Source organism: Lepisosteus oculatus, chromosome 4 (genome assembly GCF_040954835.1).
Source record: "Lepisosteus oculatus isolate fLepOcu1 chromosome 4, fLepOcu1.hap2, whole genome shotgun sequence".
Classification (NCBI taxonomy): domain Eukaryota; kingdom Metazoa; phylum Chordata; class Actinopteri; order Semionotiformes; family Lepisosteidae; genus Lepisosteus; species Lepisosteus oculatus.
Window position 1 is genome coordinate 31,252,016 of NC_090699.1, and position 243,540 is coordinate 31,495,555.

The following is a 243,540-nucleotide window of genomic DNA, read 5'->3' on the forward strand; positions in this document are numbered from 1 at the left end:
TTTTCAACAGCATCTCATAAAAGAAACCGTTGGCCGGATTCATACTTTACTTTCAGTCAGAATAAAACTGCCTTTTGATTATCAGGAAGAGGAAGGAATGATCTTTTTAATCGTCATTTCTATTTTCATTTGACAGACAGCATAATAAAGGTTACAGTCTAATATATCAAGTTTTAAAATAAGGTAGGAATGTAGGTTGCAGCATAATTTTAACACAGAAAGTAAGCAAAATACAGCAATGATAGAAAAGCAAGTGTAGCAAGAAGCATGTAGAAGAATCAAAGTGCTATTGAACTACTATTCTTTTAAAGGTTCATTCAATTTGTATGGACAGGTTTCACAATCAATCGACAATCATCATTAAAGATCAATAAAGAAATACACACTGAGACAAGACATCAGTTTGTGCGAGTTCAGAAAAATGTCAATCAAATGCCTTCTTTTTGTAACAGTTTTCAGTTGGTGCCACTGAATAAAAAAAAAAACTTAGATATGAAGTCCAGCAGGGAAGAGCTCTTGAAACAGGTACGTGTCAATGCTCAGTGGTGCTGACATCTCATTAATCAGGCTCAGGTTACAGATGCCATTCCTTTACCTCTACTTTTCATATTTCTGTCAGATAAATACATTTCTTCTAAACCAGTGTTCCTAACTCAGGTCCTGGGGGACTGTTGGATTTCATGCCAGTTGAACTAAATCTACATCACCAGTGCAAACTGAAAGCCAAATATATACTAATACAATTTATTTCATAGTTTAATTTAATTTAATTGCCTTTCTTACTGTGTGCTTAAAGATCAGGAGGCTTCTGAATTATATAGCTGATGGTGAACTTGCACAAACCATTTCATTGCATCATCTTAGCTTTCCACAGCAAAAATCCACTTTTCTAATCATGCCTATTAATGCCCCTCTTTCATTTTAGGAGCATTGCTTGGTTACATCCCATCCTGTCGTGTCTTGTGTTTGCCCACAGCAGGCAAACTAATCTGGATGATAAAAAAACAAAAATACACAACTACTGTATTGCTCCACCCGCTTCGCACTTAACTTCAACTTCAACACGCTTAAAACTGAGCAGCTAGAGGATCAGCTAGGTGTCGTTATGATGAACATATTGTATAGATTTTGTCTTGTTACTGTATCTCTGTACTGCCTTGCTGTTAATCTATGTGCAGACTTCAGAATACCCCTCTTGAGCTTCTAGCTGCAGATGTGGGTTCTCCGACTCCAGTCTCCTGCTTGTCCCCTAAACAAGACTATGGAGCGTGCGTGTTGAGATGAGATCTTCTCCAGCAGTGTACCTGAGGCACACCTTCCACTGTAAATGGGAATACTTAACGGACAGAGACAATTCAAATCTAATTTTAAAACCTGTTTATACCGCCTTCCTTTGGATTGTAGGATGCATATTGTCTTTTTTTGTCCCAGTTATTTGTAAAGTGGTTTGGGAATTGCAAGATTCTTTCAAAAAAAATTATAAAAGATTGAAACGGTGAAGGGTACTGAAGCTTTAAGAGTCAATAGACTGTAAAAAATAATGGATTTGGGAACAGAAAAGAAATGAGCCATTGTTTAAAAACTGCTAAATTAAGTTACTGAAACTACCTTATTACACAGCTAATACAGCGAATACAAATATCTAGCTCTAAACCATGATTAACCTCATTTTGTGCCAGCAGTACACAATTAATTTGCATAGAATTTGCTTTGAAGAGTAGCATATTGTCGTGCTTACAAAGAACACAGCAGATCTAGTTTCCACACTCTCCTCATTTGCCTGGATGTGGATTCAAGATGAGCCATTTTGCATGTCTTGGGGTAATTTGCAAAACTAAAAACAAGAGCTTTTGAAAAGGCTAGAGAAATTTACCGCAGTATTATTCTGGCCGTTATGAACAGTACCTCTAACTTCCTTGTTGGAGGAAAATTATAATCTCTTTGAAGACTAATGTATTCCTCTTACTTTCCTTTTCAATTCATGGCTACAATGTAAATATCTTATTTATAAGTAAAATATTAAAATTTTAACCCTTACCAAAAAGTTCAAGCAAACCTACGTTTTCCTTTACCTTTACCCAAGTTTTAATTTGTAATTTAAATTGAAAAGATAAGATTCTAGAGAACAGACAAGAATATTGGTCTTCATAATTGACCCACTACACTTCAAGAAGACACTGAGGGATATGTTTATCACAGGCATTAATCTCAAAACATCAGATGCTAACTGCCACAAGTCATGCTGTAGTGCACATACAAGCAAATCAAACTTGACACCCAAGTAAAACTGTAATGAGCATAATTAATCAGTGAATGACACAGCATTTAAAACACACAAAACATTAAATCTCAGATGTTTAGGTACCATCCTAACTGTTAAACAAGTACTGACAGTTTTGCTGCATACTAAAGAAACACGACCTTGGACAATTAAGCAACAATATAATAGTTTCAAGCCCAAATTCCAGACAAGCAAACCTGAACTTGTACACAGCGGCCAGATATCTTTGTTATATGTCATCCATACAACATCAGTGTTACATCACACGCTTTCCAATGAAAGTGTAGAGGATAAGTTGCTCTCCTTCAGACAATGAATGAAATTAACAAAACGGTAATTTGTAACAACACATGTAGCATACAGTATATTGACTTAGAGACACAGTTTCCAACCAAATGCGATGGTTTACAGCTTAAACCAGCACCATACCTTCGTATGGGGACTGGAGATTCTGATCCAGCTGAAAAAGAAATACACTGTAGATCTGCTGATGGGAATTTTATCCATTGCAGAAGATGCAGCTTACAGAGTTTCTGAAGGCAGACAGGGAACCCCAAGTAGCAATACCTGTGAGAGACAGTATATTCTAAACAATCTCAATCAATTAATCAATTTGGTTGTACAGTAATTCAGGAAAAATTGGCAAGAACTTATAGTAGATATGATAGCTGTCTGAACAGGAAGGCCACAGAGATGCTGGTCCATGTTTTGAAGTTGTCTTGATAATCGTAACTATTTGCTGGTTTGCCTAACAAAATAAAAAGGCTTCGGCTTGTTCGGAATGCCTATCTCATCACATCGCCTCTGTGCAGAGACCTTTACACTTGCCTGTGAGTTTGCCAAAATGACTTGGGTTGCTACGACGATAAATACAATAGATTCCTCAAGGGGTGAAGGCCCTCGGTCCACGCTTTGCTAAACAAATCACTTGTTATTTTCCATCTTAACACATCACTTGCCTCATTCTTGTTGCACAAACTCCAACCACTTCCCTGTAGTGTGACTGTCTCTACCATTGTCTGAAGGAGGGCAAGTTGCTGTATCACCCTGAAGGAAACATGCAGCATATTGTGGCTCATAATGCTTACCCTGCAAGCCCCGTGTAAATACCCCACAACCAGGGGTTTGGTGAAAAGCGGTATGTAGTTTTTAGATCACTCACTTGAGTGCACGAAAGTAGTGTAAATATTGCAAATGCTCGCCTCAGCAGAATATTTCTGAAACCACATGAAGCTGCAATCTATTGGTACTAAATCATGATTACACAACTTGATCTGCAATCACACCACACACAGTTTTTTCTTACAGTCTGCTCATTCGTATTTATAGCATAATAGAGATAAGAGGGCTATATTTTATTGCGTATGGAAAAGTATATGATTAAGAAATACTGAGGTATGTTTGTACTAATGTATACTGTATGAACTGTTTCTGATACAAAATCGTTTGATAATACAACCTTAAAATATTAGGTTTTGCAACAGGAACGAGCAACTCAAGGATCAGTTATGCTCAACTTTAATGAGCGTGAGTAAAAAACAATTAGAAGTGAAAGTTAAAACTCTCATGTCACCTGTCAACTCAGTTCAAAAAAGATTTTGTCAAATGGGTGTCACACACAGCTAGCTTTGACATGTAGTATTACGTTATTTTATAATCAAATGCACAGGAAACAAATCAAAAGGTTTTCAAAAAACATTGACCATATTAGCACGGATCAGGGGACACAAGTGGAAATTAGGTAGGGGTGACCTATTCTAATCCTGGATGGCCAGTGTCTCTTCTGGTTTTTATCTCAACCTAAAAAGCCCATTATTGGTTCAAGTTGTTATCAATTTAACTTCACAAAATTATAATAATAATAATAATAATAATAATAATAATAATAATAATAATAATTGCTTACACTTATATAGCGCATTTCTGGACACTCCACTCAAAGCGCTTTACAGGTAATGGGGACTCCCCTCCACCACCACCAATGTGCAGCATCCACCTGGATGATGCGACGGCAGCCATAGTGCGCCAGAACGCTCACCACACATCAGCTATTAGTGGGGAGGAGAACACAGTAATGAAGCCAATTCATAGATGGGGATTATTAGGAGGTCATGATTGGTAAGGGCCAATGGGAAATTTGACCAGGATGCCGGGGTTACACCCCTACTCTTTTCAAGAAACGCCCTGGGATTTTTAATGATCACTGAGAGTCAGGACCTTGGTTTTATGTCTCATCCAAAGGACAGTGCCTTTTTACAGTATTGTGTCCCCATCATGGGGCATTAGGACCCACATGGACCGCAGGGTGGGCGCCCCCTGCTGGCCCCACTAACACCTCTTCCAGCAGCAACCTTAGTTTTTCCCAGAAGGTCTCCCATTAAGGTACTGACCCACATGCAGGTGACTTAAAAAACCTGAAAAACAATGCAGACAAGTTGACTGTCTAGGACCAGATTTGGACACCTCTGGTTTAAGGTCAATTTAAGACAGAGGATTGTGATTAAAGGAATCAAGGGTGAAGTAAACTAAGCTCACGAGAGTGCCTTCTCTTGCAAAAACCTCTGCTTAATGGTTACTGAATTAGCCCAAAACCATTTGCAATCTGTACTGCTTAAGAGCCACATTCTGCAAAAACTAAACAATTTGGTAAATTGTTCTACAGTATATTTGTCTTCCTACAGAGCCATGAATGTATAATATCTGTCACACAAACCACTTACTTCACCTACCTTATAGCAATTTAACTGGGTTTTAGATATGATTATTAAAACATAACATTGAGAATTCCATTGCCTTTGAAATTAATTAAAATGGAAAATAAATGAGAGGCGTTCTAAATTGAACAGCTGCAGTTCTGTAAGTTTTCATATAATTGCAGTCAGCCTCCCTAGTATTGCTGTTGCAGTCCTTCACAACATAATATTCATTCCATTATGTACTGTATAGGTCAGCAAAAGTTACAATTACAAAACATATACCAATTTGCACACAAATAATAAATAAATAATGTACATCAAGTGAAAGACATGCATTGCTATTAAAATCAGACTATATTGGCTGAAAGAGGGGTGAGGAACTACAAAAGGATACGCAGAACACTATCCTGATGAATGTGGTCAAAGACTGACAGATTCCATAAACGCACACTCTAATATTAAAACATTATTAAAATGTAAAACAGCCTACCTACACTGAAAAGTAGTTCATATCAAACTCCAGCTATAACTGAAATAGGTACTTGTACAGTACTGTATATTAAATGAAGGGTACACCTCTGAAATATTTAAAAATGGGAAATTTACACAAAAATACGTCTTAACTGCAGCACTAATAATTGGTGAAATTTCTTCGGAAGAAAATTGTATTTTTGCTCAGAAAGAAGCACATGACTTAGCATGCCCATAAAAGGAGGAAATATATCACTCCTTTCACTCTTCAACACGCAGTCCAAACAAGCCTACACTTACTCATGTGCTCACAGTGGGATTACAAACATGTGGGAAAATAACACAAACAACAAGAACAAATATTATTAACTTTATACTACAGTACCAAATGCAAGCCCTCATGCGATATGGCCAATATTACAATCCAGTCACACCTGTTTATTCTGTTGACACGCGGTCCAGAGGACTCCAGGAGCACCAGGGGAATGGGTGTGTTTAATATACAGAACTGTTTTATTCAACGAGCATTTCATATACAGTGCACATACATTTGTTTACTGGTCCCCTTATTTTGGACAATTTTGTATTGTTAAGATATTGAGGAAGTCAGAAGCTACTGTACATACTGTATTTCCAGGGGATAAAGTTGCTTTTAGGATGTCTCAAAACAAATGTATTGTCCCGCCCAGTTACTGAAAGTGATCATTTTTATGCCTCTGCTTCTATCTTTAATGTAACAACGTGACGAGGGGAAAAAACATGATAGAGCTGCATCCTGGACCCATAATTACACAGAGAATAGTATTTTGTCATGGATATGTATATACCATGTATGGCAACCCTTAATTTATACCTGATAGTATTATATTTATTTTTATAAATGATTTTTTCCCAGTTTAATTTGAATCTACTGGTCAGTCAGTGTTACCTCTACTAAAAAAGGTAACATTTGCATTATCTTCGTAATATTGTCCTAATTTGCACAGCCTGCAGGTTAAGCAATCAAATGTATGTTGTTCTTTTTACACATAATCATATTAGATTGGTTACAAATTAGGGTTATACATTTCTCAAAAGTGCAGCTTATTCTTTATTGTTGGGCTATTTATTAATAAGGAACAAGAAATAGGTTTATTCCATCCTGAAAAGAGAAGAAAGAAAACACAACATTTCGGGCGTGGAGACTTCTTCAGGTGTGAGAAAGACAGGGCAGTACTGTAATAATATTAAACCCTTTGCCCAAGGAGACCATCTACAAAGTATGTAATGTTAAATCCATTTTGTTCAGCAGGCAAAATTTATCTTCACTCTGTGAGTTTTTCTCATATCATAGACCATACCACATAGAAAAGATTAAGGAAAAATGAAGAAGAAAATTGTACCAAGTTAAACTTTGCTGGTATTGCCACTGCTGAGTCTGGAACAAGTGAGGTCGAATTCTATGTTAAATATCTTTTATATAAATAAAAAAATATGCATTTGAGAAGGCTGTTCAAAAGTATTCATGGGTTTGCTTAAAGAGCAATTTTAATCTCTCACCATCTTGTTATAAAACAGAAGCTACATGACCTGATGCAGCTTCAAAATAGTCTAGCTCAGTATACAGAGCCCTGACTTGAGTTAATGAAACCTGTTTTTTGAACATAAAGAAAACTTTAGCTAGAACAGGCATTTTCATACAATAGTAATCTTTTTAGTACTATTTACTATTACATAAAATGCTGCATGCAAACTACAGTACATTAAAGTGTTATTCACTTTATCATTATAAAACACAATCTTAATAATCCTTTTTATTTAACCATTATTCTATGCACCTCTCAGAATCACTATGCCTTTAACAAAGTTAGCTGTACTGTTGGAAGAAAGGGACTTAAAAGTACAGAATAAATACAGCTGTTATCTGGATGTTAGAAAAGCAATGGTAGACTGACTGAATACCTCCTCAGTAAAGACAACACAAAGCAAAGGGAAACTTAGACAAACGGTTAACACAGTATTTACATCTCCTAGACAATGTGGGGAAACCTTTAAAAAGGCAAACACAATGTTAAACAGGTCAATTTTTAAATCAAGGAATGCTGTGTTGTCAATTTCTAAAGCTCTAGAGAGGCCTGATATAGAATCCTGGGCACGATGAACTGGAAAGGATAATGTCGCTCTGGAATCAATCCAGCGAAGAAGAACCAGAAGCACTCGGGGCCTTGAAGGAAATACATTTTGTAATCTTGAAACAGAGAAGATTACATAGGGACATGACAAATATTCAAAATCCCAAGAGGCACTGACAAGTCCGCAGAGAAGATTTCCTTACAACAAACAGTGAAACAGAAACCAGAGGGCACAAGAAGAAACTAAGTGGAAGTCTAAGAGCAGAAGGCAACAAAGGGTTGCATCCAGCCAATTCTTGAAAGAAACAGCAGCTAGGGTGAGACCCTTGGATAAATTAGCTACTACCTAATGAACTAGATGGGCTGAATGCCCTGCTCTCATTTTGCAGCCATGTTAATGGAGAATTTGCATAGGCGTGTCGGGTCCTGGCCTCCCTAGTGACTCCGCTGCAGATTTGCTAACCATCAGTTGAATAGGGCGAGATCATCTAATCAGGGATCTCATCTCTTAGCAACACAGCGACCAACGCGGCCTCCTGGGTGCCTGTGGGCCTGAGGTGCAGCCAGGGAGGGAGGTGCCTCTCCGCCGGTCGGCACTGAACCCGCAGGACTTGAAGGTGGACAGGTGGGTGGAGTCCGCACTAACTTTCCCATGCGTGCTCGGGGTTCAGGAGCCGGCACGTTGAAAACGCCCAGCTGGCCATTCCGAGCCGGGTGAGCACAAAAATAATGAGAGAGAATAATTTTTTTTCAATTAAAAAAAGTCCACCCTTGAGCCTAGATGCTCTTTATGCTTGTTTGAGATTCAATTCTCTGGCATTAAGCGAATGGAGGGTATGCAATTCCCTCCTGGAAAGGCCATTAACCATTGCAAACCAGTGCTAAGGCTTATTGGTACACACTTATACAGATGGATGGAATGGAACAACTAGTTTGAAGTTACCTTGATCAAGAATGCACCAGTTATGTTTGAAGAGGGAACTCAAACCTACAACCTTTCAGTTAAGAGCACAGCGCCCAAAGCAGAACTCTACACTGCCCCACAACGCAATACTTCACATTGTTGCGAATCCTGCACATGCAGCAAAGTCCGTTCTTGCTCACATCTGCCTGCCAGGTCACAGAATTCACTCAGCTGGTTCCTCAATGCCTCAGTGCACAGGAAGCCCTTCTGCAATCAGAAATCTGTCCTAAGAAACGAGCAGAGCACGAAGATGCCCCTCTTAGTCAAAGAGTTACCACATAGACCTGTTAGTGAAAAAAAGTTTAACATGCATTTGTCAAACGTTTTATACATTTGTTAAATTCGAATTACATATCATTGTTGCAATTGTTGCATTGTTGTTGTGCGAAAAAAAGGACAGGAGAATGAAAGAGACAAATGGTAGTGACAAATACTGTATCATTAGGCGAGTCCAAGTTTATTTTTGTACAGTATGTACTTTTGCGATATACTTGATAAAACAATAAAGCATTTGTTTTTATTAAGTTTTACCGTCATCTGCTGGCCAAACCAAAAATATTTTTAGATAGATTTGCTATTTTATAACAAGCTGAGCTGTTCTGGAGAAAGAGTCATGATAAAGTGTAGGTGAGAACCCCCAGTGATTAACTCTTAAACTTTCTGTTCTTATCATTTGAGCATCTGCCAGTTTTACTCCTTTTAGATTTCTTTTGAAAAATTCTCCCAGCATAGAGTAACTAGGAAAAAAAACTAAAGAAAAAAGATCACATACTGTATCACGGTACAGTACCTCTGTAAAACAGGGCAGCTATGAGGATTAAGGCTATTGATGAGAATGTCACTTAACTGCTGTCTAAACTGAAAGTCTTTTGGGCTAATGAACTTTTACTTACTTAATCAATTACCCTGTTCTTTAAAAAAAAATCTAGCACTATTTATGCATGTGTACAAAGTGTACAAAAAACATAATACATGCTATGGGCTTTATTTAGAAGTCTCTGGCAGTATTCTGATTAATTGTTCATGATCAAATGACTGAGGCACTCATATGACTTTGTTGCATGTGTACTAAATTGCCATATTATTAAGCAGATTGATTGGGAGAAGGCGCTGAGGTGGTTTGTCCCATTCAATGTCAAGCCAGGAGAAAACTCAAGAAAGAAAAACAGAAGAGAGCCTACATACTGTATTTTACTTTACTCATCAAGAGAACAATGCCTTCCAGACACTGGCATGCTGCTGCACCACCTCTAATGGACTTACCAGCATCGAAGCCAAGCCCTCTTTAATGATTAATTAAGGTCTTGTGTAGACCACCCCTAAAGACGTCAGTGACATGGCACAGTTAAGGAGAACATGCTTATTGTCATGTACAACAGACTAATCGATGTGAAGATCCAGGTGTGATGATCTGGCAAGGAGTGGATAGTTGGTACATACTGTAACTCCGCTAGTAGATTGATGGCCATCTGACTGAGCATTGCTACACTGATCAAGATCTGGGACCTCACCGATGCCCTTCTTGGAACCTAATCCTGATAATATCATTACAGCAGAATCCAGCACACATCCTGTTACTATTTGAGTAACAACAGTTTATGAGCAAGTGACAATTGTGCTGTTGTTGTACTACTTTCCCAACTTGACCATTGAACATCTGTGTGATGATACAGCATCTCGTGCAGCATCTAGAGACCAATGGACAGACACAAGCTTGTCCAGGCTCTGCAAGAGCACAGGAACCGAGTTTGCACAATAGAGCTTGCATTACAGGATTCTGGCTTGTCGTGCTTTCAGCGGTGACCAGACACATGCAAACTGCTCATGTGACTTACTCAGACGACATTTTGTAAAACAACTCCGTTTGTTACAAATGTTCATCAGCATCATACTTGCAGAATGTCATGCCTGGTTGATAACATATTAGTGCACCTGTTACAGAACAGATTTTGTTTCAAATCATTTTTCTCTTAACTGAATTAGTTGCAGTAATAAGGGGATATTTCTTTAGATGTTCAGTATATATTTTAATTCTCTTGCGACATGCATTCAATAGCAGGAATCCTAAACAAGAAAGCAAGAACAGAAGACCACCAAAGCATCATGGTTTCTGGGTCTAAAGATCATTTTCTTTTCTTGGACACAAGCTGAAAGCATTTGTTAGAGTCACAGGTTCAATAAAGGCTGTTTATTTCAGATGTAGTTGTTACCTACAGTACAAAAAATAATTGTGCAGGTCAGAGATCTTGAAATCCCAGTACTATTCCCCAGTCAGAGTTCAAAAAAAGAATACATAATGGTGCCTTGGAGTAAATTAGCTTCATGTTCGGAATTGTCCTAATAAAACTTCAGCCTACAGTCTTTGTTTTCAAATGGCATTTGAGATATTGAAATAGTTTAATGGTTTTCCTCAAAGAGATTTTCATTGCAGAAAGTCATGAAGTTATACTAACCACACCAAAAAAGGCACAAGATTATACCGTACTTTAATCTCTGCTTACCAAAAGTGCAGCATTTACAATGCCTTTGTATCCTGATGCGTTTTGCTCTTTCCTTCCTACAGTATATACAGTTTAAGCCTCCTGCCAATTACTGTGAATTTGGATAAATTTAGATTAGGGGAAATTTCACGTCTTTATACAGTATATATATTATCATTATTCCATGTAACAACTAACAACCAAGAGAGCTATAAAGGAAGTAACAAAGTGCAAGTTAGTCAAATGTTCTTTACGATTACAGTAATGTCTGTAGAACAATTTATGCAAACAGAAATTGATATTTGGGATAATAAAGATTCAAATGCTTTGTCTCACTATACGTAAACTAATTCAGATTTGACAAACTTCAGATTTAGCATATTTGAAGTAACCACCCACTTTTTATAACTTTTTTTTGTAGTTGGTCTTTTTACATTAAAACTGTTTTTTATTGACAGAAACATATTCTAAACTTCATGCATTCTTCTGCTGAAGCAGCAGCAGACTTAGGGCTTGTAGGTCTTGAATGTTTCCATTTGCCAAAGACATATGACTAAAGACTCAGGTGCACAGGGTCTTCTCTAATCCGCCAACAGAATCGCGTACCTACAATTACGTTAACAGCAGAAATTAAAATGTTCCTCAGAGTAGCATATATGAATATCATGGATTATTTTCTAACTTAACAGTGGTCCAAGCCCTGGAAAGACTTGAATTTCACCCTGCTGTGAAGCTATGTAAAAGTATTAGAAGGCCTTCCTATCTTGAACAGATTGCTTGTGCAATACACAGTAATCTCTCTGTGGAATGTCAATCAATCTCTGTGATTTGAACACCTGCAACACGTTCGCCAGCCACAGATAAAGGCATGAAAGGAACATGTCTGGTTATGTTTCAGAATCCTAAGAATGAAACAATTGGAAATGTCAGTTTTTATTTTTGGACAGCTGTTGTTACCACAGATACAGGTCAGCTGAAAAACGAGCAATGAATCATTCTACAAAACCTGAAAACCCGTGGCAGTACAGTACCTTCGAGATTCTGAAAACTTTTCATTTTTAAAGCAGCTCCTCAAAAACAAAGCACGAACCAGGATCAAAATAGGAAGTAATGTTTGGTCATTTTAAAAGTTTAATAATTTTGTAAGGTTTATTTTTTCCATGTACACAGCAAACAATTTTTTTTGATTGACTTTTTAATTTTTAGCCATCATAAATAAATAAAGTGTTCTTATTTCCAAATGAGAACAATCCATTTACTCCTATAAGGAAAAAAAGTCTTACAAAATAAACACAATGTGCTTTCTAGTGTTTGAAATTCTGAAATATGTCTTAGTCTAAATGTGCAAAAAACCATCAAGTCCTACTCACCCAGATTTTAGTTGTGTTTTTATACTCCTCCTTGGCATCATGTGGATTCTCCATAACTCCTGGAGGCTCTGGTTTTGCTTCTAAACACAGCCAATGAGACTTCATTTAGAAAATCTACCTTTTAAAGTAGTGACAGGAAAATAATGAAGTTTTCATAGATTAAAAATCAACTTTCCACCTTAGAGTACACCAAAAAGCTTTTTGTGTTTGGAGCATAACATTTACTCTTTCAGGTGAAAACATGCTGGTTGTACAAATGCTTCAGGGACACAAATTAAGTACCACAGGAACACTAATAAACAGGCTCAGTCTGATTTGATGCCCATTTAAAATCAAAAATGAAAAAAAAATTCTCAATGAATACAATTTTCCTTCATAAAGATTGAACATGTAAAATGATTAGGTTTCCTATTAAAGCGCACTCATGCAATAAACTTACTTCCCACTGACTTCAACATGAAGCAACTATTCCTCCCCCACTTTCAAAACCCAGATGTTTCCAATTCTCCCTGCAAATTAGCAAAGCATAAGATAATGCAGTGTTATTGGTCCTAACAGCAGATGTCAATTATTCAATTAACTAACTTACAACCTGCCGTACATCAGACTTAATAGTAAATTCTAGAATTTCATTGAATTTATGACATTGTATCCATACTTTGTTACCTCCAACTAATAAACAGAGTTGCAGGTGTACAGTATATAGTGACATATACAGTACATAATGAAAAGGGGGTCTTTTTTGTAGTCAAACTCATCAAATATTCAATTTAATTCAGAGTCCCAGAAACAGAAACAAAAAATGCTCTACACAAAAAGACTCACTTTAAATACACTTGCACTTACCTCTTTCTGTAATTGTCTTATCAGCAAACAACAAGGGAGGTGTTTTAATGAATGTGGACCTCACTGATGTGATGCTTCCTTATTTTTAGTATTTGGTTCTTCTTAAATGGAATTAGAATTTAAGTGTTTTTTTTCTCTGACATTCACCTTTCGTATTCATAATAGCAACATCAAACACTATGTTTTGTGTGGCTGAAAACTAATTTGGCAAGAATGCACTACTGTGAAAATTATTGTTTTTTTCTCCTTTATGTGGAAACAACACTGGGATGATATTCTACTGAAATTTCAGCCATTTTGTTTTAAGCTAACAGTTTGTCTTGCTAGTTCTTTATCATACACAGAGCAGCTTTATTGGTCTGCAGAGAGAATTAAGAGATGTTAATGATAACGAACACATGACTGAGTCAAATAGACTTGAATGGTAAATGTGATGGATTAGCTACTACAGCATTTCATTTGATTGCATATTTGACAGTTTACATTGCGTTTTTAAGCATTATGATTATTATGACTTACAAATTGCGAGACAGATTTCGTACTAACTGCAGAATTTACTGAATGCACTGAATTAGACAGTTTTCATTATAAGGGTGGGGTGGAAAAGTTCCATGACCATGGCTGTGCTCTGGAGCCCTCTAGTGTTGTAAGGTGCAACACCCATTCCTCTCCATTTCTTCACTCTCATAGTGGAAAAGGACAATGTGCAATTGATATACAGGTTCAGAATGGCATCCGTGGAGAACATTTAGAATGGACAATGCAAGAAAACCAGAAAAAAAATAGCAGCAGACAGCACAAGTTTACTGAACTTTAAAACTGCTACTCCTGTCTTCATAGATGTGGAGACGATAGTCATGTGCATTCACATCCTTCCCTCCCACCACAGGATGTGTCCAGGACAGGCCTGTGTTCTTCATTTACTGTGGGCAAACACATTCCTAATTCAGCCCTTGTGGTCTCACTGGGCCAGTTTGGATATAGAATATGAAGGGCTGCCACTAACATGCATGCATGATCTTATTTATTCCAGTTTTATTTTTAGTCATCCAAGATGATACAACATTTTGGCAATAGTTATCATTTAAGAAACAAATATTTATAATTTTGAGAATTCAATCCTTTAATTTTACACAATTTCAGCACATAAATGCTGTCAGCATCCTACGCAGCACCAACTACTTTCAGTATGCTGAAGTAATTTTACATTACCCAGTGATTTCCAGAAAACTGCTGAACAGATATTATCCTGGTATATAAGTGCAGGACGAAAAATTCTAATGCATTTGAAGTATTAGTCATTTATGTATAAATTCAAGTATAAGCTGTTGTTTGTAGAACAAGACTAAAATGCATTTTGAGATGTTTTTAACGTGCTATTCATTGTTTTGTTTTTAATATTGCAGATACAGTACTACTCGGTAAGGACTTCCAAAAGAATATCACATTTTTAAAATTGACAGCCATAAATTATATCATTCAAAATTGTTTTCATAAAGAAAACACTTTAAACTGAGGTTTATATGTTTGTAAATAGTGATAGTAGCTTAGGGGAACAATTTGATGCAGTCTCTTATGGTTCCAGTATGTGTTGTCATTTATCACCCCAACCTTATCTAAGTGTCTTGCAATTGTGTTAAAGTTGTAACTTGTTGAAGACCAGTCACTCCTGTCCTATATCCCACACTGTTACAGATCGATGATCTTTGTGCTGATGGATCCTGATAGATGTCAGCTATGCTTGACAGCTGTTGCACAGAAAAACAAGCTTCTCTAAGGACTTCTTAAATGTAAATGAGAAGAAATGGCAAATGTTCAAAATTCACAGGTTGAAATCACATATTTGGAAAGCACTAAGGAGACTTTCAAATTGATCTGTTCATATATCAAATCAAAATTTTAGTTTTCGCTGCAAGGTATTTTTAGACGTATTTCAATGCAGACAAAGTGGCTGTAATGGTGACTCGAAAGGTTTTTGACAAAGGTGCGAAATATTTACAGTGAGGACAATGGAAGACTGGTTATTTATTTTACTCCTGTAGCTGTTTATTATAAGCTGGATCAAATTGCTTATAATGATTGACTTCAGATGAAGTATAGGAGGACCTTAAACACAGACTGATTTTTCTTGAGGGGGCCTTTTGCTGCCTTAAGATCCTTAGTCTCGTCCAATTTCAGTGACACATTGCACAGAACCTGCACAATTGTGCACTAGAAAAACAGTGTTAGTCATTGCGGTCTTAAACCTTTTTTAAAGTTAAAATGTTTCCCTGTAGTGCGAAAAAATGACTAATTTTTAAACTGTTGCGATTGTACTCATATTTCAAACCAACATTTAGCATAATAAATTAAATGATATTCACCTCTGTATTGTTAATCCAGTTTTTAACCTCTTTGTGGTGCAGGGAGGATTTAAGTGCCTTCTTGGATTTGTTTTACCCAGATGCTACAGTTAATTACAGGTCTAAATGGTTTCATTAGTGTTAAAATGGAGAAGTGTGATATTTTTCCACGTACTGTAGGTAACAGGACTTGGGATCAAATATGTCTTTCTAATCAGGAAAACTGTAAAACACCTTAGGAACTATAAGATTGAGCAAATAATCAGGTCAATTAAGTAAATCAGATATCAAATAGAAAGAAAAACTTGAAGACATTGGTGGAAGGTGCCTAAGAGGTTGGTAATCTCCACTCATAAGTCATAAGTAAGGAAATTCCTTCCTACTGTGCTTCTAAATGTGAAATTGTGTCTTCTAAAATATACACAGTGATGCATCAAAGATTATATTTCATTCATCATCTTAAAAAGACAGCATTTTTCTTTAAAACAAAAATACTGAATGTTTATGTGGGGAAAAAACAGACCAAAAACTCTTACACCTGTTTTGCATCACATATCAGTGTCCTTCTGGCGTGGGCACCAAGCATTTATATGAAAAAAGCAGGTACATTAATACACATACTTGTGTAGGGCAATTCATCAACATCACAATAAAAACGATCTTTGTCCCTCTGGTCATCTTTCTTTCTGTTTTACAAAAGTTTATTGCTGCAATCAACAATCCCTCAAAACCACGACACAAACATAATCACATACATTTCAATAGGAAACTAAGGAGCCAACCTGCTAAAAGTGAGATAATACTGAGAAAAGTATATAAACATACCTAAAATAATACAAAACTATACACTTAAGTTACAACATTTTTTTTTGCTTACCAACAATCATATTTAGCTGCTATAAAAGCAATGAAGACTGCAAGTTTATTCTTCAATTTTCTTTGTTGGACACTCCGTTTTGTAAGAGCCTCTGAGAGCAGTGAACAATCTAAACCAAAAGGAATGCCACTGTGATGTCATCTGTTATTTGTCCATGTACTTTTCAGTTTTACCTCTGTTCAATGCTGTGAAGTGGAACCGCTGCTAAAAGGCTTAATGTAACTGAAGTTTCTGAAACCCTCCTCCTGTATCACATGAGGCCTAAAACAACAGGCAGCTCCGTTTTGTAGGACCAGCCAGAGAAATGTGACTTCAAGTGAAAGGTAGGTTGAAATAGAAAATATTTATATTACACAACCACTTTATTATTTTTTTTTGCAACATAAAGTAAGAAATGGAAATAATTAAAAAAAAACCTCCTTTTTAAAAAAAGCACAGATATCCAAATGAATACATACACATCAAACATAATTCACATTCAGTGGTTTGGAAAAGGAATACACAATAAAAAAGAACTAGAGCAGTATTTCAGTATTTCAGGATCAGTTCAATGCCTGCAAGCAGTCAGCAATTCATCTTATGCAAGTAACACCTTCTTACGAAGAAATTAAAAATGGAGGCCTGGTACTGTAGCAAATGACTGTAAACATGTTGACTCTGGGCTTCCAAGTCATTTCTTATCTCAAACTCCTCTATTAAGTTGTTTATTCCTTTGAACGCTGAGTTTATTGTGCAAAATACCCTTAATGTCCCCTTCAGATCATCAAGCTGTGTGTACATTTTAAATGATCTAATTTAAGAAAACTAAAAGCTTTAATACATAGAAAAGTTATTCTTGACTGTCTTTGGACTATACTTGGTGTTAATACAGTACATAGACAGTACAAGCTGAAACAAAACCAGCTGGTGACTGCCCTTGTATCTACTGCTCCTAACAATAACATATCAGTTTGAAATCCTAGACAGCACTTAATATAAGCCAGTCCCTCACAAACAGATGAGCAGAAAATCAATCTGGATGATATTCATATATGATATCTTCAGTATACCACCCATGGTAACATGTTAATGTTAGTCATCCTTGGAGCACGTTAAATTACATTTACCTTGGAAGATCTTACAGTTCATTAAAAAATAACTAGCATAGGATAAAAGACAGACAGAAATAATGGTTCTTACAAATAAAAAAAACAAATGAAAGACCTAACTTTGAGTTTCTTTCTTGATTATAACCAAGCCTTTATTTTCTTTCAACATTGTGTCATGTGTCATGCCTAAACAGTGCACCCTCACAAGAGAGGATTTGCTCCCTTTTTCCCATGGTTTTCCATTGTTTGGAATGTTTTCCATACATATCTAGGCTTCACCCCTCTTTTTGGATTGTACGGCACTGTGTTATACTTCACTCAGTTGTTACCTACCACGCTACACAACAATAACATTTGAAAAGGGCAATAAGGACAAAGCCCTTGTGTCTTCTCCAAGTGTCCAAGTATGCAAAGCACGTCGCGGGGATGCTGAAGAGCATGTGAATGGGTGGGAATGTACAAAAGCAACATTACATATGATACTCCTGTGATTTCAATTGCTAAGTGTTAGTTGCATAAACTTCAGGTAACTTGGACGAGTGCCGTATATACACAAAAACTGTGCGCTTTCAAAATTATTTTCTCAATAAATACAACAAAAGTTATAAAAAAAAATATGTATCCAGTCCACCTGTACACAATACACAGTGAAATACAAAACATTTAGCTATATGATCAGTTTAACAAAAGGGTAATTGCACTTTTAAGATGCATGTAGTCTAACTGCCCGAAGCATTTTTGTAGAAAACTGTTTCAGGTCTAAGGCCCGGATCACAATCATATTCCTACCTTTTCAACAAATGGGAAGATCATTACACTCTGATCTATGAAATTACAAAATACGCCTGGATCAAATGTCATGCATCTGCTATTGCATCACTGATCTCCACTTCTATCTATACAGTCTTTGTGTAAAATACCAAAAATTCAAAATGGGAATTTTGTTAGTTGTCACCATCTGGAATGTACTGTTCTTTAAAGTATGCATTATCTTGCTGGCAAAGACACCTTGAAGTTCTTATTTCTCAGTTGGGGTCGGCAAGTTCATCATACAGCTAGCTGCGATTCCTTTGCACCTATTTAGCGCTTACAATTCAGACTTAAACCCCACCACTAGTAATTAAACAATCGCACAAATGAAAAAGCAAGACAATTAATACAAGAGATGTCAATCATACAGTATAAAACGACTGATTTCATCAGCAGGTTTGCATGATACTGATGGAGAGAGTTGGAGCAGAAAAGCTTTAACTTGTTAAATCAGTAGAAAAATGAGTGTAAAAATTGTACATTCTTTCAACTTCAAAATGTTTGTTTTTTCCACTAGTTTATTTGCTTTTCGGAATACACAGACCACAACCTGCTTTTAAGGGCTAAACCTTTTTTTTTTTAAATGTGGAATGCTTATCTTAGTGTAAAATTACCTACCTGCTCCCTTTTTAAAAAAAAATTCAAGAATTCATCCAACTTCTACAATGCTGAGTTACAAAAATCATGGTATAAAAGGAGAATTTTGAAACTGAAACCTTTTCTCAAGTTTCTTTTTCCATTTTTAGAGAACACGAGTATCGCGTAGAGGAATGGCCAGAACAATGCTTGTATGCGTTGTCACAGACGTAACCAGAACTTGAGCAAGAGCATCTCAGAATTTAAAGTTCAGACAACAGCAGTTAGATGGCAGTAGTTAGATGTGTTCAAGATCTGGTGTACTGATTCACACTGATTAGCTGACGCAGATAAACAGGAACAAAAAAGAACCTGGTCAATTTTGTACAAGACTGTGAGCCACAGAATGTCCACCCAAGCATAAGGAACAGTTGTTCCATCAAGAATGAGAGGTTAGGTCACCATAACTGTTCAGACATGTAGTATTTCCACACTGTAGTCCTCTGGCTCTGTGTACTGGGAAGAGTTTGTGTCTGACAGGTGTGGAGCCAGGGCCTCTTTGTTCTCAAAGTTTGGCTCCATTAGTGCAGGCTTCTCAAAAACTATCTTTTTACAAGTCTCTGGGCGATTCTGCACATATATTACTCTATTGTATGCTTTCAGTCTTCTCCACAGTTGGACGTACACCTTGCACTGTACATACATAAACACCAGTCCTCCAGTGAAACCGATTGCTACCACCACCAACTTTGTCCAAAAGGGCCATTCCAAAATACCTGCAATAAAAGTTCAGAGGTAAAAGTTAAAAACTGGCAGCCTCTACAAACAAATAAGACTGACTTTAGCTGCAATGGATGTACTGTATGTGAGCAATGGTGACGCATGATATTTCAATCGCACCTTGTATGCACACTTGAAAATATTTTCTCAAAAGGCCTGGCTTGACAAGTGGAGGACAAACATGCCATGTAACACCCATGAAGGGCCAAATGATACAGAAACTAGATTTACTTCAAGATATTTAGATTAAAAAATCTTTCCAATGGACAAAAATGTGTGGGACCACTAGAAGAATAAGGCCCAAAACAAAACAAAAAAGTAATAATGACAAAAAAGCAGCCTTTCAACAACAAAAAGAGGTTTACTTGACTTAAAATGGCACTGTATTATTAACCATATATAACAGATGGTTAATTATGTACAAGAACAAGTAAGATGATACAAATGTTATTAGAACAACAGAAAGGAGCAGAAAAGACAGAAAAGCGCTGTTAGCTCACACTCAGGCCCTGCCCTGCTAATGAGATCACAGTGGTCTGGACATTGCCATAAGACTTCCCAGATACCTGAAGCATTAGAATATCTGAATCCCAACAGTCTGATCTGGTAAAAGCATTTTATAATCCTCACCAGGCCAAGATCTTGACCTGTCCAATGATATATACAATACCTCAACATATTGTTTTATTCAGGTAATGACAGGTTGTTTAAATAACACTGCTTTGAAGAAAGAAAAAAATCTCAGTATCAGTATTTTTTTTCAATTAGCTTTCAAAAATTTTGAAACTCCAGTGCCTAAAATTGTTTAACCAAATGACACTGATACAAGATGTCGCAAATCCAGCTTTCAAGGTTTAATGAGCCATTTCATCCATGTCTAACTGAGATATATGTCTAAGTCAGGGGACTATAACAACAGTGCATGATAACACCCAAATCTGGGTGGCTTGTTACAACTGATTTTAATATTCTAGCTACTGCAAATCAATGAAACTCTGCGAGAGCAGCACAATTGTGATATAAACAAAGCTCCCATTTCAAATAATCATGGTGGTTCATATATATTTTCTGTATACAGTATACTTAATTGGTAGATATTTTCTTTAACCCTGCCATTTCCCGTTACCACTAATATTAACATTGTCTCTAAAAAAGACAAAGAACTACATAAAGGCTCGGTTATGAAGTTTTAAAATTCTCTTTTTGTCTTTCCTGAGTGACTGCTTTTGGGATCCTCTGAGACACATGAGCAACATGCCAAAATGGTATTTATTTTTTGCATTATTTTGCAAAACACCAATATATTGATTACACTATATTCTCAGCGATGCCAATTAAATGTGCATGTGTATGAAAAAAACCTTGTATAAGCTCACCATATTTCAAACTGAAACTGTTTTTCAAGTTTTATACTCAAAGTAAAAATTTAAGTTGAAAAGAATTACCTGGGATTCTTCCGGCTGCATGGTTAAAAAAAGTTTTAGTTATAATGTATTACCAAAGAAACATTGTGACCATAAGAATACAAACCGATACATAATGTGCTTCTCTTATGATTATTGATATATGCAATGTAAACTTAACTATTTACACCTTTAGTTTGTGCTGATGAATTTCCAATATCCACAACAACCTGATTTTTCCAGTCTCTGGAAATCAAGGAAATACCTGGTAAGATCAAGGGTAAGCACCTACTCAAATGTCAGTATCAACAAATGTGTTTTACTAGAAAACACCCTTTGCAGTCAGACCCCTTCAGTCTCCGAGGCAATTTTGTGCACTGAACCTCCGGTCAGGGGCATTGTTACTCAGAGTAGCTAAAAGACAAGTGGCCTGAAATGGGTCAGTACCTGCCTATTCTTCCTCATTCTCCCGTGTGCGGTCATGGGTTTTGGAAGACATGAACAGCCAGCATTGGATATTCCAACTCAGGTGGTATTAAAAAAAATCTTTGCAGATTCAATTGTTATTCTTAAAAGATTAATATACCCAAATAAAACAATTCATCTTATGAACCTTTTAAGTTCACAGGGCCTTGTTCACAGAAGGTTAGAAGTGATAATAAGCATGTAAGTGCCACTTAATGAATAACTTTATTAACCATGCAAAGTCGTCTGTCTTACCTATGAAAGAACATCAATGTAAACTTTTACATGTTGAATATGCTAAACAGATCTAGGTTTATGTAAATATGGAAAGACAGAAGAAATGGGGAATGATAAGCACATGGTATTCACAAACATGTCCCAGCTGTGAGATCTGCCTGATTTGCACATGCACACATTTGAACTAGGGAAAGCTATAATATATAATATACAGATATAACAGGCTGAGATCATTCTTACAAAAATGTGACATGCAGAATGAATGGTTTATATGAATAGGCAAGCATTTAGGGAAGGAAAAGGCACCATTATCAAAGCAGAGATGAAGAAGATAGTTCTGGTGACAGAAGAACAGCGGCATCCAGATTACATGATGTATTATAAAATAAAAAAAATCTATTTTATATTCTCCTAAAAAGAAATCACTTCCACCTGCCCACTCTACTACACTTTCACGTGGTCTCAATTTCTGCCCAGTCCTTTATAATCAGAGGTAGATCATTATTGCACTTAAAACACTATTTACAGGTAGCCTTCTGATAAGGACCATCTTCAGATATGACCTCTGCCTAACACACAGGTGGAGCTATGCTAATTATATCAACATTTCCAATTCATGCATGAACAATAGACAGTCACCCCCATGAATACAAACTTATATAATCAGTATCTCATTAGATCAGAATCCACATGTTTTTTGTGAACATTTACAAAATCTTTGTGAATGAGGCCCTGTGTGTCTAAATCAACTTTCCCTTTACTTTAGCACATAACTCTAAGGAGTATATCTTTCTTTACCAGAAGGGTAACCAGAAGTGGTATACCATATTCAAAACCTTTTAAGGGTATTTCTAAAAAAACATTAACCAGTCTTCTTTCCCCCTTAGTCCAAAGACACAACCTCTCTCTCAGACTCTGGGATTGATTAATGTTGAAAGATGTTGACCAAAGAATCCACAATGCTGCAACTTCCAACTGGGGTGCAAATGTTTCACCCGGGAATTTGTACTGACATTGTCTAAACCAAAAAAACAGAACAGTCTAATATCATTTTTTTGTGCTGACCTTTGTTTCAATATTAAGGTCATGTGCAGCTTAAAATGGTCCATGCGGCACAGACAGAAATTAAAATGGACCTCTCAAACACTGTTTTTTTAGATGCTCATCAAACATGTGTCACTCTGGTCACTTCAACATCACAAGATAGCCTGAGCTGAAAATCACCACAATCACCCTTATTTTGACTTCAGCACTAAGGGTGGGGGGGTGGGGGGGGAGTGTTTTTTTTCTGAGGTAAGTGATTCTGTAGAGAACACCTCTATTTATCTTACTTTATAACCAAAGGAATACCTATTTTTTTAAAATAAAACCTTTCAATTTTGTCTTTACAGTAGCTACCACTGAATAAGAAACTCCACTTTAAAAACGTTTTTGGGCATTATGTAAGGAAAGGGACAGTGCGCACTGAGTAGGCAGGGTTTAGGTGCTGTGGCTTACAAAGCTCAATACAGAGGTTACAGGTTCTTCACACTCCTCACGCATGGACAGCGAGACTGGTTTGGCAAAAGGCACCAAACTGTACATACCACTGGTCTGACCTTGTTTTATTTCCTCGGCGGTGCGGTCGATGAGCACGTAGAGAGACCACACCACGCAGGTGATGGCGATGATGTGGAATGTCACAGAGCACATGATCTTCCTCCTCTCGCTGGACGTCATCTGTAGCTTCTCCCACTGTGAGGATCGGCCAGACAGCCTCGTTAACAATCCCCTTAACCAACCAACACTCTCGCGTGCACCCTCAGCAGCGACAGAAAAGCCTGTCGATGGCATTTAAACTGCAGATGCAGAGGAGACTGGACAAATGCCTCAGCTGAATCTACCAATCTGACAACACATGACCATGTGATTAAAAAAATGTGAATCAGTGCTGATGATTACCTACTGTATTTATTTTACAGTGGTAATGTATTATTCACTATACCACTTACAAGAGCATTGTTAAAAGGGTTACAATTGAAGCAAATATTCTTAGAAGGTATTTTGCAATGCTGGAATTTTTTTACTATCTGTTGAACATTTGGGAAAGCACTATATAATTAAGCAAACTTAGTACGGTAAGTCTTACGTTTCATGTACTGTATGTAAACCACAAACAGCATTCACTATATCAGCACTTACTAGGAAGTATAAACACCCGACCCACCCAGCACTAGAACATTCAAGGAAAAGGGGAAGTTTGGGTTATATACTTTATTTCAACATAAATATTCTTTTGTCAGGATCAGAGTGAAAAAGTGAAAGCAGAATAAAAAACAGAACCAGATACAGAAATCTGAAGTATTGCAATGATCAGAAAGTCATAACCTACAGCAAACTTACGAGGTTCTAAACGTTTCCTAAACCGTGATCTTATTTAAGAAAATATTAACAGCTGGATATCGCAGAGCTGTGTTGTAAATATAGTTCAACTGATTACATTCTGAAATACCCCTTTAACACAAGTGCCATGATATGCAGAGACATAAAAGTCTTCTTTTGATTCAATACATTGAAAGAGAGATAAATATGCTTGTGACAGGCAGTCAGCCTACAGTAGATAATCACCTAAGGGGAACCAGCTGCTAGTCATTAACTTCCCAGTCCCTGTCAGCTGGACTCCTAGATTTAAACAAGTACTTCTTACTCATCAGGTGTGCGAGAGAATCACAGAAAGGTTTCACCGCACGCCTGGTCTTGGAGAAAGCCACAGAACCAGGACCAAGGTTGAACCACCAAAAGACAAATTTTGAACATTTGAAACAAGAATTAAGGAGAAGAGCTGTTCAACTGCCTGACTCTGAAACAGTGGATTTTTCCACCATTTCAGAGTTGGGTTTCTCTCAATGCACTGTAATAACTGTGAAATATATATTTATACATTTCTAAAACTTTGATTCACCATGCATTTTGCATTCTTATTGTATTAGATGTAAAGAAGAGTGAAAGCTCTGGGAGGAGACTTTGACAGAGGCAAGAGAAACTGACATGACAAATGATATAAATCACACACTTAGAGGACTGGTATTGACTACACATTAATGACAAGACACAGACGGAAAAAGGATGCCGATGCTGATAATATTTTCTCTACTGAGCCTAAGATAGGAATTCATTCTAAAAATATTTAATTCATTTTGAATTTTGATTTTACACTTGGCACCTCCCTTAGCTCCTCCTATAATCGTGTCCATGGTCTGTTTTTGTGCAGTACTTATCTTTGTTCAGATGGATTCCCGTAATGCACAAAGGTAATACAGATTGATTTTAATCAAATTACTTTCATCAAAACCTTTCTTAAACTTCTGAAAGTACATTTTCTACATTAAAATAATTATGCTATCAAATGCAATTCAAACAGCACTAAAAAAAGCAGACAACCTCATTCAAGCAGATATCATATGTCAGATACAAAGGGTCTTGCAGATCCATGCACACCATACAGAAAACATCTGGTCTCATTACACAGCTGGAAAAGCCAAGGAACAGGGAAGACCTTAAGGGGCAACAGATTGGTCTGATTTTCTCCAGCAGCAGGACCCATCAGATAACCAGCAACACCATTTTGAAGTGTTGAGTCTTTAAGCGATGACTATAAAGTTGACTTCCACAGATCTGGCAGGAGGGCATGATCATTAAACGGAGCGTACTCCGCTGGGACACACAGGCTATTAAAAGGAAGCCCCTTATCAGACTTCGTTTCTTTATGTCGTTAACGAACGAAAAAAAAAATAATATGTTAAATTCTAAAATGATAAGCAAAGTGTTAGACCACAGCTCTCCTGAGAAATTTTTGGAGTTCCCCCCCCCCCCCCAGACTTTTACTTACTTTCCGTAAAGGTTTTAATTTGGTCTCCATGATGAACTCGTACTTGCAGAGCTCGCAGCAGCGCGTGTCCGAGCTCTTGATCCACTGCTGCAGGCAGGCCTGGTGTACGAAGCGCAGGCTGCCCGTGCAGTGACAGGGGGTGATCAGGGGGCTCTCGTCATCTCCTTCACAGTGACAGATCCTGGGGGAGGACAGCAGTACCAACATGTTCTCAGCAAACCAACACTGGGGACCATCAAGCGTACAGGGGTTTTGGCTCTCTCCTCCAAACGACAAAACAGAACTTGGTTTGTCTTCAGACCCTGTACTGGTTCAATTTATCACACTTTGGGACTCAGTTTACAGTATATGTAGAAATCATGTAAGCTATGAGTCAAGATGGATGTTGCAACTTTGTGAAAAACAGCAGGTATCGCCCCCCGTCCCATCATACTCAAACAGAAATTATGCCTGAAAGCTAATTTCTGTTTGAAATTCCAATGAGGTACAAGAGGTACCTGTGGACACACAATCATTTACGTATTTTTTGTGCATTTCCCCATGAAATTAAACAAAATTAAGTCCCAGAATGGAAAAGGCTGCACAGGCAATATGGGACAAACAAAAATGAAAACAAGCAAAACGCCTGATACAGAAATCAGTGTATTTGATACAGTATGTACATTTGCGGGGGAGTTTTACAGCCTTTAACTATTGCACTTACTGTATTTATAACCTGAAGCTGAATTCTGTTTCTTCAGTTCTGAATCTGTTACTTCTGTGACGCTATAGAAAAATATTCTACTTTCACTTTTGTTGTTATGTTCCATTATGTTTAAGTCTCCTTGAAAAGATCATGCTCCACATCAGCAAGGTTTCTAAAGCATAATGGAATTGAAATTAAATATGCCCCATAGCCTTATTTTTTATGCAGAATTTGGATTTCTCATTAATATAATCCAGTGTGTGGTAAAATATTTTGGAAAGAGTTGTGGCATAAAAAAATCAAGTCCTCATCGTAAATGTCAGCTGGAGATGGAATTATTGTTTCTTTTTCAACTTGACCAGATCTTAGTTTTACACCAAACTGCAGTGCATTACTTTGAGAGCAGTACATCTAATAATAACAACAATGCACATTGCTGAACAGGGTTTACTCTGAAGATGTTGCCAATGAGGGTGTAGCAGGGGAAAGGGAAATGAAGGTGGAAACAAACCTGAATCATTTCTTCAGCAACACAAAATATAAAAGTACTTGCAATAACCCTCTCATGTACACTTGAACACAACAATTCTTTGCAGGACCAGGCACTTTGCTGGAACAGATCATTGCTGCGTAGATACTGTGGGATGTCTTGTCTGCACCTTTAAATCCAAATATATTTTTGGTTTGTATAAACAGCCTCTGGCAAATCACCTGTAGGTACACAGTAAACATTTCTTGAGGAACATGTGTTCAAATACACTATCTCATCTCCAGGGAAAAGTGGAGTGCTTCCAGTGTAAGATAAGAGAGGTTTTAAGGATGAAGGGATAGACCTGCTGAAATGGGATTAGTTCTGCTGCTCAGGTGTTGTTCAAGCTGTGCTTGCACCATATGGATTAACCACAGAAGTTAAATTTCTGAATGCCTACAGGCAACTGTAAATACAATAAATGCCAAAAAACACATCAATATTGAGCATTCTATGTAGAGACAGTTGCTTTAAAATATGGCGAATTTATCTTTTTATACTGCTTTCTGAATGATGGGAATAAATGAGGTCAGAGCTTAACTTTTGCTTTAAATTAAGACTTGCAGAAAGTACATAATCTAACAGACTTTAAGCTCACTAAGTACTCCCTATAGATACCTATGTAATTCTTCATAAAAACAATCCATTCATATTTTTCCTGTTTTGTATGATTTGATGCGTACTTTAGTTGTGTTGTGAGTAAATGAAAGAATGGTACCAGTGAAAAAAATGTTAAAGAAATTTGAATGCAAGCAAAGTAATTGCATCTCCATGAAGCCTCATTTTACATTTCAGTGACGATGATTATCAAACTGGCTCAGAAAACTGAGAAACAATCAGATTTATCTGTTTTTACAGGTTTTGAAACCATCAAAAGTACCTGAATGTATTTATATCCAGTAAAATTTAAGCACAGAAGTACATATTGTAGTAAGCTAACAATGCAGTTCACCTAATATTGTTCAGCCACAATCATGGCATGGAAACCACCACCTCTTGCTGATTTTTCCTTTCTGTAGAGTTGGTACTTAAATACAAGTTTACAAGTGTGAAATAAAAGGTGTGTGCTACACAAAACTCACCTATCAAACTTTATACTTCTGTATTCAAAACTTTTAATCGATAATTAATACCTGTGTAACAGCTTGAATTGCTGGTTTCAGCCACAGCCAGATATATCTCTTGAGGTGCTAATTGCTTGTGGCCTTTAACCCTAATGAAGTGCTTCTTTCATCTAAAGATGCCTTAGGAAACTGAAGCTGGTAGCTAAAGGTTCAAGGGTATTTCATGTATTTTCTAATGATGCTAACGCACAGCAAAGCCACCATAGGGTTTCAATAAGCCACAGCTCACAACTATTGAAACCGAGGCCACATTTCAAATGTCTGAACTGACCTCCAGAGAAACATTTTTACACTGTAAGGATGTGTTTCAGGGAACTGCTGTGTATTTCACAGGAGCAAAAGGCACAGAGAATGGCACAAATTATAGAAGCCATTCTACATTTATGGCATTTCATTAAAAATAATAAATTAAGGGCTTGTGCTTAAAAGCAAACTAATTGAATTCTCTTCTCTAGTGGACAACAGGGATGGAATGTCTGCTTGTGTTGAATGCAATTAAATGTCACAGATATGATGACAACTTTAGGACTGCAAATAAGACATTTTTTACCCCCACAAAAAAAAAGGTGTTATTGCCTGGGCTTTTGTGTTAGGTCTCATACGTCTAGTTTCTAGATTGCAGAGCAAAGGATTTTTTAAACATCCATGACCTTAACAAAATAAAAATAATAACCACAGATAGTATTTGCCCCAGAATCATTACCAGATTACCAGAATCACTTGATAGATTCTCTGGTTTCTTTGCCGCGTCCAACACAATGCCAGCCTGATTTACAAGCATTCCCAAATGCACATATGAGCACAACCACAATAACAACGGAGTACGAGCTACAAACTCAGCATCACTATGCTGATGCTCAGTACATAAAATGGAAAACACTGAGCTTGATGTTGCTACTTATGAAGAAGAGTTATTTATTGATGTAGACACATCCAGACTCTTGGGAAGCTATAAAAAAAGGTAAGTAGAAGGTTGGGATGTACCACATAGTTCAAATAACTTGCTTTGATTTAAAATCTTCAATGTTAAAATTGTACAATGCACAAGTAAGATCTCATTTGGAAAACCATATTCAATGCTGGTCAATATGATACACAAAACCTATTGCTACTCTGAAATCAGTCCAGAGAAGAGTGACCGAGAAGGTACATTACTGGGCACAAATGAATATCCTAGACAAAAAGTAGGGAACAATTATAGCTTTGAACAGAAAAGACTATGAGGGCACCAAATAAACCCTGGGCCCCTGAGCAAGGCCCTTCACCTCAGCTGCTCCAGGGGATCCTGAGCTCTGACTCCAAGCTTCTCTCTCCCCGTCTGTGTGCCTGTGTGTCTCATGGAGAGCAAGCTGGGGTATACGAAAAGACAAATTCCTAATGCAAGAAATTGTATAGGGCTAATAAAGTGATCTTATCTTATACTGATCTTATCTAAACTTCATGCATTGACAAAGTTAACCTAGAGGACTTCTTCAGAATGAGCAGCGACACACGAACCAGAGGACGCAAGCGAAAACTACAGGGAAGTGTGTTTAAAACTGAGAACAGGGAAACTTCTTTATGGAAAATGTTGAGGGAGTCTGGAACAAGCTACCCAACCATGCTTTTAAATCTGATCCTCTAGCCACTGCCAATGTCTGGATGAGCTCTACTTAAAAACCAAATGAGCTCAACATGCCAAATGGCTACCTCTCGTTCATGAGTGTTCTTATGTTCTTCTGACTGTGAGTGTGTACCCTACAATGGACTGGCATCATGTACAGGGCGCAGTCCCGCCTTGTGCCCAGTGACTGCTGGCTTAAATAATGCAGGTACTGAAAATGGATGGATGCTCACAAGTGCATCTCAATGTCAATCAGAGGCTGCCGGGCAACTGAAGGATATATCATGTCCTTAGAACATACAGTAACTGACGATTGGTATATTTAAGCAGTTACTATTTTATATACAATATCTGAAAAAGTCAGGAATAAAGTCAAGCTTGCATGAAACAAATGAAAAAAAGTCCTAATTTAACTTCAAACAAAAATAAAAAAAAATCCAAGCTACTTCTTGATGTAAGCTAAACATTTGATGCTAAATAAGACCAACAAATTGAGATTACCATTTTTACATGCTTGGACACCAACTATGGCCTCCTCATATGCCTCCATCAGTCTACTGAGTTGATCTTTATCATTAATTCTCATCGCTGATACATTTCTATTAAATTTAAATCTCTAAACCTTGCCTTGTTTTATTTAAATCAGGAATGGTCCCAATAATCTTGCACTGCTGAGCCCAGTCAAGACAGAGTTCAAACTAGATATTAGCAGGGTCTGGAAAAAAAGGGCATTAGTCCGGTGTCTGGAAAAGATGGATTGCTCATGCAATCCCTAACATGATAACAACACACAATGCCTGAAGTTATTTTAAGCTGTTGCTCTTTCATCACTGATCCCCGGCACTTGAGATATTATTAATCGCAGTTCATATTGAAAGCTGTCGCTTCCCACACCATGACATTTTGTACAAACGTGTGGGATGGCTTTACGAGAGCGTGCTCATGCATACCTCCACCGAGTGGGGAACAAATGCCCCAAGATGAACCTCACACTGATAGCAGCACTAGACAGAACAAAGACATTGGGACCTTGGCTGTGAAAAAGAACTCGGTGTTCCCAGTCCAACGAGAAGCATGTTGTGACTAAAGCCAGTGCAGCTTCACTAGTACAGCGGATTGCTTATGGAAACTTTACATGAAGGAGCAGTCGTTCTTGTTCACATCAAATGATCACATCAGCGCTATTCCCTGTAAGACTTTATTTGGTGCACCTGAAATGGATGCATTTGCATGAATCAATATTTAAGTGATGTTATCGTGATTTCTGCTGCTCCGTGATTTAGGGTCTTGTATTGTTCGCTTGATTCTGCAACCAGAGTTCTTGCTCAGCAAAATCCTAGACATCTGGCAGACACCCCAAAATCAACATCAATCCAACTTACCCAATTCTCTACTCATAATACTACAGACCTTTAGCCTCTTCAGTTATGTATTTACAGGCTGTTATCTCATCGTCATTCAATTCCCCAAAACCAAGGCTGCTTCTTACGGTCTTACTGTATAAGGATTCCACGAGGCGACAAACTAGGGCACCCCTCTGGGGCAACATACTTTCCTAAGTACACATTCAATCCTAGTTCATTCTACTCACAGCATCAGACTTATGAAAGTGAGTGATGTCCTTTTTATTTTCCTAAGAGGTGGAATTTTGCACACATATCTACATCTTTAAAAAAACATTAGGCAACTGCCTGTTAATGTACAGAATTGCTGGAGATGTGTTCTCGAAGAAACTGCTGCTTAAGGGGCAAGTACAAGAAAAACATGCTCCTCAATTTACAGCAAAGTAATTCCTAATCTGTTTGTGAGGAAAGAGAAAAATGGCCAATCTTCACTTTTTGAAGATGTGATGTTAGAAAATTTAATATTTCCTTTCAGCATGTCATTTTTAGTTTGTACTGAGCTGTCAATGTTACTGTCAGTTACTCTGCATAAAGTCAGGAGCTTTTAAAAGCCTCAGTGCACAGCACATAAGTGATAGATTAGGGGAATATGCAATCCATCATGAAGCTTTTTTTACTGATGGATATACATGCAGACGACAGTAACTGCTTTCAAAACAAGCACCCAGGAAGGAAAATGGTATATTTTTTCTGATATTTTCACACACAAGAGGAAAAAAACACACAATACTTGTAATTCTGAGTATATACAGGAGACACTTAATGCACAGCCTTTGGTATTTTTAATTGTTTAGAATACATTTTCATTTGCATTGTGCTTCATATAACATGTTTATATAACATGTGTAGCTCATTCTTAAATCACTCCCTAAATCCTGGCTTGGATTTCTGTGTGAACAAATGTTCCAGTCTGTAACGGCATGATGGCCAAAAATGTATGTAAAACTGGACCCTATGCGGTAGCAGGTTAAATATCCAGCACGGGATCTGAGAGAGAGCCTGGTGTACTTAGCCAAATCGTAGAATCCAGAATCGTAGTGGTGCGAGTTACAGTACCTGTCTTTTCAAGAGTTAAAAATCGCAACCATCAAGAAATGTTGAAAAACATTATTACTTATTTCTGTATCTTAACAGCTGCCAAAAAAGACAGAACTACAATCAAGCAAGCCATGTGATAAAAATAGCTCTGCAGATCTTGCTTCACAAAAAAATTTTGAAACCTTTCACAAATTTCCAACAAAAGGACAAAACACAGAGGAAAGGAAGTCAAGGCACAGCAGGAAGGAGGGTTGATAAGGGTCTGAAGGGGTGTGACAAGGGTGGTTGGGGTTTGGCACCAACCTGCAGACGTCCCCTGACATTGAATATGGAGACTGTGGGACCATTTTCTCAGACAGGGGTGATGAGCAGAAATCCAGGTCACTGTCCTCCTCCAGCGAGCAGAGGGGGGCGCGCACATCGTCCGCTTTGCCGTGCGACCTGGCGGTACCGCCATCGTCTTCAAACACCTCGTCATCTCCGATGTCATCGGTACAATAGGACTCATTGCCTTCCATCAGTACGCTGGAGGACTTGGCCATGTGCAAGCGCGTAGCGTAACTGTCCAGCTCCGAGAGCCTGTGAAGGCTCCCGGCCGTGGAGGAACGGGAAAAAGGAAACAAGAGGCGAAGGATGTTTGTGCTCTTCTGCGCATCGTGCACCAACTTCCCTTCATGAGGCGGGATTGGAATGGCGTAGTACTCGCTTCCTGGACCGCTGATGTATTTGTAGTTGGTGGAAAAGGAGGGGACACGAGCCGAGAAAGGGAAGTTGAAATGGTGAGGTTTGCCGTTGTGCCCTTTGGCTTTGCTCATCTGAAACTGATTAATACCTGAGCCGTTCAACGGGACAGGTGCCAGCTCTCCCTCAGAGCATGTCCTATCGATGAAATTCAATCCGCTGGAAAGGTTATCCATCTTTGGGCCCACGTCGTTGAGGGATTTGGAAAATTTCAAAGAGCCACCGTCTGACTTGATGTTTACAGGAGGCTTCAGCAAATGCATCCAATCCTGCCCAAAAGGATGGCTCCTTTTGGCCTTTTGGGCAGCATCCTGGCAGACGGTTGTCACGGTGACACCCTGAGCCGTAGAATTCTTGCCGCTAGAACTCACCAGGACCACGGCTGTCTGTACAGGGCAGTGTGGGCCCTGATCCCCAACCACCACATCAGAACTGCATGCAGGGTTAAATGAATCAAGCAAAGAAAAACAAAAAAAAAGGGCAGAAAAAAGTGTAAATGAAACAAAAAGGAAAGCATGCATAAAAAATAGTGAGGATTTATAAAGCACAGCAATATTTAGAACCTAATATATCCTGAGATTGCAGCTGGTCATAAGCGAAGCCCAGAGTAAGAACCTTGTGATCTCCTGTGAACATCTCTTTACCTGCAGATATCCTGGTTGGATGGCGTGACAGATGTCCGTGAGAAGCTGCAAGGGGCATTTACGGAGGTTGGGCTTCCTGCCTAAAAGAAATAAAAATATCATTGAAAAGGGTAATAACTAAAGGTGATTTACAACATCTCTTGGGTCCTGTTTGATATTGGACTGGAGTCCTCTGGGGAGTCTCTCTGCGATAATGGGGGTATTCACAGACAAATAATTCTGCAATTTATCACAGTTACACGCAGTAGGTGAAATATCTACAAAGCCTTTTTTATCCCACAGTTAAGACTTCATTCTCAGGGATATATCTGTCACAATACAAAGTCAATTTGATCAGGGGTTGCTAACAATTCCTAGAGAGCCTAGTGTCTTTTGGTACTGACACCTGACATCTCGGTTTCATAGTTTTTTAACTGCATCTTCTGATGAGGCTCTGAAGTGGTGACTGTACCATCAGTTAAGTCAATGTTTTCAGTAACTGTAAAAGACATTAAAATGTCTTTAAAAATCATATATAACTACTAAGAAAATAACTGGGTTAATTTTTTCAATTGACTACTGAGGCTAGAACAGAAAAAAGAAAATATTAGGCCCCCTAAGAAAAAAGTTTGAGATTCCTGTCATAGATGTTCCTTCTTTCCCCGCTGTCTGAATCCTGATAAATGGCATTAATCTCCTCATTTCATTGTGCGGTTTAAAGAACTGTTCAGATGAAATACCTGGTGGAAATTCACAAAAGAACAGCACAAACAGGGACAATGTGAAGAAAAAAAAATACTTTTTTTTCAAAAAAAAGTATCTTATCCAGCTTGCTTCATATGTAGCACTGTGATCTGTACAGTCGCATCTTTATTCATCTTTTTTCTTTCAGTTATTATCTCAGTTAATTAGAAGAAAACATTGAAAACCTCCTCTTTTGTACTACGGTTTTGGTTTACATTGATTGACCTTTTTATCTTGTGTTTTCTTTAAAGACTCAAATTATTCATTGATTTAATCTACAAATAAATGAAGCCAATAGTTTGTGGCTGTAGGCTCGGCAGTAATCAATACATAATGAATGCAAGCAAGTACATAAGATGTTTGTTTTGAAAGTTGTTCTTTATAGACAGGACAGCTGATCTAAAAAACAGCTTCACAGCACTATGCTGAACAACTACAGTATGAGGCAAGGTTATTGAATATCAATAAACCAACGAGGACAGACTAGAAAACATGGAAACTAAAAGCTAGTTTTAATTTAAAATCATACATAATGGAAACAACATAAGACACTGAAAACAAAACTTAAGGAGCATGTTCTATCAAAAATATACACTTGCATATTATTTATTATTTAGTTCAAATTAAAAACAAGGAGATCATTGTATAGGAAATAGTATGAGTGTAGAATGACACAAACACATTTTTTACATCTTTAACACATTTGCACGTATCGCATGTATCTTTCGCAAAGGGGGGGTCCAATTACAATCCCGTACACAAAGAAATTTCTGAAAAGGTTTTTTTCTCAGAGGAAAACTTATTGCCAAGGTAAAAGGGTAAAACATTTTAATTTGAGAGAGTCATCTGCAGAATATTGACTCAAAATGCTAGAAACAGGAGGTGGTTCCAAAGCATGTCATGTGTCTCAAAGTGGATTTGTTGTATATTCAGTTCCATCAGGTAAAATTAGGACTCTTCAGTCTGTGTGCACTAAGAGCATTATTCACTTGCTATGTTGCAGCACTCCACCAAGGAAACAAACTGCTGTCTGAACAGCAGCTATCAACTGAAGAAAATCACAGAAATATGTACGAATGATCAGGAAATAACAGTGAAATTCATTGTGAATTCATAAGCCATTATCAAACCTCTTTTACTGGAGATGGACAAACAAATTGCATGCAGTAAATAATCTTGGATCGCAAAGATTGCACAAATAAGTGAAAAAAGGAAAGGCTTGTCACAAATATACAAATATGATACCATTTGAGACCATCTTCACTTCTATTCAAGGTTAATATACAGGTATTAAGTTGAATTTCTTCTCTAAAATGCTCTTCCAAAAACAAATTTCCGAGGTTATTGGACCAGTTTTCTCCTCTATCAGATGGTTTCTATCTTTCGAGGCACTAAACTCAAATATGGTCATGTGCTATAGATTTTCACTCAGCGATTATGAGTAATATGTTATCAGCCTCTAAACACTGAGCCAGTTTTTATTTCAGGCTGAACATTTTCCCTGCTACCTAAAATCTAAAGGAGATCTAACAAACATTCCCTATGAGTAAAGTGCTTTTTGAGCTACAGCACTGCCACACATTAGCTTCCGCTGACCTATCACTCTCAAAGCCACATACAATCATCTATTTCCCCATGTTGTGAAATGAAGGACAGTCAGTGTTATACCCACTTTATATATTGTAAAGCTATAGAGCTTCTGCAGTCAGTTCCTCATGTTCAACAAAATGTAAAACATACTCTGCTTACAAACGACAAAAAAATATCAGGGAAAAGCTCACTTAACACAAATTGTGCAATTTGGTGTCAGAATCCATTATTTCTGCAGTGAGATGCAATTGTAAGATACATTGGAAGTAATTGGAAGTATTCCACCATAGCTCTCAAGACACAGTGACTTAAGAGATATAAAAGGTAGAGCAAGGAGCTGCGTCATCATGCAAGAAGGATCCACAGGCATCAACAAGCTTTTTGGTTCCTACACAAATCTATACCTACCTTAATCTTTTCACTTATAAACTGTAAAGTGCACAATATTTAGGTCATTTAGATATTTAATTTTAATAGGTTATCTGCAAGGACCTGTTTATCTATGTTTGTAATATTGATTTTTCCAGAATGCTTTTTCAATTAGGTAATTAGGTAACTCCAGGTAGTTTAGAATCAAGCAGTTCTGTCTGGAAGTAGAATTCTATTCTTACATTTTCATATAACAAAAACCAAGTGATATTTTCAGATGGTCTCAAGTCCCCCCACCACAGTTTCACCCTTGGTTAGATGTTCATCATTCAGCACTGTAATTGTCACCATCCATTGTTTTTATTTCCAGTCAAATTTAATCGTATTAAGCTTATTCTAAGGTTTTAACCTTTAAGATCTGTGACACCTTGTGTTCCTCTAACCCTGCTGCATGAGATATGGGAGATACGGACATGGGTAGCCACCACCAGAGACACCTGCTTGCTGGGAGGGAGATATGGGTCTGTGGTCACACAGGTGGACAGGGACTTTTTCCCAGTTATCCCAGTTTCCCACTCGGAGTGTTTGCCGTGAGAAAAGCTGCACACACATTTGGCTGCAAGAAGTCACTCGCAGCCTCTACTGGAACAGCTTCATTTCCAGACTCTACTGTACAATGTTCTATGGCAACTTGGAAATGCTGGAACCATGTTGGTATAAAACAAAACTAACAATGGCAAACTGATGTACTCTCATGACTATGTTTCAGAACTGCAGTGACGTGTAGAGAATCGGCACAAATCTGTGATGAAATATCTGCATCATGTCATGCAACAGTCTTCAAAGAACACTATAGGAAAGTGAGCAATTTAAAGGAAAGCCATGTACAAACAAAGACACTGAACTACTAAATATTTAACTGGACAGGATTAACTTGCTTACAGCACTGCCATGAAAGAAAAGCCATTGTGTTTCCTTAGTTTGTGCAAAGTTCATCTGGACTGGTAAATCAAAGGGATCACCACCCAGCTTTCACTGACATGGACTTCAATCCATCATTTGTCCTGACACATACTGGACCTTTTCTCCTATGCAATATGTTTTTGATACATTGCACGTGTACACTGGAATTAATTGATTGTAGATTTTTTTCCCCAATCGATCCAAACATTTGGCCATGAATAAATGATTCACCATTTATCGATAAAGAACGGATATATATAAATAAGTCAGCAACATGGGAGACACAGACTGAGGGAAAGGCTGGACTCTCCCCCCCAGACAATCTGGGTCATGCCTCTGAGTGGCTGCATTTACACCTCAGGGTGAAAACATGTGCTTTGAAGGCCTCCTCCTTCCCTGAGGCATAGTCTGACAGCTCCTTCCATCTCGGTATCGCAGCTGCATCAGTGCTAATGTGAGAAAAGTTCTTTAATCCACTTTAAACCAAGGAAAGCAAATGACAGTCTTTCATAAGGCTCTTTATTCACTGAAGTCTACCCTTTTAGTCTAGCTATTTTAGCCCCGAGTACCTTGGTGGGGTGAAATTCACAAATCACTGAAGAAATCATGGGTGTGCTATATCGACTTACAATATATCTTTACCTTCACTGTTCAGCTTACTCTTGATGTGGCCAAAGGCTGAGTTACCATAGTATCTCTATGAACTTCCTAACATGTAGTTTGATAAATAAAACATTACATTATAGTACTTCTTGATGCTTTATTGTAGCAGAGGTTTTCATTCCTGTAGTGCTGAATGGCCTTGTAGTTCTGCCCTTCAACATCACTGTCATTCAAAGAAGCATGTTTTTGAATACATACTGTACAGTACAAACTGTAATGTCTATTACATGTCTGTAAATCTCTGTCTGTTTGGAGGCATTAAACTGTATGACTGTCTGTCAGCAATGTCTTTGCTAAACCTTGAATTGGTGAGAAAGACACATATCACTGGGACAACCTATTTCCTTTTGACATCTCTCAGATAAGCATTTCATGTTTATGCATCTGCTCCCTGAAAAGGAAAGAGAATGTTCCACAAAAGACATTTCACAAATCAGAAGCATGTAGTCATTTTTCACTCAAATTTAAATGAAAAAAAAAAACCTGTTGGAATAAAAGTCTCCAGACCTAAGTAAATAGTTCAGAGTACCTTCTTTCAGTTACGCATCTACACATACAGGACTGTAATATACCCACTCATCTGTATAAACTCACAAATGTAAAGACTGTAAAAATCAACAACAAAAGAAACCAAAGATTATGAAATGGCACGGATCTTTATTATTAAAAAAACTCCAACAGAGCACCGATAACATCACATACCCAGTCCTAAGACACTGAAAATGACTATTTCACTGCAAAAGAAATGCAGTTTCAAAATATCTGTTTTCCCAATAGAGTTTACATTTTTTATGTCACACTGAAAAGGAAAATAAGACTCATTGTTGTAACCCAATATTTCTGCAAACATTCTCAAATAGGATAATACAAAATATGTAGCAGGTTTTGTTGGCCTGTATAAAATAGCACACTGTTAGTAATGAGTGAACGGATCTCAATACTATGGAAATTGGGTACTATTTCCATGCCTGAAATGCCATTGTCAGGTGTGTCTACAATATGACTAATCAAATGTTTTTCTCTTTGGTTTCTTAATACAGTATAGCAATGTTTAAATTACTTGGCCCAACCAGCCTAGAGGTTAAATGACATCTATATAATAATAATAATAATAATAATAATAAACTTTATTTTATATAGCGCCTTTAAAGGTGGCTTCTCAAAGCGCTTTACAGGATGACAATAACAATAAATAAGAAGACTACAACAATAAATAAGAAAATTTCACAAGACAGGACACAATTATAATTACAACAATACAACAATAACAATAGAGGAGACCGTGGAAGATGGTATTAAGAAGAGCAGAGGGGTGAAGAATGGAAGCAGTTAAGTAAAGGCTTTTCTGAAAAGGAGGGTTTTGAGTCTGGATTCGAAGGAGTTTAGAGAAGGTGACTCTCTAATATCCTTGGGCAAGGAGTTCCAGAGCTTGGGGGCATAGCAGGAGAAGGCCCTGTCGCCCATACAATGTAGACGGGCTTGGGGGACAGTAAGGAGGGCAGAATTTGAAGAGCGGAGGTTGCGAGGTGGGGAGTAGGGCGATAAAAGTTCAGACAGGTATTGAGGTGCCAAGCCATGTAAAGCCTTGTAGGTGAGCATGAGGATTTTAAAGTCTACGCGGAATTTGACCGGAAGCCAGTGCAAGGACTCCAGGATAGGAGTAATGTGAACACTTGCACTAGATCTGGTCAGGATTCTGGCTGCTGAATTTTGGACATACTGCAGCTTGTTCAGAGTAGATTTATATACCCCAGGGAGCAGAGCATTGCAGTAGTCAATTCGAGAGAATACAAATATGTTGATCAGCTTTTCAGCCACAGTTAATGATAGCATAGGGCGTAGTCTTGCGATATTTCTAAGGTGAAAAAAAGATGTTTTGACAGTATGCTGTACATGTGGGTCGAATGTTAAGCCAGAATCGAATATAACCCCAAGGTTTTTCAATTTTGATTGGAGCTCAAGTACAGAGCCATCTACAGACAGGGTTACAGGACTGGCTTTACGAAGTTGATGGGGGGTACCAATAAGCATGACTTCAGTCTTGTCACAGTTAAGATGAAGGAAGTTTTGAGTCATCCAAATTTTTACGTCAGAGATGCAATTAGATAGAATAGAGACAGCCACATCAGTGTCGGGTTTGGTATGGATGTATATTAACTATGTATATACTGTTGCGGAAGATGTATATAACTTTAGAAGCATTATTAATGACATTAATGTCTCAATTTCTATGGCTACCTCCAAACCTAAAGTATGTCACTCATTCATTTTTTAATATCCTCAAGCACATTTTATTATATATTATTTGTAAATATGTCTCTACACAGGTTAACATCAGCCCCCTGACAATACATCCACATTTCCCAGAATGCATTGGAGGGCAGAAGTGACTTAAACCCTCAAATCTCTCTTTATGTGGTTTAACAAAGCAGAGAAAAATGCATTAAGTCCTTGGTACAAAATCAGAGAGAGATCTCAGCCTCTTCATATCAATGGTTTCAGTGCTGCCTGTCATTGGGAAATATTTGTTGTCAGATATCAAGATTAAAATTAGGAAGACAACTGACCTCAGAGCTTACTGCAAAAGCAAATAGTTGAAGTCAGTTCTGAGACCAACACTAAATGGATAACAACTGCAACAGCTTTATTTTGTAAACTACCCAATTTCCCACAGACAAGGTCAACAGCAGAGTATGAAGTGATGCATACATGCAGAGCAAAATCACTGTCCTGAGACCATGAAGGCCATACATAAAATTCATTTCAACTAAAAAACTTCCGCAACAATTAATTTTATAGTCCACTTTGAAAAACGAGTTTAAGGGGTCCATTTCTTTTAAAACCCATTCAGAAAAAATAAATAACTCTAAAATATGGAAGAAAAAAAAACTCCTACCCCCCCAGCAAAACTTTAATTTTTTCATCTAAATTTATACTTCCCTCTTGAGGTTTACAATGTATCAATGTTTTCTGGCAAAGACTATACAGACCTGCTGTTTATCTTTGACTGTCAGCCACAGTGATTACCAGCCATAGCCTGCCAAACTGCTCAATCCTCTGCCAAGGTCTGGATGAAATACACAGCACAACACTGTTCTAGCAGGTACTTAGTGCATAATGTCACTACACTGTACATACGCACCAGTGGAAGTGCAAGAAACTATTACTAGTGAGGGTGACTCTAACATCAAGTAAATGGTTTATCTGCTAAGAGGCTCACACATACACCGAAATGGACTTCGCTAAAGCTGCCTTAGGAGACAGATGTAGCCTTGAGGGAAAGTCGCTTCTTATCACATTTTCCTTTTTCAGCTCTTTTGATTTTTCCCAGGCTGTTGAAGGTTATTTTTTAACATGAAAGGGAGGTATTAAAAGCTGGCATTTGAGAATAAAGGAACCTCGATATGAAAAACAAAAATAAAGTAGAAGGTTAGAGGCAACTTTTCACTAGGCCTTTTAATATGCTAAAACCAAGCCACTGAAGTGTATTTTTACTGCGTCTGTCTCATGGTCCTAAGACATACTGCACATTTACTGTACTACAAAGGCACTGATATACTATGAAAACAAAGGTGTTACCTTGAGAGTGGGCTCCAGTCTTGTAGAGTAAATATAGACTTCAAAGCATTCATAACCATGAATACATTTTAAATTAAATTGTACAGCACACCACACAAACAAGGACTACAGACAACATTTACCCTCTATATTGCCAATCAAATGTATTACATTTAGTTTTTAACTGTAGAAACAGTACTTACTGCTTTGCTGCATATTCCTTTGCTTTTCCCAACTCAAATGTAAAATATGACAACATTTATTCAATGAAAGCCCAATTATCTGGGAGAGCCGATTCCTCACCCCAAAAAAATCTAGTCTTTGCAGAAGGTGTTGGGGTTTTTTCAACCACCCACCTTCTTATCCCTTAAGTCAGCGCTGGGTCGCAAAAGAGCCATAGTCTATCCCAGCAAGCAACGGGCAAATGACATACTGTAGCCTGGACAGATTTATAGCCCCATTTTAGGGCAGACACTGACAGGCACACACTCACACCACATTGCGTGGTGTTATCTGTTGTACTGAGTTGTCTGCTGTACTGTGCATGTCCTGAGAGAACAGCCTTTAGTAAGAATCCCATTGTATATGTACATATGGCAAACAAACTCCCTTATCTCACATCATGGCCAATTTTCCCAGAAGCCAAAAAGCCTACCAGCATGCTTTTGGACTATGGGTGAAAACTGGAGCAGCCTGTAATAACTCTCAGGATTTTCCCTTCAGCTTAATTGTCAAGTAATAACTGACCACTTATTTGATGAATGAGACCAATATAGCACTTTTCCGAGGTTTTATTCTTTGATCACTTTAAGAGGCCTACACAGTAATTGGATTACAGTTCTTACAGACTTAAACATTACATGTACTGTTTTTGAGTTGTGACTACTTAAAGGTTACATACCTTTGAAATATTACTTGACCGGCTTGCAGAGTGTCCCAGCTGCTTCTCATTCTGTAAGAGAAAGAGGTAAGATGAGGAACTGTTTTCTTCCCACTGAAATATTGCTGTTAGGACAATGTGAATGCATAGAAAAAGTTAAAAGACACAAGTCTAGGAAGCCTAAAATTTTACTATATATATATTATTGATTTTACTTTTTAATAGCAAATATTCTAAATGTATAAAAGTAAGAAGTTAAATGAAAATGTTTATATCCAATCAGGCAGTTTTATATTTTATTTAACTAATTTTGCCCAATCTCTTCCCTTTATGAAGACAAACCTATGGTCCTAAATGCCTGAAACACAAAACAAGAATTGATCAAGAAATTAAAAGGATGGTCTGTCCAAATGCAAAGTATTTAGTGCTTACATAATAACAGGTCTTTATTCTACATCTACAGGCTGTGCTCAGTAGTCTTTCTGCTTTCACATGAAACTAACTTGGTTCATTCTTCAATTTAAAGCCCTCTATTCCTCTGCTAACCCTCATTTCAGGTTGGTTTCATACAAACTAGGTTTTTTTCTTAGTTTACAATCTATACATTTACTTTCACTTTGTTTTCCCCGGACAAACACTGCTTCCTGCTGTCCACTGCAGATTTCTCTGGAGAAGGATTTTAAATACCTATTTTCAAAGCATTCCATGTAATGGTTTTGGTCTTTCAATCTTTTCAGAGCAGTCATGACTATAAATCTCTAGAACAATTTTGTAAATTAACCTGAATGCTTTCATTAGTTTGCATATTTTTGCCATTTACTTCAAAGCTCTGCAATATCTGAGAATATTATCTGAAAAACTAGAACACATCCTCATTTAGCCCTGCAAATAAAAGGCCTAAAATACAGCTATTCCAACCATAGCTCAAGGGCCTTTTCTCTAAAAGAAAAAGCAGCAATTGAATAATGTGCAAGCTTTCAGAACCTTTAACCTTGTTTTTTGTTCTCAATTTAAAGATGCCACCATTTTTTCAGCATTTCTATCCATATTATGGTCATAAATCAGAGGACACCTGATGTATGCAGTTTTACCTAATAGATGTGAGTTTTCCTTGATACTTGTGAGTGGGCTTCTCTCACACTTAAACTATATCTGCTTTGCATTTTGATGATTCTGTATTTGAATGGCTAAGGGGTTAGACAGAGGAAAAACATCCCAGACTTTCAAATTCAAGGACTAACACGAAGTAAATGCAAGGCTAAATTCTGTGGCTTTATAGCAACTAAACTTAGTCAGTTTAAACTGCTGGTGAACCCAAGCTTTGACACAAAGATTGTCATCTAAAGTGATATCTAGTGCCAGAAACCAAAATGAAGCACAAAGCCATATGGTTTATCTTATCCTTTAATCAGCATCTGTTCTTTCTTTTTCAAAAATACATTTCTGTTTAAAAGTATTAATAAATAAATTATTGCATATGTCTCCCTATAGTTATAAATATTGTATGGTGTTTAATCAAGGAAATGGAATTTAGATTTTTTTAACCGATAATGAATTGTAATTAGCATAAAACAACCAAGGTTCACATCTACAACAACATTTAATAAAGCAATTTCAATGAACGGCAGTGTCTGAGAGGCAACAGCTCATCTGATACAATAAACACTTAATTTGTTTTTATTATAAAATAAACAAGGTATTTAAGCAACACGCACATCACAAGCCAAGGAGTTATGGAAAACAAACAGCAGATGGTAGGAACATAAGAAGGTCAGCCAGTAATCATGGTGGATGGAACACCAACGGCCAAGATGATAAAAAACAGGCTTTCCTTTCAATTAGGACACCATTACCAACAACCAATTAAACCCTGTGCAGCTGAAAGATAAAACACAATTAGTAGACAAAAACAGGGACCCCAGTGTTGCAAGTACTTGTGTCCACTTGGGTCTTTCAGCATGTGAAATGTATTATGTTATTGGGAATGCACTGGAACTGATGGGAGTTGACGACTCTAATCCATTCATTGACATTAGGGCTATTTAGAGTATTAAAAACATGACTTTCTGAACAGGATAAGTAGAAATCAGCCCCCAGATATTCATTTAAGATTTTAGTTATTAGAAAATTGACAATTAATGGTGTAAATAAACCAGATTTATGCAAGTTACAACTCTTTGCGACTGCTTAACATTATTCCTTGAGAGATTCAGTGATTTTCTTTTATTAAATACCTCATTTACTTACTGCAAATATGTAAAAAAATATTTATAATCCTTTAGATTTTCTTACAGCCTCAAACTAAATTAATCTTTCAAGCACAGTAAAACACAAGACTTTGAAAAATGGTTCATTGCTTTATGTGCCATTAAATAAATAATTAGGTCTATTGATTGATTTCAGGACAGGAGGCTGAATGGAAACACCATACGTCAAGACTTTTCCATTTCCAATTTTGGGGATACTACATTAACACTAGTAAAATAAACTCTTTTCATGTTAAACATGGAGAAATCCATTTCCAAAGCGCTAAAGCAACACCTCTATCATGATGTTTCTTTCAGAAAATATAATGTAAGCCTTGATTTTGAGAACAAACCTGAACTGTCTGACAAGTTTAGAGAAGGTATGAACCCAGGTTTTAAGAGTCAGTTCTAAAATGGGAACATAAAGGCAGAGGAACCTGTATTCATGCTGACAACAGCTGTCTTTTAAATGTTTACCATTTGTCAATGCTATTTGGCCCCGATCATGCAGAACTTTTTTTGGCAACTTTCAGAGGACAGTGGTATAAAAATCCTCCCAGCAATATTTGACAAAGAGCCTGTTGCACACATGTAGGAATCTGTACAATGTCAAATAACCACACTAATTCAATAAATTGGCAAGAAAATAATATGTGAAAGATTCTTGTGAGTATCCTGAAGTTTCAACAGCTCTTTCTGAAAACTTAAAACTGTTGTAAGTTAACTTAAAACTAACTTCTAAAAGTGTAATGCTTCAAAACACTGAATATCGGGATTAAAAAAAAACATTTCATCACCATCAATTCAAGAAATATGCATTAAATAAAGCAATAAAGTATTATAAGCCAGCATGGAAACAACAGCGATGTTTAATATAAACCATTATTCTTTACTTTATGGAAGACTTCAGGTTGTCCTTAAAGATATTTATAAACTTACCTGCTCCTCTATCAGGATACCTGACAGATACATCTGATTCTCTAATAAGTACCACACATTCAGACATTAAGCTCTTTGAATTAAAAGTGAAAATTTCAGCCTACATCACGTTAGTCAGTACTTTCCAAACAATTAAACTAGATGCACTGTTCTCCAACTCTGTAGTGAAACACTAATGGTTAGGAGAAACAAAGGCAGGGGTGCTCTCTGTCTCCAAAACTACAGTATGTACACCATCCAGGGCTTACACTTACACATTTTACACAGATCTTTATAATCAAGAGTGGTACTTTCACCCAAGGTCCATGCTTCCTATTTATATCTATTAATTTCCTATAAGGCTACATGTCTTTAGAGTAGCCAACTATACAGGAGCTAAGCAATGTTTTGTCTCCCTGTGTGAGAATGAACTCTGATGGGATTTAAATAGTCCAGGATTAGTAACAAGTATAAGACGTGATCAAAATATCTAGGTCAGCATCACTGGTGTCACACACAGCATAAGACAGTTGTGAAAAGCAGTTATATCAATGTTCAGTAACAAGACTGTAAGCTATATTCTGCTTCGTCCCAAAAGCTCAACAGCGTTGTTTGAAAAAGAAACAAAACCATTTGCTGAACAACTATGAAATACTACTATGAAATAAATAAGTCATCTATAATACAACCACTAAGAGCAAGCAAAATTGGTTAGTCAAGATCTACCCTTTCTTCTGAGCCTTTTAGTTAGGCTGTTTTCTGAGAAGCCAATCACATAAGAACAGATCCACAGATACACATGACTGCTTATATTGACTGCCATTAGGGATGTGCTCTAACTGAGCACTCAGACCTGTTGATGTTTGATGTCAAAATGCAAAACAAAATCAATGGATGATACATTTGTGACCGTTGTCCATTAGGAAATGACCCTCTCCCATTTTAAAATTACACACATAAAGGATAATTAAATAAGTAATAAGTGAATTAACTACAGTATATTGTTTAATAATATGATTGGCATAACATAAATACAAATAATTTTGACCCTAGGAAATCATTCATTGCTTATAAACAACAATATTATGACACTCAAAGTGTGTTGGATTTAATTCAGAAAGCAAAACTATGTTCAAGTCTCATGGAGTAAAAGAATTATAACTAATATTTTTAGATTCAGGTTATGACAACATGCTGGTATATTGTTTTACTCCACCTACAGTTAAGGCCTCTTAGGTCATGTAGTCAAAACATGCTGAAAAGGGTCAGTCTCGGCAACTTCGCTGTCAGCGTACAAAGTGCCAGCTATTAATCACATTATAATCTGTCACTGATGCCAGAAGGCCGGTAGTTTTGATAGATCTGCAAAATGCACAGTGGCATCACAATCCTCAGTAAGCCATCAGAAGAGCCAGGCTTGTGTGTGCCAAAGTCAACAACTACAGCATGCCCAAAGAGCTGGTTTTACCTTTAATGGCTGCACATAAATTCTTCAAGTGGCTGTGTACAGGGAAAACGCATTCAGTTTTAATGTTCTTTCAGAAACTCTTTTGTAGAGGGGAAACAACAATAAAAAAGCAACTGCAAACACCAGACACTTTCTACAGCAAAATGAAATATTTGAAAGACACAAACTATACAAATATACTTCTTCAATTACAGAGCTCTGTTGACAAATATTGCAATTGCAAAATAAATACCAATCAAAAAACAATTTGCACGGAGACGAGCATAAACTTTAAGACAAAGGAGAAAAAGCTTCTTGTTTTAAAAAGGACTCGGGGGAATGCACTTAATAAGAGTCCTTAGGGAGGAGGTCCCCAAAGACAAACAGCTCTGCTATCAGCTCTGATAACTTATTACAAACACTAATAAAACTATGCACTCCAATTTAAAGCACTTTCAGTTAAGACCATGCTCAGAGTAAAGTGCCAAACACTTGCATAAAACAAGTTCTATGGCACATATAAAATCTGCCAAATGACATTGCACACAGGAGCTAAGGACAATGTTTAGGCTGATGGATTATATACATGCATACTTTACACTGAGTTCATAGAACAAATTCATACAGTAAATAGAGATCCCTTGTTTCAGAAATGTGTAAATGAAGAACTCCATGTCATTCCTGGTGTACTATTTCTGTAAACAGATGGCTTATCCATGTACTACTACAGAGCGTGGTCAAAGATCCACCATGACTCTAATAATATTTACTTCCAGTGACTGTCCACATACTGTAGACTATGGAGGAGCCACACCTGCTGCAGGGTACAAAGACGGTAAATCTCCTTGATGGATCTTCTTCTTGAGGATGACCTTCTGCCTGTACACAAAAGCAATCCAAGTTAAAAACAGCACACCATTTTCCTGGAAGAAGAGTCCTTTCGTTGAGGCTGCCTGGCACATTACAAAGTTGGAAGAAAACTCGAAAAGCTTTACATCTGTCTGAAGGTCTTGCTTTTTACCTTGCTAACCATATGTAGTCCTTCATGTCATCTTATTGCAAAACACAATGAAAGCCCCCTTCTGGGAGTCTCTGGTCCAGGTTTAGGGCCATCCATAAATCCTGTCTCCGATACAACGTGTATCTTCTCATCCCCCTTGTCGCTTTCTGATGCTCTAAGAATCCACCCACTCCCCTTCTTAAAATAAAACCACATTTAGCTTCTATCATTCATCTTTTTTATGGATTGTGTGACTCAATATATAAATGTGCTTTCTGTAGCAGGACTGATTTAGGACAAAAACCATCTCTAAAATTTAAAATGAGATAAAGACAAAATGATGTATTAAATGAATGTTAAGTTTTCGGATGTATGTACACCTGCCACAAATAATTATGAAAGTTCTATCAGAACGTACACCCCAAATGTAGGTCTGCACATACTGTACACTAAGCTGCACCACATCAAACTAAATTATCTTCACTGGGTCCAAAAAACACCAGCATTACAAAGAATTTGAAATATTGTGTTCTGGAATCACAAAGAAGTTTAAGCTTACAAAACAGTATTTTTTACGGTTGACTTCTTTTAGTCAACCCTTCCTGATAATTCCTCACAAAACAACTAAAATACACATTTTAGCCCCATATCTTCAAATCTTCACTGGTTACATTCATGCTTCTCTTTTTGTAACTGCCAACATTGCCTACTTATCGTCTCACAATTTAAACAGCGATTATAGATCACTAGCACTCTCACTATCCTGGTAGAAACAAAGGTACCATGCCATAAGAATCTCTTTGCATCATCAACTTCCACTGTAACAAAATACACACAAATCAAGTGTAGGCTTTTAGATTTTGCATTTATTAAAAAAGAAAAATGCTACAATTAAAAATGCTGCATAAAATATTTAAAATAAAATGTTAAATAATGCCTTAGACTATGGACTATAGACTATCTATCATAAGACCTAAAGCTGCTCCCATTTTTTCTGCACTAGAAGTTTAAAGACTCTTGAGATTATAGTTATCGTCTTCCACTTAGTTTGGGCTCCATTTACACACTGTTATCCAGCCTCTTTATGGTGTTATTAAAAATATGAAAATGCAATCTTTCGATGAAATAAACTTTTGATTAAATGTCTCCTGATGAACTTGCAGTTGTAGGAGTGTACATTTGATGTTTTTTGACAGACATGAGCAATTGATTAAAATTAAATTCAGTTACAGATAAAAGTGTACACACCTACACTGCACTTTCCACTTGTAGTGGAATCATTTTCTGGGGGAATTTCATTATCCTGCTACCATTAGTGGAACTGAAAATCTTGATTTAGCATGCTGGAATAATTTATCACCTATGGACAAGTCACACCACAGTCGGGAACAAGGCCACTACATTATTTTGCTTTGCAGCTGTGGTTCACATTTAGCTTATTTTCATGCATTCTACCACTGTACTATTTCATTTTAGTGAAAGATGTGTATTTCACCTTGATTTGCCACTAACTTGTTTTTGTTATTGCTCGCATTTGCTCTATAATTTCACATTTTAAGCAGACATATGTTTAGACTTCAGAGTATCAATATGTGCCTATTTCTTTCCAATTTTCCTTCAATGTTTTTCTACTCTAGAATATTATATAGACATCATGTGTAATTCCTTTCTTACCTCTCAAGTTATTTTGGTAGATACTTTTTTATAGTTATAGGTAGCATTCCATACAAAGAAACTCTAGCCTACATACAAATAAGTTTACTTTAAGCACAGCACATCAAGTTGTATAAACGTCATTACAGGCATTAAACAGTCATTTCCAAGTTATTTTTTGTAACACAATTTGATTTATTGGTAAAACATATCCTGAAAGTAAATCCCTGACATCTGTGAGGGGTTCTATGAATTGGCCAACCCAGAATCCAAACCAAAATGCTTCCTTTTCTAACCAATTCTCCTGTGAGAAACGTAAACAATGCTTTGCTGCCTTGGGGAGGGCAGACACCGCTACATTAAGGGTCCCCCAGCCATATCTACAGTATCCAAACCAATCCCATAAGCTTATTAAAATTGCAATTTGGCTATCAGAATGTCAATCCTTATTCCCATGGGGTTGTGGGGATATGGAATAAGCTATCCAGTCATGTTAACTCAATAAACAGAATGGCCTCCTCTCCTTTGTAGCAGTTCTTATGTCACCAGGATAAAGCAGGAAATAGATGGTCAATGCTCTCTAAACTTCCCAGTAAACAGTGACTCCAGTAACTTGCTAGGCACCTGCAGGCTGGCAGTGATGTCAATGAGAAATACGCTGTCCCTCCAATCTTTAAATCGCCGGTCACACACTACGGAGTTTGCAACAAGTCTGAATAAACTCCATGTTTGGCATATACAGTATATGTAATAATGAGATATTGCTGAGCTTTACACCAAAATGGTTCTGAGCTAAATCAAATACAATTTGTGGCAAGAGATAATTGTGTTTGAATGTGGTCTTACTTTTCATTTAATAACATTTCCCTTCATGGCAGCACAATCATTTTGTTGTTGCTGTTGGATTGTCTTTTGAAACAGAATTGATAGTGATAAAACTGCAGAGTACCACAGAGTATGCAAATTGGGATTATATTATTTAGATTCATATTATTTTTAAAAAATATTCAATATAAAGTAACAAGCTTTGTTTTTAAGCTGTTCATCAGAACTTCATTAGGTCTGGCATGGTGTTTAAGTTAATTACTGAAATTTAAATGATTATAAAAGCAATGGAGATTAGAAAACTGATTCTAGAAACTGTTTTCTTATGGGTAATGGTCTTCTTTAAAATAATCTTTGTTGTTTATTGGAATGCCCTCCTTTTTGAGAGAAGGGGTTCTGCGTGGTTCACATAGCAAAAGGCTAGAGCCTAATGTGCAGGAATTGTGATACTTATTGTCTACAGCAAACAGTCTTGAGACAATAACACTACAAAGGCTACTCACAGGCTCCCAAGTGGTTTGACTAGAAAAGGAAAGCATGTAGAGTCCTACAGTCTAGACATCATTGGAGCATGGATGTCATTAGCTTCCAGGGATTTTGTCTTCTACTGATAGCGTACAGATGTGTCTGAACTCTAATCCAGTACTTCACGTTGGGGAGTAAAAGGAGGGAAAGTCACTAAAAGGGAGTTCTAACTACTTTAAGTTATTCTAATTATATAATTAAATAGGATAATAAAGCTGCAAAGACTTTTTCTAACAACACCTATCTGGGTCCCATAACCTCATTAAAGCCAACGGACACAGTATGCAGTTGTTTTAGCAGAATGTTTAAATCGTACAACAGCCATTAACTCGGCAAACCACACATCCACCAAATCATACCATAAATACCCTTCCTTCAGCACACTGCAGGAAATCCTTCTCTTTTCATCAGCAGGAACACCACACATGGGTTTCAGCTATCCGAAAAATCCGTGGTCAACTACCACAACAGATTGCATCCACATGTTGCACAGGAAACTGCCACAATGCAGTACCTACTGTACAATTAAGGCTAGAACTGCACCTGCAATCTTCAAGAAATGGAAGTCAGGTTATGGGTTTTTTTTTAAACATGGGTGGATCTCTACTCATTGTAGGAGAGAAAGTGTACAGATAATAAGAGACACTATTTCAAACGTTAAAAGATTCATTTGCAGAGAAGTATTTTAAAACAGAAAAAAGAATGAATCCTGCTGTGAAGGACGCAGGGCTCCGAGGAACTGTGCTATTAGCATGTTGCAATCCATTACATTAAGTTTTAGTAATGTTCTCGTGGTCCAGAAAAGAGGCATCTTCTGACATTTTACAGACTGCTGTACTTACCACAGAAGTAGACAAAAATGCAGAAGTAGCAACAGTAAGCACATACAATATTTTTTACTACGCTTTCTGGTTTTACATCAGAATTCAAAGTTCAGCAAAAACTAATCTCAAAACATGTTTTTTATATTCCTTGCCTCAAAATGAACTGTACAATATTATCATATCTTTTTTCTCTTCAAGAATCACAGAAAGCGAAGTTTGTAATGATTTTGAAATTGTCTAGAATAACAGGAGTGTAGTAATATACAAAGAGCTGACAGGTGGCTTCTAAAGCATTTTCTTTGGCTGTTAATGTGAATCCAAAAAGAGAATAATATTAAAAGGGTTAAATACAAAGGCTTGTGTGTATGGACGTTGTGATTGAAAACATTAGCAATAAACAGATGCAAAATCAAACACTTATTGAGACGTTCTAATACAGAAGCTGCAAGGTCTGTTGATGTTTCTAACCTAAACAGTATATTGCTGACCTATAAATCAGGAAGGCTGGGTTGAAGGAGGCCCAATAAGTTAAGGTTGTGCGTTATCTGGCCTCTCAAGAACGCCTCACTCATTTACTACTGAAAAGTACTGTGAAAAAGACAATCCTAAATAAAGAGCACACATTTTCACTTATGAGTGTTAAGCTATTTCAATATAAACACAGAAGATCCTGGAGCCTAAATGTTTCATTGAACTGAATGAAGATCACAAGGTTCAATTACTTGACTAGTGTGGCTGATATTTATACCATGTGTAGATGTACTATTAATGAAAATGGACAACTCCATCATTTGCAGATAATCATAAAAATGCAGATCTTCAATGTAGTAGTAGTAATATACAATGTATATTCAGGTGGGTAGCTGCATCAGCATGCATAGGCTGCAAAGGAACAAGTAATACCGGCCGAACCGTTGTGTTCTCTTTCTTCTTCTTTTTCAGCATGGAATAAACCTTTTACTTGTTACAATGTATATTGACACACAAACACACTACAGTATATTAACTAAATCTAATACATTCTTAAATTTTGAGTTGGATGTTAATTTTTAATCAAAAAGGTCTTTACCGACATTTTGTACTGTTTTAGAGTACAGGTGTTCTCTTTTGCATTATAACAATTGTCAGGTCACGTATGTCACTTTAAAACTGCTTTAGAAACTCTGTGTTAGGTGTTTTTAATAAGTCTAAAGCCTTGGTTTAAATATGTATAATAGTTAGTTATTTTTAAAGTAATATAAGTTGAAGAAAGATGAAGAATTTTAAACAAACATTACTTTAAAAAAATAAAACTTCTAAGAGCAAATTTCAAACGATGTGAACTAGTTTATCCCTTTAAAAAAAGGTATCAAGTTTGAACTAACACAAGTAAATATTCTTGAGAGTATTGTTTGTTTCAGTCAAAAAACATTCAACACTGGCATTGAAACTTGGGAAATGAGTTGTGTTCAGCCTATTGTATTTGTTGTATTTGTGTTTGTTGTATTTGTTGTAAATATTTCAATACCACATGGTGGCAGGCAGGAGTTTGCCCTTACTATAGGTAGCGACTTGTTTAAAAGTGCTGTAAATGGAGTGTATTCAGAATCTATTTACTAGGTGCTAGTAATCACAATAATGCTAGGAAGAAAATTGGCAAACAAATTCCTATGAAGCTCCATCTGAGTATGCTAATTTGTGTAAGTTTACAATGCGAAGTTAATAAATACAGATAAACCTAGGATACTGGAGATTCCATCTGGAGTACCGTCCCCTATTGCCACCATTCTGGCAGATTTTACATTTAAATCCCAGTCTTGCACGTGACCATTAATCTTATGCCAAGGGATTTCACACAAAGCCACCGATTTTGAGCAGTGATGTGATTTGCTAAAACTTGGATTGAAATTACAAATCAATCTCTAAGCTCAGCTACCTACTTTCTTCTTGAAAAAAAAAAACAAGAGCAGAGGCAAAGGCATAAGTTGTGCCCTTTGTGATGTATTCTACTCCTTCGGCTCTCCTCTAGTTCGGATGTTTCTTTCTCAGACAGCTCAGTAGCGTTTCAGGCTAAAAGCTGATTATCTGTCACCGAAAGCTCAGAATAACATTCGCGCTTAAGAAGATTCGAGGAGCCCCAGTGACAGACCTTGAAGCAATATTCGAATCTTAGGAAGACAACAGAATAAAGTGAGTGTAATGCAGATATCATTAATGTCAGTTCACGTCAGAAAACCACAGACAATTCAAACTTCATTTTTAAACAGGATTGGAATAAACAATACTGGACACATTACTTTAAAAAAAATCAGACAGCACCCACGTTTTTATGCTTCTGAATGAAAACAATATTTGTTTTCAGATCACAAGAGTAGTAAAAAGTATAATCAGTCCCTCTCTATGACCGCTCATGATAGTCTGCCACACAAAAGCTCCTCTTTTATATCAGCACATCTCGTTTCAAAGGTTTCATGCACCATTTCACCAGGTCCGGGGTTTTAAGTCTAAAAAAAAAAACAACCATAGAAAGGGGAGGGAAAAAAAAAGAAGTGGGTCAATGTTTTGCATGTCTCTGTTAACAGATGTCGTGCTAATCTGGACCCACAAACAAAACAGCCAGTCACAGAGCAAACGCAAAACATTTATGGGACCGTACGTCAGAATGGACCAAACCTTTTAGTTTGACCTCACAGATGACTAGCATTCTCACTTGATTAATCATTTTGAACAACTGACTTTGGCAAAAGAAGCAGTGACCAAGCCGAGAACGGCGAGCTGTGCTCGTCGGTACTGTAAGAGACAGATGGAACAGGCAGGCCCTTGCACAGCATCCATGGTTACAGTACATTCATATTCCACGGCACCTGAGGATGCAAGTCTTGGTTCTGTAGGGACACAGCTCAATTCCCTGCTGTCAATAACACTGGTGAGCACTCTTACCTGAAGCTTCATTTTCCAACAGGAATGCATTTGTATATCCTTAAATGTGGAAGTCCCCTCCACACACACTCACAGAGATTCCCCCAAAGGTTACATGTCTCCTGTTTTCCCTGCAGGACCGGTTGGCAGATATGGAAGCGTTGCTGTAGCAGCGGTGGTGGCGGCGGCGGCAGCCGCAGCCTGCCCTACATTTGCCTGAGCTTGCAGAGCGGAGTTGCGACTTGTCTGGGCTTGCTCACAGCTCCAGAGCACCACACCAGTCTGTGATTACATTGGACAAGCTGCTTCCTCCAGCTGATTCCAATCAAAGCGGCATCTGCTGAATAATTCATGAGGCCTGGGTGAATCCACTCTGTCCCCACCCCTTCTCTTTGTCCCAGAGGGAATCAGCTATCCTGTACCGAAAGGACAGCCAGCCATTTGTTGCTATGAACAGGCACTTGAAGAATGAAGAAGGGCCACATGGCATTTTTCTCTAGGTCGTCTATCTTCCACCCCCAACACCCTCCTCTCTCCTGCAGGCAGTTCCTGATTGTTGGATCTGCTGTTTAAAAAATAAACATGGTATGCCACTTGTCCCACGGTGCTCAAATAAATTAGCAGCTTTTCCCATAAAACTGCCAGAGAACACCAAGTGGAGAAGGAGCTGAGGCAAAATCAAATAAAAACCTAAAAAAGATGGGGTGTTTCTAGGACCTTTAAGTACACAAAGTGAATCAATGGAATTACAGATATGAGTGCTAATGCCTTTTATCTGACATGAGGTTATTCACTAATTAAGAACATTAAAGATTTTATTAAAATATTTTTTAAACTCTCTTGTAAGTTTACCGCACATTTTCATCCTAGCATGTTGTGACCATATTGTTCTAGTGAATAAAATGATAATAATTATAATAATTGCTTACACTTCTATAGCACTTTTCTGGACACTCCACTCAAAGCACTTTACAGGTAATGGGGACTCCTCTCCACCACCATGATTGGTAAGGGCCAATGGGAAATTTGGCCAGGACGCCGGGGTTATACTCCTACTCTTTTCGAGAAACGCCCTGGGATTTTTAATGACCACAGAGTCAGGGCCTCGGTTTTACGTCTCATCCGAAGGACGGCGCCTGTTTACAGTGTAGTGTCCCCGTCACTATACTGGGGCATTAGGACCCACACAGACTGCAGGGTAAGCGCCCCCTACTGGCCCCACTAACACCTCTTCCAGCAGCAACCTTAACATAAATAATTGAAGCTTTCCAGTACATGTATAATAAAATTGTTTTGTCAAATGTACATGTACAGTATCAACTTCACAGCTGGGGTAACCCTATATATATGAAAACAGGGTTCCTGCATAAACCAAAATAGATGCCTGACTAATATTCCTTCACAACAGTTGCATAAACTGTAACTAAGTCCAGATGTTTTAAAAAAAAAAACAGTATGTCCAATTAACTCCTAACATGGTATCATTCTAGTGAGGATTTTATTCTCACTACTCAAGCTGCTTCTGTCTTGGGAACTATGATAGCAATTGAATTGAGAGTCAACAGAAAGTCAGTAGGCTGTTGTACTGTCATTCATTTCTTGTTTCTACACATGCTGTAAAGCAAGCTGTTCTTGAGCAAATACTTGATCTGTATCATTCTGGTGACAGTATAGTTAACATGTGGCTAAATGGAGGTCCTGCACAAAGCCCAATGTCTGCCTGACTACCATTGTGTTCACAAAAGTCAAAACATCATGGTGATAAAAACTGCTGTTTGATTTAACTGGACACTTTCATCACAGCCAGACCTGCATCAGGACAGCACTTCACATGCACCGGTAAATGCTCCCGGTAATGCTGTCTACATCTCCTCAAAACTTCCAACTCCAAGCTTGACAGACATCACTGTGGTGCTGATATGAATAATGCTGAAAAGGAGCTTCTGCTTAAACCAATATGGCTGTAAGACCACCAACATGTTTACCCAACTGCTGCCTGGTACTGTAGATACTGCTATACTGATTGACTTGAAACTGGTCTGGTTTTACCACACTAAAATCCCATTTACACCTCACATTTGCAGTGAGCATGAATCATCACCTGCTTGACAAAACCTTTATCCTATAACACTAAAATTTTATAGGATATATGAACTCAAAAACCTGTTTGCAGTTATCTAGCTAATATTATAAAGCTAAAGCAAGGAGCAGTAGCTTGCAGTTCTAAAGATTCCCATACTGAATGTTATCGAAGGAACATGAATGATACAACAACCAAAAAAGCAAGGCCACTATGTGATCTAGCTTTGATTAAAATGTAGAAATCATGGTTTCTAACCATGCCCATTTTGGGAAGGTCTGTCAGCATGGTGGTAGTTTCAGAGCAAATGCCAGGAATAATTTTCATCACAAACACAAATATCACTTGTGACAATTCAAGGTTTGCTACTGGCTACAGTAAACCGGAACAACCCTTGTCTTACGGATATAGAAGCATAATCCAATTCAAAGCAACACTGGCTGGAGACCAATATAAAAGAATTGAAACTCTAGTAATGCAGCAAGGGAAAATTATAGATAGTATATGTCTTTTCACTACTCGATCAAAGGATTTCATAGGCTCTAGAGATGTTAAACATTGAATCAAAAAGAGAAATTTCTTAGCAATGTTTAACAAAATACGTAAATACATTTTTACTTAAAACGTGTCCACCACCAAGTGAAGCTATGAATGAGGCTTTGCATACCTTTAACAAAATACGATGTTTGGGAATGTCTAATTTATTTAAACTGTACATGAACCTCGACTTAGATATGAGAAATGAGAACCGTGTCTGTCCTGCCTAAAAGGAACAAATGTTTGCATTTCTGTCCTGCAGCATCAACAGAAAAGATACCCTGGCAATTCAAACATCACAGGCTGAGGGTATGTTCATGTCAGCACTCCTAAGCCCACTGTTGACGAGCATAGAGTAACCGGTTGCTCAATATGGGGAAAATAGATCTTTCAGTTCTAGAGGGATGCACAAAATGATGGACAAGAGTTAACACTTAAAACCCCTTCTGTAGGAAAATAGCTCCAAATTCAGTTCTCTAGAAAACATTTGCTTCTGCCAATCAGTGCAATTCCCTCCAAAGAGCAAAGATGCATTCTCTCAGTCTCAACAGATGTCTGCTTCTCAGACAAGCTTGGAAAAAGTGCAGATTGGACTGAGGTCACACATGCCCTGGAAGTCCATAGGCTTCCATCTGCTTGACGATTTACATTTTTGGCATAGCTTTCTATTTACTGCTGGTTAGAGGATCCCCAGTAGACGAACTAGAAGATTGTTTAATACCGACAGCATTTATTAGAAAAGGAAGTTTTCAAGGAATTTATTACATCCTGTTCACATGACATAAAGAAAACAGCTAGATCAATGAGATTTTCCCCCACTTTATTTTCTATGATCCCTGTATGCAACTAGTACTTCAGTTTTACCTGTAATGTACTGTAGTGAAATGACTAGATTTCCTCCAAAACAAAGATGGTTCTCTAAGCATCAGAGTAAAGAAAGTAAAGAGAGTAATACAGTTCATTAGCTAGAATAGGATTTTGCCTGTTTGGCCAAGAAGGGAACAAATGATGTCTGCTAACTAAACATGAAAAACTTACATGTTTGCATGTAGCTGTACAAGACCTGAAAGGTCTTTCATACTGTCCACTATGGTTTGGTATGTGCTGCACGTCATCAAATACATTTTGCAGTACAATGTTAACTTACTGAAGAATGCAGTTGTTATAAGCTGAGAGTCCACAGGTATACAATATATTGAAAACATCAACAAATTACACTGCAGGATATAGTGCACAGCTTTAAAGGCAAGCTTCCTTGCATGCACACTACCCACCTTATGTTCTTGATAAATGATAACAGCTTGTCATACAGTGCCACACATAACTGACCCATCTAACTTTCTCTGAATAAATCTTTGACAACATTGAGAGTTATTCAAGGTTATTGTCACGACATTTATAATGGAGGATGGCAAAATTCAAAAGTGTTTTTTTTATAGGTCGCTGCTTGCACAGTCACGGTACAGCAGCTTCTTCAGACAGCCTCATTACTAGATACTGTACGCACAGGTGCAGTGACCATGCTGGATAAACATTCAGAAAGTCCCCTACTGATCACTCATGCTGCGAAAGCATTGGTTTTCTAAATCGAGCCTACATTTGTAACATGATGGTCCTGAAAAGTGCATGGTCTCCAGTGTGCCGAAGAACGAGAAGCGATTGTGTTTACAAGGTGATGATTAGAAGCTTCTGTAGCTGCTTCCCAGCATTGAACATTCTATTAAACAGTTCTGTTAGTTAAAACAAGCTCACATTTCACACTGAAATCCTACTGTAGCTCGAAAAGTGAAGTCAAATACCCCTTATCGTTGTCTATTGTTTCAGTTCAAAATAAATTATTTCTTGCAGCATCGGTGCCAGTGATTTAAAAAATCACTTGGTGTGTCACAAAAAGTTTGGACCAGACTTTTTGCAACACAATTTTAAAGCACCATGTTAACAGGATGAAGAACTGGTGGGTGAAAGAAAGGTGAAACGTAACTAGCAGTACACCATTAAAGAAAAGGCACTGAAAAATAATGACAGACCTTTAGCGCAAACCTTGACCTAACGGCAGAAAACACAGCCTGCTTACAGATAAAGAGACATAATGGCGTCATCAGTAATCGGATGTGTATTTTTGTAGTTGAACAGGTAAGCTGATTCAATGGCAATTAAATATGTTCTGAATACCTCCAAGTGTGCAATATCAGGATGAGGGCTTCAAGTCTTAATTAAATTCAGTCCTTAAAGAACCACCTGCTGTTTGAGACAGTGCTTTTAGTCATATTGGAAATTTCTCAGTTCCCTCAAGGCTTAAATGTAAAATAACCTTTTATCTTCTCTCTCTCTCTATATATATATAACAAAATCTAAAGAGTAGATTTATTTTTATTTCATCTACAATCTTAGTGATGTTAGAGCATATTTTAACTGAGGACTGAAAAATACATTATAGAATACATGAATGAGTCATAGGAGTGCTTTACAAGCAGCTGAACAGAGAAGAGCTTGCAAAAAAGGCGTAGATAAATAACTAAAAGGAATGTATGGTAGTCTTTAAAACCTCTTTATACACATGCATTTGTAGAATAATAAAAAAGTTACTTCAATCACACATTGTACTCTGACAAGAAAACACACCAATTCTGATTCTTGTGCCACCAGATGAGATCTGTTACATAGAATTAACTTTACACATTTTTTACTGCTTATGCGTTAAAGAAAGTTGGGTTCTCAGGTATGCGACAATGTGAAGGGAAGATGGGCTTTTTATAATCTTTATATATATGATCTTATTCAACATTTTCATCTACAGAATCTTGGTCACGATGTAAAATGAAGCAAAGAAATTGGGTTAAGCATGAAAAGATATGGGAGAGATTGAAATGACCCAAATTGCAACTTTCAATAGCTCTCATGGTTTACCGAGAAGGACATACTACAACAGAAACATTAACAGTACTTTGCTTTATAATCTCACTGGTCAGAGGACAGGAAACAGATGTCTGCTCCTAATATGCCTGTGATGAAGGGAGACACCAGACTTACGGGCAAGCCTAGGACTTGGACTTTCTGCCTTACCAAACCTAACATACTGTATGTATGCTTTCGGAAAACTGACACAGACCTTGTTACATAAAATGCTGTCTGAACTAACAAATTCTTCCTTTGTGATTCTAGTATAAGGAAGGACAGAAGACCTTCTCGACACATTGGAAAAGAAGAAAACAAAGAATTATTTGGATTACACCTCAGAGTGAGACTACAGTAAGTGCCTGCATCGAAGACATCCTATTTTTGTAGCGAAAATAAAGTGTCTAACAGAAATTTTCTGTGGCATTGGTTACATAACAGTCGGCCTAACATTCCACAATTCCTGTGTATGAAGTTTTGTTCCTTCCTTTTTGGAAATGTATTCATCTAAATACTGTCAGCTGCCTTCACTGTGCGAGGCTACCAGGATAAAGCTGATGTGGTACTGCAGGCTCTCCTGTAGCACTAGTTCTCAAGCCTTTATATTAGACATGAACCATTTTTACACAATTATCCCAGACACACAATACATACTGCACTTTACATCCCCCAGGGAGGACCATTTGTCTGTAATAAATTAAGCAATGGTGAGGAGTGAATAAACACTTCTGTTTTATTTGTAGGTCTGCTGATAGTCTCAGGATATTGTACTCAACTGGAAAAGCAAGGGAGGATTCTGAATGAAAGTTTTTTTAGCCGTGACTCTGATCATTTCAACGGCTTGGACTTTTTCATATTTAAACCGGATTCTGCTTTTCAATCATGGTAACCAGCAATCACTCCATACCAAGGCACCCTGTGTGATAAAATTATATTTCCCTAGTATAATCAAAAGGAGTCCTCAGTAAGAGGTACTGAAATCACTCCTAAAATAGCTTTGTTCACATGTGAAAGATCAATACAAGAGACGCCACAAATAGCTTCATACTGTACTAAGTTCATACCTGCTGCTTTTTTAGGGGATGTGCTGAAAACATCTTTGCAGCTATGCAGAGAAAACATTTATACTGTTAATATAAAATGAGTCCATATTCAATTTAACTTAAACCTCTGTAAAATATATTTTGCATTGTAACCAACTAAAACTAGGATTTCATATTGTCATGTTATGGGACTACCTCTCTTGTGTAATGCTATTGGACAATGCAATATTCTAAGAAACAAATTAAGAAAATTACAATTTCCAAAATGTATTTAAGGTCATTAGGGGTTTAAAAAGAGAAGACATTATGAAAATACTATAAGTGTATAATGTATGACTGCTCCTTTGTCCATTACAATTACTCTTATCTAGTTTCAGCACCTTTTTTGTCATTTTTGTTCACAATCAATAAGACTAATGACTTATTGGTTAATTTAACTTCCCAAATTACTCTTGAATCATAGCTTTGCTATTTAAGAGTATTTACGTTCTGTGACCTATTGTAGCCTTTTGTTTGTACGGCATTTTGACAGAACAATTAGCAGGAAAAAGTTACAAAATGTAAAAAGTGAAAACAATGGCAAAGAGCCTCGGTGTAGTTTTTCTAATGATCCCTTTTAGCATGTGAAAAAGCAGAGCATTAAAATAATAAAACCTCCATATTACACTGCTAATTGGGATGCTACAACTTCAATATCCCACTTTTATATGATGACGCTGGTCTTGTGCCTTTGAAAATCAGCCAACAGCCCTCTCTGGCTGAGTCTGGCTGTGATGATAGATTTCATATGTGCGTTTCAGAAGTTAAAGATCACATGCAGATGCAGAACTGCTCCGATCCATTCCGGTCCTGTTGCAAATTAATCTGTGACAGCTCTTTCTAATGAGGACACGGAATCTAATCCACGTTGCCCTTTTCATGGAAAAAAAAGACATCTGCACAGAGAGCAAACAATAACTTTCATGAGGGTTTCTATGGCAATGTATCTTTCAATTAACACACCTGTGGTTGGCCTAGTTCAGCATTCCTGGAATCAAAGCTTCATGCATCTTAAATTCTATTCATGCATTAAATTTCCACATTTTGTGCTTTCCCTACTCAAGTCCATTAGAAGAACCAGAATAGCCATTTTAGGTATAATCTCCTTATAAACCTTGTTCTAATATTGTTCCCATTAAGGAAAATGGTCAAACCGAGTCAGGGATCCAGTTTATCATGTTGATAAACTAGTTCTTTAAATTATCAAAGAAAGATATAAGATAAGAAATGCATAGAATAAAAGAATAAACACCTGAATCAATAATGTACATAAAAAAAAATTAAGCCATTTAAAAAAGATTTTAAGTAATTTGATCAGTTCAAGGACCAGTCACTAATTCTCTATTTTCAGTCCATAAAAGAATTAAGTCTCATAAAGCTCCACTAATATTGTTTTTGTGGGTTTATTTCAGCATCATAGATTCCGCGTAAAAATATTTTGAACGGTGAAAAAAATTTCAGCTTGTGATAAAATTATGCAAAATGTACATGAAATGTAAAGGTAGTGGTAAAATGGTCATGCCAACATATGGTGTTGAGCCACTGTTATGTCCTCATGTGTGTGTCTGTATGTTTTTTTTTTCCCCCCACTTCCTGTATTCAGCTACCATCACATTGGTCCATCACTACACCATCTTTGCCGTGGTGACATCATCGTCGATCAACTCTCGACCAATCAGAACTCAGGAATGGGCAGGAGAACCAAAACTTTGTCACCAGATTGATATGAACGGAAAACAGCTTTCTTATCATGGCTAAATTCCATGCCTTTCTGTACAACTCCTAGTGATTTCTTTGCCAGAGCGTAAGGGTTATGTAGGTGCTCTCGGAATTGACTAACATAAGTTAGCACATTTGTCTTGGGACTTGATTCAATGTTTAAAATGTTCTCCTTTAAAACCTTTAATGGACCTCGAACGGTATGCCCGAATACAAGCTCTGCGGGACTAAAACTAAGAGATTCCTGTATAGACTCTCAAAAAGCAAATAAAACCAATGGAACACCTTTTTATTTGCTGTTCGAGAGTCTATACAGGAATCTCTGAGTTTTAGTGCCGCAGAGCAAAGAGACAAAGTTTTGGGTCTCCTGCCCATTCCTGAGTTATGATTGGTCGAGAGTTGATTGACAATGATGTCACCACGGCAAAGATGGTGTAGTGACGGACCAATGGGGGAATGGGGGGGGTAGCTGAATACAGGATGTTACGTCTGAGTGTGTGGTCCATGTGTGTTTAAGCTAGGGTGTTTGAAGAGTGTTTCGGGTTTTGTATTGTAGTTAGGTTAGCTTTCCCTCACTTTCTTAGCCAGCTCCATCTTGTTTGTTGTTTTATTTTCTTTGGCACCGCTCTAGCTCCCTTTCCCTGAGTGTTATTGTGTCCTATTACATATCAGTCACTTAGTCCCTCACCAGGAACCCACCTGGATCCAAAAACTATCCGAAATGTTACACCCCTTTAGCCCTAGACACTTCGGGACTTAACACAGGAAGTGGAAAAAATATATACGCACACTCACATGGGGATGTAATAGCCACCATGTATGACCAGTACAACCTGTTTGTGCCCTATTATCATTTATCCTGGAATTCTGCAGGAGATGGAAATTGTTCTGTTAGGTGTTGTTCCTAAATACCTCATAAATCCTGGACTGGGTTCAGAACTGGCGACTGAGAAGGCCATGACGTCTGGAAAACATCAGGGTCATATTACCTAAACTACTGGGCAACCACACGTGCTCTGTGGCTGGGGGCTTTGTTATCCTGGAAGAAACCCCTTGCTGCAGAAAGGAAATGCTGCAACACGAGGTGAAAACGATCACTCGGTACACAGCAATTAGCATTGACCTGGCTTTTTAAGGGAATAAGTGCACCCAAACGACACCAGCAAAATGTGCCCAAAAACATTATGGAGCTACCAGAACCTTTCACTGTTGGAACCAAGAACTCAGGGTAATGGAGTTCTTTAGGTTGACACCATGTGCGCGCTCATGCGCTTGTGGAGAACGTGGAGAGGAACGATTATGGAACACGAGCAAGCGATACGAATGATTCATCTGACCATATCACATTCTTTCACTGATTGGTAGTACATTGCCTGTGCTCTGTAGACCAGTAGACTCATGCATTGCCAGGAGTGAAGTACAAGTTGCGCAGTGCACCTCAACTACAGCATCCCGCTCTGTGAAGCTTGCGGCGGACCGTTTTCGAAGCAGCTGGCTGATCCTGCTCCAGATTGAAATCTGGAGACAAAGTGGCAGATGCTCCCTGTGCTTGCCTTACATTTATTATTGCACAGATATCTCGGAGTGTGTACTTCTTCACCCCCTTGGCCTTTTCTGCTGATGGCTTTACCTCAGAGTGTTGCGAGAACAAGATCAGCAAGTTTAGCTGTCTTGGCCACTGAAGCTCCTGCCAAACACACAACAACCCTCTTTCAAGGTCAATGAGGCATGCAGGCATGCTAGCCTTGATTATAGTCACCCAGGCCTGTTCAGCACTTTTATACATGACTTTGAACTTTCCAGGATGTTTTTTGTTTACTTAACACACAAGCTGACTGGTGTAGAAGCATATTTGATGACCCTCATTTACGAAGGTGTTTCCATTTTTGGGTTCATTATCTGTATATGCTAGTATAATTCCAAAACAGATCAGATAGAGATGTCTTCCTTTCTTGGATGGAATATTTTAATAACTGAATTTAAAAGAAGCAGTATGTTTTCCTGTTTTAATACCTTGGTTTTCTTAAGTCCCTTTTGTCCCCAGATTCCCATGATTAGGGGAAACCATTTTTTTTTTCTTACAGTGAATGCATATAAAGAAGCTTTAGCTTCAACTAGATGATGTAGCCAATTTTCATTAGTATTATTTTGGGTATTGAGTAATGTGCTACAGTATCTAGAACACAATGTTTCTTTGTCTCCATGTATAACTTCAGTGTCCATTAGACCATTTGGCTTGCTGATAAAAGAGGTGGACTCATTCAAGACTCATACGGACCTTATTTCATAGCTGTGCATCTCTGGATAAGAAACACCACTTGCTGAAGCACAGCCAGGACGTGCTGTGCACTGCAGCACAGGGAGTTGCCAGTCTTGCTTACACTATTAATCTCTGGCACAGTTTCCTGGGTAACCAGCAATGCCTTTCACCTCACTCAGCTTTCAGAAAAAGCGTACACAATTCACTGGCCTTTTCTGTAGTCTAATGGCTGATCCCGGATGAGCTCACCTCTCTGTATGTGGCTAGGCTGAAATAACTCTGAAAAACATGGATTTTTTCAAGCAACTATTTAAGAGCAGAATACACATCAATGAGACCTCCCTTGTAAAGTGCATGATGCAGTACGGACCACAGAGGAAGAGGTTTTGTCTGTTGCTTAATTGTGACAGCAACACAATTGGGAACAGAGATATGGAAAGTCTTAAAAAAGGCAACAAAACATTTGGTACAAAAGTTCCAAAATCCCTCTTAAAGTCACAATTAGCAACTGTCAAGCAACCTCTCCCAAAACTATTAGCATGCTTGTAGATCTTCAGGCCAACAGAGTTTAGCATTAGCGATTGAAAACATGCTTTTTTTAGTTCTATCATAAAATCCAACAGTCACCAACACATTTCTTAAAAATGCTTTCAGATCTCAGAGTTTTTGCTTTTTTCTTTCTCAGCATTTTGTGGAGGATTAGAATTTTTTTTCTCCAAGATGCAGTATGCAGTATTTGCAGAACTGCATTTTAAGAAGTGAAGGGAAGAACTACTGCTTACATGGCATTAGGCCACAAGACATGTTTGGTTCCATTTTTATTATACCAGCAGGGCTCTGCACAGACAAAGAGACAACAGGAAGTCTTGCTGCCCTTATCAAGCTTCACCCACGTTATTCACATCACATTATCACTAAAGCTGACAGGATTAGCATTAATATCTGTATTATTACAGCACTGGCTGTGACATACTGTTGTATTAAATGACAGTAATATATATTAGAACTGACAACAATACTGTACAGTTTGCATTGCACTTGTTGTTTCCTCAAGTGGTATAAGTCCTGTCCATTTTACACTGCTTTTCACACTTACTTCATTACTGCCTTCACGAAAAATACATTGAATTCATATCTTCACTTTAACTGAGCGATCTTGTGATACCTTTCATTATGGATGGTGAATCATTGAGGATTGGAAGGACTATCTGATACTGTTTATATTAAAGGAAAGGAAATACATTTTCTGTCAAGTAAACCTATAAGAACACATACTGTAGCTCTAGCATTGAGATCAGTGGCAGTATATTTCTTCTCCAGCTAATATTTCTCTTATTTAAAATCAAATCTTGAAGCAAATTAAAATGTTGATAAGTAATAAACAGTAGGGAAACATACTGCATACCGTATGGTAAGATTCTAATGAAAGGCACAAATAATAACAAATTGTTTCTTATACCGCGGTGTCTGAGCAGAAGAGTTTCTTTCTCGCCTGCACCTGCAGTTGGATGATGACCCCAGCTTCACAATGGATATTTATTTCTGCATGACACATCTTATTAAAAATTAAATCAAAAGTCACTTCATTGTTTTGGAGAGAAAGCCTGCAATACTCTGCCTTCTTCCTTTTAAAATATGAAAAGAGAAAACCTTCATCTCTACCGCAGACCACTTGATCATTTCCCTTTGTATATTTCCAAAAGAGAAACACAGGCCTAGAAATCATTGTAAGATCAGGCTAGAGTGTTTTCTGAGGCAGAGAATGGCATTAATATCTCTATTAATGTAGAGAAAAGGGCATGTTGCAACAGAATACAATACAGTACGAATTAAGGAATTTCTAAAAGTGAGTGACAAATTATCCCCATTTTCAAGGAATAGCTACAATACAGCTTAAACTACTCTGCCTTTTTACTTCAATGGAAACAATACAGATTCTCAGAACTTTTAAGTACCAGGACGACGTTTGATGGGTTGGGATTTGAGTTCCTCCAAACTGAACAGGACTGTAATCATCCTTTTCTTCTTAATTCTTAAACACACAGGCATGGACTTTTGCTGTAATTACTGCAGACACCTTTTCAAAAGTTTTTTTTTAAAAGATGAAATCTTAACAATCATGATACGATTTTGCACTTACTGTTGGAACAACGGTTAATACAGATGTTATATTTATGAGGACATCTTTTGTTTCAGAAATGGCCTTGTCCATTATTAGTGATCTCATCTTTCCAATAAAACTTACCCAACTTAGTTTTTACCTTATCATTAAAAAACTCATAAAAAAAGCTCTTTGCAAAACAAAAAGAGCAGTGAGGAAAGCCTCATTTAAATTAAATGAAGCTACAGCACTATCAAACATCTGCATGGAGAGCCAATGTTATACAGTGCAGAAACGAAAGGAATCACAAATTTACCATCAACTAATTAACATTTTGACATTTTATCACCTGCTGGATATACTCTGATTGAATTAGCTGTTATTAATAACATTCACAAAGAATGGAAGGAATATGCAGTATCACGAACAACAAATCCAGACTAAATTAAGTTAAAGTCAAATGATTAAGGCCCTATAGTGCTTAATGTAACAGAATATCTTTGATGCTATCGGCAAGCGACCGGTATGAACACAAGTATGCTCCCAGCTGTTACAGCAAACATGAGAAGGACTACAGTACGTTACCATTGGGTCTCAGTTTGAAACCTAGCAGAACTGACAGGTTACCCGCGATGTGTAGACTGGTGTTAGAATTGCACAGATTAGGAGCCATAACAAACAATTTAAGATACTGTATTTGCCTGGATTTGTACCAAATAATAAAACATACTGGCAGTAACAGAACCAGAGGTGGAGGGTGGAGGTGTTTCCCAAATATTAAAGTTAATAATAATAATAATAATAATAATAATAATAATAATAATAATATTAAAGGTTTACTAAACAAAATACTAAATAATCATAAAGGTTTTGTATTGACCCCAATCAGAAGAATATTACCATTTAAAGAATGTGATCTAGATTATATTATTGTAATAATCCCTGTGGACATATTTAATTCAACGCTGCTTTCATTTGTGGAAAACGAATCGCTTACAGGAGTACTGGAAGCTTCAACTCTGGACAATTAGTACAAATCGAACCATTTACTGTAATCTATAATTACAAGTGTGAAAGTGTCCTCAATAAACCTCAGTTAATCCCTTCCACAATGCTACTGTAAATCCCAACGATCAGAAGATCAGCTACTCCAACTCTAATCAGGGATCTAGCAGTCTTGTAAAAGCAGGCTGTAGAGGAAACATACTGTAGAGCTGATTTTGATCCTGTAATGAAGGACCCTGGTAGTGTTGCCTGGTGCCACCTGTGAATTGAAAAGTTAAACGTGGTAGTAAAACAATTTCGGCAAGAATGCAGATTCCCGAAAATTTCCCCGAGCCTTTCCCATTATTTACAAAATCTACACGTAATGGCAATGTCGCACCTATGAAAATCTTTTTAAGTATCAATATATCCAAACTCTTCAGAAGGCTCCAATATTGAGAGAATGCAGGTCATACTTCGTTTCATAAAGACAGTTTAATGACTTAATGACGACAACTTCACTTTCACTTAAGGTGTACATTGAATAGTGCAATTCAGTTAATGAAATAATGTCTCAGGATTGAATAGGTCTTTGAAATAGTATATTTCAGACTATTATATCTGTCCTTTTAGTTGCAGACTAGGGATAACATTTCTCACCATCAGTAACAATGATTAAAAAAATAACCCTAAAATGTCCACGATTCTTTTTGCAGTACTGTACCAGCAAGACCAATAAAATTGAATATCCTATACATTAACATTTTATCTTTTAATAAGAAATTGAAATTGTTGCTTCTACTTTGCTAGAGGGGGAATACAATGTCTTCTTTGAAGAAATTGCTTGAATGGTCTCCTCTCATGTGTAAACTTACATCTTTATTTGTGTTACCAATTAGAAAGGAGAGCAATACGTTTAAGAAAATATTGCACCAATTACATCTGATTGTACTGGTGCATAACAATGGAACTGTTGTTTACACTCTATAATTAAATTGTTAGAATATCTTTGTGGTTAAACTGGCTAATTTTATACAATGTTCATTTGACTAAGAAGGCATAGATTTACAAATCTAATTTAGATAATCATGTTTAACAGCTTTGGTTAAACTAAAATATTGTTTTAGTACAGTATATTGGTGATCTCACCAAGGATAAGACCTCGGGGCCTGATGTGATCAATCACAAGCATTCACAAATACAAGTCACAAAGACTGCTTAAAGCCAGAAGAACACAATAACAGCAGACCTCTTTAGCAACCAAGAATAAGCTACCAGGCCAGACAGCAACCCCTGCAATTTTTCATACACCCTTCATTTCAAAACAGACAGGCACATTTCATAAAAACATCTCACATAAAGAAAATAAAAGTATACTGTCCAGTCCAAGGGTCTTCCCTTAAAACCCCCAAAGAAATACTGTTCAATCTCAGATGACCCACTGAAGATTCAATTAAGTGCATGAAAACCAACCCAGCGAGGGGATTGCTACCAACAGTTTATATTCATGATAAAGTACTTTATTAAGAGCACAGTAAGTTGTTATTTGTGACTGTTTTAACCACACCTGAAATGCACGTAATCATGCTGAGGCTTTGTCGTGAGCAGACGGCTACTGCAGCCTTCAGAGAAGAAATCATCTCGACTGTGGGAGCATGGAATTACAGTAAATATGTCACTAATAATTACTCTGGCTCCAAAGGTATCTGTAAGAACACTATTAACTTGCTCTACTTTACACATACAAAGTGGTATCTATGAACCTTGTTTTCACAGTTGTAAGGTTTCCAAAGATCCATTCATCTCCCAGACATAGTGGGCTCTCCTTTCTTGCTTTACTCCAAAAACCATTTGAACACGCATAAGTCGGTATTTCCTTAGTCTAGCCCTGTCGTAGAAGATGCTGCCAAAAAAACTGAATCTTGGGGTTAATTAGAAGAGATTATCTGCAGTTGCTTTTCTTCATCAAGTGTTTGCTGCCAAAACTCAGAGAACACCCCCATACCACACAGGAACACAATTTCTTTGGTTCAACTGACAGTTCCTCTATAGTTCAGCATCTCCTAGCAGTTAACAATAGCTCCAGCGGTATTTTTACTACCCCCAGCTGTTTGAGAGAAAACGACACTTTCTCCAGTGTTTAACTTTTCTGTTGGAAAGCCTTCAGCAACCCCACACCTAGGTTTCCATGTGCTTTGTCTCTTTTGTTTCTTTCCTTCCCAGTTGGAAAAGAAAGGCCCCTCGTGTCTTGAAGGCACGTGTGCTGTCCTGACGCAGGTAATCCACATTTGTTCCCCGTGTGTGATCTTTCAAGTCAGCATTAAACCTGCTTCTAAAAATGCTCAACCCTTTTATAGGTGAAACGCAACTGCTCCAATCGCAGTCTAGCTTATCCCTCTGGAAGCAACTGTTTCATAAAGTTGATTATTCTTCTCTTTCCATTATATAACTTCTCAGTTTTAATGTAATGGAAGTATGTTTTACTCTACAGTCTTATAAAGAATAGCCTTACACTGACTCCCAATCATAACATACATCAGCAACCGTATACATGGTAATCTGAAGAGACAGACAGATCTAGCTCATTTACCTTCTCATCTAATTTTTGGCATTTAGGCAAAACTATTATACCACTTCTTTACCGTTGTACACATAAAAACATATTTACTGTATCATTTTTAAAACCGTAAAATATAGAAATCTTTCTTCATTAAAAGGTATAGATGCATTCAGTTATAGCAGGAAAACAGAAGTGCTACATTATCTACATGGTGCTGCTGAGCTAATTTAGTAATTTAGTAACACTGTTTCCTCAACTGTAAACATACCTGGAATTATGTCGACTGAACCTAAAATCCATCGGAGCCCAGCCATCAACATTGTAATAGCTGCCAACAACATTGAGAATGGATAAGACATAATTTAAAAAGAATAAAGTTTTTGGCCCTACATTATTTTTTCCAAGCCTGCTATGGAGAGAAATTAGGTCAGAAGTGCTGACTTCCACAAGAGCTGCAGCTTTGATGAGTTGTTACTGAAGGTTAAGTACACAGGCTACAGAGACAAAGAACAGGCCTCCACCAAAGATGCATTTTTAGCCCACTGATTTCTAACAAGTATGGAGGTCAAGATGTACTCTGGTGTACCCTCCCTCTGTAGTGTACTCTGCAGCTGAAAAGGATCCAGTTCAAGTTCAATCCCATAGGTGGCAGCACTTCAGTGTACAGTATGATCTTTTATTTTACTGCTGTTTCTCATCTTTATCCTATCTTTTATCCCTGACTATATGGGGTTTTTGTCTGTATGTAGTTAGACATATTAAACTTAATTGTAGTGGTATTTCATTCATTGAACATACATAAAAATTGCCTTTTGTTCTGACTGTCACTCAAGGCCTGTATATTGTTACATAATTTGGACACAGGGACTCGAGAACACTCCATGTTCGTGTTTCATAAATTGTGCTTCAACTGTTTTCTTTCAAACTGTTCTTCAACTGTATCCTTTCAATCAATCTATACATACTGAATTAAGGACAATCTGTTGTATTTTGTCCTAGCTTGTAAAGTATGCAGCAAACAAACACAAAAAATAAAAAAACACGTGGTTTGCTTCTTGTTTTTATAATTTTAATATTTTGGGAGTTCAGTTCCCTCAGCTTCTTGCTGGGGAAAATTCCTTTAAGCAATATATTGTTCTTCTCTGGAATGAATCAAGAGCAGCAAACATATCTTTTCAAAGATTGATTTTCTCATTTTGTCTCGCAATGTCTTACAATTTATTACTATATCATCAAATTTCACAAATGATATATGCCAATTATTTCAGTACAATCTTTTTACTGACTCATACTGAGAATCTGAACTTTTTTCATTCTGAGCTATACAATATCATTACTGTAAATGTGTTTGGGGAAGCTGGAAAGACTTGTTTTATAATTAAGTACATTTTCAAAATAGCTTCAGATACAAAATGTCATGAATAGAATATTTTTCAATGTACTAGTTAAAGATTCAGATTCATTGAATCGGCATGGAGTATTAAAAATCAGTTTTTGAAAAAGACTATACAGCCACTGATACTAATATTATAACTTAAGAAAGTGAACTTAGACTTAGAGTTATATTTGTAACAGCCTGCAGGCTTGACAGACAGATTGGTAAACACCTTACTGTCTGAAACTAGTTTTAAACACATTAAGAACATATTGCAAAAAGTAATCTGTGGAGGTTTTCGTATACGGATAGGGAACGCCCTGGAGACCTGCTATGATTTTTTATACTCGGCAAATGCACTTGAAATGCAACTGTGAAATGAGTCGGAAATCAAAATCATTGTTTTTTTTAAAGTAAGGCAATTACAAGTTCAGCCTACTATTAACAAGCATGATATTAATTTTTTAGGACTGAGGTGTTTCTTTTAAATAGAACATACAAAATGTTGTAATGCTCATTTAATTCTTAGGCACTTCAGGCAGATGTCACAGGGACATTAATTTTAACTGCAACAACAGATCACCACAGTTGTTTCCAGCAAGGTAAAGTTAATGTGGGGCAGCTGTGTCTAATAAGAGAAACAATGTTTGGTGACTCTCCCACCACTGTCAGATTACAAATACAAGGCTTAAGTTTTTATTCTTTAACTGGTTGTTGAACTGAGCGTTCAGAATCATATTTTGTCAAAAAGTACTGTAGATGTGATTAACACTTACAAAGGCCATCAGAAAGACTACATTTTCTTAAACCTCCTCCTCCTTAACCAGGCTTTTCTGTATGATTGTTTCAAGCATTTGTCTTAAATAGTATCAAGAGCTTTAGCCAGCTCATGCATACAGCATTTCTATGTGTGAGAGCTAAAGAACTAATTTAAATATTTTGGAAGTCACATGCTCCTGTTTAACAGCTGTTTCCTGTTTATCTCACATTTGTCATTGAGACACGAACCCTGGCAAAGCCAAGATCCAAGATTAGAAAAAAAGCAGAGTGTTTCTTAAGCATTTTTTAAGTTGTGATTTCTTGCATATCTGTATGATTTGAGTCTTCTATTGAAGGCATTACATGGCTGTAAAGTATCATGTGTTTAGTGACTAGTAGTGAAAACTCATGTAGTGAAAACTATAAGAAAACAGTAAACTAAAAAATACAACTTTTACCCTCTTCAATTCATCATTAAAACAGTAGTGTAGTATAAAAAAATATTTGTGCACACATTGCTTGTGCTCGCAGTTTCTCATACAGATCACTGAAAAATCTTTGCTTGGCCACATGCATCAACTGAGAAAATGTTGACAGGTTTACGCAGGTGAGTTGGAATGCATCACTGAAATAAAGAAAAGCTCACAGTCAATAAAGCAAAACAAAGCTGTTATAAAAATTGTTGACCTACTCCTGTTTTTGCTAAATCCACAGCACATAATCATGCAACTTTACGTTCTGCCAGTGGACATTCTGAAAAAGATTTAAGCCACAACTTGGTTTACAAACATTCGGCACACACTGTAACTTAATGTTCTGGTCAGAACATGTGGTTTTATGATGGTGGCTTAGTGTGTGACTTCCAAGACCAGACTGCACAGAATGAGAGCCAGAGATTTTTTTTTGGCCTTTGCTTTTTATCAAGAATTAATACCATTTGATTAAACAAGTTATTTTTGCTTTCTCTTGTTGGGCAGAGTTTCAGGTGCTTCTCATAGAAGGTACGTCATAAGTTAAAGAGATATTGGGAGGATTCTCAATGTCAAAACTACTCCCATCAAAAGTGACAAGGCTCGACCTGGCTAGTATTGTCTTCGGAGTTCAGAAATTAATCACTAATATTATTAATTGTAAAAGTTTTCTCTAGTATTACATTTCTACTCAACGGCAGCTACAAACCCAAACAATTCCCCAAAACTGTTGGCACTCTGGGTAAAACCAGACTAACACAAGTAATAAGATCTATGTGGTAAAATGCAGAAAAAAAGCTGACAAAAATAATAAGAACTGCTTGGGTGCATTTTTTGTTCTGAAAAGCATCAGTGTGCATGTTCTTTCTTTTGTCAGATTGTCAGTTTACAACCCCCCACATAAAAGGGCAAATTAACACTACTCTTTTCAGCACTTAATATTTCTTAAAACAAAGGAAACCTATGGTTAAACCCTAACCCTAACCCTATCCAAAACTGACGCAGTAACACCTGGCCAGATCAGCTCCCCAACAGTAGACGGCATTTAGAGGATGGAGGCATCAGAGCCCACCTACATGCTGGCGTGGTCCTGAATAACCAGCATAAGGCAATATCTTATCCAGGGCACATCGGCATTCCTACAGAAACTGACCACATGGAAACTGGCGCAGGAGTGTTCAGCAGGAGTCACAGACCCATCTGGCACGATGGTGTGCAGAGACACGGCGAGAGGTAGTATCCATGTTGCACTGCACAAGTGCCCCAATTCAAAGGTGGAGGTATGATGGTATGGATTGTAATAGAGTATGAAATATCATGCATAGGGTTTATTGATAGTTAATACGCAAAGTTATACCTCACACATTGCACCTTAGTTTGTTCAAAGATATGCCCTTGCCTTTATGCATCGACGGTCCATGGCCCCATCAATGTAGCTGCATCTTTCAGACTTCCCAGGCACAGCACAAAATGCACTGGGATGAACCCAGTAGTGCATCTCTGGGATGCACTGGTCCTATGCATCATCCAGAGCCTAAACCACATACTGTACGTTGGCTTGAGCTATGAGGAACACTACTCAGAGAGAAAGAAGTGTTCTTGTAGCGTCTAAGTCACAACAGGCAGGAGCTCTGCTAGGAGCAAATGGAACAAAGACTAAATACTGAATCTATTCAAGGAAAAATGGACTCCCATGGTATCCTCTCAACCTTCTTTGATCTCAAAGGTTTTGAACATAAATGTGCCCTGTGAGACATAAATCAGTTGGGGTTTTTTTATTTAGTAAGCTTGATGCTAAACTGATGCTGTCGGGACATACACAGTCTTCCTGATATGTTTATTCACCAATGGAGACTGGTGTTTCACAGTTCAAAGAGTGTGCGCCTTACCAGTGGGAAATAACGCCAAGATTCTGTGTTTCAAAGCAGCAGGTACCTCTGTTAAATGTAGAGGTCATTCTGACATCGAGATATCACAAAGAACCAAACCATTATATAGCCCCATGACATTATCAAAGAGGAAAAAAAATATATGATCCTGTAGGTTCTATTTTTGCAGAATTAATCCTTCATGTGAAATGAAATTTAAAATGTACAGTGGATATAAAAAGTCTACACCCCTTATTGAAATTGCAGGTTTTTGTGATGTAAAGCCAGAAATCAAGATAAACCATGTCAGACATTTTTCCACCTTTAATGTGACCTTGCAACCAATAAAATTCAGGAGAAAAACAAACAGATAATTTTGGGGGAAAATAATTAAAACCCTAAAAAACCTACAAAACCCTGGCTCCATAAGTCTGCACACCCTTTTATAATGGGGGCTGTAGTTGTGCTCAGAGTTAACTAATCACATTCAAAATCATGTCTAAAGTTAAGCAGCATACACCTGCCATCAATGAAAGTGATTCTGATTAACCCCCAATAAAAATCAGCTGTTCCTGTAGGATTTCCTTGAAACGTTTGTGGTTGCATCCTACTAGGATAGCCATGGTCCACAAGAGGCTGACAAGACATCTATAGGATCTTATTGTTGAAAGGTACCCATCAGGAGAGGGGTATAAAAGAATATCAAAGGGATTGAATGTACGATGATGCACTGTGAAGACTATCATCAATAAGTGGAGAAATTGTGGCACCACAGGGATTTTTCAGGGTGGCTACCAAGAGGCCTACAGCAACATTTAAGGAGCTGCATGAATTTCTAGCAGGTATTGGTCACTCCTTGCATGTGACAACAATCTCCCGTATTCTGCACGTCTGGGCTATGGGGTAGGGTGGCAAGACGGAAGCCATTTCTCACAAAAAAAAGAACATCCAAACCCATCTAAATTTTGCACACAAAAAAAAATACAATGACCCTAAACCATGTGGGAAAATTATTTATGGTCTGATGAGACAAAGGCTGAATTTTTTGGCCTTAATTCTAAAAGAGATGTTTGGTGCAAAGACAACACAGCTCATCATCCAATATTGGATAGATACTATATATATATCCATACTGAGGGGTAAATTATTCATATTGTTGTTTTGCTGTACTCTGCATGTTCAGTTGATCTTTATTTTCCTTTGGTTAATAACACACCCTTGAAAGCAAGGTCACAGGGCCTCGCAGTGGTCTTCTAGATTAAATCCTCTTATTTACTGGTTCAATGTGAAAATAAAGTCCTACATGTGGAAGTGTCATGTGACTGTTTCAGGTCACAATGTCAAAACGATTTGCACAGAAAATGAGAACATCTAATTAACCTTCCTCCACTTGTGGAAAAATAATACTGTGTATCATATTAGCAAAACAAGACAGCCTCATAACCTTTAATCATAAGTTATCTTTTAAAGTTATAAAGATACTGTGCCTTGAGACATCAATTACAGTAGAGTGCTTTTGATGTATCTTCAACTATACAGCCCTGGATCTCACTCTCATAGTAAAAAGGAGCTGGGTCTGAGCTTCACTGGGTCCAATACTCCATCCTGTTCAGTACAGACTAAGTAAACCATTTATATCTTAGAGATTTACACTCCCATTTAGAATTTAAATATTTTATTCTGTTCATCCACTTGTATCACTGCTTTCTGACCAAGGGTTATTTTTTTAAATGGTTGCCTTTATAAGTGAATAAGTGAAAACTGCAGTACCTTTTGGAAAATGTAGACTCTGTGAAACTGTTCTGCAGATTTCTGTTACAGAATCCTGCTGTTCTATTATAGTAATATACTATATTATAGTATATACTTATTTAATTTTTACCAGTGCTTTTTGTTGAAGAAGCAGTATTTTGTATACTTCTCACAATAGAACATCAATGAACTTATACTCTTGAAATCAAGATCAAAGAAACATTAAAAAATAAATTAATCTTACTAAATATCACTTGTTTCATTTGTAACAAGGTGAATTGACAAGAAGGTTTTTAGACATGTACACTTTAGATTGTAGACTACAAACCTACATCCGTTTATTTTACGGCTTCCTAATGTAACAGGAATTTTCTACAGTACTGTTACTACAGCCCCTTATTTTCACAGAGGTAAAACCACATAATCAATTTTACTTACTGTACTCTTCATTGCAGGCTAGAATAAAAAAAAACATTTTGAATGGTTAACACATCAAAAAGCATTTGATTAAAAAAAATAAAATAAAATTCACACAGGGAGATTGCCCTTTACTTTTTTTTTCAAATTGTATTAATGTTTCTCCTGAAAGTGAATAGCCGAACCGCAAGGTAAATGGTTTAACCATTTTTTTCATTTTACATAACCCTAAACAAGAGAAGAGTGAGTCAACAACCAGCTGAGTCATGCCAAGACTGTTTTGGAATTACTGCATTTAGTCTCTTTTGCTTGTAAAAATAAATTCCTCTATCACAGTGTATTTTATTTGTCCGTTAAGCTTCCATCAGACAAACCTAAACGGAAAACCCTAACCTAGTATATTCAAAGGAATATTTTCCTCATGAAAATAGTTGAAGGAATGCTAAATGCTGCAGATGTGATGGGAAAATTCAGAAAAGGCATTACTTCATCATTCTTGCATCTGGGTATTTTATAAATCCAGCATATCAGTTTAGAATAGAAAAAAAAATCATTAATATCTTATGGTTATATAGGAATATATCTGACAAAGTTATTGAGGTGTTGAAAGGTTTTTGCTCTTGATCACAAGCTGATCAGATCTTTCCTGAGAAGAGGAATAACATAAAATGAGACTGAACATAGTCCATGCATACAGGAATTTTTCTTTTCCTCTAGTGACATTTTAGGCACTCATTCTTCAAAGTCTAGGAAGGCTTAAAATTTAAAGTATGTTAAAACTGTATAAAAGTGTCTGCACTACCCTGTGAAGTCTTTATTAAAACTTAATATCTAATTTGTTCTATACAATCTGAAGTCGCCAGGTGCTCAGCCACGACTCTGGCTGAAAGTACTGAACAGAAGTGGATTCAAATTATTTCTCTTTAAAAACTGTGATTCTAGGAGGGGAACTGCAGACTAAGATTCAACTGCGGATACCTGTATGACTTACTTCCCCACTGATATTATGCCATTCAATAGATAGGCTTGAACAGCCAAAGTCCTCCCCCAAACATTAATTAGATCTGTATTCTCTACACTAAATGAAGCTCCAAACATTCTGGAGACTTCTCTACAGGAATAGGAGGTTATACCTATGATATAAGGGTCTTAAAAATGTTTGTACTTTAAGGGTCAACCAATTGTGTGTTGGTGACCCTGCACGCATATATCAATCTTTCCTCCGTTTTCCTAAATTTCCTCTCAAGACCCACAGTGCAGTACCATTTATGGAAATATGCTAGGTTACAATAAAATACTGCCTCAAAACAAAATGAAGTCAGTGACTTAAAACATACCATTTGCCATATGCAACAAGACCTCTTTAAAACAGCTGGGATTATCTACTTGAGCGCTTTGAGCACAAAGGGTATTGTCATTCAATGAAAAGCAAGGACTTGACCACAGATTGCCTTAGCACATCTTTTGTTTTTGTCATTTGGTTATATAAGAATCACTCAGAAGTATGTGCACAAAAACATAGTCGCTGTGACATACTTACTCCAAAATACTGACAAATCAAAACAATTCAATATGCTTGTTGCACAACAAAGTTGTAATTGGGAAAACCACTTTGAAATTAATGGGAAATAGAAAAATTTAAAAATATGAGGAAACATCAAGTAAACTGAGTGCATAGAACTAGACCACTGCTTTTTATTGCTAAAATAGATTTAGAGAAATTATTCTCTACTTACTGAAGCAGTGCAGTATATTTATTGTAATTTGTGCTTTAAGAGGGAGCAGTACAGTAACTCCCAGAGATTGTTCCAGTACTTTTGAATTTCCTACTAATTTTTACACAATACTATTTAAATTGTAATAAACAATTTTGTTTACAGCTCTTCCAGTGTGGAAAGTGAAATAGTTTTGTACAGAAGGGAAACATGAAAAAATACAGTAGCGCCAGAGTTATAAAACAAAAAGACTGAATCTTTCAAAACCAGGAAAAAATTGTTTGTAGTAGAAGTCCTACATCCAGACTACACTGCTGTTGTTGCTCAAGACATTAGGTGAAAAACCATTCATCTCTGACCAAAACCTTAATTATGTAATATTGTCTGATATTGGTTCTTCTCTGTGTTTCAATTGTTCATCTGCCTAAATCCTGATGTTTCTGTACCTCAGTTTCCACTGAAATAGTCAGTTCTTTACATGCAGCCTGAAGATTTCATTTATGCTTGTGTTTCCCTCAGACACTGTAGACTGCAACTTTGCTCTATAATTATAATTTGGGGTCTATCAGAAGACCCAGAAAACGTGGTATTTTTCTGTAATCCCAGACTCCTTACAGACAATTATCATTTCCCCCCTTCACTTCAGAGTGATACAAGGATCCCTGTTCTGACTATTTTTTAAATAATATTTCTAACAGATATTTTTATTTGCACGGTTCAGGACTAATAATCTCAGTACAAGTAACCAGGGTCTTCTTTCTCTTTTTTACTTGCACCTTCATTCTGCAGAATGTGCCAAAAGTGTACCTGCTGGGCCAGAACTCCTTTGATGTTTTTCTACTGGATGCTTCAATCTTAAACTGCAGAGATTTGCAGAGGAAGAAATCTGATGTGATAATATAAATGCCATTTCAAAATATCCTAATGTACGAATGCTTCATTTAAAACTTTGTACATAAAAGGCGTGCATCATCCCTCTTAGACAGACTGGGCTCGCTGGTGTGTTGGGAGCTTGTGCGTCACTGGATCTGGGGTTTTCACGGCTATCAATTAGAAAGCATTCTCTACTGCTTTGGCCCTTGGATCCGGACTTCAAGGTGAAGGAGGCTTCAGAGGAGAATTTTCCGACCTTATATCTTCATATGTAAAACCAGAACTTCCAAAGATTCCTTACTGCTTAAGTGCATCTATAATATTACATTTCTCAAGCTGCACAATAATACACAGTTCCAATGACTAGACAACCATTTTTTCTTTTGATGTTTGTTTACTTTATACATCTTGCCTCAACATGTTTTTTGAACCTACACGAAATATGCTACACAAGATTAACTAAACTGACAAGTTAGGTTTCCTTACCATTTCTTCCTATTTTTTCAGTTTTTAAATTTCACATTTTATTTTATGGCTCACTTTTCTCTCTTATTAAAAAATATCTACAGTACTGGAGTTAAACATATTAACTGCACATACTGTATGTAGGAAGATGACTGAATGAAACTACTTCATTCCCAACACGTGTGGTCTGCTAGCACTTACTTCATTTGTGGAGAGAGGCAGCACTAGCACTAATTTATAGCTTAACTCTGAACGCGAGATTAGTTGTCCCACAATGTGTTATAATAACCTCAGCCTTGACTCTAAAATACATTTTCATAAACTGTTTCACCAACAACTGTCAGGTACACAGATAAGCCTGCCAGGTTAAATCCCTCATCATACTCTCCCAAGCTGTGGAAATTTGGTCATTTTCAGTATCTTTTAATACTTTTATACATCTAATGTTATAAATCCAACAGAGATATTACAATAACTATTTGTTTCCATTTAACTTGATGGCTAGAGCAATAATAACTTATGGAACAGGCTCAACTGAGAAGAGTTTGAACTATAGAGCAACACTGAGAACACACATCTTTTTTTATCTTTCAGGAAGACTAGAAATATTGCAAGATTTTAAAAATTTAAAGTGTTTGTAAGGACAGTTATGAGAGAAGAGTGTCACACACACAGACCATTAGAAATATGTAAGGCTTACGCTTTCAGCTGTTGAGCCACAAGAAAAAAACTAAGGAAATTAAGTTTTTGATTCTCATAATTACAACATACTTCAAAAAGGTCTTTGTTTATTGTCTGCATTTTCAAAGAGTTTTGTCCTGTATTATGACAATAAACAATGTCTCTTTAAGAAACCAACAAGTAAAAATAACACCGTCCTCGCAGCCTTTCCCACAGAACCTCAAGTGTAAAGCCCCTTGCTTTAACATATTGACTTCTTCCTGCCTGCTACCCTTCAAAAATAAATTCTTCTATAGAGGCAGAGCATCAAATTGAAATCTGCTCTCAAGCACAACAGATATGCACTCAGAATGCATAAGTTAGTGGTGGGCAACCTAAAACCATATGTGTGTCTCACGGGACACAGTGTGCCCACAGCCACACAATGCATAAGAAACTGCAAAACCATGAGCGTTATTAATTTAAGTGTTTCTTGTGGTAAAACCAATTTTAAAAAAATCTAGTACTAGTAAATGGATAGCTTCGTTTGTTTAGAATTGATCCCCCTGCAGGCCATTTATAATCTCCAGGGACTGCAGGGAAAAAACACGTGTCATACAAAATCTGCCATTTTCAGCCAACAGGTCAAAGAGCATGGAACTGCTATTTGCCGTCGATGGAATTTACCCAAGCAGAGCTCTGAGTCCTACCTGTTTTTCCCGGTCCTTCTCCTTTGATTTCCCACTTGAGCCTCTTGATGAATTCACATCCCGTGGAATGACAGAGATTTGATGCAGTGGCATGTTCATCACAGCCGACTGGAGGTTCTTAAACAAACAGAGCCTTTTTCAGAAACACCGTCATGTTGGGTCCTATTGTAATCCCCGCACAGTCTGAAAAGAACGCACAAAGAGAAACATTTAGGGTTTTTTTCGTCAACACACTAGTATCAGAGAATTATCAAAAGGGAAGTTGTTTCTCAGACACCCATGCTGGTAAATTGCAATAGGCAGTTTAAAAATAGAAAACCCATTTTTTCCCCAATTGTCATAAGCAGCTCATAGAAATAGCCTGGAAGACACAAAACATAGCCATAGCACAATTTGTTTGTTAAAAGATAAACTGACATCTGTCTTTCCTCAGGTGTCCATTGAGTTACCGCTGAAAATCAAAGCTTATAGTTTTGTCAGTATGAATCATCATCATTTACAGTGTACATTTTTAAAAATCACTATACTTTTTCAGATTTAACACTGAGAATGTTTTAACTGCAGTCCATGTCTGTATTTTCTTCTGTTTTGAAAGCACAATGTAGTGAATAACTGCCTAACTGGTCATGATGTATAAAGGAGAGATCTCCTCTGAAGAAAAAAATAAATATGAAAAAAAATATTTTTTAATTCTGTCCCTGTAGTCTTTTTCTATTTCATTTTGGACTTCCTGGGTATTTATTTGTTCATTCCCTTTGACAGCGCCATCACTGCTGAGGGTTTGTACAGAGTTACGGATGCTACTGTACGCTCTCCACAATGCACACTGCCCAGCTCCACCATCTCCCAGCGCATGTCTGCTGGGGTGCACATCTGGGGCACAAACAGAATGGAGAAATGCAAAACACAAATGCAGCCTGGCGAAAGAGGGAGAGTATTGTATAAATACAAACATTCCTCAAAGCTACCTTTGAAACCTTTCTGTGAGAATCAGGACCACAGAGCAAAACAAAAAAGGTCACTCCACACTGCAATTTGTGAAACCCTTTTTGTTAACTCCCACACCAAAGAAAAGACCAGAACCAAACCGTGAAAACAGGAACCACCTTAAACTAAGTGACTCTTAAATGTTCCTTCCCGTTAGAACAAAGCATCTAGATGACGATGTTTTTGCAAATAGGTGACTCGGCTATTACACAGCACAATGAGCTTATTGTGAAGGTGGTAGGAGTAAAGAAACTATGGCCAAAGTGAAGTTGTACAAAAGAAGTCTGTTGAATCCCACTTAAGCATTATAGCAGAGAGGATACATTTCAAACGCTGGCCGATTCATATATTCACATTTTACTGTACAGTATATAGCTCTACATCCTAAAGGCTGGTTTTATGGTTGACAAAAGCCATTACCATATGGCAAACACCCTGCAAAAGTTATTCCCACAAGATAATCAACTGAATTTTTAAAAGAAATATTTTACATGGGGAAACGGTTTAAAAACTAATATTTTGGCCACCTCTTTCGTGATGCAGGGCTTACTCCAACAGTTTTCTTGTAGTATTTCTCATGCAGAATATTTTTTTTAAAAAGCAAACTTGTGTGAATATTGGATTTCAATGTAGTTCATAGTTCATCTAAAATTAACGGCTGTTGTAATAGCCATTCTTTTGTACATGGGTAGACAACATAACCCATGCATTTGGTGTAAGAGGTTTTTAAAACAAATATTCCAAAATAAAATGCATGAGTATACATAACCAGACGTTTTTCAGGCACATTCCTTTAAGGAACTGATCTAGAATTTAAGTGATCATTGCAAGTGTATTAGCCCCGACATATTGCCACCATTACATTATCAGTCTCATGAACAACAGTACACGTTCAAGCTGTGGCACTAAGTAGCAGAAGGTAGACAACACGCAGAAGCTAAATGCAGAAAAGGCATAGATGTAGTTCAAATCAAGAAACAATTTTGCAAAACGGAATAATTTAAACGGAATGTTGGAAACGCAAAACACTGTAAAAAAAAAGCGCACTCCAGAAGGTATCAGATCCAGAAGGAGCTGGCACATGTTGCACCATGTTCTGACAATGTGTGCTCAGCAGCCTGCCAAAGTGTCTGCTTCTCGCATGCATTCTGTTTCTCCAGAAAAAAAGCTCCTCCATTCTGCTGGACCATTCCCAACAGCAGAGGAGGATTTCACACTTCAGACCCAGCTATGGAATGAGGCAGTCTACAAAGGTTATGAAAAGACTGCCTTGTGAATTCGACAGTCTCTCAAATTACATCCCTCTGTTATATCTCTTCACACTTAGGGCTTTAACAGGCACAGCCTAGAGCATGCAATGTAAGAATCGAAAACCCCACAAGGCTTTAAATCCAAATCAAGACTGAGAACACAGCAGTAAATCTCAGAAAGGACAACTGGAAAGAAGACATAATTCAGGATATCACAAAAAGTGAAACTTGTAAAAAGAACCAATGTACTAACATTTTAAGATGCAGAGTGCAAAGACAGATTATTAATAAAAATCAAAGACAGATTTCAGCCAGACTGCAGAATCCCAACTGAAAGCTTTCTACACAGAACACAATTTAAAAAATACCAAATCAGAAAATAAATAATAAAAGAAGGAACTCTCCTAAGAATTTTCCTAAAAAAGGCTTTACTTCTGCTTGCACAATAGATTGTTTTGTTACTGTACAACATAACTCACTGCCCTTTTGCACCCTTAATCCTTGGAACTATAAATCTACACCACAGCTGAGTCAACTTCTCCTTATCACTGTGAAGCACAATGTGAGAAAGAGTGAACCCTGCTAACCAGGTTTTCTGTAAATCCTGATCTTTACCCCTTCAATCACCGAAAGACTTTGTAGTAGTAATTCATGTTTCCCCACTTCCCTATTCTGCTAAGTGGCTCAGCTCTGCAGACTCATTTCCTTTGGTGTGCCTGACTGTCACCCGATTTTGTGAACTAATGACATCTGAAAAACTTTTTTTTTAACATGAAGCCTATGAAAAATGAAACGCAAGGACCACTCTGTTTGCAGACATCACATCATTTTCAATCCCTACTTTTCCAATTCAGGGGCACATCCTGGATGGGACCCCAGGCACACACTCACGCCAGGGATTCGGAATGTGGGAGGAAGCCCATGTGAACACAGGGAGAGCACCCGAGGAACTGACCCAGGGCCCCACACTAACCGTTGGGCCTCCATACCAACCCTATTTGCAGACGTATTCAAGATTAAACATTGCATCAGTTTTGGACATTTTAAAAGATGCATTAGAAAAATGCAAATTAATGTTAAAAAAAAAAGAAAGATCGAAGCTCGCTGCAGTGTGTATGTATCATATTGACCACACAGGAACACAAGCTGTGCATGATCATTGATAACAAAATATTGGTTGTTACTCCTGTTTTTCTCGCAATCAAAACTTAGGTCTCATGTTTGAAAACACATTGTTTGAGCATTTTCACAGTTTAATATAGACATAGCATGTCAATCGATGTATTGTATGGTCTGAAAAAGTATTAATGGTCATATCAACACCCATTTTTCAGTCAGGATTTAAGGCAGGAGAATTTGGTCTAAGCAAAGACATTTCCTGCTTCCTTCTAGGCTGACTTAATCCGATTCAGAAAATTAGAGATGAGTTGCTGTCTGCAGAATCTGGTGTGATTGAAGCATGGTAAGCATAGATTTTAAATCCTGTAATCCACAACTATAACTGTGTTGTACAGCAAAGTGATACTTACTACACATTCTTACAGTTTTCCGGGGATGAGCAAAAGCAAATTCAAGGACCAATAGCAATAATTGCAGCAGTTATTTTGACAACATGTTCTAAATGTTCATAAATAGCTGGAATGAGTGCTACATGATATTACAACCCCAATAAGATTAATTATTTTGAAGCACAGATTTAATAGAAATATATTAACCAAAATCAAAACATAATCAAAAGATTCTACACACTTTTATATATATATAAAAAACACATGCAGTGCATTTCACTGGCTATTCCGTTGTGTTTATTTCAATCTAGACTAGAAAATGAACTAGAAAAAAAAACAAGCCACACCTGCATATAATAATACTTAAGTATATTAAAAAAATGTTTTCGTTAAAGAATAGTCTTTATGTTCTTCAGTATTAATACAGAACAGTCATGCTACTTTGATACACTCACAGAATGGCACAGAAGGGTCTTGTCCCCAGAATCCCAGACCATGTTAATCAGAGCTCTGCATCACGGTTGTCATGAGTTGCCCAGTGAAGGACTGATGAGCAATCCAAGCTTCACCATCTCACTGGGAGAGATGGCCTCTCAACAGGTATGAGGTGCTTTAGCAAAGTGTAGGGGATTCATTATGTACATGAAAATGTTCTCTATGTTCTGTGGTGGCCCAGTGATGGATATCTGTTTCAGTCACAACTACAGTGCCATAAGCAACAACAAGAAGCATTTTTCATAGAAGGCAAAGTGTTCGGAAAATACACTATTAAATAACTACTGAACATCACTCATGGGGTTCCCATTTAGGACGAGTACCTTGAAAGCAGAAATGCATCCCTTCATATTTCTTTGAAAACTGCACATCACAGAGTAGCTTCAGTATGCAAGACTGAATACAATAAACAGGAACTACGAAACTAAGTCACAGTCGAATGCTTTTCTGACATACTGTGATACAATTCCTGACAATCCCAAGTTATTTTTGCAACCAATGTCTATTGTAAATCAGTTACATTACTCATTGACCCTACTAAAGCCTCTCTCTTTTCCTATTCATTTCTAAGGAACTGTTGACAATTTGATACAATTACAGACTGTCAGAAGCATGCTGGTCATACCACCTGAACACTCTAGAAACTTAAAAGGCTCGGTGATAATATGTAAAGCTTCAAGGTATGGCTTCACCTACTCCATTTCCAAAATGTCCTAAATCCACAGTACCTACAGTATCTAGAAATACATTGTGTAAGAATCAAAAAGCTGAAAGATGTTGTTCCATTTTCTGCCAAAAGGAAAGTCCCTTGTTTTACAAAACACATCAAGCATATTAAATATCTAGGTTCACACATCCTTGATGGCTTGGTTAAACATTTATAATAGTATACAGATTAGTAACAGATTTTATCTTGCTTTAAATTCATATACCACAACACTAAATTCATCTTGAAAAGACAACAAGTTAGGACCACTATCTTTGAAAGCTTAATTAATTAAGGAGCTAAAATGTTGATAGATTTAAGGCTGAATCAACATTAAGTACTCTGCAGTTAACATTCATTGCCGTTTAGACTTTATTTTCTTACATACATTTTGGGTTTTTTTTCTTAGTGATTTCAAATTTTTTAAACATTTGCTTCTTAATGTTGTAAGCAGCCTATCCAATATCCAAGGTCTTATTTTATGAGCAGACTTTTTAAAGATGTTTCAGTTACCTAGCAACAGTGTGCTTGGTTTAAGGTCAGACAGTGGTGTTCTTTTCTCCATGCTTTTTGAAATTTAAGATCTACTGGCATACAACAGTGCTTTCTGTTTTTGGGTGAAACTGGACTACAGATTTCTTCCATCACTATTGTAGCTTGTCTGTTTTAATCTTCCAAACAGAAACAAAAGGGAATCAAAATGGCTGTCTTCACCTCAGTGCAAAGTGAGGTTGTATTTGTTACTCAGAGGAACCCAAGATCTGCACTAGGTCAGAACACAGGTGAGACAGGAAGCAGGAGCTGTTGTAATGACTGTTTGCACACAGCTTTAAAAAAAAAATCAATTCCTCAAAGGATGCAAGACAAAAAACAATTCTTCCCTTTTTATTCCAGGTATGTATTCTTAGTGTTTATCCATTTTTGTAAACATTTTGTCAAAATGAAAAAAGAAAAAGAAGATGCAAATTGGAGACCAGAGATGTTCTACAGATTTATTTGCTTTCTTATCCTTCTAAGATTAAGAGAGGCCACTGTGGACTCATTACAGAATCATGGTTTGGTTACAGTATCTCCTTGGAGACAGACGGATTGTCTTCTTTCACTTTAGTGCTTTCAGACCTCACTTCCACAACCCTGACAGCAAGATCAACAAAACCAAGCAGAATCTGATTTTGTGACAAGTAAGGAGATGATATAAACTCATTTGTGACTGTATACAAGCTATACTCAATCTAGGAATTAGAAATCAAGAAGAGAGAACCTAAATTAGAAATTAGATATTAGAAAGCGATAATGGAAAACAGATTTTTATCTTCTAAATCAGGGATTCCCAGCTGGGGTACATTTCAAACAGTTGCTTTTAACAGTAATACTTCTGGGCTAAAATTAAATACAAATGTATAATATTGGTGTTTAGATTAAGTATTAATGATCACACTGTAATGTACAGAATTGTGATAATGCTGTGTATTTTATTATCCTGTAGTTAACAGAGATACACATTAATAAAAAGACTTCACAAGGCCTTTGAGGAACCCTCATTGAAACAGGGGTGACCTTCAACAGGGAACAGGCCACTTTACACTGACAATAAAAATCAAAAATATCAAAATCATTACTCTACACCCCCCCCCCCCCCTCCCAGAGGTTTATTTGTTCCCACTGGGAGTTCTTGTTTTCCTCTCCTCCAATCTCAGGTGGTCAGCTGTTGCTATATGAACCGCAATAGAAATCTGTTCTCTGCTCCGTGCCAAAATGTCTCGAAGAATGTTCTAGTAACTGAAAGGGGATTGCAATACATTGTATTGTACATGACGGCAATAAAATAACAAGCTGTTAGCTTGACGCACGTGCTGCACAAAACAAAATGGTAAGAACTAAACCAAATGTGGACATTAGACAATTAGTGTCAGAGTGTTAATCATTATGCAAACAACATCCAAATTCACCGTCATGAGTTTGACAACAATATAAAATGCAATGTAAGGCACATACTGCAGTTTTGCACTCCCTCTTGATATTAGGCAATACCAGCGTCTCCTAATATTCTGTACTGGACTGAAGAGGAGAATTGAGAGAATCTAAGTCTTGAATATGTTATTACACGTTATGGTGATATAGGATATCTTCACTGATAAACTGTAATGAGGCTCCTGAATCTCAGCGTTTTTTTTACTTTATGAAGTGGTCCTGGTACTGTGTTTATTGATTGCTGTTGCTCTTTAGATGCACCACTGCATTGTGGTCAACAGGTATCGTCACTTTCTCAGATTGGTTGACTAAATGTAGGTGTACAGCAACTCCCTCATTGTACAGATTTCATTCCAAAATATCCACTCCATTAAATATTTTTTTGGTCAGCACAATCTTTAAGTGCTTGATCATGTTAATGTGAATGTTCCAGGTCTTCACAAAAGTAGAGTGAAAAAGCAGTGGACTGCCAAGGCGAAAAGTTAAGTTTCTAATTTCTAAACTTAATTTTGCAGAATGTCAAAACATCTAGCTTTCTTACAACCTAAAATGCCATAATTACATCAATTTCAACTTTCTAAGCAAGGTTATAGCTGAAAAAAGCTCAAAGTACAAGCAGAAAAAAAACTTTCTGGCAGTGTGCTTGAAAGTGCACAAAAGTGTATTTCATTTGTTCTCAAATCACAATTGAGAAGTAAATCCCAGGTATGCATTACATACTATTACTAGAGAAATCGGATTGCACACAATTACCTGTTCTTTTAAACTGTTCAATTATAATCCCTAAGAATAACCTCCAGCTGTTACCATTTGTAAAAACAGTGCTGAAATGTGATTCACAGATTTATGGTATTAATTCAGAGGTGATAATTACTTCTGTATAACTCTAAAAATAAACTGGTAGGACATACATAAATATGCAAAAAGGCAGGCTTTCACTTCTTTCCAGTTCTGAGTTCATAAAAGAAACAAGGCTTTTTTATTCAAACCTAAAGAGGATATTCGTGTACTTCAGTACCTGTACAGAGAGTGATACCTGTAAAATTTGTTTTACTGCATTGTGCAAGCCTTTCTATAAAACTAATAGATTCTGTGTAAACTCCCAGGGATAGCAAAGGTACTTCTACAGTATAACATTATCCAAAGGTGGAGTCCTGTGACTTAAAATATGCAGGGTAAGCTAGAGAACAGAAAAAAGGTTATAGATCAGAAAGCACCATTCATCCAGTCCAGCCCAGTACATTATCTGACAAAGTCTTGCAAAGAGACTTACCATGTGCATAGTATGACAGTCAAATTCTCCTGTATTTCTTCTAGGCATTTTTGAAATAATACTTTTTAGCCAGCAGTCATATCACCCTGCAACCCACTGCAGCAGGTGTGAGCTTGATCAGTACCTGGTTGACCTCCTGGGAAAAACTAAGGTTGCTGCTGGAAGAGTTGTTAGTGGGGCCAGCAGGGGGCGCTCACCCTGCAGTCTGTGTGGGTCCTAATGCCCCAGTATAGTGAGGGGGACACTATACTGTAAAAAGGCGCCGTCCTGCTGATGAGATGTAAAACCGAGGCCCTGACTCTGTGTTTTTGGGATCTTCTCTTTTTTTTTGTAGTTTCTTACAGAAATTGTGGTAGAGATCCTACTAATTCAGCTCTGGCATTGGTCCAGACTGAGCAGGGTTTTGTGAGAACCACTGAGACTGCCAGATAATTAACAGTTTTTAACTAAAAGGATGATGAAAGAAATCAGGTGGCACAGAAGATGTGTCGTCCTCATTTTAACTCCAGTGAAAGTTTTATATACATTCCTGAAGAACTCACAAATGGAAACTCCCAGTGGCTCATCAAGAAAAAAAACATCATTTTGGAGTGTAGAAAAAGTTCTGTTGACCGAAACTAATCTTAAGCCCCAGAAAGACAGAGTACCTTTGGATGTAAATGAATTTAACTCAAGGAAGTCAACTCAATAAAGAATGTAAGTGTTAAAGCTGTGCCAGTGCTCTGTACCAGAACACAAATAAAAATACAGCTGGGTGGGGCTGGGGTGACTCCACTCCTCTTTACTGATCCTGAATTGGCAAAGCAGGGAATTGGGTCCGATCGGATATTAGAAATCCGAAGGAAAGTGGCTTCTGAAAAGCACACGCACACAAAAAGTCTTGCCAAAGGTCCTCAGGGTAACGTAAGGAGGGCTATTCCATCCTACAGGAAAAAGACGTTTTAAAAGTTTGATAGTAAACCATACGATAGCCATGAGGGTGAGAGGTCAAACTCATGGACAGAGGGCAGGTGGACATCCCTGCCTGTCGTTCAAAATGACACAATCTGTATTCTGAGAGAAAACTGATAGTCAGGAGTTGCCTGTTAAATTGTTAAATCTCTGCATGAAGGATTACTTTTCTTTTGATTTATTGTGACAGTGGTGAGAGCAGTACTCTCATGGAAACAAAAACGCGATTTAACTGTACAGGCTTGATTTAAACAAGCTACAGGACCACCGACATAGGGGATGACAGAGATAGTTACTGGTTCTAATCAAGGGATTCAGCGTTTCATCCTAACTGTGGAGCTAAAAAAGAAAGAGAAAGTATTAGAGCTACATGAAGAAAAAGTTCACCTAGTGTTATTTAGATGACGCATATCTATTCTCAAGGAGGAGCATCAGTCCACTGAATAATCTGTAACACATTATCAGTCCCAGCACCTTACTGTGCTACTGCCAAATATGATGCCAGCATTTCTTCCATTTGGTACTTTCCAAAACATAACTCAGTCAACTGATTGTAATTAGAGTTTCTGTTTTATAAGTAAATGTAGCTGTTGATGCCAGAGGTGTATTAGGGATTACAGAGGGGATTTCAGCTAGTCAAGGGTGCGGCATTACTTGTTGTGCCATTGTTTTACTTACACAAGGAATAGGTGACTGATCACTGGGGCCAAATCAATGCATGGAAAAAGGCCATTCCAAAGGGGGAAATCATGCTGTGTGATAACGGCAGGATACACAAATCCAGCGGATCACAAAAGACATTCCGTACTATAGACGTCACAAATTGAAAAGGGAGATCTTCATAAGGAACGCCTTTGGATAGCTATGGAAAAGGATTTTGCCCAATTCCAACTAATAGAAAACTACTGTACAAGTATTAGTCTTTAGTAATTACCGTACCATTACGTACTGTATGCTCTCAATGCCTCACCAGACTGTTGAATTATCTCTGTTCACATTCTCATTACAACAATCTGGAGACACAAAACTAAGATGGACAGCATGGTCTTTGGTCTGTAGGAGAACAGCGGAGCAGCCGGAGCAAACCCACACAGACATGTGGAGGACAGGCTAGAGCCACGGGAACAGCTCTGCCACCGGGCCACCCGTCCCCAGAGCAGCGAGATGGGAACGCTCTTCCACAACTCCTCGTCAGAAAGGCCACCAGGGAGAGGACACACTCACACGAACTGTGCTCATTTGGTTCCGTTTCACAACAGTACTGTAACTAGTAGTACTGGTTCAACTGAAAGCAACCCCCAGGAAAGAGAAACGACTTTGGAGAACCTTTTCTTGTTAGTCAAGACACACAGGTCTCCTACCGCATTCTGTTTTGTTGACTGTAATTACATTTCCTGAAGCAAGGTAAGGAGCTGTTGCACATAATGGAAAATGCAATAGCAATAAATTGTACTGATTAAATATTTTGGTGACCCACTTTTATGATGTTTTATAAACTGTTCATTCCCTGCTTTAGCACTCTGCAGATTACAATGCTTTAGTTCCTGTACAGCCAACCTTAACCCCCCCTAAATCAGGGATTCATCTTAATCCAATCAGTTTCAAGAACTCCTCACTAACCCTCCTTTCACCAGTTGGGATCTTTCCTGTGATACTGAATAAAAGAAGAATTCTAAATTGGCACACAAAGGTATTTTTTCTCTGATTTTTCTTCTCGCTATGCACATCATGCGGAGACTGTGTATGATCTAAGTCAAGGCAGTTCAATCCTGTTCCTGGAGGGTATGTCGATCTGTAGGTTTTCCATGTCTCTTTAAAGCACCAGCAGCTGAGAGAAGCTGTTAAACCGGTTTCATTAAGTCAGCGATTGTCAGATTTAGATGAAGGATAATGTAAATTAATCAGTTGTGTCCAAACAAATTGCTGCTAAAACCAACACTTGGTACATTCGTTTTTTTAAATTCTGACATTTTTCAATTTCTTTGAAATGTAACAAATTAAAGATGTGTAATCTGCAATCAAATTATTAGTACCACTTGCTAATTGCTAAGGCTGCAAACTGGTATTTTGTCAGGGAATTTTACATATTGAAAGTCAACACTTCTGAAAGTTAATCATCAAACTTTTTTTTTTTTTAAAGGAGAATTAATAAACCCAAGATTATCATTTGGATAAATCCTAGGATTTCAAGGCACCATTTTGACTAATCTCTAGCAATGACTTTGTTGTTTGCGTTAATGTCAAACCAACCAGCACTCCAAGTACTGTACTTGAGAAAAGTAAAACAAAATCTCCCAGGGATACGGTAAACAACTAAGAAAGGACAAACAATAGATTTCTCTCCTTATTTTGGAGGAAGGCTAATGTTCTGTATTCGTAGTTCTTCATATGTGCAGGACCGTAAAAAAGGTACAATAATAAAAAATGTAAAAATCAAAAGCAGCAATCAGTATAACATTTACTTGTCTCATGCCTTTATCCAAAGTGACTTACAGAGTTGTTGTTTTTTACATACAGATTTTGGTACACATTTACACAGCTAGGATTATCGGAGCTCTCTAGATAAACTACTCTTCTCCAGGGAACAACAGCTATTCTCCATGTGGTATTTTAATCCACAACCCTCTGATTAAGTCCACAGCCCTAACCACTACTCCACATTGCTACCTGGTTATGAAATGGGTAAGAGAAACTAAAGAATTGTTACACACAGTACAGGAAGACAGGTTTCAGTGGCTGGGATCCTCACCAGTTACGTTTCAGAATGACATACTACCACTGATATTGTGTGCAGAAAACTACTTTACAGGAAATTTTAGTTCCACCCAAAAACATGTGATCGGCCAGTAAAATTAGCTGGTTGAATGGAAATATGAAAGCAGGCCATATTATTTTTACTGAATCACCATGTAACCAGCAAAGAAAGAAAGAAGTGTCAGGAATGAAAAGGATGTACAGGATCCAGAGCTGGCAGCATTAATTGACTTAATTTTCCTTTTCCCTAAGGATTTGCGCAACTCCAAATTACTGCTCATTAAGGTTTCATAAACACTGGCTTATATTTTCACAGTGCCATTCTCCAAAAACAACCTAAGGTGTAATGTGCACAAATCCATTTATCTCTCAACACTAGTAATTATGTTCCATTAGAAATCAGACCCATGAAAGTTAATTCAGGAACTTCAAATTTAACAGAACAAATTCCATAAAATGTGTTATTGGTAGTTTCAATACTGACCCTTAAAGGGGGACTTTTGAAAGAAAAAAAAATCTAATAATGCTTTGCTAACTGGCTGTTATGATGTGGTAAACACCTTGCCAACAGGCTGATGAATCTAGTAGCTGAGCCCTATGAAGGCTTGAAGACTGATGAGGACTGATGGACATTGCCAAGGTAGGACGGAGAGTGATTGTGGACCGGTCTGATCTGTGGAAGAAGGTGAACACGCCTTCAATCCTGATCCAGGAAGGCCGCTTGAGCCGGTTTGCGGGATTACAGGCTGGAAGTTCGGGAATGTGCCAGTGGTCCGCTACTCGGAAAAAGCAACAGGGAGCAGACAGGCACAGCAGGGTCGGGACAGAAGGGGACTCTTTCAGGTAGAACTCAGGCAGAGTGTCCTTCTGAGACACAGGTTAGTCATGTTTAGAGCACTTCCTGATATGGAAGTTACCTAAATGACAGAGCACCGGATCTGTGGCAGATTAGGGTCTACATACAGTGCCTTGCGAAAGTATTCGGCCCCCTTGAACTTTTCAACCTTTTGCCACATTTCAGGCTTCAAACATAAAGATATAATTTTTTTATTTTATGTGAAGAATCACCAACAAGTGGGACACAATTGTGAAGTCGCTTGGGGTATGTCTCTATCAGTTTTGCACATCGAGAGACTGAAATTCTTGCCCATTCTTCCTTGCAAAACAGCTCGAGCTCAGTGAGGTTGGATGGAGAGCGTTTGTGAACAGCAGTTTTCAGCTCTTTCCACAGATTTTCGATTGGATTCAGGTCTGGACTTTGACTTGGCCATTCAAACACCTGGATACGTTTATTTGTGAACCATTCCTTTGTAGATTTTGCTGTATGTTTGGGATCATTGTCTTGTTGGAAGATAAATCTCCGTCCCAGTTTCAGGTCTTTTGCAGACTCCAACAGGTTTTCATCCAGAATGGTCCTGTATTTGGCTGCATCCATCTTCCCCTCAATTTTAACCATCTTCCCTGTCCCTGCTGAAGAAAAGCAGGCCCAAACCATGATGCTGCCACCACCATGTTTGACAGTGGGGATGGTGTGTTGAGGGTGATGAGCTGTGTTGCTTTTACGCCAAACATATCATTTTGCATTGTGGCCAAAAAGTTCGATTTTGGTTTCATCTGACCAGAGCACCTTCTTCCACATGTTTGGGGTGTCTCCCAGGTGGCTTGTGGCAAACTTTAGACGAGACTTTTTATGGATATCTTTGAGAAATGGCTTTCTTCTTGCCACTCTTCCATAAAGGCCAGATTTGTGCAGTGTAAGACTGATTGTTGTCCTATGGACAGACTCTCCCACCTCAGCTGTAGTTCTCTGCAGTTCATCCAGAGTGATCATGGGCCTCTTGGCTGCATCTCTGATCAGTCTTCTCCTTGTCTGAGCTGAAAGTTTAGAGGGACGGCCAGGTCTTGGTAGATTTGCAGTGGTCTGATACTCCTTCCATTTCAAGATGATCGCTTGCACAGTGCTCCTTGGGATGTTTGAAGCTTGGGAAATCTTTTTGTATCCAAATCCAGCTTTAAACTTCTCCACAACAGTATTACGGACCTGCCTGGTGTGTTCCTTGGTCTTCATGATGCTCTCTGCGCTTTCAACAGAACCTTGAGACTATCACAGAGCAGGTGCATTTATACAGAGACTTGATTACACACAGGTGGATTCTATTTATCACCATCAGTCATTTAGGACAACATTGGATCATTCAGAGATCCTCGCTGAACTTCTGGAGTGAGTTTGCTGCACTGAAAGTAAAGGGGCCGAATAATTTTGCACGCCCCACTTTTCATTTTTTTATTAGTTAAAAAAGTTTCAAAAATCCAATAGATTTCGTTCCACTTCACAATTGTGTCCCACTTGTTGGTGATTCTTCACATAAAATAAAAAATTTATATCTTTATGTTTGAAGCCTGAAATGTGGCAAAAGGTTGAAAAGTTCAAGGGGGCCGAATACTTTCGCAAGGCACTGTATACTTGATGGAATTAGCACCCGTTGGTTGGAGGCAGGTAGTTGGAGCAATCTGCCCGAGTGTGTCTGAACAATCCTGGAAGGTGTTCGACCCTTTGTGCAGATGTGCCTGGTTTCCAAGGAGATAAGAGGGCAGTGAGCTCTAGTTCACCTTGGCACCACACAAGCAGGTCTAGTGTAGTGATAAGACTGACTATGTACAGTAATTACCATATAGCATTTTCCAATAGAGAAGAAAAAGTCAGCACAGCTGACAAAGAGAAAAACAGTAACAGACTTAGTGTCTGCTTGAATATTCATTAAACATTATGACTCAAGTATTCACCCCTTAAATCCTTCATGTGAAGAAGTAACCTGTCACCTAACAATTTCAGTCCTGAATATGTTTGCAGTTATTTTCCACATGTATTCTCAAGATTATTTAAAAAAAAGTATAGCGCACAAAGGAGTTGTGGCCGGTTCCAATAAAGGAGTTATTCACATTATGGAAGCTGACTCACTAGGACTTAAGAAAAATGTGAATCTTTGAGCTCCATAGGAGCCAAACAAGCTATATGGCCTCTCCGAAGTGTAATCATTTCAATGGTCCTATAGTACATTGTTCTACCACTAATTAAATAACTATTAACGTGAAAAACACAACACAGCTATGTGCCCATATTGTTTAATGAGATCTACTAATTGCTTATTTGTTTAACTATTAAAATTAACTGTAAAGCTGAACCCTGTGGCAATTTAAATACATAATAACCACAGTATAACAAGAGCATAAAACCTGTTTTGTTTTTTCTTTAAAAAAAATGTTGTGGTAAAAAACATAAGCCTTAGCTCTCACACTCCAGTTAAATGGAAAAAATAAAACCCTTTAAACAAAAATCTGAATTTATGTACTTCATAAATAAGATTCACAGTTTGAGCTTAATTTCATCTTAATTTTCAGCTCAAGGACTGCCAGAAATGTATATTTGAGTAACCAATGACAATTGTTCTCTTAGAACATACAGTGTTACGGCAGACTGCAAGAATCCTTAAAGGGGAGCTGCCCAAAATATAAATATAACGGCATATATTAAGGGTTAGAAAGAGTCGGCTTTGATGAGTGCATTTCAAACCACAATGAAAGTAAAATATACACAGTAATGTGTAAAACCACCAACATACATCACAAAATGGACTAAATTTCCAGTTATGCACCGCATCATATTGCCATCATTGTCTACAATTCAGAATGAGGCAACAACACTTCCAGTGATGTGATGCAGCCCTATTACATTGTAAACAATCAGGCTTGTGAATACATCTCTTTTATACAAATACTGATCTAAACTTCGAGAGGTTTACAGATAAATACTACTTTATTGTTAACTCTGCATTTAGATTACACTGGAACATTTCTGTGGTGAAATGTACAAGCAAAGTGCAGGTTGTGCAGCAGACATCACATTTCAGTGACTAGTGAACAGAAAGGGCCGCCTCACATCACGATTTTCACTAACTCTTTCTCTTGCCTGTGCCGAGAGCAGCGGTTTACAACAACACAGCAACCATACTGTACTTCATGTACTTAAAAAAATCATGATTTTGTACTTAATTCAGAATTTGTAAAATTTTGCAATACCGGCAAGTAATTGGTGAATCAAGATTTAATAACTGGTCTGAAACACTGGGACAGAAGTAAGATTTCTTACAGAAGTCAATGTGAAAGCACATACTATATATGCCATACAAAACAAAAAATGCTCCAGTCAGAAACACACCTTCAAAGAAAAAAAATTCCACCAGATTTGGAAAGACTGAGAAACTATTCAAGACCATGCTGTGGAGCCTGACTTACTAGCAAGCTTCAGGAATGCCTGAAACTGATAATCAGCTCAACACAAACATGAGAAAGATAGCACAAAGGGCATCTATTGTTTTGTTTCCCTGTGTCTCCCATGTCTATAGGCTTTGTTGTCATAACACAATAAATTATGATTTAAGGCTGGAGTAGGTCTATTATCCACTAGCCTCATTGGGCATCCTAATGTGGCTAACTGCATTTTCAATTTGTAAGTAGAAAAGTTGTTGTTCACCAGGTCAGTCTCTCTGCTTGTACTCTCCAAATACAGAAAAATGGATTTGCCTTTTTTACACTATATAAAAAATACACAACTCTGAAAAGCATCTTTTTCCCTTAAAATCAGTGCAGGTGGGTAAAATGGTGTTAAGACAAGACAAAGGTAGCCCAACAGGGCTATGCAACACTCATTTGTTTTTCCTCTGCAAACCCTGGTAATCTGCTTTGAGAAGTCAATTCATTAACCACTCTAGCTGATATAAACAAGACGGCGCAAACAGCAACTGTGAATGATCAAGAGGAAAAAACAATCAGAGGCTTTTACGTAAGAAACCCATCCGTACAAAACATTTTACTTAGGAACCTGAAAAGTGCAGACGTTTTTCATGAATTGGACTGGTTTTAATTCCTCTGCTGCAGTATGACATCCCTACATTTCAGAAACAGCACAGGCTTTTCTGTCTTCCGCTACTGATGTTATAATCCATAGAAACCAAAAAGACAAGTACAAGAGGGGATAATTCAATCCACCCATTTCCAACGTCTTCAAGATCGCAAGACTATAAACTACAAACGTGGAGCAATTTATTCACTTGATCTGCTGTGTAGTGAGGCTTCTGGTGCAGAGTGGTTTCTGTGCTTCACTGTGGTGGGCTGACTCCCATATGTAAGTGCTTTGTGATCCTTAGGGATAAAAGCATTACTTATCCCAAAGATTATTAGAAACAAGAGGTGGCCATTCTTCCCAATTTAATTGTTGTGTTAACGATAACAGTTACAGTACATTGCTAGTAGGTAATTGAGGAGGATTGCATACAACCTTTCCTGAAAGATCAGGTTCCACAAACCTGCTGTGCAAAAAAGTGATACCTGTTGTTAATTTTAAAAGCCCATTCCTTTTGCTTCCAAGTGGGTCCTGGGATCTGCGTTACCTCATTGATCTGGAATGAATCATCTGGATCCACACTTAAAACCTTTCAGGATATTTAATACATTTAAATAATGTCCTCTTGACTGGTGAATTTCTGTCTACTGTTCTCAGTTCAATTCCTGCATAGAGAAAAAATGGCATTCGAATCAGGACTTAAACTGACTGAAGTTGATAGCAAAAACTTGATTTTTTAACTAACATATCTTGTTAAAAAGTAAAATAAGATGTACATGTAGAAAATTAAAAACATTCATATTTAAAGTAATGTACATGCAGAATGAACAATAAAACAACCGACAGACCTAACCCTACACTTGCATTAAAGGTCCATTGATTAATTACAGCAAAAATGCCCTTGTTGGAAAAATAAACTGGTCACAGGTGTTCATTAATTGGAAAAATAAGCTACTGCATTTTATATTTTTATAAATAGTTGCTCCATATGTTTGTGGTGATCATAGATGATTGATCTTACTCACAATATTCAAGATATTAGACTCATTCACTTATTGCTGCTTATTTCTAACAGATTCAATAGAAACTTCCCACACCAGTTCTGTTTCGGTCTGTACTTGGCTGAATAAAATCTGCAGAATTCCAGCAGGAGTATAAAGCCCTTGTAGTCTTCTCTGTTCCTAAATAAAGAGTTTCAGGCTGATTGACAACATTTCTTTGAGCATGAGAATTAACCTAGTCATTCTTCTATGAGCAGATTTACAAAAACATAAGATTTTCTAGATGAGCGGATGGCATATGATAGTAGCTAACAAATTCAAAGATCTTGTTAAGAATTTTTAAAATGCCGGTTGTCAAAGGCCTTTGAAGAGTTTGAATACTTGAACATAGAAGACTGAGGGAACCTGACACTCCTTGAAGAAAGATGGTTACTCTTCTTTGACAGATTCTAGAATAGCCATACCTTACTAATACCGTTTTGACCAAAAAAGTACACAGTAGTCTAAATGAAGTCTTACTACTACATTGTACAAGTTTGACACAACATCCCTTGATTTAAATTCTGTGCTTTAAACTGTATAGTCTAATATTTTGTTTGCTTTTTTTAGAGCTTCTCCGCATTGTCTGGAAGATATAGTGTCAATATCAACACGCAAGGCTTTCTTATAAGGCAGCTGAATTTATCAAGGCATTTCCAATTTTTATCCGTAGTTTGTTTTTGCTACCTGGACACAATATTCTGCGCCCACCTACATCAAACATCATCTACCATATTTTTACCCAATCTTGAATTTTACCTGAAATGTTCAGAATTTCATGTGCTTCTTCTAATTCAACTGTAAATCTTCCTATTGTGGTATCATCTGCAAACTAGATGAGCTTACCAACTGTACTAAATCTAGGTCATTGATATAAATTAGGAAGAACTGTGTCTCTTATACAGATACCTGTGGTACCCCACTAATTAAATCAACACACTTTTAGCATTCACTCTTTATCTGTATTCTTATCCATTTACCAGTTCAATTCAAAATTGTGTATTTCCCCAAATTCCTACTGCATGTAATATGAGAGTTAATCTTTTATAGGGTGCTTTTTCAAAAGCCTTGTAAATACACTATATTGTATGCACCATGCCCCCCTTACAATTGCAGAGTTTATCTTTTGTAAGGTCACAACTAAAAAAGTGCACATTGCTTTACATGAGGTCTTACCCATCTGTTTTACAAACCAGACCCAGCTTTCCTAAGTTCTATGCTTTTAACAATAATGATTACATTGATTTTGCTTCCCCACATTTTCTACAGAAGCGTGGCACTGGGTCTGTAAAAAGCTACCCATAGGTAGCTTCTTCAATCTATGCGTGCCCATCTCTTCTTTTTAGTGTAGATTTTTACTTGAATGTTGTTGGCCCAGTCTTGAATTTTGTATAAACATCTATTAATTTCATTGCTGCTTCCAAGGAGTTTGCAACCTCTTCTATTTTGGGATTGGCTGCTAATCTAACAACCAAGGTCAGCCTATGGAATAGAACTGCAATATCAAATGACTTTGTCAACTTTCAGAAAATAATGGAAAAAGATTCAGCATTGCATAAGGGGCAGTGTTGTAAGAACGTTCTGCTACAACATTGATCACATTGACACTGTTTTAGCTGATCAGAGGCCAGATCAGACACAGAAGGGAAGACCTTTCATTGAAGGGCAACAGAGCACATTCAATCAAAATCACATTTTGAAAGAAATGAAAAGAATGAAATTCTTCAGCTAAGATCCAAACCATTCTAATCAATGTTCTTGGCTTACCTCCACAGATTACTCACTCTGGCTCTCACGGACATGACGCAGAGTTAACCATGTCCTCGTTTAGCATTTGCTCCATGACAACCAATGCGACATTGTACCTTTCATCATACAGGTTACAGAGCCAATAAATAAAAAATCTATGATCACTAAATAGTTTTAAAGGGTGCAGGACTAAAGCATTGATTGGAATGCTACATAGGTTTACGTAAGAATACTCCTGCACATATTCCTACCAGTAAATCATATGGATGTTTATTGACAATTTCATAATGCTGATAATGTATAAAGTATTAAAATCTTTTACTTCCTGAAGTCAGTAATCAAGACTTGGTATCCCAGACATATTCTTGGATAAAGAGTACTTACAAAGCTAAGAGAAGGCATTTAGATAGCTTTTGTTTTGTATTGCACCTTTGGATAGCTTCAGGGTGGATTATACGCTAACACTTTTAGAGACTTTTAAACTTACTGTGCTCCCTAACCCGTTCAGCACACAGGTACCAGTTCACCTCAGAGGTACTTTGACATTTAATTAAATTTCATCTAGGAGACATCAGCCCAGTGGACTCATTTTTACCATGTTTTGAACAATCAAATATCCACAGTTATTTTGTAGGAAAAAAAATGTCATTGATAATAAACACGTATCATAAAATAAACATCTATGTGAGCAACGTTAATAGATTAGTTTATTTTGTTTTTTCTAGAGGGCTTAAAGTGGGACCTCAAAGTAGCCTCACGGGCCACAGCACATCCTCAACACCGGTGTTCAGGGAGACTGTTCACATCCCAAACAGCAGGGTTCAGAGAAACTGCTCTGAACACAGCTCTGGCATCAGGCAGTGTATCAGACTCATAACAGGAAGACAGTGAGCTCTAATCCCAGGTGGGGTTAAAGATGGCATACCCTGGAGAAAGGTGCTCCACAATACACAGGTGTATTAAAGGGAACAAATACAAATAGAAGTCAGCTCCATACATACTATATCTAATAGCACAACATGCGGTTGGCTGTGTAATAGGAATCCCCTGGAGGCCACTAGCTCAGTCCCCAGTTGCCTATAGATCCACAAGCTGCCTCCCTTTTCAATTGCTGCTTAATTCAATACAGCAGATTACATGAAATGAAGAATAATCTAACAATGGGCCTGCACACCCTTGGGACAATGCAGGGACGCCAATTAACCTAGACAGCACATCTTTGGCCTATAGGAGGAAGCGGGAGCATCCAACAAGCATGCTAAAGCAAGAAGTCTTGGCTTAAATGATAAGCAAAAGAATCCTTTGTGATCTTTTCTTGTATAATGCTGAACATGGTAGAAGTAAAGTCACAAAGAAAACATGCCAGGCCACAGTTTTGTAAATCATGGACAGATTCATTTGATTTTTTGATTGAACCATAAAAACTTTTTACTTGACCTCTTCAGAACTGTTGGGCCTAGGTACTACTGTGATAAGATGCCTCTATGTAAAAACCAGGCTGCTGCTGGTAGGAAAGTAGGTGGAACCCTTACCTCTGAACAAGCAATTCTTAAAATCCAATGTCCCAGCATGGCAACCAGAGACACACTGTCCACTGACTGTGTTGATGTCCTGACTACTTGGTTAACCCATGGACCTGCTCATTAGAGTAGGGGTGTTACTGTAAGCTCCTGGTTCAACTCCAGGACCTTACAGAATGGCAGCGTGTAAATGATACAGTTCACGGGTGGATGAAGTGGATCCCTCACATACTTCTGAAACAATAGGACAGTTTTGAGTATGCTAATCTTGGTCACAGAACAAAACCTGAACCTGATTTCTAGGCATTATGGGTCTACAGTACAATCTAAAACCCTAGGCACCTTCGGTAAATCTTTAAATTCAAAATGGGCTTTTCGTATGAAAGGTTTTCCAAAAGCTTTTCCATTTTGTTTCACAGTAACTCACTTTTACAACTTCAGATGCAATTCTTAGTTTAATACTTCTGGTTGCATTACTGTTTCTAAAAAGCATAAAGTGTGTTCAACTGTATACAAATAATCGACAAGGTTTGTACTATGTTGAAAATACCTGAAAGGTTGGCTTAATGCAACAAACTGCAGAAGTGCGTACCTAACTGGATCTGTTCGTCATCAATTGTTTAACAAATAAGAGCCATTTAGGCATAAATGAAAAACAGCAGACACAGGATCACGCAGGACCAAGATTGTGCAACCCTGTCCTTCAATATGCCAACTCATTATGCCAAAAGATGATGAATAGATACGTATCAGATACTCCCACATTAAGCGATTTTTCCTTCTGCGGACGTCCAGCTGCTTACATTTCAAACAGCACATCTGAATGAGGGCAGATATGGAACTCAGAAAATTGGTACAGGGTTGATACCTATTACAAATCCCACTCAACCTTTTTAAGAGCTGAACACAAATTTTAATACATGCCAAGGATAGAAAATTGCAATCAATTAGCCTCTGGTGGTTAAGAATCAGATAGATCAAAAACAAGTCACAGTGGTCCCCCAGACCGATGCCTGATGTAGAGTATTAAACTATATGAAATCGCTAGTATAATTTCTGACCTAATCACTGATTGTGAAGGGTAAAATGTTAATAATAAATGTGCACAAACTACCATAATCAGGACTGTCACACAGAGAATTTTCCCAATATGGGCCAGTTACGTTTCATCTATGTTGTAGAACACTGTACCTAATTTATTACCTGTAATTTATTTCACAGATATTACAAATTACAGCGACAGAAACTACAGTTTAATATCTGGTATACAAAGAAAGAAATGCTTTACTTACATTTAAATACATACTTCTATTGAACACATTGTATACTTTCCCATGAAGAGGTTCATGTTCAAAGACGATTGCCTATTTCTATTTGCATAACCTGAATCCGGTTCCTTCCTTTCCTCTGCTGGTAACATCCTCAATTAGACCCGTCTTGGAAATGTATGGATTGTTAGAAAGTAAGAAAATGCATTCTGCTCCCTGGGGCCATAGCCCTGGAACTAAAAAAAACAAATCTATAAAAATCTTTAGGCTAATTACTTACTTTTGAAGTTGTGTTTGCAGTACATCTTTCCTCCTGAGTGACATCTTAAAGTGCAGGTTGAGCACTGTGGGCCAGGCACCTTGAGTCTGAGCCTGGGCTGTGCTCCAGCTGACTGTGACTGCGATTCCCCCAGTCCCAAGCCTCACAAGTGCCAGAATACCACCAGGATATGGTGGGGCGTTCATTTGCCAAGCCGGGGTCCTTCTGACCTTTGGCAACAGAGGGATTTCTACAGCTTACTGTGCATGGGGCAGCTTATAACAGCAACACTCGTGAGCCGCTTGTCCATCTGGTACTACCCCTCCCGTAAGGCATGGTGGAACTGACAGACTGACAGGGTGTCAACCGATGAAAGGGGTCTGGCAGGTGACCCCCTACTGGTCCTGTTCCTCCCCCTGTGCAGAAGCCGCTGTAGAAAAGCTTTCTACAGCTGTTGGTTTCAAACTGAGGGATCATCGAGTCATAATTACTTAATTCAAGAAATACACATCCCTGTAAACCCTAGAACCTCATAGAGGCACTGCTGTGCTGTAATTCAGGTAATTCAGTGCTAGCAGCCAAGCCAATACTGTTAGCATTTTAGCTTAGACCTACCTGAACTGAAAGACAAAAAGGAAAGCAAAATATAAATGATAACTGCCATTACTCCCCCCCATCTGTTAATTCTTATGATTCACTCTACTGTACATACCTTCAGAAATGTCCGATACACTAGCAATACTGTCCAGCCCCTGATACAGAGGATAGCAGGGCAGTTTTTCTCTGTTTTTACATAGCTTTTGCTTGACAAACCAATACTTTTATAGTGTGCAATCTTGCTTAATTTAATTTGTTTTCACTGCAAATGCAAGCCTATTTTAATTTTCAAAAGAAACATTTATAAAGTATACAATATACAGCATTAAAGTAAACTATGTTTCAAAGTGCTGCATGATTGGATCAATGGGTTCCCATGTCAATTACCTGATTTAAAATGCATCTCTGATGAAAGATTAAAAGTCAATTTGCCACAGTTCAGAAACGCATTCCTTCAAATTCTGAAGTGCCTGAAAAGCAATTTTTGTCAATTAGCGTGCTAAACTGAATTGACTTTGCACTTGGCTAATTTGGATTTTAATCAGAGGTTTAAGCTAAAAATCAGTTTTAAACAAACAACTTAACTAAAGCCTGTTTATGAAGGGACTCCAAAAAAACTGTATTAACACAAAACATACTGCAATTCAATATTACTCTATATCTGGAAGGTGAATAATGCAGCAGAATACAATTATTCGAAGGAAGTAGTTGTTCATCTTCAGTATATGAAAGTATTAAGGCACAAAACAAGCCTCTTGAATTTATCAGATTCAGATATCAGATTTATCAGAAATCTAAGGAAATTGTAAAACTCAGAAGTGACAATTTGTTACACTAATGCTGATATATTTCTGCTATTACACATTATAGTTAGACAGTAATTTACTTAAAGCACCAAAAATGGAAAGGAAAAAAAACAGTAATTTATTGTTACATTTTTGTTGGTTTGGATATCAGGAGTTTTAGTATACAGAGTAATCTTCTTGGGCTCTAACTGTGCTATTTTTAGTTACCACACTGGGCTGAACACACATAAGGCTCTTCCCATCACCACCACACACACAAAAAAAAGATTTGTGCACACATTTCAACATCCATTTCTTAGGAGATACAGAGACATATGGAAGCTGCTAGCTAGAGAACACTACCTGTGACACAATCAAAATGAGATGTGTTGCCACCCCTGCCATCTTAGCTTGCATTTTTCACTTTGATGTTTAAGAGTTTTCCGGCTTCTCTGCTGATTTTACAAAGAACTCTCACAGTCACTGACAAGCTTGCACTGAACAGCACAAAGCAGAAAGTAAGGCTGATTCGCTCCCTAACTGTGCTCTTCAATTCACTTTCACACCTCACCTTTGCAAATATCTTGTGAGTTCAGGAGAAAGCCTGCTGTCCTCAAATAACTGCTAAAACAGATCCGCCCTAATCTCTGGAGGCTTTCAGGTTATTAAGCTTTGAAAGACTTCTGTCGAGGCATCCCCTACTCATCTTCTTTAGCAGCCAGGTTAAACAGTTGTTTTCCCTTCACCCATACATTCAAGATACTGGACAGTAAGTCAGAGTGCTGTTTTAATAAAACATTACCGAGCTAAATCACCAATGCTAGTGTAAAGGTTCCAGCAATCCAAATCCTCTGGAGATTGTATAACCTAAGAATGTGCTCCCAGGAGGGGATTCTCTAAAAAAATTCTCTTAAAAAAAAAAATCCATCCTCAATATATTGAGATACACAATAACTGAAACTAGAATACATTTCCAAACTGTACCTTTCTCCCTCTCCCTAATCATGAAAACATACCCATCTTTTCTCTATTTTGAATATAGTCTGGTTAGAAGTGAGTAAAATAATGATGAAATACTATGGAAACTGATAAGAATAGACTAAATTCTCCCGTTTGATGTATATTTGCAAATTTGTATTGTAAAAGAATGGTTGTGTAATGTCATTTGTACTAAAAAAAACACAAAAGAAAGCAGCTTTCCTACTACAGTCAATGAGCGTTGGAGTTGGCGCCCCACCTGGGATATCGAGCCCTCTGTTCTTGTACCCTTGAGCAAGGTACTTCACTCAGACAGCTCAGCTGATCTCTTTTTAGAGATGAAAGTACTTATTACCCTGAACAAACTATACCAAACCTGGAATGCAGCATAAACATGAAAATAACACTTTTACAAAGAAGCTGTAAGACACAAAAAAGATCTAAGCCACAGTGTGTTAAATTGTCATCTTTAAACAAAAAGTACCCACGTGAAACATGCGCTCATTTGGTGGGAAACAGCTAAAGCACCAAACCCCTGGCGTTTGAAAGGAGTCAGCTTAGAGAATCCGTTTGCCTGCTTGTGTGCAGTGCGGCTTTGGCGCCCTGAGAGACCCTGGAGGGTGTCCTTCACCCTACAATGCGTGCTGAGCCACACATGTATCACTGGTCCGGACACTCGGGTTACCAAGGCAGATCCCCATCTGCTACTGAGCCTGCGGGGGCATCAGCAGGACTTTAAGGGGTGAGGGCAGCAGATCAAGTCCTAAGGGAACAGGCAGCACACCCTACTCCCCTACTCCAGGTTTACGCAGAATGAGCTTTGGATGCTGCCTTGGTTGTGTCCTCAGGATCGCTGATCTGATGAAGTGGGTAGTCGCTGTACTCCTCTGATGAAGTCTATGTCTATGAGTGGGCTTGCTGCATTTAAATTCTTCTCAACCTCCACAAGGTACTCCATCCCTTAAGACCTAAAGCAGCCCCATGCCACACCCCGACTGCCAAGATGCGGCAGGGGCAGTACAGAGACCCTTTCACTGCAGATCTGTCCTTTTCATCTCCATATAAACTCTCGTCTTTGCAAATGGTCCCCATTCTTACCATACCAGACTACAAGACACTATTAAAAACTCCGGCTTGTCTTCACATTTTGGCAGTTTACTGTACACATACTCCGGTTTGCCACTTCTTTTCAGGAGAAGTTTGCACCGAAGCCACGTCTGAAGCCGTGTTTCTACTGCCCTCTTCTAAACGCGGCTGCCTTGGTTCTGGAGTTTTCAAACAATCTGTGTTTTTTGGTTATTTCTGGTATGATAATTGGACTCTGAGGTTAGAAGAGGGTTTGTTGTAACTATTGCTGTTCCATTGATATTGCACTACTTCTGAAATATTTCTGCCACCCCTAAACAACTTTAACCTTTTTTGCAGCGTATCACATTCATAGGGTTTCTCTTTTGTGAATCTAATTAGGTTGTTATTGTGGTTATGGAAACTGATGTTATATTATACACTGCCCTTTAGATTTATTCATACCACCAATGATATAAGAACAAAAATAGCATTTAGCAGATTGCGTTTAGGATGGGATAATGCATCTCACTTAAATCTTTCTAATAACATACTGTAATCATAGCAGCATTGCACAGAGCAAGAAAAGATCTAAATTCCAGAAAACAATACGAGACACATTAAGACTCAAACCTTAAGGTATGCCTTTCAATAACGTTAAAGAAAAACAAAACACAATGACATTCTGCTCTTTGGAAGGCAATGGAAGCCTTCAGAACAATACAGAGGACCTGAAGGTTCCCTGGGATATGAAAAGAGGCAGCACACTGAAGACATTCAGTACCATCATCATGGTTAAGATCAGAAAGCTCTTCAGACAGTATATTGCAGGCAAATGGTCATTGATCTCTGCAGGTTGGGGCTTGGCTATAAAATAATATTCATATACAGGGCCTTCATCTGTTATGCCTCCAAGCTCTGGAACTCTTTGCCCAAGGATATCAGAGAGCCACCTTCTCTAAACTCCTTCAAATCCAGACTCAAAACCCTCTTCTTCAGAAAAGCCTTTACTTAACTGGTTCCATTCTTCACCCCTCTGCTCTTCTTAGTACAACCATCCACGGTCTCCTCTATATATTGTAATTGTGTCTTATCTTGTGTATTCTCCTTATTTATTGTTATACTCTTCTTATTTATTGTTATTGTCATCCTGTAAAGCGCTTTGAAAAGCCACCTTTAAAGGCACTATATAAAAAAGTTTATTATTATAGTTTATTATATACCAGTTTCTACTGTAGAGTCCATTAATAATAAAATGAAGGCTACTGGTGAATTACTCTTGCCAAACAATGCTCAACGATAGTTGTACAATGCTCAGATGAAGTGAAAACCAGGCTTTTTGGATGTTGCCCACTGTGCAATATTGGGGGGGTGGAGACTATTATGTTTTACATCTACAGGTCCTGGAACTCGTGTCAAGAAAGGAAGAATCATGAACTCCAACACACAGTGGGACATGCTGGGCAGACACCTGGTTCTTCCTTTCAAGAAGCTCCAGCTTGGCCAAAAATGGACATTCTAGCAAGACATTGGTACAAAGCACACGTCCAAAGCAACAAAAGAATGATAAACCGCACACAAAATAAATGTTCTTCAAGACCATTTGAACCTGAGATTCAGGATGGCAGTTCACTAATGGGAACCAAAGGGTCTGAAGGATGCCATGAATTAACCTCTGAGACTCCAGAATCACACAGCCCACTACAGGAGGTGTCTGTTGCCCGAGGACAATTTACAAACATACATACAGTGTAAATAATTATATCATTTTTCTGGACTTCAATTATGACAAATTTAACTTTGCTGTGAGCAATGCTATTAACATTAATAGCTAACATTTTAGAAACATTAGCCTATCTGTATATTTTCATTATTTTTTGTTTATTGTTCTCATTTAATCGGGGTTTGAATAAATTTGGGAGGCACTGTATGTCAGTTTGTACTGTAGGTCAGCACAAATGTAGATAGTGGTATTTTTCAGATTACATAACGTATATAAACCGTTCGTGAAGGTTAAGTAAATAGTGAACACATTTTCAATAAAACCGACATTTCTTTGTAACGTAGGTTAAAACATTACATGGGTATTGTACTTCCATACAGCTGCATATTCCAATAACTTTTTAAATAAAATTATGTTCCTTTCTTACAGTATACACTCCCTGTTTCGAACATATACAGGCATATCCACATAGCCTTTTAAAAAAGCCTTTGAACAATTTATTTCACTGTGTATGGGTGTGTGCTTGAGACACGAAAAACATTATCGAGCTACTGCAAATCACCACGCTGCTTCGTGGCGTCAATAACTAAATACTGGACGAATCAAATATAAAAAAGGGGGTAACAATACAAATAGCTACCTCAATCACTCTGTGCAGTTAACAAAAAACTTCCACACAGTGCTTTATCGGAGACATACAACTACAGTGATACCGGACGGAGTGGCTGTTAAGGATTAGCAAGAAAAACCGGTATCCAGTATTACGCGAGACAGTGATTTCTCATGCAATAAACCAAGACTTCATGATGTGATACTACACAGACATAAAACATTCCTACATTCCCAATACTTTGAGAATATAGTGGCGGCACTCATGATAAGACAGCGATTTGATACATTCTCTCAAAAACGGAGCACCGCACCGACTGCCATGAGCTGGTACTCAGACTATAGTCTCTTAAACACTGCTTTTCTCCGTCTTCCCATTCAGCCTGATTCAAGGGTAGCTCTGCCCGCAGCTTGTGACAGCTCTTATTAAAAGATCTCGTTCGTCGCATTTAAGAAGACTGTCACCCCCTTTCTTTTACGCATCTTCACACCGACGTCGCTGAAATCTTAAAAATAAGGACTACTAACCCCTTTTATCGCGTTACAAAAGCTGCCGTCCGGGGAGCAAAGGAAGAGCAAATCTTTTCGCTGCTCGTCGGTGGAACAGGTTTCGTCTGGATTGCGAATTCTATTTTCTCTCAGCGACTGTAGACATGCATGCAATTCATCCCCATAAAATGTTTTATATCAACCCGAAATTTGCACACTCACCCCTTATTTTATTTTTATTTTTTGTCACAGACGCGATGGCGATGTTTTTGTTTATTTCCTAGTCCCCATGAAATTGTGCGTCACCAACTTCCGTGTTAGCAGAAAGGAAAGAAGTCATGCGCGTTGGGAGACGGGCTCGGTGGGTTAAAAATCTCTGGCAGCGATTTAAGGAGACAGATGCTGAGGAAAACTGTAGCACTGCGGGGAAACTAGCTGCTCGGGATAGCAGGGTCCAAGGAAGGCGGAGACATCGGGAGACGATTAGTTAATTAGTGTTTGTAGTGTACAACAACACATATTCCACATGCTTTTTTTCTCTCTCATTTTATTGATATAAAGAGCATTTCAGTTTTAGAACAGGGTGGCCAAATGACCCCACATCAACTGAATACGTAGGATGGGTCTTACATATTACCTCTAATTTAAAACAAATTAACTCGCAGGCTAATAGGGATTACATCATTGGTGTATTCTCTTTTTGATCAAAGCTTCCAGTGGTCACATGGTCAGAACAGCTGATCAGCATCACTGATGTCTTGCAAAGTGCGAAATTGAAGATGTACTATATGCACGTACAGAGGGCAAAAACAAGTAAATAATTGGGGTTAAGTACAAAATAAGAGCAACTAAATAAAATAATTCTAATTACTCTGCCTGGTGTTAAACAACATCTTTCAATTGGCAAACAATGTCCAGCTTGCAAAATTGCCCCTGGTGTGAATGTGTGTCTGTCTCTGTGTGTGCCCTGCGATTGAGTGGCATCTCGTCGAGGGTTTACCCTGCCTGTGCCCTTTGCTTGCCAGCATAGGCTCCGTCTCCTCCACAACCTTAATTACATCAAGTCTTTAGGACTTTATCCTTTAGGGTTTTCTGTAGGTTATACCAGGTTATACCAGGTGAACCGATTGTTTCTGTGTCCTGGTGCTTGTGCACAAGTGCTAAACCAGTGATGGACTTGTGCCCCTGTTCAGGATGAAGTCCCACTTTGTGCTCTGTGCCTCCAGCATAGGCTTTGGATTGCCTTGACCCTTACGAGATTGGCTTGCCAATAATGATTGATGAATTCAGGTTCTGCAGTTGATCTTAAGCACCAGAAAGAAAGTTAATAATAATAATAATAATAATAATAATAATAATAATAATAATAATAATTGCTTACACTTATATAGCGCTTTTCTGGACACTCCACTCAAAGCGCTTTACAGGTAATGGGGACTCCCCTCCACCACCACCATTGTGCAGCCCCACCTGGATGATGCGACGGCAGCCATAGTGCACCAGAATGCTCGCCACACATCAGCTATCAGTGGGGAAGAGAGCAGAGTAATGTAGCCAATTCATAGAGGGGGATTATTAGGAGGCCATGATTGGTAAGGGCCAATTGGAAATTTGTGGCCAGGACACCGGAGTTACACCCCTAGTTGTTCTTCTATTTAAATCACAGTCTCATCATGAAGGTTGTACAAAGTTTCAGAAGTGTTTTCACTAGCTGTTTCTCCAGTCATCTTTCTGCAGGCAGCCAACATCAGCTTTTACATTGGAAGGTTTTTCTGGCTTTGCTTCTCTATCAGTCAACCTATTTTGTGCTGACATTAGTATCATCTCTTTAAAGCTGTGAGACAAGAGTCAGGTGCTGGCAAGTTCTACAACTTACAGACTATAATTTTCTGCAGTTTACAGCTGGTGTCAGACAGACCTGTGTTCCACTAATTTTAGAGCACACTAAGTTGGCATCATGCAGGCTTTCAAAAACTTTAAACTACATCTGTCTAGAGACACCTACAAATGGAGTCACTAGAGAGCTGGGTGCTGTGGAATCTACAGGATTATTAATTCAAGAATCAAATCTTAAAATATTTAATCACTCATTAATAAAATAATTCAAGAAAGTCTGGCACAATACAATGTATTCGTAAGTTCTTAGAGACAGCACAGTGGCACAGTAGTTAGCATTGCTACCTCACAGTGCTGAAGCCCTGGGTTCAATTAAAGACCTGGGGTGCTATCTGTGTGGAGCTGGTATGTTCTCCCCTGGATCGTGTGAGTTTTGTCCACTAGTGCAAACAGATCCTGGCAGGTTAATTGGCTTTTGGGAAAACTGGCCCTTGTGCGAGTGTGTTCCTGTCCCTGTTTGTGCCTGTGTGTGCTCTGAGATGGACTGGTGTCCTGTTGAGGGTGTATCCAGCCTTGCACTCCACTGATTGCTGGGATAGGCTCCAACTCCCCTGTGACCCTGTATTGGTTAAAGCAGTTAGAAAATAGACAAAACAAGTTTTTATTTTATTTGCAATTATTTCACAGGTTCCTTAAAAAGGAAATGTATATGGTTAATTTATCATGTTTAATTTACTTTTTCAAACAGTTTTATTGTGATACACAACTATTTTGAAAACATCTTTAAAAGGCCATATATATTGGCCTATTATAAGGTCATATAATAAGGTACTGTGCACTTAAAGCTGAACAATCACAGTCCTCTGTTTGTGTGATCTCAGCCTTGATTCTGAGTTGAACAGATTCCAATGGTTGGAACCTCTTGAAGGATAGCAAAGGATAAAATGATCATTGCATTAGCTTTGGAGGAAGAAAACAGATGTGAATCTGGGACATATGTTAAGAGCTGAACCTCTTAACAGGTGGAATTTGAGTGTTAATACTAAGGCCACCGAAAAAGTAAATTCCTGTGTTTTGAGCCGTAGGGGATCAGAGCACTTAAGTCCCAGAGTGAACATACTGGGCTCTGTGTTACAGTGGATCAGGCTAGGGAGTGTTTTACATAAACTCCTTAATTTGTAATTTTACGTCAGAATTCTGCAAAAAGATTGAGCGTTCTTTTGAAGTTGATTGATAATCTAAACTCAAATCCCGGTATTGCCATAATTGAAAGGAGATTGTGCATCTTGATTTTGCGGCCATTGAAAAGTAGTTCATACAGTTTAGTAATCTGATGTGTCCTTTGGTAACCTCCTCCTACAGTCTACATATACTTTTTTACTCCAATCTCTTTTATTACTGCTGGTGTTCACTGATAAGGGAAAGACTCTGACAATGCAGGAAGTAAAAATGAAACTGCACATTGCTCATCTTTAAGAAACGTGGGGACACTCCCCCCTCTCATCACATGACCACTGTACTGTACTGATGTCACCTGGAGCAGTCCTTCAATAGATATCAAGACATTTATAAGGCCCGTCCTTTGGACGAGACGTAAAACAGAGGTCCTTACTCTCAGCGGTCATTGAAGATCCCGGTGTCTGGGCCAAATTCCCCCCCTCGGCCTAGAGGAAGGTCCTACATGTTCCATGCTGGATTTGATCGCATTCCATTTTACATACACAAGAAAGATTACAAACGACATCACAGATTACAGATGACCATTCTATCTATTGAGTAATTTTGATCATTCAAAGCTAATTAATTCAACAATCTCATCCAGTCTTTTCTAGAAAGAATCAATGGTATTGGCTTCAAGGCGTTTCGTATTGACAGGGGTAGCTTGTTTCATACCTCTTCTGCCTCTTGTTTTTAAAAGCATTTACAAAAGAAATACATTTCAGACCAGTTTTGAATCAAATACCTTTCACATGTGAGGTGAGAGTGATAACCACATCACTACAAAAACGTTTTATGAGCATTATATTTGCCAGCCCATTGGTATGTTCAATGTTAAAGTTTACTGCCTCTCCACAGTGCAGTTAGGACTGCAGTGAATTCACTCCAAATACACATTGACATTCTCTGTGTAAATATTAAATTTAAAGGGATCTATAAAACACAGCATGGAACTTGTGTTCCACTCAGTGGGTTACAGAAGACATCTCTACATGTCTGGCTCCTGAAGCAAACAAAACATCCAACACAGCAAAAAGAAAAGGCCTCCTACCTCACCACATATAACCACAGATACCGAAAGGTCTCTCTAAAGTTATACCATCCTTTTACAAAATACAAAAGTTTGGGTTTTGAAAACATCTTAGTACTGTAGAATTGAATTAGACTGCAGCATAATTTGTTTCCTGCTAACCTTAGGCACACAGCACCCACCACAATGCAATTTAATTTGAGTTGCACAGAAGAAACCATCACTAGTTTTAAGTTATAATAGTTCTTCAGCTTGAAATAATGATTTCAAAGTTCCCCAAACCTAATTAAAAAAAATGTTGGTTCACTGACTACATGGAGATACAACACAGGGCTTACTCCCTGATAAAATCAATATAGGACTTTTATTAAAATATACATACAGTAAAACAACGTTCTGTTCAACATGTTCTTATATTAGGCTCAAATCAACAGAATAGCAAATGTGCCAAATGTACTAAACTGATTCTTTTTGTATCCAATTGGATACAAGGCTATGTTGATACTAGTTGTTTCTGACAGATTCTGGTCATAGGCTAGTTGTTCCATACAACACCAGTGTACATAAATGTTAAAACTCCAAAGAAGATGTAAGGGAAATAAAAAAGCCAGACAGAATCAGGAAATCCTTAATGCCCATCAGACTGTAGGCTGTAGTCCAGAACAATGAGAGAAAAGGGACTGTGAACAGCTGAAACATATCAGGGATCTAGTCAGTGAAACAAAATCATCACAGCTGCAGCCTCATCGTTTTACTGCTATAAGAGAAATGCACACTCAGGAAAAGAGAGAGGACGTTTCCAACATACAGCACCACTTAAGTCAAATGTGTTAAATACAAGCTCTGAAGAGCTGCAACATTTTCTGACTTTATTTCTACCCCAGTACACTTTTACTTGTGCCCCCCAGGAAGTGTTTGACTTTCTTAATAAACCTCTTGTGACGTTTTATCACCGAATTTTTCCTTTAAAAGTTAATCAGCAACTTTTTATTTTAATTGCTTATTTCTACAATGCTCAATTGTCACGGTTATACTCAAGGTCAGTGCAACAAATTTATAAGCCAAAATATACAAATGGAAAAAAGAAACACAACACTTCCTCCTCCACACTCTAGCCCTTTTCCGGATGTTTCAGCAGCAGTACGGGTGGCAGACCTGAAACGATCTCTCAGATGGACCAGTCTGATGTGTCGGTCCTGCTCTGGTGTGGTCACCGGAGAGCGAATGGATCTTGGACGGTCATCTATCTTGCCGGTCTGCTGAAACCTTCTCTGCAGTCGGGACACAGTGGAGCAGCCTACTCCATAGTGTCTGGCAATGCTGGCACATGACATGCCTTCCTGCAGCATGCCAATGGTCCTCTCCCTTGCTTCTGGTGACGTTTGTGGCAATCAGGAATGCACAGAAAACTGACTGACCTGATCAGGCATTGCTCCACCTGAACCTCGGTGGGTAAAAGTGCACCTAACGAGCTTTTGTGTGATTGGCAAGTTGTAATGCCTCACTGCACAAGCTGTATTGCTGGTCAGAGGGCTTAAAACAAATCGACAACTTTGTGTGAAAGTACATAAGCTAGAACTATAGTATTCTCATTCCAGAAAATGTTGCGTTTCTTTTTTCCATCAGTATATATAAATATACTGTATACAGTATGGATATGAAATTATTGTGTGGCTGTTAGCTACTTTACTGGTTGTGCTTATCTTCTGAACCTCTTTAACCTGCCTCCTGGAATTTCACTGACTTGCCCTTCTGAGTTCATGTGCATGGTAATGGAAATACCCTCCCTATAAGAATAACAGTGAACAGATAAGAAAGAGGAGAGCATGCCAAAGTATGGGCTTTACTGTAATAACACTAAGCAAACCGTCTTCTCCAATGTGGCCATCTTAACTGTTACTCATTTAAAAAATCAAGCATTCAGTTCTTAAATGGAACACATTTGTATACTGTATGTCAAGATGAAACCAAGTACATTGACATTTCATTTCTATTGTAAGGGCGCATGTTATCGTGACAAGATTCTTTTTAATTAATGCAGTCAGTTAAAAAAATTCTCATGTACAATGATGACAACTTGGAAAAAAACAGCATGACAAGAGCCTGTCAATATCACAATGATTTAGTCCCAACTCTTAGCCGAAACAAAACAAATCTGTAGCCCAGTTCAGCAGCTTTAGAAAATTCTATTTTTTCTTAGTATTTTATGTCTAACAGAACTTTAAGAGTTCTACTGTATCTACTATTTTAAAAAATTCATGAACATCAATTAGGTTGCTCAAGACACCCAGATGTTTGACATCCGTTTTTACATGATTAGTTAAAGGAACACACCCAGCAGCTGTTTCCTTATTTCCCACAGTGTTTTACAAGTCAAGCCCATACTGCTGGACAGGACTATAGGCTCAGGGCTTATTGTAATGTATTACAAGCCTTTCGTACTTCTAAAACGCATTTCCCTCCCACAAAAATCAATGCCAAGGCTAGGCTCCTCACTTTGGTCTCCAATAGCCAAAAGCTAAGCTGCAGTACATTTTGTTTCATGAACAGATTGACAATAGATTTCCTACAGGGAATCAATTTAAGCAAATTTAGTAAGGACATTTTTATTTTTAAAACAAATATATGCAGTTTAAACCACTATGGAATATTTCAGTTTTGTGGAATTGTTTTTTTTCTTTGTAATACAGCAATGCCCTGTCTCCACTCCCATGACAGGTTGAATCTGTGGAAGTGCCGTCTGTCTTATGACTCAGTGGTGCCTAGGATAGAAAAGCCTGTGTGATAAGATCCTGTAAAACTGTTTGCAGGGTTATAATTACATTTCTGTCTCCCATGCTACATGATACTAACTACGTGATTTGATCAGCTCTGCAAAACTGTGTAGTGGTTTGAACATGACCAGGAAGAAGTCAGAAAAACCCAGTGTCAGTAAAATTCACAGACTCTGAAATGCGGTGTGTAAAGATCATAAATATGGTGATGAAAACCATTCTGCTGGAGGTGAATTTTTGCCTCGCTTCCTTCAAAACATTTTTAGCACAATCATGACTATGCAAAACTATTTCTTCCTGTCCAGATATCTTACTTGGAAAGCACACCATTTAAGATAAGACTTACTATACGCTAATGGCATTTTGCCAACTATCATTTGTCTTGCAACTCCCGATTTTAGCTTAGCTGTAGTCTTGTATTTATTTATTTGTCCATATTACCTTTTGATTTTTTCTGTTTAGGCCCTGATGCCAATGGCACATTTGTCTTTCAGTAGATCTTTCTTTACAGACTCCTGACTCATATTTTAGGAGTCTATACCAGTGGCTTTTTAAGATCTTAGTTGCTTTGAGCATTACACCCAGGATGCTGCAGTGGATTACATCTACAGACTATGCATTAATAAAAAAAGATTCATAACAAGCATTCCAGAACTGATCTGAAAATGGTGTTATTTGCACAGCTTTTCTTCTTAATTATAATATTCAATTTAATGTTATATTTGAGTAATAACGAGTCAGGCTCTTGCTAATGCAAAGGTTAATACCCATTATACCCTGTGGATGTTTCTCAAACAAAGGAAATGTGGCATAGACCTCCTGGAAGGAAAATCAGCACTGTGCAATTAATTTTCCCATCTAGTTCATTAATTTCAATTGCCTCTTTTTTTAAAAAAAAAAAAGACACTTAAGAACATACCAATTTTATTCAACTTATGAAAACATGTACAGTATGCACCAATTACTTACTTGGTCCTACTCTAAACAGTGACAAACACAAAAACCATGTGTCTGAAGTATTTAAAGTACAAATATCAGACAAACTAATGTGCATGGGCTCCCATGCTACTAAATGCATTCATAGCAGTGCTGAAAATGGAAATTTTATACTGAACTCATACTGTACATGTGTTGGCTCTGAATTAGTTTACAATGCAGCCACAACCAATCATCCTGTTAACTAATACAAGTTTAAAATACACAAGCTTCAATAATTTAATGATGAGCTATTTTAAATCAGTCTATGAGGCATAAAGACATCATCTCAGAGGATGTGTTAGTCACTTATAATGTCTTGCTAATCTTAAGTGAAGAGGTTATTACACACTCGAAAAAGCTAGTAAATAGGAGGGAAAATGTGTCACAGCACTGTAAATAGTTTTCCCCATACAAGATCCATGATCCAAGATAAGTTATTAGAAGTTCAAATCTTTCATTTATCAATTGAATTAATCTCAATACTGAGCAGGTCATTTTTTCAGTTCTGTACCACAACAGGCAATGAATAACACTCTGAAAAGTAATAAAAGACAGACATTTTTTTATTAGATTTTTTTCCTGTTAACAGCACTCAAAGTCTTAGCAAAACAGCAAACAGCATTGTGCAATTATTAAAAAAAATCCTGGCATTACAAAAAAAGTAGTTAAAATGATCTTTTATGGCAACAAACAATATTTTTGTTGTATCCCAAAAACTGTATGCTTGATGGCCATATATATCTAGTAGATATTTGTATATAAAATATTACATTGCATCCTAAACTTTTCCTCAAGGTGATATGGAATTTCTTTCAACTCGCACTGCTGAATTTCAACAAGATGTGTAACCCACGTGCCACCAACAAGCCCTGTTTCCTAGCAGTGAGGCTTGAAATACGCGAGGGCGGTGGAAGGGGAAGGTGAGGAATATTGAAACGTGACAGACAAGGTGGGGAAAAAAACACTTCAATAGAAGGACAAAACAGGACAAGGACACAGCAACCTCCCTCAGAACAGGCTACATGGTAAAGATTAATCATTAAAGTGCATCTTTTAAAGACTTGTCTTGTGAAGAGTTATCTTCAGACCTATAAAAAAACAGATATAACGTGCAATGTCCAAGTTAAAACCATTCTAATATCTTTAAAAACTACTTATTTACAGATTTGACCATTCATTTTGCTACAAATGAAAATGCACACTACAGTAGTTTTCACATTATTCATAAATATTAGACTATTAGACTTGCATGTGCTTTTATTTTGTTGTGTTGCTTGGCATTTAAAAGTTTCAGAGCAAAGTTGGTGTAAAACACATAGCGGTAGTCACATTCCCTTGCTCAATTAAAAAAAAAATTGCTACATGCAACACTTGAATGGTCAGATTTTGGGAAGCTTTGGTGCGCTGATTATTGGGTTCGACTCCTGCAAGTACCTCCGGCCCGCAGTCTTGTAGTCATAGTTGCAGTCATGAGTTTCTGCATAGCGATGTGTAGCACAAAAGTTGTTTCGGCATCTGAAATGAAAGCAAGACCGGTATGTAGCCAGCTCATTCCAGTGATGGCCCCTTTGATGAGTACCTGTAAAAGCTAAAAAGGCCCAACACTAATTAATGGTATGACGTAGCAGCCCTCTAGAGCCTCACCAAAACATTAAGCATTGCCCTTCGCCTTCCTGTCAATTTAGTCAGCGATACAAACACTTTGGGCTGTCGCTTGCAACCACTTCAAGAAGAAAATTCAAGTTCTAGGTTCATAAGTTTACGTATCTAGGTGCTCCATATAATAAAGATGGAGAGAAGAGCTTTAGTTTTGAAGTGATGATTGTTTTCTCAATCTTAAACCTTCTGTAACGGTCTCAGTTTGAGTGGGTCACAAAAATTCTGAAGATTTAAAAGGTGAAACTTCGGAACATCTTTGAATGCAAAAGTGACAGTACAATATCTATCGTTAAGAAGATGAAGCAAGATTCTTTACTTCATCCTGTTTGCCTTTTCATTTAAACCCAATCATTTCCAAAGAAGAACAAGTCTGAATGTACCCTGATGTATGAACAATTTAATTAGGATAACTCCACGTCATGGGTTTTCAAATGTCGTAATGTTACAGTCCAGTATTACAGAACAGCAACACAACTGCACATGAGCATTCAAAATATATACAACAGATTCATACAGGATGAATATTTTTTTCCTGTAGTGGCAGTGATCTCCTGCTTTTAACTGTGCTGTCTATCCTGCAAGAGATACACAAGTCTGTAGATACTGGCCCCCAGGGTCTGGCTTACAAGTCTCAGAAGGATCCACTCTGACTCCACGGCTCCTTTGAGACTAGGAATCACGACAATGTCAAGAGAATGTAGACTATCCACTGTCGACAACGACCGTTAAGAATCATTACAACTTACAATTATATGCAGACTTTCCAAGCATGCGCTAACTGTTATCCAAGGCTGTATGCCTGACAAAGAATCCTCCGTGAATAAAGAATCCCTGCACTTTTACCTGCACTCATAGCTTGTGGCCAGTCCGGTTTTCTTTCCGCACAGGAAACAGTGCTTAGAACTTTTCTTTTTAGGAGCGACAGGGGCCTTCACAGGAGGAAGGTGATATGTTGGAGTACCTAAAAAGAATTGTTACATAAATGAACATGTGGGAAAACACTGGATAATTGTGTAATCCAAGGCCCTACAAAAATATACCCCGAGTTCCTGAAAATTATTTTCTGGGAAAAAAAATGGAAGCTTATTTTGGTGCAGGAACAACATTTGCAAGAGGAATAGTCACCTCTAGGGTTTATCTCTCTTCATGTTGCAGATGATATTTAGATGTAATAATATTGCCATTATTCGCCTTAAACACAAATTATTTTAAAAAATCTTGCACTTGAGGGGCCTCAAGCAAAGGCTGAACACCATGATCCAGGCACTGTAGGTTTGCGCGAGCTACAGGCAGCTTGGCTGGGATTCCTCAAGTAAGGTCGGAGGGAAAGCTGGGATTAGTCCGCCAGCTACACTGAAAAACCTGTGACTACCTAGTGCTCGTAGGCTCACGGAGCGGTAAATGAGGGACAATCTTCTTGTGCAATTAAGGCTAAACTGCCTGTGACACGTTAAAGGCAAAGGGCTTGGGCAGGTTGGAAGAGTCTGCCTGCATTACCCAGTTCTTTCCTGCATGCATCAGTAAGGGTGTTTTTCTCAACCACGATTACAAACAACTATCACAAATCGGCTGAACTTCTCACCAAAATACATCAATAATTAACATTTAAAATGTTAAATGCTCTTATAAGAATGAAAAAACACTTTTGAACATTTTATTGTGCTCCAATAAGCTTTTTACCATATTTAGATCTTCTATATATTTGTTTGCCAGTTATAGACTAAGAAACAAGACATTAAACAATAAAACCATTTACGATTGAAACTAAAATATTTAGTGCAAGAAAACACAGTACATTATTAAGTGGAGAACACAAAAACACAGCAGGAAAAATTGTGAGTAAACCAGCATACACAAGACAGAATTTCAATTTAAAATTCCAATTGCAGGATAAACAACAATGTCTGTAGGAGTTGCTCAGTCAGTAAAACACGCAAAATGAAGATGACCACAGTGTTCAGGTATAAGTGCTATAAAGGATTGTAGGGTATTCGCTTTAAAATGTAGATGTTCAAATAGGTAGCTGTATCAGCATGCGTAGGCTGCAAAGGAACAGGTAAAGGTTGATTCAATGTTGAAACGGAAAGAGACAACGTTTCGGCTGTGGCGTTTTCTTCGGGCATCAAAAATGTAAACGCTTGGTCTGGGGTTTGTATGTTCTCTGTGCGTTTACACGGATTTCCTCCAGGTGCTCCAGTTCTGCCCACAGTCCATGCTGGAAGGTTAACTGGCCCTCGTGTGTGTCTGTGTGTGTCTGTGTGTGTCTGTGTGTGTCTGTGTGTGTCTGTGTGTGTCTGTGTGTGTCTGTGTGTGTCTGTGTGTGTCTGTGTGTGTCTGTGTGTGTCTGTGTGTGTCCTGAATCGGAAGAAGTGGTTAGAAAAAGGTCTATCAATCTAGTCCTCAACATGAGGGAATGGCAGGTGATAGGAGACTCAACTGTGTTTGCCGTTTGCAGAAAGACTTTCACCAAAGTGGCTGAGAGAAGGCAGGAAACACACAGGAGATAAAAGAGCAGGCTGAAGGGACAAGGATAAGAAGGCATACAGAACAACATGACGGAGTAAGAAAGAGGCTCTTGCAGGACTTGCAACAACCATTGAGGCCTGCAGGAAAAGATCACATCACTCACCTATTCGCCTAATTGTGTTGGAAGAGCCTCCACTTGAGCCAAGAGGGTTAGCAGGCTGAAATGAGACGGTTACATTTTCAGGGACAAAATTGAACAGCACTGGTTAATCTGAACAGGCTACAAATTTTGATGATTACTGATAACCAAATGACCACCGCAAATAAAAAAATGTCTGGGAACAGCGATGCTCTTTTCAGGATCAACGAAAGGCTTTCAGTTAGATGAAAAACAGAGTAAAATAAAATTTTAACCAGTCCAGTATACCCATTCTACAACGCGACACTGACCGCGGTCTCACCAAAGCCGCTAGTGCAGAATATTAATGTTTAGTGTTAATGCGGGTGTTCTCTCCTTACTTGCTGCCCTAAGAAAATCCTGAACAAGCAGAATGGAAAAATACAACACTAGTAGCTAGGTACAACTTGAAGCTGTGACAATCACCAAGGTCTTTTAGTGGGTAACAATGCACAGGAATTGCACCATGTACTCTACCATGCATGAAGCACCAGCTCCCTCTGGTGGGGACACTTTCCTAAGGAGGTCGTCCTGAAAGAGGTGGATGTTGGTGGGAAGAGGCAATGCAGCCGGGTGCGGTCTTCCCAGTCCACAGCTCCCTGGTAGGCTGCTTTCCTTGCTTGTGCTTCGTGCCAGCGAAGCCAGGATTCCTAAATTGCTGACAGAGCCCAGGGGTTCCTTAGAGGCTTTGTTCACCATTTCCGTAATGTCCCGCGCCTCTGTTCTCGATATGATCTCAGGATGCTTACCAGGGGAGTCCACCTTCACACCCCGAAACTTTGGAGTTCGTGCAGGAGAGGCCTCGGCGGCGCCAGAGTATTCCTCAGACTTCAGGAGAGCTCTGGAAGCTGTGGGTCTCAGACTGCCGTAACCGAAAGACTTGGGCAGCCTCTGGGGCTTCCCAATCACTAAAGGGTTGGAGGTCAACTGAGCAGGGAACTGCAGAGGACTGAGTGCTTTGTTAGCCCTTTGAGATAAACGCTCAGTGCTCAGGGCCCAGGTGTCCATGGATTCAGAACTTACTGCTTTGGAAAGTAATGCTGCTACAGACCGCTCAGTAGCTTCTTCTATCATTTCAGAACTGCTGTCTTTACCCTGTGCTGGTTCCGCGTTGACACTTGCATTAGCCTGCTCTTCATCAAGCACAAGAAAAGCATCCGGGTGGGTGCCCACAAGTACAGCGTCCTCCCTCCTCACCGTTCCCTCGATGTTAGATTTCACTTGTTCCATAGAGCCATCTCGAGACTCCCTATTGGGCAACACAGAAAGTGGTGGAAGAACTGCAACTTTCGGCAGATGAGAGTTGTCTACTTTGACTCGGGAAACTTTAGGTGGAGACCTGATTTTGCTTAAGGAAGCAGTCATGACTGGGCACTCCCAGGACTCGTCTTCCTTCACAGAGTAACATGTGGACGACAGCACTGCCTGGCTGGCGGGGGTGACAGAGGACAAGGCGCTCGGGGGTGCAGGAACAGGAGGAGTAGCTGAGGAATGCTGGTCCCTGACAGGAGGTAGGCATGTTGAAGGGTTCAGAGAGTGTCCAATTTGAGGCAGAACCCGGAACAGTCTTTGATGACGGGCTGTATTCAATGAGTCGGTGCAGGGCCGAGCACAGATGGGAGGCCTGGGTTTCACCTTGGCAGTCTTCTTAGGCTGCAAAAGAAAAACACTGGACACTAAACTGAAATTCCTCACAATTGTATAGAGGATTCATTTATTGTTAACTAGAGTCAGGTGTCTTGGAGTGCAGAACACCTGAGAAACAAATATATTAATTGTGAAAAAAGAGCGGATTGTGTCATACCATTCTTAAAGATTGGCTAAATGTATACACTTTTAGTCAATGACAGGCAAAATGAAGACTGTAATGGCAACGTGCTATTTTCCCCCCAGTTTTCTTAAGCATGTAATTTATATTGTAACTGCATGCAAGTAAAGAATGAAAATGACATTTCTTAAGGAATGAGAATATGAATTCCTTATGTTTCCAAGTACACATACAACAGGGTAAATCAAAGTTTCATATGCGCATGCTGCAGAACTGCTCACGATACCCCTCCTGACATGGTTGACGTAGTTTATGAACGAGTCTTTCACCTACTTTGCCATCTCCCTCCAACAATGACCGAATTCTAGAGAGTCTACTGACAAAGGAGCTTGGCAGCTAATATAATCAAAGTGAAGGATATTTCCCCATAGGGTGTTATGGCAGCAGTACCTTCTTACTGAGGTTCATGTTTTCCATTTTGGTCTTCAGCAGCTTCATCTTATTCATGGTGATGGAGTTCTCCATGATCTGCTGGCCTGAGGGTGAGGGCTCACTTTCTTCTTCCTCCTCAGTGTACAAGTTATACACTGAGCCTCCGCTACAACAGAGGATACAACTGGCTACTCAGCTACTGGAAATATGCATCATCAATTTGCAGAGGAGACCATTCTGGTATTTAGACCCACAGACGAGTATTTCTGACTATTTGCAAACTTCAACAAAATGTTTATTAGACCACAGTGTTATCCAGAATGTAAAGATTCTTGTAATTTCTAGTTCAAAAATGGATGGCCTGTTATGCCCTACCATATATTCTTGTACCATAACAGAACGTTTTATCACATAGCTCCCCAAAAACTGGGAGAGGGTGGGTTACTACAATATGGTGTTTTAACAAGTTCAAATAACATGTTTAAAAAGATTTTTTAAGCTTGTTTAAAGTTAGAAAAAAAAAACTATTTAAACTCCAAGCATAATATAAATTTAAATTATCACACAAACCTACTTAAAACAATTAAAGTGCAAGCTTTGATAAGAGTTTCATCATTACCTATTTTCATTTATAATTAATTCAATGTAATAAAACGTTTAAATGTTCACTTCAAAATCAGCCTTTCTTTACACACCTTATTGATTCAGAAACTGGTGTTAAGGTGCCATCTCCTCGATCCACAACTCGGAAGAAATTGAGCTGGTCTCCCTCCTGGTACACAAGAAAGGTGACCTGCTTATTGGGTGAAGTTTTCTCCAAAACATCATCCCGGTTTGAATCCATGTACTCCGCAAATTCCTTTACAGGGTCATCCATTGGAACTGCAGTGGATAAAATACAAAACAATAACTAAAACAAGAGGCTGCATACCATCAAAAGGTGCCAGATTTTATAATATATCATTTCTTATTGTAGATATATCCATAATACTACGAGATAAATACATGAAAGTATTTTTTAATTATTTGCTACTACTCATGGAATTGTTCCAACTTCTGTTATAATGCTGTATGCAGTATATGCTCTTAGGAAGACCTGACTGAACATCAAAACTGCAGATTTGCTGTCTGATCACTACGACATCTTGTTTTCCAATTATAATGAATTAAATTTAATACATTAAACAAGTTGCCTTTTGAGTTCACTCACATTCAGTTTCCTGGGAGACATAAATGAATGTTTAGATCTACAAGAACTGTACTTTCATAGCTCACAATTCATCTGTTAATATTATACAGATTACTTAGAAACTACTACACACCCTTATAATGGAGCATCACCACGTTGTTTTGCAAAACGTGGCACACATCAAATGATCAAATGGCAACAAAAACAAACTGCATCCTTCTTCTACTGCTAATCCTCAATCTAAATTATGGCCTGAAGACATAGTTCTCAGATTAAACATGCCTGCAGTTATGAGCTGCTTAATAAAGAGTACACTGTTATTATGTTCACTTTAAACAAAATAAATACACACCTCTCCTGGTATTGATGGGTCCCCCTCTCATAGCGAGCACCAATTTCAAAGTGCACCCTTCTGTAATGCTGAACAGACAATATGAACAGAGTAAGCAGCACAGCAAGACTGGAAATGAGGAAAGGCAGTTTGGAGTTTGAGCTTGAACCCATGTGCTTGCCTGCTTCATGAAAATTTCTCGTCTTGTTTGAACCCTTTCAATTTCGAAACCCATCCAAGAACAGCAAGAATGCACCTCAGGTACACAGCAGTGAAGAATGAAAAGACTGGAAGAGCCCAACCTTGTCAGAGAAGATTTTACTGGAAACAAAAAAGGAACTGGAGGTGTAACAAAGGGTTTAAGTTAAAACACTACAGATTAAATCAGTCTGAAATCACCTGCCTTAGAAAATCCTTACGTAAATGTACTAGCTTGATGGAAAAAAAAGCAGTCCTGGAGACTTCAGGATTAATGATAAAGGTAACTGCTACAGCTGAATTATTTTTGATGATCCAGCAAAAATCCATCAGAAATAAAATGTTGTAGGAGTTCCCAGGCATTTTACACAGCATAAAGCCTTTGCCAGGAGAGTAGGATTAGTCAAAGAGCCTGGAGATCAAAAGGTTAGACTATCTTGATCAACAGCCATAGCTAGCAGCCTGAAAAAGCAGCAGTTTTGTGTGAAACGTGAAAATGTATTATTTAGTGACATGTCATTACAGCAATAGCCTTAGAGGTCAGAAACTACCTAATCAGTCTTAACATTCATATCGGTTGAGCAGGAAGCTTCGAGAGTGCATTGACTGCAAAGGAAAAGTAAACTTTAATTCCATGCTAAAAGTAGTAAGAAAAATGTTTTGGTTGTTGAGACCTTTTTCAGGAATGTGTGCCTTCTTCACAGTCCTAAAGAAAGTTTGACTGCTGGAAAGCCATTTGTCTTTCCAGCATGGAATTAACCTTTACTTGATCCTTTCAAATTGACAACCAAAATCAACAACAATTTACAAGGTAACTGCAGACAACTATTTAACAGTACAATGTACATGTTAGAACAGCCAATGATTTTACCTGTAATCATTTAAGCAATACTCATCTTCTAGTTCCACGTTGTTCCAGATCAAATGCTGCTGTGCAACAGGTATCCCTTTTCAAAAGAAAAATAAAAAAACCCCAGCAGTTAGAAGACAAGTTTATTTTCAGTATGCTGAATACTAAAGTATGTAGGGAAATGAGAGTCAAATTCTACACAAATGGTAATACTGTGAAGACACAGGTCCATGCTTACCAGCAGCTAAGGTCATTCCTTGTAATGAATCTCTGATAACAAAAGTACTGTTTTGATTTTTTGCCCCCTACAATAATACAATTAAGTATTTGGTTTTAACTTCAGCTTTCCGACATCTACGTATGAAGACAAAGCGAGTTCACTGTTGACATCTTAATTTGTTTATAGTGTTAGGAAGTTACTACACTTGTTCATGTTAAACTAATTGTTGGTTTCATTTCTAAAATATAATTTGAGGGTAGTAATATATATATATAAACCTATATATATATATACACACATTATAAACCAGAAAACTGTCAATATCCCTTACAATAGATTTTAAAATACAATTGGATGCTCTCCAAGACCAGACTTGGAGATCCCAGCTCTAGACAGACTGGTTGCCTTAAATCTGAAACATATCCCAATGTGCTCAAATGTAAAGCAGATACGATTTCAAGGGACAACGACAAAAAGAAAAGATTGCATCTGCCACTAAACAGTCATTGTAGCCACAGGTGAAGGAAAGCACAAACCAGCCTTTGGAAATATCTGGTAACAGAAGATATGATATGAGGATGCCTCAATGCCCTGCAAATCAAAAGCAGCAGGCAAGCTGGCAACACCATGCAGATGCTGTAACCACATGCCCAGCACCTGACTCCTGCAGCACATTCAACAGAACAGTTGAAAGTTCAAAAGCACATCCCAAAGGGCCATGGATATTCCTTATTAAGCTCACAATGCAAGTTCACTGCACTAAGTGACAAGTGCAGCAAGGTCAGTCATTCCTTCAGAATTCCTATTAAGATCTTGATTTAGCTTTAAGCCTCTCTGTGGCTCAGTAATGAAAGAACTCACACGCGTTCCTATCTAGACCATGCGAAATCTGGGGTAAAACAGAAATCATTAGAAAGCTGCATCACAGAATTAACTGCTAAGATGCATTATAAATGTAGTGAAGATCAGGTGCTGCTGTAGATCTGTACTCTATACTGTGAATAATTAATAACTGCACATCTAAGCTGTTGATGTAAGATCTCGACTATGACTAGATTCAAAATTTCATTTTTATTTCTGGTTGCTGACCTGCCTTTCAATCTGTAATGCACAGGCACGGACACAGAGACAGAGAAAGAGGAGTTAATGAGAAAAAGAGCAGTACCCTCTAGTCTTTGAATTTTGGCCTTTACTGAAATCACCGTCTCAAAAGGCGACACGCGTAGCTCAAAACACGTGCCAGTGAGGGTTTCAATGAACAGCTCCATCGTCTCATAGAAAGGAAGCTTGTAGTGGAATGGTCCTACATTGTCCTCATTGAAGAAGGGAGGCTCCTTCTTGTGGGCCATTTCTGGTCTTTCCAGCACAGCTTCAAGGCAAGGGAGAAGGGTGACCCACTATCAGAAGGGACAAGGGCAGGAGCACGGGACACTCGCAGGCAGAGAGGCTGGTCATGATGCTCTGAAGCTGCACCTAGAAACAACAATGTAATATTCATTTTACAAGGCGAATATATTCCTAAAATTCTTCAAGATAAAGTTTACCTTTAAAAGGTAACATTCATACAGCTTTACAAACAGCGAGGTCACACCAAAACTCAGAATTCCTGTAAATTAAAGACAAGACCCGTTCTCTGAAGGGGGGAAACAAAGTAAACATTCTCAGATGCTGCCACAAAAATGAGAAATACACATACCAAAGTAAATAAAAACAGCCTGAACCGTCTACCAAATCACCAGTGAGTTCACACACTCATGCAGCGTCAGTGACTGTAGAAAATTCCCCTCCAGTATTCCAAATGAAGAGCATGTATCCAAGGCAAGACTGGAAAACAAGCACAGCCCTGTGCCAGCCCTACTACAGCCAGGGCTGGCCTCATAACTGCTCTGCCTGACCTGACTCAGCTGGCAAAAGAGGAAAGCTTGACCAAGAATCGGAATTGAACTATGTGTGCTAGAACCATGTCAGTGGTACCCCCTGAGGGTTTTCCCCAAAGATAAACAGATGTAATTGGATTTACTGTAGGCACAAACACTGTAAGACAAAAAATAAAAAAGATGTATTTAATATATTGCTCTACAAACTGCACAATACCTTTCCTACTAAAGTGCCAAGTACTTAAATCCTATCTTATATCCCACCACTTTTGTATCTTTATTTAACATGCACATTTTGCTAAAAGAGAAAATTCTATCCTTAAAAACACCTATAGCACCTTTTCTAACAAACACCACTACAATTGTGCAATGATACATAACCCTCGTACAAGTACTGAGGAGACCTTTTAGCACACAAAGAGTGATCTCATGTGCGAAACATTTACTCAATGTAAGAAGGAGTGAAATCTTGCACCTCGATCACAGACTCCCCACACTCATCCCTTTCCCACTAGTAGTTCAATAATCCAGGAGGTGCTTGTTCTGTTTTTGCAATCTGAATACCAACAGAAGCCCTGGCAATCTGGATGCTGATGTTCCAATTCCTACCCTTAGGCAAATCAGTTTGTGAACATCGCATATTACACAGACTAGAGTGAGTTCACACATATGGAGGTAACTGCTTTGGCCTTGCACATCATGACTCATTAGCCAGCTCAATGCTGAGGACTCAGGTATTCAGGATGTCAAAATAAAACCAGAGCCATTTATACATGCATTTTGCCAAGCTTCCCTGACAAGTCTTTTTTTATTCCTTTCAGCTCTTCAGTATGTTCTGTATTTCAATAATGATCATTTCAAATATGTCAGTATTAAAGAGCAAAGTCTCAAAGAGATCATCTTCTGCAAGTTGAATCTAGTTAAGATTACCACCCCTTTTATTAAACATAAAAAAGTCCAAAGATTACCGATTAAAAAAAAAAACATTCAAACATTTCGATTACTGTTACATTAGCATCCTTTAAAACTTACATAACACTTTTCAGCTTGGTTTGTTTTCTATTAAGTAAAAAGACAGAGTGCAAGACACTTCAGAATATGCTGCAAAGCTTTTGCGTTAAAACGTTCAATTACTTGACTACTGGACATTTTAAACACTGGAAAGGGAAACCAATTAAGCAGCAGATAGTTTCTGCAAAAATCTTGCGAATATAAGCAATGAAATATTCAATAAGGTCTAGTGTTATATGTCCCATGAAATGAAATCGGAAGGATCCATAAAGAATTTTTAATTTTTAATTAACTTATTGCCCCTACAATGTAATGGAGTTGAATAATAATCTTTTCTGTTTTACCTGACCTTTCTCACAGAGGATTAAAATGACTGATTGCCTGTACTCCCAACGCCTTGCAGGTGAAACTTTCACATCCCTGCGAGTCAAGACTGGGACCACAAAGACATGCGGCGAAATCCATGAAGCCCTATTACTTCTAATCCAAGGCAGATGCAAACCAACCCAAACGGCAATCCTCATTCTCGGCAAGGGTTGTGGGGATCAGGAACACAACCCGGGAGCACGGGGTGCAGGACAGGCCAGCAATCCGCCACACAGCAGACAGACAAGGGAGCAGGACTAAAAGACACCAGCTGACCTACAAAGCAGGCTCTCGGATGATGGGGGGGAAACCAGAGCACCCAAAGAAAACCCACAGGAGTCCCGGTCCCGCATCGGACCCAGGAGACCCAACAAAACCCGTCACACCACAGTGAAAAACAAATCAACAACAACTTCGAGCACCATAACATAAAACCCAGAACATATTGTGTCTGGCACAAAGGACTGCGCTCAACTGCGAGACAAGGTGAAACCACTCGAGCTCAATTCCAGACGTCACACGCCATGGCTTCGTACATCGCGCAATGTCCGGGCCCTAAACTGGTCTGGCATGTATTAAAGAACAATACACGCTCTGGGTTTATGCAGCAGGTTGTTTGTTCTGTAGACTCTTTTGCCACACACTTGAAACTATTTCAGAACTGACAGGGGGTTTTCACAGCAGCCTGTTGCTGGGGTGATCCCCCCCCTCCTCGGGCGTATCATGTCTCCTCGTTACAGTGGAGACCGTAATTAACTTGGCAGGATCCTGTTCATGTATTTTGTCTCCTGCTGAGAATGTATGCGCAAGCCTCAATTCCAAATATGGAGGGAAAGAAGACCAAGTCAAAGGCTCTGTATTCTTCACTCTTTCGAAAGCCTTGCTGTTAATGAAACTAGTCTAATCTCCTTGGAAGCTTTTGTTAATTGCTACCTACAAAAATAATGCCAACTAAGCAAACAACCTGTGGATCAAAAGGATCCTTGAGGTAAACTACAGAACATAATCTGCTTGAGACAATTCGGGCGGCCTCTTCTACCCCAGCGTCCACACATACACTCTTGTAAACTGGTGTTAATCACTGGACCAAAATAATGCAGCTCTACAGAGCTTACATTTAAGTGCTCCTGGAAGGAAATAAAAAATAAGTGCTTTTCTACAATTGCAAGACCCTTCAATAGTGTATTTCTACAGATTCCAGACTTATTTTAACCCCCCCACAAAAAAAATCAAACATATGGAGTATTATTAACAGGAATTACTAAGAATAAAATGGAGAAAACAGAACATCAGAAAGTATAATCCTCTGATATGAGGATTACAGGAGTCATCCGTAAGGTATACAGTACATACAGGCTGGTATGGTATGACTCCTGTAAGAATTAACTAATTTATAATGCCTTAGACTTATAAAACGCTTTTAGACACTCCACTCAAAGTTACCACTACAGGTAATGGGGACTCTCTTCCACCACCACCAATGTGCAGCATCCACCTGGATGATGCGACGGCAGCCATAGTGCACCAGTACACTCACTACACATCAGTGATGATACAGACGAACAGAGTGATGAAACCAGTTATTAGATGGGAATTAGTTGGAGGCCAATGGGAAATTTGGCCAGGATGCTCGGGTAACACCCCTATTCTTTTAAAGAAATGCCCTGGGATTTTTAATGATCACAGAGAGTCAGGGCCTCAGTTTTACATCTCATCTGAAGGACGCTCTACTGTAAAAATGCCCCCCATCACTATACTGGGGCATTGGGACCCACACAGACCGCAGGGTGAGCACCCCCCGACTGATCCCCCTAACTTCCAGCAGCAACCTTAGCTTTCCCAGGAGGTCTCCCATCCAGGAACTGAGCAGGCTCACACCCGCTGAGAGCTACAGTGGGCTGCCAGTTGTGAGTTGCAGGGCGATATAGCAGCGGACTAAACGGTCATGAATGGACAATTCTGTACACTGCATTTATACTCGGTCCAATTTAATTCTGGGCTGCCAGAGCAGAAGTGGCTTCTATGGACTTGAAACGGATTTGTATTTGGCATTTAGAGGAGCGTACAAGGTGACTGCCGTACAGTATTTAGCAGGGATAGTTTAACGCACTACACGCTGCTCCCTTCTGCCACAACATTCACCCCGGTGCTTCAACTACGCGCTTGCGTGGCCACCGTGGGCGCTGTAACCCCAGCACAGCGAGTGGAAAAGAAGCAGCCCAGAGGTTCAAGTGGCCATCACGACGAGAATGAGTTGCGTGATGCCAACAACAGATGAGTGCACGTGTATTCAACGTGATTTTGTGAGCAAGCAGTTTTTCCAGGTTCAAAGCAATTTTGCAATAGGAGGCCAGGCCGCTCTGTGGCTGGTATTACGCGCACAGACTTAAGAATGCATTTTTCCCCATCACAGATCGCACTCCGTATCTCGGAAACAGCTTCCGTTTGTCCTTGGTAATTGACAACACTTGATGGAGCCTTAATGAAATAGCCTTGAGCCTTCGTGAAATAAAATAAAAATACCTTACAGGGTGATCGCCTAAAAAGCACCTAGTTCTTTACAACAAATTGGGCTGTGCCAATTACCGCAAATTCTAATATTCGAGGAATTCATTCCAAGTTATACCCGAAAAGGGTTAAAAACACAAATTTCCGGCAGAGCGATGTTGTAGCAGTTTGGAACAGGAAAATTACATTTATCAGAGCAAGGAAGCACTGCGCATCACAAATCACAGCGGCCTGCACTGGAGTCGATGGCTGTGTCAATTCAGAAACACTCAGTCTACCTCTACGCTTACGTTCATCGAAGAAAACGAACTACCTGGAGTATCGATATTGTGAAGACCTACAAAACACTTCATTTCTATGTTCTTATAAATTTGGGAACTACCCTCCCCCCCACCACACACACACACAACAATGATACATTGTATTTTTGTACGAAGGCTCACGAATAATACAATGAAAATTTTACTTTTAGGACAACCTAACGAGCTCTAGATACACATCAGATCCAATTCTGACCTGTCCCGGGATGCCCAGCTCGAAAGTACTAGCGCGTTCTCTCTTTTTTTAAATGCCCGTCTTTTCACATCCTAGAACAGCGGCTACAGGCATTTCTACTTCATGTCTTCCCTCCGCAAAAAAAAAATACCGGTCGTTTTCCCCAACACTGTAACACTATACAGCACCTTACCTGCAAAACCCAACCCGGTCCAAAACTGCTGAACCTAGCTGAACCTAGGCGATTTTGTCCTACCCACCCCTATATAATACATTTCACGCAATATCAAGGTTTCCGTGCATGTCCGACCGTACTGGATCAGACACTGTAATAAATCCTCTCCAGCCACAGAAAGATCAGGAGGGATGGTCTGACCTTAGGCGCGGCTACGCGGTCAGGACCAACAAGCTCTCCGCTCAGCAGGGCTAGAAACGTGATCAGCCCGACTTACCGTAACATCATCCCTGTGGCGCTCAGGAGAGGCAGCAGGGTTACAGCTGGCAAATATCCCAAAGCTCTCCCACGAGTAACGGCTGCTGGGTTTTCTTTTTTAATCCTCGTTTTCAAATCAGATTCTAGATTTCTTTTAAATAAACCAAGCCTGCGCTGACCCGGCAGTGACCACAACGATGTAATACCCTCAGCACCTGAATATAGCAATCAAATCCCCTGACCCGTTTCTCAGTTTCGCCCTCAAAGGAAAGCCTATGAGGCTCACCTTCACCGGCCTTGAATGACACTAAAATGCAGCAGCAGCAAAATCATATTTTTAACGTTTTATCACACCTGCGTTCTTATTAGCCATAGTTTTAACCTTCACAATCGTTCAATTATCTCCTAACTTCCCCTCAAATACCTTCCTGTGCTGCTTAACACAACATTTCAAAGAAAAACCTACCCTTTATGACGCATTCTGACTGACAGAGCAATATCCAATGACATCCACAGAAACCCAGATAGAGACGCCAAACAACCAATAAAAAGCCTCTTGAGGCGGGTATAGAATGGTTTGGTTGCGTGAACAGAGCTATTTTCTTTGTGCTCCAATAGTTTCCCGGATGTTGACCCTCATCTCCAACAACAATTAACACGTGACCGATATTTGTGCACCTTGGAGACGCGGACGCTGCGTGATACTGTATCTGATAACCAAGAGACTACTGAGAACACCCTGAGTCTCAAAACGGGCTATCAAACAAAACCAGTCCTTTATAGTTTAATTTGACGTTTTTCTGGTGAAAAATATATTTTTTACGGCTTGGTTTAGTCGTATTTTCCTTTCTATCCGCTTTTACACATTCTGTACATTTTCGAATGATGTATCCCTGTAGTAATCACATAACTTAACCTACTGTACTTTGCACTGTTACCCGTGAAATTGTAACATGCTTTGATTATATCAATTGCTTTAGATAAAGGTGTCTGCTGAAAAAAAATGACTTTCAACATTCGAATACTTTATTTCCAACCCGCTTTGTAAGTCCGCTCGAGTCGGTGAAATCATCCATTATGGCTTGTTTTATGCACAGATGAGAGCAGCTGTGTTTATTGAATGAGCCTACTGCTTCAGACTGTTTTTCTGTTTTATGGAACACCCCAATTAAACCTTTAGAACTACAGTTTTAAGAACAACGAACTTCGAATATTAAAAAAAATGATTACATTTGTAAGATTTGATATTACTTGGGGGACAAAAGGTACAGTTAAAGACAGTGGAAGGAAAGACACTTAACAAATGTTATTATCAATATTTTCTAAGTGTTCACAAAAGATTGTTTAAAGCTAATTAAATAACTAACCAATATAGGTATGCCAGGTCAAAATGCACTCAATACAATCATGTAATTCGTATATACTTGATTTTTATTTAAATGATAATAAAAATTAAGAAATGGGTCAAATGGACAAGTTAAGATTAATTCCACACTGCAAAGTAGAAAGAAGAAAATGTTTTGTTCTGCAGTTTGAGGGAGAGCAAGGTAGCAGGAGACTAAAGCACCTTACCCTGCTACCTTACTCCCTTTCATTTACATCCGAAGAACAAAACAATTTTTCTTCTGTTTTTCAGTGTGGAATTAACCTTTACTTGATCCTTTGCAGCCTACGTACACTACAGCAGCTCTCCACTCAACCTTGTTCAACTGAGTCAAATGGCTTACTACTTACTCAGAGGTTTCAACTGAAAGTAAACGATTAACACAGTATAAAAAATCTGCCAGCCTGTAAAGACCTTTAAACAAAGATCTTTGCCTAACTGCCTTCATCCCAATGTAAATATGCACAGACTTCAGGTAAGTCTTGTAGGACTGACTACTGATTTTCTCCCCACTCTTTTCAAGGGGGTATGATAACACTGCACAGTTCTGTTGGTGAGGAGGTTGGAGATTTGAACCTTTAGTATATAAATAGACAGTAAGAGGAGCTCAAATTTTGGGTAAGACATTCAGTATACATGAACCCCACAGCACAAACAAAATTTAAACAAATGCCATTTAGTTCTTAGAAATGAAAATTACAATGAAGACATGCAACCAAGATGTTTAACATATTGGGCAGTTCATATACGTCTCAGCAAAACATTTTCCAGTGCTGAAAAATGTCAACTTTAAACACAGTTGCAATTCTGTTACTAAACATCATCAAGAGAAAACAGATGTCAAATAGTGTGGTATACGATGAATACATAAAGGATTCTTTACCATGTTTATTTAGTCACTTATTCTTGTATAAAAATGTGTCTGGAGAAATACTGTATGTATAATGTATAATTTGTAAGTACTGAAAGACATACAATGAGTTAAGAACTAAGTGTTAATTCCCCCCAAAAAAAAACAGTTCTGTCCTCAAGAACATCATTGGATAATAATTCTAACATACATTTTTCTTTTTTTTTTTACAGTGGTCCTATGCATTTAATATTAAACTATTAACAGTGTTAACAAACTCTATCCTTCTGGAACTTTCAAATTATACAGGTTTATATTCAGACATTCACACCAGACATCTTAAAATAATTTATTTGCCACCCAAAGCATTAAGGGGGTCATCAAAAATGCTGTGGCTTGTTTCTTCTGCCGTGTTTGTCTCGGGAACAGGTCGACTTTTCTTGGTTTTGGACTTAGACTTCACTGTGGTTTTTGCAGTACCAGGCGAAAAGATGTCATCTTAAAAACAGTAGAAAAAGTGTTATTATAGGTTTTTCCTGACAAGACTAACATTTTTCACTTACAACAGAGGAAAGAAAGAATTTGTAAAAATTAAACAAGGAGGGTTTCCAGCAAAAAATTGTGACAAACGCCATATGGAGATAAATAAAGGCATCCAGTCAAGTAAACGAGAACACTAAAAAAGCTTACAAATGCGAGGACACCACTAAGCTCATCTACCTAGACTGGCTGCTATAAGCATAAATAAGATAAATAAGACTCCAAACACTTTGTGAATACAGGCCTGTATAAAACAGCATTTATTTTCTTAATACTGCATGCCACAGAACAGTACTCTACCCTGTCTCTGATCATCTCATGGTCTTCTGTATACAGAGGTCAGAGGTACCAGTTAACTTTGCAGACATATTTATCCCATTGAGTTACATTTAAACCTATTTATACAACTACCCCTTTTACCAAATCAAGTGAAGTACCTTGCTCAAGAGGACAAGAGTGGCCCTAACTACCCTTTAGCCATATATATTTTCTGATTTGACCACAGAAACACACAAAACAAAAAACATTGTGTACAACAATCAGTTACTCACCCATATCATCATCGAATATCGATTTAGTCTCCACTTTCTTCTTTGACACCTTTCCTTTCGGTTTTGTTGCCATTAAGTCAGCAAATATATCAACATTATCGTCAAACAAGTTGACATCTAGGGCCTTCTCTTTAGTTTTTTTGGAAACTTTATCTGCCTCTGCTTCAAAGATATCATCCTAGGTGTACAAGAATATAAGAATAACGAGATTTACCATTACATTATACTCACCAACCAGCAAACCCTGAAGAACTTGACCCAGGAGTAATAGCTTCACACTTCTGAATTTTAATTTATTGCATATTTTGGAAGAATAAATCAGAACAAAAAAAATATAAGGAGAGACAACAGCAAGGATTGAAAATATTGTGTCATGACAAGTAGGGATTTTGTGTTATATATAGAATGCAAGAAATTCCCTGTTATACTTGAACTTGTAATTGGTTTTAATTTTTGCAGCTCTGTAAACTGTGGCTCAATATCACAATCATTTCCTTAATATTAGGTCCTTCATTTCAGAAATTCCCAAAAAAGAATATAAAAGCAAATCAGAAAATCTACCTGAAAGATGTCTTGCTTTGGCAGTTTAGGCTCTTTCTGTGCAGAGGAATTGGTTTCTTTCTTCACTGATACAGCACTGCTCTTCCCAATGTTAAAAATGTCATCCTCCTCTAGAAATGGGACTGATTTAGTTTTCTTCGAGGTTTTCTGTTCAGCAGATTGAAACAGATCATCTTCTTGGTCATCAAATATAGAAGGAACCACTTCCTTCTTTTGAAGGTGCCCCTGTGTTCTTGTCATGCCCTCAGGGATCTTGGATTTTGGGTTAGGAGAGGGTTTCTCTTTGGTCAATGAGGGAGCAAACAGGTCATCTGACCCAAAGAGGTCCTCATCTACTGTGGGCAACACGGGCTTGCTCCCCTCTGACCTGGCCGGCTCCTTCTCTCCTGCAGGCAGCTTGGATGATACTGGCACTTCTGGAGATGGCTGCTTACTTTGGGAGCTCGACATCATGTCTGGGGTTTGAGGGGATTCTGTGTGCATAGTGGAGCCGGACCAAGCACCTGTGGCACTTTCAATTCTGTACTCCTCGTCCTTCACCTCGTCAGACAGCTGTGCTGCTAAGTGCCTGGCAGCTCTCGTCTGTGGTCTGCGATTGCCAGCTCCTCTGGCTCGACCCTTGCGTGAAAAAAAAAACCCAAATCATTCAGTTGAAATCAACAGAATAGGTTTGTTCGCTTTCGCCTTTTCTCTTTAAAGAAAAGTGGACAGCCAGAACAAAGGAATGATGATGCAGCATTTTGTCATTTTGGATAGGTATACTTCCTACACACAAGCATGTCTCATGAAAACAAAGTTACGTTACTGTATTCCTTTGATGAAAATAATAAACCAGGTAAAATGAATCAACAATTCATACAAATTCAAGAAAAATCCTATCAATAATCATAATCCCTCAAAGAAATTGAAAATTGGGTGGTCTGAAAACTAAAGGATGTCTTTCAGTGACTTCATATTTGTTTCTGAAAAGATCATGTCTCTGGAGAGCGCATGTAAGAGAAGAGTACAGAAGGCATCGTCCACTTCACTCTACTTTAAAAAGAATCCTAAAAGAACCCATCTTCCATTTCACGTCAGGCTTTGTGCAAGCTGTCTTTGACGGACCTTGCTGGCGCTCTGCAGCGTGCTGGCCTGTGCTGGAGCTTCAAAGCTGACCCCCCCCTCCCCTGCAGGCTGAGGCTGTGAGGTGGCGGAGCTTGGCGGCCCGTCTGGTGCAGAAGGCTGAGAAGGTGCCGGGCCTGGGATCACACTCCCGGCACCAGGGATCCGCGGTGAGGCGCCAGGCAGGAGGCTAGCCGGATTGATGGCCAAGTTAGCCTACACAGGACATCAAACCCAATCAGTGATGAAGCAATCCCCATACATACCGCGAGTCGAGGCGTTTCGAAGCCCAGAATCTAAATCACACATCGTACCAGTCAGGGCCTTGGAGCAACCTTGTTGTGCAAGGTGCTATATAAAAGAATTCAGCAATGTCTTTATTTTTTATACTATAACTGCAGTGTCAAGACTCAAAATACACATGACTACAAATATTATCTTTATGCTGCTGGGGACAAGTTTGAAATCAAATGCATTTGCTAATATTTGTTCTGATAAAGTGTTGTAGTGGATAGGGAAAATACAACACAAAAGACCAAAATACACAGGAATAAAAATAAAGTGAAATATGTCACAGATTTATTTACACTAAGCTTTAAGCACAATGTTTCAATAAGATGTTGGTATGAGGTACAGTATAATGTTCAATAACCAAATTAGGTGGTGCGTCTTTTTGTAAACTAAGAATTCAGAATCCACTATGGCAAATATCACATTTTCATATTAAAACCATCATACAGTATATATATGATGGAACTGATCATACTGGTCTGTGTATATAAGCACTGCATATATTTTCCAGCTCAGGTAACCATTTGCCAAAAGCAGTATATCCTAACACACGTCTGACATGCACATCTGAGACTCTGTATCAGTTGAAACTTAGAAGCATTTCAATTTGTTAACCACAATGTAAGACAGAAACTTGAATAATGTTAAAATTGTAACCCTGCCTAACCATAATACCACACTGCTGAACAAGATTAAAACTGGTTTAGGGTTCAGATGGGACTGTCAGTCCATGCATAGTATAAGCAATTATGCTGTAATCTCACATTGTCTTAATACTCATGCCTCAAAGAAAATCCTGTATCAGGAAAACGATAGCTGAATTTCATATAGTGCAAGAAAAAAAGGAGGCAAGATTTTTTAAATGATTGAAAATGTCATAAGAAGAACTAGGTTCAAAACTAGCTTTATTAAAACCATGAACATTAATAAACAAACCTGGAAACTGATTATTTTAGCAAAATTTAGTATGTCCAAACAACTTCCTGAAAATATGACCTAGTTCTTATTTTGACCAAAAGATTGTGCATAGTCTCAGAAAGGTAGCTTCAGGCAATTTTGCCTGTATGTGTATGTCACATACAGAACACAGAAATCAAAAGGTTAGTGAAAATGAAAGAGATTTCGTTTGCTTAAAAGAGGAAGCTTCATAGTTTGTGAAGACAAAAACCCACTGAGACAGGCCACTGAAGTGAAGTGAAAAAGAAAATTGCAATAAAATTTACTTGAAGTTTTCCAATCCGTGAGGAAGGCTCTTTACTTTTAACAGGAGATGAGCCTGGAGGTTTCTGTGCAATCAAATAAGAGTAAGTTACATTGATCATACAGCTTACAACAACATAGCAATTGTGTATGCTTCTTTAGTATTTCATTCTCAAAACAACATACTTGTAAAAGTGTTTGTTTTCTTACTGTACTAAGAGAATACCCATAAGCAAGGATACACATATAAATTGATGACAATATTCTTTAAAACCCATATTTATCACCTTTTACACCACTGTGAGTCCATCAAAGCTTCCAGAGCTTATGAGAAATAATTCTCATGGTGGTAAGCAAAACGTCACCCCTCATAACATGTAAAAAAACATGGTGATCTGGATTCAGCTAATTATACAGATGTCAAGGATATCTTGAAAAATACCAAAAATTGTACCTTACCAAAAAACGTGACCATTGTAATGTTCATTAAAGCTTTTTGAATTTCTACACATCACAGCAGGATTTTAAAAAATGCTGAGATTTTAAAGTTTTCTGACAAAACTGTAAATATGCAATATATGCATATTCTAAAATGCCTGGCTTACAACAGACTCACCTCAATTTCCACTGCCTTGGGCGGGCTTCCTTGTTTTGGGGGTTGTGTGGAAGCAGTTTTACTGATTTTCTCACTTTTTGCACCTGAAAGATCATCGTCTCTAGAGGATCTGGCTATCTTCTTCTCTGGCAGTTTCTACAATGTAAGTTAAATATAAGTTAACACACAAATAAAGTTTATTTTAACATATTTGTAGGGTAACCTTTTTTGTTATATTTTGATTATTTAAAATACTATAATTATATGTTATAATATGTTAATTATATGTCATTATATCATAAGAATTATCAGGATTGATTTAACAAACTATGAAATGTACCTGTGGAGGTTTGGGCTTCACAGAGCTAAAAAGATCTTCCTCATCATCATCACCAAATAAAGCAGGTGCTACTGGCTTCACAGAGGTGGGCTTTGGGCTCTGTGAGGAAAAATCATTTTCACTGAAAGCAATTTTAGTCATTTTGTGACCATGCTGACCTCAGGTGCAGCATTGGAGTTGGTCTCAAAAGCATTAATGAAAAACTAGATGAGGAAAAAACAGTAACAGAACACTTAATGAAGCTTTTTCTAAAACTGATTGGTAACCACAAAAGCAGATGGTATGCAAGCCTATTCCATTCAATCTATATTCAGAGCTTTTTGCATTTTTCATTCTGAATCGCCCATAATTGTCTCGACTCACACCATGGACTCCTGCACAGCGCAGCAGGAATGAGGAAGTACACAGGAGCTCCTGCTACCTGTCCACCTGTCAAGCCATTGATATGCTGGTATCTCCAGCTCCACAGCACCTGACAGAAGGTCTAGCGTTGACAAGAACAGTGGTGCATCCTTACTTACTTTCTTACTGCTGTCACTGCAAGCTTCTAGCTACCGAGACATTGAAGAGCCCTGGCCCAGCAGTCTCAGCCATAACCACAACCTTAGCAGTGCTCTTGCTAGTAGACACTGGAGTTTGGGGAATCCTAGTCATACATGGACCGAGTGCCACTTAGCAACCCCTGGTGACTGGTGTCCTTATTGGTTAGTGAAGTGGCAAACTACACTTATCTTGACAAATTAAGACAAAGTGCTGATTCCGCTTCGCAGCATCAGAGTAGAACAGTCTTACTGATGTCAATAACCATACTTACTTTAAAAAGATGACAAATAAATACTGTACATACAGTACAGTAAAAGGCTTTGGACTAGAGCAGCGGGCTCAATTTCTGGAGGGCCCTGCCTCTTCTATTATTTGTTTCTCTCAGTTTCAGAGGTGGACTAATTAATTATTATTAACAAAACTATGGTAATAAATAATAATTGTAACCATTTATACCAGGCTCTGAAGTGTTTTCTAGCTAACTGCACCTTAAATTAAGTGACTGTTTTGAGCAATTGGCTGCAAACGACCTTTATGAAAAATCCCATATATTAGTGAAAAAGAAACAGGTTAATTCTTTAATTGAATACTCAGATGCATGCAAAAATCAGAACACAGAACTGAGTACAAGACCCCCAGAGTACAGAGACACACTGACACTGTTTTTCTTATTAGCTTACAACTTCAAAATTAATCTTCTGAAAAAAAACTGTTTCTGATTTCAATGACTTTTCTTTATTGTCAAATTGTTGCCTACATGGTCTTACAAACTTCACAGCTGACACTGAAATAAAGTAGGTAAAAGGCATGAGCCATACTGCACATAAAACAGAGAATATTATTAATGAATCTTGTTTTAAAAACATAATCTGCACTTACCTTGACTGCTTTACTAAACAAATCATCCTCCTCATCACCCAAGGTGTCACCAAAGTGTGCTTTTGGGGCAGAATGGGAGATAGTTTCCACAGGTTTTGCAGCAGGCTTTTCCTTTATCTAGATACCAACAAAGAAGTCTTGGAAAGTTAGTCATATATAAATGATACCCATACAATACACAGGTTCATGGAAATATGGAAATATTCATGGAAATATCTCCTGTAGTTATTTTAACAAAAAGGCTCCAATTATTACTGTTTAATGCTTCAAACAACTTTAAAACTATGACTCAGCTGGCCACTGATTCTCAGAATAACTACATGTCTTCACACTTAAACAGGTGGTGAGATAAATGAGGAAACTGATCCAGTTCTATATGGAGGTCTATATGCGCAGAGAAGAGAAATGTATCTTCCTAGAACAAGGTAAGTTTAATAAAATTCTTCATACATGATAGGCCATCTGTATGCAACACTGATACAGCAGTGGCCAAGACAGATTTATTTTTTGTTGCTTTACTAGATCTTAAGCAGGCTAAGCAGTCTGGAATCTCACCACTGCCTTTCCTGTTGTGGCAAAGAGGTCAACATCAGGGTCGTTGTCCTTCTGTTGCTTCTGGCTGAAGAGCAGCTCTTCGTCTTGGAACACTCCTGTGCTCTTTGTTCGAGGCCTCTGCCCAGTGGACTAAAATCCATGCTTATCAGAATCCTTACCCATTTTTTTCAAATGACAGGCTAAGCAAAGCTGACAGTCTATATTAAGACAACATCTCTATACAGGGTACATCACTCTTCAAAAACATGCAATATTCATGCACAAGTTAATCTTACACAGGGACTGAATCTTTGCTAAACTTTCACAAAGCAGCACCAAATGGTTTGTTCATAACATGAAGCACCTATTAAAAGCCGATTATTAAGTTTATTTAGGAAACAAGTCTAAAGTAATTAAAATTGTCCTTATAAAATGATTCTTTAATTTCCACAGTATACTCTTGGGTCACACAAAACATTAAGCTAGTCATTAAATTAAGACAAACTTAATAACTTCAATCAATGTTAACATGTTTCTCTTTCTCTTCACATACCTTCTGAGACACATTTTGCATTGTTGGCTTGTCAGATATTAATGTGGAATTTTGCCCTTCATCATCTTCATCATCATCATCAAACAGGCTCAGCACATTTTTCTTTTTCCCTTTCGGTTCCTCTTCCATTGGTGGAGGGGCATCTTTATACAGGAACTCATCATCCTCAGGGTCTTCCAAAGGACTCTATTTCCAAGAAAATGTCATTAACAGATTACATTCAATCATATTAACATGTTATACAATAACTGATAATATGACCTACATTAAAAGAAAATATAATTAACCTTCCAATGTTAAAAATCCAAAATTTACTTTGCAGTACATAATTTTTTATTCATATCACCAAACTTTCATGAACAATGATGAAAAAATACTTGTTTTACTCATCCTTTTGTTAAATAAGGTTTAAAGGCAGTACTTACCACTATGACTTATGGGACCGCACTTTAGTTATCTAATCAGGCATATATTAAAGACAAAATATAACAGATGAATCTATTTTAAATAATGGACACGAAAGACCCCTTGACTCATAGCTCATAGGTTTCAGGCTTTTTGTGGGGAGTCTGTTCTACCCTTAGTCACGTGGGTTTTCTCTAGCTACTCCAGTTTCTTCCCACAGTCCAAAGACCTGATGTCTACTAAACCCCGAATGTTTGTCTGGGCATTAGTGTTTCCTGCACCCACTCTCTGCCAGTTACGATCCAACTTCCCAAGACCTTGTATAGGAAGAAGTTATTGGAAATGGATGGATGGGTCAATAAACATCTCTCCAAGTGAACAAATCACGTGTTTCCTTTTGTTTTTTTATCCAAGTTGCTGGTAAATATTTCAGAATGGAAGGTCAATGCATCTTCACTTGCGATAATGTTTATCTTAAAATTCTGTGGAAGAAATATCATTTCAAATTGACACAACTTTCTAAATAAACTGGGATATTTACCTTAACGCCTGGTTTCTGTTGTCCAAACACATCGATTCCTCCAAATAAGCTAACTGCTCCGACAGGAGGCTTTTTGAGGCCTGTGCTTTCCACAGAAGGTTTTGCTTCGGCTGGTGTTTCAAACAAGTCTTCCGTCTTATCTTTGTCAAACAGAGAGGGAGCTGGAGGGTCTGCAGGCGACTTCTACAGCACAGACCAGTGAGATAAAGCTCTGAGTGAGAATCACAGTTTTCCATTCATATTCTGTTTTGCTCCATTTTGAAACATTCATACATTACCAGAAAAAGGAGTAAAAGCTTAATTTTAATCTTACAAACCTTAAAACCACAAAAAATCCTCATGTTGTGTACTGTACACTTTTGTCATAAACTTGGGAACAAAGTATGAGTTAATTTTAACTCCTTTTGAATAGTTATTTTAGAATGTACAGACTGTAAATCTGTCCTTTAATTTATGCTGTAAATATACCCTGGAACAAATAAATTTAAATATGTTATTATCCATTAAATACAAGTTTATAGACAAGTTGTAGAAAATTGACAGGTCTCAAAGCTTTATTATGATACATGCATCAAAATTCATATCTTACATATCGTGCTCACAGAAAGAACAGCAACACAAATACAAAAGACTCTTTATTTAACAGGAAGACATGCACATTAATAAGGTTGCAATATCTGCCTACCACCTTAGCATCAGGGGCAGTGATACCCGTAGCTGGTTTGGCACTAAACAGTGACCCCTTGTCCCCATCATCCTCATTGTCATCCTCAAACAGAAGAGAGACTCTCTGGGGCTTCTTCTGACTAGGAAATAAAGCAAACGTATGCAGCATGAAAACCATAAAGAGAAGTAGCTAGAAAAAACCTATAGGCTAAACCTTCAGCTGCATCTCCAGTTATTAAAACTATTGAAGCTTTCCTGATCTGTTTTTACCTGGGTCCCTTTGTGGCAGGGAACAGATCATCATCTTCATTATCATCAAACAGGCTGGCCTTCTTCTGGCTGGAAGGGGTGGTCTCTTTACCTGTTGCAGTTCTGGTTTTTGTCTCACTCTTGTCTGTACTTGGCGTCATTTTTGAAGTTACCCACTGATCCTGAAATGGAGTAACATACTGTAGTAACTATGTCAAACAAATGCAACCTCTTCAGTCAGCAACAGTAACACAATCAAATACAAAGCTTAGTTACCTCTATCCATTTTATATAAAACCATAAACATTTACGAGTATGAAACACATTACCTCTATCCATTTTATATAAAACCATAAACACCATACAAGTATGAAACACATTACCTTTTACATCCTCTTGAGACCTCTTTAAAACAAAATAAAATTTGGGGTTTATTACCAATTAGAGGAGAGAGACAACTAGCCAGGAAACGCCTGGGCTGCTACTGTGTCACTGAGAGCCAAGACGGTCCTGATTAATCATCCTACCCCTGGCATAGGATACAGTCATCAGTGACATGACCCAGGCTTGAACCCGCAGTTAGAGAGTTCAACCTGTGCTCAAACAAAAAGCCTATTTAAAACAATTCCCTTTGAAATGAGCAGATTGTGGGCTGCATGCAAGATAAGGTTACAATTAACATTGGAAATTGAAATCAGAAGAGACCACAAGATTAAAATGGTGCTAATTAAAGCATTGTGATGCTTTAGATTGTATGCTGTGGAATGCAGCCACACTCTAAATCTGTTGGGTGCGTAACTTATCAAGCTATTTAGATGGAAAAAAAGGTGTTATTTATGACATGTTTTACAAGGCCAGGCTAAAGAGCAATGAAGCAATCTTTGACAGTAAAATGTACTTCAGAATTTACTACAAATATAAACAAAGTAAAGAACTAAAATAAATGAAACATTTCTAGTCCACACAATACCTCATCATCGCTGAAGAGTGAAGTAGTATGGGGTTTGTTCGCTTCTTGTAAGGATGCTTTTCTTTCCTGAGATATTTTCACGGTTGACTTTGGAGGTGCAGAAGCAAACAGATCCTGATAAAGTACAGCAAAAAGTTGCACTTTTTAACTTTGTTTTTGCTAAATCAAAACCCTTTAATTTTTGTGTCAAAAGGTAAATTTCTAGCATTGAAAACTATCACTCCTTATTTTGCTACAGTATGCTTTTAATGTTCAAATTGAGAGTTTAAGCAAACTACAATGGTAGAAAGGCAGGGACTAGTTGAACAAGTTAAAGCCCAAGTTAATTCAGATTCTCCCGATCCTTTTTTCTAATGAATCTCATAACAAAGCACATAACAAAGGTCAGAAGTATCACCATGCATGCTACTACAGGATATACAGAACAAGCTTTTATTTAACCATGAAGCACTAAGTAAACCAGTACTGTAGGTAGGCAACAGGCTCCTTAATATACAACTGCAACAATCAGAGGAAGTTAAATGACAGATTAAATGATTTACCTCTTCCTCATCATCATCAAAAATGGAAAGTGGTGATTTGCTGGCTTGGCTCTTGGTTACAGGTGCAGGTTTTGACTTATTTTTATTAGTGTTTTTACTGGATGGAAATATATCCTGTGATGTTTAAATAAAATAATTTGTTAGTGGATCTGGTTTCATTTTCGTGATATGGTCATGGAAAAACAGTAACACCAATAAACGTTGTAACTGTTAAGTTTGTGTTCTAGCCAACAAACAAACATCTCTCAAAGCGGAGTAATAAATAATATGTAAGATATAGATAATAAAAAACATATTTCCAAAGATGTCATGCTGTACAAAATTCATGCTAAACTTCATGCCACTAAAATTGTCCACTGACAATTTGAAACGGTGCTTCAAAATCAAAATAAACCTAAAAGAAAACAGAAACAATACGCTTATTTCCTCTTAGGAAAGCTACTTTAAAATGGCATACCTGTGACTCTTCTTCATCTGAGAAGAGACTTTTGGATTGGGATTTCTCAGTAGGTTTGGCTGCTGTCTTGAAAATGCCTTGTGAAGGTATATTCTGTAAACCAGACATTATTGTTGAGTCAAAATTTTAATGCATGAAGTATCACTTTAAAGGGGAACTGCTGTCCCAATTTCTCAGACCGGTCATTAAATCTTGGTAAACAAAATAAATTAATTGACGTTATAGAAAAAGTTTACAAATTCCGAATTAAGCACAAAATCCTGAACTTTGTGAAAGTACTGTGTGTTGTCGTAAACCCCGGGTCTCACCATGGGCGATAGCAAGAGGTCACAAAAATTGTGACGTGATGTGGCCCCTCCTGCTCACTAGTCACTGCAATCACAGAATATTGCTATGCACATACCTGTAAATTTTGGTTTACACCTTACTGTGTACATTTTACTTTCATTTTGGTTTGAAAAAACTCATCAATGCTGATTCTTTCTAACACCGAAATGTAAAAATAGCATTGCAGTTCCCCTTTAATATGATCTTGCATTTGAAAGCCTTATTCTCAATTAGCATATACATATGCTAATTGAGAATAATTATATAATTAATAATTATAAGATAATAATTAATAATTGCTTATTCTCATTAGCATAACCAGCAGCCATATCACCCTGCAACTCACAACTGGCAACACACTGAAGCTAAGCAGGTGTGAGCCTGGTCAGTACCTGGATAGGAGACCTACTGGGAAAAACTAAGGTTGCTGCTGGAAGAGGTGTTAGTGGGGCCAGCAGGGGGCGCTCACCCTGCGGTCCATGTGGGTCCTAATGCCCCAGTATAGTGACGGGGACACTATACTGTAAACAAGCGCCGTCCTTCGGATGAGACATAAAACCGAGGTTCTGACTCTCTGTGGTCATTAAAAATCCCAGGGCGTTTCTCGAATAGGCGTCCAGGCTTAATTTCCCATTGGCCCTTACCAATCATCCTCCTAACAATCTCCATCTATGAACTGGCTTCATTACTCTGCTCTCCTCCCCACTGATAGCTGATGTGTGGTGAGCGTTCTGGCGCACTATGGCTGCTGTCGCATCATCCAGGTGGAATCAGCACATTGGTGGTGGTGGTGGAGGGGAGTCCCCATTACCTGTAAAGCGCTTTGAGTGGCGTGTCCAGAAAAGCGCTATATAAGTGTAAGCAATTATTATTATTATTATGTAGCATTATGAGTTGCTCCTGATGCCCTCTCTGGTGAAATGCTGAATCTCAAAGGTGAGGTACGGTAAGTATTTCTTTATACTTTATGTATTTCTGTTGGCAAGAAATGTATTTTTCATTTCCCCCCTTTCAAACCAAAGTACTACTGTAATCATACCTTGGGTTTTCCTCATTACAAACAAACCAGAGAAACCTCAAGCATGTGCCATCATCCTAAGCTGTTTCTTGACCTTAAAGACGCAAAGCAAATGCTTTGTTTTGTCAATGAATTTCAGACCTTTTCTTCTGATATAACACAAAAGTTCAAATGGTCCAAAGAACAAAAGAAACTCGGGAACCACCACAGGCAGCAGAGTAACATTCATATCACCTCTTCAGACTTCTCAGAATCTTCACTGGTGGAGGGCTGTCGTTTCCTCTGACTTTCAACCAGGAGAGTTTTGGTTCCTGGCCCAAACATTGAAACGGCTCCTGCAGGCATCTGTAAAAGAGTAAAACAACTAAACATCCCACCCTTCTCTCTCTGTCTTTATCTTCGTCTTCATAACACGTTGTCTTTAGAAAGACCATTGAAAGACTTTAAAAAAATAAGCTGCTTCTGGAATAGGCTGAATATAGAAATATGAGAAATACATTTTACTGATGTAGTAATAATAGAGCAAACTACATATTTCTTCTATTGCATGTAACAGTGTAACTGATAAGATTTCCTAACCTCAAAATAGTCCTGAAAAAAGATCAAACAAAAAAAATGGATGTGCAAAGAACATGGGCAAAGGACAGAATGTACCTTTTTCTCAGGTACTGAGACCACCTCCTCCTCATCATCCTTATCTTTCTGATGGGGAGCTGCTGCACCTGAGTTCTTAATGAAAACATCTGAACTATCCCCATCATCTTCTTCATCTTCCCCAAAGAGATCCACTGTTTTCTTCTGCTTTGGCTTTTTCAAACCTACAAGAAGATAATAAAAGTAGTATGTAAATAAAAGTATGAAAACACAGTAAAACACATTTTTAATATCATATCTTCAAATGTTATTGAAGAAGTGCCAGTGTATATTCTTTACAGATCATCAGCATCTAGCATTATTTAGTCATCTGTATACAATACACAGGCCATACAGTATGTGAAAGGTTAATCTGTACACTACGAAGAAATGAAGAAATGACAATCAGTGTTAATTTATTTCCTTAGAAGGGCAGACAATAAATCTTAAAGAAAAGTATGTACATTAAGTGCATAATTATTACTCACCTTTTTTATTTCAGTCATAAAACAATCCATGTTTATAACTTAAAATCACAGGGATGAACAGGAAAAAAATAAAATTCTATTTAATGTTACTTTACTATTTTGTATATAAGTAGTTTTTGTTGAAATAGTAAAATTAACTTGTATATAACTGTGCATTTGTTTGCAGCACGTATTGGGCATTTACCAGGATCTGATTTTTTGACACTACTTCCACTGAAGATGTCATCCTCTTCCTCGTCATCATCAAAAAGCCCTCCCAGAGATTTCTGCTTTGGTGCCAACTTCGCTTTGTTTTCCACGGGAACCCCATTTTCTTTTCCTTCAATGGATCCAGAGTCTTTTGTGGGACTGAAGAGGGTGTTTCCTGAGGAATAAAAAACAACTTCACGTCCTTCACAAAATAAAAAACTGAACACACCGTTTTATCAATCGTTCACAGTACGTGACTTTTAATTTCTCGTTTCATTCTAAAACCACTTAAGACTTGTAGAACCTGCACTTTTGACACAGAAGAGACTCTGAATGAACAAAACCTCCAGCCCCCACTTAAAAACAACCCCACAGCACAGAAAGCAGTGCACAAGTTATATCTGCCAAGACTGTCCTTGGCTAGCTAGAATCTGCTACAAAAATACTGCATGCGATGGTCTTGCTGAATCATGCCATCTCCCGTTGAACTCTCAACAAAGTCCATCCAGTGAACCAAAACCAGTTTCCATATTACCGAGTGCCACACACAAAATGAAGGCTCCTGGAATTATGGTAAAATTGTATTTCTTTATACACAAAATATTGTAGTGCTCTTGTGTCTTGTTACTTGTACTTGTACTTGTGTCTTGTTGCCTCTTGAGGGCGGAGCGGTGGCTCTGTGGCTAAGGATCTGTGCCTGTGGCTGGAAGGTTACCGGTTCAAATATCCCGCAGCTGGCAGGGGAATCCAGGGGTGCCGTACAATGGCTGACCCTGCGCTCTGACCCCAGGCTCTCTCCCTATCTGTGTGTTTGTGTGTCTCATGGAGAGCAAGCTGGGGTATGCGAAAAGATTTTCTTTTCATTCCTAATGCAAGAAATTGTATAGGGCTGATAAAGTGATGTTATGTTGTGTTATGTTGTGTTATGTTAAAGATTTAAGTAATCTCATTTACACCTCACCTGGATAAATGGAGACAGCACCAGATGGGATTTTTTTGTTGCTTTTAGACACTGTAGGATCTAAAGCCAAAAAACAAAAGTTGTTTTAATTGTGTCAATGCCATTAAACTATTTATCACGGTGATGTGACCCAGATGAGATCTGAGACAAATATACACAGTATATATTAAGAATGGAAGCAATCTTTCTAATAAACATAAACCAGAAATAATCAGATTAAAACGTTTTGCCAGAAATTATGGAAATGTACATTACTTAATTAACTAATCAAGTAATTATTTTTCATCACGTACAGCCCAAGTAACAGTTTCTCTAGATTACCCTTATGAAGCCTTATTAAAATATTAGAAGAACTAAAACTAATTCCGCTTTTGCCTTACTTAGAACTATGCAGGTTTGCTTCCTGTTCTTTCCCCTATTCTTGTGTCCATCTTATCACACTGATATCCCTTACTTGTCAGTGCTTTACTGATCTCTCACTTATGTTTTTAGAGGAGAGTTGTTTCACTGCTGGTACAAAACGGTTCATAAATTACAGGGCTGCAATTACAGTTTCAACCCTGAGTGTTCACGTACAAAGTGACACAAAGTACACAAAAGTAACTTTATAGTGTAGAATAACCAGAGCTGAAAATAAAACAAAAACTGCATTGTATTCTGTTAGATTAGTGCCTCCCAAAAGTCTGTTCTATTGGAATCCACTGGTAAGATGTGAAACCCCCATCAGACACACAGTACCAACCTTTACTGACAGGTAATTCTTTTGTTTTATCTTCAGCCTCGTGTTTTGGCGCATCAGCAAACAGATCACCCTGCAGGGTTTAAAATAACATTATAAATTTTATTTTACATTGCCTATGTAATCAATTGTCTTAATACTTAGATGAAAGTACTTAATACTTTCCAAAAATAAACTTAGAGTGAAATAATATATAATCGCTTTCAATACTGATGTTCCTCTTCAAGCGTTATGTTATCTTCAAATAGGTAGCAATTAACCAAGCTAAAATTACTCAAATTAAGTTTAATTTAATTTACAATCAGTAGTGACTACAGGAAACATGACTCTATTTGAAAACAAAATGATTAGCTGCTATTAAACAATCACTCACTTCATCGTCATCATCGAACAGCCCCTTGCCTCCACTAAACAATCCTCCTTTACCACCAAATGGAGAGAAATCCTCGTCTTCCATTTTAGGGGGTTTGAACAGCTCATCACTGTCCTCCTCATCTAGGTACGGGGAAGATGAACATCGCTTTTCAGACAGTTATATCACACAAAATATCTGAATCTTCAATTAAATCTTAATTAAATCCTCATTTACTTTAAATAGGACACTTATGGTTACATTTGTAATAACCTGAGCAGACCCCTTTTGATTTTATAAGGATTAAAGGGCTGTTTTTCCTGCAAAACAAAAAAAGCCCTTGCAACATACAGTAGGTTCCTTTTGGCCAAGCCTCTTGCAGTTAGTTTCTCAGTGTAATCGTAGGGGTTAGCAGAAGTTCATATAACTAATAAAGATGTAAGACTAACTGTATTCATTGACATACAGACTAGAGCCCTTTCCTCCAAAACTGTAGATAAAGAATTATACTAAAACACATTAACCGAAGGAAAATGCATCAAGGGATAACAAAAAGGCAAGCAAGCATGTAGGGGTGCAAACACACAATTTCAGAATTCTTTTAACCTCTTCAACCAGACAATGGAGGAACATGATGTACAGAATGTACATAATAAGTGTGCAGACCAAAAAAGTGAAGATACGACTTCTCCTCAGCAGATGTTGCTACTAGCATCTAGAAGAAAATGAAGGGCCTCATTAATGCTAAATAATCTGATTCTGAAGTACTGACTACCTTTCATGAACTCATCTGAAAGAGACAGATAAATCCCTACTTTTCACTTGTGATCAAGTGAAAGAACAACATAATCAGCCTAATTGGACGTGTGACAGAGCCCACAGCCACTCATGTCTGTCTGATTATTTCCCTTACTAATTAAACGATGATTAGGATTGGTTGGAATAACATGTCATTACAACCACTAAAAATAAAATCTTATTTCTGAGAAAAAAAAGTTATAATATTGTGAGCAAAAAGCCTTTTAAAAAACGTATTTGAGAATCTTAGGAGATTCAGTTAAATTCATGGTTTTATTTTAGTTTTGTATGCTTATGTTTTACTCTGACAATTATAAAGAACTGCCTCCAAAGTCGTGCTATATCAGGGGGTGTCTTTTGGTTTTCCAGATAAGAATTCATGATTTAGCAATATCAGTAATAAGATCGATCATCATGTTTTCCTGATAGGGGTGAGTTTACCCTACCCTCGGCTTTATCAGGTTTGGACTCTCTCTTTGCTTTTCCCTTCTTCTTTGATGCAGATGGAGCTGATGATAATGCTTAAAAACAGAATGGATGAAATTCATTAATGAAACGAATAGAATGTACCAAACACATGTCACTTATGAGAGTATACTGACATATTGCTTCTTCAGAAAAAGCAAAGCTCAACATCAATTTTACTAGCATGACACTGAAAACCTGCAATTTCTCTGTTGCTAGTAAAATAGCAGCAAAGCATTTAATAAAAGGTTAATTAATTAATACTAATGAGAGATTAAATGGCCTGCTCCAACAACAACTATAGACCTACATTACTTTTTGGTTTTTATGTTTAATATATTTCATTTTGTGCAGGTACGCTTTACAGTTCTTCCATCTTTGAGTAAAACAGATCCTCCACTGTGCTTTATTATACTAAATGGTATAAAAGAAAAAAAATGCAAACAAAGATAGTGAGCTGAACAGGTTATACTTTTTGAATTTAATTCACTTCGTTAGCATTTTAAAGCACTTTAAAGCCCCCAAACGCAGGATAAACTCACAAGACTGATCTGCATCTTGCGTGCTGGGCACATCTCCTTTAATACGAGCCGCCAGTTCGTCTGCAAAGGAGGACTGTCCCATGGAGCCCTGGAACAATTCAGGCACAGGTGATAAGTCACTGTGTTTAGGAATACATGATGAAATGTACATACTGTACAAAGTGCACAGAATTTACATCACACATTGGGATTCTGAAATAAATGGTACTAAGACCTTCTCTAAAAAACACAAAATTATATAAAAAATAACAATTCAAACAAGACTGGAGCTCCCACAACTTCCAGGCAACTCTTTTGTGTCAAAAGCTTTTCCTTGGGTCATAAGGTATTTCCAAGAGCTTGTGGAGGGAATAATTGGCACAGGCAGGAAACAGCACCAGACTCATTTCAATTGAAATGACAGCATTTAACTAATGAATTGACTTCTTTCTACTTAAGCGTTACCTTTTTATCCTCATCTTCTTTGTCTGATTCACCAAATATGTCTGAGTCATCATCTTCCTCATCCTCTTCATCATCACTGACCATTGGCTTCTATTGAAAACGAATGACATTTTCGCATCTTGAAATTTGCTCTTCTTACAAGTTGGGGGTGGTTTAATTGCTGTCTGCTATTTTGAAATGAAAATCGGATGTCTACCAAAAAATGTCAGTGTAACTCTAAGAATAAATCCACCAGTCGGTAGACTTACTTTTTTCAGCCTCCCTTGTAACTCATCATCCTGATCAAATTCATCCTCGGATTGCTGTTATTTTTAAGAGAACAGCCAAAGGTTAGATTTCGACTACGTCATTCCAACAGGCATCTAAAAAGTCCAAAGTCCAGCAGGCTATCTCACCTCCTCACCCTTGTCCTCTTCACTGTCAATGACACTATCACGGTCGCTATCAATTGACATTTCTAAAACACAAAGGAGACAATCCAATAGACAATCCTGTCAATGTACTGTGGCTGCTTTAAGGCACAATGTGTTGTACATTGTAAAGCAAATAATTCAAAGGAAAATGCTATTGTTTGATGAGGGCACATTTTACATTATTCCTGCAATAAAAAGTTTACTATCCAATCTGAACAATGTTGAAAGTTATGTTTATCAGCTTAACCCCAAACTATAAAAAACACAGTCAGTTACAAGTACCTAATACAGAACGTTTAGCTGACTTACAGCAGACTGTAAGCAATTTAATATACTTACTGTGTTTATGTGCTAAAGTCAACCTATTCTGACAGATAATAAAATATTTAAAAGACCCCTGACAAACATAAAAAATCCTACACAATTTGGGAGCAAATCTAAATAATTTGGATGTATATCTTAAATTTTAAGCCTGAATTTTGCAGACAAAGAAATAAAGATTTACTTGAACTCATCCAGGAGAAAAGATAATACCTTCGCTAGAAAGATCTCCAAGACCCACATCATCCTGCTCCATGAACAGTTGAGAGCCTATCAGGTAAGGTAATGGTCTATCAACATACAGATCCTGACAATACATGAAAATGAAAACAGAACACATGTCAAACACAAACTAGGGTTTAAATATTCAGAAATTAAACAGAAAAGCTATTTTTTGATGTATTAACTAAGACATTGTCAAAAAAAGATTATAATTGCTTTGTTGTCAAAAAGTCTTCAATTAAACTATCAGAAAAGTACAATATGTACAGGACCATATTTGCTGAGATTCACAAAACAGAGCCCCTGAATTTTAATTTACAGCATATTGTCCAAAATATTATAGAAGATCCCTTAAAGCAGATCAATCCACCTCCAGCAGCAAATGTAACTTGACATCCCAACCTTGACTCCACTAAGGTTCAGAGACATCCATCTTAGGAGCAATCAGCATTCTCCTCAAAAAACATACTGTATAAAGTAATCTGTTCTATGTTCTATTAGTTCAGCATCTTCTTGTAGCCTAAGCTGTGATACCTATTGATGTTTTTACAGTATCTTCCAATTACTCCCTGTGAATTCATGAGGCCGTCTAAATTGATACACTAGCCAGGTCTGGTGTTTCCTCCAGCAATGCACCTGTGACATGCACACTAAAAAGCATTCATCTTATGACATGATTTACAATATCCTTTCTACTCATAGCACAGCATATGAAGGAAAAGTTCTAATCTACTATAATTTTACAGTCCTCAGGAATCATGGGACAAGACAAGTATAACCTTTGTAACCATTTTTACATTCTTTTCATATAGTTGTTTTAACCTAAACTATGTGGATTTCTTGAATGAGACAGTATGTAGGCATATCATCTGATAAGGATGATAAAAGTGTTCTCTGTATTGAAAGCCTTACCTTGGGTTCCAGTATGGGCTCCACTCTGTCTGCGGCTTCCTCATCCTCTGAGTCCGAGTTTCCTGCTTTAATGTCTAGTTGTTCAAATGCTGACTCCAAAACTCTCAATCCATAATTCACTGCTTCCTGAATCTTTGGAATCAACTCAGCCTCCTTCTGCTCTCGACTTTTGTCCTACAGAGATGATAGCAACAACAAAAATAATTTCAAAATGATTTAGCATTGGCAGTGTCATTTAATATGGAAAAGGTTGTGGCACTAACCTAAAGGACTTTCAAGTCAGTATACTTCAATGATGTGTAAAAATACTCACAATGTCACTAAAGAACCATTGAATACCTAAGGCTGACAAGTGTGCTAAAACAATAAGAGAAGTTAGAGAAGAGACCATTTAACCTACGGTAACTTGTTTATCTGGCAGCTAGAAACTGACTGATCTGTGGATCTCATTCAGCCATTTCTTCAAAGAAGCCTAGTTAGGAAGAGTGACTAATGAAGTGATCTGTGATGACGTAGAACCATTTCCATTTTGAGGAAAGAAAAGCAGATGTCAATAAAAACTGGGCAGGTGTGGAAGTTGTACCTGTTCAGGCTGTTTTTCCACGGGCTCTGACTTAGACACTGGCTCCTCCACCTCCTCGTCATAAACTCGCTGATAAATTAGAAAAACAAACATTAACATAATCAGAAAAAAGCAGAGGTAAATAGTTTAAGGCAAAGGTACACAAAGTATATACACAGACATTAAAATTGTGATAAGAACATTTGAAAATGCAATGTTTAAATTGTTAATTACTGTATTAGACAGTTAAGACCAGTTTAGTGTGAATATTTTACCAAATGGGACTAATAGTTTCCTATTTGTGTTATACATGGCTTTTAACTTTTTATTAATCAAATCTTAAGGACAAATAATAAAAACTAATGAGAATGGTTTCCGTCATCTAATAACTTCTTTATAAAAATAATACTCGTAATGAAGAATGCAACAACTTAAGCTTTCTCTTTGTAAGCACTCATCTTTTCACAAAATCACGTTGCTTTCACCAAACGACAGGATTTGAATTGACATAAACACAGTGGGAATGCTGCAATAATGTTAATGGAAAAGTCTGTAGAATACAAGACATCACATTAGTTCACTGGTTAAAAATAGGATAGCATTTACAGTTTTTAATAACTAATACTTTTTGCCACTAAATTGTGAAGGACAATGCTAAAAAATCCCTGGCACAGGCAAACATAAAGAGAAAACATACGTTTTCTATGAACTGTGTATTTGAGAGCATGAGGAAATCATTAAAGACACTGTGCAGGCAGCAGTCTGTTGCTTTTGTGTCACGAATGAGGCCATCAAGCTGCTTTTCAATTTCATGGGTCTTGGACAGCATTCGCTGAGAGAAGTCTTGGAGGAACAGAAGAAGCTGCAGAGACATTGAAAAAGGAAATAAGCACGTTCTACACTGCACCTCCGTAACAACCAACAATGTGTTGTAAGCCGATACAAAGGTCTGTTATTACATTACGAACACAAAAAACATAGACATACTGTATACCCATGATGGATTAAAATATGTTTGCCCATAAAGTTATTCAATAAAACATACACTGCTCTTATTTATATTTATTATCATTAGCAAACATATGACATATACAAATGGATCATAGTCAAGGATATCCAACTCTGATACTTAAAACATTTGAAATCCAGAAGCTTTTCTAGGTTTGTGAATAATGATAAGGAAAAGTAGTGGAAAAGAATGTTAAATTGGTCCAGTCTTGCCTTAATATAATAATAATAATTTCTTACACTTATACAGTGCTTTTCTGGACACTCCACTCAAAGCGCTTTAAGGTAATGGGGACTCCCCTCCACCACCACCAATGTGCAGCCCCACCTGGATGATGGGACAGCAGCCATAGTGCGCCAGAACGCTCACCACACATCAACTATCAGTGGGGAGGAGAGCAGAGTGATGAAGCCAATTCATGGAGATGGGGATTATTAGGAGGCCATGACTGGTAAGGACCAATGGGAACTTTGGCCAGGATGCCGGAGTTACACCCCTTCTCTTTTTGAGAATTGTCCTGGGATTTTTAATGACCACAGAGAGTCAGGACCTCGGTTTTAGTCTCACCCAATGGACGAGGCACTTTTTTATAGTGTAGTGTCCCCGTCACTATGCTGGGGCATTAGGACCCACATGAACTACAGGGTGAGCGCCCCCTGCTGGCCCCACTAACACCTCTCCCAGCAGCAACCTTAGTTTTTCCCAGGAGGTCTTCCATCCAGGTACTGGCCAGGCTCACACCTGCTAAGCTACAGTGGGTTGTTGAGTTGTTGGCTGATATAGCTGCTTGCTATATACAGGCATATATAATTTCACCTAATGGCTGGTATAATTCTGGTTTAGGAACTTCTCATGGTCCAAACTGAATTACCCCAGAATCCGCAGCTAATGACCAGTTCGCACTGGTTTTGCGCATTTCCTCCAAAGTCCAAGGCCTTTCCCAGATGTGTTCTCCCTCTGTGCCATTTTGTTCGGTTGGTCCATTGGCTAATGGCGCTGTTGGCCCATTCATCTACAGAATCATTCAGCAAAGACTGCATGGTTAACAACAAGCTCCCAAACGATGCTATCTAGAAATCAGACTGTAAGGTTTTTAAATTTTCCTCTGTGTTAAAGCTGGATGTTAAGAAATAAAAATTAAACTAAGTGGTATCACATGACTATGCAAAGTAGTTTAAACCATTAAAGGATTTGAGTTTGATCATCCTCATTTCTCACATACATCGGCTATTCTAAAGATTTGCATAATGCATGAATAAAAGAGCTAGGGACATTTTTGGCATTCACTTATAAAATGCTGTTTCCAGATTCGTGAGGTTGTTAACGGATACGCAGGCGCTTTAAGAATTCTTTGCTCAAAATACTAAAGGAAAATAAGTGCGTCTATCAATTCTTCACCGAACACAGTACGCAAAAAACTTGCAATAGTGCTTTTCGTAATGCAATTCATTATTTAAACTAAACGTAACTTAGAATCATAAGCATCTTGTAAAACCTAATCTGCTATAACTACAAAATGTATTATTATCATCATTACAATTAAAATTAAAACGGCAATGACGATCATTGAACATCTTCAGCCTGAAACTACCTATCATGATGAAGTTCAGTTGGCTATACTCCTTTAGATTGCTTAATCCTTAAAAGTGCAAGTTACAGACGTAGCCATCAAGAAAGATATTATATTTTTAGGTCATCATGGATCATACTTAACCGATTGAAAGATCATTGCAACGAATGAAGCTGGTTTAGAGATCTACAGCATTTCTAATGAAAACTGTGATAACACTCTTTGCTTAACTAGCACATACGTTATCTAAGAACAGGCGTTTTTGTCATTTAAATAAGACTAACAAAATGAAAGATTCTTTCAACACAAACGTAATTTTACAACTGGCGCTTAGCCGCGGAAAATAGGAATTTTAACATAGACAAGCCAAACGCTTCCCGCTAAGCTTTTGATATCAGCGTGATTTTGTTTACCTTGAATTAGAATTTCTCTTAAGTCCCTCGTACTTTATCTGACAAGAAAATAAACACTCTTGTTTTCTCAATGACTCTCTGACAGTTCCGCCATGTTCAGAACGTCTCTGCATCAGCTGACTCGAGTCACCTGACAAACCATAAAGAGACCACGTGAGAAATTCTAACCTTTTTTTTAATTTGTATTTATGCTTAACAAAAGAACAAACATTACAATACAAACAAGAGTACATATAACAATTCCAAACAAAAATATAGTCAGGGGTACATACTACTACATCAATTCAAGTTATGAAAAAAGATTAAACAAATTAAATAAAAATAATGTCCTCACCGCTTTCATATTTTTGCATTTCGAAATAGTCTGCAAATACCCCTTTACTTCCATTTTAAAATGCTCAAACACAGGGTACCTCCCAGACCACTTCATTTTATGTATGTAATTCTAACCTAAATGTTTGGTAAAACAATTTTTATTTCTTTGTACAGAAGAAGACTAAGATTCTTTAGAAACATTTTGTAAATACTGTAATGCTGAATATTTTACCGCAAATGATCGGACATTTGTAACCTTTAAATAATGTTATTAAAGATTGACAAAAAGTAGACGTTACTTGGCTGTTTTAAAGGTTTTGTTCTCCCATTGATTTGTGAACTGTTGCAAAGACCTTAGTCTGGAGCATTTCCACCAGAGACAGCTCACAAATTTTTTATAACATTTTAAAAGGCAGCTGCTGCACTGACCCAGTTTGTCCCCTTTCCCCTTTCATGCAGGCTGCATTCCAGTAGATTACATGACAGTTCAGTCTCTACTACCAGTTCAGCCGAAGTGAACTACCTTCATTGCACATCAACTATCTCTTACTGCACGTGTGAAACACATTATCACACTTGCCAATACACTGATGGTCACTACTGACCTCTGTGAAAAGCAGATTAGACCATAGTTTTCCACTGTTTCACTGTTGTTAATTTAGTATCTTTGTACTAAAGCAAAATATATTAAATTGCTTTGCTAATTGAACAATGTGCATAATTTTTATAGCTACTTATACTGTGTTGATCTTCCCTGGATATATGTTCTGACAGTTTTTTGTTTAGCCAGTTTTGTGTATGATATCGAATAAAAGCTGAGAGGAGACTAGAGGAGAAGAGAGAGAATGTTACATTTAAGCAACATTGAGAGTTAAATTTGTACAAAATACTGTCATGAATTAAATGTAATGCACACATGGATACCAAACAAAGAATAAACTCTGTATATGTGACATGAAGCATACAGTATAGCTACAGTTTAAACAATACCAGACTTGGTAGGTATTTAATATTTCTAACCTGTTTAGCAGCTGGGAAGATTTAATCTTCCATACGCTAATCTAGACAATAGTACAGTCAGAATTCTGAAGATGTATTACAGCTTCCATAAAATGCATTTTCCATTCACATGAAAATTATGATTCTATTTTTAAGGATTTATTTTAAAAGACAATATTAACTGCTTGTCATTTTGATACCAAGGACATTCAAGTCTGATGTTCAGATCAGAAAGGTCTAATCTTATAGATCTCTGCTGATGGTAACCTGACTGCAAGAGTGCTAAACTGGTTAAAAAGTCCTCACACCTCTCCTGCTGCCCATCCTGCGGGCTCACCCAGATGCCCCCGTCTTGACATCTCAGAAATATGTCCTTGAAGACAAGACACCCTTCTGCTCATGTAACAAAAAAGCCATTTAACATAATGAATTACTCTGTGCCATACCCGTTCAATAAAATGTCATTCACCTGATACTATTTGTTTGCTATTTTCTTTATAATAACTTTGTACATTTATTGCACATTATTTATTGCACAAAATTATATAGCTATTTTGGTGTGCTGTATACTGTATCATGTACAGTAATATGTGACATACAGTAACTATGTAATTTATTTGTAAAGTAACATTTAGTCAGAAATTATACTTTTCATTCAAGTGCTATTAAACTTATTAGATTCATCCATCCATTTTCTATCTGCCAATGCTGGCATGCAATGGGCGTAAGGCAGGATACACCTTGGGTGAGACACCAGTCCATGGCAGGGCACTCACAGATACAAACACATACACTCACACCATGGCCAAATCTCCCAGAAGCCAGTTATCCTTCCAGTACTGTATGTCTTCAGACTGTGGGAGGAAACCGGAGCACCCAGAGGAATCCCACATAAACGTATTGTACAAATTCCACACAGATGGCACCCCAGGTCAGAAATTGAACTGAAGGCCCCAGCACTGGACTAATCACTGGGCAACCGTTGCACACAATTTATTAGATATTCAGTGCATTGTAAAGTTCAATAAACTAAAAGAAATATATAAAGACAATATAAATCTTGTTTAAGTCTTATAGCCAATGCAAATCCTAAACAAAAACATATAGATGTTTCATTCAGGTATTATTACATTTATTGGATATGTGGTCTATTTTCAGTTGAAAGATGGAAAAACTAAAAGAAATATGTTAAGCGTTAAAGCCAGTGCAAATCTTAAACAAAATACACATTTCTATTGTTCACATTCACAGATATGGCTGTTCTGAGTTTAGCACACAATGGAGCCTAACCAGTTCTGTTTGCTTAGCTAATTCTTCAGATGTTTCCTCTATCTCCACCATGAGAATGAGGTATAAGACCTTTGTACAGTATATACACATCTTAATAGTTTCTTTATCAAGGGAATATGTATGTTAGCTTTCATTGGCGTTTGAAAGAAAAAAATGTAGTAAACATTTACCAATTCTTTTTCTCAGGCTCAAACTGGAGCACAGTAGAAGCTGCTGATCATGAAAAGCAAATGCATGGGAATCACTTAGGATGCTCACCATTAGAATAGACAGAAGGTTTACATTTGAGAGGAGGACACTAAGCTCTGCATGGGAATTTAAGGAACAATGGTCTTTCTCAAACAATTGAAAAAACTAAGCTTCTTAACTCATAAGAAAGAAAGAAAGCTACAATGAAAATGCTTATTATGACCTCACTAATTTGTGACAGAATTGACATTTATCCTTGAGAAAAGATCTCATCTTTGTTATTTTACATAACTTTTCCTTGACTTTAACTTAAGATGGGAGGTGCCATCCACAACTTTTGACTTTGAAAAGTATATAAACAGCTCTTATTGCATAGAATCATCATACTTCATTGCCCTGAGAAAAAGAGAAGCTGAGGACTGCCAAGATGGTAAGTGTATTAATATTGTACACAATGTGTTTATTCTGATGAGCAGGAGGGCTTAACTTCACTGTTGATTATGAATTTTCATACATTAATGGTACTCTTTACTGCTTTCCTCTACAACAGATCTGTCAAGATCAAACTTTATCTTTTAAATCAACAAACAGTAGCTTTCTGTTCTTGAATTTAGTGTTAATATTAATCATAAAGAAATAATGGCTCCTGGTAAGTTAAAATTAATATCTTCAAAATAAATTAAAAAAGAGTAATTTTTATAACACCCGAAAAAGGCTCCACAGCCGAAACGTTGTTTTCTTTCTTCCCTTTTCAGCATGGAATAAACCTATTACTTGTTCCTTTGCAGCCTACGCATGCTGACACAGCTACCCACCTGAGTTGTTTTTTTATGTATTAATATACTGTTATAATATTCTCCATCAACAGGATGTTGTTCCTTAATCTACTTTGTCTCAACAACAAGATTTTGAATGACTACTTTAGACTTTACAAATCCATTACACATCATTAAACCCATGGAATGAGAGCAAAAACTAGGAAGAAGGAGATCTTAAAAATAAAATACTGTTAATTTGTCCATAATCAATACTGAATATTGCCTTTTCTGGTTATATTACGCTAACACTACAATGCTACTTTCCTTTTATTTTTTACTTAGCTCGCTGTTTAAAATGAAGGGTAACTCCTGAATAACATTGTTTTTTACAGAAATATTTACTCCACGTTGCATTTGGAATCCTGAGCGCTGCTCTGCTGTGCAATGGCTATTGCACATTTGAGCCACTGATCATTGAAGACATATATAACCTTCCAACAGGTATGTAGGACTGCCTCTCAATATAACAGTTTTACAGTCTCGATCATCGTACGCAACACTAAACTGTGTGCACAAAGTACAAAAATACAATGTCTCTCTGCGTCTCCTATGATGGTTTTCAATTAAGATGCTTTATATTTTTGTTCTTCCACAAAAAAACTAGAGATGTTCAATGCAATATTGAAGTAAGAAAAAGAAGAAGCTGTGTATTGCATTAATTGCATTTCCTTTAAATTACACTAAAATAACTATTTTTTAATGTCTCTTAGTATATTTGTTTTTCTACCTGCATTACCTAATAAGCTGTAATGAGGTCACTGCCAATGTTAACTTAAACATTTTAAACAATTAAAAATACAAGAATAACACTACCTTGTGGTTTTGTTTTTCAGGTTGTAATGACACCAATGGAGTCCTGCATGAATTTGGATCAGAATGGAAGACCGCCGACTGCTTTAAGTGCTCCTGCACTGAATATGGGATTGACTGTTGCAGTATGTAAGTAGCAAGGGAAGCAGTATTCTGTCATCTCCTTGTTGCACATATATCTTTAAATATTTTTTTTAAATCAATTTCCAGTCTTTTATTTGTGAAGAAGATTAAACAACAGTAGAATATCTACAGCAGCAGACATGAATCTCTGTCGGGTCTAAAAGTTTCTTCACTAGCAAATCCTAACCAACAACAGTCAGGGTATGAAACACATCACTTCAGAAAAAAGGGTGTATTAAAATCACAATGTTTGATTAAAAGTCTCAAAATCCATGTTCAGGATTCCATTATTTTACAAAAAAAATAAAAAGACCCACTTCTACACCATCCCCTTACATACTGTACCATTCTCAATAATTCTCAGTTTTTCAAAAGATTCTGCCCTCAGAAACCGTTTTTAATCAAACTGAGAACCCCTAACCAAGAGAACACTGTGGGAGACAGACATGTGTTTCTGTCTTATTCATCACATACTGATTTCCAGATGGTGAAAAGAAAGGTTATTGATCTACAGTATATACTGTAGATACACACTGTAGAAATTTAAGTGTTCATAGTGGATTTTGCAGTTCAATAATCTCAAATTATTGAGTCTCACTAAGGTAACAACAGAACAAGGCATCATGGAGAATTTTGCTTTGAGCTCCTCTTTTTATTTCTTTCATTAATTCATTTTCATCTCTTTGTATTATTGATTCTTTTCCCTTACAGAATTCTAACTCCAGTAAAAACTCCACCTCAATGTGAGATGATTGTGAACAAGAAGGATTGCACCTGGAAACTTGTCCTGAAGAATGATCACTCCAAGGAGTGCTGTTAAATGTTGTGGATTTGACCTTTATCCAAACTTTTTCCACCTGCTTTAATATTTAGCTGTTGGTTCTCTGTTGCACAAGAGTTTTGCTTTCTTCCATGCATTTCGAATCAATATGCGGTTGTTGCACTTGTGTGAGCTTTATGGTTTCAATGAAAATGGGCTGTAATCTACCCAAACAGTAGAAATCAAATAAATTTTCAGCAGGCTATAAACATTGTTCTCTCCTACTGTAGGTCCTCCTTACTCTACTTGGCATTGTCCATTAACATTTGTCTTCTCTCTTCTGTGCATAACCATGTTAAACCATAAGAGACGAGTACAACACTGGATATCCATGAATACTAATTCATATGAGAACTTGGGTAATATACTGTAATTCAGTAACTGCTTCAGTGTGCATTGACTGGAAAAGGAAACAGTAAAAATGTAGTAGTTTGCAGTCATTATTGTGATGTCTTTAAATACAGAATGTAAGGCTTCATAAACATATTTCATATCTTAATGGACTAATGTTTCCATATTCCCACAAATTAACAGTAAAGTTTAATATTCGTCGAGTGATGATGCTGATATGATCAGATAAAGCATATTTGTTGATATAAAGAAAAAGGAAGAAAGATATCTTCAAATGGAAGACTGTAAAATAATTACTTACAAAAGTGAAATAATAATATGTAACTAGAATAGGTACTAAAATATGGACATACATTTTTGTCTAGAGACTTCAAAACACACGTCATACTGATTGATAGTTATACATCCAACAGACAGTTCCCTTAAACCTGAAACAGGCTCTATACATGACACCAGGTATTGATAAATATGATGACAATCTAGTACATATTCAACTGAAACTCAGTCTAAAAGCAAACCTGGTAACAGCAAACAGCGAATTTATGTTCAAAATCTGGGTACTAAATGGTTTAATATATATCTAAGGCCAGAAAAAATCTATAATTCTTATTGCTTTTGATGCAATTGTGTTTAATATAAATAATTATATATTACATTTCTAATACGTCAAAAACTTGGCTATTTTCAATTAAAAATAAATTTGAAGAAAAAAAAATTTATGCAGTAATCAAATACAAACAAGCCTAAGATAATTTATTTTGATTGAGGTTTTTACTTTTTATTCTAAAGCGATTCTGTGTAATATACTTGAAGATCATTTAGTATTAAGATCATAAGGGTTTCATCAATTTCCCTACGGGATTAATAAAGTATTATCTATTATCTATCTATAAGCACAGTCCACGGCAAAAAGGGGAATCCAAGAGGTGGTCAGAGCAAGTGGAGAGTCAGATCCAGGGAAGCACTGCAGTAAGTCACAAGGGTTATACAAGTGGGTGTCATAGATGCTATCAGGGTTCAAAGCCAAGTAAATATGGAGAAGTAACAAGCCAGGGATGAACCAGGAACAAGGTTGAGATAAAACAACTGAAAAGGGCATGGTCATAAATCATCTCCAGGTGATCCAAGTCTCCTGTTAATAGGTTTCAGAGGCAACCAATGCTGGTCACATCAATGCTAGATCACCCTGCCGCACCTGAGTGAGGGTGAGCATGACAATACCCCCACCCACTTAAGTGAAAAACTTCTAATGATGTGAGACATCTAAACCAAGGGCCAAGCTTGGGCAGTGTGCACATAAAAGGAAGCACATTGATCTTGCGAACCATACATAAGATCGCAAGATCGGCAACTGGAATTCCTGGACCCAGTGAAGAAACACCGTCTGGGCAATGGGAGGAGCTATCAAACTTGTGGAGGGGACAAAAGGCACAGGTGTTGCTCTTGAAAGGATCGTTCATTAGCAGGGGGGCACAAGGGTACTCTCCTAGTGGTGGAGCCTTTGGAACCAGGGATATACAAGTAATTGAAACTAGAAGGATCAAACTGAGTGTACATAAGTTATCATAATTAAACCTTACAGTATATCATTTCACCACAACATTGTGTTTGTTGTGTTTCAAGGTTTTAATAGCCTTGTCTTGATGATGATCATAAAAATGATGTAGTGCTTGAGAACAAATGATGTCTGGTTCAGGTGACTCCAGCTTTTTTTTTTAAAGTATAGATTTTCCATGCTAATACCTTTATTTTTATAAACCTGACACATGTGCATGTTTTGTAATGTTCACTGTAGCACGTGTTAATCCAGTTTTACTGAAAGAAAGGCATACTGTTGACAAATACCAGTGGAGCAGGTAATTGGGCTCATTCATAATCCTCTGAAACTGCTGTAGAGAGACTGCTGAGCTTGCTGCCTATTTCTGTATTGTGGGAATGGCTTGTTCAGCCTTGTTGAACTGTGGCTTTGGGCACATCTGATTTGTCATACAATAAAATATAGAAGGTCTGTTATGAAGAATTATTTATTTAACATTTTTATTTGCAGAAAAGCAGATATTTCTGCAATGCATTTATATATGCTTTACATTCGCCATCTACATACTACTTGAGCACTGTAAAAATAGTATTTACTTACAAGCAGACAGATACTATTAAATTTTAAATCACTGTCAAGCAATTTTCCCAAACGGGCGAATCAAGAGTTACGACTTCTCAATAAGTACTGAAGATAACATCATGACCTTGGATACGTATCCAAAACTGTCAATGCGTGTTTCATAGTCAAGAGTGAAAAACTAGTCCTACTTAAATTGCAATCTAGCCCTTATTCGATCACAGACATTTATAGATTCGTATATTTTGCCAATCTTCATTTTTGTTTTTCAGATGCATATATGTCACGCCCCACACTCTCCCTCGCAAACGACGTTACATTCCCGGAACCTCTGCTTCCCAATCTCATCCCTGATTGAACCCAGCACATTCTCACATGCATCAGATTCCTCAAATTCTCACTCCCTAACCAATCATCCAATCACACCCCTTTCCTTTCAGTATTTAAACCCCCTTCGCACACCTTCCCACGCTCACTATTGAGAAGCCTATCTTAGTATTCTCCAGTGCGTGTTTCCTAACCTTTTTGACTGATCTCCCGTTACGAATCTTCTGCTTCTGCCTCTTGACCTCGCCTTCTGGATTTTGCCTTTGAATTGTTTGACTATCTCTTGTTACCGGACCCTTTGCCTCCCTTATCGACCCTGCCTTTGGATTTTGTCTTTTGGATTGTTCCTTTGCTACTCTGTGTCCTGTGGGATTCCGGTCACGCATAAGGATCCTCCTATTCCACGTATTGGTTCCTTGACAATATACATGCTTATAATGGATTATCAGTTCAGGAATTGTGTTACAAAACTAAATCAAAATAAAACTGTGAAGAAAATGAATACTATTCTACTACTCATTTCAAGTGGAAAAAGAAGTATAATAGATGTCAGAATTGCCTGGGTCTCGTAACCCTAACCCTAGTCTGGCCTGAACTGTGTAAGAGTGGGGCTGATAGGGCAAAAGGATCCTATGCAGGACTCAAGACTCAGAGAAAGACACTAAGCTGAATCGCTAGGCAAAGACGAAAACCAGGAGGCAGGTGAGTAGGTCTGAACACAGAGAATCAACAAGGAAGCAACAATCCAAAAACACAAGGCGAAATCGAAAACAAGAGGCAGGCAAGGAGATCAAATACCTGAGAAAAGCAAGAGATAACCGCGCACTAGGGAGCTCAAAGAGAATCCACAACAGTGAGCGGGGAAGTGAGGAAAGAGGAGAACTAAAATAGAGACGGGAGAGACAGGTGATTGGCGTTTACTTGCGGCGTGAGCTTGTTTTACAGGGTGTGCGCGTGGGAATGCAAGAAGGAACAGAAGCGCGAGTGGAATGCGTAACAGTACCTCCCCCCCCCCCCACAGGGTCAGCTCCAGACGACCCGATAGCGGGAGCGGGATGGGTGCGAAGGAAGTCTTGAATGAGGTTTTGATCCAGGATGTCCACTTCAGAAACCCAGGAACATTCCTCTGGATCATAACCCTTCCAGTCAATCAAAAACTGGCGGATACCTCTACGCCATCGGGTGTCCAAGATCTTATTCACAGTATAGGTGGGAAATTCGTCCATTAGTCGGGGGGAAGGCGGGTGAGGTTGCCGAGCAGAAAGTGGGGATCTGTGGTAAGGCTTCAAGAGGCAAACATGGAATGTGAGGTGAATCCTGAGGGTGGGGGGGGGGGAGGGCGAGGTGGTAAGAAACAGGGGTAACACGTGATAGTATTCTGAAAGGCCCAATGAAGCGAGGACCCAGCTTGCGGGAAGGTTGCTGGAGTGGAATATTCTTGGATGACAACCAGACGAATTGGCCTCAAGGTAGACGGGGAAAGGGGCGTCGGAGTCTATCAGAGAGGTCTCCGAGAGGTCTTAAGCAGTGCAGTCCTGGCCTTCTTCCAGAGTTCCGGGAGGGAAGAAAAATATGCCCGAACAGCAGGGACATCAGAGTCGGGAATAGTGTCGGGGAAGAGCGAGGGTTGATAGTCCAGTGAACAGAGGAACGGAGACATATTAGTGGAGGAGGTATATAGAGAATTGTGGGCATATTCAGCCCAGGGGAGAAGGGAAGCCCAGTTATCATGGGCAGCGGAGACGTAGGACCTGAGGTTAGTCAGGAGGTCCTGGTTAATCCTCTCTGCCTGACCATTGGCTTAGGGGTGGTAACCAGAAGTGAGGGAGAAGGATGCCCTTAAGGTCTGGCAGAAAGCCTTCCAAAATCTAGATATGAACTGCGGACCCCTGTCAGAAACAATATCCTTCAGAATGCCATGGAGGTGGAAAACATGCTGGACAAAAAGGTCTGCCATCTCTCGGGCTGATGGGAGGGCTGGAAGAGGAACAAAATGCGCAGCTTTAGAGAAACGGTCGATGACCACCATGATTGTTGTTTTACCGTGGCTTTTCGGGAGATCCGTCAGTAAGTCGACCGAGAGATGAGACCAAGGCCGTGAAGGAATGGGAAGAGGTTGTAAGAGACCAGCCCTCTTCTGCCAAGGGGTCTTTCTCCTAGCACAGGTGATTCTGTTACATCAGACTTTAGGGAAGGCCACCAGAAGTCCCTGAAAATGAATTCGATGGAACGATGGGTGCCAGAGTGAGCAGCGAAGCGGGAGTCATGGCCCCATTGAAGAACTGCGGAGCGCACTGAATCAGGAACAAAGAGTCGGTCTGGGGGGCACTGGGGAGGAACTGTGGGGTTCCGGAGAGCCCGTCTCACCTTGTCTTCGATGTCCCAATGTACAGCTGCGAGGAACCTGTCAGGTGGCACGATGGGCACTGGAGGGTCTTTGGAGTCTGTGGGGTCGTGAAGGCGGGAAAGGGCATCAGCTTTGATATTCTTGGAGCCTGGAGTATAGATAATGAAAAAACGAAACCTGGAGAAGAACAGGGACCACCTAGCCTGGCGGGGCTTGAGGCGTTTAGCAGATTGCAGGTAGGCCAAGTTCTTGTGGTCAGTGAGGATAGTAAAGGGATGGGTGGCCCCCTCCAGCCAGTGTCTCCACTCCTCCAAGGCAAGCTTGATGGCCAAAAGTTCCCTGTTCCCAACATCATAATTCATCTCGGCAGGGGATAGGCGTCAGGCGTCTTGAAAAAAAGGCGCACGGATGGAGCGTGCCCTTCGGACCATGGCGTTGAGATAAAATGGCACCAACCCCAAGAGCGGAGGCATCGACCTCGAGTACAAAAGGAAGAGAGGGATCAGGATGACAGAGAACTGGGGCCGAGGAGAAGTTCTGCTTGAGACGAAGAAAGGCCCTATCAGCTGCTGGGGTCCACCTTCCCTGTCCAGGGCTTTTACGAGTAAGGGAGGTGATGGGTGCTACAACAGAACTGAAGTTTCGGAAGAAACGGCGGTAAATGTTGGCAAAGCCTAGGAAACGCTGCACTTGTTTCAGGTTCTTGGGTGTGGGCCAGTCCAGGACAGCAGAGACCTTAGCAGGGTCCATCTCAACGCCCAGAGAGGAGATTATATATCCTAGAAAGTGGATCCTGGAAGTATGGAAAGTACACTTCTCCAACTTGGCATAGAGATGGTTATTGATCGGGTCGGGTGAGAACTTCGCGGATGTGAAGGACATAATCATCCATGTTGTGAGAAAAAATTAAAATATCATCAAAGTAAACCAAAACATACTTCTGAACGATGTCCCTAAAAATGTCATTCATAAAGCCCTGGAATACCGCAGGAGCATTAGCCAGGCCAAAGGGCATGACTTGATATTCATAATGACCAATGACCAAGTGTAGTAATGAAGGCTGTCTTCCACTCGTCGCCTTCACGGATGCGAATGAGGTTGTAGGCACCCCGTAGGTCAAGTTTGGTGAAGACAGAGGCCCCCTGAAGAGATTCCAGGGGATACCGGTTCTTGATAGTAATCTCATTAAGACCTCTATAATCGATGCAGGGCCGCAGGGATCCATCCTTCTTCTCCACGAAAAAGAAACCTGCACAGGCCGGAGAAGTAGACGGGCGAATGAAGCCAGATTCCAATGAATCACGGATGTACAGTAGGACTCCAGGGTGTCAGATTCATTAAGAGAAAGAGGGTAGATTATTCCTCTCGGAGGGAGGGTTCCAGGCAGTAGGTCAATGGCACAATCGGAGGGACGGTGTGGCGGCAAGGAGAGTGCTTTTTGCTTGCTGAAGGCGAGGTGCAGGTCAGAATATACAGAAGGGATCCCGATGGTGTCCTCCTGGGAGATGTGGACAGAGGAAAGTCTGAGAGGCAACTGCAGACAACAATGATGACAATTGGGTCCCCAGGTGAGTAGTTCACTGTTGGACCAGTGAAAGTGGGGGTTGTGCATCTTCAACCAAGGGTATCCAAGAACCAGAGGATGGGAAGGAGAGTGGAGGAGTAGTAATTGGATGCTCTCAGTTCGGAGGGCGCCAATGCGTAGAGTAAGGGGAATTGTTTGCCATTCAACAAGAGTGAGAGGGGATCCATCCAGGGTGAGGAGGCGAATAGGGGGAGAAACAGGGATGTGAGGAATATTCCAAGTGGTGGTGAGTCCGGAGTCTAGGAAGTTTTCCTCTGCACCTGAATCAACAAAAGCCAGAAGAGATTCTTTGAATCCATCCCCTGAAACCAGTGCGGGCAAAAAGAGGCCAGAAGAGGCAGAAGAGGCAAGAATACTGACCTTGGCAGAGGGCAGTTAAGTACGGGGGGGGGGGGGCAGAGAGGGCAATAAAGGCAACATCCCTGGGAGAGTCGGTGGCGTCGCTCCTCAGAAGACAGCCTGGAGAAGGAGGTCAGGCGGGAGGTGGCAGGAGGGGGTTGAAGTCGGGAGCATTGTTCTTGGAGCCTGATGTCAATTTCAGCCAGACGTGAGATGAGGTGCTCCAAGGAGGGAAAGTCCAAGCCAGGGGAGGGGCAGGCATGGGGGCCGGGTGGTGTGGTGTACTAGGCGTTGAACTGCAGTGGTCAGTTGTTGAAGAGCCTGGGACTGCTGTTGCAAAAAGGTGGTGGTGTTCTGGTCCGCTGGATCCATGTTGGCTCACTATTCTGTAAGAGTGGGGCTGATAGGATAAAAGGATCCTATGCAGGACTCAAGACTCAGAGAAAGACACTAAGCTGAATCGCTAGGCAAAAACGAAAACCAGGAGGCAGGTGAGTAGGTCTGAACACAGAGAATCAACGAGGAAGCAACAATCCAAAAACACAAGGCAAAATCGAATCCAGGAAGCAGGCGAGTAGGTCAGAACACGGAAGTACAACGAGGAAGAAGCAATCCAAAACACAAGGCGAAATCGAAAACGAGAGGCAGGCAAGGAGATCAAATACCGAAGAAAAGCAAGAGATAACCGTGCACTAGGGAGCTCAAAGAGAATCCACAATAGTGAGCGGGGAAGTGAGGAAAGAGGAGAACTAAAATAGAGACGGGAGAGAAAGGTGATTGGCGTTTACTTACGGCGTGAGCTTGTTTTACAGGGTGTGCGCGTGGGAATGCAAGAAGGAACAGAGGCGCGAGTGGAATGCGTAACAAACTGCATCCTCATTTCAATACCATTGTAACAGAATTTTTGAAGTGAAAAAAGAAATACTGAGATTTGGTTGAAGAAGATGGCTTTAAAAGAGATTTGATGAATGGATTTGATCATATAAGTTTCTGTTTTATAGGTTAAGGAACATTTTTTTACATCTGTTAAATGGAGGGCTTCAGAGACAAATTGCAGGATTACTTAGTTTAAACCCCAGCTAGGGTTAGGGTTAGGATTCTGCTAGTACTTGAGTATTTTTAACCTCATTGCTATTTTTGGGGGTCAAGTAAAGTTTAGAAACAGTGATACTTTTTGCCCAACATTATTTTTGTTTTTCACAGGATTACTGCTGGACTACACAGTGCAGGAATTGTCATACAAAAGTAGAGGAAAAAGCCCTCTGGCCTAACCCTAACCCCTAAACCCCTAAACCCTAACCCTAGTCTGGCCTGAACTGCATCCTCATTTCAATACCATTGTAACAGAAGTTTTGAAGTGAAAAAAGAAATACCCATATTTGGTTCATTATTGAAGAAAATAGCTTTAAAAGAGATTTTATGAACAGATTTGAATTTTTAAGTTCCTATTTCTTGGTTTAGTTTCTTCACTAGCAAATCCTAACCAACAACAGTTAGGGTATGAAAGACATCACTTCACAAAATTGAAATCACAATGTTTGATTAAAGTTCTCAAAATCCATGTTCAGGATTCCATTATTTTACAAAAAAAATAAAAAGACCCACTTCTACAGCATCCCCTTACATACTGTACCATACTAAACAATTCTCAATTTTTCAAAAGATTCTGCCCTCAGAAACTGCTTTTAAAATGCTTTTAATCAAAACTGAGAACCCCTAACCAAGAGAACACTGTGGGAGACAGACAGGTGTTTCTGTCTAATTCATCACATACTGATTTCCAGATGGTGAAAAGAAAGGTTATTGATCTACAGTATATACTGTAGGTACATACTGTAGAAATGTAAGTGTTAATAATGTCACTGATTGAGACTGATAATGGGACTGATTGTAGTCCCTCCTCCTTAAGGGCACTCCGGCTCTTTTCACTTTGGACTTATATATTATATATATTTAAATCACATTTTCAAAGATTCATTAATGGAGTAAGCTTTCTATGGTATTTTCATTTATTTTAGTGCGTCCTGTTGATTCTGTTTGGTTTTTTGTAGTTCTAAAAAAACTGACTGTGAACACACTTTCCAGAAGTCAAAATGTTCATTCTTTCACGTACAGTATTTCTAGTCTGCAGAAAAAATGTTGACTCATTTTACTGAAAACATTTGACGGAACATTTAAAGTTGTGCATCTAACAGGAGCTTATACATAGTACATCAGAATAATGAAAGGATGTTTCTTCTCCACTTCAACATGTAGCTGGAAATGTTTACTTGAACAGGTGGGGCTGATCACACAATTTAAGTGGAACTACTGTACATACAGCAAACCCTTGTTCAATGCTCAGTCTATATTTGAAATACTTTTGACTACTGTTTAATTGCAATAAATCTCCAAAGTAAAACATGGAAAGTCAAATTCATTTTATGAATGGGATGGAAATATACTGAGAAGCATTAAAAATGGAAAACAAATACTATGGGTGCCAGTACTCATTGGTTCAATTTCAGTATATACTGTATTAGCTGCATATAATGCATATATTAGGACACCTTATAAGGTGTCTTATGCCTCAAATCATTGTTAACCTAGCCCCGCCTTATGCTGTTGGACAAGATAAGGCTTCATGATAATATAGCTCCCTGATACTATAGATAATATACAGTATCTGCAATGAAAGTACAGAAGTGTGAAACAAATAAAAATACTTCATTTACTGTATATAGCAGATTTTGAAAAAATCTTATGATAATTTCTTGTTTCATCAGGTTCCCTCCTTTGTCTCGTCTTCCAGAGAAATGTTTTGAATTGCTGGGTATGGAAACCTTTACTCGTAATATTGTGCTAAAGGGGGACCATTCCAAGACATGTAAAGGGATATCTACTGTAAATAAAGGACACAGCTATCATATAAAGAGATGTTGCATAGGAAGTTATTGTGAAATAGACCAATACCAGAGTGTACAAGCGGATAATATAATGTAGTACTGCTCTGCTCTTCCAGAAGAAAATGTAATTTGTGCAACAAAAATAAAAGCATGACTAACATATTAAAGCCTGTGTCTCATTACAGCTGTACACTTCATCAGAAACCCTAATGCTCAATTTTCACATCACACAGTAATTTATCGTTACAAGCAATGACGGAAGCTGTCCAGAAATAATAAAAAACTAGTTTTCAGAACAAAAGCTTTCTGCTTAATTGTGTTCTCTTTTCTAATTCACAGTCTTTCCTACAGTACTGCTGTACCCTGGAGCTTGGTCTTTAAACACCTATTAAACAAAACTAAATTGTTATTACTAATCGGAAATGCAATATTCTTCCCAGGATGTTTTGTTTAACAAAACATGTTTTGCTCTAAATGACAAAATATCTTAATTCTTGAATCTGACGTCACTGGAGTTTTCATTCTGAGTTGGAACCATTAATCTTTTCCCAGGCTTGCTTATATTTAAAAATGATTATTGCTTATTTTAGATTGCTTTTAGGGATGACAGACAGGTCATAAGGACAGGTAAGTTGGAACCCCCTGCGATAAATCAAAGGGTAGCTGCTGTGGTCACTGGAGATGATAGGAATATTAGCATGGTGAATAATCCAGATGAGAGAGGTATACCTTCTGTCCTGTAGTGTTAGAAGGCATCTAGGGGAGTCCAGGATTCCTTCAACCTGAGCCCTATATTATTGAGCTCTTTATTCACATTAGTGGACAAGTCAAACCCTTTGCTTATTGTTGAGAAACTATAAATTTAAAGACTAATGAAATACCCTCAAATACCAAAGCTTGGAACTCTTGCCTGGCCCGGAGAGACTCTAGAGAGTCATGGTCAGTGTGAACTAGTGTTTCGTCTATTTCTAAGCATTTCACAAAAAATAACTGAATGTGGTTAATTTCTAAACAAACTTAGCCTCACTATAAATTTGTTTTAAAAGATAGGTCACATCACCTGACTAGTAGCAGTACCTTCCAGAATAACATCTTAAATTGGAAACTTAATATCTCTTTAGTCCATATGATGAATTACCAAAAGGAAATGTTTCAACAAGGTAGTCTGCATAATAGGAATGAAAATCCCTTTAATGTGAATGATTTGAATATGAAGTCTGTACTTTAGGATGTCTGCACCACAGGCTGCAACACCAGTTTGACAGCAATACCATCCAACCAGCCAAAGGCTCTTAAAGAAAGCTAAAAACTGAAAAATAACACTAAAGGGACATTTGTACTTGTTGTGAAGCTCCCAGTTGTGTGTTTTTTTAAAGGAAATATCCATTTAGAAAACTTCCCCGAACAAGAAAGGGAAACATGAGGAATTTAAATACAGTACACGTGATATTTATAAAATTAAAACATTTCTAACTAAAGCCCGTGAATAGGATATGGAACAGGGTTGAACCTGACAGCTGCCAAAACACAGCTCAGTAGAGACAGCTGTGTTTGCAGTTGAGCAATATTTTCTTTTTAAAAAGATAAAGATATGTGCAATGTTTTGCCTGTATTTGCATGTATAAAATATATTTTACAACACCCTAGGTGATTAAATGTGAACTTTAACTCAGGAGGTCCGCCAATTCAAGGATGCAATGTTCTATTTATTTGCATATGGTATAATACGTCATTAAGGTTTGGGCGGGGGGTGTATGTATAAATATGTCTAGAGCCTTTTGCTACTACAGTTTAAAACATACCTTGGAACTTCAGAATGGTAAGTTCAAAGCTTGGCTGGGGCTCGTTTTTCTATTTAAAAATCAAAGAAAACAGCAGGCATGACCATCCCTGAGACTAGACTGTAAACTGTGGGAGAAGGAGCTTTTCATTCTATTTACACAGCTGGTGAAGTTCCTTACATTATCCTCATTTCAGGACCTATTTTTAAAACTCAGAAAAAGATTTGGCTTTATCATCTGGCTTTTCATGAATCACCAGTTTTTCCATGTTCTGTATTACGTATTCTACAATTGTTGCATTGTGTAGAATCCTGTCTGTCTTTGTAGTTGGTTAAACCAAATTTACTTTCTGTTTCTACTAAAATGAACTTCTGATACATTCACCTTTCAGAACGTAATTCTTCATCATTTTTCATAGTGTTGTTTCATGATTACATACATAAAAAAATAAAATCCCACTATGTTCTATAACAAAGAAATTACATATAGTTTACAGCAGTTTCTGTATTACCATTACTAAATAATGGTAATACGGGTAATAAATATGGAACGCTTAATAATACAATGGTTCAATAAATGAAATAACAAAATAGTATATGTACACAATAACTGCACAGTATGATGAAAAGCACTGACCTGTTCATTTATTTCAGTGGAAACAGGGAGTTGCTTGATGTTAATCAGCAGTAAGCAGTAGATACTCAAATGATGACTAGCATGTAATACTGGACTACCTATGGTTCCTTTAGGTACAGTAAGTGAGTCCCGAACAACAGATACAGTAATTGAGGTCCAGTTCTAAGAGTCTAAGACAGATCATCTTTGTTGCTAAAGTAATTATTATAGTAGCCATTTAGCAAGAAGATTATGACCATTTATTCAGACATGCATGTCTTTCACTCTTCTTGGCCTTGAATGTCTTTTTTTAGCTAAAAAGAAAATAATATTGGCATATTTTGAGGGATGAATAACCCCACCTATGTATTTATTCATCTGCACAGAAACACCTGCTGTGCTTTGTCGCTGGACTGCTTGCCACTGTGGCCATGGCAAGAGGAGACTGCTACATGGAGTTACCCAAACTGGGCAAGTACACGCCTCTGTGATGTCACATTATGACGACAGAAAGTATCAAAGCAATCATTCTGATAGACTTGTTTTAGGTAAATATTAGAAAATGTTGTTTTTAAAGCCTTTCTTTAATTTTAGGCGAAGCCTTCAGTGCATACAATATATTGAAGTGTGAACTTTAATAAGGCAATGAAACAGTATCAATTATCGTTTTACCTAAGCAGACAGTAATACCTTTAATGCAATTTGATAATCCAGGTTAGATTCCCACCAACTATCTTAAATTGAAATATGTTCCTGTATTATACTTTGGGTATTTTAACATATATACATATTGACACTTTGATTTCATAACCACTCACTGTGTAGCAATGTAAACAATCCCATAGGGATTACTGAGTGACTTTTTATTCAAATACCAGAGCTATAAAGCTTAGGCTTTGACAGTCTTACAGTGTGAAATACTAAATGCTACATCTCTAGTTTTTTTTTGTTAAAATCCAGAACAAATTGTCCAGAGCTAATAAGAATAGTTTACATTGGACTTTTAAAGCCCACACCTTCAACAGGAGGAAGACATTTAAAGAATAAATGGAGTTGTTTCTTGCCTTTTGTAAAAGGTGAGCTTTATATGGCCCTTAAGCCTTAAAAGCCAATTGTAGTTCTTTTTCTATTTAATTTTTATTATGTTTTTTCCAACAATGACCTGAATACAGCAGAAAGAATTGCACATTTGAGAATTCAAACAACATGCATAATTAATTTCTGTAAATTGTAGGTTGTCAAGGAATGGATGGAGATTTTCATGAATTTGGTTCCAAGTGGATAAGGAATTGCTATGACTGTAAATGCAGTACACACGGCATTTCCTGTTGTAACAAGTAGGTATTTTCATTCTTCTCTGTGCTCATTGCTCTTTAACCTGATTCCTAAATAATTGTTTTGCAATGATTCACATGACTTCACTAATTTTGTACATTAATTAACAGCTTAATAAAAGATTTAATGTTTGTATCTTATGGTTCCTGTTGTTGAAAAGATATATTGAGAACATATTAAGAATTAAGAACCTTTTTAAAAAAGATGGTGTTGCATACAAAAACACGTCTAGGTAGCTTGTTCCAGACTCCCATGCCTCCTGTTCTCATTTTTAAATAGTTTCTATCATGCACCCTTCTTCATGTTTCGCTGTTGACTGCATTGCCTTGATTAACTTTATTAATGCATTAATTTGTGCAACAAAAATAAAAGCATGACTAACATATTAAAGCCTGTGTCTCATTACAGCTGTACACTTCATCAGAAACCCTAATGCTCAATTTTCACATCACACAGTAATTTATCGTTACAAGCAATGACGGAAGCTGTCCAGAAATAATAAAAAACTAGTTTTCAGAACAAAAGCTTTCTGCTTAATTGTGTTCTATTTTCTAATTCACAGTCTGTCCTATAGTACTGCTGTACCCTGGAGCTTGGTCTTTAAACACCTATTACAAAACTAAATTGTTATCACAAATCGGAAATGCAATATTCTTCCCAGGATGTTTCGTTTAACAAAACATGTTTTGCTCTAAATGACTAAATATCTTAATTCTTGAATCTGACGTCACTGGAGTTTTCATTCTGAGTTGGAACCATTAATCTTTTCCCAGGCTTGCTTATATTTAAAAACAAATATTGCTTATTTTAGATTGCTTTTAGGGATGACAGAGAGGTCATAAGAACAGGTAAGTTGGAACCCTCTGCGATAAATCAAAGGGTAGCTGCTGTGGTCACTGGAGATGATAGGAATATTAGCATGGTGAATAATCCAGATGAGAGAGGTATACCTTCTGTCCTGTAGTGTTAGAAGGCATCTAGGGGAGTCCAGGATTCCTTCAACCTGAGCCCCATATTATTGAGCTCTTTATTCACATTAGTGGACAAGTCAAACCCTTTGCTTATTGTTGAGAAACTATAAATTTAAAGACTAATGAAATACCCTCAAATACCAAAGCTTGGCACTCTTGCCTGGCCTGGAGAGACTCTAGAGAGTCATGGTCAGTGTGAACTAGTGTTTCTTCTATTTCTAAGCATTTCACAAAAAATAACTGAATGTGGTTAATTTCTAAACAAACTTAGCCTCACTATAAATTTGTTTTAAAAGATAGGTCACATCACCTGACTAGTAGCAGTACCTCCCAAAATAACATCTTAAATTGGAAACTTAATATCTCTTTAGTCCATATGATGAATTACCAAAAGGAAATGTTTCAACAAGGTAGTCTGCATAATAGGAATGAAAATCCTTTTAATGTGAATGATTTGAATATGAAGTCTGTACTTTAGGATGTCTGCACCACAGGCTGCAACTCCAGTTTGACAGCAATACCATCCAACCAGCCAAAGGCTCTTAAAGAAAGCTAAAAACTGAAAAATAACACTAAAGAGACATTTGTACTTGTTCTGAAGCTCCCATTTGTGTGTTTTTTTAAAGGAAATATCCATTTAGAAAACTTCCCCGAACAAGAAAGGGAAACATGAGGAATTTAAATTTCGCTGTTGACTGCATTGCCTTGATTAACTTTATTAATGCATTTGAGTATTTTGAATACTTTCATTGGACCCTTTCATAGTCTCTTTTCAAGACTGTTTCTTGAAAAGATGCTAGGCTATTGACTTTAACCACATGGCTAGGTAGCTTGTTCCATACACAATCTCTTGGGTAAAGAAGGACTCCACTCGTGTCCCCTAGTTCTAGTTTCACTGTTCATTTTGAGGACAACATCTGGACAAAGTCCACTGTGTTGACTTTCTCAATTTCTTTGAGGATTTTGAATACTTTAACTGGATTTCATTATAGTATAGATTCACACACTGTCTAGAAGACATTAATAAAATAAATGTATAATAAATATATGTATAATAAATAAGTATTTTCAATAAGTTGGTTCTTCAAGCTCAGTATTTCTCCTTTTATATTTGTAGCCTACTGTATATTTGTCCTGCCCGCCGTTCAACAATCTGCATTTGTTTTTATTAAACAATGTCAGGTATTTGAGCGATCTTGAATTCTTTTTCAATTCCCTTTGCACCTGCTACATTCTTGTCTTGCTGAACCTTCTATTTTGATATCATCTACAAACTTCAGTAGTTTACTTTCTATGCCAGAATATACACCATTCATATCAATGAAGAGATCCCCATATTACTCCACTAATTACCTCTTATCTGTAAAGGACTGTTTCCTGACCATTAACTCGTTCATAATTCAAATTATGCCTGAGGTGCTTTCTCTAAAGCCATCTGAAAATCTAAATGTACCATATAATTTGCTCTGTTTGTATTCATTACTACCGTTGTTTGTTTGTTCAAGGAACTAAGATCTTCTGATCTATATAGATCCTAAAATATTTAAGATAATTCAACTACTTATTGAAATAGAATCAACTTGTTCTAAGGTGTGTGCTGTTTTTCTCACAAAGATAACTTAGCTTTTCAAAAAGCTGAACAACAGAACAAGGCATCATGGAGAATTTTGCTTTGAGCTCCCCTTTTTATTTCTTTCATTAATTCATTTCATCTGTTTGTATTATTGATTCTTTTCCCTTACAGAATTCCAACTGCAATTCAATTTCCACCTCAATGTGAGATGATTGTGAACAAGAAGGATTGCACCTGGAAACTTGTCCTGAAGAATGATCACTCCAAGGAGTGCAGTTAAATGTTGTGGATTTGACCTTTATCCAAACTTTTTCCACCTGCTTTAATATTTAGCTGTTGGTTCTCTGTTGCACAAGAGTTTTGCTTTCTTCCATGCATTTCGAATCAATATGCGGTTGTTGCACTTGTGTGAGCTTTATGGTTTCAATGAAAATGGGCTGTAATCTACCCAAACAGTAGAAATCAAATAAATTTTCAGCAGGCTATAAACATTGTTCTCTCCTAGGTCCTCCTTAATCTACTTGGCATTGCCCATTAACATTTGTCTTCTCTCCTCTGTGCATAACCATGTTAAACCATAAGAGACGAGTACAACACTGGATATCCATGAATACTAATTCATATGAGAACTTGGGTAATATACTGTAATTCAGTAACTGCTTCAGTTTGCATTGACTGGAAAAGGAAACAGTAAAAATGTAGTAGTTTGCAGTCCTTGTTGTGATGTCTTTAAATACAGAATGTAAGGCTTCATAAACATATTTCATATCTTAATGGACTAATGTTTCCATATTCCCACCAATGTTTCCCAAGGTAAATTTTAATATTCGTCGAGTGATGATGCTGATAAATTCAGATAAAGCATATTTGTTGATATAAAGTACATATCTTCAAATGGAAGACTGTAAAACAATTACTTACAAAAGTGAAATAATAATATGTAACTAGAATAGGTACTAAAATATGGACAAACATATTTGTCTAGAGACTTCAAAACACACGTCATACTGATTGATAGTTATACATCCACCAGACAGTTCCCTTAAACCTGAAACAGGCTCTATACATGACACCAGGTATTGATAAATGTGATGACAATCTTGTACATATTCAACTGAAACTCAGTCTAAAAGCAAACCTGGTAACAGCAAACAGTGAATTTATGTTCAAAATCTGGGTATTAAATGGTTTAATATATATCTAAGGCCAGAAAAAATCTATAATTCTTATTGCTTTTGATGCAATTGTGTTTAATATAAATAATTCTATATAACATTTCTAATACATCAAAAACTTGGCTATTTTAAATTAAAAATACATTTGAAGAAAGAAAAAATATATGCAGTAATCAAATACAAACAAGCCTAAGATTATTTATTTTGATTGAGGTTTTTACTTTTTATTCTAAAGCGATCAAGATCATTAAGTATTAAGATCATAAGGCTTTCATCAATTTCCCTACGGGATTAAAAAAGATTATCTATCTATCTATCTATCTATCTATCTATCTATCTATCTATCTATCTATCAGCACAGTCCATGGCAAAAAGGGGAATCCGAGAGGTGGGCAGAGCAAGTGGAGAGTCAGATCCAGGGAAGCACTGCAGTAAGTCACAAGGGTTATACAAGTGGGTGTCATAGATGCTATCAGGGTTCAAAGCCAAGTAAATATGGAGAAGTAACAAGCCGGGGATGAACCAGGAACAAGGTTGAGAATAAAACAACTGAAAAGGGCATGGTCATAAATCATCTCCAGGTGATCCAAGTCTCCTGTTAATAGGTTTCCGTGGCAACCAATGCTGGTCACGTCAATGCTAGATCACCCTGCTGCACCTGAGTGTGGGTGAGCATGACAATACCCCCACCCACTTAAGTGACAAACTTCTAATGATGTGAGACATCTAAACCAAGGGCCAAGCTTGGGCAGTGTACACATAAAAGGGAGCACATTGATCTTGCGAACCATACACAAGATCGCAAGATCGGCAACTGGAATTCCTGGACCCAGTGAAGCAACACCGTCTGGGCAATGGGAGGAGCTATCAAACTTGTGGAGGGGACAAAAGGCACAGGTGTTGCTCTTGAAAGGATCGTTCATTAGCAAAGGGGCACAAGGGTACTCTCCTAGTGGTGGATCCTCTGGAACCAGGGATATACAAGTAATTGAAACTAGAAGGATCAAAACTGAATGTACATAAGTAATCATAATTAAACCTTACAGTATATCATTTCACCACAACATTGTGTTTGTTTTGTTTCAAGGTTTTAATAGCCTTGTTTTGATGATGATGATCATAAAAATGATGTAGTGCCTGGTTCAGGTGACATGAATTAAAATGTCCGGTCCTTATTTACAAATAAATTTGTTACTCGTCCAAACAGAATTTGTATGTTTCCCATTTCACTTATGAACAGACATTATTGTATTAGACAAGCAGATGATTCATGTTTAAATTGTAAAACCATGTACAGTATAATAATTAAGCTGTACATAATTAAACAATAGCAATAATAAAGCAACGAAAACAAGAAGATCTACTAATTACATACTGTACATTACATAACCCTGTACTTCCTTCTCGTGGCGAGCTTATTTCTGTTCACTATTGTCTTTTTTTAACTATAGATTTTCCATGCTAATACCTTTATTTTTATAAACCTGACACATGTGCATGTTTTTTAATGTTCACTGTAGCACGTGTTAATCCAGTTTTACTGAAAGAAAGGCATACTGTTAGGATGACAAATACCAGTGGAGCAGGATTCTCAATCCACTTAAACTGCTGTAGAGAGACTGGTGAGCTTGCTGCCTATTTCTGTATTATGGGAATGGCTTGCGCAGCTCTGTTGAACTGTGGCTTTGGGCACATCTGATTTCTCATACAATAAAATATAGAAGGTCTGTTAAGAAGAATTATTTATTTAACATTTTTATTTGCAGAAAAGCAGATATTTCTGCAATGCATTTATATATGCTTTACATTTGCCATCTACATACTCCTTGAGTACTGTAAAAATAGTATTTACTTACAAGCAGACAGATACTATTAAATTTTAAATCACTGTCAAGCAATTTTCCCAAACATACTAGTCAAAAGTTACGACTTCTCAATGAGTACTGAAGATAACATGACCTTGGATACGTATCCAAAACTGTCAATGCGTGTTTCATAGTCAAGAGTGAAAAACTAGTCTTACTTAAATTGCAATCTAGCCCTTATTCGATCACAGACATTTATAGATTCGTATATTTTGCCCATCTTCATTTTTGTTTTTCAGATGCATATACATGCTTATAATGCATTATCAATTCAAGAATTGTGTTACAAAACTAAATCAAAATAAAACTGTGAAGAAAATGAATACTATTGGGCTTCCTCTCTCAAGCCTGTCATTTCAAGTAGAAAAAGAAGTATAATAGATGTCAGAATTGTCTGGGTCTCGTAACCCTAACCCTAGTCTGGCCTGAACTCTGAATTCCAATACCATTGTAACAGAATTTTTCAAGTGAAAAAAATACCCAGAGTCAGTCCAATTCCCCAAGAAATTGCAACTTTCATTTCTGGGGAAAACCAGTAATTCCAATTTGTTTACAAAATATTTTAAATGTATTTTCAATAGGAAAATAAATTAGTAGCTTTTCTATTTCTGGTACAAAACACACTGTAAAAGTTGTTTGACTTTGAAAAACAAAATTTGAACATTATTTAGTTCCAGTTCCATGTGTCCAATCTGTTTTCAATCCTGTCTAGATGAAAACATTATTTTTATTGTATTTTTTAAATTTGAATTTTTCCTTTTGAAGGCAAATCTGCTGCAATTGCATGGGGCCACTGAAGTCCCTCCCAATTACATCAAGCTTATTTCAATATTTTTAAGGTGCTATATACAGTATATCTACTGACCAGTGTTTACAACAGGGCAGTGCTCTAAAAATCTTATCTGGGATGCCGACCCTTTGTGTAGTACTTATAACTTATAAAATAATATAAATTATTCATCCTTCTCAAGGCAATACCCATTTACTGTGGAATCATAAAAAGCTCAGACGTCACAAGGGTAAGGACAAAACATTTCTTAGCACCATCAAAAATGTGTTACGTACAAGTGTGACTTATGTAATACACCTTATGTGTATATTGCAAAGTTTGTTTTCTTAAATAGTTGAGATGCCCAAAATACATTTACAACAAATAACAAAGAATGGTGCGGAAATGGGTAATGTACGTTTAACTACAGAATGTTATCATTAATTTAATTTGGAAAATTGGCAATAACAACTGGGAATGATATCAGATATTAGGATGGCATATGATGTTACTTTGTTATCTCTATACGTAATAATTGTGCTATGATATAAAAAGAAAGATATTAGTTTCATGTCATATTACTATTGCACAAATGTGTATTATCGAAGTCAGTTGCCCATTTATATGTACATATTTAGATGTGTTTAATTACTTAAATTCACCCAATATATTAGTATTTTGTTAACTGGCTTTAAATGTGCTTTTTGTGCTGTTCTTGCAACAGAATCAATTAAAAAAAAGAAACAGCACCACAGAACATGATCTACTTAATTTAGATCTGTTTATGGGTGTGATACTGAACCGTGTGACATTTTGATTTTCTGGTTGGGAGGCAGGCAGCCCTGTCTCTCAGAAAGTAAATGATATGACTGCTGCTTTTCTGAGCATTCTTTATGGTATCAGAGGCAACAACCTTTCAGCAACTAAGTTTTTTCACAAGAGTTACAATATATTCCTCTCTATTTTCTGCTACAACATTAATTCTTTACTGCTGTCTAACTCAAGAGGACTGTAATTATTCCTTTTTGTCAATAAATATATATTGAACTAATTTTGTGTCAAAAGTCCTTCTAATTTATGTATTTGGCAGTGTAATAATTTAAATACCACGTTTATACAAAACTAGCATATGAATGTGTCTCATATTGATGGAAGTCATGCACAGCTACTGTATGTTCTGTGATTTGGGTTTTCTAAGATTCGCAGTTCTGTAGCTGAAGCCTCTCCTTTTCTCTGTACCTGGTCTGCCTTTCTCTCTCCTTCAGAACATTGTCTTTTTAAATATCTGTTTGTAATCTTTCAGAAATGACTTGGAATAGAACACTAGTTTTATTTGGAGACGGATTGACGTTTAAAGTCAATATTAGCAGAGGAATCAGGGCACACCCAACTATTTTGAGTTCCTTGTTATGTAAACATATCCGCGAAAGCAGATCTAGCGATTCAGCCAGCGAGTGCAGTAAATGACTGCACACAATGACCAATAAGGATCAAAGCAAGATATTAACTCTTTAGGTTGTGTGTCTAATACGTTGTCAAGCCTGTCATCTCTGGAGATGTTACATCCGAAGGCCACATTATGCCATGCACGGCAACACACGTGCAGTATATCCTATTACAATTAGCTTTGGAGCCCTTTCTATATTTTTCTTAATCTTTTCCATGGACAGGGAAAAAATATTAAAGTCTGTTGTCATCACCACTCCGCTGTGAAGCTGCGGGTCAGGTGCAGCTGTAGTAGCTGCGAGCCACGCCTCCTCCCTCCTGCCCGCCCTGCACCTGTTGTTGAAGACGCAAATACACTCGTAGCGTCCGACTGCAATAGGTAGTCAATCAGGTGCTGCGGATTATTTAAATTCTGTCTGGCGATATTCAGCCCTTTCCCTTCCCTTACAGACTACCAGCCGGCGGTGTCCCAGCGGAGTTCTTCCTGCCTTCCTATCGTTCCCGGTCTGCTTCTATTCCCTCAGTTCTCTGTCCACTCGTGTTTCCCTGCTTGCCCGGACTTCACTGTCGGCTGCCTGTATCCTGACCTCTCCGCCTGGGGAGCCCGCTCTTTGCTGTGCTCTCGTGGGCGGCTGGCTGGTAGTCTGGATTTAATCTGGGCTTTGTTGTGAAGCACTCAGGGTAATAATAATCAATTTCTTACACTTATATAGCGCTTTTCTGGACACTCACTCAAAGCGCTTTACAGGTAATGTGGACTCCCCTCCACCACCACCAATGTGCAGCATCCACCTGGATGATGCGACAGCAGCTATAATGCACCAGGACGCTCACCACACATCAGCTTTCATCAGCAGCAGATGATACCTTAAGACTAGAAACAAGCTTTTGTTCTAAAGGCAAAGCACTAACAAGCTTTTGTGTCTTATTCATTGTCATAACATGTTCTTCCCTAGTCCTGCTTGTGTGTAGTATGTAACTGATCTAACTATTAATTTTATGGAAAATATCAAGGGACAGATAACCTCTCATCTAAACAAATGACCTGTAAAATGAGATTGAGTTTTTTAATGTGTTTCAATTAAATTTAGAAAGAAATCAAATTTCATCCAACATGTCCCTGTTATTAACATGCTAGAAGTCTAGATACTTTACATACTAACCAATTTTTAATAAGCCTGTTTCTTCTTATGCAATAAACCGTTTAAAAGGTAATTCTTTACGGTTTCAAAAAATATAGTGTGTGCTGTCTCTTTTAGGATTATTATAGCAATAGAATCCTCTCCAGACTTTGAGATGGTAATAAACCAACAAGCTTGCACAATCAAATTCATTCAAAAGAAGAAACACAAATGTTTAGAATGTTTAGAATAATTCTTTGAATTGGTTTCCTGAGTAGTCAAGGCTAAAATGCAATTTGCATGATTAATGTTTTCCTTATCATTTACGCAGCTTTGTTATTTAATTTCTCCAATACCACAATGCGATAATTAATTAAATGAAGGTTCACATCGCATCGGCACGCTCAGACTAGTTCATACGTCTTTAATCAGGATTGGACATGGGTTTGTATGTAAATGTGAACAAACATTCATCACTGTGCAAGATTATTGGGAAGAGAAGAACAAGGCAGCAAACAGATGTCTAAGACCAGGGCTAAGCAACCTTTGTCTTCTTTTGTAACAGTATGGAAGGAAAATGCCTGTGTTGCTTATGGGAAAGAGGAACCACTAGAGCCGCATCTCAGACAATGCAGTTTTGGTGCTTTGTCTGCAGATAAAGGTTGAAACGTTACACCCCAGAAACATTGAGTTACACAATTCTCCATTCAGAGAAAACTGCATTTCCAGTCCATGGCATGTTCACGCAAAAACGACAAGCAGATTTAGAGACACCAAATAACCGAGCTAGCACGTGTTATGTATATATATAACTACTGTATAGATCTTCTGGGTTGCGGTTTGCAGGTCATGCATGATTACTACTAAAGAAGACATGGGTGATAAAAAATGAGTGCGTTTTCAACATATAAACATAGAAACGTTGTGGTTTAATAAAACCAGAGCACCCAGGGAAACACAGGAGGCTTCCATCAAGCCCAGGGCCCAGGGACCAAGAGCTTTGAGGTGGCAGTGCTAATTTGCATACAAGCCATTATTACTACCATTGTGTGATATTAACAGGAAAGCAATGTACAGTAATTTATCCGGGATAAATGGTTATCACCTGGGGTTGCCTTTGTCTGGCAGATACAAATACAATGAAATGGAGAAAGAAAAAAATCAATAAACCTTAGTCTCTAATTCTCCCTCCTAAGATTGCTTTCAAAAAAGATCATTTCAAAATTAACCTTTTCCTTCAATTAGAAAAAAGTGTTACTTTGCTCCCACGACATACAGTATTATACAGTAGCTGTGTACAGTATTTTTTAATACTTGTGACACCACTAGAAGGCAGTGGAGCTCTAGTGAAAGTCTAAATCTTCTCAGAATACTGCTCCATGCTGCTGCCTGAACACTTCACTATCCAGGAGTGTTCCAATATGCAATGCGCACAAAAAGAGACTGGTTGTATTAACAGAGCAGTCTTCAAGGAACTGCACTACATCTGATTCCCCTGCCTCAGCATTATTTTGGCAATACTGAAACACATTAATGAATATTCAAGCTTTGTGATAACATGATCTTTCAACCATTTCCAGGTAAGTTTTATTTCTCTGCTGAACTTAAGCTTTATGTCAGAAAGGAATGTCTTGAAAATCAAATATGTCATATACTGAGTATTTTTGTGTATGTGGCTGTCTGTCTACTTACTGTATTTACTACTGTCTATGTTGGCAGGGCACACTCAAGTCCTGTCTCTTACAGCTTAGTGCATCAATAGGGGCAATAAAATGAGGAGGGGGAGTTATTTCTGAACCTGCAAAATACACCAAAATAGGATGTGTAAGATATACAGTATACAGCTCACAAAAAGAAATAACAATGGGAAATACTTTATTTTTTGACTTATTAAAATGGTAGTAAGAATTATATATTCATTAAAAACAAAAGTAAAATATTTTGCTGCCTTTTTCCTGTCTAAAAGAAAAGGTTATTTTTCCATCTAAATTTGCATTTACCAAAAACAAGTACAGAGCACTGAGTAGTCATTTACAGAATATCAATTTATCATTGAAAATCTGAATGATCAGCACAGGACAATTCAAACAAAGAACACCTTTTCATCTTCTATATTTGTTTTGGTTTAGTCTCTTGTTTGTGTATCTAGGACCCAAAAATGAATGTAACATGTTCTGTCCTTATCGGGAAATAAATACATGAGTGTGATCATAATTTGAATGACAGCTGTCAAAGTGGGTCTTTGATGACACAAACTTATATTCCATTATGGTTACAGGCACAGAATTATTTAAGCTTTGAGACAGTAACTTGGATTAATGCTGAATGTGTTTGTTTTTTCCTTGCCCTCTTTCAAGATTCTTTGGAGTCATGTGTGAGAAAAAGAGTCAGGCACCAGGAAAAAATATCTGTTGGTTTGACACTAATTTGGATACTATTCCTCTTCCTGTGCTCTTTTTAGAGAAATATGCTATTTTCTGGTGTAAAGCTTTGCCTCACTGAGGATGCATAGATTACAAGAACAAGATGTTAGTTGCATAAATAAGATGGTTTAATTGAAATAAAACTTCTGTCTGAATCCTTGTGTTGGTGATCTTTCAGTGATACAATTTCAATGTGATCAAATGTATTTTGGAAAAAGGCCGTAACAAATCAAGGGTGAATGGAAAAATGCTATATTCAGATAATGGAAATGTCATATCCATTTGTCAAAGTTCAATTATGGTTAAGGGGGAGTATTTTCTACTCAAAAAAGAGGGTTACTGGAATTTTCAATTGAACTGAATCTCACCTCCACATCTGCCTTCATTAAATGATAAATGAGTTCTCCATAGCTGCGCTATTAAAATCTTTCAATCTGATATCATTAAGAGTTTACAAAAAAACAAAACAAAAGCTAGGTGTTACTACCGTATGCCCCAGAAACAATACACCCAGCATAACTAAATTGTTTTGATGTTTTTAAATCTTGTTCATAAATAAACTGCAGGAAAACCAAATAATAAACTACATTTACTGCATTTACTGTTATTCTGTAACATTTGCATCTATGTATCTGAGCAGAGATATGCAACATCACTTTCCAGAATCAACAAGTCACCTTGCGAACAGGAGAACTAGACAACATAGTTCATAAGCTATATTAAAAAGCTAAATGGAAACTTTATCACAACATTTTTACAGGATTTACTAAGTTTATACCATCCTTCTACTTTGTTTTGTGATTTTTTCCCATTTGTTTTACTATACCCTATATAAACCATTCATTACATTTTACTGCAATTTAACATACAAAGAAGGTTTATTTAACCATGTGTATGTGAAATATGTATTGCATCCCCTGACAGGTTTGCGGGATGAATTTACTGTACTGTATGTATTCCCAGTGCCTGTTGTTATCATGACGTTTTAGAAATTATATTTAAGAAAATAATTCAATCTGGCAGTTCGGTCTTAGACTTATTGATTTTATATCCAAGTGACTTATGTATAATAATGACAAGAAATCACCCGCATTTCATGTCATATTATAAATGACAAATTCCTGTAGTGAATAAATTCATGTAGTGTAGCTCCTGTCTTCTGCATTACAAATGTGTTGAGCAGCTCGTATCTTATTTACAGTATATGGACAATAAATTGCACAATACAAAATTATTACTATTAATTAAAGTTAATATTATTATGGCTTTTCACAAGATGCATTGCACTCAGATTTAGCTGTAAAGTAGAAAAGTTTAAAATATTTGGGTAAATACCTGTGAATACAAAGAAGAATGCACACACATTTCAAAACAAATACTGTCCAAACAGCATTAAGTCACACAGCTTGAGAACACAGTATGATTTCAAACTGTGATTGTTCTTAATACTATGTTTAAAAATCCAAACACAGGCTATAACAGATTTATTTATGCAGTGCTTAGAAATCAGGATAATAGACTGCAAATGACAAACTTATTTTGCACTAGCCTTTGGACAGTTTATGACAGTATATTTTTTATTTCAATAACATGAACAATAGTTGCATCTGCAAGCTGATGTGTTAAGCTGAAAGCTAATAAATAAAATAGTCAGGTGTGAAGTCATGTTATATTCATATTTATATTTGGAAATACTGAACTACAGCTGCTGGCTGGCGGTAGAATAATCCACTGTGCTCCAATGCCTGGTGTGTTCATAAAAATGTGAAAAAAAATCCTTATTTGTTATTCTGTAAATATGATTACTGCCTACCCTAGAAGCCTCCAGGGTATGAATGTTCATAGTATGGCTTTGCAGTAGTATTCTGAGATTTTTGGCTTGAGACTGTAATTTACTGCCCATTTAAAAAATAACATGCTTCAAACTGAAGGGCTTTAATTAATGGTTTATCAGTTGTTTTCAATATATTTTAGGCTCAAGTGATAAAACAGTTGATATCTAGGCAGAGTACGTCTAGCAAGCTAAAAATATAATTTAATGGACTCACAGTAGAAGCTAAAAGAAATTTAAACATACAAATAAGTATCATTAGTAAACATAAGTATCATCAGTACCATTAAACATAAAGAAACATTGTACAGGGAATACAAAAGGTTTTAAGGGCCGGGATTGTACGTTATGTGCTTGACGATAATGTTGATGCTTTAAGGTCAATAAATTCACTAAGTACAATGAAGTCAGAAAAATGAGCTGAAGTCATAATGCAACCCCATTTACAAACTTTAATCTTCTTTTCATGAACTATGCTGCCTGGGAGGTAATAAGGCTATGTAGTATTTTGTAAAAGACTCATAATCAATCTATAATGTGTATTTTGCAAGAAGTACCAAGAAAAAAAATACAAGTAATAGGTTTATTCCATGCTGAAAAAAAAGAAGAAAGAAAACACAACGTTTCAGCTGTGGAGCCTTCTTCAGGTGTTCAGGCCCTGAAGTTCTCTTTCTTCTTTTTTCCAGCAGGGAATAAACCTTTACTTGTTCCTTTGCAGCCTACGCATGCTGACGCAGCAACTGTACCCGTCGGAACTACCAAGGAAAAAAATGACTGGGGAAAAAATACATACAATCCATCATGGATGGATCCATGGATGGAAAAAAGTGCCTTTTAAAGTTATTAATTATTCACCCAAAACTCTCTCTAGGCACAGTTCCTTCACAGAGAGAGCTGCAAGTCCTTTCATTTATCTTTTGAAATTCCAGCTGGTTATTTGCAGTGTCCCTCTAATTGCCTGTGACAGAGGCGGTAAACCTTGGCACTTCCATTGCATTTTATGTCTTTGCCCCAGCTAATTTTTAATTTTACAACTCATTTTATGCATCTGGGTTAATTAAATAATTACGTTGTAATCCAATGATTCATTTATTGGAAGGTTTATAATGGATGACTACCTTTGGCCTCATATTCATTTTTGAACTATTTGCACTACAACATTATCGACAGTCTGTATTTTTTTCAATTGTATCTAAAATACACAGTTACATAATTCAGATTCAACAGCCCCCAATAACATGATGAAATTTAGAAGCCTGTTTTCCCTTCCTTCCTCAGTTCTTGGCTCACTTCTTAACCTTAAACATTGCTGACATTCCGGCTTTTATTTCTAGGGAAACATGACTTTTGACATTTAACATCTTTAACATGTGAAAGTCATTACAATGGAGGGATTAAACAATTTCTTCCAGAACTCCTCTGCAAATCTTCCAAAAACGTTCATATTGTAGTAACTTAAAGTTAAAAAATAGTTACTTAAAGTAACTTACAGTACAGTAAGTTAAAAAAATAAAACACAAAAATAAAAGGCATGATAGCTACACTTTCTGTGGCAACCTATTCTTTTTTGTCAATTGTAAAAGATATCGTAATGTCTGTGATAAAGACAACCTATCATCAAATAAATATGATTTAAAGGTTGTATATCTGACATTATACTAAATCAATATTGTTCTCTGCCTTTTGTGAGTGATATTTGGCTGTACCTGACAATTAAGCACAACAATATTAAGGCACATTAAATTATTGAAAATATTATGGAATTGGTCAAGAAAGAACAAAACTGAGTGAGCACAAAACCTCTCAGAACAAAACAATGCTAAAAATGTTAAAAGCACAAATTTAACCTTAAAACTGTGTTTACAACCTTAAAATATTTTAGTTACGTTTTAATCCATTATTTCTTTCTCCGCCTACAGATGCTTTCTTTCCTGCACCCTGACATTCCCTTTCTGCACTGGTCTTTGAAATGAGGAAGCAGTTTTGTGTCTTCTGAAATTTTCCTGATGGGTGCCATGAACAGGACCAGATTCCCTGGCCTGGATGAGGTCCCTCCAGGTTTCTCCACGAATAAGTCATTCTTTTTCAACAATTCAACTAATGCATTGCCTCCATTTTTGGAAGAGCCTTGTAACGTCTCACCCGGGGTCACTGTCTTCCTGGTGGCCTCCTATTGCAGTGTCATGGCTGTGGGGCTGGTGGGAAATGTGTGCTTGATTTGTGTTATAGCCAAGCAGAAAGAGAAGGCCAATGTCACCAGTATCTTCATTGCCAACCTCTCATTCTCAGACATCATGGTGTGTGCATTCTGTTTGCCCTTCACAGTGGTCTACACCCTAATGGACTACTGGATTTTCGGCGAGGTCCTCTGTAAGATGATGCCGTTTGTGCAGTGCATGTCTGTGACTGTCTCCATCCTGTCCCTTGTTCTAATCGCTTTGGAGCGGCACCAGCTCATCATAAACCCGGCTGGCTGGAAGCCCACAGTGCCTCAAGCGTACCTTGCTGTCGTCATCATATGGATGCTCGCTTGCTTCATTTCATTGCCATTCTTGGCCTTCCACATTTTGACCGATGAGCCCTTCAAGATGCTGTCGCTTCTCACTGCCTCTTTGGAAGACAAGGCAGTTTGCAAGGAAAACTGGCCCTCCCATCAGCAAAAGCTGATCTACACTATGTGGCTACTGGTCTTTCAGTACTGTGCCCCTCTGCTCTTCATCCTGGTGTGCTACGTGAGGATCTATGCCCGTCTACGTAAGCGCAAGGACATGCTGGACAGAACCTGTGAAGACAACCGACGTATGACCCACAGCAAGAGGATAAATGTCATGCTGGTGTCTCTGGTCACTGTCTTTGCAGTGTGCTGGCTGCCTCTCAACACATTCAACATGGTGGCAGATTGGAACTATGAGGCGGTCATGTACTGCCACCACGACCTCATCTTCTCCCTCTGCCACCTGATGGCCATGGTTTCTACTTGTGTGAACCCCATCATCTATGGCTTCCTGAACAACAACTTCAAAAAGGAGGTGAAATCAGTAGTGCTGCACTGCAAGTGTAGCCCTGTGGAAGAGGACTATGAGCACTTTCCCCTGTCCACCATGCACACAGAGGTGTCCAAGACATCACTGAGGCTGAGCTGTAGGAGTAACTCTGTGTAGAACACTGGGTTGCCTTCAGTCAGACCAAGCGTGAAGCCCCAGATATAATATGAGTTATAATATATAAAGCATCAGTTTACCAGGGAACTGACGCACTCTGCTAGTAAGTGCTGGGTTAAGGCTGAGAAATGTACAATATTATTGTCTACAAAAAAGCATTTTTAACAGGATAAAAACAACCTCGAAACCATTAATCCCACAGTGGATTTTACTCAGCTTACTCAGAAAAGAATTGGCTCAAATTTGTTTTGAAGAAAATAGGTATTGTATACAGAATATGTAATGTGAAAAGTTAGCAGCTTACGACAGTTTAGTATTTTAGTGTCATTGAGTAAAGTGCCAGTCAGTAATACAATTAACATCCTGCTGAAAGCTCTTATTAAATTCCTGACTGATTATGGATTGTATGCCCATTCCTTTTGTGATTTAAATGAGTGGTTTGCACCACTACACTGCCTTACTTCTGCCGATTCTCAGACGTCGTGAGGGGGTATTTACCATAAGTTATCATTTTTAGTGCTCTAAGTCATAGAGCCATTATTGATCGAAATATTGATATTTCTTCCTGAGAACAGCTAAATTGCCATATGCAAGGGAAATTAATGCAATAGAGCTCCACAAATGGTTCATTTTAAAGGTTGGGCCTAGAATCCAGGCCCAACCTGGTTTGAGTCTGAGCTTTGCCAGTTATCACATGGTTTCGATGGGCCAGAGTATTCTGGACCTGCCATGTGTTACATGTGTCACTGTTAGTGAGCCCTGCTGGTGCTTGTGAGCCTGCAGTGCTGTCACTGAGAGCTGCAGCGCTCCACCAGACACACCCCTGCAGACACTAATAGGCTCTGATGACAAAGGGATGTAGGGGGTTTACTTCTAGAAATAACATCACACTCCACAGAAAGCAAAACATGAAGAAGAAATAAGGAGGACGTGATCAATCCTAGTGATTGAGGGAGGCAGTTGCGTAGGTGGCCTTCCTTGGATTTTTGCACAAGTCCAGATAGTATTAGCGATGGTAACAGGTGGAAAATTCTCACAAAGTCCCACAAAGATGTCACTAAAGCAAGTGGGTACAAGGATGTGGGTATATTAAGAAAAATGTTAAAAAAATAATGAATGCAGCACCAGACCCACATACTCCTTCAAGTTCAGTGAATATCCCTGAAACACCTCTTTTCTGCACAATGCTCACAACTGCATCTTAGGAATCATTTCAAAGTCTTTATTTTTTCAGGAATATTAAGTGTCAATTACCTTTATCATTTAAGTGGAGTAATTATTTGCACTATTTTTTGTCTTATTTTATGCTTTATTGTTCAGCAAGAACACAAAACTGTATTGTGTAGAATATTGAATTCAGTCCTATTACAAATACAACATGGCAGCTGACTGCGTTTATTTTAATTTACTCATTCACAGTAACAGAAACGGAATGAAATACATAGCATTATATCATTATATGAGTATATTATCCATCTGGGATAGACAAAAATGGTATTCTGAATATTGAATGTTCCTTTTATTCCATAAGTTAGAAAAAGATCTATCACTTGGGAAACACATCAGAAGTTTTGCTTTTTATAAATAACCTTTGGTAGGAGCAAGGCTATTACTTTGCCAAAAACAACAATAGCGTGTTAAGATAATACAGAAACCCAAAACAAAACTAGTTCTTGCATGTACTAGTATTTACACAAGCAGAACAATTTCACAGTATGACTCACACCAATTCTAGGTCTGCACAAAAAGCAGGGCTTTCTAGGATGCATGACTAAATTAAATGTCTTGTATTCTGGATTTGATCCAATCTTGGTGTCCATAACTGCAACAAACATTACAAACTAAGTACCACGTTAGACACCTTTTGCATCATAACATAAGAAATGCAAGGACTTAATACATAATCAGTTTTAAAATTGTGGAATGGAAATGCTTATTTTTTTATGTCCAGTGCTTTAATATGGAATACATGTTTTTAAATGTGTTTAATTTTTTTACACAGTTCAAGGAAGCATGATTAAAAAAATAATATATATTGCCTTTTAAATATGAGAATGTACCTCATGCAATGTACAGTAAATAACCAGATGTCTTTAGTGGTGCTGCTTTTGACTTGTTTTATCAGCTGAAGCACTCTAGGATTCATTTCAATGCCAATGTTCTGTATGTAGAAGACCTGTCTTTTCTGGGGCTTGCCTAGAACAGTCATGGACCAATGTTTAAGTTCTTTGGTGCAAAGAGATTTAATTAATATTTTTAACATTTGGAAACTGTGGATATGTATGGTACTATAAGACGTTTGTCAAAAGCTCGTGTTTTTTAATAAACTGCAAATCTATTTAATAAACTGCAAATGTATGAAAAAAAATGAATCTGGTTTACGAACAAAACCAATTTCAAAGTAGTTTTCCTACTTTGAAAATCAAATTTTGGAATTATTTTTTAATAAAAGTGTCATATTATTGTATTTGAATTTTATGCAGAAATACCGATCCAATTTTGCAGCACCCATTACTGTGATTTTTATGAATTCTGTGTTCTTTTAAAAGAGAACATCTAGAAATTCCTAAATGGGGTATCAAACTCTTTCCTATAATTACTGAATTTGATTTGTTAGCAAAGTCTGAAATATAATTAGGATTATAAATGACTATTCTGCTTAAGATATAATGGCTATCATTGTACCTGCAAATAAACAATGCTGTATTTTTTCTGTGAATATTTATTTAGTAAAATGTTACAATAAAATTTTTAAACAATTTCTTGCTTGTTCATTCTTCAGTGCACCAGCGCAAAAAAATATAAAAAAAAATATATATTTTTTCCCATACTTTACAATTATTATTTTATCTATGGATGATGATCCAATAATAACCTACCACTTACTATTCTAGTAAACCACTTATATGAAAACCCCTTTAAAGGGGCGAAAAAGAATTGACTAATCAATATCATTTAATATTTTATTTAAAGTAAGCGAGCTCAAACAATGCTAAACTTCTGTTTTCAGAGTTACCTTTGGCACTCTGTATCTATGAGGATTGACTCAAATCAGTTTATTTTGATTTGTTATGCTATTTTATCAAAGTCAACAGTTCCTTTGTCTTGTACTAATTCAACAATATCACTGTTTTATTGTCTCTTTACTGGATTTATACGTTTAAATGTACTGTATGTAGTTTTATTTGAAAGAAATGCCAATGTAAATGAACAAGTACACAACAAATCGCTCAAAGCAGTTTTCCAATTTTGAAAATCATGTTTTGAAAACATTTCTTTGTGTCATATTATTGTATTTGAAAAGTAATTAAGAAAGTGTATTTGAAAAGTAATGATGCTAATTAAAACATTATGGATAGCTACTCCTACCACTTGAAAAATGGAAAGAAAGATAAATAGCTATATTTCATTAGCTTGTTAGCTATAGTTCATTTCAGTCTCCTTGCTGATGTAATTACCACACTTTGTTTAGAAGCACATTTCTGAATTAATTGCAAATTAGCCTCTCTCACAGTTCATCCTTCCCCGAGGCTTGGTCATTCTGTGCCACTTCCCATTTTCCAACACATGGATGTTGGAAATTATGCAAAATTCCAAGTCCTCTGTCTTTCTAAGACATTATGCTAAAAACAATTCATTTTCACCTTAATATTGGCATGTTCAAAAAGGAATACTAAATTCATTGTGAGGCAGGGAGCTATATTCCACAGAAGGTTGCATTATAAAGAAACTCAGAAACTGGGTTAACATTGCTTGCATATCTCACGAGGGCAGATCAGAATGTTTGATTGCGATCCTGCAGCTGTTTCTATGCAATACTGCAATTTCATCCCCACAGATTTTGATATTGATTCATAATTGTTTATTTTACATGTAAATTCCAAACTCCCCCCCCCCCCACTTACGATTATCAAGAACAGTTCAATTATTTCTACTTATTTCAGCCTCATCATCTCAAGAGGTCAGAGATGCACCTGACACCTGCCATCACTTGCAGTTGAAGCTTTGTTCTGAAAGAATTATAGACCCAGACATTTCAAATGAAACAGCTGTGACAAGATACATTTTCCTAATATGAACCACTATAAATATTAATAAAACAGATCTCTGTTAGGTCACATGTCAAAGAGAGACCTAGCTTCCTCTCGTTGAGAATTTGTAGTTCACATACATTAGCCATCCATTAAACTGACTTCTCTGAATAATGAGCTATAGCTAAATAGAGTTTTCTGGCACACAAATCCACAGCTGTGAAGCATCAGTTGGAATTGTCTTGCTTATGTAAGAAGACTGCAGAGAGTTAAACAAATTCCCGGTTAATGGCTGAGCTCACTTCAGCCACAGATAAAAGAGCCACTCTCACCTAAAGAACCTCCACTTACTGTATACAGTATATCTCACAGTATTTAAAAGTAGTTCAGGTGGGTAGCTGCGTCAGCATGCGCAGGCTGCAAAGGAACAAGTAATAAGTGTATTCCATGCTGAAAAGAGATGAAAGAAAACACAACATTTCAGCTGTGGAGCCTTCTTCAGGTGTGAGCTCACACCCGAAGAAGGCTCCACAGCTGAAATGTTGTTTTCTTTCTTCTCTTTTCAGCATGGAATAAACCTATCATGTGTAATTAAAAAAGTGGGTTTGACAGAGTAAAGTTTAGAAAATCATAAGTCAACTCCTAAGAGCATTATAAGATGTCTTGATGTGTTTTAAACAGACTATTTAGAGTAACATTACTTATTAATACCCGAATTAGTGAGTCAAGGTATTGTTGTGGTAAAAGGTAATCTATCTTCTTTACTGACTGCACAGTTTTTCCACTTTTTGTTTTGGTCCTTACTCTTTGCACCAACACCATATTGTTCAGCTAGCTCCTGTGTAAGGTTCTGGGCTTGCTGACTGACAACTACTGTACCTTGAGCATATCTGGCATAAAAATATTACTTAGAAGATGTAATATGAAACAAACATTAAAAAAATAACTTGTTTATTTACATCTTCTCTGAATGTATTTGTATTAAGTAGCTGCTAGTAACATACATTTTAAGACAGTATTGTGTAGCAGGGCTGTTACACTTGTATACTGTATATATTTAATCCTGTTGGCCTTCTTTGGTAGCAGTTTATTAACATTTCACAAAAGAATGTACAAAGTACTAACACTGCTCCAACAGATTTCAGCTCTATTTATTTACAGCCCTTAGGGAAATGTCCTAAGTAATTTCCCTGTAATTTTCTGTCATGCCAATAGCTAAAACAGAAATGCATAATGGAACTTTCTGGATCTCAGAAATAAAAAAGCACAATTTAGCCAGGACAGCGTCTTGTGTTTTCCCAAACAATCTTATTCCCAGCACTGAGAGGTGTGACCAATAAAGGGAATGTTTTCAAATGGTTTCAAGGTTTTTCAACTTGCTCTGTGTTGTTGCAAAGTATAAGTTAAGGTGGTGTGTAGCAAAACCAAACTTTCAGACATGTATGTGGAACATGGAATTGTAGTTCAGTTTGGCTTTGCCCTGCTTCATCTCTTTAAAATCATTCATTTTCTCAATCTACGGGTTCAATGCATTCCTGGATCGTCTACAGTAACTCATCTTCATTGACCTTGAGCAATGGACCTAAAAATAAAACAATTAGGACAATTAGAGCTGCATGGAATTCAAAGATGCTGAAATTGGTAATTTAGTGCTACTGTACATCTGCCTACTTAGTATTTCTGCAGTCGTCTGCTACTTAGATATGGACAGCCTCCTCCTGAAAACTAATTAGGAAGCAATAATCAAAATAGAGATATTTCAAATTCAATTCTTAGAATTTACATAATGTTCTTAAAAATCTGTAATCTAACAATTTTGGGCACTTATCCTAGTGAGGGGTATGAAAAGCTAGAGATCATCCGGGATGTGCTGCTTGCAAGGTGGGACTAAGAACAAGTAACTGCTCTCCCTCTGAATTGGAGGTCAATCCACTGCTGGGAAGTGGAGAAAATGATGATTCAGAATAACCAATCAATCTGGAAATCGATCTCAGCCAGCTTTGAGCCGGCAGTGCCAACTCCGCACCATAGGGCCACCCCAACTATAAGTCAGTGTAAGAAAACAAAAGGCCTACATGTTTAAAAACTCAATAAGTTCAAATTTAGCATAAAATGGTTTCTAAATGACATTTTATGTTCCAGGACTACCTTTTATTCATCCACCTGTTTTCTGTCAGGGAACCGATCAGTAGAATGGAGGATCCTTATGCGTAACTGCGAATCCTGCAGAATGTGGAGTAGCACAAGGACAATCCAAAACACGTAATCCAGGGGCTTGGTCGATTGGAGAAGCAATGATTCCGGTAACCAAGGAAAAAGACAATCCGAAAAACAAAATCCAGAGAGCGTGGTCAAAAAGGCAGAAGGAATGGTTAAGAACTGGGAGAACAGTCAAAAAGGTTAGAAACACACACAAGAGAATACTTTGGGAGGCTTCTCAATAGTGAGCATGGGTTGGTGTGTGAGGGAACTTAAAATACTGAAGGGAGAGGGACGTGGTTGGATAATTGGTCTGGGAGTGAGAATTTATGGAATCTGGTGCATGTGGGAATGTGATGGGTTCAGTTAGGAATGAAATTGTGAAACAGTGGGTTTGGGAATATAACGGCGCTGGGGCGTGACATTTCTAGCTGTAATGATTGTGAAAGGATTCTGAGGCAGAATCGGTAAGCAGCTGAGACAGAAAGTAACAGTCCAAGGTAGACAAGCACAAACACCAACTGTGAGCAAAGTGAAAAAAAACAGGCTAGGGTCAAAACAGCAAGAAGAATCAAGGTCAAAGTCTGCAGCAAGCGAGGGACAAAACACAAGTCAAAAACCCAGAGCAGGCAAGGGAGCAACGCAAGCAGAAGAGAGAGACCGCAGAGACTGAAGCAAGCCTCCAGACTGGACAGTGAGTGAATAGGAAGGCCGGGTTAAATAGTGGTTTTACTGATAATCGGAAGCAGGTGTGGGCAATAATTACTGAAGTGATGCAGTGGAGAGCAGTCCTTGGTACTTCAGAGAGTAGTGCTTAGGTGACAAAAACATCACGATCGGTGCTTGAGACCGGCCAAGAAAATGAGCAGAAAATCATCATTTTAAACTGTGTAATATTATTGTGCCTCACACTAACGCCTTTATCCGATTCAGGGTCACAGGGGTGCCAGAGCATCTCGGCAAACGAGGGAAGTAAGGTGGGATACACCCAGGATGGGGTGACAGGGACTACATTTGTCATGTAATTAAAACAAGCTTATATAACTTCCTTTTCATTACAAGTATAGGCGTTTGTCAGAGCTTTTTTTTTACACAAAACTGTTTATTCTGAAATGTCAATTTTGCATACAATCACATACATATTTTATGAATCTATCACATAAAGACAACAGATATTTGCATATCAAGAAAAACTACTCAGGTACAGTAACTGATGTGGGAAGCATCAGAAAACTAGAGCTCTGCTGGTCTCCTTTTAATGAGACAATCTTTGACATTTTGCCATAACACCTGATATATGTACTGTATGTACTGCTATGTCTCGTTTTAATGAAAGGAAGACCAGCTTTGGTTCATTCTGTTCCCAGCACAACAGTTTCAACTCCAATAGTATCACCCAGGCTTTGTAGCAGAAACACATGTATCAAGTGTCTTGACAGACTTATCTTCTCGATTGCTTAGACAGGATGTAACTGAGAAGGATGATTTGTTTACTGTTTGCTGAATATTACTTTTCACATTTTTTTAAGTCACTTGTTTTTTTTTTGGGGGGGTTGTTGTTAAAAATAAATTGGCTTCCATCCTGGAACTTGTTTCTAGTCACCCTAAAGGGCAAATGAAGAATTTGATTCTTTACCTCCTCGGGAACAAATCCCAACTTACCAGCCATTCAGGTTTAGAAATAAAAAAAACCACAATTATAAATCATACTTATTTTCATTCTGTAAATAAGCCAGCCTTATATTTATTTCTTGTATTTTGTTTAGCTGCTCCCAAAAGTACTCTCTTTCTCCACTCATCATATAATGTACTCCATTTTAAAACATTTATATTTTCCCAACTAACCTATTTAAACAGCATAGAGAAAATAAAAAAAGGAAGCACTGAGCGTACTGTAATAATTTAAGTAACATATTCATACTGTATCTAAAAACATTTTCTGGTACCATGAGCTGGGCTAAAAAGTGCAACTAAACAGTGAGATAGAAACAAGCCAAAGTGGTGTGTGGTTGAAGAATGACAGACTTCATCCGTAAATGGTGACAACTAGCTGAAGACCTTGGGGTCGGGATCCTGAGCATGCCCATGAACAAGGGCAGGTCTGCAGAGGCGGAGGATGTGGCTGGGGGCTTCTGACAGAGAAGGAGAGGCAGCTGAGCGACAGCAGGCTGCAGGAAGGGGGTGCTCACAGCACGGGGTGACATCTCCAGAGACTGCTGTGTCCAACCACTTCCAGCTCAGCCGGACAGGCCTGGCGGGATTACAACAGACCAGGATGACGCTAAAAAAAATATTTTGCAACCTGTGTAATTATGCAGCTCTGCTCTGGGGTTCCTGTGAAATTTGTCTGCAACCTCCCTGGATTAAATTTTCAGGAGGTAAACCTTCCACATACCACTTGCTCATCAAGTTGTCTGCTGCCATCCTTCTCAGTTAAGGCCTGGAATATAAATTATTTTTCACCTTTAACTGGATCTGGGAACCATGTAATCTCTGGCAGACTGCAGTTACATGAGTCATAATTTGCCACCTGGGCAGTTTTCTAGCTGTGAGCCAATCACCTCATCTTAGAGAGCAACCTTCAGTAACAGCTTTGGGATTTTTGGCTGCAAAATGTAAGCCTCTAATCAGGCGCTAAAGCAGGTAAAGAAAGGACACATGTTGATAAAGCCTGCATTCACAAAGTGAATAAAATGCCCTAATAAGAGCAGGCAGAACAGCAAATTAGGAGCACTCGTGTTTTAAAGAAATCAAGAGTTAGGCACTATCATTCATCCAACAAGCCTCTAGTTAAAATCAGGATACAGTTTTGGTGCCAGGCTTCTTCTGATAAAAGCTCCTATCTTTTCCAATCACAGGACGTATGAATGAAAAGGACATTTAGATTGCAATAAAATAAATAATAAAATAATTCCTCTTCCCAAAAAATAGAGTGTAATGATTTTGCTAACATGTTGCTCTATCATGTTGTTGCACCGCGGGTCCAGCGAGGATGAAAGACAGCAATTCAAGCTCTTTTATTTAACAGCACAAGCGCTTTATTGTCGGACAAGTGTCTAACAACACAGCAGCAACTAGAAGAGAAAACCAAAGAAAGCAGCATACAACACACTAGGGTCATTTGGGGCAGATTCATGTGGGGCTTAGGGTGGTAAGTGGGTACAGGTAAAAAACAATTTACATAAATCTGGGCAATCGTACGATGGTGTACACCCGTTCCACAATCAGTCAGCGACACTGGACAGGGGCTCCCCTGGCGAGGGTGCCACACTATATTCATCTTCATGATCGACATTTACCTGCCACCCAAAATATTATCTAATATCATTATTTTAACCATTTAATGATGCCATCCAGAGACCAATATAAGAAATATAAGAAATGCATAAAAGTATCCAGGATCTTCATTTGGATTTGATTATCCATAATGTAGTTTTTTTTCTTCATCTTCACCAGACCTTTACAGTACCTTCATTTTGCATTTGTTTCAATTGCTTTTTTCTCTGTGCTACCATAGACTCGTTATAACTATTAGGGTTTGGAAGACTATTGATTCTATGTGTGGACTGTTAACTGAAATTGTGCTTTACTGTAATTCTCAGTAAGGACAAGGTCTCAATGGCTACGTGTTTTGGCTGAAATAATTAATCTATGTAACCAAATTAGAAGATAAAAAAGAAAGGCAAGTACTAGTGATCACCCTGGACCAGGGCTGGCAACTACTGACCTTGGCATTTCAAATAATGTTTGCTAAAGATTTAAGAGAGGACCAAAAGAAAAGATCTGCTTAAAGATTTCCTTTTAGAGAGTTAGTTGATCTTTACAAGTACTAGAGCAGGCAAGATATATTTACATCTTTTGAGATCTCTTGGAAGAGCTGACCAGGGTTACAAATGTATATACGCACTGAATAAGCCCTAACAATTGAGGGACACAATTCCCACTTTACATTTCAATGTATTCTATTCTGTTTTCTAAATACTGGCAGGATTACCTTAGAGCTACAGAAGGCATTCCAAAGAAATTTGAATATCAATATCAATCAAAAAAAACAAATTGATTCACTGTCTTAATTATGACATTTCAATATTCACACTTTTCATTTTGTGTAGATGTTATCATAGCATTGAAAAAAAACCCCTCTGAACTGCAGTGATACAGAAGGAAAAAGTCAGTCTATTGTACTTTTACTTTTTTATTCTTTTGCATTACCAATTCATTCAGTGCTGCAAGGCGATTTCAGAAACAGCAGGAGGTTGTCTTGTGGGCATACAGAACACGCTTCTGTGATGATCTGACCTGTGGGTTGCTGCAGGTGCTTGAAATATGACAAGGAATAGCTGAAGGCCAGTGGTGAACACATTGTATGAGAGAGGGTCTCAAGCCCAGGATTACAGAAAGGCCAGTGGTAACAGTGGCAAACACAGGGGTATTCTTATTGTGCCCATTTGGCTGTTTCATTTTCTAGCACTGCCTTCTGCCAATGCACATTCCTATGAGCAAGAGTGGGTGTTCAAAACTCGCTCTGTATAAAGTACAACATAAACATATAATGTGTTTCTAAAGTTGCATTTTACCAATACATACTGTACAGCCTACCTTTTATGTACTCTTTAAAGGAACCAGAGGGATAATGATCAAAAACATTTATTTTACCAGAAGATATTTTTTTCTAGCATTTTTCATCAGGGATTCTGTTAAGCCCAGAATGTAAACAAAATACAGTACAATAAATCTGTTTCTTTCAAATTTTAAGGAAAGAAAATTTAAACTGCAAATGTATTATTATTATACACAAGACGGTCCCCAGAATACAGTTCCTGTAATGCTCAAATGCACATCATGCATAGTTTTCATGCTCTATTGAGGTCAGTTGACATATGGCTAATGAATTTTCATTAATATCATCACTTTCAAGGATGTTTGTTTCAAGATTGTCTGTTGCAGTCTTGTTGCTTCTTAAATATTTGTTTTGCTTGACGCTATTCGGAAAAACTGTGCCTGAAAATTACTTAACCAACGGCATGCTGGCGGCATATGTATTAATGAGCCATCTGTTTTCTCAAATCTTTCCTACTTGGACTTTGCCAATAATAACAATAACTACTTATTTTTGTAATGGAAAATTGCCAAACAGGGTTCAGTGAGTATGATCTGTGAGGTTCTTTTTCAGAATCCTTCTTTATATCTGATATCATTTTTCATTAAAACAAAATAGAATCTAAGGAGGACTTGCATCGGTATTTAACACAAACTCTCCACCAAAACCAAGCAGTATCAGGTCCCTTTAATACAGAAACATGTGGGCACAATTCAATCACAAGATGCAAGAGCTCGACCTGAGAACTAGAAATCTAGGATTCAGACATGTCACTTTCCACATGTGTTGAATTAGGGTCAAAGCATTGCCATATGAGTAACACTGTTCTAGATACAAGTTAGGTTTAAAGTCAAATTAAGAAAATTCCCCTCAAAGTTAAGGACATTGTACTCCATGGAGTAGAATGTCATTCCACTTGCTCAACTACTGTATATTGTGTTGTTCAGGGTCAACTAATAAGAACATAAGCACATAAAGATGGTTACAAAGGAGAAAAGGCAATTCTGCCCATCTAACCTGTTTGATGGTAGATCACTGACTAGCTAGTAGTTAAATCAGGGATTTCATCCAGCCCTTTCTTTAAAACTGGTGAGGTGAAGTGGTCCAGACTCCACTTATTCACTTACAATGATACAGTATACTGTAACTACACATATCTCAGTCAGAAGTACAGTACCTACAGTATTTAGCTGTCTGCCTCATTGTTATATTGTTTGCAGGGAACGGGAAAAATACAGAACATGTATAAGAAAATAAAAAACAGAGATGCTCTTATTCTCACCAGACTCATGGAGAATGTAAAAGCAGTAGGTGTTTTAAGCAAAATGTCAAATGCTTGCTTATTAACATGAGCTGGGTTTGTGGTTTAATCAAGAAATGTCCCTTGAAACTAATTACAGTATTTCTCATTGCAGCACTTGCGTTCCTTAAAAGCAGGCAAAGCATAAATTAAGAAGCACCATAAATATGGTTTATAGTCATCTCAGAAAAAAATGTGTGCTTCAGTTTACAGAATATTAACTTAAGTGAATTTTATTATTTATACGTTCTTAAATGTGGTTTTAAAATCTTCACTTTGGCTCTATAAAAGATGTCTTGAAGGTTCACACGCTGTGTTTGGCTGCTGTTGAAATAATGAAAATGAACCAGGATCAGAACTTGTAACAGGGAACATGAAAACAAGGTTTTTATTAGATGCTATAGTACAAGAGAGAAGTGGTAAAAATGTTTACACCAAATACACCTTCATTTACCTCCTAATGCTCCATTATTCACAGAAAATCCCCAAGTGTTTCTGGGGGAACTTTATATTTTTGTTACGTCAATGAATATTTTATATGGATACATTTGAAAGAGGCTTGGTATTATCTGGCAATATTTTTTAATCTTTTCTTTTTTGAGTGCTTTGAGAGACACAAAGGAACTTGCTGGAGCACATATCCGGACAGGACGAACCACGACTCTGATGAGAGTGGCATTTCCCCGATACCTTGAGAACCGGCAGTTCCAGCACGGACCCTGAGGGGAAGGATGAATTAAAAGGGCAATGCCATGGAACAAATGGCACATCTGATGTGTGGCTTCAGCAGATAAAATTCCTGTAGGGCAATACTAGAAGCTGGTGAATATCAATGGAGGTGCATGTCCATCACGGCTACTTCCATCGCATTTCAAATAAATTGTCACATAAAAATGTCCGTGCCTCAATATGATATCAGTTTGGTTAAAATGTAAAACCAAACGACTTGTCATATAAAGATAACCATTTGTGTAAATGTTTTTAAAAAAGGCAAGAATGTCATATAAAAACAATCTTTTTTATGAGAAAAGGGTAAAGATCACATTGTCAAATTTATATTTTAGCACTTTTACGAATACAAGAATGTCACAAATGAGAGCCGGCTTTCTGAAGCAGTAGCCTGTTTCTCTGAGGATCCCATTCAGCCATTTCATGTCTGATGGTTATTGTCCATTTCAGCTGCACTGCTTGGCAGCTTCTTAAACGTATGTCTTTGTGTTCTTGTTTCACTGCTGAACATAAAGTAATCCCTTAGGTAAAATTTCTTCATGCCTTTCTTGTATCAAGTCCCCTAATAATCCCTTCAGCTCAGGACTGGAGAGATTCCTTTCTATGAAGCTCGCCGTGAATGGCATTTCTAAAGACCAATAATTAGAACGCAAGTAGAATTGAAATCTTTGAAATCTTTATAATGCTGCAACCACAACTGTTGTGAGGTCTAGCTAGCGCATTACATAACCTTAATTTTTCTTTCTTTTTATTTAATTTCTACAATTTCTGCTATATTTAGAAAAAATTCCTTGGCTTTTTAAAGCCCTCTCCTAAGTTGTCTGTAAAAGGACAATGATGATAATATTCCTGTAATTCAATACCCTGATTTCATGTAAGAATGTGTGGAGATATTGCATATAAATAGGAATACTGGCTCTAATACTGCCTTTAAAGTTTTTGCCCAAATTTGAACATTTAGTATAGCGAGCTTATCCACTTTCTTTTCTAAGTCAATTTCTCTAAATTATTTTAAACTTCATCTAAGACTAATGTTGAGCTTTATTTCATGTTATTTATGTTTTTAAGCAGCAGGATGAACATCTTTACCAGTGAGAACAATTCAATTTTGAGCTACAGATTGTGAAAAAATACAAATGCATGGGATGTGAAAACAAAAGCACAGAATCCATGATGTGACCATGTCATTTAAAGTGCAATAAGCACTTCATGTTTAATGGTTGAACTTTATAATAAGTGGAACTTGTGTAATCATTGCAATCATCCTCCCCTCAGTACCACCCTCCAATCTAAGCAAAAATCCTATCAGCATCTCCTCAAATAGCCTTAGAAATCTCTGTCTTACAAAATCGCAAGCAAAATTGAATTTTTGTGCTTTTCACTCCAGGTCTTATTTGGCAAAATTCTCAGTTGCGTTATACTCTCCCCTTTTGCGATTTTGTTGACACAAGAGCTCCTGACAGCTCACTCTCACACTGGCATGGCAACCGAGCCCCGGGTGTAGACAGCAGGATAAAAAAATAATGAGCTGACAGTGACATGTCTCTCCCTTGATTCTGCTCCACTGGTACAGTGTACCCGCCACAGAACAAATGGATAAAATGAACAAAAACAAAAGAATGGAAAATCAACATTAAACTTTGTGTTTGCGTCTCTGTGAAAGAGAACACCTCGCTACCTGTTAATTTGAAAAGGAAAAAATCACAGAATTAATAAGTTCTCAATCTGAGAAAGAAGAGGTGTACACAGTGTGCTATCAGTACACTCCTGTGACTAGAGCTATGAGGTGATGATCAGAATTCACACTAAGTAAATATAGTACAAATACAATTATTCATAATTATGGGGGTTTATGCTTTTGATTCTCTGGTTCTAAGTGACAAAGGCTTAACAGTTTTTTACAACATAACTATCTAAAAGATGTAATCAATGCAATTTACTGGTCATGAAAATTCTGACAGATAAACAAATGATATACAAAAAACTAAAATAATTAGCTTTACTCGTAAGAGACTGAGGATAACAAATCATACAGTTATATATATATAGTTAAACAAGAAAATAAAACTTGAGCAAGAAATAGAATCACAACAGTCTTTGTATCTCTTTGTAACTCATTAGATTTGATAACTCACTTTGATTTCAGAGGTAACAGCCATATGTTTCATTTATAATTAGTTGTTGTAGTGACAAAAAGCATCAAAAAGAGATTAATTAATAATGTATTCATTGTGAAATGCAAATCCTATGTATTTTAATATGAAAACATTGGACCTACTGTAGCCTAATATACTGGCTGAACCACGAGCCAATTAGACTAATTTACAGTATATTCTGAACAGAAGTTTTTGGTAAATTGTAAACTATGCATAATACATATATCATTCCATGCTTTTTTGTTACACATCTTAAACTTTAAAGTTAATTTGCTGAGTGGGGGTTATCTTGATATTTTCTCAGCATTTCAGTTTATTTATTTTACTTAAGATATAGTTTTAGTTAGGGTTAGGGTTAGGGTTAGGGTTCTTACAGCATGTTTTGCTGGGTTTGGCAAAGGAGAATGGGATTAGCATTCAAGTCCTCTAGTCTTTTAATTTTAAGTTTATATGTTTATCAACTTATAACATGATTCGTAATTAATAAAATATTTGCATAACTAATTCATTAGGGGTGTTACCAGAAGGAACTGGGATTTTCAGTTTTGTTATCATATTTGTTTGTCATTTCCTTTCTTTATAATCCTTTCTTAATAAATAACAAAAACAACATGGCCGTGCTTTTACTGTGATCAGTAAAACATTAATCATTTTAGCCAAACGTACTTTAATGATTGTTGTGATGGATTTCAAGATGTTACATGTGATAAAGAATACTGCATGTGAATGAACAGCCAAAAAACTGTGCATCAGTGCTCTGATGATGGGTTTGTTAATTGCTAAGAGTAAACTCTGGTTTACTCTGAAAAATAAAGTGACTTTTTCCTGCTTAATGTAGATCTCCTTAGCACCTGTGAAAACTCTGATACGGTATACTCATGTTTCTATTTCCGCTGTGTACACACAGTAGCCATCACCTTTCCTGCTGCATTCCCCTTTCTCCCTCAGCATTACAGAAGAAAACACAGAGCACAAAAGGAGCAGTCACACTGTCTATTACACAATGCACTCAACATTAAATAATCAGTATTTTCTTTGCCATTGTTTGCAGTGATTACTTTCCTAAATGCATTCTAATGAGGTCCTTCATAAAACAATGCAATCTTGTGCCCTGTCTTTGAATAAACAGCGAGAAAATGAGGTCAGCCTGTAACAATTATGTAGCAGAAAATGAAAGTTTATTTTTATATGAGTACTATCATGAACAAATATTGAAGTACTAAGAAAGGTGCATAAAGCGGTTACTTAGTAACAATTAAACAAAACAACTTAACTATATGCTTTATTGTTTTTATTAGATTTTGACCTGGACATATGGATGGCAAACTTTCCTAATCACTTCTGTACTGTATATTTTACTATTGTCATAACAAAATAAGCTGAGTGAAGTTCCTTCCAAAGATGAGAGCTTCAACCACTAGACTGTACCTCAGAAATATGAATGCTCATTTTTATAAGCTATGTACATTAGGTTAGGAGTAGCATTTCTTCCACTACTTATTATAATAAAAAAACCCACTGCCAGGCTGTCAGGGCTCTTAGTTACTAAACTTTGATATATTTTTTTGTTCTGGAATAGCTCTGTTAAATATCTGTTGTTTTCAAATATGAATTTACTTTTTGGTAAGTGATTTTAATGAGGTGTTTTTACTATTGGTGGAAACAACATTGTTTCTTCAAAAACATAATATTCCGACCCACCAGCACTATGGCTTATTTGATTGAGATTTCACACAGCAAGTACTTTGAATGCAGAACATTCTTTGAACTTTGATGCTTTTTAAAGTTTAAGGCACCTGACTAAATCACAGTGGTGTTTGTACAGGACATGGCTCTCTGCAATTTATTTTTAATGGTTTTCTAATCAATCTAGGAATTCCTATGTTTTCAATTCGTCTTTAGTGTTAATGTAAATATGGAAAGTTTTGATTTTCACTGGAATTGAATTTCTCAGTAACTGATATACCTTTAATCTTAATTGAACAATGTTTATTGAACAGTTCCTGTTATTGACTGTTATTGAAAAGCCAATAGTAATTTCTGGATATCCCAAAATCAGGTTACTTTACAGGGACTAAACAACATCTGAGTCTCAGATTGTACTGTATGTGGGGAAAAAGGTTAAATTCTGATGAAATACCCACCAGTTATTGCGCAATGTCAAGACCGGACAGTCCTGAAGAAGTCACAGGTCGGTAATAAATGTGTCACACTGCTGAATCCTCACATCAGTGCACAGCAAGGTATACACTTCAAAAATGGAATGTAATATATCACTCTACACATCGGGTTTCCATGATTAGATAATTAACACAGTCCTTGGAAATGATTTTATTCTATTGTGATTTCTAGCAGATGGATAGAATATAATTTCCAAGAAAAGGCACAACTCTGGACAATCTTAATACTACCTAATGAAATTTACCTTGTGAATTAACTTGTAGCAAAGCTGTACAGCACTTTTCAATACTAACATAACTGAAATTAATATTACACGTATTTATTGCTCCCAACATGATTTTCAGGCTAATATTTTTAAATTGCATTCTGACATCTATCATATCCCCAAATCTTTACATCTACGGTAGTTTTCAGAACAAATCTATTAGGTTTTTTTCCTTCTGACCTAAGCTCTCAAAGAGCTACACAATAGAGCTCAAAACAAATGGAGCCAACAACAAATTGTCTTTGATCTTTTTAGGGAATAAAATACATAAAGTTTGTATAATAAGTAAATTGCGAACCAAAAACTGCAGACATAAATAGTAACATATCTTTGGCTTTTTTACACATTGAAGGACACATGCTATTACATTTCATGCTGCGCAAAGGAGGTATTTTGTCTTTTTGACCCTTTTTATCGCTATACTTTATCCAAGCCCACAGCTCATAATAGATTTTCCATGAAATGTCACACCTTTTTTATGTCAGTGTCATACAATTAACAGGGGGAAGACAGTCCACTATTTTCACAAGGCCTTACCTGCAGGAGCTTAACGTAAAACTGTAAACAATGAAAATAAGTAAATAAAACCAATCTCGTGTCAACCCACCCCTCCCCCCAGGATATGGGAGAGAAATGCATTTAATATTAGAGTAATATTAAACATTCTGTGCTTAATCTTCTCATGCAGGCGTTTCTGTACAGTATACCTGTGGAAGAGATACCGAAGAAAGGAAACGACTGTCTTTGTAATCAGTTTTATTGTGTTTTCACATCTCTTTTGATTTTTTAAAAAGAGTGGTACACTTTTAGTCTTAACTAATAACAGAAACAATTATTTATTTATACTGATGCAGTGTTCATACAAAGGCTAGATAGAAACAATTAAAGGAGTTAAATTAAGTTTTTTTACTCCTGAATTATAAGATAATTTCTTTTTGTGATAGAAATGTAATGGTCTTAGAATAATGAAAACATATAGAGGCATAGTGAGATTTATTTGGCAACATATTTGAAAATCTAACCTATTGTTTTATCATTGAGAAGGTGTAAAATCCAACATTCCAACATTTCCAAGAGCAGACTGGCACAGTACTGTATATTCATTTTATAAACAACTTTCATAAGGTCTTCAATTAAGACTCAATCTGGGGAAAAAAAGCACATTTAAAAATTAAACTTTCAAAATTTTCTGCCAACTGTAGCATATACACACAATAGCGACTCACCCGTCAAAGAGACTGTTTTGCTTAGACAACCAATAAATTGCATATCTAAAGAATGCATCAAGGTCAGACAGAAAGATAAGAGTAGGCTCTTTTCAGACTGCATTACACTAGCAGATGACAGCTGGAACAAAATTAGAACGTCAGGCTTATCAACGGGACATATGGGGCATAATGTTCACACATTATATAAACTGAAATATATCCACACATATTGTTTTTGGCAAGGCGTGAAAATAGAGCTGAGAGGTCTAAAAATGAAATGCGTTTCCAGTAGGGCAGCTTTAGAAAAAGAAAAACAACTGGATCCCATATACCAAGTTTTTTTTGTTTTTGTTCCAGCTAGGTATCTGGTACTTAATTTAGCACATAACTAAAATATATTGCACTAGAATAGGAGATTTAAATTAATTTGAAGGCTATAATTGGGAAAATATTTAGCTAATGATGCTTTTAATTTTTTTTCTAACTTCTCAGTGGTGTGCCATGGGTTAGAACAAGGAAGCATTGCTCTACACTGTCAATGTTGCACAGCAGAACCGATTAAAAACGTGATGTAATACCATGGTCCTAACATTACAGTGCACAGAGTCTTTAGATTGGAAAAATGACTACAAAGTAAGCATCAAACCAGAAACAATATTTGAGATTTTTTCTTTTAGACACCCAGAATCTTGCAATTTGGTTCTGAAAAACTGAATGATAAGATGAAATTTGAGGGAACCTCACCAAGGAGTGAATTTGTGTGCTTCAAAGGTGGAGGGGACAGTTGTATTTCACCACGGGTCCCTTGCACGGACAGACACCTCTGCCACTGTACTGCCTGTTTCAAGCTGGTCCAAGGGTCCAAGAGCACATAATTCGATAATATCCTATAGCAGTAAGAAAGTTTCTGTTATGGCCATTGCAACCACACCATTGTTATATGTCTTTAACCGTGTAGTAAGCTTAAAACCATGGAGTCCAACCCCCTTTTTTTCCATGGCATCTAAAAAATTATGGAGCAAAGGAAAATAATGATTCAGTAAAATTAAGGACTTCTTTATTTTTGGTTTGATAAGATTAACAGGGTGTTCGAGTTTAAAGGCAAGGAAGAATGAGTCCTGTAGTCAACATGGACGGAGCAGTACAGCATTAGTGGTTTTATTGAAATTGGCTGCTTTGTTTCAGGAGGGAATTGTCAAATTTAATAATTGCTTTTCAGTCTGAACCTGTCGAGGATATAGACAGCATAATAAACACTTAGTCTAATCACGGCATCTGAGAGCCCAGTATTGGAAGGACATAATATCTGCTAACATAACTTTATTTCATGACATCTAGTATCAAGATTTTAAGAGATATTCCACACTGATTACAATATTTTCTCTAATGATTAGGCCAATACATGTTAAACACTTAGATTAGTGTACCTTAAAATTAAATCAATCTCAAGCATTTTCTTAAACAGGAATGTTTTTTTTTAAATTGCATTGATGCTATGAAATTCACTTGCATCAGGGTCTGTATACCTGAAGCATTCATAATAAATATTTACATAAGATAAAAACAGCTCTTCAGTACTGCTCTTCAGGACCATTTTTACAAGAAACCTTTCATTTCTTTTCTATGATGACTTCCAACAGTATGGTCAGAGGTGTACAGTAGGCTTAATTAAGACGGACTGTAATCACTGTAGCCCTGCAGTCAGAAGGTGCCGAGAATTAATCAATGAAAGCATTTGCTAACAAGTTTTGTCATTTAGTTTGCCGTAGCCTACAGATGTGTGAACGTTACTAACTGGTCGCCTGTGCCTTGTTTGTTAAAAAGGAGAAGACAGCAGTACTCTCCCCAGGCAACAACAGTTGTCAAGCTGTAGGTTACTGCATGTGCAAAGAAAAATGAACCATAGGAGCCAAATGAACAACCTTTGATTTGTGAGTGCGTTTTTAGGTCAATCTAAGGTCACTCAATCCATTTGTTTTTATATATGTGAAATGAATATACTTAATAATTGACATTATTACATTTTCTGCTTTGTTTAATTCACTTTAAGCAATTTAAAGTCAATTGTATTTTATCTGTAGGCCAAGAAAATAATGTTCTTTGAACAAAAAAATGAACAGGAAGATTTTAGCTCAGATTTCACAGTCCATAAATGTAGCACTTTTTAAGTTAAGCTTTTATGTAAACATTAAACGTCTTTAAATTTTTTTTAGTACAGATAAATTAGTAGGGTGAACCAGGTCTGCTCCCTTTTCAAGTTTCTCAAAAGTATTTTTTGTAACAAGAATTCTAGGTGTATTTACAGTAAAACCAATGAAAAGAAAGTAAAGGTGAGTTTATATAACAATAAAATACAGATACATAGTTTGAAGCATCAGGAAGGAATTAAGTAGCTTAATTTCTGATCTGAGTTTAGTTCATTATGGTGTCATGTGTAAGTGCTCATATGTATATATATTGAGTCTTTAAATGTTCTGTACAGTAACATCCAAGAACTTCTTTCTTTCTGTTCTACAAATAATTGTTAACAAAATTTTAAATAACATTGTTTGTGATCTGACATGTGACAACACAACACATTAGTATTCTGAATTCCCAACAGTAATCACACTGCAATTACTGTACTGTATGTTCTGTCTAAATTAGCTAGCAAACTACCAACTATACTGTCCCTAACAAGCAAGGATGGAGAAGATTAATTGAATTTATGAATACGGAATATTGCTGCCTATTGATTTATGCCATTCTCACCCCAGAAAGACACAGGTTGTTTGGGTGTTGTGATTGTTACTAGTTCTCTCTGTGACATCTTTTACAGTATGTCTTCAAAAGGTAGTAACAGGTGTTATGAGGCTTATCCACAGCCTTTCTCATGTAACACATGAATGTAACCTTAAATTTAAGAAAAAAATGTTTTCTTCTCCTCTCACAGCCTGCAACTCTTACTAACAGTAAATAAACTACTGTATGACCTTCCATAGACTAATAATGGTGGATTCAACTAGTTTGATGGAGAAGGACACAAATCCTTTAATGTAGCTTAATCTCTTTTGCTTGTACAGTATATCCTACTGTCGCTGTTTACAATGATACTCTAACACAGGTTACTGGAGCTTATTCCCACGAAGACACATCCTGTTTCTTTTGCTCACTCTAACATCGGTACACAAAAGAACCGCACTCTATGCAGGATGTCTTCAGTAGTTGTACAGGATGATGGGGCTGACTGTTTCTCAACACGTTTCTGAAAAAACTTCAGGGATGCCTGTAAAGCGACCAAATCATCATTCTATTCCAGTCTTACCGAGACAGGTCACGGTAATCCTTCAATTCTCTTCTCCCTCAAAAAAATGCATGGACCCACTAATATGTCTTTGATTCCTACCACCGCAGAACAATCTAACACTAAAAATTAAGGCATTTCTAAAAAAACTACACAATGTTGTTACTGGCTGGTAGGTGTCTTAAGGTCCTGCAATCAGGACAACCACTTTCTCCTGCTGTTTATGTCTGAGATTCTGATTTCAATGCTGTTGGTGCTGTCTACATAATTGAGTTGGTAGAGGTAAAATGAGATCTACAACCTGTGCACTGGACCATATTATTTCAGCCCAGAGTAGCTTCATCATCATCTGTTTTATAACTACTGCTAAATGGGTCTTTTCTGGTTGATATAGAAAATGGCAACTTCTATCACACTTTTCTATTTCAAATGCAAAGTTAGTTCTGGTGTGCCTTGTCTTTTCTATGAAACAGATAAAAGACTGAATTTGATATGGCATTTTGTCTACTCAGGCATGTCAGTTGTGACTTGAAGCTCTTTATACATCATGACTCGCCCAATACTAGCAGCAAAACGTCCTTCAAAAAAGTGTAAAAGAGACGTAAAGTTGTCACTATGTACCATAAGAACCCAGGATTTATTACTCCGAGGGCCTGAACTTTCTGTTCTAAAATCAAGTCTTCTCACTTCACCCCCATTTTTATAAACGGTACAACCCTTACCTGCTATCTTAATGTTAAGAAGCTAGAAAATCACTTTGATTTGTTAATTAATACTGTATTTGCTCAAAATAGATAAAAAGGTGCAGCAGAAATGAAACATCAATTCATTTTTAACTCACTTTGGTATTGTGAATCGTGTTTTCAGCCACAGTATTGCAAATCGAATATGTTAATTTACAGAATTTTTGAGTCATGTACTGACAAACTGTAATACACATTTCAAAAGATTTCCAAATTAATAAAACATTTGGATTAGGCAGCACGGTGATGGATTTTTAAAACCATCAATAATGGCCAAAATAAATTGACTTTAATCCCCAGTGATGCTACAACTGAATAAATTTGGTAAATTTAACTGAAACCCGAAACTATAGTTAAAACATGTTTCTGACTAGAATTATCTGCTATGGGTACTGATCTCTGTTATTTTAAGAGTTTTTATGATGTTACATTTTGTTACATGGAGATAAAATAATCACTTATTTATAGCAGATATACAGAGTAGTATATATACCAATGACATTAATGCACTTTTGATTTCCTAGAATAGATTAACCGTTGCAAATTATTATTATAGATCCCAGACTTAATAGGAAGTCCAAGGTTTTCTATTTTGTTTTAATGAGCTCATAATTACTAAAGTTTTAATATCAAATATTCACTCTTTCACATAATGATTTACTTTTCACCTCCTAAAAGCATACCATAAAGTGCAGTGTAAGTCTTTTTATTTACACGCAAAGGGAAGCTCCAAGGAGAACCATCCAATCTTCGGTGAGAACACAGCAGCAATAACACAAGGCAAAAAGAATGATTTGCTTTCTTTTATGAACTAGAAAAACCAAACCACTTTTTTGCAAATTTTCCAACTTTAAATGCAATATGATATATATCAGAATAACTGTTTTTTTTTTTGCAACGGTATCTGTGCTATATCTTTGAATCCTGACAATCTGATACAGTACATTACCATGTTTCTGTTGGCTTGTTGAAGGTCATTCTATTTATGTGGAAATAACCTTGAGGAACTGGAGAATATTAAAAACATAGAATCTGGAGAGAAAGAATGGTACATTCAGAATGGGGGAAGTTCGCAAAATCCATTTCAATTGTAGAAGGTTTTGATTTAGGTATTTTTCAACAATAAAATTGATCAACAATGATTTATTTATTACAACAATAATTTATCAAATTAGTTTACAACTCTGCACAGTATTTTTTGGAATACCCAAATGAGCATAGCTGATTTTGTTGAGCATGTTTACATTCTCGTGGGTTTAATTATCTTAAACAGTATTTGGGGAGATTTACGAAATGTCAAAAACTACTTGTCCTGTAATCTTCTGTAGAAGATTTACAGAGTATCCTCTATGATTTCTGAATGGGTAAAAAAGGTGCAAAATGACAAGTACATTTTAATTGATTATTTAAGGTCTGCTGCAGCCTGAGCGACAAAGCTGGAGGGTAGTATAACCTACTGAAGACTTAATTACAGTCATTTTTATATGAAGGAATTAATCCCACCCACAGACAAATATCCAGAAACTAGACTTTACCTATACTAGAACTTAATTATTAACATGGAATGTCCTTCCACAGAAATTCAAAAGAACACATGTATTGTGAATACATGTATCTAAAAAATAATTCTAAAATCAATGTCCACTTCCAAAACATATCGTTAAAGCTTGATTGAAGGCCTTAAGAGCCATTCTCCTTTGAAACTACAATGTTTACAATAATAGGTCACAATCCTAAAAGGAGAGATAAAGACCACCACTATAAAAAAAGAATACAAATGTCTTTAACTTGACATGACAACAATTCTGTATTTGGTTTTTGTATCCTTTTTGCCACTTTTATCAAACAGTCCAGACACAGAACACAATTTACTGAAGATGGCCTGTGTTTTGCAATTACATTCCAATGTGTCACTGCTGTAGATACAGTAATAAGCAGGGACAGGGTTTTGAGAAATAAACCCAACAGCAGACAGATAACCCAGGCAAGCAGGCAAACAGATGCTTGTGCACTCCACACACTGTAGCAAAGACTCAGCGCAGGCGAGCACAGCGTAGTCCACTCAAATACAGTTCACAGCCACAAACAGGGACAAGCACAGTTCGAAACCAAGTGACACCGTACAGAGCAGCACAGGAGAACAGAGTAAGGGCAAAGCAGGGTCCAGAATCCAGGAAGCAAACACAGAGAGTATAATAATAATTGCATACACTTACAGTATATACTTGTAGCTCTTTCCTGCACACTCCACTCAAAGCGCTTTACAGGTAATGGGGACTCCCCTCCACCACCACCCATGTGCAGCCCCACCTGGATGATGTGACAGCAGCCATAGTGCACCAGTACACACACCACACATGAGCTATCAGTGGGGAGGAGAACAGAGTGATGAAGCCAATTCATAGATGGGGATTATTAGGAGGCCACGATAAGTAAAGGGCAATGGGAAATTTGGCCAGGACACCAAGGTCAGAAACTCGGGGCGAAGCTAGAAGTGTAGAGAACTCTATGACATCCTGAGCACTGCCAGATCGTGACTTATGTACTGTAGTCTTGAACCACCTAAGTATTCCAAAGTCAATTCAAAAAGGCACTGTGCAGTGAAGGGCTTGAAAATAAGCAGAAGTACTATATCTGAAATCCATTCTCGAAGACACAGGGAGCCACTGGACTGTTTCAAACACTGGATGGGCAATGCCCAATTACTGTAAGCAGCTACAAACTAAGTGCAGCTTCAATCACAAAGTGGAGTCAATCTAGTTGTTTGGATATTTGTAATCAACTGATTGTAATTGCTCATTATTAAATTAACATATTGTAACACAACGGGGGCTCAGGGGGGCGCTCTTGCCGCATTAGGTCGGCCCCCCACCGTCGGGGGCTCGAACCCAGGACTCCCGCGTCTCTCTGCAGCGACCTAGCCCCGTGAGCTAAAGAGAGATCTCTTTACAGCCCAGTAGCTGTAGTCCTGCTATCACAGGGAAGGGCGGTGACGTCACCTGCTCTGGTACGCCGGCTCTTATACAGTGCCTGTCGGCCCTAAGCGTTACAATATTACAACGGTCAATTTAATAACGCATTAAGTTTTCAACTTCATTGAAGTTATACAAAATATTTAGTCTTTAAAGTACTCAAAACAGCTAACACTGTTTTTGCCAAATTTAGCTAATTACACATCACATAGTATTGCATGTATATTTATTATTATTTATTGTGCAACTGTATCGTCAGACGTTTGTTAAAGTAAAGTAGAAGGTACTTTTACTAGATCAAAAATGTGCATCTAAAATAAATACATAAACAGTGATATAGCCTTTTTTAAAAAAACCTTTATCTGAAAAAGGCTGGGAAAGAGAGAAAAACAGACAACTCATAATACATCCATCTATTTTGTAACCTACACAATACAGGGTCACGGGGGATCCAGAGCCTATCCTGGCAAGCAAACAGAGCAAGACAGGATACACTCTGGACAGGATACCAGTCCATTGCACATCCCACATAGACACAGGCACACACACTCGCACCAGGGCCAATTTTCCCAGAAACCAATTAACTTAGCAGTATGTCTCCCGACTGTGGGAGGAAACTAGAGGCTGTGGAGGAATGTACTGTATATGAGGAAACTCCACACAAATACACTCCAGGTCTGGAATTGAACCCAGGGCCCCAGCATTGCTAGGCAGCAATGTGGACCACTGCACCAATGTGCCACCCATAATTAATAATTAATAACTAATAACTAATAACTAATAATAATTAATTAACATATTCATGCAAAACACAGCAAAAGTCATCGACCATCTTCAACAATGGAAACAGTTAAGACATTTTAAGCATTGTTACGCTAAATCACATTAATAAACAGCAGTCTGGTTTTAGGCTCTTCTGGAAGAAAAATCCTACCTATTGGGAATGTCGCTGCTGAAAGTGTCCAAAATATTATACATTTAATTTTTCATTTATTTTTGGGACATTTGAATGTTATTTTAAAAATGATTTTATTTACTTTGAACACAACCCAAAAAGTACTACACAAAAAGCATAAATTGTACTGCAGACAGCAGTGTTGTTCCTACTTTGCAAAAACACATAGTAATTCATAAAATGTCAGACAAGTATGTCCATATATTTATTGCATTTCATACACCAATGCTAATTCTAAGTAGTTAAAAAAATAAAAAATGCTATAAATAATGGAATTTTAGCTGTAATAAAAATAGGCCAATACAGCTGGATTACAAATCTGTTCAAAGACACGTATTTGGAGAAAGAGGGTTTTATCACAATCAGAATGTTTTCTGTAGTGTTGTGATAAACCCAATATTTTTTTCTCAGCTATCACAAGCTGATTTGATTTGTTTTGACACGGAAAGAAAACTCTCTCTCCAATTAAAGCTCTCCCAGTATCGTAGACATGAGTTTGCAAACCAGAAATTCTTCTTGAAATAGTTTCTTGCTCACAGCATGCAGTTCTGTAGACTTAATACATTATTGAGGCAAGTGGGTAGGATTATAAACATGACAAATTGTTAAAAATAAGAAAGACCTTTTGTCTGTGGTGTGTTCTAGACATACAGCTGTTTAATTTAAGATATGGTTTTAAAATATTGTAACACAACGGGGGCTCAGGCGGGCGCCCTTGCCACATCTGGTCGGCCCCATCCCGACTGGAGGCTCGAACCCGGGACTTCCGTGTCTCTCTGCAGCGACCTAGCCCCGTGAGCTAAAGAGAGATCTCTCCACAGCCCAGTAGCTGTGGTCCTGCTATCACAAGGAAGGGCGGTGACGTCACCCGCTCTGGTACGCCGGCTCTTACACACAGTGCTTGTCGGCCGTAAGCGTTACAATATAGATCTTTTTGGGTTCCATTGCTCAGAATTCATTTATGTTATTCAGCATTTTGTGTTTGTGATTAATGAGTAAGACCAGTCTTGCTTATTTACAGTATGTGATATTTTTAACTGAAGTTACTGCATCACGTACTGTACGGCAAATTAAAATAGCACTTTTAGCAGGTTTTTAATCATGTTTACACTATACGTATATAACACTAATAGACATAGTATTTTTTTGTCTTTTCAAATACTGTACTGTTTCTGAATGCATCTTTGTCACAAATACCTATATTAAAAGAGAAATTATGAGAATGATAATTTGGAAATGTTCAAATTGTATCTTTATAGATTGCAAAGAGAAAAATGCACAGAAACAAAATTAATTCAGCTTCCTTTAAGATTCCAGTACCAATTAGTATATAGTGAGACTGATATTTCATCATATTCAATTATCTACTGTAGCATTACAAAAATACATGAATAATGAGTTAATCTTAAATTAATCTTAAGGGACTAAGGATTTCGTAATAGGGCTATCAATTCTTCATTTTTTACTTTACTAACAAAGTGACATTTTTTCAGTTTTGCACAAACAGTAAATTAAACTGTCAGGTTAAGATCAAATTGTTGAAATGCTATTTCAGAGACAGACAACACCAGACATTCAGTTTCGCCTTTAGTGATTTTAACAGATGATTTTCATCATTTAGAGTTAATATAATGAATGAAAAAGGTGCTAATCCATTTTCTGTTTTTTTTAGTTCAACTTTAGTGTTATAGCAAACACTGATCGACAGAGATGCAATGAGTTAGAGATCTGTTTTAATGAAATGAAATGAACAACTTTAAAGAAATGTCTAAATACAGTGTATAACTGTGGCAGCCAGTTTGATATAATCTCAGCCTCATTCGTTGTAAACCATAATAACAGTTTCTCAATAATGGGACAGTAAAAATATATATGTTTCAGTTCATCTTTGTCTCAGAAGGTGTTGTCCAGTCTCTAAAGACAGAATTCTGAATAAATGTGATTTTTATTTAAACTAAATGTACACTGGTGAAACATAATTTATTACATAAATGGATCCATCAACACATCCATCAACTGCTGAGCCCTGCTGCCTGAAGAGAACATGTAATAAATCCATCAGTACAATGTCCCATCCATAGGAACTAAAGTGGGATCTTTGTTTGAGCTCCATGTATTCTCTGGAACAACTGTGGAAACTTTGCCCATCCATGATTACCTGGACGGAGAAGGATAGGATATAGTAGACTGTAGAGTAATTGACTGAGCGGCAAAGATCCCAGGGGAATTCATTGTGGAGTTTATTCAGAATGGTTACCTAGTTTGCAAAGAAAGTGTCAGACAGAATCAATAGAACGCCTGGGGACAGTCTTAGCAGATACATGTAGGGTGCTAAATATTACTATCCCAACACATTAAAAAGGAGATAACATTTCAAATGCAGATACCTTTGATACCCAAAATACTCTTTCACTGAAATTTCTTCAAGTCAGCACTTTCTTGAGGTGCTTTATATTGCATTGAAGTAATTTATATTGAAGTATGGGTAAGAAACATATTAAGATACATATTCTGAAAGTCCAACCAGTTCTACAGGTTTCCTATTTTTGTTCTAGTGTTGAGGGACTACGCTGGACTAAATATTGATGCTACTAACCACTTAAAGTCAATAAATGTCAGTATGGTCTTGTGTCTGATTGGTTTAAATAATGTGCTCTATTTGCAGAAAGGGTAGTATTTTCTCACACTTCTCATGCTATTATTGTGAGCCAAATGTCAAATGTTATTTTGAAACAAACTTTTGTTCTTTTCCAGTCTAACTGGATATACAGTAGTTTTACATGTAATTACTGTTTTCCCTAATATTTCAATTGAATTTTTAGTCTGTCTTACCTGGTGTTACAGTATGTTTATAGTAAGTATGTTTCTAACAGACAATCATTAACTTTATTGGATGTCTTACAATCTAAACTGTCATCTACTGTATATGAGCATGGATACTTTACATTAACACAAAGTTACTTGGTTTTAGCAGCTGCATCTCCTTTAATGCTTAGTTTAGAACATGTTAAATTAATATTGAAATAGCAGATTATTTGAATGTTTATAATTCAATTATACTTTATGTGACCTTTCAGATCAGAAATTGCTGACTATATTTGCTACAACTGTTTCATGGTGATTCAGTTTAATTAATGCAGAGACATACATGTGCAATACAGCACTTCAGAATTTATTGTGTTTATCAGATTGTGCAAAAAGCTTTCACAACAATGGAGACATTCTTACTAGGAATGTCACTATATATGATTTACAATCTTTACAAATAATTGATTAACAAAAATAAATTGAAATTATTACCTATGGCATCTGATTGAAATCAGACAAATCACATTGAAGCAGAATCAAGTACAGTATGTTCCAAAGGCTGAAAAAGTCAAGGGCCACAGCTTTTATGACCTTAATCCACCTGTGCAAATCAGAATCCCTTATTTTCTTAAAGGGCAGGAACTTCATCAAGCTGGCTCTAATTTCTACCATAAATTCTAACGGATGAACAGATGCAATTTCAATCCAGAAAAATAAAATAAAGTGTTTTCTGTCTGTACCAGAATACAGAAATGGTTTCAAGCTTTCATGGCTTGAGGCTGATCGATGGTTGCTTAGCTCTAATACAGTATATTGTAAACAGACGTGTATATGATTATACTGTATATGGTAAGCAAATGAAATTTCTACAGTTCTATGCTGTATGATTGCATGTTGTTCAGGAGCATAGTGTCAAATGAAACAAGTTTCCCAGCTAGGCCACTTCCTGGGCTAATTTAACAGCTTTGATCTTTTTCACAGATTCCATATCTTTCAAATGCACTGATCCTTTGAATGAGTGGCGATTTATTCGTGGAAAAGCATCCTTGACAGCAGTGACTATTTAGAAGTCTGATAGAATCTGAGCAATAATAGAGTTCATCTAGGAGCTACAGAACGTGACGATTAAGTGAAGAGGGTCCGGGCCTGTTTGTTACAAAAATAACATTCTTAGGCTGGACTTGATTAAGAAGAATTTATATTTTGTGACTCAATGATTGTTTAGACTGAACTGAGTACATTTCATCTGCTGAGATCTTTGGGAATGAAAGCCAGGCTTGCTCATTTGCTCGAAGAGAAAAATGGATTACACCACAAAAGATTGGAGAAAATTACAACAGTATAAAAAATAGAATTAAATCTACATTAATTTTCAGCCAGTAATGGTGACATTGGTATGGACATGTGGATTCTCCTTGAATAAAGTCATTGCAAAGCAGCCAAACTGAATAAGACAGAAAAATGAATTTAAATGAAAATGAAATATTGTCAAGATGTACATAGATAAGAGACAGGTTTCACGATTGTAGTCCTTCCTCCTTAAGGGCGCTCCGGCTCTTTCACTTCGGACCTGATTCTGTGCACCTGCCCCTTGTTCCTGCCTCCTTACAGTCCTCCTTAAAAGCCAGATGCCCACTCAGTTCGGGGCTCTGCATTGTTTCCGCATCATGCGAGCCCGGGACCTGGATGTGCCTTAAGTTTTTGTTTCTGTTCCAGTACCCCTTGCCGATGGACCGCCCTGGTTCGGACCTTTTGCTTTCGTCCTGGATTTCGCATTGGACTCTGTTTTGGATCGTTTGCCTCGGCCACACCTCCCCCGACCACCAGCACTTCATGGACACGCCCCCCTGTTTTCATCCACGCTTCCTGCATGCCTTTTTTCCCTCGTGTATTCTCACTCAACCCCGGATTGTGTCGTCCGCATAGGGTCCGGAAAGAATGCTTTCGTTACAACAGGTCTTGGTAGACAGTGCATATAGGAAACTGAAGTTTCCCCTTTTATGATTAGCTATGAGTTTAAGGCTATAGCAATGTTTTTGACGTCCTGTTCTAAGCTTCATGCTCATAGTGATAGCTGACTGGACACTGATTCTAACATCTACATCCTTTAATCCTGGAAGTCTGACTGTCTAATTCTAATTCACAATTGTCTGCATCCCTGTGGCAGCACCTTTCCACCTCAGCTCGGACTGCATTTGTCAAAATTCTTACTCTTCCCTTTGTTCTGTCTGGCAAATGTCTATAAGGGAAAAACAATTACAACCCCAGGGGATTGTATAAAATGTTTACTTCAAGAGACTAAAAACATCAGCAGAAGATGTCCTCTGTAGATAATTGCCTTGTCGATCCCTAATATATGACTTACATCCTCTGTGTTGTTATCTGCTTCAGTGCTCGCTTGGTTAATTGACTTCTTGGCCTAAAAAAATCTTTGTTGTGCTGCAATCCTCAGTTGGCAAAAGGCAGCTTAATGACACAATAAGTTTATGATGTCAGTGTGGGGATGAAGAGTCTCATTTCTATTGTTAAGATGGATACTAAGACAGGATGAAATGGCAAGAGATTGTTCTAATTGGTTGTTGAAAGCAAACTACATAATTTCCCTTTGATATTGTAGGAGATTTGGGTTTTAATTTGCAATCAGAAATTGTAAGAGTAATTTGGGAGAGTACTTATCTTGATGACTTTTAGAAACCAACCAAACATAATATATATAAACCTAATTATTTACAGTCTCACACACTGACTATAAATATACGATATATAGTTTATTGATATTACCAAAATATGCATAACAAGCAATAACTTAATAGAATACATATCCGTGAAATGATCTGCTGTGAACACCAATGGCTGATCTTTCACTCAGGGATTAGAAAGATCAGAGTTGCAGTTCCAAATTCTCAGACCGGTTATTAAATTTCAGGAACAAAATAAATTAACTGATGGTATATTCAAATTTTGAATTAAGCCCAAATTAGTGAATTTTGTGAGAGTACTGTATGGTGGTCATTGGTGTCTCAAACTGCTGGTCTTGCCAGGGACATGAAAAGAGTTTGCACAAATTGCAATGTGAAGCGGCCCTTCGTGCTCACTAGGTACTGTAATGATTACTGTAATTTGACGTACAAGCGAGTAAGTACAGGTTGTGCAGCAGAAAGAGCAATATTTCTACTGGATTAATAGAGATGTATTCACAAGCCTGCTTGTTTACAATGTAACAGGACCTTTTCACATCAATGGGTGTTTTGTTGCCTCGTTCTGAAACGCAGAACATGGCTCTGCGCATACCTGGAAATTTTGTCTAAATGTGCATTTACTATTGTGAACTATACATCAAACATGCATTTGAAATAATAGTTCTCGAGAATTATGATGTCATTAAATGAAGTAATACTCAACAATCCATTGTCCAAACGTCCTTGATGAGTTTAAACTTCACGTACAGTAGGTAAAAAGCTGGCTGGGTTTCCGTAGCAGCTTCTCAGTTCTTGGAGGGACCTGATGCAGGACAAAGAGAGAAAAAGCTTAGCAGCTTGCGTTGGCCTCAGGCAGCTCTGTCGAAGTAGCATCTTTTTCACTTTGCTCTTTAAAATCATCTGTGCACAGTTTGTCTTCTTGATATTCATAACGTAGACAAAACAGGAACTCAGTTCTTTAAGTGCTGTAGCCCATGTGTGCTACAGTATATATCATTACATTGCTCAGCTTGATATAGCTTTACAATATCTCTTATCAGAGGGGCCCCTTTAGCCACATTTCTGTGCATTTTGGGAAAGGTACAGTATCAGGCTGTTTTGTCAAGGCACACAAAGATTATTAGAAATAATTAATAACACCTAATTCTAAGTGAAATAATAGGCTGTGACTCTACAATATTTTTTTTTTGTAAAACTGATGTCAGACATCCTGAGCAAACTGATATATATCTTGAAAACTGAATTGAAATCCAAAAAAGAAGGAAACAAGTTACTTTCTTTGAGCATTACTAAAGGGGGAAATAGATTATACTGGGATTACGTGTTACATGAATTAATTACATGAATCAGGATGAGATTGATCACTGCATAAGTTTGATGCAGCACCTCACCATGTTTTTAGTGTCAAATCCATTTTGGTCTTGCTCCATTTACTGTAATTACTACACACAAAGCCTACAATACTGAAAAGTTCTTAATCTATTGCAATCCCAAATTATATCTATTTTATAGTAATACTATCTCAGGATGCAAATTGCGTATCATTTCATTGTTTTCTTGGTCTTTGTGGCGTGATTGTGTAAACAGATACATGACAGTGCTCTACCATATCAACCATCTCTACATGTCATTTTTAATTGGGTTTTTCATGAAAGACATTTCATGAAAACATTTCATGAAGACATTTTCATGAAAGACATAAGTAGCACCAAGTGTGAGGTATGTTTTCTGTTTTCTCATTGACTTGGTACAGTAAATGGATCCAGGAAGCAAAAATGTATATTGTAGGTATGAGAAAATATCTACTGGTCCTGTAACAAATCTGTTAAAAGGTTGTGTAATCTTACCAGCTGATGACAGCACTAGGGACTAGGCATTTTTGGGTCGCATGAGGAGTATAAAAATTGGAATTCTGTTATTTAAGGCACAAACGTTTGGGAATATGCTAGTTATAGACATTATAAACATCCCTGCTCTTCCTGTCACATATTTACCCGTAATATATAACTATACTTAACAAATCTATTATTATATACTATGACTATTGCACCCTATCACCGTCTTTCTGTCTATTTTTTTACTAAAGAAATACTGTATACACCTTAAACACACTGAATACTTGCTGTCCGGAATGTCTTGAGCTCAATTGATTATTTTGTATTGAACTGCCTGTGCTCCTAACTGCATTATTATATGGTGGAGGTGATGTGAAAGTCACATTTCCTCTATGAAAACACTGGGCACAAGAACACAATTTAGTGTTTTCTTGCATATCTTTTCTCTGACACCAGTGACAGACACACAGTTTTCTTAAAAGTTCTCAGTTAAATGAAGAAAACCCTTGGTTTGCCTCAATTTCTTTTTTTGTACTGTATACTTTAAGGACAACATGCTCCTTTTGTTTTCAGTGATTACCAATATAATTATTTTCCTAACTGGACCAGCCTATCTCTTTCTCACAGCTGAAAAAAGATAATCATTTAAAGACACTGGGAACTCCAAGGACTGAAATTTAAGATCCCTACTGCAATTTCTTTGATTGCTTCCACAAACATAGACTATACACATTACTCATACATTAGAGTTCTTAAGTCAAATAATGCATTTGTGTTTACAAATTGCAGATTCCTGCTGGCAGGATCGTTAATCCTGGGTATCGCAAATATCGAGTCACTAAAGTGTTTGAGAAATTCCCAATAGGAATTAGGAAGTGCCTGGCCAATTTACTCTTCCTACCTTAGGAAGCAGCTGGGCTTAATGGTGCATAGAATTACTTCAGTGGATAGGATACTGTCACTCATTTAAGGTTAAATACTTTGGCCAATACGAATGGGTAAGGCATAAATAATCATAATCAATGTGATACACAGTAATTTTCAAGTACTCTAAAAGGCTCATACAGTATATAAATTGCTGGACTTAAAGTTTGGTATTCAAGCTTTTACCATTAAGTGATCTTTACAGACACACATAGCTTGACATATTAGAGATATCCTTGCCTCCAAACCTTAAAATCTCAGACACAAACCCGTAAGCTCCTAATATACCACATCTCTTGATGGTGGTTTTTCGTTTGCCAAAATCCTTTTCTACAGTATATCCAGTGGAGATTTTATGTAATTTATCCTAGTCCCTCTAGGTATGATTTCCTTTTTTTCATTCAGCCCTTTCCATCACTAGTTTTTTTTTCAATTTTTGAAGAGCTCTGCTATACTAATTGCCTTGTCCTTTAGTGCTTATCTCTGAACAGCCTCAGTAACCCATTTTCCTTCCCATACGCCTCAGAGCAGACCTTAGCAACCATTATTCATAACAGAGGGAGATATTCTTTACTATAAGATGAAGACAGAAACGTCAATTTGCTACTGTTTCTTGGTTGTCTTACACGCCACACTGCAGGTTTCAGGTTACCTTTTCCACTCACTCAAGACTGTGCTTGCTCTATGGAACAGGTAGAAAACCTTTCAGATTCTGTCTGTAGGTTTATTTTCAATTAAATGGTCCTCTGGAGATATATGTTTTTCTCACACAATTCATTAAGTGATTATAAACCACTTTGAGATTTGGGTTCCAGTTCTAAAGCTTTTGCACCGAATAATGTGTGAATTCATTACTCTCCTTAAGCCTTAATTAAATATGGCATATTGGGTGTTTTGTGCCTAAGTGCTGATGAAGTGGAAATCCAAAAAAGCGTAAAATGCTTCCTAAGGTTAGAGATTAAGGTACAGTAATTGTTAAAATTTATTTTTTCCCCAATATTAGCAGAAAAATCATCTCTAAAAAGTCAGTTTTGTGTAAGATCATGTAAATAAACAGTAGAAAAACATGTGCATTAAAAAAAAAATTCCATTATTGGAGGCAAATACAATAAAAGGGGTACAGACCAGTTAGCAACCAAAATGATAACGAGAACTAACTCGGAACTCAAACAAACCCCTATTTACAGAGCTAGGGGAACTCTTGTAACCAGTATGATGTTCTCATGAAAACCTGCTGCACAATTCTGTCCAAGATATTCTGTAAAGCTCTCTGTGGCTCACACGTGGGGCAGACAAAATATGCCTTGAAAGCTACAGTAAAGCAACAACCAGCATTCTCACTGGAGGAAGCAAGAAGATGAGTGTATTCATACACACCTGTAACACAAAAATCAAATTATTTTCAAGAAAGCAGTTATACTGAACACTAAATAGCCCTTAATTTTCATATAAAGAAGTATTAATGTCAACCACATCTACAACATTGTTAATAAAAAAAAACAAAGGCACACATGCCCTTATATGCTGTATATATTTTTTCTCCCTACTGCTACAGTATAACCTTCTATGATACATGAAACAATGTTCTTTGCCGACATCTGAGTTTGTGCAGTTCCCATTAATAATTAGGCAACCAGCTGCAACAGCTACTGTGAAAAGTATCTGTCTTGTCTGTGGTATGCATGGCAGATGCTGATTAGCTGCCTGGGTGCGACAGACTTCCTGCTTCGTATCACCTTCTCCTGGTGGAATGTTTTTGCTGTACAAACTCTAAAGCTCCATTAAGTATTTCTTAGCATTCTGTTGGTTCAAATGTATTATACAGTATATTTGTTATTATCCTGCTTATATATAAAACTGTTAAGAACTTATATTTATCCATAATCTCTGCTACAATCTCTGTACCGGCTGAAAAGGGAAAAAGAGACAAAGTTAATGTACTTGACACGTCTCACCACGTGTATTTGCAAGCCATGGTATCAACTTCCTTCTGTACTACAAGTCAGAAATGCAAACAGCACAACTTTTGTAGCATGGAGACACCATTACTTCAAATGCCTAAGGCCAGCTGACACTTGCCCAGAGAGTAATTGATAAGTGATAACCCCTAACCTGATACTACTTACACTATTGTGTGCTTTAAATTAAACTGATCTTAGTCAGCACCACCAAGCTGAGACCTTACTGAACAATCCATTTAGTAGTAAACTTATATCTTTTACTGTAAATATCTTTAAACTAAACTCTGTGCCATTTTTTGACTGATCTTAAGAGTGTGATCAACTTGCAGAAAAATCTTATTAATTATACATGCAGAAAAGCCGCAAGAGCATAAACACAATGATGAAGCCCACTGATTTGCTTTGATGACTTTTACATTGCAAAAGCCCAGTTTGTGTGTGTTCTACAATGAGCTCTTTAAACATTCACTTCTTAAACACTACAAAGAGAGCCGATCAATGGAAGATCAACAATGGGTGATGTTTTTTCTTTACGCTATACTTTAAACTTGCTGATTTTGAACCTTTTGGAAGCGAATGGTAACAAGAGAGAAGACCTGTAACTTCAGAAACATAAATATGTTGGTGTTAAAGAGAAAGTACTGTACCTCACCATACAGTGTGTTGCTCATATTGACTGCACTCACATTCAAGGCACCATCCTGCTGTGGTGCAGCAGGATGTGTCCTTGATGTTGTCATTTTTCTAAAGACACTTGCCCTTACCACTCCGATATGGACTGAAGACTGGAAATAAGTTAATTTATATTCCATGCAATCTTTATTAACTAGTTAAATGTCTGTTGAGGTGGCAGATGTTTATCTTACATCTTTCATGCGTTAAAAACTGTTTTCATAGACAAGCAGGAAAGCTTGTTTTTGTTAACAAAAACAGTTTTGAAACCATTCAAAAGTCATACTTCAGCTCATTCCTTTTGCCAGTTGAAAAGGTGATCTATTATGAATTTATGATTGACCTGGGACTTACATTGAGTCATCTGATACATTAAATAGTTAGCACTGCATGTTGAATCATACAGGGCATTTGTGTAATCTGAAGTTCAACGGTTAGCCAAAAATGATGGCTCCCTTACTTGTATGGTTTTAGAAATAACAGAGAGGGAAAAAATGGTAGGAGTGACTGACAGCCTGTATGTTTGACAAAGCCTGTCCGTTTCAAGTTTGCTTCATACAACAGAGTTTTGGGGTTATGGTTACAGGTGGTTTCCTGGAATTTATAGGTAGCATCATGTTGTCAGGTATACAAGAAGTAATAAAAGTGACATCAAAGGTCAGGGATCTTTAGGAAGGTCAGCTGTGCTCACTGTGACCGTGATGATACAATAATTACTTTTAAGTGAATGGGATAAAAGAACACCAGAGATAATTGCCTTTACACAGCAAGTAGAAATGGAAAGAGTTTAGAAATGAAGACATCTACCACAGTGCTTAATAAAATTACCTCAATGGTCTCAAACCTCAGTTTCCTTCCATGAATTGTAGTCATTTCTGCACATATTAAAACATCCAACTGGGCTTCTATTCTGTTTATTAACCACGATGATCCTCACAGAAATAATTGCAGTGAATGCAGAAATTTTGTAATTTATGATTCAAGAGCTGTGAGGCAGCAGTGCTCACAACCCAGATACTGTGCTTATCCTTCAACCACAGAAAAAAGGCACAAAGATCCCATTTGGGAGTATAGGCTTCAACAGCTATCAACATTTTCAAGGAAAACTATATGTTGTAAGGAAAAACTTTAAAATGCTGAGGAGAATCAAAGATTCATATCATTTAGTTTCTCTAAGTGAAAAATATAATGTCCAGTTTTACATGAGACTCTTGCCAGAGATTTCTCCTGCAGATGCATTAATGACTGAATAGCCTCCATTCATTCGTAACTGTTATTATGTTATTTGAACAAATTTAGGACTATTGCCAATCCTGTCATGTGAAACCAGCCCCTAACATTTCATTTTACCTCATTAATTTCCATTTGTTTGCCTTTCACTTCATTTCATAATGTCTTACAAATATCTTGTGTCCACATTGTCTTCTTCAAGGAAGGCACTTTATACTGTATATTCTCCCTTGCCTGAAAACAAAATCTGTTTTTCATAAAGATTTCAACAGCTGTGACGCCATTCTAACCTTAATGCAACAACAGAATTTATACTACTTTGTGACTTAATTTCAATTTGCAAAAAGGATAGAATTGCACAAATCTGAGAAATGTTACACAGCTCAGTAACCCGCAGTGGTATTATTTCAGGGCAGGTAATTCAGTAAAATATTTTTTACACCAGTTTATCCATTTGTCGAAAATTATCCATTTTGTGCCAAACTTTTGTCCTTCCTACAGTTCAGTTATTACGAGTCTGTACACCAAATTCAATTGACATGCATTGTATTACATGCTACTAATTTCTACTCATTTATCAAACCAACTTCATTCAGCAATAAAATATAATAATGTGTGATAAAACATAAATAAAATAGTATTTCACAGTCCAAAGTATTTGAGAGTCGTGTATCTGTTTCCTGTAAATATTTGTTTTTTACTTTGGTAACCTGATGAATCTTCCACAGGGCTGATCAGTCTGTGCTCTGTATTCTACCCCTGAGGGGCAAGCAAATATACTGGTTTGATTTACAGACAGGAGGACCAGTTTAGTGTATCAGCTATACTAACACACACTCATCTCCTGGGAGAGTAACTATCTCCACCAAGTATACTCTGCAAAAGTCTGCAAAAAGTAAAGCAGAGAAATTTATTTCATCATTATTTCTGATACACAATTAACCTTTCACAAATTAAGCTACATTTTAATGATCACTCAAATAACCTGCACATTACATTAATTTTTTCAGGCCTTAACTTGGTTTGCAAAATATGCTTGCCTCCTAGGCAGATGTTATGTGTAAAGGCAAGAAAAAAGAAAGAAAGCCAATTGAAAACAAAAAAGCAAAATGAAATTCCTTAGGTTATACTTCAGGTTACACTATCAAGTGTTCTCAGGAATCCATATACTCCTACACACTTGTTACGCCAACCTAAATTCTGCTCAGCCAGACATCGACCTAACTATTTTTTCAGACTTTTAAAGACTCGAGTACTTCCTAGGCCTGTCAACCGGTCCATGTGTGCTGAAAAGTAGGTTTATTTAAATAAATATCCTGTGCCTCATTTGTGGCACTTTAGAAGTATCAATTGCCTGTAAAGCTGTCTATTTTATTCAAATGCCAGATGTTTTAAGGAAACGTGCAGTACATACTTTTATTTTTGCTTGAAGAAATTCAGAAAAGACCTCTCAAGGCACTGTGCTAGCCTTTTACAGCATTAACGTTAGGGGGTATACTCAACAGTTTAGAGACATTCTTTGACTGTTATACACTAAATTAGGCCTGACTATAAGGAGAAAGCACCTATAACCCTATGTTAGGAAATGGCTAAGGGGGAACTAGAAGGACAGTGAAGAGGGATGTAGGGTGGTGCCAAAATGTGAATGCTAGTAGTGAAGGGACAGCATTAGCACACCATTTATCTGACTTTTATGGCATTTCCTGTTGGTTCTGTGATGTGCATTCTGCACGACCCTCTTTTTCGTGTTTCTGCTTGGATCCCCATCTATGATACTTATGATTAACATTTTTAGTGTTTTTCTGAAAACACCTCAGAAACTGCTTCGCACTTTCAAGAAAGCAACTGCTGTAACTCAGTCCTCTGGAGTCCTCTTCTTGAAAATAAGCAGCCTGAATGTGCGTAACCTAGTTCAATTTCTTTCAGAGTGAGAACAACTTGTCTGCAGCTATGCACAGTCCAGCAAATAACAAACCATAAATAATTCTGAATCAACTGTAGTTCGATCAATTGTAGTAACCATATAATAATAATAATAACATTACTTTATTAACCCTTTACAATTTCTTGCATTAGGAATTTGTCTTTTCACACACTCCAGCTTGCTCTCCATGAGACACACAGACAGGGAGAGAAGCTTGGGGTCAGAGCGCAGGGTCAGCCATTGTACAGCACCCCTGGAGCAGTTGGGGTTAAGGGCTTTGCTCAGTAGGATTTCTCTGCCGGCTGCAGGATATGAACCGGCAACCTTCCTGCCACAGGCACAGATCCTTAGCCACTGCACTGCTCTGCCTATATGATAGTTGCAGCAGTATAATAAAAAATTGAGACCACAGAAAATAAAGCAGTTGTCAAGAATGTATACAAACAGAATTTATAATAACTGAAACAAATTCTTAATGACAAGCAAAGATGTCAAAAAGATCTCCCTTTAAAAAGAAAGAAAAATGAAAAATGAAAGAGGTACTGAAGTTGATGAACTCAAAGTACAGTAAATTGTAATGTGCTCAAGACGTTACAAAAAACCCTACTGCAATAGAAAGGTATAGAATCCACATAGTGGAGACTTAGAACTCACCTATGGTGTCAGACACTACCACCTGATTTTTCATTAATCAACCATCTGGAAACACATGAACTTGCCAATTTGTCACAGCAAAGACATATACAGTAATTTCAGCTACTCACCCTATTTAGGATTCAACAAGACATCGTTTATTCTGTGTTGGGTAAACCTTACCAAGCTAAGACAATAGTACAATCTCTAATGCATTCCAAATATGGGAAAGATACTCTGCCATTTTACGTGGACCAACATTGAAAAGCAAAACATAAATAAATACTGTAAATATTGTTGTACAAGTAAGCTGTTTTAGATGTTTTTTCCAGGTTTTCATGATCCCCTGCCATCAGTCACTGGACATTATTTTAATGTTTGTAAATTGAAAATGAAATAAATTAAATAAATGTTTTGAAATAGTGCATGCCGGATGTGTTCTGCTCCTGACTTGCAGTTTTAAGGGTTGTGCTTGGGAGAGCGAGCAGGAAGCCCCCTAATTGTGTTGCTGTGCTCTAATGAACATGCAGTTTATGCTACTCCTCAGTTACTGATGCTCTGAGCTCCTACATCAAGCTGTTGCACAGGGAATGGGTGGTTATTTTCTATGTTTTCTTTCGGAAAGCTGCAAGTAATGGAAGCTCTCTTAAATATAAATTTCACTGAGCTCCATTTTTGCTAAAAATATCCATGCAATACAGTATGTATAGCAACATTCAGCAACATTAGTTTTATTATATATAATATGTACCTATATACTGTGTGTATATGTACCTCCACACACCGCATTCAATAGTATATAAATTAATAGGCCAATATGTCCAGAATGAACATGGAGTATGTGTTTGAGTTCATGTGTAAAACTGATTGGGTTACTGTATAACTTACATAACCCAAAAGACATAAATGATTAGGACAAATATTGTATTTACAGTATGTTAGTGTGACAATATAATTATATTAATATGAAAAACATAATTGTATTTACTTGCATACCCATTTTAAGGACTATTAATAGACTACAACTTTATAATTTACTAATTTACTGTGCTTTGCACATGTTTTTGAAAGACTGAATCTAACGTTTCTACATGCCAATTTATACTGAATTGATAAGAAGCGCCACCTCCTGCTCAGTGCTTAACCTTTGCTTTGATTTCTGTTGCATGGCAGAAAAATTCTATTTTTTTTCCATATAGGAAATATGTGTTGTGGTTCTATGATTAATCTGTTCACTCCTATTCAGAATGAAACATCCCTTCATCCATCCATCTGCAGGAAGTCTCTTACTCTGCTGTGGGCTACGTCGACCAAGATCCTAGCCCAAAAGTAAAGCATGCAAAGTGTCACTGAGGGCACATGACTGCTCTCCTCCCCTAAATAAGACTTTAGTCCCTTGAATAAGAAGGCTCTTTAGACCAGCCAAGCAACCCTAGCCCAAGGAAAAAAACAGAGCACACAGCAGATATCTAATGATGGGAAAAAAACGCAAAGTCTACACAGACAGAAACCCAGGGCCAGAATCAATATTAGGAGTCTGGAGCAGCAGCTACCACCTAGTGAGCTGTCCCTTTTGGTACGTTTGATAGACAAGATAATCTAATAAAAGCTTTCACAATAATATAGTTCTTTGTAATCACACACAGGGCGAAACTAAGCTACAATAATCATTGGTCGAAAAAAACACTTTTGAAAAGCTAGCTGTAAAAGGTTGAATCTTATGAATCATAATTTTACTCTTCCGTGAATCAATGTACTTGTAGAAGATACAGCAAAATCATCTGAAACCTGGGCTTAAGTTTCAAGTCCTATAGCACATGAAATCACTCCAATCCAAGTGCAGCATAGTAGTGGTTAATTTTTCATCTTTTTTTCACAAACACTTGGAATAGAAAAGTGATGGGCAAGATTAAAGACAAATTCCATGCTTTTTTTAGTAGGTAAACAAATCCTGGATCTAATCATATTTCAAAGGGCTTCCTAAAAGGTGAAAAAAAATCGAATTTAACTATTATGTGTGTAAAATAATCCCTCACCAGAATCTCTACACAAATTGAAGACTGATTAACAGAATAAGATAAGTGCCCTGGCTCTTACTGTACATCTCTGCCTAACAGCTTACCACATATAGAGCTTCATAAAGATAGACGAGCATCTCTTCAAGACCCTGCTGAGTCTCAGGCGGCTATTAAAGGTCTGAATATGTATTATGCAGTCCTGTAGCCATATTCCATTCAACTGCACAATGGGTAAACAAAGCGGCTTCATTGGAAATGCATGACACCTTCGGCTGCCTCCTATTAATGGGCACATAGTTCTGTTATTTATGCAATGAATGAGCTAGGTTATTGGGTCAAGTCAACCTCTGCTGATAACATCCCCATCCCAACCAATTCATAGCACTGTTTTAAATGTATAAGCAGTGCGTTATCCGCTTCAAATCAAGGCTCCATTGTTCCATGTTTTTTTAACAATCTATAGATGTCATTAAATCATTATTTTGAATACATAATTAGGGTCCTATGAATTTTCTAGGTGAGTTAGAATGAACTTGGGTACCTATAGTTTAGCCAAAATTGATCAAAGCATTTCAGAATCATAATATAACCAATACATCAAGTACTGATGATAAAATATCACCTGGTGATGATGCCACTCTGCAGTTAAACACTGAAATAAAATACACATGCTGCTGTACGCTTCTGCAATTGTGGGGCAGTAACAGTTCTTATTAGGTCATTAATGGTTCTCCTTTTCAAAGCGTACAGTATTTCTGAAATGTGGATTAATAAATATGCTTCTTTTACTATGCATGAATACCTCCAAGGAAGAGTATGACTTGATATTCATTAAATGTGACTTGCGTTGTCAATTATCTTAGTGAAGTAGTCACTCACGATTAATTGGGAATTCTCATAGAGCAGAGGATTAAAGTCATGTCTGGCATTGTGCTTTCCTTGTTGAGTTATGACCAGCAGAGACCTACTGTATGTCCTACCAGGTAATGCTTAAGAAATGCCCTCATGGATGAATGGAATTAATATTGAAAGTCTGGGAGTGAGACAAGACATGCCTTTTTTTACCAATCACGTGCTGTACACATGCCACCAAATCACTGGACATAAAAGCCACTAGGACTGGCTCTAATTTTAACTTTAGTATAAAAAGGATGTATTTGCATAGGTCTGTCATACTTTAAGTCAACAGAAATCTATTTGCATTGTAATCAAGTGTAGTAAATGGAAAATGTGGGTGGTATTATTACTGAATCGCCTGCCATGTGCAAAGAAGGGACCCGCAAATTCACTGCATGGACAAGACCACCGGCCTTGACCTGTGACAGATGACACACACACATATGCATGCATACACAGGCAGAGCTCCTGCTGGAAACCACTAGCAATGGTCCAAACCGCCCCTCAATCATGAAAAAAACCTCAGGCTTTACCATTAAAGTATCTGTTCACTTATTGTCACTCTATTATTTATTTTGCAGTGCCTTAAGACCTGAGCGCCTGATCTCCCACCCCTGCAGACCCTCTTGAACAAAGGTCCTGGACTCTGCTGTGACACTGACTGAAGCAGCTGGTAGCACTGATTGAGAAGCTTCTAGCTTATCTTTCAATCTCAGTTGCTCAGGTGAGGCAGATGTTTAATATTCCCATTATTTGACAAACAGCTTTCTTTAATGTGAAAAAAAAAAGATTACTGCAACACACCTATTGTTGTCATCCAGTGCTTGTCATTCTCAGCTTCAAATTCTCAGATTTCAAGCTGCTACTTCATTGCTGGATTGCTATTTCTTGCTCTACCATCTTACTGGACGTAGTAAATTTGCTAAGGCAATAAACTAATTTCTGAGCTCTGTCACCCTGTTCATTACACAAAGTACACCTTAGCTATCTCCTCTATCTATAATGTTGAAAGTGGGCTTCAACAAGAACATCAAAATCTGAGCCGTATATCAGATGCATTGCCAATTTCAAAATGTTTTTCTACACCCTGAGCACTCACATTCCATATGTTTTTTGGAGAGGGAAATTACAGTATAATTTTCCACTTTCTCCTTTTCTGGGTAAATCCTTCACTCGGCTATTAAAAAAGGCATCTATCTGCTGTAGATGTTGTTCCTGCTTTATACTGTATGCCTGGGGTGATTAGCAAAACATTTTGTAACAGCACTTAATACTAAAGTCTACAATACTCATGTTTTGTCAGTATTAAAGCAATTGAAATCAAAGAACTACTGTGCTCTGTTAAGAACTATATGACAAACAAACATTAGAAAGGAATTAAAGTTGTAAAAAGTTCAAATGCAAAATTTAAGCACTGATAGAAGTATTCTTATTAGTGGTTTTGTAACTGACAGCCAATCTTTACAGAGCTGTAGATATTCATTTGCAACAACCAGCTGAACAAACAACATCCATATGGTGCTAATGGCACATGTTTATAAAATGAAACATTCATTACTAGGGTTGATTTTGTCATTAATTTTACAGACTTGAAAGACAGCCCCTGATATCTGACAGGTTGAAACAGGATAATCTTTTGAAATGGGGAACAAAAAATCTATGTAATCAAACAGGTTATTAACTAAACAGTCCTGTTACTGCCTGTGTATTAATACTGCAAAACATTTGAATGGGATCAGGGTTTTCAGTAAAAAAGAGACTCACTTCATAGCATTTAGTGAACCATTGTGTTACAATAGAATTGTGGATGTAGAAAACAAGGCATGACAAAAAAGGATCTTTAAAAGTCACCTTTAAGCACAAAAGTGATAAACTTTAAAAATCATACAAAATCAGTGCCACTTACAGTACATAGTATCTCCAGTGGTAGAGGTCATGACAAAAATGCATCCCTAAAAAGACAGCGTGTCATGATAAACTATTTAACAGTTCTTGAGTCATGTGCATACATTACCGCCAAGACCTTAAAAGTATACCTTTTAATTTGAAAACTATCCTTTTATGAAGGACTTTATCTATAGCTTTTTCTGGAAGATGTATCTTGTATGTTATCAACTGTGCTTAATGCCTTCCAATTATTCGAGTGAATTAAACAACAACTTCCCTTTCTATTCTATTTTCTAGTTAATTTTGTCTGTCTTAACATTTTTTAATAATTCTTCCACAGTTCTTCTTCGGCTGCTGTTTCCATAACATTAGAAATTATAGTAAGGAGAGGCTGACTGGATTTGACATGGTTTAATTGGTATTACATTGGTGTTGCAATTCTCAACCTATGATTTATTAAAATTAAGCTAACCCATTCCCTGTAGAACCTCAGGGTCAGTTCTGCTAAAATCACTAATACAGAAAAATCTTTATTGACCCTTTTAAAACATGGATTATGTTACTAACGGCTTTTATTGTGCAAACCCAAGTGAAATTAATTTAACGATTACTTTTTCATCTTCTATTATTCATCTCCCCATTAAGTCAAACTAAATTGTTACTTACGTTTTTGGTGTTATTGTTATTGTTACATTTTACACATTTGTAATTTTGTAATATATACCCTCTCAACAGCTCAAATACAGTAACCTTTTTCAGCTGTGCGTGTAGTTCTCTGAATCTTCGTCCCTTTGCCTAAAAGGTGTCCTCTCGTTTGTAAGCATTTTCTTCTACTGAAACTGAATTGTTTCCCAGTTTATAGCTTGTAAGCTTAGCAAGTACTGCCAGAGTCCCTCATAATCATATAAGCTCTAATTTTAGATTCAGGCTTTTAAGATTAAAAGTATACATAAAATAAAAAATATTACAGCCAATTTCCAGCAGCTCTATCAAATCTTTCCCTTAATTAAATGCTGCAGTAGCTGTTTGAAAAACCAGAAACAATATCGTGCACACAAAGGTGAGATCACTGTCTTCAGTACATTGTCCCACCTGAATGTAAAATTTTGGAAAAGCAGCAGGGAATGTTAAAATACAGAGAAACATTGATATGTAGGACATGGTACAGTATGTATCATTTTTGTGTCAATTAGTCTAAACAGATCAATCAATCAATGCCAGTAACACATTTCTATAAGGATCACTGTGTACAATCACCATAGTCTATCCCTGGCTCCTTGTACATTGGGATTCCTGTACTAAACTACCGAGCCAGTAACACAAATCAATATAAATAAGGATGAAGCTGACAAATGTATTTATTTTCATTCAAGGTGGATGATAAAACTGATTTGTCTCTGCATTTTTATGTTCCCAGGAGGACTTTTAAA

The 243,540-nt window shown here is 37.6% G+C and overlaps 4 protein-coding genes and 2 long non-coding RNA genes across 21 annotated transcripts; 3 read left to right on the forward strand and 3 right to left on the reverse strand.

Moving 5' to 3' along the window:
• Nucleotides 1–16,102: 16,102 nt before the first annotated feature.
• Nucleotides 16,103–111,084, reverse strand: marchf8 (membrane-associated ring finger (C3HC4) 8). 9 transcript variants are annotated; one of them, XM_015346866.2, is made up of 10 exons: nucleotides 110,896–111,084; nucleotides 81,797–81,979; nucleotides 77,395–77,412; nucleotides 42,200–42,250; nucleotides 33,433–33,512; nucleotides 32,351–33,220; nucleotides 25,666–25,846; nucleotides 23,384–23,531; nucleotides 21,138–21,152; nucleotides 16,103–19,688 (listed from the first exon to the last, which is right to left on the reverse strand). In XM_015346866.2, the coding sequence occupies exons 2-10, from the start codon at nucleotides 81,893–81,895 to the stop codon at nucleotides 19,384–19,386; spliced, it is 1,767 nt and encodes a 588-aa protein (XP_015202352.1). In that variant the 5' UTR covers nucleotides 81,896–81,979; nucleotides 110,896–111,084; the 3' UTR covers nucleotides 16,103–19,383. The 9 variants fall into 9 exon arrangements, with proteins under 9 accessions (XP_015202352.1, XP_015202354.1, XP_015202351.1 ...); XM_015346868.2 differs by having other exon boundaries at nucleotides 23,396–23,531; nucleotides 110,713–111,084; XM_015346865.2 differs by having other exon boundaries at nucleotides 110,713–111,084.
• Nucleotides 111,085–119,054: 7,970 nt separating this feature from the next.
• zfand4 (zinc finger, AN1-type domain 4) lies at nucleotides 119,055–134,950 on the reverse strand. 3 transcript variants are annotated; one of them, XM_015346740.2, is made up of 10 exons: nucleotides 134,510–134,950; nucleotides 128,966–129,273; nucleotides 127,602–127,677; nucleotides 126,554–126,621; nucleotides 125,708–125,894; nucleotides 125,031–125,178; nucleotides 123,290–124,465; nucleotides 122,798–122,852; nucleotides 121,012–121,129; nucleotides 119,055–120,024 (listed from the first exon to the last, which is right to left on the reverse strand). In XM_015346740.2, exons 2-10 carry the CDS (start codon nucleotides 129,147–129,149, stop codon nucleotides 119,889–119,891), a joined length of 2,148 nt encoding a protein of 715 aa, XP_015202226.1. In that variant the 5' UTR covers nucleotides 129,150–129,273; nucleotides 134,510–134,950; the 3' UTR covers nucleotides 119,055–119,888. The 3 variants fall into 3 exon arrangements, with proteins under 3 accessions (XP_015202226.1, XP_015202227.1, XP_015202228.1); XM_015346741.2 differs by lacking the exon at nucleotides 134,510–134,950 and adding an exon at nucleotides 134,251–134,393; XM_015346742.2 differs by lacking the exons at nucleotides 128,966–129,273; nucleotides 134,510–134,950 and adding an exon at nucleotides 126,714–126,853.
• Nucleotides 134,951–136,534: 1,584 nt separating this feature from the next.
• On the reverse strand, nucleotides 136,535–160,740 carry washc2c (WASH complex subunit 2C). 6 transcript variants are annotated; one of them, XM_015346734.2, is made up of 33 exons: nucleotides 160,621–160,740; nucleotides 159,509–159,649; nucleotides 158,326–158,490; nucleotides 157,650–157,718; nucleotides 157,067–157,240; nucleotides 156,146–156,239; nucleotides 155,594–155,655; nucleotides 155,447–155,500; nucleotides 155,199–155,288; nucleotides 154,755–154,842; nucleotides 154,194–154,268; nucleotides 152,971–153,092; nucleotides 152,601–152,670; nucleotides 151,859–151,918; nucleotides 150,893–151,072; nucleotides 150,242–150,405; nucleotides 149,822–149,932; nucleotides 148,243–148,335; nucleotides 147,786–147,899; nucleotides 147,244–147,357; nucleotides 146,295–146,455; nucleotides 146,047–146,164; nucleotides 145,359–145,541; nucleotides 144,413–144,598; nucleotides 143,881–144,009; nucleotides 143,326–143,442; nucleotides 141,904–142,002; nucleotides 141,585–141,719; nucleotides 140,992–141,054; nucleotides 139,481–139,693; nucleotides 138,377–138,994; nucleotides 137,816–137,993; nucleotides 136,535–137,222 (listed from the first exon to the last, which is right to left on the reverse strand). In XM_015346734.2, exons 2-33 carry the CDS (start codon nucleotides 159,647–159,649, stop codon nucleotides 137,074–137,076), a joined length of 4,389 nt encoding a protein of 1,462 aa, XP_015202220.2. In that variant the 5' UTR covers nucleotides 160,621–160,740; the 3' UTR covers nucleotides 136,535–137,073. The 6 variants fall into 6 exon arrangements, with proteins under 6 accessions (XP_015202220.2, XP_015202219.2, XP_015202223.2 ...); XM_015346733.2 differs by having other exon boundaries at nucleotides 146,044–146,164; XM_015346737.2 differs by lacking the exon at nucleotides 154,194–154,268 and having other exon boundaries at nucleotides 146,044–146,164.
• Nucleotides 160,741–163,707: 2,967 nt separating this feature from the next.
• Nucleotides 163,708–166,193, forward strand: LOC107077329 (uncharacterized). The gene is made up of 4 exons (XR_011189313.1): nucleotides 163,708–163,843; nucleotides 164,564–164,672; nucleotides 165,065–165,170; nucleotides 165,876–166,193. It is a non-coding gene; the product is annotated as an uncharacterized lncRNA (long non-coding RNA).
• Nucleotides 166,194–177,680: 11,487 nt separating this feature from the next.
• On the forward strand, nucleotides 177,681–179,654 carry LOC102690393 (uncharacterized). Its single transcript, XR_011189439.1, has 3 exons — nucleotides 177,681–177,753; nucleotides 178,717–178,801; nucleotides 179,565–179,654. It is a non-coding gene; the product is annotated as an uncharacterized lncRNA (long non-coding RNA).
• A 10,365-nt stretch (nucleotides 179,655–190,019) lies between these two features.
• On the forward strand, nucleotides 190,020–198,705 carry npy4r (neuropeptide Y receptor Y4). The gene is made up of 2 exons (XM_015346561.2): nucleotides 190,020–190,165; nucleotides 194,759–198,705. The coding sequence occupies exon 2, from the start codon at nucleotides 194,846–194,848 to the stop codon at nucleotides 195,998–196,000; it is 1,155 nt and encodes a 384-aa protein (XP_015202047.1). The 5' UTR covers nucleotides 190,020–190,165; nucleotides 194,759–194,845; the 3' UTR covers nucleotides 196,001–198,705.
• The last annotated feature ends 44,835 nt before the right edge of the window (nucleotides 198,706–243,540 follow it).

Bases quoted from the DNA above. Each gene is read 5' to 3' on its own strand.
- zfand4 (XM_015346740.2), bottom strand. From the start codon at position 129,149: ATGGCCCACAAGAAGGAGCCTCCCTTCTTCAATGAGGACAATGTAGGA. The intron at 125,179-125,707 runs GTGTGTAAAGAA...CCTCTGTTGTAG, and splicing joins CCAGTTTCTGAATCAATAAG to CGGAGGCTCAGTGTATAACT. The intron at 124,466-125,030 runs GTACTGCTGCCA...TTTCTTTTGCAG, and splicing joins ACATGAACCTCAGTAAGAAG to CCTAAGAAGACTGCCAAGGT.
- npy4r (XM_015346561.2), top strand. From the start codon at position 194,846: ATGGGTGCCATGAACAGGACCAGATTCCCTGGCCTGGATGAGGTCCCT.
- marchf8 (XM_015346866.2), bottom strand. From the start codon at position 81,895: ATGAACATGCCACTGCATCAAATCTCTGTCATTCCACGGGATGTGAAT. The intron at 25,847-32,350 runs GTTGGTGCCAAA...GTCCTCCCCCAG, and splicing joins ATGTCAGGGGACGTCTGCAG to GATCTGTCACTGTGAAGGAG. The intron at 23,532-25,665 runs GTAAGTAAAAGT...CGATCCTCACAG, and splicing joins AATTAAAACCTTTACGGAAA to TGGGAGAAGCTACAGATGAC.
- washc2c (XM_015346733.2), bottom strand. From the start codon at position 159,649: ATGAATGGGCCAACAGCGCCATTAGCCAATGGACCAACCGAACAAAAT. The intron at 158,491-159,508 runs GTAATTCAGTTT...ATGTCTCTGCAG, and splicing joins CATTAGCTGCGGATTCTGGG to CTTCTTCTGTTCCTCCAAGA. The intron at 147,358-147,785 runs GTAAATCATTTA...GTACTTTATCAG, and splicing joins TTGATGATGATGAGGAAGAG to GATCTGTTTGCTTCTGCACC.